This window comes from Ornithodoros turicata, chromosome 10 (genome assembly GCF_037126465.1).
Source record: "Ornithodoros turicata isolate Travis chromosome 10, ASM3712646v1, whole genome shotgun sequence".
NCBI classification, from domain to species: domain Eukaryota; kingdom Metazoa; phylum Arthropoda; class Arachnida; order Ixodida; family Argasidae; genus Ornithodoros; species Ornithodoros turicata.
The window spans coordinates 17763651-17970892 of record NC_088210.1 but is presented as its reverse complement, the minus strand read 5'-3'; the positions used below and the strand labels follow the sequence as shown (position 1 = coordinate 17970892).

Here is a 207242-nt window from a genome sequence, read left to right as displayed (position 1 = left end):
TGGACTTTGCCTACACTAACCGTCGTCCACCCTTTTAAAGCGCTCAACGTCCAACTCTAATATATTGACACCCTGCAGCGTCTACTTGATGCACGGATCTGTGCTTCCATTATCTCCTACCGTAATTACACTAAATCACACTCGCTGTTATTGCCTTTAATCCTAAACATGCCGCTTTCCCACACACACGGACATTTAATGTCTTTAAGGGCGCTTAAGAACTGGCCCGCAACACTGGCTGGACATCACAGTCGCAATCAGCGTATAGAGTAAAAGGTGGTGGGGAGGTCCTTTTGTGTCCCTGGCCTTTGTGCCTTTTCTGTATTGACGCAGTGGTGTATCCTTTGAGTCCCGAGAAAGGGTTGATGGAGTCATTACAGCTGTCCTGGACCCGGTGGTCATTCTGGTCGGTGCCCCCCGTCGTGGCCGTCTGGTCAGCCGGTGTGTATATACTGTCGGGTAAAGATCACACGTTTAGATAATGACTGGTTCACTATAAATAGTGTTTATACGAACAGCGCGTATGTGTGACCGATGTGGTAGAGTGGGTTATTTCGAATCGGAGGGGATGTGATATAGAGTAACAGCGCGTGGTAGAACTCGTGTGACTTGTGGCGTCCACCGCTGTTTGGGACTGCTATCTGTCTGTATATCCACTTGGGGCGTGCAGAAAAGTCATCGTCATGTAACATGTATATGAACATGTGTAACATGCATACCGTTGATGGTGCTATAATAGACGTATGGTGGGCTAGCTCACCATAATAGACGATTTGACAAAGATGCGCGCGCCACCAAGCGCGTGGCGCAAAGCAGCATGGGAACTTTGAGGCACACTGTTCTGCATCGGTTATGGTTCTGCATCGATTGACGCTGCTGCTGCGCACACCGGGAATGTTGTTGTTCTTCTCTTCTTCCGCCTCTGGCCTTCTTGTAATGCTGTAAGACGGTTTAAGTTCCCACGAGCCCTTGTGTGCCACAGGTGGCGCTTGCTTTCGTCTACAAGGTCTATTGTCCCATCCTACAGTTGGCGATACAAGGTCTATTGACGATACAAGGTGTATTGGCTATAATGCAGGCCACACAGGGTGATAATGGAACGATGAGGCACAGACCGGGATATAGTACTCAGTTTTCGTCCTTATGCTCTATGACTTCCATTAGGTACTTCATTCATAAACCCGACAAAGTAACTTCGGCTTCTGGCAGTCCTCCACCTACAGTAAGACCAAAACCTCCATAAAGTTTGTTCGTGAGACAAACTGGCAGGATATGTCAAAAAGATTATAGAGGATTGTCACACACAAAAAAAAAAGTTCTGTCACTCTGTTGCTAGCTGATAGCAAATGAACCAGGTGCTGCCAAAAGGAGGACCTCGATTGCGAAATACCCGATCCGGAAATTCCCGTTCTCGAAACAAGGAACATAAAGGAGAATGCTCGATTGCCTCGTGAGATGTTACATGCCGTGTTCTAAATCACGACATCAGTATTTATCCAGTAAAATTCGCGGGTTTTCGATGTCTGTCCAAGTCGTTTTAGCGAACAAAAGCCACATTTTAGCGGCGGTTAGGCTTAACACGGCGGACACGACGGAACGGCACGTTGGTTAGTTCAAGGAAGAACAAACCTTTCTTTTTTTTTTGTTCACAGGGGTCTCTAATCTCTTGTCGTATCATGTCAGTGTTGGTGTGGTGCATTTGGGCGTATCACACCAGTCTGGACGCCCCTGATTTCATTTTGGCAGGGGTGTACCTCGAAATAAAGTGACCAAAATCCCCGTTGCAAAATACACTTCTGCGAATAAATGTTATCTGGCTGTAAAATGCACAGCCGCGCGCGCGGAAACTGCCAACAGCGCATTTATAGACTAACCTGGACATGAAAATGCAAACACCGAACTTGTACTAACCTAACAATAAACTAACCGGGTGTTGTTTCCAATGCAGCCCCCAATAGACGGATATCATAGCATGCTCTGAGCCAACCATTGCCGCCATTGATAGGGTTATCGCTTCTGATTCGAGGACAGAGGTGGGCGTACGCCTTTTTGTGTCAATTTGTATCGCCATCGGCCATACCATGCTGAATACGCTGGTTCTCGTCCACCTTGTGTCAATTTGGATATATGATAACTGACACAAAAAGGCGTATGCCCTCCTTTCTCTTCGAATCAAAAGTGATATCCCTATCGTTCGTGACCATGGTTGGCGCTGAGCGTGCTATGCGGTGAAGTTGAGTTTTTAAAGTGTAGAGTTCCGGCAAGACAACAACAACATCAACAATAAATGAAGAAGTGACGACGACATGTGATGGGGTTGCAAGGTATGAATATAAACGAGGCCAAAATTGCGTGTTTAACTTCGTCCTATATAATCTATACTAACTCCATACGTTTGCTACCCCTATAGTCACAGTTCTAACTAGTTCTAGTTGCGCGAATAGTTGCATTGACACCGGCCTCGGTGGTTCAGCGGGTAGCGTGTTCGCCTTCTGATCCCAAGATCGCGGTTTCGAACCCGGCCGAGGACGCCAGCAACTTGGTGGCAGGGTACAAGTTGCTTAGACACGCTGTCTTCCGCGAGGGACGTTAAATACGGGGTGCCGTGTGATGAGCTTTCATCGCACGTTAAAGAACCCTCAGGTGGGCCAAAGCAATCCACAGACCGACCGCGACCATGATCTGAGTTTGACTCGCGACGTAAATACCCTTTACGAGAAAGGGACACGGGCAATAGGGGAGAGAGGAAAACTGGAGAGCTGCGTAGAGACAGCCGGTCAACTTGCATAGTGTATATACGCTGCACCAGAGTCGAAAAAAAAAAAAGAAGTAATGGTAGGCCGCATTCTTTTTTTCTCAGCCTTTCGCAACGCGCGTGCATACGTGATGGTCGCCGACTCCCCATCAACGCCGTTACCATGGTTTCCCTTCGTATTATGCGTCTCCCATTCGATCATGCGAACGACACGGCAAATTACCACGTGCCTCTTTTATTAGACTGCAGGGTCCGCTTTGTTTCGCCCGGGCTTCTGTTTTTCCTCCCCCCACCCTCCCTGGTCTCCCAATTGAACCGGGTATCTGTACGTCGTAAGTCTAACCGCGCTCTCAACCTCCCGTGTGCATGCTCGCCACCAACAGCATACCGAGAATTTTTATTGGCATTCCTCGCCTTGATAAATGACTCCCGCCTCCCTTGTTCACATTGTGACCAGATATATTAAAACTGTGGTCGCTTTCATTGGTGGTCACGCCACACGGCCCCAGCGGCGCTCGCGTCGACGCGCTATTTATGACGATCGGCGCGACGAAATTGACCCCGTGTATATCTGGCGACGAAGCCGCACATATAAGTTCGCATATGCGGCATCCCTCCAAAGTTTGCGTGACGCCGGCGGCGTGCGGACTTTGCGACTCGCGTGATACCGAAGACAGCGAGAGCCTCCTGTTGTGTTCCTTTTGTGGAGATGATAAGGACTCCCGTGAAAAGGAGTGATTTATGGGAAGTCTCGGTGGCTGCGAGAGATACGCGTTGCGACCCTGGAAATTATCTCCGACATTAATTTTATTCGAATGGATTCGTGCGCGCTTGTATTTGGAGAGTGTCGCTGTATACCACCGGACATGATGAACGAGCGTTGTTCTTTGCACAATGTACGAGCAAGATCATTGTTGTCCACGGCGCGGTGATTTACGTGTGGGCTCCGTGTGTCTTGTAGAATGCTCGTGCGAATAAAGGTAAAGCTATAACAGCGAGAGGCAACACGCTATCTTCTGAGAGCCGCAGTATTGATTCAATGTCGAGTTTTAGTGCATCGTATATGCTATCGCCTTTGCGTACGTAAGGGATAGCGTGGTGGTGCTGCGCACTGCGCGAAGCTGTCTTTATGGTTTGCGCGTGTGCAGAACCACCAACGATATCTTTTACGTATACGTACACTCTAAGAAAAAGGGTGTGAAAAGGTGGTAACTTCTATAGTTACCACCTACACTGTTAAAAATGAATTTCACTGCATAGCACGCTCCTAGCCAACCATCATCTCGAAAGATATCGTCATATGCCCTGATTTGTTGAAAACGGGAGGCATACGCCATTTTTGTGACAATTATGAACAGCATAAGTGTCACAGAAAAGGCGTGTGCCTCCCGTTTTCAACAAATCAGGGCGGATAGCGGTATCATTCGAGATGATGGTTGCCTAGGAGCGTGCTATGCGGTGAAGTTCATTTTTAAGAGTGTAGGTCAACATAGCGTCTGATAAAGGGTGTAAAAGGGTGGCAAAAGCAATTATCATATACCCAAATTGCTACAAAAAGGCGTACGCCTTCCTCGCTCACCGAAGCGGTAACCCTATCATTCGTGGCAGAGAGTGAGGTAGCAGGTAGAACTTTGCAACCTTTTAGGCATGCGACAACTATTACCTCCTAAAAGGTGTAACTGCTCCACCCTTTTTTCTGAGAGCGTAAAGGCGATAGCGCCCGGTACACTAACGCTCTCTAATATTTTTGAGGTACAGTGCTGGTCAAAAGTTTACGGAACGCGCTCAGAGTGACTCGCTAGCAGCGAAAGGTACCGTACGGACTTATAAACCGGTGACTACGTTGCCTAGACACATGTCTCTATAAGTACAAATTTATACGGTCCCATTAGCTGCTAGCGTGTCGCTCTGAGGAAGGAATGCGCCGGGGCATGTTCAGTAAACTTTTGTCCAGCACTGTGCTATATTGTTCTATATATACAGGGTGTTTCACCTAACGTGATAAGAAATTCTATAATTGGAGACGTACTCCCCGGAGGACTGTGGGACTTTCGGCAATTACCTTCTGGAAGCCTTTGCCGCCATATGGGAATGCTTTGGACAATTTTTTATTTAGGGAAATTTATTCTTGTCAATTGAACTTTGAAAATTGCCAAGCGAACTTCACTTCATATCCGTCTTATCACAAAGAAGGCAAAACAAATGAAGGCGGGACACTTCCTCCTCTTGACGCACATTTCGCGCGCGTTCCTTTGCGACAATCAAGCAGGCGGGGCTGAAACGGAATTTTTAATTTTTTTCGACTATTTCTGTTGCGACACTGTGCATAGTTCTTGTTTGGTCGTCGGTTATCCGTGGAGGAGTTCACATTTCTGTAAAAAAAGGTTAGGTTCGCTTGGCAATTTTCAAGGTTCGATTGAAAAAAATACATTTCCCTCAATTAAAAATTGTCCAAAGCCTTCCTAAATGACGGCAAAAGTTCCCAGAGGGTAATTGCCAAAAGTCCCACATTCCTCCGACGAGTACGTCGCCAGTTAGAATTTTTTATCACTTTAGGTGAAACACCCTGTATATAGCTCGTACTCTTGCTGTACTGTCTTCGTTGTATGATCGGAGAGTTTCATCGCCAGAGGCGATCCTCTACCTCATCGCTGGCGGTAATTAGCAGCCCTATAGAATCCTTAAAAAAAAAAAAAACAAAGAACTACCTATAGCTGACAATAAACATCGATAGGTTGCATCAAATAATTGCGACTTCTTCATTCTCGCACATAACTTTTCACTCCCTATACCCCTTTATCCCTTCCTGCCCTTTCACACACGTCCACTTCCATGACCCTCTTCCCCATAGTGCTGTGCGAAGTCACTGCCCTACGTGTCTTCCTCCTTATATACTTCCTTCTACCACCGTCTTGTTCCACAAATAACGATTTCCACCCTTCGCGTGTCATCATTTGCAGGCTTTGCCATATTTTTTTTTCTTCCCCCTTTATATCCCTCTTCTCCCTGTCGAACCCTCCAAAGCATCGGGCCACGCAGTGGCAAGCAAGAATCGCATTAGAGCCTGGGCAGGCCTGCTGTAGCTTTCCGAGAAAGCGGGTGCACGGCGAAAACCTTATGTGTATATACATACACACATATAAAAACTGCCCAAAAAGAGATTCGATGAAATTTTAATCAAGTTCATGATTAGAAGCAGCAGGCAAAGTTGTCAGCCGCTTTACGTACCCGGCTCTGAATTAGAAATGTTCCGTTGTATATATATCCTTTTTTTTTTTTTTCTTCTGCCGGTTACATTCTCCCTTGGGTGTCGAGTACAATTGGAAAGCAAATAGCGGCTCCTCTCTGTTCGTTCCCCCTTTGTTTGGAAAAGGTCGCGTGACGGAAAAGAAATTGAATTTGGTGACGGGGGTGGCGGTTCGGCACCGCCACTCGCGGTGTCTAACGTGTCTACTTGCAAAGAGTGCAGGTGCCAGAATAGAAGCTAATTTGGCTAATAGGAAAGCATTACGAACCGAGTCTTGGGTTGGCAACTTTGGGAGAAGGTACATGGCATGTCTGTCTGTGTGCTTAGCGTCGGTCAAACGTAATAAGGTGTAAGAGGAAGCATGGAGGGCAGCGAGCAGGTTGAGAGAAAGCGTTAAAGTCTGCTTTAACGAAAGTCTGCGTTATGTCGACACATAACAGGTTTTGCTTTTGGCCACAGCACGCCTAGAAGGAACCTAGTTCGTTGTATTTCCTATGGTATCGCTGAGGTACAGGGTGTTCAGAGCATAGGGCCAAGGGGCCAGAGCATGGCCACCATGGACATGGTTGAGCATCACATCACGGAGAATAATGTGTGTTGAGTGACTGTTGTGTATTTGTTGTTTGAGGAAATTTAGTCAACACTATTACACTATTTAGAATTCACTACGATGAGAACTCACACACACATAAAGAGACGACGATGAGATGGAGCTGATGCCGGCCAGTAGGCTGCGCGCTTCCCCAGTTCCGCACAGCACGCTCCTGGCCAACCATCATCTCGAATGATATCGTTATCTGCCCTGATTTGTTGAAAACGGATGGGTATAACGCCTTTTTTGTGATACTTATGCAGTTCATAATTGTCACAAAAATGGCTTACGCCTCCCGTTTCCAGCAAATCAGGGGGAAGAACGATATCATTCGATATGATGGTTGGCTACGAGCGTGCTAGGCGGTGAAGTTCTGTTTTAAGAGTGTTGATAGTGAAAGATGATGATGGAGATGAGGATGCGCTTGATCAAAGCAGGGTAGAGAGACCTGTTGATGACAGGAAATTCCAAAGGTGACGGAGAGCTTGGTGCATATATGAGCGCTATATACTGAACCAGGGGCCCAGCGCCTTGCCTATGGTAAAGGGGCGGTGGTCGATTGCATGCATTCCATGCTGCAAGTTGTCGCATTCCTGCTGGTATAGACAAACGATGAGAAATGCACAGTGCTACAGTGCTACGATGTACATATGACTGCACGACTATGGCTATGTACATATGATGGGGGTTCTTACATTTATGGAGGCGCACCAGCGATAGTAACGTACGCACCCTGAATGTGAATGGAAGGGTGATGGCGCCACCTTTATGCAGCCTGTATGCCCATTGAGGTGGTAGTTATAACGAAGTCTTTTCTGTCTCAAGATGAGTGTTTAAATTCTGAGATGGTCACGTCATGATATAAAGTTTGCTACATAGGACAGGTTAAATTGTGAGCAACGACTATTCTTGTACAGCTGCGAATATGCGGGCCATGGCGCGCCGGATGTGTTTCTGCACTCTTAAAAATGAACTTCACCGCATAGCACGCTCCTAGCCAACCGTAATCTCGAATGATATCGTTGTCTGTCCTGATTTGTTGAAAACGGGAGGCGTACGTCTTTTTTGTGACAATTATGATCCGCATAAGTGTCACAAAAAAGGCGAACGCCTCCCGTTTTAAAGAAATCAGGGCAGATAACGATATCATTCGAGATTATGGTTGGCTAGGAGCGTGCTATGCGGTGAAGTTCATTTTTAAGAGGTGAAGAGGTGAAGTTCACTTTTCCTGGGTTTTCCTCAGACGCTTTCAGACATATGTCGGCACAGTTCCCCTAGAAGTCGGCCCAGGACGCACATTTCCCCAGGGCGTCAGTCGTGACGTTGCCCCTATACGTGAGGCCGACAACGGCAAGCCCTTTCACCATCACCATCACCACCACCACCACCACCACCACCACCACCACCACCACCACCATCATCATTTTTAAGAGTGTGCGAAGGGCCCGCTACAGAGGCGCAACCGTAATTATCGTTCTCTTTTCGTTTTGTTGAGGTTCTGAAATAGTGAGGAATTGGTTTTGCCTCTATCCAGGGTGTTTGCTCTAACGTGTCCGGAAATTTTATTTAAAGCGAGCGATAAAAGAGAAACAACCGCTACTTTTCAGCTACTTGACTAAGAAACAGGTGCTACTAGTGAATCAGTACCTGTTTCTTACTCAAGTAGCAGAACAGTACCACTCGCTTTTATCGCTCGCTTTAAATATAATTTCTGGACACGTTAGAGCAAACATCCTGTATAGTGGGAGCTGGTGAAAATGTATCGAGATGATGCCATAGCTTTCGGATGGTGTTGCACAGATAGAGATAACGTACAGTTAAAGGAAAGAAAGAAAAATGAAACAGTAAACCGGGCGGTACAGCTACCGATTCTAGTCCCCTAGGTGGCAATTACTCCCGGTTTTTGTGCCACGCATAATCCTGAAATTTACTCCCCTGTACTGCAAATAGTCTTCAAACTTCGCATCAACTTCGGCATCTCGTCTGGAAAAGGGGGGGGGGGGGGGGCGAATGGTGGCAAACGCACCTGTGGTCCCACCAAAGGAGTAAAATTACTCTCTCTCTCTCTCTTTATTTCCTTCTTCCTTGCTTTTTCTGCTTAGAGTGCAATTCAGGGATTACGCTCGCTTTGCTTACTTTTCGTGACAACGAGTCCTTAAGAGGTTTTTTTGTAACTCAAAGCAGAAAATGAGGTTTTCTGTGGAGTAATGGACGTCGAAATACATTGCAGGAGACGAAGAAAGAACTCTAATTTTTTTCTTACAAACAAACAAATAAACAAACAAACAAACAAACAAACTCTAATGTCCACGTTTGCACATCCGGTATAATGTGCACATTGAACATGGCCTGACGAAACTTCCTAACACGGACTTACCCTATCGTCTGCTTTTTTTTTTCTCTCGTTTTTGTCTCTCGTTTTGTTTAAGCTTCTATGCGGGAATGAGGAACTTTTCTGGAGTATCCCTCGAACTGTTCCTCCTCCCTTTTTTCCTCTGTCGTCCTTTTTTTTTGGTCCACCCCCCCAAAAAATATGCGTGTCAGCGCGTTGACCTAAACTCTACGCGGCTATAATTAATGACCTGTACCAGAACGAAGCCCGTATACTACGGCTGCGCTGATTACCATACGAGCCGCTGAATAAAAAGAACCCGTAAAGTATGCAAATGAGTCTTTAGTACTCAGTGTTGCCAGATTTATGCCTCTCTCAGCGGGTAATTCCCCCCTAGTAAAAAAAGAAGAAGAAAAAAAGACACACGCCATCGGGTTGAATCGTCGCGTTTTCCTTAGTGGTTGTATAAAAGCTGCGGTTTGGAAATTGCGCTAGCAGCACTCCCGATGCTTCCTTGCGCATTCTTTGTCAAGTGGGCGCTATGTTGGGCTCTATTTGTGGGTGGGTTGGCGATGGCTCCCACCAGGGGGCATGACGGATGGCGTCAGAGAAGAGAGCCAGGCTCCTTTTGTTCTCCTTGCGTAACCCGAAGCTTTTTTTTTTCCCTATCCTGTCTCCGTACTCCAGATACTGCACATGCGGTGGGGGCAAAATGATGCTCTTTGTCATCCCTCGTCTACGCTCTTTTTCTTTTTTTACTCGCGCTATGAAATGTAAAAGCTCTTGTTTCGGAAAAGCGATCGCATTTATACGCCCTGAAAAAAAAAAAAAAAAATAGCGCAGAATCGGTAGCCGCCGTTTAAGAGGAATGCGCGCCGTGATGTATACGGTTGTTTTCTCTCTCGTACGCTGTCGTGCGATGCCGTTGTACGAACATTTATTTTTGAGCTCAATTGTGGGTATGATCAGGAATTCTCGCTCTTTTTTTCGGATAGCTTGTGGGCCTCTATTTTCATGTGACTTGCTGTCCCCAAAGTGGATTGCCCTGAATCGTCGCGAAGCAACCAGCCGGGGATGCCACGATATCCCATATTTCATGATCCATAGTATAAAATACAAAGGTAAAAATCACGAGCGTCAAAATCCCAGGTCACGATGAAATGTCATTTCCTTGCATATATTCGGTGTATTCGCAATCGACTAACACTAAGTTCAACAATCACTCGTACATGCATTTATTCCTATGGATATTCTATATTCTGTTCTTGATAATCTATTCTATTCCATTCTATTTTCGATATATCTATGTGGATACGCATATATAGCTTTATTATAATGAGCTCAATTGATTAAAAACGCGGAAGACAAGACGCACTTGTATCACTAAACGCTAGGGAGAACGTTGGCCGCGTAGGTAGGCTGCCGTATATTCGAACACAGCTGGCAACAGAAAGCAACGAAAGTAATCCGTTATACGGAGATTAAGTTCATTTCAGCGTATACCCTCCACGTACCTCCACACATTACATATACAGTCAAACTCCTTTATAGCGAACGCCTTTTTAACGTAAATACCACTACAGCAAATTTTTTTGCGGTCCCGCTGGAGCCTATCGGTCCAATAATGGACATCCTTTTTAACGAAAATACCTTTACTGCGAATTTTTTTTGCTGTCCCCTGAGTTTCGTTGTAAAGGAGTTTGACTGTATAAATAAAATGTATTACATTAACCTGATGATAAGTACAGTATGCATTATGGCACCGCAAATACGGCGCTGAAACACCTAATCTCATTGTCATTCATACAGTAGTAGTAGTAGTTGTTGTTGTTCACGCATTTTTTTTCTTAGTGATGCGCAGAACCGTTGTTTTATACGAAGCTATATGTCCTACGATCTTTCCAAATCCGCCTCTTTGAACGTCGCATCCTCCTTAAACGTCGCAGCATTAGATATAAAATATATCAACTAATGATTTACGAAACTGTGATCTGATTTTTCGAATCCGGTGCGGGGGGGGGGGGGGATATGTTTATGCTGATAAAAAAAAAAAAAGGGGGAATCGCTAGCCATGATTCCTTCCTAAAAGCAAAAACAGGCAAACAAAAAGGAACATGAAAAACAGAGACACAGAAAATTATTATGAAGAAATACAGAAAAAGACAGCTCCTTCTCTTCTTTTTAAGCGGTGAGGGAGGTCAGCCAATATGTGGCTCGCAATTCTTAAAAAAAAAAGTTCACCCGGACGAAAAGAAATGCACACGCAAAAAATTCTCACACACACACAAAACAAATCAAAGACACGGGAAAATGGAAAGACAAGCTCCTTCACTCATCGTTGTGCAGACAGTCATGTAGGAGGTATCAACGTGGATCCCAGAAAGAACACACTGTTGTAACCGTATATTAGGCGCACATTCTATATTTAAAGGAACGTGTCCTTTCGTGTTGTGCAACAGTCAGCGTCCATATAATGAATGGCTTCATGTTTCACCGAATTAGAACGACGACAGGAGAGTTTCAGTCGACGTCCGCCGACAGTCGCTAATATCGGGAACCTGTCAAACTCTGATCATTACAAATATGCTTTCATTCACTATAGCGTAACGGAAAGACAGCCATTCGCCAATGCTCCCGCGCCACACAGACAGAACCCATTCAGCCGGCATCCGTCCTCTGACAACTTCGTTACAACGAAGCGAAAGCAAGCACGTCGTAGTTGTCAGAGCGTCCCCACACGGCGCTTTCAAATGCGAAGTCTTTTTATTGTTGCGTAATTAAAACCAATTTACTCTGTACCGGTTTCGACTGACGAGACGGCGTCTTCTTTTTTTTTTTTTTCTTTTCTTTTCTCCCTGTAGTCTGTACCGGAGCGCTGTAGTTTTCGTAAAGTGCGCGCATAACATGTACGGCTGCCGGGGTGGAGAGGGAAAGTGAGAGGGAACGGAGGAGGAGATTCTGCCTGTCAGACTGAGGTCTGCTGCAGTTATTTTGTTGTCAAACACTCTACGGGAGTTCGATCGGTAAGCCTAACGTGGCTGCCTGCTATCCATCACTACGAGAATTTGAGGATGGTTTAGTCAGCAACAGACTTTTTTTTCGTCTGCTCTTTTCTTTTTTTTTTCTCGTTCTTTATGACGCTCGCCAAAGCTAAACAAATAGCCTGTCGTATTAATGAGGGGTGGACAGGCGAGATCATTTTTAACTTGGGCTCATGAGTTATTCATTAAAGTAGAAGCTGAAAAAAGAGTGGCCAGCAGCAGCAGCGTAGCAACTCCGGACGTCAAAAGGGAAACACGCGGGTTGTGATGTGGTGTGGCTGGCTCACGGGGTTCATGACTGCAGTTTTACACACGGGGAAGGGAGAACTTAGTCGGCTGGATAGAAACGGGGTTCTCATCTTACGGGCTTGGGAAAACGGAACGAGGAGAGGGGTATTTCAGAAAGAGAGAAGAAGAAAAAAAAAGTAGCTTTTTTTTTTAAATTAAGCAATCGTTACCAATTGGTAAGTCCAAGAATTGCGGTAATCGTTCCCAATATTCAAATAGATTATCAGCTGTCCGACACGGAAAGTATGATGGTTGTAATGACTTTTTCTTTTCTTTTTTTTTTTTTTTTTTTTTTGCGTATACACTCTTGGTGGTGGGTGGTGGCGGTTCCGGTGAAAGGGCTCGCAGTTGTCGGCCTTATACAGAGGTGGGCAATGTTACGACTGACGCCCTGGAGGAATGTGCGTCCTGGGCCGACTTCTAAGGGAACTGTGCCGACATATGTCTGAAAGCGTCTGAGGAAAACTCAAGAAAAACCCCCAGACAGCACAGCCGGCACGGGGATTCGAACCCGGGTACCTCCCAGTCTCACTCAGTCTTCACGCGCGTACGTGGCACGCCCGTAGCCAACCAACACCCCGAATGACATCATTCAGCCTCCTGATTTGTTAAAAAAAAGAGACGTGCGCCTTTTGTAACACTTGTGCATTGTTAATTGCCATAAAAAGACGTACGACCGGCATGCCTTCCACAAATCAGGAGTGATAATGGTATACGTATACCATTGTGTGCAGTGGTTGTCCTTCACCGTAATATATGTGGTGAGGTTCTGCTTTTACAGTGTAGATACTAATATGACCATGATACGTAGAACACGGTTAAAAGAATGAACCCACAAGGTTGGAATCAGGATGATCATGGCCCGGTTTTACCAACGCCGATTAACATTTGTGCCGAGATTAACGGTCCCTCAACTTGAATTTAGCGCTTAACGCTGCTTCACTAAGGGGAGTTATTGTCGCTGAAACATTCATCACGTCACCTACTAACGTTTGTAAAAAAGAATTGAGTGTTAAAGGGAGAATTCTCAAGGATAAAAAAAAAAAAGATAGGTGAGCATCATTCTGAACACGAACGCAACCTCTCGGTACCGAATACAACATTCGCATTCGTTTTGCGCGAGTAATTAATTCGTAAGTGCTGACAATAGCAAACCGAAACCGAAATTCGAAGAGCAGAAAACAGCTCCATACTATACTGCTACGTCACCCAGCATTGTCGTCTGCTTCGCAACATCTGCATTCTCCCTAGCGGATGATGTCAGCAGTTCGTCGTTTCCTAGAGGCGAAGCGCTCGCTTCGTAATAAATTCGTTTGAATAAAATCTTCGCAGTTTTGGAACGAGATATTTCGTACGTATGTTCCTGACATCTCAAAGGTTACGGACATGCCACAACCTTTGTGGAGATTTTGGTGCGGCGTCCCACTTCTTTTTTTTTCTTTTTTTTTTAGCAGTTTTAGTTACCCTTGATTCCGGTTCAAAGTTAACGGTGAAATCGGGCGATCGCAAAGCAACGAGACAAAGTTGAATAAAATGTGAAGATGTTGTTCAGCAGCATCCGCCTGGGATGCATTCGGGATTAAACGACTAAAACGAATGCATAGTCACAAACTCACAAAGAAAATAAACAAACGTTTAAAAGATCAACGGAGAGTTTGTAGGAGAAAAAAGGTCCCCTGTAGTGGCAAATCAAGAATACGAAGACGGACCTCAAATAATCTCGAACCATGGCTTCGTTCCAGGCCTCCTATAGTCGTTCTCTTTATCATTTACCATCCTCACCGCCATCTTTGCGCAAGTCAACACTTCGCCCATCAACGTGAGGCCTACTTCGTCGAGCGAACCCGAGATCACCACATTAGGGTGATTCAGACTCCGACATGCCGCTATTGAATCGGTTATGGTTAGCAAGGCTCTTGTTGTCATCCATCTCTAACAATCATGTATAATTGCGACGACACGTTTGATAATTAGCGCGGATTTCCCCTCACCGAAACAGGGGGGAGGGTAAGGAGATACCCGTACCTTTTTCTTCGCTAATGAAAACAACTCTCTCTTTTGTCCCGTTTATAATTAATCGGGGACTGGTTGCGCCATGGTTCCCTTCCCATACCGTCCTCCCATTATTTATTCTCCCGTCGCCTTCGAAGATTGTGAACCTTTATATGGGTACACGTTGAAAACGAAAAACGGCAAAACAAGAAAGTAAAAAAAAAAAAAAAAAACACTCTCACTTTGTCGAAGTCATCTCTTCCGATCACGCTCTGCCATACGTGACTTTAGTTTTACGAAACAAAGGCCAACAATGAGAGGAGGAAGTAGATCCTGTAACGGGCTATGGGCCGCGCGAAAAGCGCGTGCTGGAAATGACTTATCGCGCAGTGCAACCGGTTTAGTGTGGCGAGTAATTAATGGGTGAGGCAGTGTGTTAGCTAAGTGTAATTACCAGCTGGGTTACACCTCTTCTGTGCTCTATAGCAACTGTGCAGCTCGCTAGGCTCGGGTATTGTTGCGTGATGTTTGCGCTTTGTTTTTTCTCTCTGTCTTGTTTTTCTTTTGTTTTTTGTAATGTACCTGCACTCTTAAAAAGAAAAAAGGATTTGAAAAGGTGGTAACCTCCTCGTTTACCGCCTCGATGGCGTCGCCCTCTCGTGTTCGGGTTTAACGCCGCTCGTTAACTTATAGCTCCTCGAGTGCAGGGCGCCCTCTCCGGTCGGCTCACAACGTCTGGATAGTACCAGTAAGTCCCCAATAGCTGCTGCCCTTAAGGTGGAAGTGTATCGCCCTGCCAACAGGATTTAATATTGCACCCCATTCAAGGGGTCAATGCCACTCATTCACCTGAACACCTTTTTGGACTAACATATGGGACAGCCCGTTACCACCTCAAGGCTATATATAAGTACTAAACATCTTATTCTTTTTTTCCCCATTCATTATCATTAACTTATTTGTTGTTGTTGTTGTTTCTGAGAGTGATGGAAAGGATGTGACACGTACAGTGCAATTATTGTTAAAGATGGTTGCGGCAGGAAGAGATCTATACTGTGTTTTAGTTTGACTAAGTCTAACGCTTACATGTTTGCAAAGACTCAGCGAAAGACTCAGCGCCGATATCGTGTATATAGGATAAAACTCGCTTTGCTTGCAAACGGTTTCACCGCTGATCATATAGGCACATCCATTTCTATCATCATGGTATGGTTAGGTTTGCAACGTCGTACCCTGTCCAAGATGCATTGCATTCGTCTGGAACGCCATCGCCCCCTGGACCGATACATGGTATATAGAGCGCCGCTGTGGGTGCCCACCAGAGGTGCCCATCACCTATAACTGAAGCGCATTACGCCCGTGTACATAGGATGTTAACACATTTTCTCGGCAGGCGTTCGTAGCGAGTCACTTTCAGCCGCCTGCCAAAATCACTCGACTCCGGTTCTCACGTCACACGACCCAGTAGCCCTCGTCAACGAGAAGTTGAGGAGCCCCGCGTGCCGTGCAATTTACGACGTGACAAATTGCCCGTCTGGCAACATCTCTCTCGCGTACAGTCCCTGGACACAAGCGTCAAATGTATAGGCGAGACATATATATATATATACAACGGAAAGAAAAACGGAACAGGGAGAATACGTCCTATTAGCGAATGGAGCTGTATATACGGGGCCTTGTTCCCTTGGCTGGCACTAATATATTTCATTTTTCGCGCCCAACTATGCATGAATATTCATCGGAGCGCGTGATTCGCACTTGAACTCCCCACCACCCCCTTCCTCTTATAACCACTTCTCCTCCCCTATAACATAACTTTGTAGAACGTCTGAGATATTGTGACAGGCGGGAGAGAGTAACACTGGGACAAAAATATAAGAAAAAAAAATAAGCGAATAAAGAAATTAGGGTTTCCCCGATGCGTTGCGTAAAACTCGGTCCGGTTTGGGAAAGTCGGCGGCCGCACGTGACCGAACCTTTTGTGCGCGAATTAGTGTGTACAACGCGCTGCGTAAGAGCCACCCTCCCATATCGGCTGTGTATCGGCGTAGCTCGGGTGGAATGTGTTATGTGCCCCGTCGGGAAACAGTGAGGGTAAAGGGACGGAAGCTCCTGTCATCACTCGTATAACATTTTCTATCTCGTATCGCATCGCATAAAAAATGTAAAGTAATAATAATGATTATAATAATGAATTTTTTAAAGCCTTAAAGGTACAAGCAAGCAGCTGACATGTTTGATGCCATTTAAGAGCTCATTGTTTATAAATACCTCGTAATGTAGCACAGACATGGCTGGGATATGTCGCTCCGATAGTTTGTAATGTGTAGTTAAAATTGCGATAAAATCGGTCGAGGCGCCGCCTGGTGTGAGACAGCCGTCATTTTAGTAGGCAACACTGGCGCTCACGTAGCCAGCATTTTTTGTTGTGGTTTTGGTTTCCAAGAAGCGCGCCGCAGAAGTCGCTGCGATAGGCCCAGTGTTACGTGACTGCATTGCATTTTCGCCGCCGAACTTGACTGGCAGTATGAATTTGGTGTCTACTAGGGCACAGTGTTGCCTGTAATTTTTGAATTTTGATTTTCTAAGAAGCCATGAGTGATTTGTTGTGACGAGTCCAGAGGGCTTACGCTATCGAATGTACTCATTTTATGAGATTCCACCTCAGCTTCTTTATGGAGCCTCAGTTAAGAGAGATGACACTGGTGTGCCAACATCAACGTTTTATCGACAATGTTGTCGTCAGAACGGAAAACTTTGTTAAAATTTTCTACCTGCACAGAAAAAAAAAAGTTATTTGGCTTGTGGATGTTTGCAGCCCAAAAACAGAACTTCACCGTATAGCACGCACAGAACTTACGGCATTTCACGATGATATATGGTTCTCTTTGATATGTGTTGAGCATGTGAGGCGATGTGTTTTCACGTCAATTTGGGTATATGTTATTGTCACAAAAAAGCGTACTCCCTACTCAAGTCAGAAGCGATAGCCAAAATTGTAGGCACTCGGAATATAAAAAAAAAACTGGGAATAATCCGTCAGCTCTACACGCGGCTCTGTTACGATTAATGATAAACTTTTAAAACAGAGCTTCGCCGCATAAGACGCTTAAAGTCAGCGATGTGGAAAGCGTGGCATGGCGTACTCCTTTTTGGGACAATTAGCGTAACTGCAGAAGTATCATAAAAAGGCGTACACCCCGTCTTTTCAGCAAATCAGGAAAGATAACTATGTCAATCGTAATGATGGTTGGCAAGGAGCGTGCCATGCGGTGAAGTTACGTTTTAAGATTGTAAAGCTATGTGACGTCGCTGGGTAGGTCTGGAGAACTTCTCAGTGTTTTCGATACAACATAACGACGGAAACATGCCTCCTACACTCTAAAAACAAAGATTCACCGCATCGCACGCTTCTATAGCCAATCATCATCATGAATGACAAGTTCTCTCCCTTGATTTGGTGAAAACGGGGGGGGGGGGGGCGTACGCCATTTTTGTTGCAGTTATAGTTATTAACTGCATATTGCCACATGGTGGTGGTGGTGGTAGTGCTCGTGAAAGGGCGTACGCCCCCCGTTTTCAGCAAATCAGGGCAGGGGAAAGAACGATGTCACTCGGGATGATGGTTGGCGTGTTGTGTGGTGAAGTGGCCCACCTCTGTGAGGCCGACAACGGCGAGCCATTTCACCATCACCACCACCACCACTTTTTTGGAGTTTAGTGAACATAAGCAAACAAGGCGCACACAGTTTTATTCGATGTAAAGAACAAATGTCTCGCTTCACGGGTCGTATCTTGCGATAGAAGATAAACAAAGCCATCATCAGCGCAATCATCATCATCAGCAGTTGAATGCAGCGATGCCTTCGGCGCGTGGATCAAATTTGTCCCGGCGAAAACATCCGCGCACTCGTTTTCCTTTCCAGCACGCGTATACCAATGAATGCCTCTTCGGTATAATGTAACATTCACTGGGTGTAGTATGCGCACGTATATCAATGCTCTCTGGTCACACGGCAGCCGACACGATGCCAGCCAACTTTGAGAGATGGGGGGCGCCATTATTGGGTTGCACAAGAGAAGTCGGAAGGAAGCCAAGTATAATCCATCAGACACGTATGCAGGGGAACTGGCCGGGTGTCACTTCGTTGCCTGGTCCCCATTCAGGGACACAATGCGGCCAGAAGAGGTGCCGATGGCTATGAATATGGCTACGGTTATGAATATGTGTGGCGCCCTAGTGATTACCCGAGTGTCTGTGTATGGACATGTGCACGCGCTCCAGTCAAGAGGAGGGGAATTTGTCTCGTTGGTCGGTGCGGGCAGCACGGTGGTGTGTGAAATCGCGGCAATAGGGTCGCTCCAAGTAATTTGATAGACGTGTGATGCTGGAGGAAGTATAGAATGCAGTGGTTGTAGCGTTGGTTTGAGGTAACTTGTGGTGCACGTCACGCAGTTTCGCGACAATGGACGACGCTGACTGCTATGGTGGTTTCGGTGTCTTGTCGCCATTGTCCTCGTGTGTTCTGTTCCTTGTTGCAAATTGCGCAAGAGCACCGTGGGTTCGAGATATCATCCTCTCCAAGATTCGGTCTTATAGTAGAATTCGTGATACTCACAAAATTTACTATTCCTTTTTTGGTTCCTGTATGCATGGTTGCATGTGATTCGCAACTGTCGTGGACAGGCAGTGACGCAATATTGCCATTATTCTATGAGTTTGCATAGATTAAAAGACAGAGAGAAAAGGATAATAGGAAAACAATTACAGGGAAGACCATGAGGCATATGGCGTGACACTTGAGCACGAACCAACCATATTGCACATCAACCGAACACTGACTGATTATTTCTTCTTCTTCTTCTTCTTTTTTTTTTTTTTTTTTTCAATGGTGGCCGATCCTTTCGCTTTACATCAGCCGAGGTTTGACCGAGTACCAAGCAGCTCTCAGCTATTTGGCCCAGAGAACTACTTCTCGAAATTGTGCTGCCCGGACATAAGGTATTCGTCCACGCAGAAATATATATTTAATATATTCTAATACAATGTAACTGGTTATAAGTGACAAACAAACGGAATTTGTCATTCACATTCAAAACGAAGCGATCCTAAATACTGCCCTGGTTTGATAGCGAAAAGGGATAATTTGGGGGGAGAGAAGAGATAATTTGAGAGTACTCCTCGAAAATATCGTGCTTCATCATTGCGCCCATGCACTTGTTTGCATTGTGCGTATTACACAGAGCTCCCAAATTTGAAGTCGCCACCACCCGCTCCAACGAGCAAACTGGATTACAATCCGCATCGCTAGATTAACAACCACTTCATAATTTCATAATCACTATGATAATCACGTTTGACGACCTGTAAAAATCGTGCATCCCTAGTGGGAATATTGTACCACGTGCATATTTCATCGTCCCCCCTCTAAAACTATTGACTTATACACCGAATCAAGTGTGGATTACGAGCCTCGCATGTACAACAATATAGGCAGCAAAATATATTAATTTGTATATATGAAGCCCAACTACAAGGCCTGTGGGTGGGAGTAGTTGAGAGTCGCGGGGTGGAAGTATCGTATCTCATGGCATATGTATCGGGAGGGGTGGGGGGGGGGGGGTCCGCATTAACTGGAGTGGTGCCATGGAATATGAGCCCCAAATTCATAACTGGGATTTCGGCTTTGTTCCACCACAGTTGGGCATGCTTGACATAGATCCCAGTGGGGTTTGTAATAGGGGGCGCCCCCCCTCTCTCTCTTGCGTGGGGTGACACGTCATCAGAGGAGAGGGGTCGTAATGAGTGCCACGTGGTGGCTGGTACGGTTAGTTGGGTATCGGAAGAACGAGGGTCAGAGTTCACAATTGAAACTATGCTGTGTTTGCTTTTGTTGTACAAGCAGTGACCGTTTGCCTGAGGCCGCTTGTGGGAACGCAGTGTAAACGGGGTCGGACAAGCGGCGGGTGATTGCGACTCACACCGCGACGCGTGCCTTCAGCTTGATTGTCGCCGGGACAGTGCTGCGTGGAGCGAGGTCGATGAAGATGATACAGGACGAGGTGTCAGCTCTCAGAACTGAAGCAGCGAGCTAGTCAGCACGGTTTTATACTTTTTGTGTGTGCTTTAAAATATGTTGAGGGATTCGTTTGTTAAAAGTTCGTTCATGTTGAAGGAAAACGCTAACATGCTTCAGGATCACATTATTATTACAGGACTAAGTGTTTGTACGGCTTTCACAGCGTCTTTTAGTCCTTTATTAAATGATACCACTATATCAAATTTTTGATATAGTGGTACTTTCGGCAGTTTTGAATACAGGGGCTTCAAAAGAGCTGCCCGGAAGTGTGAAGAACCACAGAACTGAATGGGACACCACAACAGGAACTAGTTCCGTAGCACGTTTCTGCCACGGTTAGAGCAGACCAATGAATGAAATATTTGTGCTTTTCTGAAATATACGTTCCGTCGCGGGTTCTTATGCGGAGTGCTCGCGCCTTTGCAATTTTTACCCAAAAAACAAGATCAAGCGGCTTGTATGTCCGGGATGTAAAAAGTTATCCACGTTGGAGTGATATCATCTCTTATGTGTTTATTCTTAACGGCTTATAATGCGATGCACAAGCCCTCGAAGAAACCTCTGGTAACGATGCTAACGACGCCTCCACGTGCAACCTTTCACAGCCCTCTGATGGCTGCGAGAAGAAACAAAATACGCAGACGTCGGTTTTCGCGTTTCGTCTGGCACAGGCTAATCAATGTCTTTCTCCTGCCCCTGTGATGGACACTGTTGACTTTATCCCCATGGTGGTGCGCCGTCAACGGGGTGGACAAGCGTTGCGGAGCGACCACTGTCAACAGGCCATTGTTGCCTGGTTAGCAGCTAGCAGTTGAAAGGACCGTGTGCTAGACAGTCACAAAGGACAGGGGGTGTTACCGAAAGGGAACGACTTTTATTACTGCATGTACAAGTGAACCGCTGCTCTATATGCCTCCGAGGAAAACAAATGGCAAGAACGCGTCTCCACAAAGGGATTTGCTAGGGGAAACGGCTACATAAATCTTGACGTAACACCACAACGAGTAGCAGTTTGTGGTGTTAACTTGACGTGTATGTATGCGCTGTGCTGGTTAATGACGTGCGGCGTTTTTGACTCGGCATGGACTGTGTGCTGTTGTCGGCTGATGGGTATATAGTCGACCATCTTGTGGATTACCGTGTTTCCATGAGTGAACGTTTCTTTTCGAACACAACCAATAGTACCATTACATATTCAAAGCACTCGACTTCTAATCGCACAAGAAACGAGACCCGAGAATGACAATTCCATCGTGTCCATGCTAATTAAGTTTTTGCTCCCTACCATACAACACTTTTAGACACCGTTTTCCTTCCTGAGATTTCTAAGGCACATGCATCTGTCTCCTTTATGGCCCTTAGTAGAGATTGACTCATACTGTGACTTTTAGATGTCTTTATGCACTGACGTCACCTGACCATGAGGACTTCATGTCATTCGAAGGACGAGGACATGATGTCACTGTTCACTAAAAGTGAGCCACAAATTAGTTGGCGAACTTAGTTGATAGTAGATTAGGTTAGATTTGAAGTGGAAAGAAAAAACTGGAAACGTAGGCCGCGCTGGTGCGACCAGCTGTTCCATGACGCTTGATGTGTGAAAGCAAACTTCCTCGTTCATGGTAACTAGTACATGTACTTGTTTGTAACCTGTTAAGAAGTATGCAGTCAGTGGCCCCGTGGCAAAGTGTGCTGCGTGCCCTGGTGTCTTTCCTATATAGGGGCGGAGAACAGGATTTATCATCATCATCATCAACAGGATTTGACTTACTGATAGTGGTGATGACGATTGACCATCGTGCTTTTACCCCTCGTGAAGTGGCTGTGTACCTTTCTGTACATATCTGTCAACGTTCAGCTACATGTGAGTTACGATTTTCGTATTTTCGTGAAGTACCCGGACTCCGCATTGGTGGATCCAGTCTCTCCGTTTCCCTTTTTTTTTTTTTTTTTATGGGAGTAGCCGAATTCGTCGCGCGACGAACTCATCTCTCCCTACTATTTTTTTCCCGCCAGTATCAACATCATTGTCACCATTCCTTTCATCATCATAATCAGAGGAGACGCAGACAGCCACAAACATGGCTAAGTCCTCTTTTACGACATTTTTGATCGTAAAATCGTGCGAGCAGCAAGAAAAAGTAATTCAACGAGGCAATAAGGCAACTCCCCTATAATTTAAAATAATGAAAATTAGGCGCCGAAAACATTAACGCTGGCGTCGTGTCGAAACCAATCAGCGACTATCGTCTACAACCACGCACATCGTGCACCCTCAAGACATCACCAAAAGGAACAAAACATGAAATGAAATAAAATAAAAGCACCATAATCTCATCCACATCTCCCGGAGCGACGGCAGAGCATTTCAGCGAACATTCTTCCACTCTCACGGAACACGCTGACCAGAGTTCTTCACCAAGGCCAAGAGCTCACGGAGGGACCACCGTGCAGGGGCGCGTCGTCGCCTGTAGCGCCTCCTGGCGATCTTCACTTCACGTACGCCAGACAAGATGACAACGTATCATTATGAGGAAAGGTGAGCAGTTAGCTGGCTCACTTCGTGCCGTGTGATGCATGCCTACCTACCAAGAGGTGTGTGCGCGCAAAGCAAACAGGGCGAGCCATCATATTTCATTCCTTCATGAATGAGGGGGGCCTCGGCGATGATTACCTTCATTTTTTGCTCGCGTTTCATTCATTCATGTACACAATTTCCTACGGGGAGTATGTGTGTGTGTGTGTGAGTAGTGTCGACGAGTAGACGTTGCAAGCAGCATCGTCCAATGGCACGGTGATGTCTGGGCATGATAGACGCTGCTCGGTTTTCCGGTTGTGTTGATGCTTATCGAAAGCCCTCGAGCTCTATAATAGGCTGATTGCAGAGTGTGAATGACAGTATACGTATGGGAAACGAAATAAACCTTTGGGACTAGATGTGGGGGAAAATATGTAGTCGAGCCATCGCCTAATGAGGGTCTGATGGGTAATGTGTATAGTACATCGTACGAGAATGAGACCGGCTGCATATTATTGGCAGCCGTGTTGCGCGAGTCTTGCGTTTCTTTTCCTTTCTTTCTTTTTCTTTTTTAATGCGTTAGCGTCATAGTCCTCGCTACGCAAGAATTGCGGCATGGTCGGTCTGTAGACACGGCGCGGCGCGCATGCGCGGTGAGTGGAGAGGGAAGAAAAGGGCGCGTCGAGAGCACCGTGGTCGAGAGTGCGACACGCAACGCGGTCACTGCGCCAGCGCGTCGTCACTCGGCAGTGCAGCTGTGCAGCTGTGGTGGTCGGCAGGTTCAGGCGTGTCTGCGTGGGCGCGCCATGGGTTGTGAAAGCTGTGCGAAGGAGCGGCGGCGCCGCCAAGCTCAATCGGAGTAACACCTAAAGGCTCGTTTGGCTGCGAATGCTGCCTTGCGTTAGCGTTGCGTAGGATCGTGTGAAGGGTTGTGTAGCGTTTGTGACGGGTCGTTGAAGGGTTGTGTAGCGTAGTGAAGGGGAGTTCCGAAAGGGTTTTCAAGTTTTAATGTTAGCGCATTTCCGTTGGATCCACCGATGGATCGACCATGTTTTTGTTGTTGTGGGTCCTGCTTAATCATTTAAGATTAATTAAGATTAAGATGTTTTTTTACGAATTTTTATGGATTTTATTTTGGTGAATTTTTGTTCTTTTGGAGCCAAGTATCGATTGCAAAGCGTAAGAACACCTTCAAGATCGAGTACATTTTTCGCGGTAGCTTCGAGGAGAGCCCGTGAAATTTGAAATATATCACGTGCCAATGCGCCCGTGGCATGATAATAGCGCTCAAGTGCGCTGTGAATAAGAGTTTATTGGTTTCTGTATCTTGCCTCAGCATCACGACTGGAATATCGCATTAGACAGTTTAGCACTGGAAATAACATTCAACGACTGTAAATTGCTTTTGTTCGCATGGGCGGGGAATTTGAAAACCGAACCGTTTCTGTGCACAATTCTCACCACTTCCCAATCCTTGAACCGTTCTCTATCGAAACAGAACTTCACAACACAACAAGCTCAAAGACAATTGCTGCACAGGATCTAAGGAGAGAAGGGTACCTAAGCTTTTTCCCCATTGCCCTCGATGCAAAGTGTCCTAAAAAGGTGTATACGACTCCCATTTTTAACAAATCAAGCACGATATCACTCTGAACGATGGCTTGCTTGGTGCGTGATGAAGTTCAGCGCGTTCAGCAATTACCATACACTCCATATGAAGCGTGCAACTGTGCAATGCTTTAGTCACAGATACGAGGTTCTTGAGCCATATTTTCTAACAGCATTCTACAGACAACACAACTCGTATAGAATGTCTGACTGGTTTCACTTGTGTACTGAACTTCACATCGTATTGGACTGAGACGTCCTTACAAGTATAGCATGAGGGCTTTATTGAAAGGACGATTTCCGGTTGTGCTGATCCTTATCCGCGCATGCCTCTGAGAATGATAGACTGATAACATGAGCGTGAATGGGAGCTTAGACGTATTCGGACCTCTATATATTGGGCACCGTAAATTACGATTCCTGATGCTGGCGTTTTAAGTTCTGCGTCACGTCCACCAGGCTTTGAATCGGTGATACGTGGTTCTGTATCACATGTCGATGTTCTTGTCTTCATTTGAGGGGTGAACGGTCGGCTGTCGGACGCCAAGACCTTCGCCGTGTGATATATGGTCACCGAGAGCCCGTATAGTGCTTATCTCTCGCAGGTGTCACACGACCGGAGCCAGTTTGTTCACTTTTGGTACCGTCTTGTGGGAATGGGATGGCCAATGTTTAGACGGGCACTTACTCGACCGATTCTCAAACTCTTTTGACGCATCTTTTGGTTTTGATCTTGTGCATGGTCACTGTTTTTTTGTATCAAACCTATCTACGACTTGCGTAACTATATACTTTTCTATAAAACGCTACATTTCATGGTGACCTCTTGTATGATTATACCTCTCTTTTTTTAGTGTTTATTACCTTGGTAATGATAGTTTAATTCCATCTTTACCTCGCCCTCGCTCAAACTACGGTCTGTTTTTTCTTCTTCTTTTTTTTTCTCTCTCTCTCTTTCTGCCGGGTTGTGGAACACTGAGCTACATAACTTGTCTGTCAGTTTATCTGCGATCGATTGAATAGTGATATTATTTTGTTTTTGTTTTTTCTGATGAAGAGTGAGCTGCTCAGACAGCAACAATAACAACAATAAATGAACGAGAAGTGACGATGACATGGGATGCTCAGAATTGTGGTGGAATTTATGGATTTTCTGTCTCCTGTGCGTATTTAGTTCGATTGTGTGTTTGTTATGTTCGATATGTATATCTGCTCGATGTCAAATAGTGATCAGTTTGTCTTATCAATAGTCGGACGTTGAGAAATATGTGGTTTGTACGCTTACGCATTTTCTGTATTTTGTGTCTTGATGATGATGACGTTGGCGAAAAACAGTTATATAGGGAGAGGTTGAATTCTTCACATTGGAACATTGTGTACCTACGTTTATTATTTTGTTCGAGCTGCCTCACAGGCTAGCCTCGTGGCTCTATTTATATGGTGTATTTATGCATGTATTATAATAAATTAACCAAGCTGTTTATTGTTGGTGTAATGATGTAGTACCACCACATCATTACACCAACAATAAACAACTTGATTTTTTTTAAGTAACTCCGACTGCGAGTTACATTTCAGGCTGAAAAACTTCGTTATTAACTTAGTCACGTTTATCACACGGTCACTTAACTCGTAACGAGTTCTTCTTGACGGGTAACTTGTCGATCTATGGTCAGGCGTATGCTCACTTGCTATTCCTTTAAAAAGGAAGAAGAACACACACACACACACACACAGAAGGCATCCCTAGAGGCTGGTCGAGAGGCCGGAGGCATCAAGAAAGCCCAAGATGGCAGTCGTAACAGCCCCCTGGTTCTGGATAGCTCTTGCTACTTGTGAACGAAAATCGATTTGACAGATGTGTGATAGATATGGTAGGTGTATATAAGAAACGCAAGGATAGTTACAACTAGCAGCCGAACAACTTCATTGTCGCGTCACCATTGATGTTCACGTCTTCGCAGCTGTCCCTCCGCCACACAGTGACACTCGCATATACTGCAGGCGAACCGCTCCTGGTGCCTTTCCCCCTTGAGATCGAACCTATCTGATACATTCTTGTCTCCCATCTCCACGTACAACCATTTTCGCACTCCAATACATCGTACCGCACAAAACGCAAGACGGACACACGGTAACAACGATAATTTCCAACTTAGCACGCCCTTATAACTCCAGAGCCACACATAACTCGGGATGTCATCTAGTAAATCCCCCTGAGATAAGCGCTCCGGACAGACGAGGGTAGCACTTTGTGAGACCAGTCGCCATCTTTCACTCGAACGTTCTCGGAAGCTTCCAGAAGCCTTCTCTCTCGTCTGGAAGCACGCAGCGAAAGAGTGTCTTCTGCTATCTTCGAGTCACTCGGTATATTGATGTCTCTCGAAGCTCTCCTCTGTTGACAGCATGGTTCAGCGGTCCATCGTTTCTTCTTCTTTTTTTTTTTCTGCGGTAATTATTTTTTTGCTATACAGCCTTTGGCCCTCCTCCCCCCCCCCCACTTTTTTTTTCGGCGACATTTCACAGGAATCGTTCAATCGGCGTATTTGACATTGCTCATTAATATTGTTTGCTGCTGGGAACAAACAAAATCCGATATGTGGGCTCTTTTTTTTTCTTCTTCTGCTTCTTCTTCTGCTTCTATGCGGAGAGATAATTCATTTGTTGTGATGGATCACGTGGCTTCGGGGGCACGGGGACTTAGGTAAACATGCGTGATAACTCCCGGCGTTTAGGACCGACAGACATGTGTTATCATCGAGAGCAGGGGACGCGCTTAGGTATAGTAAAAAAAAAAAAAAAAAAAGCATACGGTTGTGTCGTATACGAGTTTGGATGGTGTTGAGAGAAAGCTATCAGGCACGTATACTTATGGAAAGAGGAAAAATGAAAGGAGGGGGAGAGGAACAAGGGTCCCGTATATGAGAATCATCGTCGAGCTTCTTTTCGACTTCTGTGAATATATTATTTTATTTGCTTGTATATAATATATATATATATATATATATATATATATATATATATATATATATATATATATACAATATTTTATTTGCTTCTGGACAGGGCAGGAGACATTGTACAGGGTTCATTGCTTCCATCCGTCTGACGGCTCCTTTCTTGACGAAACTTTAACCGAAGAGAGTACAGGCCCACAAGCGCATGTATAACGTATACATAAAGGCATGCCGATGATGATGTGTGAGTCTGCTCGCCTCGGGAGGACCTCGATATTCCCGGTTGCAAAATTTCTGAACTCGAAATTCACGTTCTCGAAGCAAGGATAATCAAGGAGAATGCTCGATTGCCTGGTAAGATGATATGCCGTGTTTAAAAACACTATATCACTGTATTTAACCAGTCAAATTAACGGGTTTTCGATGTCTGTCCAGGTCGTTTTAGCGAACGAAAGCCACATTTTAGTATCAGTCAGGCTCAGCAGGTCGGGCACGACGGAACAGCACGTTGTTTAGTTTATTATTATAGGTAAGTCAAAGTTTGGTGTTTGCATTTAGATGTCCAGGTTAGTCTAAATTCGTTGTTGGCAGTTTCCCGCGCGCGACTGTGTATTTTATAGTCAGATGACGTTTATTTAAAGTAGATTATTTTGCAACGGGGATTTCGATCACTTTTATTTCGAAGTACACCCTTCGCCTCTGGCCCGTTGCCGTTTGGAGGACTGCATAGATCGTTAGGGTTAAGTTACACTATAGTGGGTTATACTCCGCTCAAGAGGCCGGTCGTCGTCAGAATATGTAGAATTGAGGGTGTTATCTGGGGCAAGCTGTCTTATCCAAATCGTTTACAAAGTGTTCATAAAACGAGGAAATTCATAAATCGAAGGTTCATAAATCGAGGGTTGACTGTATATTTGTTTGAGAGTTGAACTGTAAAAACATTGCTGTACTCTAAAAGGAGAAGTGATGGTGGGTGGTGGTACGTAGTGGTGCATGATGTCCATGTTGTAAGCGGCTTGTTGTTGTTGGCGTCGCAGTTGTGGTAATCGCTATCGTCACGACTATAGCTGGCTCCTCAACTCTGGACTCACATGTATGCGTCTCACGTGGAGCGAGCAGAGACCGACCGCTACTCAGAATGGTGTCGTCCTGTCTTCTAAATGTTCAAAACGTGAGGCGTATACGCCCTTTCTGTAACACTTTACGTACATATGCGCAAAATGTTATAAAATTGGCGTACGCCCCCTCGTCGTCAGCAGTTTTTTTTTTTTTTTAATTTCATTTAAGATACTATTGGTCCACAAGTGGAACGTTACAGGTGGCTGGACTGCAAAACAGGTTCTAAAGTTGCAACAAAATGATACATATCAACTTTGTTCACAATGGCGACCGGAAGACTGTTCCATTCACGTATTGTTTTAGGATAAAACGAGTACTTCATGACATCCGTACGAGCTACGATGTCCTTTAAATGTCGATTATGCTTGTGTCTAGAAATGTGACAATCCGGGATGAAACGCGAAGAAAGCGGGGTTCTTGTCATCAATTGAAACAAATATTTAAGACGCCGTAGCTTGAAATATTGTTCGACTGGTAGCAAATTAGCCTTGCGACATAAACCTGGTGCAGATGTTCATGAGATAGAGCGTATAGTCATCCAGAATGTTGGTTTGCTTTCAGCGTATTATGCGAAGAAGTTCTGTTATGAGGATGGTATACACAGGGTGAACAAATTCTAAATGTCTGATAATGATGAGGATGATGTGGGTAACCCGTCCGCCATCAAGGCTAAACTCTGTTCAAAGTGCCCAAAGGGAGTCCATCCCGTCCCATTTCTAAAGGTGCTGCGGAGTAGTTGACGTACAAACTGGACAATTATCTGAGCCCTCAGTTACTTTATGTTGCAATTTCCGTCCCAAATGCACTCATAATTTTTTAGAAAATTAAATTACGGGCAACACTGTGTCTAAGTGTCCACCAACTGTGCATTGCTCGTCAAGCATATGCGGATGCAACAATACATCGGATGCACATATCACTGGGTCCAAAAGAAAAAAGAGGGAAAAAAAAGTCGGCTACGTAGCCAACGAGAGCCATTCTCGGGTACATGTATACCGTTGCTGCTTGACGAATTGGAGACTATTTCGCCCCGAGTCGCTTTACCGCAATTTTGCTAGCCGAATAAAAATATTAAAAATGCTCTGTCGCATGTGAAACGTATTACGCTTGCTTTACAAGGGCTTAAGCTTACTTCTTGGGCTAACTAGGTTTCCTTGTACATGTTACCCCGGTTTCCCTTGTATATCCTCTCCGGTTCTTCGAATGCAGTGTTCTTACAATGACTTCCGAAATAATGATGTTCATATTTTTTTCTGATTTGAAGTTTTTTAGAGCCGCTGTCTATTCTTGTTTGTGTGTCTAATGTCGTTTAACGCTTTTTCTGTTTTATCTGTATTATTTACTGTTTTGATATTTTGTATCAATTAGATTGCACCTCCGTGTAGGCTTCAGCTGTTAGTGGGCACTGACAATAAATAAATAAATAAATAAGTGAACGAGCCACAAGCATTGCTATGGCTTGAGGGTATTAATAAAATAAAATAAAAAACAAGCTGTTAAACTATCCACTGTCAACGCAAACTGTCTATCTGCTGCTCTACGGTACCTTAAAGATTCAAGATGAGAGACTAATATCTGTCTATACGCTACCTGTATGTGCTATATACGAAGTAAACTTTTTACAGTTCTTATACCGTTATTAGCGTTCGCATTCGAACGAAGACTTGAGACGAGCGCAACACGCGTCTCCACACTTTCAGATAAACACAACCTCTGTCCGTTGTTGTCCACTGCCAAATATCACAGTAAACACATCGCGCGAATATATTTCAGCGAGAAAACGCCACGCCATTGCTTGGACGTGACACACGGGTGCCATCACAGGTGACGTCATGCTTCGGCACTCTACTTGATGGCTGCCGGAATGGTGGACCTCTTTTTTTTTTCTGGTGCACTGATCTTTTACGACCTGCCGCCATATTCTTCATGGGCAGCGACATCGGGCTCTCCAAGGAGTCACAATCAATGCCTTCTTTCCCTTACACGTCCCTCGTTCTTTCTTTTTCTTGTTTACTTCTCGTGTAAAACTGTGTCGGCAAAGCGCATTCATCAGGGAATGCGTTCCATTAGAAGAGCTTCCGCTCTTGCTTACTGTGGCGGAAGCATCGTGCATGAGGACCCTGTGCGTGGAAGAGCGTATGTTTTCGTGTGTATGTATTTGCAGTATATATGAGAGGGGTCCGTGCATGTATAGCTGACCATTGCACCCCGGAATCGAACGTCGTAATGTATTATGCTTATGAAAAAACAGCGCCAAGTATACATGTAGTGTACAAGTACATCTTCATCGTATGCGACTCAATGTGGCTTTTACAGCTCAGTGGCGTTACCACCAGCTCTCATGGCTCAGTGATGCACGTCGAGTATAGGAGGTACCCGGGTTCGAATCCCGGTGCCGGCTGTGCTGTCTGGGGTCTTTGCTGGGTTCTCCTCAGACGATGTCAGACATATGTCGGCACAGTTCCCTTAGAAGTCGGCCCAGGACGCACATTCCGTCAGAGCGTGGATGGGTAGAAATCCAGCGAACCGGTAGAATGTAGGAAGGGAGTTGCCTCAGGACAGAAGCCGCCGATATTTCGAACAGAGACTGTTCTTCTTCTGGGCGTCAGAGCGTTAGTCATGACGTTCCCCACCTCCAGTGGCGTCGCTGCATGCTTGTGACAAGTTGACTCTCCTATAGATGCCGCCATTGCGGTGACCTGAAAGATCTAGAGCACATCCTTAACCACCAGCTTCCCTGGCATAGTGGTTAAGAGGATCGCTTTCCATGCCGAGAGACTGGGAGGTGTCATGGGTTCGAATCCTGTCACCTGCTGTGCCGTCTGAGGTTTTCCCTGGGTTTTCCGAAGACTTTCCAATGGCACAGTTCCCCTTGAAGTCGGCCCAGGACGCATACTAACCCTCCTTTCCCCACTCCTTGCTGCTGTCTTCTCTCCATCTGTCCACGTCTGTACGCCGCTCATAGCAACAGTTGCTTCGCGGAGCTAACATGTAAATAAATAACAAAAAACATTCCTTTCCATCGCCCGCACTACCAACATTTCAGATTCCATACTTTCACTGTCTCTAAATGAGCTGGACTCTCGCCATCTCGCTATATGTCAAAATTGTTTTGACATTGACAATGTCAAAATTGTTTGACGGTCCAATATTGGTCCAACATGTTGTGCCTCTTGGGATAGGACTTCGGTTCTCTCTGTGAGACTACTCAACATTCCATTTCACCACATTACCGCCAGCAATGGTCTATAGGGTACCGGTCCTGGCGATGAAACTCCCCAGTTGTTGTTAGTGAACAACAATGACAAGCACATGTACTGAACAACAACAAGCGAGAGCGTGCGCTATGTGGTGAAGTTACGTTTTCAGGGTGCGACAAGAAGGGCACCGCACTAAATCTTTGAGGGATGTCAGCAGGCACGCAGTCTAAATGAAAAACTGGGAAAGCAATATACACGAAATTTTATGTTCAGAATATTTAAGTCATTAATTACTCTTATATATCATTGTTGTTTGATTAGGTCTTTATTAGGCCCGTGCGAATAGAATAGAATAGAAGTAGAAAGAAAATAAAAAAGGAAACTTATAGGTCGTACTGGTGCGACCAACTGTTCCATGGCGCTTGATGTGTGAAAGCACTGAGTGAAAACCGAATCGAATACCAAGCAAATAATTGTATTACCGGACCGGATACATATATGCAGCTTATATATGCAGATAGTATAAACATATGCATACATCGTGTGTACGCGATATGTATATACACGTATCAGAATATGAAGTATTGCACTCACTTTGTTTTATACGCCCTCTCTTTGTGCCGTTTTCGACGTCACGTGGGCAGCTTTGGAACTACGATTCGAGTATATTCGGTACGGAAGAAACATAGATTCGGTTCGAAATTTCAATATAGACGTCCATATTCGATCCGGAAATCGAATCGAATACGCAATTACTCGCTTCATTGTGCCTGTTTTTGATCATGTTAAATATACTTAGACACATCAGTCATCCATATGTACTGTCTTGCGACTTGTACCGTACTGTCTTGCGTAAGCGACTGTCTTGTTAAACGCAGACAATAATTCCCTGTCCCATCTCTGTTAGAAGGGGACTGCACGAAAGAAAGGTTAGGGTGCCTGCATGCGGCCAAGCAGCGACCTCTTGCGCGTGACGATCAAGGTCCTTGCCGTGGATCTGGCAGGTCTTGCTACCGAGACAAACTAGGCACGTAATTAGGGAGGATGGACGACTCCCGACAAGAAGCCAATTAGTCCTCCTCAATTAGTCGCCAATAAATAAAGCCAGCCCTATACTCGTCTTGCATAGCGAACTGGAGTACATCCTTTACTCGATCACCTTGCACAGATACCTCGGGCGCTGTGCTAGCGATATCCCGATACAGTTGTTTGTTCCTGGAAATGCACGCAGAGGTCACAATTGCGCTGCTAAGGTTCCTTCGGGACGCTGGGCTATTGGGCACTCTGTGATATAACTCCCTGATGCCGGCCTGCACAGCGACTATACAGCAGGAGCATGCAGTCTTCGTCTATATTTCTGTGTAGTTTCATGTGTTTGTTTTTCTTTTATTTTTTTTTTTGGGGGGGGGGGATAGCAAGCCTCTCCTTTCTCTTTCCTTTTTCATCATCCATTAAACAAATCCCCCTCTCGAGATATGAAACGGTGAGGTGAAGGTGGTGGGTGAAGATTGATATTACATCCTTCTCTTTGGAATGGCCCTCGAGGCCAGTGCACAAACTATATCAATGCGTAAAAGCATCATGCACGGTACTTCGTAACAGAGATTACGTGTCACTTGCACGGTTTCGATGCCGTGGCGATATTTTGTACGAATACTTGCAGTTATGTAAGTGCCTGTTTAATTATGTATGTTGCCGTGGTACCGTGGCAAGTTGACAAGCACAAAGTCGCTTTCCGATAAAGAAGTCAACCTGTAGAAGAGGTCGTCGCTGAACTCGGATGCTGATGCTTAATCCGAGTTTGCACTCGTTTGTCCGTAACTGTCAAACCTTTTTCCAGTTCAACTCAACTCAGTTCAATTCGAACCACAGTTGTTCTCGCCACCGGCAGTATCGCGTTGAGTTGCACGGGCTCTTGTTCGCCCAGCATTCTAAAAAACGAAACTATATATATATACAAAGGAAAAATAGTCGAAGCTCTGTGTCTGTACGTTGACCATATGTTTACAATTTGATCATGCACTCCCAATCGAAGACAGCTATTTCGCTCTACTTGGAGCTCGTCAGCCCGGAGCAGGGAAGTGACACGATCTTGGGTCGGCGTTAAAGCGGGACCCGCATACGACGGCTTTCTCGACGGAAAAGCGCCCAACTCCGCAGTCGTGACGTCACCCCGACGGACAACCGCCGAGTCCACCCGCATACGACGGCTCCTCGGGCGGCATCGGTTACAGTGCGTCTCGACGAGTCGTCAATGTTCCACGGTGACGGCGCCACCTGTGGAGGCCGCAGTGCAAGCCAGCAAGTACATATACAAAGTGAAAATAGCCGAAGCTCTGTGGTTGCACGTTAAGCATATGTTTACGATTTGATCGTGCACTCACAGCGGAGGACAGCTCTTTCCCTCTACTATATATATATATATATATATATATAACTAGGCGATAACCATTATATATACGCCGATTGATGGTTTCGCATCTGATTTGCGGAGAGTGTTGGGCGTACGCCTTTTTATGACAATTAACGTACATCAAATTTGCCATAAAAAGGCATATATGGCTCCCATTTTAAGCAAATCAAGAAAGAGGACGACGTCATTCTGAATGGCGGTTGGGACGGACCCCGCTCGGCGGTACTGCGTTTACAGCACGGTGGTTTACAGTGATGTACGATGTACGAAAAATCATTGCACCGCCGTTTGAGCTCTCGTCATTTGCTCTCACACGCTCATCGGCCATCGGTCGGTGATTGCCCGCCGTGGTATAATAAGGCTTTGCGCAGAGATTGGAGCAGAGGTTTGCTCTTTGGTCTTTCGAGTTTGAGTGATAAAAGAAACAAGGAAGATAGAGAAAAAAAAAGAACGCGTTTTCATGAAACATTTTTCACGGTAAGGAACGTGGTTATAATATTGCGAAGAGGAGTTTCATTCGCGTAGTTAGAGTTTCGAACAAGCATTAACTGCGAATTATGGTAAAAGAGCTATTACTAGTGTTTTTGACTGATCTACTTCTATTCGCATTCCTGGAGTTCGTATTGACACGTATTTATGGTTAGCGTTCGTCAAGACGAGCTATTCCTTGTTTTCTACTCGTCACGCCTACATTCCTCCTTATTTTTTTCTTTTCTGTTCTTTTCTTTTTTTTCTTGCTTCATCTCTTTTCCTTCCTTTTTTCTTTTTTGACACTGCGCAACTACGCTAGTGTTGGCCAGACTGATCATTCTCTCTTTCAGTTCACTCAGAACACTCCTCGGAAGAAATATTCCGAACTGACATCGGAGGAAAAAAAAAAGTCAGTTAAGTTGCTCTTTCCGTCATCTGCTTCATCTCTCTCACACACACACAGAACACCAACGTTCCTGCAGACCAATATCAAAATGCACGCGCTCGCCCATAGTTCCCCAAACCGCCACGAGGCGGCGCGCAGTGCTGCGGCGCCGTCCGTTTTTCGTATTTCCTACCCGATTAGCACGGCCAGCCCTGCAGCCCTCCCTGCAGTTCCTCTCCCGGCGCTTCTCTCGCTGCTGACGTTTTCAACTGTGGTGATGCTTCTCCACATAAAGGCAGCAAAAATAAAGCAACGTGCATCAGAAGAGAAAACGATCGAAAGCGCCAGTGTCCGTAATTACTCGCTGGTTCCTTGGCGGCTTTCGTCCGTACATTTATTCCCCCCCAAGGCTCTCTCTCGTTTTCCCCTGTCTCGATTGTGGGAAAACCAACATTATCTACTGTACGCATGTTTTCGTTTGTATTCTGATTCAAACTGCCCCCCCCCCCCCCCCGACTGCTGAAGCGCACGTTATACCCGCTGTGTTTCTCGTTCATCACACAGTGGGCTGTCTATGTCATGTGACCCAACCAGAACAGAATCTTCGCCCAATATTTGCTGGATATTTAACGATATTGGACCAATATTACCGATGTCCCGCCAATGTTCGGCCAAGATGTTGCGCTTCTTGGGGAGCTGCTCTGTCATGTGTAAGCCTGAACGTTTGGGCCTGCTATTCGCGTGTTATATCTTGCGATTGAAAAAAAAGAAAAAAAAAGAACTGAAATGCGAGCAGTTTTGATCAGTGCCTGGGAAGATACAGGGCTTTCCAAGGTAAAGTACGACGTGTGAAATGGGGCAAAAATAAATAAGAACAGCTGCAGACACCACCACCGTCGTCGTAAGAACTGCTACGAGAATCCGCCATGGGCGATGGAAAAAGAGTGATCGGGACAGAGTTCGGGAAGAGGCTTCGGCCACATCAATGTTTCTTCTTTTTTTTCGATTATCATCTGGATCATCTTCTGGATTACCCGTAATCCAGAAGATGTATGTTCGAGTCCTACAGCTGGCTAACCTTTTCAGTGACTATGCCGTGTTGCACCCCAATCTGCGCGATATACAGGGTGTCTCAGTTAGATCCCCGGGCTAAATAATTCGCGGACGGGTGCACCAATCGACGAACTTTCTTTTTTACAAGCATCTGTCCGGTACCACCTACAAGCTGCGCACCGTGTAAATGAGTGGGAGGCGCTCATTATTTAAATAAAAATTCGAATGAGTTTCGTATAAAAACACAACTTCTAAAGCAGGGTGCTGTCGGCCTTAAAATGGGTGCTACCCCTTTTGGGACCTTCGGTGGACACCTTTTAGAGAAAAATCTGCCACCGAAACGGGTTATTTGTTGCAGTCACTAATTGGTTTCGGATTACGTATTTTGTCGCGGCTGTTTTTTACGAAACGCATTTGAATTTTTATTTAAATAATGAGCGCCTCCCACTCATTCACACGGTGCGCAGCTTGTAGGTGCTATCGGACAGATACTTGTAAAAAGGAAAGTTCATCGATTGGTGCACCCGTACGCGAATTATTTAGTCCCGGGATTTAACTGAGACACCCGGTATACATTCCTTCGCTCTGCACATAACATGTACCATCATCATCGTTGCGATACACACCGCAGTTCCAACCGTAATCATCATCACAACATCGCTTCGCCGTTTTTCTCTTATCCTTGCATTAGTCGTCTTGTCCTTCGCACGCAGGAAGGCCCTTAGACGATTTTAGTCAAACTTGTCACTCATTACACCACTTAACCACCTACATCTCGCGAACGAACAATGGAGGGATGCACACGCAAGGTCATTTCTCCCACCTTGTGCAATTCACGACCATCTCTATGTACACCACGCACTGCAGACAATTTAGCTCCCATAAGTGAGGGATATGAGTACATATCTCGTATCCATTCACATCAACCAGACTTGTACAGTACTCAAAAAAAGGCATTTAAGTTCTGAGTACCTGGTGAAAACGTTGCTGAGTAGAGTATTAAACACTCAACCTTGAGAGGTATTTCAGTAAGTCAATTCGGAAAAAGGAACTCGTTACTTCTATTATAATATCAAATTGCAATTTGTGAAATTAATTTTTCACACGTATAGCGCCGAACATACATACCGTCACACAAACGGTACAGCGCCGAACAAAGACGCACGAAGTTCGCCTTTTTTTTTTTTTTTTTTTCACAGTTGTCATCATTGTTTCCTTTTTTTGCGGATACAGTAACATCTGAAAAAAGAAATAAAAGGAAAAGAAGTAACCTAAGAAGTGAATACAACTACACGGATCCAAGCACACAAATACAAGTACAACATGAAACTTGCGATGAAACACCCCATTCATCATCCCGAAATAAAGTTGCAACACTTTTACAAGTATCTGTAAGAGACCGACCCAAGCAGCATAACATCCTAGCGCAATATTGACTGAATATTATTCAGCCAATTAATATTGCCAATACTGGTCGAATATTGGTCGAATATTGGCTGATATACAGCCAATATTGGCCCAATATATTGTTGTACTGAGTTACGTATACGAGTCTGACATCAACCCGCCGGGCTGAAGATCGGAGAGCTGCAGCGAACAAGGAAGTGTCGATGTGTGAGGTATTTCGGGTTCCGGCTCGTAAAACCAAAACCGGATGAGCGAGGAAAACGAAAGAGCAGATTCGAGAAACGCTCCGCGCGCGCCTTCGCAAATGATGTTTTTATAACCGTTATCATCGGAGCCCCATGTACTTTTCTCGCTCGGATCTCTTCTGGAGGACCAATGGCACCCTGAGTAGCAACGGTGGAAGAACGCCGCCCCTTGACCTAACGGGCGCAGTTGGTGATGGAAGGGGAGAACTCCCCATACTAAAGTAACATGCTTGGATAGAGGTGTCGAATCATTTCTGGCATGAGTTGGTTATTCTTTTTTTTTCTCTCTCTTTTCTTCTTTTTTGAAATAAAAGCTGTGAGATTGGTTTTGTGGGTTTGTGGGTTTTGAGGGTTCCGTATGAGAAGAAGGAAATCGGGTGAAATACACTCTTAAAACTGAACTTCACCGCATAGCACGCTCCTAACCAACCATCATCTCGAGTGATATCGTTATCTGCCCTGATTTGTTGAAAACTGGGGGCGTACGCCTTTTTTGTGACAATTATGAACAGCATAAGTGTCACAAAAAAGGCGTACGCCTCCCGTTTTCAACAAATCCGGGAAGATAACGATATCATTCGAGATGATGGTTGGCTACGAGCGTGCCATGCGGTGAAGTTCATTTTTAAGAGTGTAGTACGCGTACACTTTTAAAAATTAGCTTCATCACATAGCACGCTCCTAGCCAACCATCGTCCCGAATAACAACGTTCGCGTCCCTGATTTGTTGAAAACATGGGGCGGAGCCTATTTTGTGACACTTATGTTGTTCATAATTGTCACAAAAAAGGCGTACGCCTCCCGTTTTCAGCAAATCACGGAAGATAACGATATCATTCGAGATTATGGTTGGCTAGGAGCGTGCCATGCGGTGAAGTTCATTTTTAAGAGTCTACGAGTTGCATACGGAGTACGCGCTGTAAGATTTAATGTGCAAAATTTAATTTAAAAAAAAAAACGCAAAACGATGGTCACAACGGTGCATGCCTTTAGTGTGTCATTTAACCCCAAGCAGCACAATTTGTTACACCAGCATTTCCTGGATATTGCCAATATTGGTCCAGTATCGGACCGCTATTGCCATATTCAGCGAAAATTGGGCCAAGATATTGCGCTGCTTTGGGCGTTGCACACTCTAAGAAAAAAAAGGAGTAATTTTACTCCTTTTGGGGACTAAATGGATTGCCGCAAAAAGTAGTCTCTTTCAGGGGTAAATGCACGGGAGTAAATTAATGTCACTGAGTGGAGACTGCATTTCGCGCTCTGTTCTACACTCTTAAAAATGAACTTCACCGCATAGCACGCTCCTAGCCAACTATAATCTCGAATGATATCGTTATCTGCCCTGATTTGTTGAAAACGGTAGGCGTACGCCTTTTTTGTGACAATTATGAACAGCATAAGTGTCACAAAAAGGGCGTACGCCTCCCGTTTTCAACAAATCGGGGCAGATAACGATATCATTCGAGATTATGGTTGGCTAGGAGCGTGATATGCGGTGAAGTTCATTTTTAAGAGTGTAGCAGTTCCAGGTACATAAGTCGTGTGCATGCATGAAAACACTTTAAATCAAACCGTCAACCGTGGTATATCGAGTGATATTAAATCTTGCGACATACATATTGCACAATTTGCGAAGAAAGAAGCACTCATTGTTTCTTACTCTGTGTGGGTGGAAAATTTCTAAGTTGGCTGAGTTATACAGCCTTATGCCACCAAACAAACCAAGAGCACATATTTACGTATATAGACTGTTGCATTCGGAAGACCATTTGCGAAGTTCAGTGACAATTTGCAGTCCTGGGGAGTTAATGTCGGGGTTAGGGGTCTAAAATGGGGAGTAATTGGGGGGGGGGGGCAGTCTAGGGGACTAGAAGCTGCAATTGCTCCCTCTTTTACACCTTTTTTTTTTTCTTAGAGTGCACTTTCCACATTTCTACCATCTCACATCGGGTACATTTGTCGTCTGTTTTATCGGAGTCTTCCCAGGTAGTTGATCGATTTATTTTTATCTTTAGTACGTGCAAGTAGAACAGAAAAACTCGGGGTTTAGTGGACCGGAAGGGGGGGGGGTGGAATATGTTTAATGCAAAATAACCAAAAAGGGAAGAGAAACATTAGCCACGGTGTAGGCTTGCTATTCCCAAAAGGAAGGTGTTTACGGTAAAGGTTTCAAAAACACGGCAAGCCAATAGCGCTTTTGCTTTCAATTGGCTGACATCACGTTGCTCATCTTTAATTGGACAGCCTCGTATCCCTTGTCGCTTTCGTTCTACTTCGGTGGACGATATACAGTATGCCCTTCCAGCAACGAAAGCTTGCGAGGGCTTCCACCAGATGTTGCTGATGTAGCCAGGGACGCTGCCCTGTGAGGGATATGTACACTAGGAACTAAACCTGCCAAAGGGAAACGTAAAAGGAGTCTTCCCGGCGCACTCAGTGTGGGAGCTTGTGAGCAAACATGCAGGGACCGCACAAAGGCCCGCGGCGTCCTATGCCGACGGATTAAAGTAACACACTGCGCGTCGTCTTATCCGCGTCAGGATGATGAGAACGGGGTGACGCTTCACTGGGCAGCCCCCGAAACCATGTTAGCTTGTCGCGGTTTCCCGACGCAGGGAGGCGCTGCTGTAGGGCTTCCGGTTTTTCTGCTTTGCCCGAACGTTTGTCACAAGCGCGCGCAGGCTTTTGTTCCGTGTATACGATGGATGGATGCGAACTTTTTCTCGAGGATGGGATAAGTTGTGACGATCATCGAGCCTGGTGTGGTTTAATGGGGAAGTGAGAGAGGCTGTGGTCGGATGCGGGTCAGTCGTGGCAAGTTCAGATAAGCTGAAAAGATAATGAAGGTTCTTTTAAGCTGTAATCCGATTACAGCCGAGACATGACGAGCACAAGGACATGCGTCGGTCTCTGTTTGAAGCAAGACCTACATCGCCGATTCGCGTAATGCTTCCTTCACCACCCGTCCTTGTTGGCGATATCTTATAGTATAATTTCGCGATTCATTGGCAGGGTGCTATATCGCTCGCTGATATATGAATCCGTAAACTGATTTGAAAAGAAAATGACGCGGCTTATAGGAGGCGACACCTGCGACAAAAAGCTGCCTCACGGGCTTAGAAACAATGGAGGAACAATGTATGTACACTGAACTCTTTCATAAACATAATAACAATGCGGTTCCGCACCTAAGGTTTACTTTGTATACGCCTTTCTAAAACAAGAAATTTTCTCGACGCACATTACATCCCAGCACCCTTGAACGAGACAATCCGTCGTCGTTTCATCTATTGTGTATTCCAGGTCCTTCGTTTCCAGTCCCTCGCTTGCTTGCACGCAAAGCAGCCTCGCGTACCGCTGTCGCCTGCACTAATATACACTATAATAAAAAGGCACATATTTTAGCTCTATAAGTATCATGTTGCCTGTCCCATCATTCTGCTAATATGACATGCAAGCTGTGAAAGTTAATTACGCGTTCAGGTCATATTAGTCGCATAGTTTCTTTCCCGTTATTTTTGTTGCATTTTTTTCCCTTTTTTTTCATTGTTTAGGATACGCATCGCGAGCCAGACCACTCAAGTCCTGTGTCGACCACTGAACGAATTGTTGCTCCTCCTTCGTCGTCTCATAGGACAGTGTTTTTCTAGTTCCGGTGTTTTTGGTCGAGTTCATTAGGGGGGGGGGGGAATACAGGTTGCAATCTTGCAAGATGACTGAGGGGAAAAAAAACAGAGTAAAAATGCAAAAGTAAAAAATGTTTAAAAGGAAATATTAAGGCATTTGACAAGCAGAACAATATCTCGATCCAATATCTGTTGCATATCGGCAATAAAGGCACAATGTTGGGCCAAGATATCGTACTGCCTTGGGCTGTTGTCCACCTTCGATATATGTGGGCAGGATTTGCTAGCAATAACAGACACTTTCAGCATCTTCATGGATGAGAGGTTCATCATTTCACCATAATAATGAACAGCGAACACGGGAGGGGCCGGGGTGAATATGTAGAGTTAAAAAATTAAAAAGAAATGGGTCAAGCCTCGACACAAAGGATTTCACCTAATTCATTTAAATCCACCGTCAATAAGCCCTCGGTACGCGAACGGTTTGTGAATACGGTATTCGAGTGTATAACTGTCATGCTGTGATCCCGCCCTTATACGGCCCTTCCTTGTTTTTCACCTTAGCTCTTCATATCCACTGAGTGTCAGACGATAGACACGCCGTGGGCTCCGTGCGTCCCGTTTACCACGCTTCGTTTTCAATTTATCTTTAAGTATACGGTGGTTAGATATGTGTGCACAACAGATCAAAGTTTCACCTCAGTAGGGATTTGCAGAGTGACCCCCTGTCGCGGCAAGGCTCAAGTTTTCATGCAGCGCGCCCTGTCGCGGTCTTGCCTGATGGAGCTGTCAAGCAGACGCCTTACCTCTATGCCTTGGATCTCATGCAGAGGCGTATATGTATAGGGCACAGCAGAGCATGTCTCTTGGCATGCTGCGAGGCTCCGGTGGAGAAGAGAGAGTGAGAAGAACTTGTAGGGTTTAAGCGTCACATACGAAGGTAGAGATTGCCGCGAAGCTAATTGCGCGTGTCAGAAAATTCGAGAGATTAATTGGATGGCTAACTTGAAAGGCAATAGAGAAAGGGGGAAGAATGAAAAGAGAGAGGCAGATCGACGCGGAGAACGCCCATCAAAATGAAGGTTGGCATTGCTGGGCTGTATAACCAAACCTTAAAACTTGTACATTTTAATCGGAGAATTTATAAAAGAAATATAAAGATAAAATAAAATACACAAATTCCGTCGCTCATGCACGACCTTGCTGATGGTTATGACGCTGTCAGGAAGGGCAGGATACAGTATGTAAGGCAATATCGGAAACGCAAGAAAGCATTCCGCACGCACTGGAATTCTGCCGAACGTTAATCAGCGCTGCTCGCTACTGCTTTTCTTCTTCATATATCCGTGCAATGAAATGAAAGTAGTAATGAAATGAAAGTGAAATGAAATGAAATGAAATGAAAGTGAAGCAGAAATGAAGGTGTACACCGTGTGCGATAGCTGGAAACGTACTTCTGAATACGGACTTTGCTGAATACTGCTGAGTGCCCGGATTGAGTCGAAAGCAGATCAACGGTCGCATATATTGCTTTCGGCGTGTAGGTTGAAATGTGCACATTGAAAGGGAGCGGTGGTGTCACCCACACAACGTCGCATTGGTACATACTTTTTTTAAAGCCTATGTATTACACAGAAGAATCGAAGGAACTAGGTGTATAAGATGAACACGTATGATTCCGCCACCAGATAATTTCACACCTATTGAAAAGTGTACAGTTACATGAGAGTATAAAATTACAGTTCTTGGAAGGCCAGACAGGGACCAGATAAGCACTCTCCGAGCAACATTTCATGGGGCTCATGAAAACGTGTAAGACGGATGAACGCATCCGATGTTTGTTTAGCCCTTCCTGTCCCACCTTTAACTTTCACACCGGGAAGAAATAAGGTGAAAGCTGTTTTCACGAGCACAGGTTAACATGAAGACGCAGGAGACCAGGCTCCTCTATACATGTGAACTCGGCATGTTTTCTGACTCCGTATTCGATAATTATCGGAAGAACATAGTTTTCTTTCTTTTTCTTTTTTTACTTGCTGGCTATAGCTTCGACGATCTAAAAACAGAACTACATTGCATACCTCGCTGCAAGATCAAACACAGTAGAGAATGATACTTCCGATTTGAGGAGAGATATACGACGTACGACATTTTATGGTCATTAGCATCGATGCAGAGTGCGAAATGAAAATTCTGAGAGCGTATACTCTGCCCATTTTCAATCGCGTCAAGAACGCTATATGATTCACAATGATCGCTTGGTATAGGAACGTGCTATGCGGTGAAGTTCATAGTTTTTCATACATCAAGAAACCGAATATCGTTTCGCAACTCGAGCTATACTTTTCATTGCCACTATATCACTATCGCAGTAAATGTATCCTTACACCCTCCCCCTTCTTTCTTTGGTGGTCCTTTAGTATTCCTTCTATTCTAATATCTCGTATATATTGTACTTCGGCTCAATACGGCTTCAGACGGCGGCATTCTTCGTATATAGTCACACGCAGCCTCATCATCCCAGTGCACGTGTGCGTGTGAGTTATGACACAAGGAGCGAATGGCTGTGAGTCACGCCTTCCTCATCGACTGAGGACCCCACTTGGACGAATGGCACAGTCACAAAGGCTTTCCTGGGCCTTTAGTATCGATGAACCGCGGTTGGCGCCTCCCACCCTGCGGTCGAGCCTCGGAGGTGTGAACATCGACACTTCGAGTAGCGCCTCGCCATTGGTCGGTAGCCGCGTTGCCATGACAACCACATCTCCAGATATTCGTTTTTTCCTCTTCTCTTACGCAACGTGCTTTGCGCAACAAGTGCGTGCTACCCGTTAGAAACGCATCTTTGACGGTCCATAATTCGCTTTATTGACTTATTATTCACTCTGACCTGTTATTCGAATTATTCGCTACTTATACGAATGAGCGCAGGACAGCCTTTAACTAGGAATACGGTTTACTGTGTTATATTGTGGAGGTTTTGTAAAACACGTGGCATAGTTGTAATTTACAGAATCTGTGCACACAGCTTGAAGGAATTCTATCTTTGCAGCAAATATTTCGAACGTGAATCATAATCAATTTACAGTACGTCTACATTGCTCGATTATCACTTTGGAATTAATGTACGCTGTATTTTTTATACCTTTTGCGGTGTGTATATCTTGTGCTACACACACCTTTGTACAGTGTAAGTTTCCCAATATGCACATGTTGTATCTGCAAGGAGCGCCAGGATATTCTGCGGAACACCCTATTTCAGGGGGATGTATTCCATTTAAAACACCGTTTCAGTTGGGTGTTTTGGAAACACTTTTTTCAACACTGTCATTACGCCTTTCAGCTGAGCCCGCGGAATAAATAAGGGTGTTTACTGACAAAACACATCCGACACGCTAAGAGGTCTAAAGAAGTACTGTGTGTGCTTTTAATGGTGCTTCATATCAACATTGTAGCTTTTCCAGTGTGGTAGATTTTCAGTATCCGTCTTCCAAACGTTAAATGCCCGCATTAAATTATTGGTACTACATGACTGTCGTTCCTTCCATGAACACGCCGGACGGAATGTTTCATGGCTTCGTCTATAATCACGACAAGACGACTCCGAGACTCACATAATGCATGAACCTTTCAAACATCAGGCTCGCTTTCGCCAACCGCGCCAAACAGCAAACGGAACAAAAATAGGGAATGAACAGTACCGCCACCTACATCGCTGCCACAACCAACCGAGAGGCGAGCTCTATAAGAAGAAGCGCTACTGCATGCATCAGTAATAGAGCAGAGTCGCTTTGGGGCTTTCTGTCGCATGTCAATGTAGGCGGCACAGACAGGCGCCGGCAAAAGAAAGCTCGCTGCCAAAGTGATTCCAACACGACGCAAATACACTGAGCTACCGTCTGATGTGCTGCTGCTGCTGCTGTTGCTGTTACTGCAGTGCGAACTCGCCACACACACACACAGAAAGAACGATGGCAAAAAAAGGAAGGAAAAGTGTGTGCTCTGCAAAGTGATGCGCTCCGAAGCGTTTGCGTGCATTCTGTCAGTTTCCCTGGAGACTTAGCAGCGCTCAAGCTTTCGCCCGAAGAGTGGTAAAAAAAAAAAAAAGGAAAAGAAGAATGAATAAAAGATGCGTCAAAAACGTGGAGAGGAAAAGGTCAGAAAAGAAGCGTCGGTGTATAGGCGAGGGAAGATAAAAAAAAATGTGGATCGATAGATCGTGCACTGGAGGAGCATCGCACAGACAACGCTCTTCTTCTGGCTCCCTTCGTGGCACCGAGCACATTTTTGTTGGATGCGGGATTGGAGAAATATCATTCAGAGCATGCTGCGGAGAAGCAGTGTCCAAACTGATGTACATCTGCAGTTATATGAGTTGTGTGAAGCTGTCATAATATGTCATAATGTCGTAATTCGGCGTTTAATGTGGCACTATAAAGTGCAAAGACTTGTACGCTTTCACTCTCCTTCTCTAGAAGCGCGACACTTCGGAGAGGCATCTGATTGGTCCCCTCAAACGATATTCCGCGATGATTGGACATGGTCGTTCGAGCAGACCAATGAAAGCATGTTCCCGCTTTGTCGACCGCAATTAATCGTGAACGACGCGGTGGATGAATCGCGTTCCTTTTGTGTTGGCGTGAAGGTAACCGCATCTGTGGTTCCACTAGGCGGAAGTTTTGCGCTTTAGTGTCTCTTTAATTCTCAAAGAAAAAGCTATAAAAAAGAACAACAAAGGGGGCATCCCTCTGTTTTTGGGTTGCTCGCGTATGCTGGCGTGCTGTTGTATGTTCCTGCAAGATGGTGCATTCCTGGCTAAGCGCGTAGCACCCTGGTATAGATGATGCCATGACAAGTGCGGAATGCATTCCATGAATGGGGGGGGGGGGGTGCAATCAGACAAACCGTGTGTCCGTCCGTCTGTCCGTGTTACCTTCTGTGAAGCGTGCTTTCACTGCACTAGCACTGTGTATGCAGGAGAAGCCAACTACAACGCACGGCCGACATCGCAACCGCCAAGTGTGCGCATCGCGCAGGCGTGGCTTCGTCAGCGTCAAATCTCGCTCGTTTCACAGTATGCGCTCTCAAATCCCATTAGGAAAGTTACTATTCCCACGTAAGACTCTCTCCTGCCTTGCTTTCGACGCAATATTTTATTTCCATGAACCTTTTGAGTACACTCTAAAAACAGGTGGGTGGTGGTGATGATGCTGAAAGGACTCAGTTGTCGGCCTCACAGAGGTGGGCAACGTCACGACTGTCGCCCCTGCGGAATGTGCGTCCTGGGCCGATTTCTAAGGGAACTGTGCCGACATATGCCTGAAAGCGCCTGAGGAAAACCCAGGAAAAACCCCAGACAGCACGGCCGGCACCAGGATTCGAACTCGAGTACCTCCCAGTCTCGACGTGACATGGCCACTGAGCTAACCACTGAGCCACGCGAACTTGCTCTTAGCCAATCATCATCCCGAAAAACGGGAGGCGTACGCCTTTTTTTCTTTTTAACACTTAAATGCTGTTCCAAAAAAGGTATCATTCTGCGCAATGGTTGGCCTTCACCGTGCTATGTGGTGAAGTTCTGATTTGAGACCCCTCTAACACTTTGCTCTCCCCAACAAACTCATGCGCCCTCTACACATCTCCACCCTTCATCCTCTATCCTCCATCCGTCTTTATTTCTTTTTTTGGCTATAGTCGTGACACTTCTGTGTGGCCAACAACGGCGAGCCGATCCTGCCATTACAGCCCCCCCCCCCCCTCCACCTCTCTCTGTCTTGAGAGTGTTCCCGGTTTCGGGCTGTGAACAAGGCCCAGCAAGCAGGGCCCTCTGGCGTCTAAATGTGCGAGAACCGGTTTCACTCCGCGTGGCACGCGGTGAAATGCAGGCAAACTAGGCATATAGGTGCCTTCCCATGTCACCAGACCACAGCGTGATATACGTCGTGGTATCTCGTTGCTCGCGCAATCGCAAACCACAACAACAACACATACATGATGGCGACGTTATGTTGTCTTTTAATGCCTAATCTGCGGTACTCTCTACGTCATTGATTACGTAACGCCACCACGCAAAGCATGCTGGTGGGCCCTATCATCTTCATCAGCCTATCAGCCGATTCTTCGTTTTTCCCGCTTCTTGGCCACCACAGCAAGATAGAACCTCGAACCGGTCTTCTCCTGACGTCACATGTATGTAAACAGGACGTCGTCTATTGCCTGTGCAATCACGAGTAATAACCGGAATGTGCCAGTAATCACGGCGATTGTCATCAACTTTGCAACGAACCTCAGGGTGTCTCTCCGTTGTGAGACCGTTAGTACGTATATACGGTGCGCGCTTTTCATTCTCGCAATATGCGTTCGGGGGATCGTATGCGTTCTGGGCCGGCTTCAAGGGGAACCATGCAGACATTTTTTCTTAAAGCGTCTTAGACAGGGCATACGGTGACGGGATTTGTTCCATGGTCACCGTCGCTTTCGGGTTTCTTCATTTCATCCTCACTGGTATATTCAGGAAAAGAAAGCTCATACATAAGAGCTGCCAAAAACAGCCGTGTCCATTTTAAACACTTATAAACGATGGTTCCACGATGTACGGCCACGATTCTTTTGCGTATTTTGTATTCGAGCTCTTTGTGTATGCCTTGCACGTTTATGTTTCCATATCTAATGATTGGCTGCAGCGTTCTTATGTATCCGTTCGAAGTGTAGCGGAACACCAAACGTTGCTAATCTAACGGTGCTAATCTAAACGGTGTTTTGACCACGACCTACTAGATTATAACGACCATGTCATAATCGGCAACCCCTATGAGGAGCCCGTCCGCAAGACCCGCTAGGGGCGCTGCTCATCGGCCCGCGAGGTCTACATCATGATTGGACAATGGAAATTAGAATTTTGAACGCGCAGAAGCGGACGTACGACAACCGTAGCAGAAGACAGCAACATCTCCTATGAAAACGCGTAGAATGATGGTGATAGTCAACTTTAGAATGAAACATCTTCCGTGGGACATTCACCGCTTGTACAAAAATACTAAGGTAAGCTGAAGTACAAAGTATTGTAGGAGTTGAGAAAGCAATAACCCTGCCGATTAGTAGCGCCACCGCTAGCCTCCAAATGCGGCGCTAGGAAGGGGTGCCTATGACATGGTCGCTATAATCTAGGTCGTGGTTTTGACACTTGCATCCAATCTACGCGGTAGACAATGCCATGATCTCTATGCCGAAAACGTGCCACGATAAAAGGACAAATTGCATCATTGCTTCTTATGTGCAAAATGACATATGTATATAACATACATGGCCGTGCACTCCTATTGTGAGGGCCATCGTACAGTGCGCCGTATACTGTCGCTCTCTCCCCACTGTGTACTTTCTAGATATACCGTATATCTCCCGTTGTCCACTCTTGCACATGCAGCGCTACTGCGTGTTCCCTCTCTTTGTGATCCGCACCGTTCAGTTCTAACTCTACACGTTGTGACCTATCCGCGTCTTCTCACTTTAAGTACAGTGGAAACGTGTTTTGAAAGATTGGGATGCGAGCCTCCCCTTGGTCTATTCAAGCGAGAAAAGAAGAGGAACACCACGTGAATGCGTGATCACTCGGAAGGGGATTATCCATTCGAGCTGGATTCGAACCGCAATCTTGCACAAAACGCTTCCTTCCCCCGGTGAAATGAATCCAGACACCGCGCTGTCCTCCCCGTGTGATCTTCATCTCCTGCCGTGTATCAGGTGCATTGATGAGCGGCCAAGCGAGTGCCAAATTTCGAGCGCGGGGCGTCACAGATGTCGGGCCCGGTGTCGCGACAGACACGTTTGGGACAAAGGGTGGGATACAGATATGGCGGCGGCGGCGGCATCCTCTGGGACCATCGCATTGTTGTCGCGTCTCATTAGGGCAGAAGTTATCCCCAGTTCCTTTACTTTTTTTTTTTTTTCTGTGGCTGCGCTGTCGCTACCAGATGCCGTCCGCACTGCAGGCTTTGTTGGAAGAACGTTATACCAGTTTCTGAGAGGCTTGTTAGGCGCTTCGATGCGTGCGTGCAATGCGACGTACAACGCCGGAAAGGTTGAGAGAGATCTGCTGTTCTTTTTTTCCTTTTCCTTTTTCTTTCTTTTTTTTTTTGTGTGTGGTGGTTGCTTGGGTGTGGTGTATTGAACTTAAGCGTCGGGCTACTCGTTATGTGTGATGTGGGCTCCTTTTGAGATACGTACTAAAGCTCCACATTAAGGATCTACGTGGTTTCCAACATGAAATCGACAAAGATCAGACTATGCTTGTTATGAAGAATGGCAGCCTATAAAATCGAGTAAGATGCGCTTGTATGGGACAGGCTCTTGAAGAAATGAGCTAATATCACTCGGAGTGTATATGGTACACTCGGGCTTCCACGGTGTGCGTTTGTTTGCATGCACGAAGTTTAACGCCGGTTTGAGGTGTTATCTGGCCATATATCGTCAGGCAGATCGCTCTTCAATAAAACACCACCAACCAATTAATCCAAGGTATTATTCAAGACATTCTTGTTTAAATAGCCATTACGTTATCCAAGTTGTCTTCCTAAGAGTCAGTGGTGTGATGAATTGTACCATCCGTAAAGCGCATAAAATCGTGACCGACGAACTGCACACAAAAGAAAAAAGGAACAGCAAATTGGAGAGCAATTACAGCATCTAGTCCCCAAGCCTGCAATCACTCCCCATTATAGCTCCATGATCCTGAATTTCACTCTCCAACACTGCATTTAGTTCCTAAACTTCGTATAACCTTCTACGCATTTGGTCCTCAAAAAGAGTAAACTTGCTCAGGTTTTTTTTTTCCCCTTTAATGTGTGAAAAGGAAACGATGCCGCTGTTTTTTTCTTGTTTGGCGTAACAAGTCGCTTCATGTGCTTCGTTCGCTGTCATGTGATATCGACACATGCATAACGAGAGAAACCTCCTTTAACTTCAGTATCGATTTTTAAGGAGCATAGAGGGACTCGTGAGACAGGACGTGTTAGGGGGAACAGGAATTAGCATTACAAGCCCTGGGGATAGATATTCGCACAAAGGGTACGAGCATACAGCGATCGATCCTGGTTCGCAAGAGAGCTTTCAATCTCGGAGGTAGAGAAAAGCCTCTCCCCTTTGCTGTCAACCTGTGACGTCATCTCATCCGACCAATAGTGAGGCGCGCACCCCTTCATTTTTCTTTCTTTGTTATTTGCAGCTGTATTTTGCGCCCTTGAACTGAATTAAAACGGCCCGGCGTTTCGTCCGGTCGTTCTCGCTTGCACACGATTGTCGGCAGCCAAGAAAAAGTGTTCAGCTGACCTCACGTCACGACGCGCCAGGAGCATATATAGCTGGGCGAGATCGCCTCCGCTGCGCATATTCTTGTGGATTAATTAATTTTATTAAAAAAATTGCACAGGAGCACTGAGGTGATCCCCAATTTTTATTTGTATTTTATTTTATTTTTTTCGGTGCGGACTGTTCTCCAACGTATAAAACGAGTTCCTGCGAAAGAACGATGAGCGCAGCTGACCTACAGAGCGAGCGCGAGGGCTCTGTTCCGCACACCTTCGAAAAATTCTCCTCCTCGTGAAAAGAGCGCATCTCAGAAGGAGTGGACGTCGTGACGTATGCAGCTCCCCTCACGTGACCAGTGGCGTATACAGCGGCACAGCTCAAGCACGTATAAGCGGCGGGTGAGTTGCTAAGAAAAAAAAAAAAAAAAGAAGCAAGGCACGGGAGACTCCAATACGTCACGAGAGCACCGTGTCAGCCGTCTGCGGCTGCTTTCTCCGACTGTTTTTTTGTAAATTCGATTGCACAGCTATAACGCACCAAAGAGCGGAAATATTTTGCATGGTGACTCCTGGTGGACAGCTTGACAGATGAGGCAGGATTTCGAACGACGTTAAATGTCCCCTCATTGCTCCTTTAAGAGGAAATATTTCGCGAGACATTTCTTCAAGGTAGCCCGTCCATATCACGCTGTGCCAGCAGTTCCCCTTGAAGTCGGCCCAGGACGCGTACCCCGCCCTCACTCTCAGAAAAAAGGGTGGAGCAGTTACACCTTTTGAGGAGGTAATAGTTGTCGCATATATGGTTTCTAAAAGGTTGCAAAGTCCTATACCTGCTACCTCACTCTCTGCCACGAATGATAGGGTTACCTCTTCTGATTCGGTGAGCGAGGGGGGCGTACGCGTTTTTGTAGCAATTTCGATATATATGATAATTGCTTTGGCCACCCTGTTACACCCTTTACTAGACGCTATGTTGACCTAGGTGGTAACTATAGAAGTTACCACAATTTCACACCCTTTTTTCTTAGAGCGTTGTCCTCCACTCCTTCCTGCTGTACCCTCTCCATGTGTCTACATCTGTACCACGCTCATAGCGACAGTTGCTTCGCGACACTAACGCGGAATTTAAAAAAAAATCACGTTGTAAGAAAAATACATATTCAGAGTGCATTCCATGTTCCGTTGAAATACGCTGCCATTACACTATATCGTGGAAGCTCAAACGTGGCGTCCCTGATGCCATCTATACGAAAAGAAAATATCCTCTATACAGTCAACCCTCGATTTATGAACCTTCGATTTATGAATTCCCTCGTTTTATGAACACGAGCACGGGGAACCAAACTTTTTCCATTAATTTTTCCCCCGTTTTATGAACCTCGATATTCGAATAATGAATGGAATTTCTGGGAACCAACTAGGAGTTCCCCAGCGTTTTTGCCCTCAATTTATGAACGGATCGTTCCGAGGTCAACAGAAACCTTCAAAGGGATAATTCCGTGGTCTTATGAATGACGCCTGAACGGACAAAACGTTTTCCAGGTATTGCGCCCTCGGTTCTCAACCCCTTGAAATCCGAACAACAAACGGGTTTTCCGGGGTCGCACAAGGTGCGACCAAGTGTTCTTGACCTCAGTTGATGAATCAGGTGGTCGCTGTCACCCGGAGATTAATAAACGGAGGTTAAAACTCCCGGAGGAAATCCGAGACCAGTCCAGTGCGAATGTGGTGACATCTCTTATTTCCAAGATTGACACAGCGGAAGGCATGGTCCAAAGCAAAATTAAACAATGTAGCATTGCATAATAAACAGAGTGTGAATGCGCTAACGTCTGTTCTTTGTGAGATTGATACAGCAGAAGGCGTGGTCAAAAGCAAAATTACACAATATATGGCATTATAAACACAATCCCAACTCGGAAATACTGTTGCATTTGCTCGATAGTACTCAGTTAACTGAATTTTCGATTTATGAATCTTTCGATTTATGAACGATTTTTCGGGGAACCGAGGGTGTTCATAAATCGAGGGTTGACTGTATATAATTCATTGTAACACTCACTCACAGGGCAGAGCGAGCGAAACGAAGACGTGATAATGAACGGATATATAGAACGCACCACAGTAGAAGTTCTGACCGGCAATTAAAAGGGACTAAGGAGACGCCAAGTCCAGATGACCACACCTGCATGGGCCATTGTTTCGCATTTAACAGCGGCGACCGTGACGGTTCTCATTCTTGTGTTCCCGCACAGACGCACAGAGAGAGATCAAAGGTAGATTATTTGCATGTCATAAGTTTTGACATACGTCATTATAGGGGGCGACGCATTGACGCTTTGAATGAACGCGTGCAATATTCTTTTTGTGCTCCTCCGCTGCCCATTTGTCACTTGCCGACTTCAGCGTGAAGCGTGTGTACGGCACCTCGGCATCCGGTGAATGTGCCGGCCGTGTCTTCCGGTGGATAACGACCGTAATAATGTTATGCAAACGGATTCGCAGAGTAAAGTTTCCTAACGACGCAGAGTCACGCATATAGAGTCGTGTTGACGTTGTGTATAATTGTGAGGGCATTGTGTGTGAGAGGCTCGAAAGCATCAGTCACATTGTGATATAGCCCTGTCAAGTCTGATCGAGTCACTCAAGACCCGTGTACATGCCGGGATCAGCGGCGTTTTCTTCTTGTGCTTTTATGCGGCATTTTTATTCATCAGGTATATCGAGTGATAATCTGGAAGACGAAAAGAGAAATGGGAAGAAGTGACGTGGGAAATAGAACAACTTGAGGGGACATTATGGAAGGATTTTGCCCCATACATGCATGGACAGCGCGGACGAAAAATTTTGTCTTGCGTGCCTGCAATATGCATGCACTCGTGCAGGTCTCGATGTATTGTCATCAAGCAGGAGAGCTACCTATGGAGGTAGGCTCCTTTACACTACGCGCACTATGCTGAAAGGCAGGATAACAACGCAGGTCTTGAAGTCTTCTAATCTTATTGGAATCCTGTGATCTTACTTTTATACTCATTGTTGGCGTCAGACATACCGCAGGATAGACGTACTCATTCGACTCTGTCATAAGATCCGCTCGGGCTGTTTTCTCTCTGCTTCTCAGTCTATGTGCTCGATCCCTAAGCCCGGCACCCTCCATCGGGGATTTCGCGAGGATCATTGCCGGTCTAGCTGTCCTCTTTTTAGTTTTTCGATGTCAGGGTGAAGTGTCAGGGCAGTAGTTGGGCAGTACTGACTGCAAGTACCCAAGTAGTCAGTTCTGACCCCGTCGGGACTATAACCACTCCATTTTTGTTTCTTGTCTCCTCTGATCTGGTCTAATGTAATTTGCACACGATACGAAGATACTTATACAATGGAAACGTGTCATTTGCCTTTTTTTGCGTCACACCGTCGCCTTCCCGTGCATTGGGAACGAAAGTCTGTATGCGATATTTAACTATTTGTAGTTTTCTAAGCTTTGTTCGTTTTCCACTGCAGTCTCACATTTTATTCCCTTACATCTTATACTTTCGTGCGTTATCTCCTGCGTCCTTCCTCCATACTTCCGTAATGTAGGAAAGAGCGGGAGCCAGGTCACGTCGCGTTTTTAATTGTAGAAATACATTACGACGGCGAAAAACAATGGTCTCATATAGCGCGGCACTATAGTCCCATTTCTTTACGCCTTTCCTTGACCATGAACAGCCAAAGCTGTGATGTTCTTCAGAAAAGAAACTGTAATATATCGCGCATTCACATCAGCACTCGCATAGCTCCTTTTGCAAGCAGCTCTTCCCAACATTTGCGCTGACCCCCAACGAACTCTCAACGCAGCCTAAACTATATATTCCATCGGTCTCGGACATTCAGCAACACCTCGTCCTCCATTAGACTCAATAATACTTATCCCGGACCATCTCCAAACTCCACGACGCCATCTTGAAGATAAGAATAAGAATAAGATGAAGAAGAAAAAAAACCTAAAGCGTGAAGCTCGCATTCGAAATGACCGGTTCCTAAAGCATCGTGTACAACAATCGGCGATTTGTCCTGCTGCACCTCGTTGAGCAGTTCCCCGTGTCATTGCCGGAACGCTTCACACCTAAAACCTACGTGATAGCGAATTATACGGGCCATCGCTGGAAGAAAAGTACACAAATGGTGTAAGTAAGTACAGGTTTGGGAGCATGGATGCACGCTCTGTTGCCTCCGCTGGCCCCAATGCCTGTCAGCGATTTGGAGAGGATCACGGATGCCCGTGTGTGTATATATGTATAGCATGCTAGGTATACATAACAGACAGCTGTCATTATATTCGTATCTTGTGAGGAAGATTTCTTTGGACGTCTCTCTTGGGGCGCAATTATAAGCCCGGGATCCTCGGAGCGTAATTGCCACATGTCAGCGTCCGATCGTGGCCAGAGGAGAGGGTGAAGTTTAGGTAGCTGATGGAAACCTGGCAGGTGTTGACGGGACATCCGAGGTGGGAAAAGCTGACTGAGCATCAAGTTGATAGAAAGGCGACGTGTAGCTGCACGGGGCATATTCGGTATTGATGAGGAAGCAGATCAGGATCCGTGCAGGAAAGGTCATGCGCATGCGGATGATCTCTGAGGCGTGATGCACCCATACTTCCTGATGAAGATGTGCGATGGGGGGTGGATTATGTATTTAGCGTTACGTTTAGGTATTTATTGAAGGCAGAGACGTCTCCGAGACGGAACTATATACTGAGTCTCTGCCACGTGTTCGTTCTGTCGATCTGTTGCGGCTATGCAGCTTCCAGCTCGCTGGCTGATTTGAATGACTGCGTGCTTTTTTTTATATTTTTTTATTGGCATTGGGTTTCCTGCCAGGGTCTCGGTCACGTGGAAGTTACGGGGTACAATTATTGGAGGTGAGCGCGGATAACAGTGACAGTATCCGCATTCACCTGGTACCCGCGCATCCAAGACCCACGAGCGCATTCGCAACCGGCCGGATATTGAGCATATCTGCGCATCCGCGGTCATTGCGTCGGTAGGGGTAAGATGTACGTGACGAAAACGTTATGTTACAGAAGTCTTTACATTATAGAATAAAGACTACTCAGGTGGTGGTGGTGGTGGTGGTGGTGGTGGTGGTGATGATGAAAGGGCTCGCCGTTGGCGGCCTCACAGTGGTGTGGGCAACGTTACGACTGACGAAGGGGAATGTGCGTCCTGGGCCGACTTCTAAGGGAACTGTGCCGACACAAATGTCTGAAAGCGTCTGAGGAAAAACCCCAGACAGCACAGCCGGCACTGGGATTCGAACCCGGGTACCTCCCTAGACTACTCAGGAACATTTATTCACCTATACGGTTGCTCAATAATAGCGCAGTTCAAGACACAGGAATGCAGGAGATTATACATTTGAGACACGATTTTCTATTTACTGCGTAGTGGTTTCGGAATACATATTTCTTGCGCTGTTTCACTGCATGTTTGACTTCGTCCTCGTAATTATAGCTCCACCTCGGAGGCATCGCCAGAAACACGAATGCTCATTCGCGGATAAGACGCGGATATTCGCACGCACCGCAGACTCGCGCAGTTTTATCCGTTATATATATCCATCCGTAAACGAGGACATCTCGCGGATAACCACGCGGATTCGCACATCTAATGCCACCTGCGTGCACCTCGAACAATCATGCTAACAATTATCGGTCATTCCGCGCGGCCTGTCATCTCTTCAGGCCCGCACGCCACCTAAATGTCCTCAAGGTCTGAACGGTGATGCGTAAGTACAAAGCGTGGAACGTACAAGTGACGACTATTGTTTTCAGCTGTCGCCTCGCCTCCTCCCGATATAGACCAGACTGTGGAACAATGACCCTGCTGATGGCACTACACTCTGAGCATCGCCTGGAGCACTATGCAGACGTGTCGCGCATTCCAGGTCCGTTGGTGTGTCCACACCTCTTCGAGCCAAGTGGACATAATGGTCTGGGCGGAGGCCCATCAAGGAGACCCTGCCATTATGCGCAGACGCTTCCTCGACCGGACAAAACGGGTCTCCACCTTCATACCCATTGTCCATCACAGTTTGTCTTCAGTCCAAGAACGCCTACTGGAGATCGCCCCAGTAGAGTATATAGCTCTTAGGAGTAAAGATTCAGATGTGGCACTCCGGTGCACAGGCACAGGGATCCGCCTTCTTAGCGAGCCAGAGTTCTCTGCGTCGATGCGCCTACCATATCTATGCACGCGGAGAGGGCGGAACAGGAAGCACACAAAAAAGGACAGTTAAGTGGAAGCATACTTTTACGTGAGAAGCCGTTGCCAAGGAACCGATCCCACAGGTACCATGGACACCAACAGCTTCGTCGAGAAACCTGTCACGTGACAGCAATGTTGTTCAAAACCGCTTGCATTTAAGCAAGTATATTCGGTGGTAGACGTGTACAGCACCCGTGCCTTCTTGTATATTCTTGGAGGGGCAGAGGGTGTCCTTGAAATGGACTTCAAATGCACTTCGTCATGTTACAGAGCAAGTAAGGACATGCAAGATCCCCTCGGTAATCAAGGGGTTTTATTGATGACTGGGCTTGCTGGTACATTTCATTGACGATAAAAGCGCTATAGGAAGACGACATAACATATAGAGCACTCACTTTCAACAATTTCTTGGACTATCAAATACATCTTTACCACTGCAGCAGGAATTCTCTTTCCCTCTCGATAATATAATACTCTCTGTATATAATAGCACGTGTGCCGCCACCTTTACCAATCAGCAGGGCATCTCAAATCTTTCTCTCCCTCTGCTTTTTTTTTCTCTCCCTCTGATTTATTGATGACGCACTTTGCAGAGCACGCTGGTGGTGGTGGTAGTGGTGGTGGTGGTGGTGAAAGTGCTCGCCGTTGTCGACCTGACACAGGTGGGCAACGTCACGACTAACGCACTGGGGAAACGTGCGGCCTGGGCGGACTTCTAACGGACTGTGCCGACATATGTCTGAAAGCCGTCCGAGGAAAACCCAGTAAGGACCCATACAGTGCAGCAGGCACCGGAATTCGAACCCGGGTACCTCCCAGGAAACAGAGCAGTAGTTGCAGAGCGCGCATTGCAGCCACGGTCTCCGTTAGAGCCAATAATAATAAATAAACACCGAGATCAGTTCCATCGTCGTCATAAAGTTTGTCAATCTTGCCAACAGAGCCTTTCGCTCCCCCCCTCCCACCTTACTTTCTTTCAATGGCGATCATATCGTCCACCCGCTGTTTGCGTTCCATTACGCGCCTCTACTTTGTTTATTGTCTCACCTGTACAAGACCGGCGCCAAACGCCCAGCAATTGCTTTCGCTTTGTTGTTGAGTAATCACGAAGCATGATCCTGTTTTAACACGTCCAGCATCACGAAGCAGCCCACAGAGAAGAAGGCGAGTAGATAGACGAGATACATTAAGGGGCGTGACCGTGCCTAATCTTACGCAAATACAGGCTCGATTAAAATCTTATGCGTGACCTCTCGGGGATGAAGTTATTTTTGCCCTTGGGAGCAACCAGTCTGGGTAGTGCGGTCACGCGCGGACAAGGATGACCATTGTTTCCGAGAAAGAAACGTCGTCTCCGGTTATGCAGGTTGGAGTCCGGTGGCACCGGGTGGTCCTGTGAGAAGCACAGGCACTGCACGTGTGGTCCCGTTGGGAGCTGTACACGGTTTGCGCCTTTGTTAAAGAGAAAGAGCTCAAGGAACTGCCATGGCGGTGTCAAAGAGGTAGTTGAGAGGTTACGCAGGCGTTCGGTTGGTGTGCGAGGGTATGTTTCTAGGAAAATGTGAGACTCCAATTCACCATTTGATGGCATTTGTGAGAAACATGTCCGGTCAAATTGCTATTGGAGATTTACCTTACTTTAACACTGGTATGTTAGTAGCGCTAGCTATAGTACATTAGTATAGATGTATACTATGCTGGCGCGTTAGTTTATCTGCAAAAAGTAATTGAGCGCCGTTTTATACCCTCTTCGCTTTCCAGTACTTTGGCCTGAATTGTATCAAGGTTACCACTTCAAGGTTAATACACATTTTTTTTTTTTTTCATTGTTTCCGTTTCCATCTAACAAAAGATGGCGGTGGCCCCGGAAAAAAAGCTACAACAAAGTAGCTTGAGGGCATCCGGAGGCCGCACTGACACTAGTGATTTTTTGGCGAAACAGTGGCAATAACCGGAAATAGCTATATGACACTGCCATTAAGTTGGTAAAATATTGGCAACACTGACCAAACAATGCAATCTGTCGATCGATCGAGCTTGAAGAAAGGAAATTAGCATCTCGTATTGTGCCCTTTGCCGAACAATATCCCCCGGACGTTTTTTTGCGGTGGCACTACACGACCGCAGGGCATTAGAGGTGTTGTTACCCACACTTCGTCCCAAGTTCGATCAGATAAATGTAAAATTATTTGCGTCAATATGTCAACCTGCATTTTAGTTTTACAGCGCAGGTGGTGTTAGACGCGCAGCAAATATCCGCATCGCGAATTTCGACTCTCTACCCGCGGAATCTGACATCACTCCGCAGGCGCTTCCGCCAACGACGTAGCGTGGGGGATGTCACGTGATTACAAGTATACCAATGGGAATGGCGCCGTAGCTCCTGTTCTTCTGACGTCAAAGCTTGACACGTACGTGTGCGCAGCCATAAGATAGGCCTATGCCGTAGCAGACGACACCATTGGCTCTGTCGTCTGCTTCGGAATAGGCCTATCTTATTGCTGCGCACGCGTACGCGTCAAGCTTTGACGTCAGAAGAACAGGAGCTACGGCCCCATTCCCATTGGTATTCTTGTAATCACGCTGCTCAAGTGACGGAAGTTTCGCCGGAATATCGGAAGTGACGTATACAGCGCGCACAGCAGACGACACCATCGGCCCTGTCGTCTGCTGTGCGCGCTGTATACGTCACTTCCGATATTCCGGCGATACTTCCGTCACTTGAGCAGATTTTTCTCTGTTCTTCTTCTACTATAGAATATTCCGTGCGGATGTCACTCGAGTGAATAGAAGGTTCCTGCCTTACTCCTCTCATGACGAGAAAAAAACCTCGAAGCGAGAAAGAATCGCAAAAAGAAAAAAAGAAAGAAAAGAAGCTATTTGTAGGCATGAACCTATATACACTCGAATCCGGCATTGCCATGTACGTTCACAGAAAGAGAAGAAAGAAAGAAAAGACAAAACGACGCGAGCTTTAACAGTAGCGAATCGATTTGCATTGTGCCTTTACCGAAGAAGGATGGAGCTGAAGGCGCCTCAACGTCAACGGGAGCCCCAGAAAAAGAGACATACGTTACGCCGCCAACGACTTAACTTTGAATCGCTCGCGTCCTCAACAGCGCAAGATCCGGGTTTGGTAATGTAATTCCCCTGACAGTAATCCGTCTTACGGAGACGCGTTGTTCAAACGTTGTTCAAACAGAAAATGATAATCACGGGGCCTGGTTCGTGAGGTCGAGCTTAGGGTCCGTGTGGAGGAAACACGAGATATGGCAAGGACGTCAAGAAAACGAAGGTGATACATCAGAGAGCCCTCCAGGCAGACAATCACTATATACTCTCGTCTTCCCTCCGTGTTTTCTTGAAACGCAAGGAGAGATGTGCACGCTGAAAGGTGATGATGAATTAGCTTCATTGGGGCTCCGGAGGCTCTTCGAGAGACGACGCCTTGGGGATGAGATGCTCGTATAAGCCTAACAGTGAGAGGAGGGGGTGAAGGGGGGAAGATCTGTAATGTGTAACGGAAAATAATAGGTTTGCTGCTTCGTTGACGCCTCTCACCTTGTGGACGTTCGAGAACTTGTTAGAATAAGCGGCGCCGGAAGATTGGAAGCGACGACGTTGTAATGTGCTTGCATATATACTCGGCAGTAAAAAGTTGTACGCAAGAAAGTCTTTCGTTTGCCAAGTGTGATTCATCAGGGTCAGAGTTGTCCTTGAAAAGAGCGATATCAAGTACTGTGCCGAACACACAATTCAAACTACTTGTTTCGTTGCTACTCAGCCGGAACTTAGGTCAGCATAGCTGGATGCGACAGCGACATAATCCCGGTTTCAACAACTTCGTAAACGAAACTCCAAGGAAAAAAAAAAGAGAGAAAAGAATGACTTTAGTAACGTTTAAGACTAGATGCATTGAAACAACCGTTTGCCTCATTTGGGACTAAATGCGTGGAACTTTACACGAAGCTTATGGAATAATTTGCAGGAATGGGGAGTAAATTTCAGGCTCAGGGAACCAAAAATCGCAGTAAATCAGGGGACTTTAGAAGCAGTACACTCTAAGAAAAGCGGGTGTGAAAAGGTGGTAACTTCTATAGATACCACTGAGGTCAACATAGCGTCTGATAAACGGTGTAAAAGGGTGGTAAAAGCAATTATCACATATCCAAATTGCTACAAAAAGGCGTACGCCCTCCTCGCTCACTGAATCAGAAGCGGTAACCCCATCATTCGTTGGTATATAGCAGGTATAACTTTGCAACCTTTTAGGCACCCCCCCCCCCCCCCCAACATATAAGACAACTATTACCTCCTAAAAGGTGTAAGTGCTCCGCCCTTTTTTCTAAGGTGTACCTCTGCCGAATTTACCCCCTTTTTTCCCCCCTCAGAGTGTGCTGACACAAATGAAAGTGGAAAGTGGAAACAGAGCTTTACCCAAGTGTATTTCAAGAAACGTTTGTGCAATGCAATGGTCAGTAGCCAGAAGAACTCGCTCGCTCGTCCACATGCAGCTCATCTCTCGAAAAAAAAAAAAGCCCTCCCGCTGGTCGCTACACTAATATCGTTTACGGCCTCTGTCAAGCTGTCCGCCAAGATGGACAGGAATGTTAACGACGGCAACAAACGACGCCAAACGAGCAAGACGGGAGCACACACCATCAGCGAGAGCCTGGTATGCTGCGTCCGCCTCGGACAAAATCATCACCGCCACGGCCAGCCAGGGGAGGGCCCGGGACAGTTTCACGGGCGTTCGCATATAGTGTCGATGACGATGGTGCTGGCCACGACGTAGAAACAGGTGTGAAAAGGCGATTCTTTTTCTCTCCTCAAGGAGGCAGCGAAAATTGCAGGGTCTGCGTAGGCTCTGTGTACATAGCAGCGATGTTTGGTCTGTGGCGGTGAGGAGGAGAAGGGGGGTAAGCCTGTTATTACGTGGAAGGTTCGAGATCGTCAGACAAGGAGCAGCTCATAAAAGGTGCCATTTTAGACGCCTGCTGTTGCTTCTCTTGCCAGATTACACGGACAGATATGATACTGCAGGTGACTCGCTCACTTGCGCTCTTTCTAAAGGAATGTATGTGTGCGGGGATGGCTGCCGTGCAGGTCGTGAATTTTTACTTGGGTGAGACGATGACTGTGACCGTGATGGAATGTGTTCTGGCGTAAACAATGCAAAAGTATCTACGCGTAACATCAGTAAGGCGCACACATGGTTCCTATTGTCTGTCAGGTTGTGTGCGGCATTGTGTCCTTCTCCACGGACTTCAGTTTTAAATTTACTTTCACGTGATGATCAGGACGACGTGGTAGTAGTCCTAGTTAGGTTATGTGACGTCCTGGTGAAGTTCATGTACGTCACTCTACGCTAAGGATATAGCCGGTGCCTATACCATGCTAGCGCATTCTTTTGCCACTCTTTTGCCACTCTGCTTGGCCTAGCACGACATCCCACACAGCGGTGTATGACCAAAGCAGTTTTGACGTTCCTCAGCGGCACAGGTCTCATGCACAGCCTGTGAACTCAAGTCTTGTTATCTCATTCGTCAGTACCCCACCCTAACTTCGCACCCTCCTCATACACATTACTCTAGTCTGTTTTTTCTTACAACTATCGCATCCTTGTTTCACGTGTTGTTATAGTTTATCCTTTATCTCCTAAGTCTGTTTTGTGTGTGTGTGTGTGTGGAATAGCAAGCTGACATACCATTTAGCTGACGTTTCTTTCTTTTTTCTTTTCCCTGTTCTAATAAATACCCCCTCCCCCCAAATTTGAAAAGGTCTAATGCCGACTTTTGTTGCGCACAAAATGAACCTCGGCAGGTGGTGCCAATTTTTTCCGTTTTTCTTCTTTTTTACTCACTTGGCAATTCTTACTGATTTTGGGAGGCATTAAGAATATCTCCGTACCGCATACTAGTTCTTCTTGGAATACGTTATAATTTAGGTGACACTATATGTGCGGACATACAGACACACGTGAGACAAACAAGTGACACACGTAGGTCTAACACACAACAAAAGTGAAACAAATGTCTCACCTTGTTCCGCCATCTTGGCTGCCTCCTCTAGGTTGCCAGACCAGCGTTCGTATTACGCTCTATAAAGCGGTGCATTCGGGTAGAATATATAGGTATCAAAGGTCTCTCCCTGAATCTCAGTCCCCAATCTGACCGTCAAATACCTCCTCTGCGACAAATATTTATACGGTTCCATACGAAGTCGGCCCAGAACGCTTGATCCCACCGCGCAACATGTCGCTGTAACGGCCAGGCAAGGAAACACTACGAAACGCCGAGCAATAGTCCTGTTCAGCATAGGTTGCTCCGTGGCGGAGGGGAAGGAAATGCCGAAGACAAAATCCCCATTGTTGACCAAGGACGTGGTATACACAACCATCCATTAGTACGGCCAGAAAGATGTGCGTCGTGCCCGGGGCGTTATCGAAGTGCTGCCTTCGACACCTCCTGGCAGAAGCGTTAAGTGATAAATCACGGCCCGGGCGCCGTCAGCAGCAGCAGCAGCCGCACCGATGAGATCACAGACTTCGATTGTACTACAGCTCCAGCCTTCGCAAGTGTTTACAAATAAGTAGCATGTAGGATTATATTCGTGTCTTACAACAAGATCCTCACATTATCACACATTATTTACGTTATCTCACATTATTCACATTATCTCATAATTATTCACATTATCTCACATTATCACGCAGGTGTCTTCGATGTTCACATTATCATTCTGTGCGAATATCGTGCCAACGGAGTTGGAAAATAGAACAAATACGATTCAGGGGGAGAAGGAGCCGAAGCTCTTTGGCTGCACGTAGAACACGAGGGCAGACAGGGGTTGCGAGGTGAGGGGTGCAGTGTCGCAATCTGCGAAGAAAATGATTTTCGAATGTACCACGATATTTTTCGCGACTATTGCAACACTGTGAAGGAGGCTTTCCCTTAAAGCTGCCTTTCATTCCATCTACGATAATACTTCTTAAAGGTGGTGTCCGGACAAAAAACGCAGTTGAACTGCGTTTTTTGTGAGATTTGAATAGTGGGTACCTGAAATATATGTTACCGGTATATTTTGTTTTGAAACAGTCGAAAACATTAGAAAATGAATTTAATCGGATTTTGCTGCGCGCTCCCGGCTGAATTCAGGCATCAGTGTGCGGGTCTACGTCACTGGAGTCGGCTATATGTATAGGCAGGCTACCCGTCACAAAATGCAGTCTTCCCACTCGCAGTCGGCTGCGGAACAGTCGCTAGAAACATTCCCATTCATGCTTTTAGTGGTATCGGATCGCAACCAGCCTGACGCCGCCGTCAGCTGAGCGCTTGGGCATATCACCGGTAATGCCAATTACGTCAGCGGAAGAAGCGAAGCAGGGAAGGGCTGTTTCAACTGGAAGGTGGCAGTTGGTTTTCGAATGCGATGGTTTTGAGGGGTTTCTTTTTTGTTTTTAAACACGACCGAAGATTGCGAAACTTTTTTGGTGTTTTCTTCTTGGAAGGTACCTCCAAGTGGATATCACATCAACTTTATAATTCCGGATCCCAACCCACTCTACCCCTCCTGCCACCCTCTCTACCCCCTCTCCCACTTCCTGTTTTTGTTAGTTTGTTTGTTTGTTTGTTTTTCTCTTTTTTTCTGGCTCTATTTTTTCACCCACAAACGCGTTTTGGAGTAGCCAGTTCTGACTGGGTCGGGACGAACCTCTCCATCTTTTTTTTTCTTTTCCAATCCAATCCAATCCAATCCGGATCCCTCGCGGACACCACCTCTAAAAGCATTATGACAGCAAGTCCCTTCTCGTATGCGTCACAAATAAAAAAAAGAAAAGACAGCTGGTGCTGAGTAATAGGTCCTACTTTTACTATACGACAGCTTTACTACGATATCATTGTATAACTTTGAAACCTAGCTACTACGGAAAAAAAATATTGAAGGGATCGCATATTTGGCTTTCATGGAGTGTGCTCAGTGATGAATTAAAATACGTCGCAGCGAAGATTACTGCATTGATTAATGATAAAACAGTGGCACCTGCACATCAGTACCTCTTCTGTTGGGAGCCTATCGGATTCCATTAATAACGCACGTCATGTATGCGAATATTAACAGGCTGTGTAGATACGTGTTCATCGATTTGTAAAGACTCTAAAAAAATATTTTGCACACACGAGGGAGCAGCGTGTTTTTCGTTTTTGTTTTTTGTTTTTTTTTCCTGGTTGTCTCTCCTCATTTTTAGCGCATCATTAATAACGATAGCTCGTTAGCCTCGTTGTTATAAAACTACGGTGGACGAAGACAAGAATATCTTTTTTTTTCCTCAGTATGCTCTCAGTTTTTCTGCATCTCCATCTTGCTGTATGTCCTCTCCACATTTCCCCCCCCTCTCCGATATTTTTTCTTCTTCGTCGTTGTCATTAATTCCGAGTTAGACTCGCTTCAAAGGCAGACACAGCTGATGAAGTAACAAAACTCTAATTCTCCGTCGATCTTTCAGACCATCACTATAGAAGGTGCACGACGTTCCATCCCGTGCTTATGCTTCGGCAGTTTCCGAGCGCGTTCGACACCACTGCATGTGCGCCCCCCCCCCCCCTCGCCTGTGCTGGAGAGCTAGGGCCTAGACAAAGAAGAGCTATGGTGGTCTAGAAGAGCGATACGAATGTCTTCATTTTTCTCTTTCGTCCTTGCTATTTCCGTCATGTACTGCTGCATGCAGATGACATCGACGTAACAGGTATTTGAAAGAAAACAAAAATCTGTTTTGTAGGCACCTGGTTCGGTGGAAGAAAAAACAAAAATAAACGAAATGGAGAGCGTTGCAGTCGTAAAGAAGCCTGACTTCTCCGTTTCTCCCAATGGGAAGAGGAAAGAAAATAAATGAAAGCCACGTTCCCACTACCGGGCGAGTGTCCGCAACGGCGCCCGTAACGGCAGAAAGGTCGCTCAGTGGAGACCGGAGACTCGTTTTCCTGCGCTGTCCAATCCATGGTGGCGGAGGTGGTGGTGGAACTGCTTGCCGTAGTCGGCCAGGCTAAGGCGGGCAACGTCACTGTGCCGTCACTATCGCAGGGAGGCATCGTGCGTCCTGGGCCGACTTCATAGGGGAAATATGACGACATTTGTCCTAAAGCGTCTGGGGCAAACACCCAGACAGTACAGCCGGCGCCCGGATTCGCACCCGGGTCACCTCATTCCAGTAGAACTCTACGCCGTCGAAGCAGTTACGACTGACGACCCCGGACGGCAGTGACCAACCAATCAAAGCGAAGAAGACGAGGCTCCACGGTGCATGAAAACAAACGATTGCCTCGTAGGTATACCAGTGAACCCTCGTTAATATGACCCCCGATAATCTGACATACCCGCTTTACGGCCATACTCATTGGGAACAATGCAGTGAAACCTCTGCAAATCCCCTCCCGTTAATATGACAATCCCGCATTATGACCAAAATTCTCGGAAACGACCATGGTCATAATAACGAGGGTTCACTGTATATATCTCGAGAGCACCGCGAACGTCGCTGTCGGTCTCCGTCACCCACTCCAAGAGCGCCCGCCTAGTAGTGGGAACGTGTCTTAAGACGCCGCACAAAGGCCTGCAGGACATGGAGATGCTTGACCAATGGCCAGTAACCCCCGGAACTCGGTCATGTCAAAAGGTCCGCTGTCCAGTGGTGCAAAGTGCCTGCTGGACATGCTGTCGATGCTGATGATATCGTCAGCAAGACCGCGAGATATGTTCTATGTCGCCAACAGACCCAACACATTCAGCAGTTAGGGGAGACCGCCTCCTTAGGTCACAAGTCATTCATCTCCTTCTCTCTCGCTTGCATGGCGCTCTCACGAAGCTTGTTTGCTGACATGATGCATTGCATTTTAATTTCGTACAGCTCTACGAAAGAACAGCACTAAGGGTCAGTGGACTAAATGAGCATGCGTGTATATAAGGCTGAATGATCTGCAGAGTCTTGCCCGTTCGAATATACTATGGCACTTTTAAAGCAGTTCCAGCATTCGTGTGACACCCACCTTAGGCTAAACAACAACCGATCATTATCAGCCCTCGTGAACGCATTGTGAGGTTATTTCCGGTTCGATCTTTTTTTTTTTTCTATACCGTTTTCGATTTGCGTAGTTTCTCTGGTCCTTGTCAAAGCGCATCATTACGGCGTGATTGATCCTATACAGTCAATTATTGATCGCTCCTGCGCCAGGACAACTGCTGCTTTCCTGTATGCACAGGTTGCTGAGTAGAATGAAGACGCAACGTAGAAAATAACATAGCAGAACGCACTGCTGAATGCGCAGGTCTTCGAGGGTGAACATTAAAGCACATAACGAGAGTCTTAATGGCCTGCTTCGGAGACCGTACATTTTAGCCTACTTAACGGACGCGACTAAATATTGTTGTTGCGTGCAGTGTGAAGGTAGCTGAGATATGACCCTACATTTCAATTTCGGCTTTCCCTCTTTATAATGCAGGAAACTCCTGCAGTAGTTACCTGATAAAAAATACAGTAGGGATTCTCGTGTGATGCGTCGCGGGAGTTATTTGGTGCCGCCACCTACCGATGAAGTTCATTACAATGTCCTTGTTATATACAAGTGGGACATGGTGAGGTCTCAGTTATCGTTGAAGTTGGCAACATGTCCCTGAGGTTGGGGGAATGCACCCGTACACCTTTGACAATTAAACGGTTAACAAATGTAACGAAACCTTGACCACCTGTCGCATATTCACAACCACTTTCGTGCACATCCGGGTAGTCAACGTATAGTCGACGGGGACATTGATGACTCCTGCTGAACTGTATCTCATAAGGTGATAATGTAGCTCCACGATACCTAACCTAACTGTTTTGTGTCTATATCGTTCCAGATGCAGACCGTGCACAAGATATAATTCATAGAGTGAATGTTCTCAGAACGTAAGTAACGAGTTGCATTATTCCCCGTATCTTACGCGATATAATTAAACACCGCTTACGTTTTCAAAATGATGCAACTGACTCTTGTAATAGTGGTGAAAGGAGTAGGACCTGCCGGACGGAATGAATAGTTTGGCCAAGTGCATGATGAGCACGTGCTTGTCATATTTCTCAACCGCCGCAACACGGAGCGATGACGTCAGAGAGCGCCAGCTTAGATCATTCCTGTTGTTTCACGAAAGCATGCGACCTCTATACTGAGGCCACAGCCCACGAGGAAAGCCAACGGGCTGCTTGCGTAACGATGAACCACACCCCGTCATACGACATCACGATTTCGGTACACCCGTGACCTCTAACCATTTTTTTTTTTTTTTGCTTCAGGATAGTTTCAAGTGGACACGAGCGATAAACTTGTACACGTCTTAAAAGGACATGACTACACAAAATGAGGCACCTCGAAGAATATCAAAATGTGACGTGCTTTCGTGCCCTTCATCGGGTGGTCTGTACTTCATCAGTACATGAAGTGCAGACTGCACGGAAGCTCGTCACCAATATATTTTTGCAACCTGCTTCATTCTCTATATGTATATTATCTCAATACTCCTTGCAACTGGACGGGGCTTGTATTTTTTCTTTTTCTTTTCCTTTTTTTTTTTGTTCCCTTCACATGTGCTCTGTTCAACATAACATAGGTACACTCTAAATACGGGTGGTGGTGTGATGGTGGTGGTGACGATACCGGCTTGCCATTGTTGGCCTCACCTATATATATACTGGAAAAACAGATGGTGGTGGTGATGGTGAAAGGGCCCGCCGTTGTCAGCCTCACAGAGGTGGGCAACGTCACGACTGACGCCCCTGGGGGAATGTGCGTCCTGGGCCGACTTCTAAGGGAACTGTGGAAAAACAGAACTTCACCGCATAGCACGCTCCTAACGAACCATTATCCCGAATCGACATCGTTCTATCCCATGATTTGTTTAAGACTGGATGCATACGCCTTTCTTTGGCACTTCTGCAGCGTTGTGAACTGTCACAAAACGGCGTACGTCCCATTTCCTCGAATGTCCTCAGATCAGGAATGCTAACGGTTCACTCTCAAAACAGAGAGGATGGAGGGGGAGGGGGGGGGGGTAATGTCAGAACCGGCTCGCTGTTGTTGGCCACACAGAAGTGGGCATCGTCACGACTATAGCCAAAGAAGAAAAAGTATCATCGTTCTGCCCCCTGATTTGTTGAAAAAGGGAGGCGTACGCCTTTTTGTGTCACTTATGCAGTTACGTTAATTGTCACAAGGTAGTGGGGCTAATTGGAGATAGAGCTGGCCGTTGTCGGCCTCACAGAGACCTACGCTCTGTGGGAATGTGCGTTCTGGTCCGACTTCTAAGGGAACTGTGACGACATGTCTGACAGCGTTCTCACAAAAAGGCGTACGCACCGCATTTTCCTCAAGTCGGTACTGATAACGATATCATTCTGTGCGATGGTTGGCCTTCATCGTGTTTTGTGGTGAACTTCTTCAAGATCGTCATCACTTCAGCATCCGATATCATATCCTCTCATCTCATGCTGGCTACAGTCGTGACGCTGCCCCCGCATGAATGAGGCCGATAATGGCAAGCCGGTCTCCTCACCACCACCATCACATTCACCATCATCTGCTCAAAGAGTAGAAAGTGTAAGTGTCAAAACATAATTAAGAAGAAAAAAAAAAAAAAGAGCTGCGCGTCGATACATCTTAGTAGTTCGCGTCTGCTTATCGGTTATACAGAGTGCGTCACGTAGACTTTTTTTTTTATTTTTATAAAAAATTTTATAAAAACGCTATGAGAGCAGCGTAGATGTTCTTCTTCTTCTTTTTCTTTTTTTCAGTTGAGTTCTACAGCCTGGCGGACATCCCCCGGAAGAGAGTACGTAACTAACAGATTACTAATTACCCGAAATTCATTAATTATCTTTTTAATGAGGGAATTTCGGGCAAAAGCGAGACAACAGATTGAGAGACTAACCTCGTTGAACATCATTCCACGTTTCGAAAACCTCGAAACACGCACGTGCGTTAAAATATCCATCCTCAAATTTTGATATGCAAATGAGCCGAACCTGAAAACGCGCGTCTGAGGAGCGCATCACCCTCGCGGACAGAGGCTTATCTGGGTCGGAACGCGGTTTATCTGGCCAGCTGAGCGGCGCCTACTCCAATCAGCTCCATCGCTCCAAATCACGTGGCCCTCTGACGTAAAATGAGCGCTGTACTCCCCGCGTTCCCGGTCGCCGTGGTTTCGGTTTCGGCTCACTTGCGTATAAACATTCGGGGATGGATATTTTAACGCAGATGCGGGTTTCAGGATGTGTTAAACGTGAAATGGATTGCAACTAAGATCGTCTCTCAATCTGCCATCTCGCTTTTGCCGTGAAATCCCCTAATTAAAAAGTTAATTAATGAATTTTAAGTTATTAGTCGTCTTGTACTTGCACACTCTCTTCGAGAGAATGTCCGCCTGGCCGTAGAACTCAACTGAAAAAACAACAACTGACCAGGATATTTAATATGACCAAGTAAACTTTTGTAGTACAAATTCGATACACCTCAATACAGTCTCAATATAACATAGCACAACAACAACATCCATGCTGCTCTCATAGCCTTTTTTGATAAAAATTCTGGTCAGCCTTACGTAACGCACCCTGTGGTATAAACTGACAATTGTAAGTGTTTGTCGGTCCGTCTTAGGTCCCCTAAGGTATACCAGCTTTGAGCGGCAAGAAGCTCCGCTCTCAAGGTACGAGATTCTCCAGCTCAGTAACCCAGGAGAAAGCTGCCGCGTAACCTTGTCCGCGCGCCAAAGTGACTATACAGTACTCGAGTACTTCTTCAACATACCACTCGAACTCAAGTCCTGTGACGCGACCCTTGTCGACCTTCTTTCGGGCTGCCTGTGGAAGCGCTGCACGCGCCACTGCATCCTGATTGCGGAGTTGCGTGCTGATGTATCGTCCACTGCCTGCCCACTGACCAGCTGTGTTTGCTCCAAGACCCCCGTAATAGAAATGCAAGATGGGCATTTATTATGGAAGGCTCTCCATTGATTGGTCTGCCCTCGGAATTGAGTGCCTCCGTGGGGCTAAACGTCGGCTGTGTACTGCGGACAACACGCCACAGCATGCCATCGACGCAATGACGAATCGGTCGAATTGGTTGTTCCGCCCTGGGAGATTTGCGGGCGTTGTTTTTCGCTTCTTGCGCTTACATCTGTTCATCCTTTATAGTCGATGAGGGGGGAAATCTTTCTGTGTCTTTCTTCTCGTTCTTCTTTTTAATCCACTTCCCGGAAGATTCTCCTGTTCAGCGTAATATGAAGGAGGTTGGAGCCCTATATAGCCTTCGCGGCGAATAGAAACGGGACAAAAATAACAGATTCGTGAGTCATGGCCCTGTGAGCGTTTCTTCCACGCTGTCTTATTAAGCAGAGTTTGAAAGCAACAGATTTGATTGGCCTAGTCACTTGATGATAACTGTGCGCCGCTGGTAGTGATCATTATAACACAGTTTGTCCTAGTTCAGGGACTCTGCTCTTTATGAATTGGCACAGTATCGCTGAATTGTTTTTGCCTTTTTTCTTTTTTTTCTCTATGTACAATCGTTCCTTTGGCGACATTGCTCGGTCCTGTACTGCGCCGGGCAACGTGATGCCTACGACGCAACAGGATTTCTTCTCCGGGCTGGTCTCTGCTATACAACGGAAGCGAAAGGGAGCTTTGCTACCCTTCGTGCGTGTTTTTGACTGGCGCTTGCTCACGTTTCCAATATATATCAAATATCGTAGAATCATCCACCATGCAATATTTCGCAGCATATAAGCAAAAATATTAACAGACAGAATTTCACAACTATTTATGAAGGTCAAGGGCGCGAAAAAGAGGGGGAAGGGGGTCGGGCGCCCCACCACCACCACCGCCGGACTCAGACTGCAGTATAGCGTTGCACCCCCCCCCCCCCCCCTCCCCGCCTTATACATGCACAGATATCTTCAGCGTGCTTGCTTTCTTTTCGGCCTTATATTTATATTTTTACAATGTTTGAATGTCCACTGGAGCAATCTTGCTTACTGCATAGGTGACGTTTTTATTTATTTCTTCTTCCTTTATTTTAATTTTTTTTAGGCGGCAGCGAAAAATTTAACTTCGTATAGCAACATACTGAATGCTACCGTCGCTACCTTTCTGACACGACACACGTTCCAAACTAAGCGATCCCCCCGTCTCCCGTGCACTCCCTCCTCCTCACCTCTCTCCATCTGTCTCACGCGGCTCATAGCCGCAGTTGCTTCGCGGCGCTAACACGTTTTTTTGTGTGTGTGTGTGTAAAACCTAAGAGATGCGTATTTCACTAAGAATGACGGTTGAAATGGTTTCAGCCGTGGGGTGAACTCACACCCTCTTATTTCCGGTCAGAGAAGTCTGGTGGCGCCTCAGCTACCACAGCGTTGCTTCTCCGACGTCTACGTTATTTTTTTTAACCTCCTCTCTTTATATTTCTGTTAATCACATGGAGAGAGACACCACCAAAGAAATCACCACCAGCAATTGGGTATCGCACCTGGCGATGAAGCTCCCCATTCATCATCTCGAAATAAAGTTGTTTGTCTTTCGACTATAGTCGTTAGTGGAAGCTGTTTATCTTATCGAGAGTCGTTCCGCACGGCCTGTAGCACGCGTCGTCCCATTGGTCCTCTCTTTTTAAATGCTCTGTTCACAGAAAGTTTTTAACATACTAATCAGAACCTTGCACCCAAATTACCTGCACCCCGCTCTGGCAAAGTATGGTTTTAGTTCAAGTTTTTTCTGCTTCTAGCAGGTATTCTTTTTTTTTTTTTTGTGCCTTTATTCCGTATACTGTGTTCGTAGGTGGTACTAGAGTATGTCAGTATACCGTTGATGACGTCACCGTGAAGTTTTCTTACCTAACAGGCCAATGCCACCTATAACAAAAGGCATATGCGCACTCACTCGATAACGTCACGCACCTGCACCGGCTGCCATACATTCTCAATAAGGGAGCTTTTCTCTCTTTCTCTCTCTCTCTCCTTCGCTCTTTCGGTGACGTCACCTCTATATCTATCGCCAACAGCGACAGTGTGTCCAGGTTCGTGACGTAAATTGAAAGAGTGCGCAGGCCTTCTGATATCTAGGTGGCGTTGATCAGACACACTGGCAGCATGCGTTTCTCAGAATCTTATTCGTTGATTGGGTGTTGTAGATACGGCATTTCGAAGGCCAACGGTCCACTCGCGCTCCCTAATGCCTTCCGACAGTCTGTATCTCCCATACCATACCCTACAATACCATACCATACCATACCATATTTCAACAATTAGGGGTCCCCGTATAACGTGACTGGACAAAACAGGGAACGCGAAAAAGTGGGACCTATATGTCCCGCTGTCTTCGCTTCAGTCTTCAAAGATCGTGCAGCGCAGAGACAAAACGACAGGATGAATGAACACCAAAATAAAAGCTATAGAACGACATTTAATCTTTCTTGTATTTACTATACCACGTGGTTTGTCACGTGAGACACTTCATTTTGTACAGGACGTACCACGAGAAAAAACGGGAGAGATCCTCGATTCATTCTACTCAATACACATTTGTGATATTCAGTTGCACGCACGCTGTCATACACTACACACGATGCTGTCACCGAAGAACGAGCTTGTTTTGCACACAGCTATAGTAAATAAATAAAGCGGTACCAGCAGGGCCGGTGAGTCAGGAGCCACACAGGAGCGATGCATGCGCCTGTCGTTTCTGCAAAGGTATACAGCTCCGACGTTCGTGTGTTGCAACAACCGGCGAGGTGACGGAAAACAGCACACCCGATCACCTGAGACTTGCCTTCCGGTACACGGTGGGTGCTTGACTAGACACAATACGCGCAGGTCTAATGGTACCTGCAGGCCACTGATGTGAAAAGTAGTATTGCATAACTCCCATGAGTGCATAAGGGCCCTCGCATTTCCAAAGATGCATGGAGTTCTTTAGACTATACATAGTCTCTAGTGCCACACGATAACCAAATCATATCAAACGCGTGCTTTTGTAGACATGCTATGGTGAGTGCATCATACTAAAAAAAAGGGGGGGGGAGGATTTCGATAATGTCTCACTTTTTTGTGGGTGTGGTTTGAGATCTCGATGTAGGCTTTTTTGGAAAGGCAACGTTCCACATTTCTTTTTGCTACCGTTTAGGAATGTTCACTTTCGGTGGGACTTTCAGTTAAGTAGCGATTGGAAAAGAAAACTGTGCACAGGACCATTTAGTCATACAGCGCTGAACAGCAAATCGTACGACGCGCCAATTCCTTATTCCCAGTACTCTTGCACTGCCCTTTCTTTCCAGAAAGTATAGAAGCATCGTATAGCACGTCGTCCATGGAACCGCCATATCTATACAACAACACACAAGCAAGTATTCCGCAAGATTAAAAGACCCCACGCACAGCAGTCACTATCTGTTTCTGTTTCTGCCAAGACAGTGGTCGTGGGCAGTTTGCGCAGTCCATTCCGCCGCCACACGTCAGTCCGCACAAAACAACACGAGTTCATTTCTTAGACTCCTCAGAAGTGACGTCTGCGGCGTCTTCCTCAGCTGAAGCTGGACTAGCCGGTACCGGTGTTGACGTTCTCCGGTCATCGGTGTTCCTCGGAGACCGATCGGAATCCCCACCAAGTCGTCCCGCGTTGACTTCTGGCTTGGGCGAAGAAGGTTCGAGGAGTACGCCAGCGGGTGGCGGGGGCGAGCTCCCACCAGTGGGCAACCGCCAGCCGGGGAGCGAATACGGAAAGAACCGGAAGTTCTTGAGGTGCTGGTGACAGCCGGAGTCTGCCATCTTGAGTGGGCTTGGAGCCTTTAGGTGTTCGTTCGCCATCAGTAGACTTCGCACGGAAAACGGGTTGATCCCGAAAGGGTGATGTCGACCAGTAGGGGATGTAGCTGCGGAGGACATGATCATGTCTTGAAGCATGAGGCTTTGTTGATACAGGCTCTGGTTGTAGAGATACTGAAGAGGAAATGATGTGTGGGCCCCGAACGGGAGGTATTCGGTGAGACCGCCATGTTCTGGCGACCCAGGGGAAAGGCCCAGGTCGAAGCCCGACCTAGGGGAGATGTCGCCACCCGCGTGCGCCGATGTTTCGTCGGCAGACAGTGACTGTTCCGTCCTGCGGTCGTCGTCGCTGTAGTAGGGGTCGTCTGCATCCACTTTGGTCGGGCAGCTTACGTCACTCGGAGCCAGGTTGCCTCCTGGAAGGGACTTCGATGCTGGGGGCAGGGCGTACTTCCTACGTGCCAATGGGGACTAGTGAGACACCAGCATTCAAGAATACGAAAGTCTACTACCTACACTCTTATAAAAAAAGAAGTAATTGTAGTCCTTTTGGAGACTAGACGACTAGATGCATGGCCGCCACCTCCGCAACAACACCGAATATCCTCTGGATTTACGAATAATGTCCTAACGAAATTTGTACGTCCGATGGATATCCCCCAGATATCCATCGGACGTACGAATCCCTTAGGACATTATTCGTACATCCAGAGGATATTCGGTGTTGTTGGGGCTGTAGTCCCTTTCGGGACGAAACGCGCGGAAATTTCTGCGAAGTTTGGAGACTATTTCCAGTGTTAGTGAGTAAATTCGGTTGTGTGAGAAATAAAACAGGGGAGTAACTGCAACAGGGGACTAAGGCCCGGTTTCACCAACGCTGACTAACATTTGAACCGAGGTCAACGGTCCCGTAACTTGAATTTAACGCTTAACTCTGCTTCACGAAAGAGAGTTATTGTCACCGAAACACTCATCAAGTCGCAAACTAACATTTGTAAACAAGAATGGAGTGTTAAGTTCTAGCAACCCTTGATCTCGGTTCAAAGATAACGAGCATTGGTGAAACCGTGCCTAAGACCTGTAATTTCTCCCCACACTCCTGTTATTTTATTTTACTTATTTATTTCGCTTAGCGCGTACAGCTGCATCAGTTAGCTATGCTATCATCTTCTTAAACATTACACAAGTACTGCTCAGAAGATGGAAGTCATGCGGCTTCCACAGTTTCCAATATACATGTACTTACTTTTTGTCTTTCCTCGCTGCACCGGTTTCACGAAAGCCTTTCGCGAAGGGATTATTATCGATCTTGAGTTGTGTTATCTGAAACGCAAAATCGCCATTAGCAACCCTGCTTCGTATGACAGCTCAAGGTTTTCTACCGCATTTTTCTTTGACATTTTCATCATGTATCTCTCGTTGTTATTCTTTGTTGCCCAGCAGTATACGTACAATGTGCCTATACTGTTATTGATACCTTATCGGGCGCACACAGAGACCGGGTGTTAACGATGCATTCAGAGGCTGCTCACCTTCTCGTTCTGGTAGGCGGTGACGGCGATGAATTCTGTTTCCTTGAAGACGTAAGTCCTGAACGTACTGTAAGGAAGCTTGAGAATGTCGTTCGCCCTGACCAGGTGGAACCGTGGCTGGTACTTGTGCATCGAGTTCAGGATGGTCTGCTTTGCGAAAGGAGAGAGCACCACATAAAAATAAGTACCCTGGTCTTCCACGTTTGTTTTTCCTTTGTTAACATACAGTTTGCCCAAAGAACAGCGAGTACATATGACATAGAGTGTTTCCACCCCCATTACTGATGAGAGAGATACGTGGAAATGGAAGCGAAGTGCCACCCTCTAGCTGTATACAACGTTGTGAATTTTATTTATCGAGTGGAACAGTCAAGCACCGTTCTTATCATACAAAAGGCTCAACATTGTTGCGTACTGAACAAAGCCCGAAAATAACGCACAATTACGCGACTCTGTAAACTGCAGCAAAGTAGCAAAGACCAGACGCAGTGAACGCCCCTATATACGAACTATTATTAATGGATCGGGAAAGCTCGTTTTTCACCGTTGCTTGGATACCGCTCCTTCTTCTCCCCATCTTCGATTTACGAACGCAACCTTTCCCGACGAGGGATTTTGTTTTGTTTTGTTTTTTTTTCTCCCCCGTAATCCTCTTCCGGCTCCCTAGCTGCACGCTTTTAATCCGCAGCAGAACGCCTCGACTAATGCTCGCCGTGATTCGCTGCCACGCTTTTTCCCACTCGGCATATTTGTATTTGTTGCTCACATCTCGATGCAGGAGTGATTTAATGCTTACACTGTACGTATACGTGCGGTGGAGGATGCAAACCGGTTCGTCGCGGGTGTGTCTGTTCGTATACTCGCCCTTGCACTGCGTCGGTTGTGCAGACGCGCTTGAACAATGCGCAGTACTACAGGGTGACAGAGTGTTTGGAAGTCTACTTTGGATGGGGGTGGGGGTGGGGGGCGGGGGTGACGTGTATGTTTGTGCCACGCGGGGTCCGAATTTTTGTTATACCAACGATTAGCGGTTGACACTGTGCTTTCCTGGAATATTATGTCAAGCGTGTCCCGTGGAAAAAGTCGGAAAAAGTCAACGATCATTGAAGCTAATGGCCGTTGATCATGCAGTAGCGCCACCAAGTGTGCAAAGATGTCACCTCAAAGGGCATTTGATCCCATGCTCTGTGAAAAGAATGATCACGGAAGACAGCCCGTGGTGACAGGGGTAGCCCCTTGGTCTAACATTTTCGGGTTAAGTGCCTTTACTGAATTCGGGAGGGAAAAATCGGGTGCTATTAATTCGGGTCGAAATCGAGTTATATGATTTGTTTTCTGTCCAGTAAGCCGCCCGTGTTTAAAGTGCATGAATTTGTTAAATATACCTACCTCGCGATTTATAGGGACTAGCACTACGTGTTGTAACATCACTTATTGTTGGTGTTGTAACATCAAATGTGCTTCGCATATACCTATTGTTGCACTCAAATAATATCACCATCACACATCCGTATAAATTGCTAATAAATAGTGCACGTCATACGTGGAAAAACCTGATAAGTGATCGGAATTCGGGAAGGAATCAGGTCTAATCCGAATTGATCCAGCGCGGATTCGGGAGGGAATAATCGGGGGGAATCGGGTTTAACCGGAAAAAGTCAGGCGCTAATTATATGCCATACGAAATTTATCTTGTTTGTCCGGTGCTTTGTCGTGTTTGTCCGACCGAAGACAAACGTTTGCTCCCTCTTGCTCTCATGCCTCACGGCCCTGAGGGTAAATAAATAAATAAATAAAATGCGGATACACCTTACACCGCCACCGCTTCACAACTTTCTGCTGCCTCACGTCTCTTGTGCTGTTTATCGGTGTCAACTTTTCCCGCATATATGCATCCATTTCAGTACATTAGACAATGACATTCTTTCAACATGACCACCAATCTGGCCTTGGCCTAAAGCATGCGAATGGTTTAGTGTATTTACAGCTTGCGGGATTCATTGAGTCAGAGTCCCCCCCCCCCCCCCCTTGGCTTCCCAGATACACGCTGACAACTTCTTAAAGGGGCTGTGACTCTTCGTCCCAGTTCATGCGTGACAAATGTTAATAGACAATTATTTGCGTCGATGTGAACCACCCTTCCAAGTTTTGCAGCAAAGAGGCTGGTGAAGCAGAAAATCAGCATCGCGAATACCGAAACTGACACCACCGCACGCGTCTCCGCCAATAAGGCAGCGTACAAGAGGTCACGTGCTTACGGGAACCAATGACCGTAGCTCTCGCGGTTCTGACGTCAGGGCTCGTCGGTATACATGTGTACGAGGCTATTTTGTTTATGTAGGATAAAAGAAAAATAATTGTTTTTTTCCTCAATACACTGGCGTGCAGCACAATGATGCGTACATGATGTAATGCGCCACACATATAAAATACTGAAGCAGAAGCATCAGTTGTGGAGCTGCCGGCGCTTCGCCGGTACTTCGTCGATATTATACCTGTTTTTTTTTCTATTTCTAGTAAATCCAGCAAAAGAAGAGTACTGCACAGTAGGCGAACATATTGTACGTTTCCGAAATATCGGCGAAATATTGGCATAATATCGGCAGCTCCAGATTCGAGCCTTTCTGCTTCAATCTGCGTTCACCGGGTTGTTTTATTTTCCAAGTTGCGACACAAATATCAAATGTCACAACGCCCTTATGTATAGATTTGCATCCCATAGCTGTTATTATTATCTTCCAAAACAGTAGCTCGCAATGCTGTACCAGTTCGACTGTCAAACCGACATATACTGTGTGTGTATGTCCATGCACTCGTGAGGACCTGTGAAGGAAAGAAAAGTGAGGATGGTGGGGCGTCTGCAAAAGAGAGCGAAGGATCTGGTGCAGCCTTATCGATCGGGGCTTACTCCATCCTCCGCCATCTTGTCTGAGCGCGCGAAAGCTCACAGTGCCAGGCCAATCAGAGCGAACGCAGGCCTCGCTGCCGTTGTATCGAGCCCATACCAGCAGCTTTACTCGTGGCCTCCATGACTCCCGTCTCTCCAGCGTTCATCGCCAAATGAGTGGAAAGAGAAGCTTTTTCTTTCTTTCTTCCTTTTTTTTTTGCTTCGACGGAATGGGACGCGGAATCGCGTTATATGCTTTTTACGGTAAACGCCGGGGAATGTTATGCAAAATATATGTGGTATCGGTAGTGAAAGAAAAGCTCGATGAAATTCTTTGCGTGCGAAATCGGCGTGCGATGTCGGTGTGAACGAAATCGGCGGGAAATTGCGTATAATCCCGACATTTCGCTCAACCACTTGACCAAACATAAGGGGGTACTATATAGCAGCACCTTAGGGATTTTCCCATACAGGTCAGACGGAAATGGACCTTTCTTGCAGTTAGGGAAAAATATGAACAACACCAGTCCCGAATCAATGATTGCGGATTTCCATAAAGTTCGCATGTAATATCTATCTGGTGCCTCATACTGGTACAGACATGAATGCCCTTAACATTAATGCGAATGCTGCCGCATATACTATGACCACCGTCTATATACGTCTCGTGCTGTGGCTACCAGCTACTTCTGCAAAACCTCTGCTATTTCAACAGACCCTTCGTTGTACAAGTATAATAACGACACAGCATTTGAGCCGCTACATATCACTATACCAAAGGTGTTCGTCTACTGTTTTCACGCGTACCGCCCCAAATCAGTATTAACCAGCGCTTACATACTTTCGCTAACACAGAACAGAGAGCGTCAGTGGACCGGTATGTACCATATAACTTCACGGTGACGTCACCAATGGTCCACTAACGTACCCTGAGTGTCTTCACCAGATTTCCATCCACTTCGCAACTTCGAAACCAGCCCTTCTTGGAATTGCTTTCAGCACATATACCGCTATATATCGATCCGGATGAGGAGCCAATGCCTGTTCCGCGAACGTTCTTGCAATTGCAACCGAGATACGCCGGCGTTAGAAGAAACATGGCGCCGGTGCCAGAAAGGAAGAAGGGAGCCTTCTCGCATCGATCGAGTTCGTCTTGGCTGCTGGTCGTCCCGTTTGATTTATGACGCCAATAGCGGTGGACGGGCCTGCATTCGTTCGGCTTCGCTGCCCGCTATTGATCAGCTTTAGGACATGTCAGCTATTTCAAATGAGCCACTCGCCTATACGACGATGTGATATGTTCCTAAACGGAGGATGCCTGTTGAAGTTGTTGAATGAGACGCTGATGGCCTTTGGCGGTGCGAGTGTATCGTTCAGCAACCGAATACGATTTGCCTGCGTGCATTCTGGCGTGCGCTGCATGTAAAAGCAGAACTTCACTACATAAGGCGTATACACTCCTGAATTGAGGAGAGTGCGGGAGATACGCCTTGTTGTGATCATTAATGTGAACGTAAAATGTCAGAGCACAGCTTTTCAACAAACCGCTAGCATGAACTATATGCAATTCGGGCTGATGGATGGCAAGGAGTTGGGTGTAGACCGAACTTCGCCGCATAGCACGCTGATATAGCCAGTCAAACTCATGAGTGACATCGTTGTCGTCTCTGATTTTGTTAAAACAGAAGGCGTACGCCCCTTTTGTGACACTTATTATGCTATGTTAATTGTCACGAAACGTTGAACACCCCGCTGTCCACAAGTCAGAAGCGACACCTGTATCATTCGACGCTGGCTGGAGCAGACCGTGTTGTACGATGAAGTTTTTTTTATGAAGATATGCGGCGAAGGTCAACCGCTGCAGAGAATGGCTCCTGATTTGTTGATTGCACGGGGCGTACGCTTTCTTTCAACAACGTAATCTCATAAGTGTCACAAAAGGGCGTACGCCTCCTTTTTTTTCGACAATCGTCTGCTTTCTCCAATAGTCTGGACTCGCCCAAAGACTATGAGACTAAGCTTGCTGGGATTCCTCAACAATTCTGCCTGTGAGTGCCCTAAATCTTAACTTTCGCCGTTATCACCTCATCCCATCTTATCTCGTGACGCTGCCCACACAAGATAGGCCAACAACGGCAAGCCGGTTTTCGTCATCACCACCACCACCACCATCTGTAGAGCATCGGCGAATGGAGAAGGGAACCGGGAATAAGCCTTTCTGTGTCCCACAAAGGTGTAAGCCTCTTATTGTTAGCAAAAATCAGGAGGTAGGGAGAGCTGTAGCACTGGGGCTGGGGGGGGGGGGGATGGTTGACCAGGAAACGTGTTATGTGATGCAGTTATGTTTGTCGAATGTGCCGTTTGTGAGCGTCTCGTGCAACCTAACTTCGTCAGGACTTGTGTCGACATTTATCTGAAAGAGCCTGCGAGGGAACACCACAGACAGTACAGGGGGTGCCTGGGTTCGAACGCGGGCCACCGTGAGAACTCTACTTTGGCTCCTTTCCTTGAGTTTGTCTTCCTCGATATCTCGTTTCTTTCTATAATACAACGATAGAAAGAATCGCTTGAACCAGCTGAGAATAGGTATCGCGTGTCCAATAGTTTGTCTCATATTAACCTAACCAATGTACCCTGGGGTTAGTGAACCACAAAATGATCGTCGAATTTCCTATACCATCGTCACTACATGTATTTGTTGTTCTTGTTTTTGGTTATTGGGTTTATTGGAAATGAGGGGGAGTGCCGCAGTTCGCGCAGTGAAAGACTCTCTGACGTTGCCATCGCGGAATTGTTGTTGTTGTTGGTTATTCCATTCACCAATATATGAAAACAAACAACAACTTTATTATTGTATTGTGTGTGTTGTCCATTTCAAGGCGAATTTGACGGCGTCCTAATAAGACTATATGCTTAGCAAACACGGCGGTGCATAAATTCAAAGTCGTAATTCAAGATCACACTAGATGTCAGGCGTTGTGTCTGCACACCATTAGCTCTTATTCAGTGCATGTGGCTGTGGTAGATTTTCTTAGTATTTACACTTGAACGCATGAACCGATATGCTTCAGCATGATGATAATGCTGACGTTAGCGAAAAACTACGAAGAACTATACGTCAAAGGAAAGACTTACGAATCCGTGCTTGTCGGAGATGTTGTTAGTGAGCTTGAGCTTGTGGAAAGAGACCACTTTCTGCATCCACTGTTCTCCCGTTGAAGGGGAGTCTGGGTGGATGTACATTCGTTTGGGCATCTCCGGATCAGCCTTGCCTGCCACCACCCACCGACGGTTCTGGAACTTGTAACGACAATCGTCCGCCGCTACGATGTCCATCAGCATGATGTACTTGGCCTTCTTGTCCAGACCCGTGACTCGAACCTTGTAAGGCGGAAACATACGCCTGCGAAAGAGAATAGAAAAATATGGCTCGTCAGTGAGATACAACAATAGGACACTGTCTATTTAGAGAGAGAGAGAGAAGAAGAAGGAAATGATGATAATGATTACGATGAAGAAAGGGGGGTGGGGTGTAATGGCAAGATCGGCTCGCCGTTGTTGGCCACACAGAAGTGGGCGTCATCACGGCTATAGCAAAAAAAAAAAAAAAAAAAGGGAGCGAGAGAGAAGAAAGAAGGACGGACGGATGGAAGATAGAGGATGAAGAAAGCAAGACATCAGCAGTATCAGCAGCCACCATTCTACATGTGGAAGAAGAAGAAGAAGCTGTAGTGGTGGTGGTGTTCGTCGTCGTGGTGAAGGGGTCAGCTACTCCAGCAGCCCTGACCTATCTCCCTTGTGGCTAATGGCCATTCTCCACGGTGCAGAAGAAGAAGAAGAAGAGGCACACTCGGTGTGTCTTCCTGTCTCTTCGGATTATGCTAAGGGCCCTCACAGCGTCATATTGAACCTGTGCATGTAGCCATGCGGAAATATTTGCTGTTGATCCAAACTGTAACACTGCTCAGCCGAAGCATAACATAAAGAAGCGAACCTAAAGACTGTGCAGTATAAAGAGTTGTGAATTTAACAATGTCCCGCGCATTTAGTCTATGTTCCCTTTGGCTGAACAGTGTTACAGTTGTGAACAGTGATTCGAAAAAAACTGTAGACATGTATAGCAGTGAAAATATTATGATTGAGGAGTCGGTTTCTTACTCTCTCGGCCAGTAAATCGAAATGCTCAAATGTGAACCAGCACAACTGTCCGATTTATTTCGGCTCCCTTTTTCTGACGCGTCCGTCGTCCCCACCCCGGCTTCTTTGAAGCGTTCGCATTGATAAAGACCCCGAGGCTTGCACTATTTATCTGTCTCTCTATTCCGTTTGCTTTCCTCCCCAATACTGCTTGTTACGCCTGTGCTCGCTTCGCTTCTCATTCAGTGCTTATCTTTTTTTTGTCAGACCCTATACTTCAGACCACGGGAACATTCTGCAGCTGTTGCTATACACCATAACGCCTCATAGCTCCGACCCCCCCCCCCTTTTTCATCTTGCTCTGGTCTCCCCCTTTCTTGACGGGGGGGGGGGGGAGGTAAGGCGTTGCTGCCATAGCAACGACACTCTGCCAGCCAATGGCGTGTGGAGGCCCACCCGGGAAAGGCGTCAACATTGTCGGCTCTGCTGCCAAAAAAATCGACACCATCGACCATAGGCCGTGTGAGTTTCTGAGGCCGACTGCAAAGGGGGCGGGGTCTTGAGACGGCCATCTCTCTCACTCGAGTGAACCGGCAATGCTTCAATAGTCAATAATGTACATATTTATAGGCACGGCAGTCTTCGCAAGGAAGCGGTTGCCATGGTCGTTTAGTTTGTCGCAGAATATGCTGAAAGGTCTCGTATACGGTTTGCACTGGAAGTGGCTTCTTTGCAAGGTTTTTTACTGAGGTTCAGTAGTCTTCGCTCGCGTGGCACTCGGTGACAGTTTTTTGAGCGCTTGGCCCTCACACCGTGGGCGGTGTATCATTGGATGCTCCGATATAATTCTTTACAGATATAATAATAATAATAAAATGTTTTATTGGTGCCCAAGAACGGCCACAGGGGCCATTAGTATTGGCGCACACAACATAAGTCAGATTCGTAATGCAATACAGTACAATACAATACAATACAATACAAAAAACGACACGACACAAGCTATATTAAAATATAAAAACATAAATAGACAAGAGGCAAAAAACGAAAAAGAAAAAGATTTGACATTATGACAAAGCGGGCGGACAAAGTATTTAGACTCTTTGAGTCCTATATTTCCCAAAAGTACATTGACTTTTTATTTTCGATACCTGCAACTCATCAGAATCCCGTATATCCTCCGTTAGTTAACTTTTCTATTTTTCTGTTAATTTTATTGCTTTACTTCACCGTCATCCGTGCCTATATACAACGAACAACACCTCCACGTTTTCTTTTTTTCCTTCAATTTCTAGTGACCGTAACCTCTACAGGCATTGTAAAACGAGATGGACACTTGGGTTGAGGTTACATATTTTATTATTACTTGTTCATTACACATTCTAAGAAGAAGAAAAAAGAGCAAATAAGAGTAAGCTGAGTGTAACTGTGACTTGTACTCTAAAATCGCGGCGCGTGTTAGTGAGCCATCCTTTGTCAGTTCAAGTCGCAACGTCTGCACGCCCGTCCCTATGACCCCTCTCAGTGTGTATACGCCCAGGTGTGTATACGAAGTCAGGCACAGGGCCTCAACGTTAGAAGGGCACTCTCATTCGAAAAACAAAAGGCGGTAACAGATTAACGAAAGTGAAGGACAGTAACATAATTTTACCCGCATCCACGCAGAGTAATTTTTACTCCCTTGCAGGATTAAGTTACACTCCTATGGGCGACAGTGTAACACGCTTTCGAAAAAAAAAAGAGTGAACATTACGCTAAAAAAGAGTGATCTCAGTGAGAAAGATTTCACACTGCATAAAAGTTTTTCTTAGAGTGCATATAGCATGGTGCCGCTGAGTCCCGCATGGTATGGTGCACAAACACGTGATATACCATGTGATTGACACGCTTCCCAATTTGTCACCAAACCCACAGGCATATTATTTTCGCGCTTTGAACGATCCACGAAACCACATATGCCACCACATATGCTCAACTCCGTTGTGCGCAAGTTACATAAAATGAAAACCATTACCATTGCCAATCAATCGATTCAATTGTGTATATACACTCCTTATAGATATACCGCTCCCAAACCAGGCACCTTTCCCGCAATGCTAAACGCAATAAGATCGAGTTTCTTCTGTCACTGCGCTGCCACAACAGTTCCTGTCTCGACGTCTCCTGCAAGGAAGCCCGCAGTCAATGCACAGTACTGTCGTCAGAGGGCTCTGGTCGACTCATGCATAATGAATGATCAGCGTGAATCCCTGCGCCGCGAGCGAGCGCGGATCATAAATAATCGCAATAACTGTCATCCCAACTCCTTCCTCTTTTTCTTCTTTTTCTTACCATCGTCATTATCATCATCATCATCGTTCCGGCTTCGATTCCTCTTCGCAGCACACACAATATGACTGCGTGTAAACGCATAAAGCTCTCTTTTCTTCTTGCGATGCGTAATTTCTCAACCTGTTCATGTGCTTTAACAGCTGAATCGCGTGACATCGAGATATTTCATTCTGGGCACAATATATATTGGCGGATATAAATGTCTTGTCCTATATACATGGCACACATCTTCTAGTGGTGTAAATCTCATACCGCATGGAAGTGTTTTGTGAAACACTTTTGTATGTTGCAGAAGGCATCATTCAATACAGGGCATCTTCTATAGAGGAAACAGCGAACTGTGTTGTGAACTTTTTGAAACACTGTTTCAGATGGGTGTTTTACAAAGTTTTTTTTTTTTCAGTATTACACACCTTTCATTTGAGCCTGTCGGGCATTAAGCATGCATTCCCGGTGACGTATCTCACTTGCTGTGCTTGATGCCTTCGCAAAGTGCGACTATTTTGGTATAGCAGCGCAAAAAGCGTGCTGCCATTGCTGTAAATGACTAGTCGGTTGATTGATTGATTGGAAAAGAAAAATATGCTGTAAATGAATGATATTTTCTCCGTATAGTTTCTTGCTCTGACCCTGACATGTACAAAATGCCGCACAAATTCATTGAAAATAAGATGCCAAGTACTGAGAGTCGGTTGTAATTAAAATACGGCTCAAAATACTTGAAAACAAAAGTATTTAAAGTATAGTACCAAATGCTTTAAGAGGCATTTAAGATGCGTTTAAGATACTCAAGCGCTATCGGTTGTAAATGAGACCCGTAGGTGTCGTACTGTCGTTTCGAGACCGAGATATCGCGAAGGACGTAAACGACTGTTCAGCAAGCTCCTAGATAACAACGTAGACGACTCGGAAGACCCTACTTGACTACTCTCTCGGACGGTGTCCTTGTATCACTCAAAGACAAAATGGACACACACAAAAAAAAAAAAAAAAAAAAAAATTGTGAAGCTGGCAGCAGTGCGAAGACAATTGACAAAGTAATTAAGGTACTGAGTATAGCAAGTACAGAAAAAAGTATCTTAGACAAAGTGCAAAATACTCATTGGAAAAAGTAACCAGTAAGATACTAAATACCGCAAAGAAGTATTTATAATACAGTATTTTGAATATAATACTTAAAGTACGTACAAGTCTGCTGTGACCTTATACCGAACTCGAACTATGAACTCGAAAGTTTCTCACTTCTTGGCGAAACATTTCTTCCGCTTGACTCAGAGTGTCATTTGGAAGATTTGTTCTTGACAGTCCGGGCCTTTTCTTTTCTTCTTCTCTCTCTCTCTCTTTGTAATATTCCAAACCGGGTTTGTTTGTCTTTTTTTTTTCTTTTTTTAGCGCAGTTCTTATCGTACATTCGGCGTGATAACTCTATAAGCCAGAATTTATCCGCTGATATTCTCAGAAATGCGCGTCTTTATGCTACATTTTCTGAAGATAAAAAAAAAAGTAATTTGAAAGGGACGTGGCTATTATATTACCTTATTTCTCAAGGTGTTCGTTTTGCCGCATTTCTTCAGAGGAATGAAGCCGTACTTAAGCGGAAAGTGCCTATACGAATCTTCCAGGATCACGCAACCTGGACATAAATATTTCGTTCTCTTTCATTTCATAATATGGGCTTCGGGCGTAATAACCATACGGTGGCACCCCGCTGTAAGATCTCGCGAATGATCTGTATAACCTACTACTCAGTTCGCCCTGTCTCGGCATTTTCGTCGCATTACCATTTTATAGCTTTTCTCTCTCTTTTTTTTTTTTTTTCGTTTGTTCTTCGTTCGGCCATTCGACGCGGACCCCTCCGTGTGGTGACCTTATTCAGCCGTCGTATATATATACGCTACTGTCGGCAGGTGAAATATATATACTCACGCATACTGTGTATACAACGGCATTCCTGCTGATAAGGAAGAACCCCTCGGAATGTCGCCAGCGCGTATAATGGTTGCAGATCGCAGCTAAGCACGAAAGCTTTTTCTTTGGAAAAGTGGAAGTCGATATTATATATATGGCTCCCTTATAGCGTTCGACGTCGTGCCAGCGTCCACATATTCACGTTGTAGATATTCTGGGAAATTGGAAAACGTTGTCCCTATCATCATCATCATCATCACACTCTCAGGAAAAACGGCAGTAATTTGGGAAGTAATAACATAGTCCCCCAACACTGCAATTACACCCCATTTGAGTCCCCAGGCCCCGACATTTACTCCTCACCAATGCAAATAGTCCTTTATCCTTCGCATAAATTCCCATGCGTTGAGTCCACCAAAGGACGAATGGTAGTGCTAGTGTACCTAGATTCCCCCAAGATGACTAAAATTTATATTAATTTATATTATTATTTATACCGATTTACGTTACTGCTGTATATATAACGTCCCTTTTCTCCTTAGTTTCTTTTTGTTTTCTTTATTTCGCTGGCTTTCTTCTTCAGCGTCGTAAGAGAGGCCCTAATCTGTCTACTCTCATCAGCCATATGTGATAATGACAGAAGGTAGGAAGCCGCAAACACTTCTTCTTTCTGCGTTGATTCCATCTCTCTGAGCATAGCCAGCTGTCATCAGCTGTGAACATAAGGAAGAAAAATGAAAGAACTGTGCCACGAAAGGTGCTGTAACACGTCTGGCACACATCCCAGCTGTATTAGACGATTGGTCATAATTATCACCCCGAGCGAATAGATGCATCGTATCTATATACTCCTGGCCTCACGCATCCCAACACATACTCCAATCCGCTATCTAGGCGATCAGCCCGGTAACTCTCAACGCCACCCGCGTCACCAGCTTGCAGTCGAGGGACTGCACATATTTGTAAACGCTTTATCACACACACATCCGCCTCGAGAGATGTCACTGATGGCACAAATCAACTCTGCAGCGCAACTCGGGTGGGCATCAACACCGCAGTCGTTAAGCAAATTATACAGGAAACGCAGGACGAGGATTTCGCACGTGTCCGCGCAGACGTTCCTTTTTCTTTATGTTCCTCCAGGCAGGAAGTCTTATCGCGTAGCCTTATCTCGAGCAGTGCGCTAATTTCTGCCACTTTATATCGCTGTGCACGGAGTGTTAGCTCTTCACCAAGGCTGCTGGTCGCGTGAGTGGGCCTAATAAATCAGCAGCCGCGAACTTTTCCTTCAAGAGTGTCGTAGGCACTGTATGCTAATCGGGGGCAGACAGAAGCATCTCGCGCGATTGTGTGAGGCGCTATATGGCGTGCTTCCGTCTCGGCAGTGCGTGGGATATCACACTTGGATGGTGTGTGTGTGTTCGGAGGAGTCGTAAAAACGGATGTATCAGCGAGTCTCGCCGTGAAAAATGGCGATGATTGCCGAGGTCGTGCAAACGTATAGGTGGAACTTGAGGGAGGCGATGAGTCTGGCAATGCGGACGGTGACGACGCAGAGGCGGCGGCTACGCCTGTCTTTATTTATTTATCTATCTTTTTTTGCGAACTGCTGCAACTATGGTAATTTTCGCAAGGATTTCATTTGTTTCTTTTTAATTTAATTTCATTTTATTTCCACCAATCATGTGCGGGGGCACGAAAAAAGAAAGCTATAAAAGAGATAGCTTGACAGAGGTCCATCCCCATACAGCGGATAGCGCGGTAATTGAGCAAAATAATAAATACAAAAAACTAAAAATACTGGGCAAATACTAATATTATTATCACAAATACACAAATGACAGAAGACAGAATACTACATAAATCTACGCATTAAAACATTTTAAAAAAATCGAAAACACAGCGTAGTCGCAAATGACAGTATAATAGTAGTAGGACATGAACGAATAACAGTAATCATTGAGAGTGCCGATTGAAAATAATGTTTGCGTATAGTATGTGGGCCCGCTATTTCGGGATTAACATTTTCTGTGTAACATTTCTTCATAACATTCTGTGTGTCATTTTCAGTGTGTTTATGAGTAATAGTAGTTTATGTGAAAGAATTTGGGTGCCACAAAGATGTCCTACAACATGGAATGTGATATTTGAAGTGTTTCCTGATTTCGCGCCTTTTGTGTATGTGTGTGCGTATGTGTGTGTTTCATGATTGTCATATTTCCGCGAATTTATATTTCGGCTAAATATTGGTAACTGTGATTTAAAAAATACACAAAATTTTAAATTTAACACATATGAGTTTCACGAAGTTGAACTGACCCACTGACGCATACTTTTCCTTTTCCTTTTTTTTCGCCCTTACTGTTATTTTATTTTTCGTCGTACAATTTTGAGACACATGTTTCGCAAGATTTTCAACCACTGAACATTGGTTTCCCGCTCACACCAACATCGTTTAGTCATTGTACACGCGTTCTCAGCTCGAATGTTAGCTTGAACGTCAAGGTCAAGTTCACCCAGGAATGACCTGGCGTGAAGAGTACCTCAGACTTCCAGCGCTCTTACCCAGCGGAGCTACATGGTACAACCGCACAGAACATGAATATTCACAAAACGTCCAGCCACCCGAATATGCGAAATTAATCATTTATACAATACATAGATTACCTATCATTGCTCGGAGTTTTTTAGATTCGTTTTTTTTTTCCCCTTAAAGGTGTACTGCAAAGCAACAAGCAAGCAGCTTACATGTTTGGTGTCATTTGATAACTTATTGCTTATAAACGTCTTGCAAGATAGTACACTTGCAAAATGTAACTCAAACTAAAAAAAAAAAAAAAGTCGTTGTCGAAATTGCGGTAAAATCGGTCGCGACGACTCCTGGTGTGAGACAACCCTCATTTTAAGGAACAACACTGGCGCTCATGTATCCAGCTTTGTTTGTTATGATTTTGGTTTCCACGCGGCGCGCCGTTGACGTCACTGTGTGGACTCAGTGTTATGCGCATGCAATGTAGTTTTTCCGCCGTCCTTGACGTCCAAAACGACGTTCGTGTCTACTTCGGCACAGTGTTGCTTGCAATTTTCAATTTTGATTTTCTAAAGAACTGTGAGTGTGACTGGGGACGAAAATTGCGACGTTAGGGTTCCGAAAGTGTATGCTGTTGAATAAACCCATTTTATGAGATTGTATACTTAAACCCCTTTACGATACCTTTAACCATGCATAATGTAAAACCCCGAGACTAGGGAACACAAAGGGACAGACAAAACGCGAAGTCTCTCTCATTGAGACTTCGTATTGTGTCTGTCCTTTCGTGTTCCCTAGTCTCGGGGTTTTACATTATGCATCATCTTCACCAGCTGGCTTGCTTCCTAGCCATTTTTTCATTGACCTTTAACCAATCTGCGTGGTCCATCCGTTTAATTCTCATCTCACACATATGATAACACACATGTAGTGGGGTAGGGTACTGGAACCCCAGTGGTGAAATAACCACACGTCATCATCACCACGAATATCTGCCGTTGTCGTTCGTCGGCAGTGTAACCTGCCACGCTTCAGTTTCGACCAGCGGCATGGCAGAGTGGTACAGCCCGTTGGTAGTGGCAAAGGTCGTGCTGAAGACTGGGAGGTGGTAGGTTCGAATCCTACAATCGGCTGTGTTACTGAGGCTTTCCCTGGGTCTTCCGAAAGCTTTCCAGTCGAATGTCGGCGTAGTTCCCCCTGAAGTTGGCCCAGGGCGCGTAATAACCCCCCTGTCCCCCCCACACCTTCCTGCTGTCCTGTCTCCATCTGCCCACATCTGTACGCCGCTGATAGCCACAGTTGCTTCGCGGCGCTAACATGAAAAAAAAAAAGCTTCAGTTTCGAATTTTAAAAATGTATTTTGCGGGAAATCAGTTCGTTATATCTCACCGAGGTCGCCGTTTAAACTGATTCTCCGAAAACCTATAATTGCAGTACTAGTTTTGCTGCTGTTCAGAACGTCCGCGTATAATTCCGAGGTTAATCTCAGCGAATGGAGGCTACCCCGTGTCTCCGAATAATCGATGAGAGTACAGCAGAGTACCAGATGTGATCACTGTCTTCCTTTTGTCGTCTCCACGTATTTCGTCCTTGAAAGTCAACGCGCAATTATTACAGGGAAGGAAGCTTCTCGCACGCTCCTATACCATATACGCCTATACCGCTAACACCTGCTTTGATCGTATATAGTTTGTTTTGTTCCGGTTCTGTGTTATCATACTCCTTATGCACGTATGAACTTGAACAGGAGCACATGTCATAAGAACTTCTATTGACACCCTATGAAAAATTTAATGTATGTATTCTGTCAATGCAATAGAGTTCCTATAGAAAAGCATTTGATATTTTTGTATGGGTGCGCGGCTGCGCGCATGCACTTTCAAGGCTTCAATGAGCCCGTGGGAATCACACTGTTCAAATAATGGAGGCATGAAATGCATCGAGTGATCATTTTAAGCCATCCTGCAAGTCTGCAGTTGGTTGGTTGGTTTTAAGACAAAATAAAATGGAGAGTCTGCGGTCTTATTCTCAAACCGCAACGTATTGGTGAATCGACAGCGGCCTTCATCTATAGTGTGACATCCCGTAGGAATTCCTCTCCTTTTCGTTGGTTGCAAGAATCCAATAGACATATGAGTGGCTTGCTTAATACCTATACATACATTTTCGATTCTAATCATTTCAGTGCAGAGCCAAACGCACACAGCATGCTTAGCTTCACCGCAAGGTTTTGATAAAATTTGTTCGACACGCGTTCCTATAGTGCGTTAACTAAGCACGGAAGTGTAGCGGTTTCCTCGACGCTTTGTGTTTTCGGGTTTCGTGCTTTTTTTTTCTAAAATGTGGGACACAAATCGGAGTTTCATTCAGGAGCTGTGAAATAGAATAAAGTCGGAAGATATCGGATGCAAAAGCACATTTTTCGGCCAGGAAAAAAGAGAAACTTGAATGAACACTACATGTCGAGCGGATTGCGCTGAATCCGCAGTGCTTGAAATTCTAAAATGTCCATATTGGTGATTGAATTTACACTTTGGCAAGTTCGTTTTCGGGCTTTCTCGGGTTTTACGTTAAATTAAGTTTATACATATCGTGGTTATAAGCTGGTTTTGACCAGCTTTACGAGGCTCTTTGTATAGTATCTGTTGGTCGTCAGCTTTAATTTCTCTTGCTTTACATTTCTTTCTCTCTCCCTCTTTTCCCTTTTTTTTTTTCTTCAATACGTGACACCGTTCTATGGGCATACTGCAGAACAAAAAAGTACATCAGAGACTAACAAAATTGTCGGACTGCGGTTCATGGACACAGTCCGAACCCGCTGTCCATAATGCTCGTCTATCGAACTGATGACTCTATCGATTAGGCTTCCTTTTTTTCGTTTTTTTTTTTACGCTCTTGTCCGTGATGAAGACATTAGGGGCGGGCGACATCGTTGAAGTGCACTTGACAAAGTGAGCGCTGCTACCTTCATATTCATGAGTAGCCGCCGTGCTTCAGCTCCCAAGTGATCCGCACATTATATGTATGCGTTCGCTGTCAACGACGCTCCGGATAGAACGAAATATTAAACGAAACAAGAAGGAATGGGTGTGGAAGTGGGCTCGTTTTGTTTCAGCGCCTCTGTTTCGTCGCTTTCTAGCCTCGAGTCGATACGTGGTTACATGCGGGAAACGAAACCGTTATGTTTTTCGGTTCGGTTCGGGTTCAACTCCACAGCAGCGCAAAATATCGGTTCGAACCGGTTCAGTAAAGTGAGTTTTGAGCACATCGCAATGGGTAAAAGCAAAGCACGTCCATACGATTCTCAAACAACACAAATGTATTTTTGTTGTTGATGTTGTTGTTGCCGACACAGCAGTGGCTCACACAGCAACACTGCGTGTTACAGATCTGCATTTCAGATGCAACGTTACAGTATAGCATACTGTTGAAAATAGACCAAAAGCCAGGGGTCATGATGTTTATTACTGTGTATTTATTACTGTGTTTTTATTTGTTGTGCACGCCAGTGTTACGCAGTAATAAACAGTATCGTATACACCCTGTTACATTCTGCTCAGGGACTGGCCGTTGTTTTCACAGTCCAAAACGAAAACTTGGGATTACTGGACGACAAAAATCGCGTACAAGGAAGCCTATATACAACTGCCAAAAGGACGACGTGAAAACTAACACAGCTGAATGAACGCAAAAGCTGCGAGGAGGAAATATACCTCTTGCACTTGGGTTGCAGTTTTGTTTTGTTCAGTTTCGGTTTCGAATTTCTTGGGCAACGCAGACCCGCTGTGTAAAGTCGTATCGTTCCGATCTCTCGCAAACGCACATTACGTCTGAACCGTTTCGCGAACCATTTCGGTTCAGTTCCGGTTCGGTTCAACGCGAGAAAGAAATATTTAGGTTCGGTTCAGTGCCGGCTCAGCGAAAAATTCGGGTTTTTAGCGCTTTTCGGTTGGGGCTCAGGTTCGGTTCCGATCTCTTTCCCCAGTTTTTATTTTTTTTTTCCTTTCGTCTAGTAAATATATCCCCCTCCCCCCCCTTGTGTTACATGTGGGTTGCATTATTACTTCCGCGACGATGCGTGACAGTCTCAAGTAAACAGGGTGCTAAAAGATTATGTTTGCATAGGCACGCATGTAGCTCCCGTATAATATTTGCGTATCCTGTCAGGGATTTTCCCGGCACGTCCTATTTTTCCCATGGCCCCTCAACATCACCTCGTCATCTTCTGATATGAGTATATAACGCAGTATCCAGGTGAAATGGCGGAATTCCAGGTTACCCTAAAATGAAAATTGCGCATATATAGCCCTGTATCCCGCGTGACAGACGAGAAAATATGTGTTAAATATTCGAAGCATCTTCGTTTGCTCAGAATCTGGGAAAGGCGAGCTTAATTCGTGATCTGCATCTCTTTGTGCGAGTATATAATACTGACACAGAAAACTCATTAATAAGTACACTTGCCCGCATACGTTTGCGCGATGAGCTCAGAAATTAGACCTATATGTGCCTTTGTTACGCAATGAGAAACATGAAACCTATATCGCGGCTTCCCGCCGCGTCTGACCATCTCAGAGTACTTAAATGTTAACAGTATATATATATAAGTTATATGGAATATATGAAAACAATATATGGAAAGTTTGCTGTTTCCAATGCATTCTTTCTACGCTGTTTCTGTTTTTGTGTACACTTGAATTTTTCCTTGTACACATTGTTCAAATAAAAAAAAGAAGAAAAACTAATACTTCATATAGTTGCTCACTAACTGCCCTGAACAATTATTAGGGTGCTATTTTGAAATCTGAAATTCAAGGTGAAATCAGGTGCTATTGATACGATCGGGGGGGTATCGGGTTACTTGTTTCTTTCTGTCCAGCGAGCGCGTTGAGGTCATGGTTAGAGGTCCACGAAACATGCATTTTTCGCGATCTGTATAGTCACAAACACCACATAATATTTTCATCAGACGGGTGCGTGATATACATGATCCAACACAAAGCATGATTATAGAATTCGGGGAGAAACCGGGGTTTAACCCGAATTGGTCCGAAACGGATTCAGGAGGGAACAATCGGGCGGAATCGGGCCGAAATAGTTAGATCCTTGTCTGTGGCACACTCAGCTGTAATGTGAAAGGCATGTTCCAGTTATTAGAAGTTGTTAAGTGCACCGATACTCCACTCCCGTCAATGCAGTTCCTCCCTGACGTTTCTGGAGAGGCACCAAGCCGTGTAACACCCGTATAACACCGTGGCGACTGGCGATGACACAGCATCATCATCGTCATATAGTCGTTGTGGTTGTTATCTTTAGTATGTCTCTTACTGATTACCATTATCATGGTACATACAGCCCGTATTCGTGATGTTGCGATGTTAGCAGGAAATCCGCGCAGAAAATAGAATTCCCCTTTCATGTACCTGCGCTTCCACTGTGAACCCCTCGCCTCATTATAGAACAGAGAGCAGGATATTTCATTCACTTGAAGGCACGCTATGGACAATATTTGTCTGGCCGGCCTCCGCAATGTGTGAACATCTGCGCAAAACAGATTCGGTGCAGCTGAACTGCGTTATAGCTGTCGGTGTCACGCTCAAAATATAGCTTCCGCTCGCTTAGCTGAACTGTCGCTTCTTCGCACTAGCTTTTCCACACTCGTTTTATCCGCTAGTTTTACGCGTAGATTGTCGCACAGACTGCAGAGCGTATCCTTATAGAACCGCGATTCCACCGACATTCTCCCCCCCCCCCCCCCCCCCCCATTTTTAGATACGAATACACGTTGCGTGAGTATATGCACGGCAGTATCAGGAGCTCGTATATCGGCATCACAGACTTCGAGCACCCCGCTTGAGACGAAAATCCTGGACAAAATTCCTGATTAGAGTGCTCGATGCATTTGCTTTTTATCCTAGAAGTAGTCGTACAGCTCCCGTGAGAGTTAACTTGAACGTCATTCCGCGACCTGCGGTCCTTGCTGGTGCGTAGAAGAAATAACGGCGGAGGGTGTTTGGGTCATCCCATTCCAGTTAGAGGGGTGACCATCGCTACATGAAGACGTTCTTTTCTGTTTCGCAGCCTGGAGCGGCGTTCAAATTAACTTTGACGAGAGCTGTACTACTTATAAAAACTCCCACGAAGTGGCACATATATAGCATACTCTTAAGCAATGAAACATTCCCATGACATTGTCATCGCGCGTTTGTTGGGGTTTATATCGTATATAGAAGACAAGAATAAACAATCGTGCATGTCCCGCGTTGAGCTGTGGCCACAGTGAAAAAAAAAGAAGAAAAAATCGTGAACTGTACGTGTTGTTGTAGGTGACCAGGAGCACGCAGCAGTACTTCCCTGTTACGAAATAATGCAACCGATTGTTTCGAGAGTCGGTATGTACAACCACGCGCCTCTATTGTGTTCGGTATATACGATAGTGAAAATATTCGTGTATAACGAACGAGTTTCTCGCGTGACTCCTGTGATCCGCTCGTGTTGCAAGGTGTCAAGCAACGTTTCATGTGTAAGCCTCACCGGAGGGGGAAAAACAAAAGTGAGATGGCGAGGAGATGTACGTTTATTCGAAGAAAAATACGGAGGAGAGGTCAGTCATAAACCCAAGGTTGACTCGTTATTTCGACGAAAACGGAAAAGAAAAGAAGGAAAAAGAACGGTTCGTCACTTATTCGAGAGACTGACTGTTCCTAAGTCCTGTGCCTTAGGAAGTGGTATAGTTACATTATATAGTCAGGGAATGCCGTGTTGTAAGTGGCGAGCAATATCGCGAAAGAAAATACCGAACACCCCGGATCACAAGGTAACGTCTGAGACTGTCTGGTACTGTCTGCGAAGCGATGTGTCATTGGAAGTTTAATAGGAGATCTGGCATATATGCTTCCAGAGCGCGAATAGTGGAGGTTTAAGTTGGTGCATCTCGAACGAAAGCTTTTTGCAACGAATCGAGATGTCTTACCGACTTGCCGTTGTGTACAGTCGAGCTACTTAACTTAAATGATCGAACCCGTGAAACAGTAAGAGGACCATAGCGTCACATATACAGGGTGCTATATACATAATGTAGAAAAGAACCCCCCCCCCCTTTTCCAGCTCAGGGTCCGTCTTTCTTCTATCCTTTCCTCTTGCTGTCAAAACTTAAATTTTACTTAATGATTTCATATAGGTACTGCAAAGGAAGAAAAAAGTTTGTGATAGTATGCACAATATTGTGTCACTGGCGTAAGAGATTGTTCATGCACAAGCGTCCATGGACTTAAAATAGTGTGTGCTGAAATCTCTTCTCGCATTGTTAGTTACATTTTGAATTTTCTAAATGACGAAATATAACTTATAACGAGCAACGGCTTTTCTTTACATAATAGAGGGGGCGAGAGTCCAGCTGACCAAAGCTCTTCTGACCTTTTTGGTATCATAGGACATCGGTCCTCATCAAACGAAGTTGTCGTTGTTGTTGTTGTTTCTTTACATAATTGTACGCGCATCAAAAGAGCCGGACTCTTTGGATCGATACGTGTTGATTCTTTCAACATCGACAGCTCAACCCTATATAAAGAAACAGAGAAAAGAGAGAGAGAAAAGAAACGCGTTAAAGCACGTTGCTCGTTAAAACGCAGTTCCCTTCACACAGCGGCGTCTTTTCCAAGTTCATGTTGCATATTCGCTGTCGTTAATTGCCCATATGGTGAGCTCCTCTGAGCATCATAAACACCCATCCTGGCTGTTTTTACGGGAAGCGCCAGTAATTTACGTCTGATGTGCTGCATCTGACATTTATGAGGGACCAAATTTGCGATCAGCGAACGCCGCCTCCTAATGCCCTTTTTATGGTTCGCTCCCATGGACGTTACATGGCCATGCTCTTTTATAGGGGGGCGTCTGACTCCTGGAACAGCCCTTTTCTCAGGGACGCATGCAATGAATGGAGAGACTAACGATATTGATTATGTACCGCTCTTTCGAAACGAATATGAGACAGCAACGGTGCATTGTGGAGAAATTGCGTCTCTTCGGCAATTTCTCAGTCCCGAATAGGAGAGTTCGCAGTTGCCTGCTCAAAGGTACTTTCCAAGATGCAATTAAACGTGCAAGTAGGAAAGCAGGTATTTAATCTCGTTTACTTCGTAATTAAATTTGTTGTTCACACAAGATTAGAGGCCTAACGTTATTGCTGTTTTGTTGTTGTTAAAGGGTTGTGATTGAACCCAAATCACAAACCGTTCGGTTACTGACTGTAACATTCGCATAGGGTTACACTGTTACATTATTTACTGACTATAGCTTACACAGACAACATATATAAGAGAAAAGCTACGCAGTATATTATACAGGGTATTTGCTCTAACTTGTCCAGAAATTTTATTTAAAGCGAGCGATAAATGAGAAACGAGTGCTACTTTTCAGCTACTTGACGAGGAAACAGGTGCTACTAATGAAGTAGTACCTGTTTCTTACTCTTCTTACTCAAGTAGCAGAAAAGTACCACTTGCTTTTCTTTTATCGCTCGCTTTAAATATAATTTCTGGACACGTCAGAGCAACCACCCTGTATACATGTCGTAGCAAATAGACGGCACTATATATCGTTATGAGATACAGAGTATAACATGCCCCCCTCTCCCCCGTTTTAGTACCCTCACTGCAAAACAAACGCGCCATCGTTGTCTCAATTAAGAAATACGCCATTTGCTTTCGGTTTACAATGCAAAAGGGTTCTCAAGATGATTCGCACGACTCAGGTGTCTCCTGAAACGCGAACCTTTTGTTAAATGGCTCGTCGTTTAATTTATATTTAGGCCAAGGGACCAAGGTTGAATTGACCGAGTGATGGTCAACCCCGGTTACATTCCTATCAGTGCAAGTTTATGTGCATGTCACCTCGAGCACAATAGGAGCGCGCGCGTGTTCTTTAGCGCAAGCAGCTCGCCATCCGCACGCGCGGTGATTTGCGTACGTGTCTTGCATCCGAGACGCGACGGAAACACATGGCTGCACGTGCCAAGGAAAAAGAAGATTGCACGAGGAGCAGCCGTGTCTAATTGAGCGTATAAGTGTCGTGTAAGTGACGCCTATGGTCGGGCACAACGACGTCTGAATCTTTTTCGCTTCATTACGCCTTTTCCCTCTCCCCCACTTTTTCCCCTTGCGACAATCGGGTTACTGGTTTGAAGCGCCCCCTGCAGTGTAACGTGTACCATTTATTGTGTTCTGTTTCGCCTTACCACAATGACTACGCAATATATATATATTTTTTTTTATTGCACCAAGTGTAATAACTGGGTTGAAACCGGTGTTTGCAGACACCCACGCATTTCGTAAGTGAAATACACCCCGTGTCCTGAAATGTTGTTTTCTGCGGAAATAGTGCTTTTTGTAGTGCTATTTAGAACGATGTTTTACAAAACACTTCTCCGTTGTGGAACCTAAACAACAAAGACTGGACAGAAAATTTACACCCCTTAGCGTGCAAAAACATTTTTCTCTTTCTTTCTTCTTTTTTTGTAAATAAACAAAAGTGTAACAACGGTGTTGAAAAAGATGGTTGCAATAGAAACCCACCTGAAACAGTATTGTATAAAAGGAATACGCGCCCTCCCGAAATTGTAGTGTTTTCTCTCTCTCTCTCTCTCACTGCCGATAATTTCCAAGACAGAGCCGGACTTCTCTACACACACCATATAAGCGTCGTGTGCTGGAGGCCATAAAATCATAATAAATTATAAAACCCAGAACGGGAGACCACTTGTCAATCAAGCGCATGATATCATGACATCCTCAATCTTTCTCACAAATCTTCGCGCTGAAAAATTTGGGAGCTAATCCTATCGTTTTTCATCAAATCTTTATACACGATATCTTTAAATATATATGCGTAATATGAACATAAATATAGGCCTACATACATATATTGGAGAAATGCGCTTTAAAAAAAAAAAGCAACTCTTGGTCAATCTCGCATTTAGCGACAAGGGAGAACACGCTTTTCTTCCTTTCTTTTCTTTGTCACTTTCTTGCGCTATATTGGGGACTCGATCCTCTTCCTGAAAACAGTAGTCGTATCAGCACATCAAGAGGAAAATACGTTGTTTCTACGCCAAATGTCTATCTATCATAATTAAAAAGTTCATCACTCAAAATTAACGAGGACAACGCCCCAGGAGGTTGCCAGAGCGGCCCATATAAGGCGCCCCACTTCACTAAGACCCATTTATTGCAATAGAAAGTATATACAGGGTGTTTGCTCTAACGTGTCCAGAACTTTTTATTTAAAGCGAGCGATAAAAGAGAAACGAGCGCTACTTTTGAGCTACTTGACAAAGAAACAGGTGCTACTAGTGAAGCAGTACCTGTTTCTTACTCAAGTAGCAGAAAGGTAGCACTTGCTTTTCTTTTATAGCTCGCTTTAAATATAATTTCTGGACAAGCTAGAGCAAACACCTTGTATAGGTATATATACGGTAAGAGATGAAAAGTCTGATGGGCACGAAATCATATAAATACAAAATAAAAGAGACGTGGACAACAGAAGTAGGAGTATTAGGTAAAAAAAGGACTTATTATGAATTAAACTAGTTCATTAAAAAGCGCTAAGGGAAATTTACATTCAGTCTACGTTGCGACGGGGGCTCCGCCTTCGTCAGGATAAAAGTATTTTGTCCTGAGAACCTTTGTCATGACGAAGGCGGAGCCTCCGCCGCAACGTAGACTGAATGTATATTTCCCTTAGCACTTTTTAATTAACTAGTTTAATTCGTAATAAATCCTCTTTTTTACTGAATACTGCTACTTCTGTTGTCCACGTCTCGTTTATTTTGTATATATATATATATATATATATATATATATATATATATATATAGATAGATAGATACTCATGGAACGATGCGATAGCACCAGAGGACACGTGTTTCGCCGTGTTTGCGGCTCGTCAGCTCTGGGTAGCTGCGCATCGCTCCGAATTGGCAAACCAGGGGTCGCTCATTGAGCGATATCCACTTGGGAGGGTGACCGAGCACTCCTCAATGCCACAGTGCAAGCCAGTGAATTGCAATGAGGGGAAAAAGCCATTAAAGAAACAAGTAAATGACACTAGACGTGTTTGAAATTCAAAATTACAGATTATTACAGATATATATATATATATATATATATATATATATTGTATACATATCTATAGGTTAAAGAGGTTGATATATCGGACGGCTGCGAAGTCGAATAAAAGTAAAATAATAAGACTTGGGAGACAGATTACAGGAAAGTTAACAAAAACTAGGTTATTCAACGGGTAATCTAACACAAAGATTAAAATACGCTATGCACGTTTTTAAAAAAAAAACGTCCATAGCATATTTTAATCTTTGTGTTAGATTACCCACTAAATAAACTAGTTTTTGTTAACTCTCCTGTAATCTGTCGTACACGTCTTATTATATATATATATTCAAAAATATAAAAATGTTTAATAATAAAAAAATATATATTTGTATCTGTACTTACTGGCTCTGCACTGCCGCCTCCAGAGGTGTTACTAACACCCTGGAACATTGATGTCTTGCAGAGACACAGTGTTTGTGCCGACCCAAGAGCGTGTCACATCCCTACGCTGTGCCGATGAGAGACAAAAAGCTCGAAACCGCCGTCCACAGCTGGGATTGTGGCACGCTTGAATTGTAAACATATGCCTAACGTGCAGCCATGGAGCATTCGCTCATTTTTATATTTGTATATATATATATATATAATTTCCCCACTTTATAAAATTATGTTCATATAGCAAACGTGGACACCCCCTGCAAGTTACACACATCGTCCCATCTTCAATTGCGCAGCTGCAAATTAGCTTTCTCAATTAAGATCACGCTGGTGTTGTCGGTACAGATCATCGTAAGATTTCGAACGAATTATCGCGTATATACCCGTCCAGAGCGAAGACGATAGACTCCGTCGTTAACTCTGACCCTCCCGGCTAACCGCATCCGCATGACTCGCACAAAATCTAGAAGCGTCTTGGTTTCTTTCGTTTGGGCCGGAGGCTCCCTCCTCCATCTGTCGGTTAATTAACCTGACTGCTCTCTGTTCGCACCTTCCCCAATGAAATATACGCGACGTCTAAGGTTCGCAGATTGCTATCGTGCCTCGGGCGACCCCCACTCTAATTATTTATTATTCTTGCGCGCCCGTTGCATGTACACGCATTCGGTGACGCCACCAGTTAAGGTGTGATATGTTGCAGGGCACGTATAAGAGCGAGTTTTGTGATCATGTTTATTTTCGCTGCCAGACTGGTAGGTGCGCTTGGATGAAACCAGACTGCTAATGGGCCAACCTCGTATAAGTGCCTTCCTACTCGGCCTCGGCTTCTTCGTGCGTGCTTTTATATGGCCATGTTCGAAGCTGTTGGAGGGCTTTATTTTTCCTGGCCGAGCTCAGTCGGAGAACTCTAACGCGAGGTTTCAACAGTGGGAAATTTGCCATGGGAATGACCCGTAATTATGTGACGGACCCACCATCAGTTTTCGCACATTCAGGGTCCTGAGAAGGGTATCTTGCGCTGTTACATTCTATAGGCCATAGAACATATCTTGCAACCACTCCTGCGTCTCATTATTTCATATTTAACGTGTAATGGTGTCGCTACGAACATTGAGTTTTATTTTCATCTTTTTTTCTTTTTTGTTACTCCTGCGTTGTGTCGCGGTATTTAAAAAGAGGAGCAAAGAAAAAAGCTGAAGCCACGTGATTGCTCGATTCTATGTATTCATTGACATCACTTCCAAAATCTACTTATAGTAATGTACGTAAACTTTTACCATCTGAAGTCTGACCAGTGAATTTCATTTTTAAGAGTGCATCATTTACCTATTTACTGTTAAGTGGACAATAGACTCTGTTAGAGGCTGTATATAGATTTATAGATAAGGTCAAAGCGAACATGATGCCTCCGGAGTGGGCGTTGGCGATGGGCCTTCCTCACATTATTCATTTATGTTTTCTGCCGGAAAACACCCCGGTGGCCATTTACCGCTGCACAAATAGATTATTCGGTATCATCACATATAGAACTTATCAGCTATAACCTAGATTATACACGTCCCGCATCAAGCAGTCCGTCTTCCTCTCACTCGCATTATGGCGACCAAGAATTGCGTGTCTCTCGACGATGACAACGGCGAGAACGAGGGCGACATAAAACGCTTAAATCTGGCTGCGCGGGACGATCTTGAAAATGAACCGGCAGGAATATCGCGTGACCCTCTGCAGATGGCTGCAGTCGGGCACAGCAGGACCGTCATTTGCGCCGAGTAAACAAACAAACAAAAACAAAAAAAAGCGACTATACGCTCGTCATCCAAAGCTGACAGTGTAGTATTTTCGGGCCGTTGCGCCTATTTCTCCTTTATAATCTATCCAGATGGCCCCCGAAGAATCTTCCTATGGCGTGTTGTGTTGTCATTAACGGCTCAAGGAAGGTGATGACTTTATAGCGCATGTAAGAGTTGGCATTGTTGTCCGCGCTGAATCGTAAAAGGGCCCAGCATTTTGCAACAAATTGCGTACAAACCGTGCAACTTTCGTATATACCGGTGCATGAAAGCTCTTGGAATCATATAATGCTTCAGGTAGCCGGCGCGGGTCAACGTTTCGCGTCCAGCCCAATCTTGTGCTTCCCACAGAGGCGGATTCTTTTTTTTTTTTTTTCGGGGGGGGGGGGGGGTCCGGATGTCCTTACTCCCCCCCCCCCTCCCGTCAATTTCTGGCGTCACCGAGAGCTTGGGCAGTATTAATGATGAAATAAGGAAGTCGCCGAAAAGGTTAGCCAGCTGTAGGATTCGAGCCCACATCTTCTCGATTACCGGTAATCCAGACGACGTGTTACTGGTACTGGTAAGTCAGAAGATGTGAGTTAAAGTCCTACGGCTGGCTAACCTTTTCGGTGACTTCCTTCTTTCATCATTAATTTTTTTTAGGTTCTTGAGGCTTTGTATGTATTTGTCCTTACTATATGTGTTCCAGCCTCCGAACATCAATTCCCATCATGTTGGGTAGTATACGTTGCACGCTGTCCTAGACCCATTTCTCCAAGAAAATCGCTCCTCGTTGCACATATACTGGATCAGTTACTGGTGAGGTGGCCGAGCTCAACATCGGTGGACATAATGTCTGGTAGAAAAATCCTTAGAAGTATCCGAGAACAAGGCATGACTGACCGCGGCGGCAACACAGAAAACAGACAGTGCGGAATTCAGCAAGAGACGTAAACAACGTATATACCTACGTGGGACTAAATTTTCTTTCCGAGCTGAATGGCCGTTCAAACAATGCTCCTCGTCTATATACCTTGTACTTGGCTACTCAAAACGTGTACGTATTTCCAAACGAGAGTTTTTGATGCGCAACCGCTTTGGGGCTGAGACGAAATTTGAGGTCGCTATTAATATACTCGTGCTGAAAACGCAATCGATGATTCTGGGTTTTGGGAGGGCTCACGCTAACTTTCGTCCCAAGCTGAACCGGTGTCAATCTCGCGCGTCGCGACATGTTGAACCGCGGAAAAGAAATAAAGAAATCGTCGTTTAGTGTTATTTAGACCACGTTATTTAGACCCAAAACTTGTATTTTTTTGAAAAAAAAAATGGAAGAGAGAGAGAATTTCGTAGACAAAATGAGTACTGTGGCTACCACATGATGGCGCTGCACGCGCAGTATTCTTGCGTTTTCGGTGGGGAAACCCTATCTTAAGCGAAAGGATGCAGGCGAGCAGATGCATACTGACAAGCACCAATCCCGAGACCGGAATAACGATGACGATAGCAACAACAAAAAAACCGAAGAAAGAAAGAAAATGAACAAGTTGTCCCTCCTAAACGTTATTCTAAAACTATCTCGCGTTGTTTTCGTTTGCGATCGCCGTAGGTCTATCCCGTTTATTGGGTGCGCTAAGTTTGCGCCCCCTATTCTACAAGCCTCTAATATGTGGTCGCGAGTCGCTCCTTCGGCACGATTCACGAGCGCAAGGACAGCATGAAATGTCTTACAACCGCGCGCCGGGCTACGCCTACTTTTATTGGCCTTACGTGGACCGAACGTCAAGTTTATATTCTTGAACCTGAAGAAGATAAAGCTGGGACAGCGAAGATCTCTCACAGCGATTCTGAAAAGTAGACACTTGTCGAACAGGGACCTCCACCGATACAACTGGCAATAAACGTCCTGACAAGCAGTTTGTGGTATGTATATAGTATACCGGATGGCTACGACAACGAAAGTCCGTATAATGTCGCGAAGACCAACACGGGAAGCCAAGGATACTTCAAAATTGTTACAAATTTGCGAAATGCTGATTGAATAGCCTGTTAGTGAAATCCTGGCAGCCCATATATGATAGCTTTTGGACGTCAGCGGATGTCTTTTCGATGAGCAGTGTATTCGACGTCATGCGTGGGTCAAGCTGCTAATATCGATACCAGAGCGCGTTTATCAATGCAGAGAGTAATCAATTACGGTACATGTGGTACTCACAGTACCAACATATTCTCAAAGAAACGCCTATTCACATTCGCTTTGCATGTGTCAAAAGCTGTCTTGCATGGAAATGACCAATATGAGATATCAGAGGAGTTTCGTCCCTTTTTTTAATTTTTCCTTAAAATCAATCAATCAATCAGTTTAGTTAGGGAAGTTGTTGCGTTTGACGTCGTTTTGCGAAGCATTCAGTGTCACGTGGTCAATTACGCCTTGGATCGATCATCGCAAAATATTATTTGATAATCTTGCACATATGTAATATGGAACTGTTCTGAGCAGACGTCATGAGGGATATTGTCAGTGGCGCCTTGGGTCTGGCGTGCACTGGTTGACTACACTTACGAGTTTTACAAATATAGATTGGTCACTTTTTGCACGTGCCCACTCGAATGGACCCTCAAAGCTCCATATTCCGGATTATCTTGGCATAATGGCTTAAACGTATCTGAAATGGTGGCGTTGTTATCGCAGCCACGATGCACCTGTCGTAAACGATGGAAATAGACCAATATGAACGTGGTTATCTTGTATACATTCGGAAACACTGATAGGCTCAAGCACCTGATGCAAATAGACGAATACACGTGGTTATCTCGTACGCATTCGGAATGACTGAGGGGCCCAACTTGGTGATTGTCTTATCCCATGCTCTGTATAACTTGGCGCAGCAATGTTATTCATTACCCTACGGTTATTTGAAATAACTTTCAGGGAGTCATGCAATGGAGTACTCAAGTACACGCTCCAGATGTCTCCTATTACACGGGCCATTTTCTTCGGACCATCGTTACGATGGAGCAGAAGCAAAAGACGAGGCTTCCTACCTGCCGGACTTGGTGATGATCATTTCGGTCCCCAGTTCGTGGAAGCGTCCCCACAGGTCCTTCCCCTCCAGCGTGACCTTCGGATCATCTTGGACGCCGTCGTCCTCCGGCTCGAAGCCCGGAGGCCTGAGATGCCGCGACGCGAGCAGTTCCTCGGGCGTCAACTGTCCCGACGGGGGCAGCGGCGGAGGCACTCCGGGAGTCAGCTTGGGGAACAACCCCGCCGGTGCTCCGGGAAACACAGCCGGGGGCAAGCCGAAAGGCAGGTAGGGTGACTGCTGGCTCAAGATGGAATGCATGCTGAAGTCCGATGGGCTTCTCGAAGGCGGACTGGACGAAGCCGCTGTTCCGGACACCAGAAAGGGCTGGAAGGCCATGCCTTGCACGCCTAGCTCCGAGTCCACACGCATCGGGGACGGCACCACGATGTTATCGCACACAGTCACCGCAACGCTGTCGTCATATTCTTGCGTGGAACACAAACACACTAGACTCGCAAAAAGTGTCGCCCGGCCGGCCACCCGCTCCTCTGTCACTCACCACCACTTGCTTTCTCCGAGAAACGAAACTAAAAACAAGATGGCGGAAAAAATGGGAGAGGAGGAGAAAAAGGGGGCGGCACGGCATAATGAGACGCGCCGCCTCGGCCAATGGGAGGAGCGGCTCTCTCTCGGCTCCTCTGACGGCACAGGCGTTTTCCATGATCCGACTGGCGCCACCTACGGTGACCGTCTGGCAGCGCTGCCTGGCGGGGTGTCGGTCGTTTTTCTCTCGAAATCCCTCCGGGAGCTGCGATTTATGCTTTTGTAGTGCCTGGTCAGGTACTTACCAACTCACCCGGTCGAATAAAGAAGACGAAGTGACTGAAGTGATAAACTTGACGAGCTGCGCGGAGACAACGCGAGAGGTCAAGCCGCTCGGGTGTCAACTTGCGGGGAGTGCTTTAAAGGAATTATCTGACGGTTTTAACAGCGGTTCCAAGGGGGGCGATTTTCGGGAAAGGAGCAAACAAGCATGGCCCGCGGCGCGGCGCTAAATATTTGGGAATGGCTGCATTGTTTGTTGGCCTTGTCGGCGTCTTTCTCGTTTCTTAGCAAGGAACGCACGCACCTATGAGCATTTTTGACACGGGGATCGCTTAGTTCTCCTACGGAGGTCATCGATGCCCCCGCGCCGCCGACGCATTCATCAGTCGGCGCCGCCGTGACAAGTGGAAGTCGTGAATGACACCTCCGTGCGTCGCTTGTTTGCGTTTTGCTGTACAAGGGTAACAGTCGCAGCAATCTTTTTTGGAAAAAATTTTGTTCCGAATCGGCGATTACACGGCTTTTCTCTAGGAACATTAATCTGCGAGGAACATGGAAGTGTGAGCGCATTCGTCCTTTAACGAACGCACCACCGTTGTCTACTCCTAGGCAAATTTCGGCACAGTACCCTGTGAAGGCGGCCCAAGGCGATCTATCCTCCATCTCGTATCATCTACTCGTAGCTTTCGAAGATTAGAATAAATAACTAAATAAAAATGTCTGCCTTAGCAATGAGGCTAGAAACGTCTTGTTTAGCTGCACTGTTTATTAATTTAGCTATATAGCTAGTATTAGTTTATTAATTTATCAATATTAATTTAGCTAGTATACCGAGAACGAGCCTCACTAAAGATTACCGACATGGTCCGCGTGGTAGAAGCAACTTGGTCAAAATGATAATCAAAACCGACTGCTACAAGTGCGATTGTCCCGTGACATTAACTGGCCTCGATGGATCAGTTGGTATAGAAGTTGGTAGTCTGTTACCAGTTCGATCCTGGCCGAAGACGCCAGCAACTTGGTGACAATACAAGTTGCGCACATGTACGCGCGCCATCTTCCGCGAGGAACGTCAAATATGGTGTGCCGTGTGCTGAGATTTCATCGGGCAGATTTCCAACCTTTACCCTCTCTTTTCTCTCTTTCTTTCTTCCTAATCTATATCTAATCTAATCTAATCTTCATCGGACGGAACACTCAGATTAATTAATCTACAAAATTAATCTACATACCGACAACTGTGGTGTCGTTCATGATTATAGTTGTCTCGCGACGTATTGCGACGAATTACAAATAGACGGTTTTAAAAAGATGCGCGCGGCGCAAAGCAGCATGGGAACTTTGGGGGACACTGTTCCGTCGTCTGCTTCGGTTATGGTTTACCCCGACTGACGCTGCTGCTGCGCATACCGGGAATGTTGTTGTTCTTCTTCTACCTCCGTCCCTGGCCGACTAGTAATATAAGGCCGTCGAAGTTCTCATGAGCCCTAGTGTGCCTCAGGTGGCGCTTGCTCTGTAAAAAGGTGTATTATAGTGACATTCAACGGCTTCTCAATTCAACTTTTTTGTGTCCCTCTCATCTTGAGACCTCCCTAAGAAACTGACTAGGTCATCGAGCCTGTGTGGCATTACAGCCATCGGCCGTTTCTCGGAGTGACCACGCCCAAGCAAACCATCGCGACGCGTAGCGTGATGGATGATGGTCCGACCGCACATCCCGGCGGACCCTTACGTCTTTTTCTTCCATTTCGTTCTGCGTGCCATTGTGCGGAGCGCTGTTTCTAACCGTCTCGTGACGAACAGTGTAAGGGACGCACGTGAAAGGTTTCCCACGACCTCGGAGATTCTCTCCGAATTTCACGTCAGTCCGCGCCGCGAAGCAACTAGGGCTATGAGCGGCGCATAGACGTCGACAGACGGAGAGAGACAGTGGGAAAGAGCGGAGGACAGGGACGGGGGTTACTATGCGTCCTAGGCCGACTTCTCGGGGGAGCTGTGTCTGGATTGTCTGCCGGAATGCGCAGGGAAGACCTCAGACAGCAGAGCCCAGATGATAGGATTCGAACCCTACGACCTTGGAACTATATCACCAACGAGAGCATGCTTTAATCCGCGGGGTCATGCCACTGGTTCGGCATTTATTGTAATTGCTACCCTTCACTCTTAGAAATGGACTTCACCGCACAGCACGCTCCTGGCCAGCCATCATCTCGAATGACATCGTTATCTGCTGTGATTTGTTGAAAACGGGAGGCGTACGCCTTTTTTTGTGACAATTATGAACAGCATCAGTGTCACAAAAAAGCCGTACGCCTCCCGTTTTCAACAAATCAGGGCAGACAAAGATATCGTTTGAGATGATGGTTGGCTAGGAGCGTGCTATCCTGTGAAGCTCATTTTTGGGGAGTATATACGAATTCCTCTTCTCGAACCGAGCGCAAGCCGTCTGGTTATTATAAAAGTATGAAGAGCTATGGTGGCATAGAAAGAGATTGCCTCTAACACTTCATGCAGGGCACATGAGCGACGTTTGCTTGACCATTGATCAAGCGAGTCCTCTAGTATGAAGAACCAAACTTCCGCCGAACAAGAAGTTAACGTTACAAGAACGCTTAACTTAAAACGTACAAAGCTAAAAATAAATAAGTAAATAAAAACATACACGCAACTGTTTTGAAGCAAAGAATACGCGATCCTTTCATGCAGAGACGAAAAAAAAAAAAAAAAGAAACGCGCTTGCCCGCCGAGGTGGCTAGCTGAGAAGCCAGCGCGGGGATCATGTGCCATGCACGACGAAATCCGGAGAGCAGGAGCACCACATGGTGTGGCACGAGCCACGACGGCGCCATCCAGTTCAAAAAAAAAAAAAAAGGCAGCAAGAATCCTCCTCTCCGAACCCTCACCACACAACGCACTGATCGCGAGGGAAACATTTCCTAACCTGAGAGGGGAGCGGGTACCCCCCCCCCCCCACCTCCTGTGGTGTTTTAAAATTACACGTTCAAATCGGGTCCATATATTACGGAGGAGAGTGAGCGGTGTATATAGTAGCAGCAGTCTGTTTACTCTAGGAGATTTCTTGATTGTTTCCCGTAGGCGCGCATGTTTGCTTTTGAGAAGAGGGGGCGAGGTATAGCTTTGAACGGGGGCTACTGGGGGAGACTGGGAGGAAGGAGAGGAGGAGAAAAACGCGAAGGGAAAGGGAGCCTCCGTCCGAGAGGATCGTCCCAGGCAGGCAGGCAAGCACAGCATCACCTCCCTGGCTTGCTCGTCTCTTGTTCAGATTTTCGTGATCACGGTGACAGAGTGTTCATTAAGGCCTCGATGATTACGGGGTGTAAATGGAAAGGGGAATGTAAGAGGGGGGAGAGAGCGGTGAAGGGAGAGAGGGAGTTTATCTGAGGCGATCTACGTTGAGGTTGCTTTCTTTTCGCTTCCTTTTATTTTGTAACTCTTTTTCTTTTTGTTTTTCCTGGATTGGTTCAGCTCTGTACTCTTCTGTGCAGATGGATGGGCTTTTTTTTTTCGTTTTTGTACGCTATGCGATAATTGTTGTTTAAGTGTGCGCGTGAGAAGATTGTTATCTAACTAAGCTTCTGTCATTGAAGAACATTCCGTTTTGGTTTGTTTTTAATTGGTTTGCGAAATGTCGCTGCAGAGGGTTGAACCGATTACATGGCGCGTTAAAAAGTGTGAACGAGTGTACAAAATGTTTACGTCCTGACGATGAAATGTATCATGAATCATATGTGAATATTATGTACTCATTCTCACTAGAGCGGAGGAACAAGAAACTACAGCACTATTTTCGAAATATTTAGAAAAGGCTATCCATTATAGACTTTCATAATTTCTTTATAAAGATGCTGTTTTGCGTGGCTTTCAGCTTGGCTTCCGCAGCGTCAGGCATTCCATTGAAACTGCCACAGGAATTAATTATCCGAAACATAGAAACGAATTCCTTGACTTTTATATATATTTTTTATATGTCACCAAGGCATTCGACTGCATAAACCACGACACATTACTCAAAAAACTTGAATATGAGGAATTCGCGGAATCGCACTGAGATTGATCCGATCGTATGCTTAGGAAACCGGAAGCAATATGTTCACTTGGTGAACCATATATGCTGAATCTTCATTGCGCAATATTCATTATGGTGTACCTCAAGGAAGTGTCCTGGGTCCATTATTGCTCATATAGTATATAATGATATTGTATATCTCCATTGCGAGTTTATTGCGAGTTTATCTGGTATGCTGACGACACTAGTATTTTTATAACTGGAACTAATGTTGAGCATATATTGACGCAGCCAAATATAATAACTAACTCCACTAATTTTTGAAAAATGAGGAGACGCAAATAGCAGAGACTGTAAAGTCCCTTGGGGATACGTTTTCAGGGAAACTGTCTTGGGATTTGCATGTAGGTAATACTGAAAGGAAGTTGTGTAGGATAATTGTAGTAATCAGCATATAGACATAGGCATATTTTCCCTTTCCGTATAAAGTTAGTGCTTTATAATTCATCGTTTTTATTCCATATTAGTATTGTTTTGTAGTATGGGGAATTACTACGCAAGAAAATCTGAATATGCTAGTAATCACAAAAAAAGAAAAAAGAAATATGGCACTGGTGGTTGTTAATGTTTGCTATTGAGATTCCACCGAAGAGATTTTTCTACGGTGTAATATATTAGATGTATCTAAATTGTATGATTTCAAAAGGGGTTGTCTCTTTAAGAAATCAAACGATGTTAATTATAATATTCACTTAGAGCCAAAAACTTTGTTTTCGCGTAGCACGTTGTCGTAATTTATGAAAGATTATTTGTTACCTAATCTGTTGAATATAATGAGCTCCAAAGGGGGTGTGGGGGATATGTTTAATTCTAAAAAATATGTCAAAGGGAAAGGTTAGCCATACTAGAGGCTTGCTATTTTTTGCATATTTTTTTGCTAAATTTTCTGTCTCTGGTAACAAGTCTGCAGGGTGTTTGACGAAAAGTTATTAGCCAGAGTTTAAAAAGAAAATGCTTCATCATGGTTCATCGCACACCAAAAAGACGTATTGCATAGTGTTACTGAGGATACTGAAACTGTGTTTTGTTTTGTAGTTAGTTAGTTAATTAATTAATTAAGTGAAATTAATTGGTGACGCTTTTCAGTTATAAGGATAAGAGCCAAAATGTCAATGAGAAAGTTGTAGCGGGCGATACCATGACACGAAACCCGTTGATTGCAACTTTGGACCTCTAATTGAGCCTTTTTTCTTTCTTTTTTTCCGACTCCGAAGACTAACTTTCGCGTTTGCAAAAAACGCGCGAAGAGCGCCGGATCAAAGCGCTCTCGAGCGCTAATTAATTAATTTCACTTTATTAATTAATTGCGAAACAAAAATAGTTTGAGCATCCTCACGCTACTGGTAACACTATGCAGTTCGTCTTTTTGGTGTACGATGAGCCATTTTTTAAAACTTAGTTAGCAATTTAACATTAGTTAAAGCGTTGTTTTCCGCTAGGCGCCGCCAGGGTGGCTCTCTTCCCGCTACGCAGACTGGAGCGGTGTTCAACTTAGATTTGACGCGAACTGTACACGTCTGCCTTCGGCACCTCCAACATCCACACGGTATCAGATCAGTGCGAACTGGGCAGTCTAGTTTCACAAATCGATGTTCCTTTTCCGATGCGAAAGTAACATCAACGCAGCCTCGCTCGTGTAATGCGACAATTAGGTACTCGAGCCAAATCAACTGCGTCATACCGCAGCCAATCGCCCTGTAGGTATACAAAGCTAGGTTTTCCGCGCCTACTTTCACAATCCGAGCGGTGCGCGCTTATCACAAAAGCCTAGCAGGTGAAGTCAACATTCTGTCGTCGGTATTACTTAGCCGATGTGGCGTGATTTTATGACAGTAGCGGCTAATGGTCCTCGCAAACATCGAAGTTGGTCAGCGGACGCGCTCAACGAATATCTTTTCTACAAATGATTCCATCATTAACCTTATTTCGGCGCACGCTACTTTTCATTGCATGGGCGGTGCACATGCGCGCTGGGATGTGTAATGGCTCCTTGCCCAACGGATATCAAGCCTCTGTGCTATTTTGTTTTGTTTTATAGGAATGGCATCATCATCGTAAAATGCGGGTTGATGTACATACAGGGGAAGCACAATAGACGTTCGCTAATTTGTGGCTGAATTGCGGTTGTAACTATTGTATATTGAATAGACGTTTGCGCCTATACAATGTCTCATACCTACATCAGGGTCACCCACACATGGCGTTGGAGTTTTCTTTTTTCTTTTTTTACAGCCGCCATTTTCTTTTTCGCGTTTTGAAGCGATAGTTCCAAAGGGCCCACCAACGTCGACGACAGCCGTTTCCGTCCGGAACACTTGCGGATGAGAGAACACAAGAACGGAAGAAAGAGAAGAGCCAAAGGAAGATGTTGCAATGACAGCGAAATTCTAACCGAAACGAGTGTGGACACCCGAGGATTAGGATCGGAAGATGGCCCTAGAAACCTCAGTAGTTAATTTATTTAATTTGTTTACCCTCAGGGCATGTACAATGGGCATAGACAGGTTCCTTACTTGATGACAGTACACACATAAAGTGCGTTTTGCAAGGGCATTTAAACGCCCAAGATGAAGCGCTTTCTTTCTTTTCTTTTTTTTTTTTTTTGCCCCTTTCCTCTTCCTGTCTTTTTCGCCTTCCTTCTCTGCTAGAAATGATGTACCACAACGTCCAGTCCTCATTTTAGAAATTGTCTCCTTTAGGTTGCCAATTACGCGATGTATCCATTACAGTAGTAAGTTAGTTAGTTAAGTTAGTAAAATAATGTAAACCTTGGAGCTTTCAGCAACCCACCATGGGTGCTACCTGCTCCATTGCAAGATCTGTATAGCTATTGCATCCTCTGAATCAAAATCCTCACAGCAATCAAAACAAAACACAGCGGGATCGCTCACATTCTCACGGGCACTCAATGAAACTCTGTGCAAATGATGCTGAACAAGCTCGGCAAGAGCCCTACCCGAGCAGCACAACATCTCGGCCCGATATTGGCTGGACCAGTGTTGCCGACATATAGCCAATATTGGGGCACAATGTTGTGTCGTTATGCCTCCACTGAAAAATTGTACTCATCTGAAGCGCACCCGGTATGGTATACACTTCCAAAATCTTTCAGGACAGCGTCTGTTCGTTGAACGATTTATCCCTCAGCCAAACAAAACCACGTGACAGGACGACAAAGGCCAATCATAGCTCGTCGCTTTAGGACAGCAGTGTGCTTCTACCCATACATGTGCGTACTTCTGACTCTCCTTTCAAACATTGAAGAGCAACGTATCATCAACATAGCCGAGCCTAAACAGAGAACCGAGGGGACAAGGTGCCTTGCTTGTCCGTCCTGTCATCTACGACATCTGTCCGTACAACTATGTGAGCTTTCAGTTTGCACGGGCGAATGGAATTGAGTTTTAACAGATCGGAACCACAGTATACGAGAACGATACCGTAAAGGAAGGCGTGAGATCAAAGATATGCAGCGTGACGTCAGTTGTTTCGAACAAATCTGGCGATTGGCTTATCATGATCATAAACGCCCTCCGATCTATTGAAACTCTGTAAGGCCGGTTTATAATTCACACTGACGTTTTTCTCGTCCATGTTTTTGACGGAGCCAAAACGGACCTAGCCCTTATAGGTTCTATATTTGGAGCAAACGGACGGCAAACACGGTACAGTGTGATGCTAACGTGACCTTCGAAGTACCGTATCTACCTCACACAATCAACTAACGAGTTGATTCTGAGTCACGCAGGCTGCCGCGCTGGGTCGGTAGGTATACGATACAGTTAAAGTTAAAATAATTTGGGCAGGTTGGTAAGCCATCTTAAAAGCGATAAAAAAAAAAAAAAAAGAAACAGTGCCGGGGTAAGACGAGGACGAAAGAAAGGAAGGGCAAACTGTCGCACGGAACTGCCAACCAATAATGTTTATTTTCTAAAGAAGGTGCGCTTATATATCACGTTACAACGCACACCCTTCAATGGAGAAACATATAGATGAAAGAGTAGCCCGCATAACTAGACATCATGTGAAACAAGGTTAAAATTTGGGCAGGTTGGTAAGTCATCCTAAAAGCGATAAATGTAATATGATATATATAAGCGTACCTTCTTTGGAAAATAAACATTATTGGTTGGCAGTTAAAAGTGCGACAGTTTACCCTTCCTTTCTTTGCTGTTTTCTTTTTTTTTATCGCTTTTAATACCCTAGTCAGACGGCAAACCTAAGGCCGTTAGCGGAATACGGCCGTTACTACTCCTCTAGTCCAACCATCATTTCGAATAACATCGTTCTCTGCCCTGATTTGTTGAAAACGGGAGACGTACGCCTGTTTCGTGGCAATTCTGAACTGCATAATTATCACAAAAAAAGGTGTACGCCTCCCATATTCAACAAATCAGGGCTGAGAACGATGTCATTCAAAATGATGGTTACACTACAGGTGAAGTAACGGCCGTTCCGCTAACGGCCTTAGGTTCGCCGTCTGACCATAGCTTGACGGTGACGCTATCAACGGTGTATACTAAACCAGCTGTTAGGGCACTACACTTCACTTATATTTTTGCCTGGGACCTATCTGAAAATAAATGTCAGCATTTCTACCTATGAAGCTAGCCCAGGACGCCGGGTACCTCCGGGACGCACGCGGCCATGTCGGCACGCAAACCGCTCGGCAATGACACGCCACAATCAAGCGAACAATCAACCGACTTACGCCAATAATTGGAAGTGACATCCTTTAAAGTAGGCGACAGGAAGTCGCCATTTTTTAGTCGAACTGATGACGTTCACGATAACGATTCAAAAAACGCGTTAAGTCAGTATTGTATTCAAGAGCTTAGGAACGTATCGTATCGTACCGTACCGTATTGTAAGGAAGAATCGAAACACAAAAACCGGAAGAAACTGAGAGAGCTGCCTCATACCACCCACAGTGCAGGTCATCTCGGGCTATATACAACATGTTGACGATGACATGAGATGTTTCAGAGAAAACACGCACGCCGTGTTCGCAAAACAAAAAAGTTACCCGTCATTTTTATTCTATGCGCTTGACGAGGAACACATCATTGTGTATTCCATATTACGTCCCTATATAAACCCCTCAAGGATGCGTAGCACTCAACAATGTCGACCCATCATATTTGCTTTCCACGCAAGCACAGCTCTCCCATCCCTGCGTATACGTGCAAACCTTACTCGCCACTTCCTTCGTTTACGAAACTAATGACGCGTGAATGGCTCGTCCCGGAGGAACGAAACACGATCGTGAGCCGAACCTTCTTCACAATCCTGACACACACACGCGATGCAAAGCACGGGCGTACTACCTGCCTGCCCGTCCTAGCATCAGCCTCTATACTATACACAAGCCCTGCCATCATTCTTTTCAACGAGCACCGTGATGATGATGGCGATGGGTCATCCGATAACAGAGCAGCTCTCAGTCAACCAAGCCCCCATCATTAGTTCACGAACAAATTATACTGTAGCCAAACTAAACACAATTTATAACTGCTCCAGCTTTTTTTTTCTTCTCTCTCTCTTTCTTTCTTTCTTTCTTTTTTTTTTCTCCACCTTCTTTCATTCCTTACCTACCTCGTCGCTGTGTATCTTGCAGTTTTATTTTTATTTGAGGCGTAGCGAACATCGTCTGCAAGATTTCTTTTCCTACGTCTTCTTCTTTTTCTTCTTTTGTGTTTGTGTGTTTCTGGCAGCTGCCATCTTGTTCGGAGTATAGGCAGAATAGCTTTGGCGCCTGGCAAGATGTTACTTGGGTGGTGGTGGCGGATTGATATTGCTTCTTATTGTTTGTAGACCCTCCTCCTCCTCCACCTTCCCTGCCTATATAGTCGGGGAGAGGAGGAGTATGTCAGCCGCGTTGATATTTTAATGAAGGGCCCCGTCCAGTTTGGCTGGATCATCGGAGTAGTCGGGATATTTCCGTCCGTTCCTTCGTAGTACTATCCTCCTCTCGAAAGGGAGCGCTGCTTACCGGGACTGTGTTGAGTGGTAGTTATTATGAAGATGCTCATCTCGCCAAGAGGTTGTCCATGAGGTCCGCGTTATGGCTGAGCGTATGTAGTTATTGCATGCAGGTTTTTCGTGATGCCCAGTTTTCGAGAGAGAAATTTTCCTGGTGGCATTGACACGCTTATGTTTATGTGCACAGAACGAATAAATAAACAGTAGAGAGAAAAAGCTGGATGGGTTTAGCAGAGGACGCAGTGTGGATATGACGGTAAAGGTTTCTGTCTTGTGGTTGACATGTTAGAAAGAATAGGGCACTGCTTAACCAAAAGCCCGGAAAATATACAGGGTGTATTACTTCAAGTGATAGAAAATTCTAACTGGCGACGTACTCGCCGGAGGATTGTCGAACTTTCGGCAATTAACTCCTAGGAACTTTTGCCGCCAATTAGGAAGGCTTTGGACAATTTTTAATTGAGGGAAACGTTTTTTTTTTAAATTAAACTTTGAAAATTGCCAAGCGAACCCCACTTTACTTACAGAAATATGAAGTCCTCCACGAATAACCACAGACCCAACAAAAATTATCCACAGTATCGCAATAGAAATAGTCTTAAAAAATTAGTAAAAATTTCGCTTTAGCCTGCTTGATTGCCGCAAAGAACAGCGTACGGAAGGTGCGGGGACAGGGGTAAGTGTTCCCACCTCTTGTTTTACCTTTCTTTCCCCCGCTTTGACCTTGATGCTGGTAACAACCCTCTTATGACAAAACGGAAAAACAAATGAAGGCGGGGACACCTCCTCCTGTATTTACGCACATTTTGCGCGCGCTACTTTGCCAAAATCAAGCAGGCGGGGCTATAACGCGTAACTTAAAAAAAAATAAAAATTCGACTATTTTTGTTGAGATACTGAGCATAGTTTTTGTTGGGTCTGCTGTTATCCAGGGCTTCGTATTTCTGTAAAAAAAGTGAGGTTCGCTTTTCAATTTTCAAAAGTTCAATTGAACAAAATAAATTTCCCGCAATTAAAAATTGTCCAAAGCCTTCCTCAATGGTGGCAACAGTTTCCAGAAGGTAATTTCCGAAAGTCCCACAATCCTCGGGCGAGTACGTCGCCTGTTAGAATGTTTTATCACTTTAGGTGCAACACCCTGTATATAGACAGGACGCAGTTCTTAGGGTTGGAGCCAAAAGTTTCCAAATAATAGGAGTTGTATAAAATTACTTTGTCTCTTGGTCATTTATGAGATACTCTGTGGGGGGAAAATATGAGTGAATATTTTTTCTCTCTCTCTCTCTCTTCTAGAATGTTCACGTACGCCCAGGAGACTAAATGTCCTTCTAGTCCTACGCCCCAGACAATTGTCCCAGTCTTTATGTCCTTTACCTCATTGCGTTTCTCGTTATCTGTTTCTGTGCTTCGTCTCCGATTTCGATGCGCCTCCGGTCGTATGCGATTCCCTGCGAACAGCAAGAGGAGTGGGTCGCTAAGGGGATTAGTAGGGCGTTCTGGGTATATGGGGGATCTCCAACTATGTAAGCTTTCCTTCCCCACCGGCGTCTACACAAACGAGAGGAACACGAAGAAATCCGAAATCGGTTGCGTATAGGATTCATCCCAGAGTTATTCTACACCTCTCGGCACGCGTATTAAACACACGTGAAAAGCAGCGCCCCCTATACTTCCCCTCGGCCATGCGCCACTAAGTGTTGGACCCTTTGAACAGCAAAAGAACCGAACGTTCTGCACTTTGCATGCTGTATGCATCCGTACAATAAATTACGGTTTCTCTAAGGTGTCGTAAAGGAAACCTGCATTTCCACTATGTATATTTAGGGCCTGACTTTTTCGGGTTTTATTTTTGGCCAAATTCGGGGGTAAATATCGGGTGATATTTTTCATTTGAAAATTCGGGTGTATTCGGGTTAAATCCCGTTACGGCATATTCTGTCGTCAGGAATTCGGGTGATTTTTTTTTGTTTAATAAAAATTTGTCTTAACGTGGAACTAATGTTTAGCAATGTTATCAAACTTTATTTTAATGCACGCTTATGAGTGTGCCACGCGACCCGGACGTTTTCGGGTAGATTCGGGTTAAACCCGAATTTTACAGATTTCGTTCAGGGGGTAAATATCGGGCGGATACGGGTTTAACCCTAAAAAGTCAGGCCCTATGTATATTGTATAAACAAACGCACTTAGATGTCGCACAACAAGACATGTACACCTGCAAGACTACATGCCTTGCAGCTGGAATGGCACTGTAACTGTTACAGGCGTGCATCAACAGAAAGTGCGTGTAGTGCGGACAACAGAGCGTGTAGTAGTTGTTGTTCACTACGACTTCATTAAACTTTCACGCTGCACTTAATCATTTATTGCGAGGAAACACATTGTATACCACCAGGACATTCATGACATAAAACGGAAAAGCGACAGCTTGCGTATTATTACTTGCCGTAGTCCAGCTTTCCTTCTCGCCCAGCCTCCTCTCCTATGACCTACCGCCCAGAAGTCTTACAACGTGTATAATGTTCAGAGGGTGGCAGTCGTGAAGACTGTATTATAGCATACGGTGCGAAGTATTCTTGATAACTGCAGAAGGATGTCGAGGCTTCTTTGCCGCAGCAAAAAAATAAAAACATATATATATATATATATATATATATATATATATATATACTGAAGGAATGATCGTGTAACAGCGTCGGTGCTACAACAACGTCGCAGACTCGCACGGTCGTACATCGTGGAGACTCCGTCGGGGCTCCGCGAAGGCAGCTAGCTACTGCGTTGGAAGGTCAAGGGGACCACCACGAGAGGAGCTGCAGAATACACAGTGGTCATTATAGGGTGTGTCCGATGCACATGCCTGATAAGCCTTCTGCCATTTAGGCTAGCCTCAGCGTGCGAGGATGGTCACGCTAACATTCGGGCTCCAGGCGGTCGTAATTACGATGCGCTCTCCCCGTCCATTGAGCAGTCCACTTTTTTTATGGAGGTGTGGGCCGATTTCTCAGCCGTGGTTTCAACTAGACTTTCCTTTCAGCGTTCTTCTTTTTTTATCTCTCTCTCTCTTCTTTTTTGTTGTGGTTTCTAACGTTCGCTACCTGCATGGCCACGAGTGCGTCCCCGCGAAACCCAGAGAGAGCGATTGTAACACAATAATAAGTATACGGTGACAGTCAATTTTTCTACGCCGTTTGTGGTGTCGTAAAAATCTCGTAATATATGTGGTGCTCACTTTTACGGTGTAAATTTAACACAATGCAAAATGGAGTTTTGGAACTCTCTTCTAAATGACGTATAAAATGCACCATTTCAGAGGACATATTCTACCGAAAACACCATTTCAAAGGACTTATTCTAAAATAGCCTATACATTTCTCTACATTAGCCTACAGTTTTAATATTTCCTCTTCGAGACATACCTATAGATTAATAAATGAACAAACACCATTCTATAGCCATATTCTACAGACAACACAATTCTATTGGAGTTGTAGAGGAAGAGCCAGAGAGACGGGATAACTATATGGTGAAGATGTTTAATTATCGAAGTCCAAACGAAGATTGAAATGTTAGCAACAAGCAACAATGCGAGTGATCCGGGACTATAGGCCCGGTTTCACCAACGCTGGTTAACTTGGAACCGAGCAAGGGTTGCTAAAACTTGAAGTAACATTCAGTTCTTTTTTGACGTGATGAATGTTTTAGAACAAAAGTTAAGCGTTATTTTGAAGTTAAGGGACCGCTGATCTCGGTGCAAATGTTAATCGTCGTTGGTGAAACCGAGCCATATCGTCTTCCTCAGACTTGTTTCAGACGGGTGTTTTGCAAGCACCATTTTCAACACAGCTTTCAGTTGAGCCAGTGTAATAAAAATGGCTGTTTACTTTAAAAAAAGATACAGAAACACCCTTTTTACACGTTGAAAGGTGTAAAAACATTTTCCTGACATGTAAAAGTTTGAAAGTGACCCCCGATAATCTTGTGGGCAATATTCCTGTCCGTGCGCACAATGGGCTCTCGTGTTAGAATTGCACCCTGCAACCTTTGTGTCACTTGTTCCACTCCTCGAATTTTGAGCATTTCTACACTCTAAGGGGGGAAAAGAGTAAATTGGGGGGAGGCAATGACGGCTTCTAGTCTCCAATGGGTGCACTTACTCCCAATTTTAGTCCCCTGACCATATTATTTACTCCCTCAGAACTAGATCCATAAACTTCGCATGAACCCAGCCCGAAAGGGGCTAAGCGTGGTGACAACGTATTTAGTCACCCAAACGACTCAGATCTTTCTTTCTCAAGTGTGATTGCCAAGGAACGCAACGAAACGGGAAAGCACTCAAGGCACTGGACATGGAAAACTTCCCTGTACTTTTCTATCTCCGCTTGCCCATGTACGTACACTGCACATCGCGTGTGCAATTTGCACTTGCGCCCAACTTTTACAAACCCGCTGCGCGCAATTTGTGTCGATCCTTACAAAGTTGCTCTAAAGCTTTTAATTGGATGCGAGCAAAACAAGTGTAGCGTGCCTCGAATTGTGGTTCTAATTTGATTGTTTCGAACCGCTACAGTCGTATAGCCATCGGCATGACAAAGGGATCCGTTGTGCTCGCTTTCTGCGCCCGACGCGTTGCAGAAAGTTCTTTGTGTGAAATGGAGGAGATATATTCTGCGTAGCTACTTCATCCGTTTTGAACGGAGTCGATGTCTTCTTAGTAAAAGATGCGAGATGTCACGTCAGCCTGAGAACTGCATTATCTCTTCTTCGGTTCCACAGGGCATCCCAATTAGCATCCAAGTTTTTTTTTTTTTTTTTTTTTCAAGAAGATATATTGAGGGCTCGCGAAATTAAATGTTGTCATCAGTAGTCGTCTGTCCTATATGGGCGTCAGTATTTTTTTTTTTCATTGTGACTTATTAATAAATTGGATAAGGCTGATTAGGTAACTTTTACAATATCGGGTTAAGGACAAACGTGGTTATGGTACGCTTTATGAGGCTTTCTTTTTAAGCAAAAAGAGGAAAAACCCGTGCTGCACAGCGGTATAACTGCTGTATAGGAAACAGTTCGGGTTTTTCCTGTAACTTTCATATTCTTGTTGGATCCAAGTCTCATCGGTGTCTCAATGTTAACGTTCGAAACGTAAATCTGTTCTTCTCCCTGTTCTTTTTTTTTAAAGGTTTTTCTTGCTAAGTGCTGAGATGACTCTGCAAAGATTTTCGCATCATCTGAATTAGTTGACTCGCGCGTATATACACTCTAAATCGTTTTACACCTTAAAGGGTGTAAATCAAAATGTTCATGGCGCACACCTTTTAAGGTGTATTTTAACACCATCATGGCAATTGGGGTGTAAAGGGTGCAACGCCGAATAAAACTCCTGGGTTTGTGGCAATAAACTGTGTATTCACAATTACCAGCATATTGCGTATAATCACATTGAGGTCCATATATGTATGCACATCAAGCTGATTAAATATGCGTGTAAACATGCACAGCCGACATACAGACAATCATGTATGGCGTGGCAGCTGTGCATGGCAATGAAGCATGGCAGCTGTATATAGCTTTTCGTGAAACTGTAGACCTTCTCATGAGCAGGCATCTCCCCCATATGCATGTTCATTACTTAGAACGCTGCATTTATTCGTTTCTTCAAGGCTTTGCAGTGTTGTACCCACAAATATCTAACCCCTGTAAAATGCATTACGTTGTTCATTATGCGCGACTCATCATGATGTTTGGTCCTTTCCTATCTGCATGGTTGTACGCGTTTCGAAGGGAAACACCAGCCTTTTGAAGATGTTGCTAGAAAAACTCGACATTTTAAGCCCTTTCATTAGCAAGAAGACATCAATTTTATCAAATGTATGTGTGGTCGCAGCCCTTCATCAGGAATGCCACATCTACTGATGGTTCCAAGGAGATTCACGCAGAATCTATAGTCTATGTGAAAAGTGCAGTTGATAATGATAACACACTTGCTGTTGGCTGTTGTTGCCAAAGAATCTTCAGAGAAGGACATACCCGTGTTCATTGAGATTGCAGGCATACATGTTGTCAACTCTGGTACCATTTTTCTCATGCAAACATTAACTACAGTTGAGTATGATGAGCACTATCATGTATTTGTTCTGTCTTGCAATGAGGAGCAACGTCTTTTAAGAAATTTAAGCACTATCTCAACAGATCTTCTAAATCTGCATGCATATGGCAGACTTGTTGTAAATCCAGGCCATGCACTGTTGTAATGTAACTTCCTGTTCCCTGTTGTTGTATATATTTACTTTTGTTCATGTGAACGAAAACAAATATACTCCCTTTCTACACCCAGGCGACACACTATCACCATATTTCACCTGAGGGTGGAGTACACCAACGTTACACCCTCAGGAACTTCCAAAACAAAGTTGTAGGGTGTGAAAGGGGTGTGATCTTTGTTAATACACCCATTTTACACCTTTAAAGGTGTGAAACGATTTAGAGTGTACTGGCACTTATACACATTACAGTGCTCCATATATAGAGCTTACTGCATCAATATGATTTTCACATAAGACTTACTGGCCCTACAGGACAGCCGTCGCAGGTGAACAGCTCACCATTATACTATACAGGATGTGCCGCTGGTCGCGTAATATCTGTATGCGCCGTCTTCACAAACATTTCTCGCTGGCGATACTTGGGGAAAATCCTTCCTTTTTATTCCCGGGTTCTTTTCCGGGCTTCCAAACCACACCCACCCCCTTTACGTATGTTTCTTCTTCTTCTTCTTCCTCTTGTTCCTATCAACATAACCATCATCATCATGCCTTAAACGGGCCGCTTTATTTCCACGTTATGCTATACCTACACTCGCAGAACTCACTGTGCGCCCATCCGTCCAAGTTCACAAATCACAGTCACACCAGCTCATCCATGGAGTCTGGTGAGCCTACTGTGTCATGTCACTTTCTCCCGTTGTAATTGCTTCGTTTAGCTGCCACGCACACTTCTGGAATCCCCCCCCCCCACCTCATTTCTTTGAACACAACTGTAACCTCGACCCCCCCCCTCCTCTTCCCCCTTTTCCCTTCCAGCAGGGTAACTTTTCCGTAAGACCGAGCAAACCGCACGCGCGCACACACACACACACACAGCACCGCGAAAATCTGTCGTTCACGCGTTAACCTTTGCAGCCGCTCCTATTTTCCTCGGTCCCTGAGAGCTGCGAGTGACAGGCACATTATGGGGGCACCACCGGATCTGTTGGATTCTTCATCAAAGCTGGGATCAGCACGTTGGCAACCTTGTGTGTGTGTGTGTGTGTTGTGGAGCTATGCTACATTGCCTCGTTCAATTTTACGCGCCGATTTGTGTCGGCCCGCGCGCGTGTGTGTGTGTGTGTTGTGTGCTCAAGATTTCGCCGTCAGGATAAAATTGGTTTTGCCGTGTGGGATTTTTATTGTTTTTTTTTTTTTGTTCTTGCGAGTAATGACTGGCTGTTTTCGTGGCCGTGCGTTGTATTTGATGGTGACGAACGATTTTGTTGTGCGGCCCTGCTGGATTTTGAGCGTGTTTTTGCCTCTCTCTCTCTCTCTCTCTGTGTTTCTTTTTTATTTCTTCTTTTTTTTTTTTTGCAATCCGGAAAAATTAAGAATCTCTTCGGGTTTTCGGGTCATTTGGACTTGCTAGATGATCATGTATAGGAACACAATTAAATTTGCGGCAAGGTAGGTCCTTAGCGTGTTTAATCTTACTATCTCTTTCTTTTTTGTTTTTTTTTGTTTCTTTTTGTTTTTGTTTTTTTCCTTCGCCCCGCCGAGACTGACGGAGGTGACGCAGGTTGGAATCCCCGCACCGGCTGTATGGTCGGCACAGTAGCCCTTGAAGTCGGCCCAGGGCGCACAATCCCCCCTCCCCCTGCGAGAGTCGTGACGTTGCCCGCATGAGCGTGGCCGACTATATCGGCAAACAGTTCCGTCACCACCACCATCACCACCACCTCGCTTTAGAGTGTACTTAGTACGAATAATCTTATGCATGAATTTTATGCTTTATAGAAATGAGTACCTACTGCGTGAGGAAAATTAGTTGGTTGCCAGACATGCGCCAGAAAAGGTGGATTAAATATTCCGAAAATCGAAATGCTTCTTCCAGCTCTTTCTTCTGCACTCGCCGCGGAAGAGCGCGCAGTAAATCTTTGTTTTCTCATTACAAACGGTGCTCATAATATAAGTGTCGAGTAGTTTATTTATGTAAGTTCTTTTTGTTATTAATGAGCGATTGATGACAACGTAAGGAGAAGAGGGAGTGTTGTTGTTGCACGCTTAACCCCCGGAGGGTGCTTAATAATTCGGCTCGTAACCCGGCTGAATAATTCGTGAACGGGTGGCGCTTTCGAAAAGCTTTCTTTTCGGTGAGCGTTCCTAGACATCGGCCAAGAGCTGAGCAGTGAGCGGCTCATTTGCAAACGCTCATTAATTAAATAAAACTTCTCAATTTTAAATTTTACTTCGGACACCTTCGGAACCTCCGTGTTACCGATGGAAACCATCAGCGAAAAAATGTTCCAAGAAAAACCCGGCGTCGACACTTGGTGATTTTTAGAGTAATTAATTGGTTTCGGTTTACATATTTCTTGCGCGGAGTAGCGTACCAATGCGCTCTTTCGCTTAGTTATCCTGCTGCCAATTGCGTGTTCATCCGCCTCGTTCACACGCGGGGGTGACGGAAGATCAGGAACAGACATAAAAGGGTGTAAGTACGATCACGGGTGTATACAGCAGTATACTTTCAACCGTATACGTATATCTAGTTTGTCACGTGGTTAGTGAAACTCCTATGACCTCAGAGCTGTTGCCATGGATGCGGAGATGTGATCTTCACAGCATTTCATCTCCGGTGGACGACCGGGGGGAGAGGGAATATGTTTAATGCAAAGTAAAAAAAGGGAAAAAAAAAGGGGAAGGGAAGGTTAGCCACGATGTGGGCTTGCAATTCCCTAAAGCTTTCATCAAAACAAACTAAGATACAAACAGCTGGGATACAGAAAATTATGAACTACTAGCCCCATCAGTTATACGACGCACCTGCTTGTGTGATATCTCATTTGCGTGTGTCATGTGCGTGTGCGAGTGTGTATGCCTCATCTTTTTCATCGTCATCCCACTCATGTATTAACTCACATGCACTGAGGTATGGTACCGCAGTTGTTGCGATTAATCACCTCATCCCATCGTCATACATGTAATTGTTGTTGTTGTTTGGTTAGTGAAATAAAATATTAGGCGTCCAGACATAAGAAAACGCAGGTATGGACCGGCTGATATGGCTTGAATGTTTATGCCTCATTTCTACTTGAAAGCCCTCTATGTAAAGAACACATATTTCGTGCGATTCATGTATCTTGTATTTCATTTCCTCCCAGTGACGGCAAGTTGAGCGCCACGAACGGGAGGTGATGGCGGCAGAAACACCGAAACGTCTTCAAGGATCAGGTAAGATACATTAATGCAATGGATTTTCTTATAACACCTCGTGCAACTTTGTTATTACAGCTTTCAGTTGAGCCTCCGGAATAAAAAATAAAAGTGTGTCGCAAGAACGCCCTTTTACATGATGAAAAGTGTTTAAAAAATCGTGTATAATGCAGCACAGACTGTCTCGTCTGTTTTCCTGCCGACGAATCGGTATACTTTCGAACGAAAAACCCCATAGGTACTAACAGTTCGTAGTAAATCGTCACTCGACATATTTGGGGGGCCCCGTATACGCACATGCTTATGAGCCGAAACATATGCTTACCTCCAACTTACAAATCGTAAAACAAAAGAACAGTTTGTACACACACACACACACACACACACACCAAGAAAAATGCAAACTTGCGTCAATAATAAACTGGATAGAGCATCACGGCATAAAAGTGAACAAAGCACCATAACACAAGCACACCCGCAAGCTGAAGGAAATAAATAAATATATATATAAAAACAATGTGGCGTCATCTATACCGCCCATTGTTCCGAGATCCATAGGTTTTAATGCCATTGACCGGTATATAAGACGCTGTTCGTCTTCTTCCGGTGCAGTTCCCAAAAAGTAAAAAAAAAAAGCATACAAAAATTGACCTTCTTATGCAGCAATATTTTCCTGATACCCGGTCTTATTGTAATTTTTTTGGTGGTGGTGACAGCACCAGAACACGTCGCTAACCTCTTTGGACTTAACGCATTCCAGGAGGCCTGTGTCGTCCCGGCTGTTCCGGATTCACCGTAATCTTCTCGTCTACACGTGCATTACCTTTGCCTGGTGCGTGAAGCCGGTTCCTACAATCGTTACTGTCGCCTCTGGTTATCGTCGTGTGCACCGTGCCCACGCGCTGGTTGAATGTAACCCGGAATTTACGTCATCACTTGTCAGCACCGAGACTACAAAAGCGGCTTACTCCCACTGTCCTGGTTTATTTTGGTGGTGGTGACAGCACCAGAACACGTCGCTAACCTCTTTGGACTTAACGCATTCCAGGTCAGTGTTATTACTATACTTCTTCTTGCACTGCTTGTAAGACTGTCACTGCCACCACCAATACCTGCTGTTGATTGCTGACACTTGCTTAGTACGCCTGTTGTAACGACTGTTCTGTACGCAACAACACTGTGTTTACTGTGCCGCGTGTACTTGTGCCGCGACCAGTGAAATAATGAGCAAAGAGGTAACAAGGATCTGTGAGGAGTTGAAGCGTGAGATAAAGCAAGACATAAAGTTGGCTAGGGAGGGTATGGAAAGGGAGCTACGCAACGAGTTACGAGAGTTAAAAAATAGTATGGACTTCTTCAACAAAAATTTTGAAGAATTCAGAAGTAAGATGGAAGCCTTGTCTGTTGAGAACAGTAACTTACGGTCAGCCAATGAAGCATTGCAACGTGAATGTCATGGCATGAAAACGCAACTAAGAGATCTAAATCTGAAGAGTATCCAGCTCGAACAGTACTCCAGAAACAGAAACATCGAAATCAAGGGGATACCTTTCATACAAGGTGAATGTATCCCTGGTATATTAAAGAAGCTCGGCGAAGCAGTAGGCGAACCGATATGTGAATCTGACATTGATGTCTGTCATCGAGTCCCTGTAGTGAAAGGGCCTACTCAGAATATTGTTGTTCAGTTTTGTCGGAGGGGAAAGCGTGACACTGTCCTCGAAAGATCAAAGAAAAAGCGTCTAACTTCCTTAGATCTTGGCTTCGCTGACAGTCAGCCCCTGTACGTCAACGAGCACTTGTGCCCCGATTTAAAAAAGCTACTGGGGATGACTGTTGCTGCAAAAAAAGAAATGAAATGGAAATTCGCATGGGTGAAGCATGGTAAGATTTTCGCCCGGCAAGATGAATCATCCCCAATTGTTAGTATTCTCAGTCCTGATGACCTGTCCAAAATGAAGTAATTATAGTTGCTCTATTTGTATCTTTTGTGTGTGCATGGGCTGATAGTTATGCCGACTAGGCCAATTGACTGTCATTATTATTCCGTTGATGAACTAGATTGTTTCACTAAAAATGCATTTTCTGTTCTTCATTTAAACGTTCGTAGCCTTCGAAGACATCATGATGATCTAGGCAATATGCTGTTAAGCTCCAAATTGGCATTTTCGGTTATCGGAGTCACTGAGACATGGCTAAATGAGGCTGAAACATCCCTTTATCAGATACCCGGTTATTGCTCTGAGTTTGTTTGTCGCAAAGAAAGCCCACATGGCGGTGCTGGTGTGTTCATTTCTAGTGATTTGTTGTACATTCCGAGAAGAGATTTATATATTGCCAATGAGAAATGTGAGTCTATTTGGATTGAACTAGACAAATGTTGTTTCTCGGGGCTTCGTCGAAACATTATCATTGGTATTTTGTATCGCTCTCCGAGCTCTTGTTACACAGATTTCTGTCATTATTTAGACGTGTTATTAAGCACCGTTTGTCGGGAAAACAAATATGTATTTTTACTCGGTGATGTCAATATTAACCTTGGTGACACATCTGCATCGGCCTGCTCCGAATATTTTGAGTGCTTAGTTAGCTATGGTTTTACATCCGTTGTCAACATTCCAACTAGGGTGTCTGACTCATGCAGCAGCACTATCGACCACATCTTCACCAATTTCGACCACATACACGCTTCAGGGGTAATACGCCATGAGATCACTGACCACTATCCTATTTTTGCAACTTGCGATTTTCACGTTAAGGTTAACCGAAATACTTTCTTGAAACCATCTCTCAATCAAGACAAATACATCGAGATACTGAATACCACAGATTGGTCTGACATTTACGAGCTAGAGTCCAGTGAAGAAGCTTACGCAGCTTTTGTGTCCCTCATCACCAATGCACGCGCTCGGTGCACAACATATAAAAGGTGCGGTGGGAGGTTTAGTAGTCCCGTGAACCCGTGGGTAACCACTGGCCTCCTCAATTCCATTCGTAGGAGGAATAATCTCTACAAGAAGTTAAAAAGATACCCTCATGACAATAACCTTAAGAATCGATACAAGAATTTTTCAAATAATTTAACCACTCTTCTTAGGGTCGCTAAAAGGGAATATTACTTTGGTGAAATTGAAAAATATAAAAGCGACCCCAGGAAAAGTTGGAGGGTCATCAATAATTTTCTAGGCAGAAATAAGGCACATGCTTTCCCCCCCGAAATGTCCTCGGGTGAAAATCTTTTAAAAGGTGACAGTGAAATCGCCAACGCTTTCAGTATCCATTTCACTACAACACCCAGTCAGACTTGCGCAACTTCGCCATTTGTACCTCTGAGTAGGCGTCATCATTCTTTCTACTTGCGACCCACGTCCCCTGAGGAGGTAGCAAACGTGATATCAGATCTGCGTAATACCGCTCCTGGTCTTGATGGTATTTGCTCGAGTCACATCAAACTTGTAAAGCACACTCTTGCTCCCGTATTAGCACACATTTTTAACCTCATGTTTAAGACCGGCACTTTCCCTACTCCTTTAAAACTTGCTAGAATTTCACCAGTCTACAAAAAAGGCAAGTCCACCCTTATCGATAACTATCGTCCCATTGCCATCCTGCCATTTTTTAGCAAGGTCTTCGAGAAACTTCTTGTGATTCGTCTCAATAATTACATTGAGAAGTTCAATCTGCTCACGCCGAGCCAGTTTGGATTTAGGCGCCACTCGTCCACTGAATATGCTGTACTTGAACTTACTAACAAGATCAGAGGTGCAATCGACTCGGGCCAAGTGACCGCAGCTGTTCTCATCGATTTAAGCAAGGCATTCGACACTATTGACCATACCATTCTTTTGTCTAAATTAAATAGCTATGGCATTTGTGGTCCTGCTTACACACTTATATCTAACTATCTGTCCAATCGCTCGCAGGTGGTTAAAATTAATGATGCGTTGTCTTCACCCGTAACAACTAATAGAGGTGTTCCCCAGGGCTCTATTCTAGGTCCCCTACTGTTTTTACTATATGTTAATGACTTACCTAGCTCCACCATTCACTCACAGTGCATTTTGTACGCTGATGACACCACCATCTTCTTAGCTGAAAATGACATTAACTCATTGCAGGCTAAACTAAGTGAGGACCTTACTAATGTTGTTGACTGGTGCCGCACCAACAAGCTAACTATTAATAACAAAAAAACTGAATTCATTCTCTTCCATAGCCCTCAGAGGAAACTACCGCTACTGCCAACTTTAACGCTAAATGGTAGCTCTCTTTTACCTACTGGCAAGGTAACGTTCCTGGGAGTAACGCTAGATACCCATTTGAAGTTCACATCACACATCTCAAACATATGTCGTCGTGCGGCTTACGGCCTTCATGCGTTATCCAAGGTTAAATATTTTTTTCCACTCCATACACTTGTGTCATTATATTACGCTTTCATACATTCCCATCTCTCTTACTGCATCACATCATGGGGATCCACATATATCTCTCATCTCTCGTCTCTAAACCGCTTACAAAGAAGAGCTATTCGCATCATTACATTCACTCCCACAGTATGCAGCAGTCGCCACCTCTTCATATCACTGCGTATTTTGCCACTCATGCAGCTGTTTCATTTCCGCGTTCTACTGCTTCTGTACAAGCATTTGTCAGGTGTCTTCAACAATCAGTGTCTTGCAGTAGTCGTTCCATCTAGATCACCTCGCTCCGGTAATTTTCTCCTGCCACGCACAACAACCAACTACGGGAAGCAAACATTCACCTTCGTTGCTGCCAAACTATGGAACGCCTTGCCCGATAACCTAAAGTCAGTACGTTCGTTCCATCGTTTTCGGATCATCTTAAGGAACCATTTCATGAATTAGTTACTCATATTCATACACATTCTTTTCATGCATGCTTTTTCAACTATTTGTCTTTTTTCTGCCATGGGTTTTTTCGCCTACGCTGTTCACCTTCATAAACGTCACAATTTTGCTCAATCTCAGTTGTTTTTATTTCTTATATTTATTTAATTTGTTTGTTCTTCTTTTTGTTTTGTGCGTATTGTGCTTTGTCCCATACTGTATTGGATACCTTGTTCTGATGTTGTCACCACATATGATATGATATTCAGATTGTTTCCGGGAGGCCCCACCTCTAGCTATGCTACGGGGCCCCCACTGTGTACTATGTATTGCAAATATTACTAATAAAATTGAATTGAATTGAATTGAATTATCCCATATATATATAGTGACGTGCACCCATTTTATACGCGCTCGCTTTCCCTCGCGACAGGTATATGGTGAAATTTTCCGGAACGCCGTTAATGGCGACGTACCGAAAACACATCCTCAGCTCGGAGAAGCGTGTTAATTGGACGGTAATCTGCACCAGGGACGTAATTGCGCGTGATGGAGGCCGATGGCGCATTTACGCTCGCTGGCGCCCTCTCGCGTCGCCATCTATTAGCTGTGTCCACCTAGACATTGCAGGAATATTAATTGACACATTAGCTGTATCTCCTGCCTGCCATTATGTACGCGCGGGAAGTGTTTATATGCCTCTGCTCGGATGTGAAAACATTCTTTTCCACCAGCAAAGAGCACGTTTTTTTTTTAGTTCTCTTTCTCCGTGCAGATGATAGTCACGCCTCTCTCACTGCAGATGCGGTTGCTTTGTGTTTGCGAATGCAGAAATCTTCGCAGGATTATATTGTGAGCTGAACGTCTCCGTACCTTTTTTTTTATTTGTTTATACAGATATGAAAGTTAGGAGCATAAGGGTTCCGAACTGAACGAAGCGCGAGAAAAAAAAAAAAAAACGCATATTCTTACTTACTCGTAATCTTATCATTATCGTTATCTTATCTTATCTCGTATCATTGTTAGGGATGGGCCAACGGAATCCGCAAATCCCGGAATCCTACACTCTTAAAAATGAACTTCACCGCATAGCACGCTCCTAGCCAACCATAATCTCGAACGATATCGTTATCTGCCCTGATTTGTTGAAAACGGTAGGCGTGCGCCATTTTTGTGACAATTATGAACAGCATAAGTGTCACAAAAAAGGCGTACGCCTCCCGTTTTCAACAAATCAGGGCAGATAACGATATCATCCGAGATGATGGTTGGCTAGGAGCGTGCTATGCGGTGAAGTTCATTTTTAAGAGTGTAGGCAGGGATTCGGGTATCCGAATCCCAGTGCCCAAATCTGCGAATCGAATCTTTCGAATTCTACCGACCACGCTTGTTTGTTTCTTTTTTAAAATTGGCGCCTCAGGAGTCCGCCGAAAACCTGACTGGCTTTGGAACTGATTGGCACCAAAAATATCCCGATTTGAGGAAACTGTCGAAAAAGTTTCTGATCACACCTCGACAGTAATGTGAGAAAGACTTCAAAACTTTCATATAAAACGGTTTTTTGTTTGTTTGTTTACACTGCTCTGGACTGAAAGAGTTCAAGCAGGAACTGTTAGATTACAAGTTTAAAAGTAACATGGTTTTGCTTTTGACTGTTTCTTGGTTTTATGGAAAGCAATCAGACTCGAGAGTCTATATATTTCTTGTAGTCGATGAACACCATGTTAAATGAATTACCCTTAGGAAGAAGTATATCAGTATGTTTTCTCCTGAAAGTGAACTCTGATTGAATTTGTTTTTCATTAAACAAAGATATCAAATTTTGCTTCAAAACCCTTTCCCGTAGAATTTTTTCATGCTTTTTAAACTATTTTTCGAGAAAGGATTCGAAATATTCGTGATTCGTCTCTAATCATTAATCGGATCTCTAATCATTACGGATCCAGTTTGGGAGGTGAAAATATACTCCACTCGAAAATATACGTACTTGAAACAGATGGTGGTGGTCGTGGTGGTGGTCGTGGGGGGGGGGGGGGGGGGATGAAACGGCTTGCCGTAGTAAGCCACGCTTGGCGGGCAACGTCGCGACAATAGCAGGGGGTGTGGGCGTGAGTCCTGGGCCGACTTCACAGGGAGCTATGCCATCATTTGTATTAAAGCGCCCGAGGAAAACCCAGTGAAAATATCCAGACATCACAGCCGGCCGACGACTTCATTCGAACCTGGCTCATCTCCCAGCCTTGGCGTGAAATGCCATCATCGTATAGCCACGGGAACTGGTCTCTCTTGAAACAGATCTTCCCCGTCCGCATGACACCGGCTTAAGCTAACCACACTTATAAGAATGAACTAGCGCGCTCGTAGCCAACCCGGGTGACATCGTTCTTTCTACTGATTTGCTGAAAACGGGGACGCACGCCATTTTTGTGGCATTGTGCAGTCAATGACTGCCACAAAAGTGGCGTACGCCCCCGGTTTTCATCAAATCGAGGGAGAGAACGTTGGCATTCGGGAGAATGGCTAGGCACGAGCAATGCGGTGAAGCTCTGTTTTTAGAGTGCATCATCCCGAATCACATCGTTGTCTCCCCTGTTTTTGTTTTTTTAACGGGAGGCGTACGCCTTTTTATGACACCTACGCAGTTATGTTAAGTGTCACAAAAAGGCACACGCCCCACGCTTTCCACAGATCAGGATTGATTATGGTATATCATTCTGTACAATTGCTAGCGCCTGCACCTTGTTATTTGGTGAAGTTCTGTTTTAAGAGTGTGAGGATGAAAGTTGAATGGACACAATTCGAAATACAAGAGAACACACGCACACACACACATATATATATATATAAGAAAAATCAGAAGACGACAAGGAAAACACAAAGGAGAGTTTATTAAGACTTAGGGACGGGGGTCGACGTTTCGGCAGTCAGCGCTGCCTTCAACGGGACCAGTCCCGTCGAAGGCAGCGCTGACTGCCGAAACGTCGACCCCCGTCCCTAAGTAGGAAAGGAAAAGAAAAAGAAAAATAGGGAAAGATGAGAAGAAAAAGAAAAAGAAGAAAAGGAAATGAAAGAAAAAGGAGGAACAAAAAACACGCAAAACTGAAACTGAATAATCACACACACGGTCACACAATCACAAAGCGTTGACAAGTGACACCGTGATTGTGCCATTGCTTTTCAGCTATACGCTTGACTGCTCATAAAAACAACAATTTAGTTCACATTTAGGTCAATCGTTTGTGGTGCAAGGTATTTTAGGAATCATTTAGAGTATTTAAATATCGCATTTATACTTGGTGTATAAATATTCCACCGAGAAACTATTTACGTGTAATATTAAAATACATTTTCGGAATATTAAAACACATTGCAGACAAAGCATTTTATATTTACATTTTAGTACTTCAAAAACGTATTTATGCCCCATGGTACCAGTTTACCCAAAACATTACGCATACTTCGACGAAACCACGAAACCCAGCCTTCTCTGGAACACCTGGTTTGGGAGTCGCAACAATTCCTACGCCGCTTCATCCGTGCAGATATGACACGGTGGAAATAGAGATATGGCATATAAACGATCAACTGTGGCGTACTACGTAGGAGGAGTGGCGAACCTGTTATCGCTGCTGTGCTAGTTGTGCGTCTGCCAGAAGGGCTGTATGAAGGGTCTCGTAGAGGTTATCTGCAAGGGGAGTGGCAGAGCATGCGGAGGGCGGAACCCCATCTGTCATCGCTAAGCAAACACTGGTCGGGCGCAGTGTATTCTCTATATGCTCTGGAATGAGGGAGATTAAAACGTGTCCCCTTATCGAGCCTTCAACGCGCCTGTATCCATCTGGGCATACTCTCTGGTCTGCCCTCGTATATGCTCATTTCGAATGGCCCATTCGTCCTGTCCACGTTTTCTTGCGAAAATATTGCGGAAAAGAGTCAAACGACTTGTTAAACGACAATTTTATTTTGAAGATTATATGAGTGTTGTGTTTCAACGTAACAGGCGTTACCGTATGCCCCATTGCTCGCAGTAGTTTGGTGGTGATTTGTTACACATTAGTACTCGTGTTGATTCATTCAAAAGTACAACATGCTCCTAGGAGGAGTATCCTTGTATACGAATGTTGGCGCCGTTATACTACACTCTAAGAAAAAAGGGTGTGAAAAGGTGGTAACGTCTATAGTTACCACCTAAGTCAACATAGCGTCGGATAAAGAGTGGTAAAAGGGTGGTAAAAGCAATTATCATATATTCAAATTACTACAAAAAGGCGTACGCCCCACTCGCTCACCGAATCAGAAGCGGTTACCCTACACTCTAAAGACAGAGCTTCACCGCATAGCACGCTCTGCGCCAACCATTGTCGCAAACATTATGGTTATCGCTTTTGATTCGAGGAGAGGAGGAGGCGTACGCCTTTTTGTGGCAATTACCATATACTCAAATTGCCACAGAAAGGCGTACGCCTCCCTCTCTCCTCGAATTCAGAAGTGATAACCCTATCATTCGTGGCAATGGTTGGCGCACAGCGTGCTATGCGGTGAAGCTCTGTCTTTAGAATGTATCGTTCGTGACAGAGAGTGGGGTAGCAGGTAGAACTTTGCAACCTTTTAGGCACAGCATATGCGACAACTATTACCTCCTAAAACGTGTAACTACTCCACCCTTTCACTAACTACTCCACCCTTTTCTAAGAGTGATCCGCCGTCCTCTGTCAATTTGTTGCGTAAGTGGATATCATTTTAATTTTCTTTTTTTTAAATATTATTTTCTAATTTAATTTCGTGCCATGCTTGCTGGGACAGAATCCCTTTTTTCAAGCCGTAGATATAGGGCGCTATCTTTTGTGCTCATAAGAATACACACGTCTTCCATGCGTGGACTGTACAAACGGTAATAATATTAGGAAGTTTTACTAGATCAGAAAGCATAGGAAACATTGCGTGAAGCATATGCAATAAATGCGTAGTAGTTTTCCCCACTCGCAGCTGGGCATGTGTGCCTCACAAAGTGTATAGATTTGTATAGTTTTCCTTCTGTTCTTTTCCCCCACCCTCCTTTCTCTTCATTTGTTTTACATATAATAAGTCCTGAATAACGCGTCCTGGAGCAGTCAGTCCCGAGTATTTTGGGACTAACATCTCCATTTTTTTACCAGTCAATCAATCAATAGTACCTTCGTACCAAGCTTTAGCGCCCCTTTAAACAATGTGACGTTAGCCACTTCGAAGCGATAGCGCGATTGACAGATCATGTTATCGGAACGATCATCGCCGACATCATCCCTTAGAGCTCCTGCGTATCGGTATATCGTCATGCTTTCATGGTCTATACAGGGTATATCACCTAATGTGATAAAAAAATTCTAACTGGCGGCGTACTCGTCGGAGTGTTATGGGACTTTAGGCAACTACCTTCTGGAAACTTTTGCCACCATTGAGGAAGGCTTTGGACAATTTTTAATTGCGGGAAATTTATTTATTTTTCAATTGAACTTTGAGAATTGTCAAGCGAACCTCACTTTTTTTTTTACAGAAATATGAAGTCGTCCAGGGATAACCGCAGACCCAACAAAAACTATGCACAGTATCGCAACGGAAATAGTAAAAAAAAGAAATAGTAAAAATTTCGATTCAGCCCCACGTGCTTGATTTTTGCAAAGAAGCGCGCGCGAAGTGTGCGTCTAGTGGAGGAAGTGTCCCCACCTTCATTTGTTTTGCCTTCTTTGTGATAAGACGGTTGTCACCAGCATCAAGGTCAAAGCGGGGGAAAGAGAGGTAAAACAACACGACGGGAACACTTCCTCCTCTCCACGCACCTTCCGTGCGCTCTTCCCTGCGACAATCAAGCAGGCGGGGCTAAAGCGGAATTTTTACTATTTTTTTAAGACTATTTCTGTTGCGATACTGTGCATCGTTTTCATTGGGTCTGTGGTTATCCGTGGAAGACTTCATATTGTTTGTTAAAAAAAGTGATGTTCGCTTGGCAATTTTCAAAGTTCAATTGAAAAAATAAATCTCCCTGAATTAAAAATTGTCCAAAGCCTTCCTAAAGGGCGGCAAAAGTTCACAGAAGGTAAGTGCCGAAAGTCCCACAATCCCCCGGCGAGTACGCCGCCAGTTAGAATTTTTTTATCACTTTAGGTGAAACACCCTGTATTCGCGCCGAGAAGTTTGGGAGTCGCCCCCTGGTGTTCACTGAACGAACCTTGTCGTGGGGATGTCCCCGGGAAGTATTCTCACATTGCATTGCGTATAAAGGCATTGCACGTGTTAGGGGCGGTCCAGCATTGATATTTCCTGGTGATTCATGAAGAAAACGACATATGTGTTCCAACTAAATCGCATTTTTATTCCAATATGACAGTTTTTACTGTAAGTAACAGAAACGAAACCGAAACGGGGATCCCCACCGAGCGACGGCACAGTGGCGCCTCTAGTGAGGGTCTCGCCGCCATATTAGCAGGGCTATTGCTGCTGTTACAGAAAGACGCACTTGAAATAACAAAATCATCTTATCAGTTCTTGCCGAAATCGCTTATTCGCTGGTACGTGTCAATTAGTTTCGAGGTAAGCAATCATCAAATTCCTTTAGAAGAGACAGATAAAAAAAAAAAAAAAAGATATTTCTACGCGATAACATGGCTTCCACGAAACATGAAAACAAGACCTGTCCAGGAGAAGCCTCCACGATTAGCGTCTCCCACACACGCGTACCTCGAAGAGACATCTCGAGACAGATCAAGCAGCAAGCCTGTATGGGAGCACTATATGGGTCTCATGAAACGCAGATGCTTTTAAGATGAGCCCGCGAGCAAATAAGTGAACCCTTAACGTGCACAGTGTTGCCCGAGAACCCGGTGCGTTACAATCGGACCCTGGCAGTCGTTAGGTGTAATCGACTGGGCGTGTTTGTGGACAGAAAAACCGGTAGGGAAGGACATCGAGGAGACCTTATCGGGGGGGCCAAGCAGTGGAAAGCAAACGAGCTGACTCCAATCGGAGTGGCTACACTGAACTCCCATGATTTATGCGGCTAGGGCCCAAAAAGATTTCATCGGGCGATAGCTGCTGGCTATTTAGAGATTGGTCCTCGGTGCAGACTTCAATTAAGGCCTAATGTAAATAGTGGACCTTCGTCCCGTGTTATATTGATGGGTGAGCTCTTTCTATATCACTCTCTCTTTCTTGGTCACTCTCTCTTCTCACGTTACAAATGCGTCAGTCGGAAGGGACCCTGTATATTGCGTCGATACGCACGTGCGTTTATGCTGTACTTACTGCGTGTATTTTGTGTGCCATTTTTTTTTTTTTTTTTTTGTGAAGTGTCGCTGCAGTGCATTGCGACGGCCGATTCTTCGTTTTCTTTTGACGAGTTTCGATGGCTCGGTGTGGTGTCAACTCGTTGATGCCAAGGTTCGAACCGCCCGGTATATATAGCCAAAGTTGTCGGGAGTTTTGTGGAATGGTACAAGTCGGTATCAGAGTTGCTTATGTATGCGACCTCTCACACGGGATGATGTCCCTGCTTGCAATGACAGTTTTGTGCAAACTTACAATTTCACATAACCGCAGAATTAATTTCAAACGGCGTTCTTCTTTTCTAATTATATGGGTTATAAAGAGCGTAGGGCGTTTTTTTTTGTTGTTGTTGTTGTTTTTCAGTAGGGAGCAAACATTTCATATAACTCCATATGTCATGTCGGGTCCAGAACTCTTCAGATGATGCGTGTCAACAAATAAATAAATAAGTGTCCAAAAGCTGCATCCGTGGTTAGTTTATTTGTTCGAAAATAAGCGCGAAGAGACCTCTGCTTTCACTCTGTATGTTTTTACGTTCCTTTCTTCCAGAAAAGTACAATGTTGGAAAATGCGTTTTTTAACGTTCACGCTCGTATTCATGTCGTAACGTTCAGGCAAAGTTCATCGAGGAGTGTTAAGACAGAGACATGTCTGAACCATGTTCGTGGTATACCTAACAAAAGTTGTTCAGAAAATCGGTAACAACGAACAGTAGAAGCATCACATTCAGACATGCAGTTCAAACCGCGCGACAAAGAACCTCCTACTGCAACCCAACAATATAGGTTCGAAACAATGGGTCCTATTTATTCGTTTCTCTCAAGGCATTTGCACACATTTCCAAAAGGCATCAAAGTAAGTCAAAGAAACATGGAATGTTTTTAACAGCACATGCGACGAAAGGCATTGTTGACTACAACAGCACAAGAAAATTGCATCCTGCGTGGCACGATACATGAAAGCATACACACCATTTAACCCGTTCTTACATGATGAAAATTCTGACTAGAGCCATTCTGGTTATAGTATTATTGCTCCTTGGAGGAAATGTTATTGCACGGGTTCGTGTGTGCGTGACGTCGACTCACTTGGATTATCGTGTCATTCATTGTTGCAGAGAGAAAGCCTTACGGAAACCTAGAGAATGGAAACATCAATGTCTATGGTACAGTTCGTTGTCTGTTCACACGGATGAAAGTTGGAACAGCTCGCCGTTCACGCATGCCGGATACGTGTCCACATATACGTGTTTGTGTGAGATTTCATTACGACATAGCAAAGGGGTATCTTAACTGCTTTCAAGAGCTGACTGTATATGTCTCTCAGCATGATCTACTCATTTCTGGGCTTTCTTGACATAGCTGGGCTTAAAAAAATATGTAGTCAACATAACTTTGCTGAATTAGGTGGCTTTGCACCTCGCACATAAACATGGAACACTCACACTCTTAAAAATGAACTTCACCGCATAGCACGTTCCTAGCCAACCATAATCTCGAATGAAAACGGGGGGCGTACGCCTTTTTTGTGACACTTATGCTGTTCATAATTGTCACAAAAAAGGTCGTACGCCTCCCGTTTTCAACAAATCCCGGCAGATAACGATATCATTCGAGATCATGGTTGGCTAGGAGCGTGCTATGTGGGGAAGTTCGTTTCTAAGAGTGCATATGTGAGTCATGGATGATGATGATGGTGTTGGTGGTGGTGATGATGATGGCAAAAATCTGGTTAATCATCGTCTAATCATTGGAAATGCTGTTTTCCTTAGTAAGCGGGTTACCTTGTCTTGTATACGTACACGTCTCAAATTTACTGCACTGTGTTATCATAAATTCCGGTTTGACAATTGCAACAACAATTTTTATATTTATATTTTGCGATGGTGTCACCAGTGTCTCCGTTGAACGCTTCTTGTGTGCAGGACTTCTGCTGAATGTCACAGAAGTATATACAGACCCAACGCGATGGTGCTGGTAAAAGAACGCAATCGCATGTACAGGCGAAAATGCTTCTCAACCTCGTGATGCGACGAACGCCTGTGGTATATAAAGTACACTCTTAAAAATGAACTTCACCGCATAACACGCTCCTAGCGAACCATCAGCTCGAATGATATCGTTATATGCCCTGGTTTGTTGAAAACGGGAGGCGTACGCCTTTTTTGTGACACTTATGCCGTTCATACTGAATTGTCACACAAAAAAAGGCGTACGCCTCCCGTTTTCAACAAATCAGGGCAGATAACGATATCATTCGAGATGATGGTTCGCTAGGAGCGTGCTATGCAGTGAAGTTAATTTCTAAGAGTGTAATACGGAATCAGTAAAGTGCACAGTATAGAGAAGGAATCCGAGTCAAGGCCGACGACATGGTGGGTACTGCCGTCCTTCCTGTATCGTCCCCAGGCAGGAGGCACTGTGACCATGTCCCGCTTCACCCCCTTCTCTGTCTTCGAATCAGAAGCGATAACCCTATCATTCGTGGCAGTGGTTGGCGCACAGCGTGCTATGCGGTGAAGTTCTGTTTTTAGAGTGCAGGGCAAAATTGCACTGCATGCAGGGGCCTATTCTCGTAGAAGTAATCGACCTCAATTACTTTGTGCCTCGCCTGTTATTGGTAGTTACGTGAAGAAGGCGTGCAGAACAGAAGTGAATGTCACGCTCCCTCACCCAATCGTCGAGCACTTGATCCTGCACTCTTCATGCTTTATCTACACTCTTAAAACAAAGCTTCACCGCACAGCACGCTGAAGGCGAACCATTGTACGGTGTGATACCTCTATCACTCTTGATTTGTGGAAAGCGTGGGGCGTACGCCTCTTTATGACAATTCACACATCTGCATAAGTGTCACAAAAAGGCGTACGCCACTCGCTTTCAACAAATCAGGGGAGAGAACGATGTCATTTGGGATGATGGTTGGCTAGGAGCGTGCTATGTGATGAAGTGTCTTAAAAATGAACTTCACCGCATAGCACGCTCCTAGCCAACCATCATGTCGAATGATATCGTTATCTGGTTGTTGAAAACGGGAGGGGTACGCCTTTTCACACTGGGGTGCTGGTAACCAACCACACTGTGCACGACGTTTCGAACAGCGTTTTTACAATTTTAGAGAAGTTTCGTTTCGCAAAGTTTCGCAAAATATTCGCAGAAACCACAGAGATTATACACAGACTAACTACTGCATTCCCCCGCATTAATCTGCATGTCGTATTATTCGAAAGAGCCCGGAGTTTTCCACGTTCACAAATCTTGCTCTTTGCCTTGCATTCTTGGGAAGCATCCCGCAAATACTGGGGTAGACGTCCTCGCTTTACTGCGGCATGCTGGGGAGGTTTTCCAGTGGAGAACCTCGCGGAGCACATGGCAGTGATACCAGGCGGAAATCTACCTTGTCGTAATGAACACACACCTGAGCATTAATGGGAAAATGTATTTTCTACCTCTTTGCTTTGGTATACCATATTCGTTCGAGTAGCTTGTAGCTCACCAGTTGTATTCGAAAGTCTATAAATATACGACAACACGCAAAGTTCCTTACACTTATTTACACGCGACAATTTCTTCTCTAACACTCTCGCGGTGAACATCTGCTGAGAGTCTGCTTTTGTACAGCGTCCGTGGCACAGTCTTCAAGGAGGCCCCGATCTTGCACTCTGTAGAAGAGAGACAGACAATGACTCAGCTTTATTGAACGTATTAAAGCAGTACATTATGTAAACAGGCACATCGATGACGTACTACAGCTACGCTCTAAAAAACAGAACTTCACTGCATAGCACGCTCTGCGCCAACCACCGGCACGAGTGGCAGGTTATCGCTTCTGGTGCGAATTTTGTGGCAAATATCGTAAATGCCAAATTGACGCAAAAAGGCTCTCACTTCGAATCAGAAGCGATAACCCTATCATTCGTGACAATGGTTGGATCATACACTCTTAAAAATGAACTTCACCGCACAGCGCGCTCCTAGCCAACCATCACGGGAGGCGTACGCCTTTTTTGTGACACTTATGCTGTTCATAATTGTCACAGAAAAGGCGTACGCCTCCCGTTTTCAACAAATCAGGGTAGATAACGATATCATACAAGATGATGGTTGGTTGGGAGCGTGCTATGCGGTGAAGTTCATTTTTAAGAGTGTAGCGTACTATGCAGTGAAGTTCTGTTTTCAATGTTCAGTTCAAATGCAGTTCAAATCACTTTAGAACACAAGTTTACTCCTGTCGCGATGTCAACGGCTTCATCCAGTCATCATCTCATAAAACTCATCATCTGTTTAGCGCATCATAGTCACTGTAGTTTTTGCGTAATTAAACATCAAGTTATCACCACTCGCTTCCTCACCCTTAAACACTACACTCTAAGAAAAAAAGGAGTAAAACGGGGAGTAATTGCAGCTTCTACTCCCCTAGTCTGCAATTACTCCCCATTTTAGTCCCCTAACCCAACATTTAGTCCCGACGTTTACTCCCCAGGACTGCAAATTGTCACTAAACTTCGCGAATGGTCTCCTGAATGCAAAAGCCTACGTAAATATGTGCCCTTGGTCAATTTGAACGACATAAGGCTGTATAACTCACACAACATAGCAATTTTCCAGCCACACAGAGTAAGAAACAGTTAGCGCATCTTTCTTCGCAAATTGTTCCCTAGTATGGCGCAAGATTTTATATCACTCGATATATCACGGTTGACGGTTTGCTTCAAAGTATCTTCATGCATGCGCACCAATTATGTACCTGGGACTCTTACAACAGCGCGTGAAATGCGGTCTTCACTCTGTGAGATTCATTTACACCCGTGCATTTACTCCCGAAAGGGACTATTTTTTGTGGCAATGCAATTACTCCCCAAAAGGAGTAAAAGTACTCCTTTTTTTTCTTAGAGTGTATGATGCCTTTATAACTCCCTATTTGTGGAGAGTGCGGGGCGTACGCCCTCTGTGTGATACTTAACATTACTGCATAAGTGTCACTAAAAGGCGTACTCCTCCCGTTTTCAATAAATCATGGGAGAGAACAATGTCATTCGGTTCTCAGCGTGCTATGCGGTGAAAGGAAAGTGGCTACCTTATAATTCCGGAATGTCTGGGAGTTATTGTATCAGACGACAGTGGTTCGCATATGATGCGCACACACATTTGTTTTGTAGAAGACAAGCCACAGCCAGAAGACAATCGGAGTCAAGGAACATTTGGTTGGCGTTCGTGCAGATAAAGTGCTCTCTACAGTTCAGTTGAATTTGTTCACAAGTTTAAGAACATTCCCGCATGGGAATAGGGCGCCCAATGTAACTTGTTAATTTATTTGTTACGTTCCTCCGCTTTTCGCTGCTTCTGCGCGGACTATGTCTGCGTAATGTAAAAACCCCGAGACTAGGGAACACGAAGGGACAGACACAACACGAAGACTTGAATTGAGACTTCGTGTTGTGTCTGTCCCTTCGTGTTCCCTAGTCTCGGAGTTTTTACATTATGCATCATCTTCACCAGCTCGCTTGCTTCCTAGCCATTTTTTCATTGTCTGCATATATGCACTATGAAAAGGGGCACTCGAACAGCACGGGAGGTCATGTCCATAGAATACACACTAATAATAACCGTTGCGCATGCGATCAACGTGCGCCAGGAAAAAACACTGACATTTTTGCTCATTATGTGCAATTGCTCCAATTATGCAGTTCATAATTGTCACAAAAAGGTACACGCCTCCCATGAGCCACGCCAGAGAGCGATGTCACTCGAAACGATGGTTGACCAACAGAAGTATTGGCTGTTCCGCTAGCGGCCTTATGTTTGCCGTCTGACTACACTCTTAAAAATCAACTTCACCGCATAGCAAGCTCCTAGCCAACCATAATCTCGAATGATATCGTTATCTGCCCTGATTTGCTGAAGACGGGAGGCGTACGCCTTTTTTGTGACACTTATGCTGTTCATAATTGTCACAAAAATGGCGTACGCCTCCCTTTTTCAACAAATCAGGGCAGATAACGATATCATTCGAGGTTATGGTTGGCCAGGAGCGTGCCATGCGGTGAAGTTCATTTTTAAGAGTGTAGGGTATTATGCGCAAGGGAGTACATCCAGAATTTTACGGTATACACTCGAAAAACAGAACTTCACCGCATAGCACGCTGTGCGCCGACCATTGCTACACTCTAAAAAGAGAGCTTCACCGCATAGCACGCTCCTAGCCAACCACCATCCCGAATGACAACGTTCTCTCCCTTGATTTGATGAAAAAGGAGGGGGGGGGGGCGTACGCCATTTTTGCGGCAATTATGAACCGCATAATGCAACAAAAATGGCGTACGCCCCCCATTTTCAGCAGACCAGGGGAAAGAACGATGTCACTCGGGATGATGGTTAGCCAAGAGCGTGCTATGTGGTGAAGTTCATTATTAAGTGTGTTGGAATGATGGGGTTGTCGCTTTTGATTCGAAGAAAAAGGGGCGTACTCCTTTTTGTGGCAATTATTATATATTTAAATTGCCACAAAAAAGGCGCACAGCGTGCTACGCGGTGAAGTTGTGTTTTTCGAGTGTACTTCAAGCATAACTTTACCACATAGCACGCTGAAGACCAACCATTACACAGAATTATACCCTTATCACACCTGATTTGTGGAAAGCACGGGACGTACGCCTTTTTGTAACAGCTATCACAAATATATGTGTCACAAAAAGGCGTACGCCTCTTGTTTTCAATGAATCAGGGGAGAGAACGATGTCATTCGGGATGACGGTTGGCTAGGAGCGTGCTATGCAGTGAAGTTCTGTTTTAAGAGTATATACTTGATCTATGAAGATCTATCTACCGTTACCTTAACACCAACACAAAAGGAACGGGACACACCAGTTGCGTCGTTCATGATTTATGATCCACATGAAAAAAAGCAATCTAAACTTTCCCTCTCCTTCTCAAGGAACGCGACAATGCGGAGCTGGCTCTCATTGGTCTCCTCAAGCGACTTGTCCAATCTTCGCGGGAGAGGTGACCAATCCGAGGTCTCTCCGCATTGTCACACTTCTGAGAGTGCGTGGGGAATTTTGCACTTTAGTGCCTCCTTAAAGTGTACCGTCTTCCCTTTCCACAAACTGGCCACTTGCCCACTTCGTCCCATCAGCATGAGCCCTGCAACTTTGAATCTCATTTCTCCGATTCTCATTCCCTCCTCCCTCTCTGTCTTCTCCCCACAGCCACCCTTTTCAGACCCTAACGGGAGAAATCGATACGGGATGCTCGTGCCAAACGCACGTATACCTTCCCGTAACCACTCCGCCCTCCCAGCCAGTCAAAACACACACGCATCGCCGTCTCTTCATACATCTTCCCTTATTCCACAGTTAGAGTACAACGAAAGAAATTCCGAGTTCATCAGTTGCGCCACAACCCTGTATATATATATGGCGCATAATGAAAGCGCGCATCCCAAACACAAATGAGCTCCGCTACGAACTCATTAACTGCTCTGGCCTCCCTTTGTTCTTTCGCTGCAGAGCCCGAGAAGATTTCGGGAGTACGCCCATTTCACGTTCTTCCTCTCTTCCCTAATCCTTCCCGCAGAGCGCCCAAGTACCTCTTCACACGCAAAGTGCCCGTTCGCCACGAAAACGCGCCCACGCCCACAGGAATCCCGATGGATGCCCTCCCATTTTGATTTCACCCCCCTCTCCCCCTCGCTGCTTTCGCGAAAGAGTAATACGCGCCATCTATCTTCGCTGCCTTATTTCTCGAAAAAAAACTTCTCGTAATTTTGATCAAGAAAGTAGCGAGGTTCAAAACGGTTTCTGGAATATAGCGCTGCTCGGGCATGTGTGCATGAGCGGTTTCGGGAGGAATGGAGAGAACGGTGGTGCTATATAGCGGCGCATTGAGAAGGTCGTTATGACTGTCGTTGCGTTCCGCTTGATAGCGCTACAAGCGAGACTTGTGTGATTTATGGAGGGAAGGGACTGGAAGGAAAAATAGAACGTCTCAGAGTAATGACATAACGCAAGCTCGCAAGAGGGCGGCAGTGGCTTTCGGGATTATTCGCAAAGAGAAATTGTGGCGTAAAAGAGATTACATGTTTTCCAACAGGGAACTCTCTCATCCTGAACTTCGTGTGCAGTTTGATCCTCGAAAACCTGGAATTTCGAAATTGCAGTTTCCCCCCCCCGTTTTCAATTCAATTTTTTTTCTTTAATTTTCTGTACATGTTGCACCGCCTGAGAGGCCCACTAGCGAACTGTTTCTGCCAGAGCCGTATTGACGGGACTGCGAGAGGGGCAGCCGCCCCGGGCGCCCTCGCGAGAGGGGGCGCCGAACGGCAGGCCCTGGCAGGTTGGTTGAACAAGATAAAGCGGGAACGAAGAAAATTTGAATTTACGATCTCGGCAGTGCAAATAAGCGTTTTCATTTCTTTGTTTACAGGGCTTTTGACGGCAGTGGGTGAGGGGGGGGGGGGGGCGCTTCAGGTTTATTCTGCCCTGATAGGCGCAAACTTGCCTCGCTACGGCTCTGCTTGGTGGCTCCAACAGGGATTTCTTTTCACTATATGCCTACCACTCTCTAAACAAGCTACGCTAAACCCACTCCAGATTCCAAAGGCGTGGCAAGATTCGAACATTCCTCGTTTTCACGCAAATGGTTACCTACTCACCTAATGCATGTCACGTTGTAATAGCCGTACGTATATATTAACGGGAGAAGTATATAGACTCACCATCTGCCACAGGTGCACACAGAAGACGTTGCTGCCGCTGCAGAAGGCACACGTGGTCACACATTGTCTATTCACACTTCTATGCACAAAAGTCACTGTGGTGGCACCCCACAGCTCTAACTGCCAAGTACTACTTATCGCTTAACCGCGATAGCGACAGCATCGCCAGCTGTTCCTGTCGCCTTTCTAGACCGTTCACCATATTTTCCATGTTCTTAAGTTCACTAGACGCCGACGCCGCCGAGTTGTCCGAACTGTTCCCCGCCTCAGACGACGGTGAGCTGAGACACTTGTCCAGATGACCTCCGGAAAAGAGCGCCCTACTGTCCACGAGGGCGTCCGGATAGGTTGGCGTCGGAGCGATGAGCTGTCCGCTTCCCGACGGCGCTGAAGAAGGCGAAGGCAGCGCGTACGGCGTGAATCTATGGTTTTGCTTGAGAAATCGCGACGTAGATGCGGCCCCGTGCGGAAGCGTCCCCGTGTAGCCGCCGAAAAGATGTTGGCTCGCAGCCATAAGCAACGGAATGTTCGTGGACAGGCCGGCTGGGTTCATCCCGGAGGTGCCGGGGAAAAACAGAGACGGGAAGCCCATGCCCGCTGGGTAGAACGGAGGTGGGTAGAAGTAAGGGAATAATGACCCAGGGTGGAATGGCTGACTGGGCGAAGATCGTATAGCGAGTTGGCCTTCTGACTGGGAAGCGGGAGGTGAACTGCGCGCAGAGCCGTTGCTTGAGTTCAGGGCTGGGTCCGGTTTATCCAGGGATGCTGCGAAGAGAAAAATGCGCTTTTGAGCGTGACGGTGAGATGTCGGTATCGGTATTAAAGGAAAATTTATTAAACTCAAGAACGGAATAAGAACTGCTACGTCACACCTTAGTAGACATACACCTTACCCACCCACACACACACACACACGCACACAGACAGACAGACAGACAGACAGACAGACAGACAGACAGACAGACAGACAGAGTACACCCTAAGTCCACGTCCACCACTCTAGATGTCTGCGATTATCTACAGTATGGAATGCAGTACATAATGAGTATGAGTATATACACATTTACAGGGAATATTACAGGGAAAATATTACATATTTACAGGGAAAATGAGAGCACATGAATGACGCTCAGGGGGGCGCACCGGAGACGGCCACACAACCATTGTGAAGCAAGATAGAAGGGTGATGACGCCATTTGCGCGCGAACTCTTGCACACCTAAAGCAAGTAGTTCATGCTGCAACACTTTGGCGAGCAAAACGCGCACGTTGCGAACTAACGAGAAGATAGGGGTCGTCCGCTGACGTCGGGCCCAGCAGAACAGCGAGCTTTCCACAGCACCGAAACACCACACCTAGCCGATGTGGCCGCCTACGGTCGAGCTGTACAGGACACAAGATGTGTGTACACCGTCTGACTATGTTCCAGAATGTACGAGCAACGTGGCACTCGAAGATAACATGCTGGTTAGTCCCCCGGTGCGGTATTTGGTACGAAAAGTTTGATTGCGAAAGCTTCCTGTTGGCTTCCTCTGCTAGTCATAAACACACGCACACGCTTTCGGTGCATATCGTGCTGCTGTGAGTAGATGTTGCCAGACGGAAACTCTACTGGAAGTTGACGAGTATCGCAGGGATGCCCAACACCCGCCATTTTTTACGCCAACCCTCAAAGGTCGCTTGTGGGAAAATTCACCATCTGGTCACACGTCATGGGCAACGTCATTATTTTGAACACGATGGAAATTGATGTTCGGAGGCTGAAACACAGAAGAGAGGAGAACACACAAAGCCTCAAGTTCCTAAGAACAATGAAAGAAGGAAGTCACTGAACAGGTTAGCCAGCTGCAGGACTGGACCGGCAGTCCAGAAGATGTGGGTTCGAGTCCTGCAGCTGGCTATGCTTTTCCCAGTGACTTCCTTCTTTCATTCGTCATTTCGAGGTCACGTGACTTTGTTTATCAGCATAATACCAAGAGATGAACGTATTTTACAAGCGTAATTTATTCAATGCTTGGTTGGTTGGAGATGTTGATTATTCGGTTATTCTCACGCGACATGCTAACTTATGTAACTGTAATAGAGGATTGCACCGGCTGAGTGTAGTCTTAGGTGTCGCTATGACATCTTTGGGAGCGATCAGCAGTTACAAGGCCTCATATGCAAATACACGTGTTTTACTGCTAGGATATCGGATAAAATTATTTTTCCGAGGTCGACATAACTTACAAACCGACGTACAGAAACAGCAATCGCGTTCTTTAGAAACGGTTTTGCCGCTGATCATGGTCGCGGCAAGTTTTTAAGGTCACGTAGCTATATGTTGATGTTTGCAATCACGCTCGACCAGGACATGTCCAGAATGCGTTACGTTCGCCTGGCACGCTATCGCTTGTATGGAGCGATATATGCGGGACAACCCTGTGGTGAATATATAACCGTCGTTGGCTGAGTCGTTATGGGAATTGTCGTGCATTAATCACTCGCTGTCTTGTAACGATCACGCCTCCGTGGCTGTGTTGTGCACAACCAAACATAGGCGTATACTCATAACTGGTTTTGTCACGGTGTCGACATATGCGCGGAAATACAGCCTCACATACAGCGCACTTTCCAGCGTGGATGTCGAGTGTACTCTCCGATACAGGGCGACACGTAGCCGCAGTCGCCGATAGAGCTACGACAAATCCTTCGCGGAAAACTTCGGACTTTCTCCATGGCACCCGCGCAATGATCACTTCGCGAAGGCGCCATCTCCTTCAAACTATACTAATGAACGCAGTTTTCCGCTTTTTAACACTCCCTCGTTCCGAACGTCTTCGAGTGAAGTGGAAGAACGGATTCCTCTGAAACCCAGTAGCCGTCCTGAGAAGTTTCAAGTTTGACGCCGTCACGGTTCCATTCCTGTCTTTCTGTTTCCCTTTTTATGTTTCCTTACTCCAACCAACACAGTCTGGAGCGAGGCGTCAGAAATCCGATCGCGAGAGGCGTTGGAACAAGCCCAGTGTTGACAGACAGGGTGCTCTGTCAGTCTGCCGGGGAGACGATGATAGCCCGGTTCTCGGTAACGAAGGGATCCCAGTCAGTCTCGGACGTCTGGGTGGCCGCCAGCTGCCGGCACAGGCGACCAGCTCGTGCGTGCACAACGTCTGGCGACTGCCGCGCGTATAATTGCGCTGTCCTGATGGCTCATCAAAAGAACGATCTTCTAACGTTTCAAAGTCTTTCATTGCACAAGGAAGGCTGGTGATAGCTTTGGAGTCGGTGTCCAGGGACAAGGACACATCTGGTGAGGCTGGTATGCAAGAGCGTCTGGAGTCATCTCGGTTCCGTCAAAATATAATTGTTCTTGTTGTTGTTGATCGGGATACAACTGAATATTACGCGGCCGCGGGCTCTTCGTTTGTGAAGATCTCTGAAGATTCCGCTGAAGGGCGCCTAAACGCCCATTCGCCATACAAGCGTCTCCCAACCTGAGGTTTCTGCTTTATTCTACCTCAGAGTTTTGAAGAAGGACTTCAACAAGTCCTGCAATGCTGCGAAGATTCGCAGCGCTGCAATACTGTTCTTCAATAGATTGCATGCAATGTGCGCGGTAGTTTAGTATATACTGCGCAGGTTCCGGAGACACCTCGTATATCCTCAGACACCGGATGATGTCTGTACTGTTCAACTTTTGCGACTTGGAAATACTTTGTCATGCACACAGTACACACTTTGCATTATATCGCGTGTCGATAATACTTTTTGATCGCGCAAATTTGTCGGGTGAATACGACAACTCCGGGAAAGTCATCCGTATACTAATTATACTGACCGCCTGTTTGCGTTCTTGTTCCGAACGACAAAAACGATTCACTCAAATTACACGCTCTATTAGCGTAACAGGTATTTCTAATCCGACAGCACGGTACCACCACATATAGCCGTGATACCCGTAACGACCTGCTAATCCTCGATAACACTTTTTTTTTTATACGTTGACGATATATTTCACTCGACAGCCGCTATATGATCCCCATATGAGGCGAGCGTCGTTTCATTTATTACTTGACCCGGACACGCGACGCTGTATACGCTCAACAGGGGCCGCTGTCAACATGTTGGAGTGTCAAGCTTGTCAGGGCACGAGCCATACATTTCGCGGCGGTGCATGGCCCTATGGCTTCCGCCCTTGTCTCCCTGTAAATCATCGCACACCGCGAAGCAGTCCATACCATTAGGCGTCCATTTTCATTAGTGCATCTATGTCGAGAACAGTCGTAACGCATATCTATACGGAAGGCAAACATATAGCTGGGGGTCGTAAATGTCAAAAGATGCGTTATTTATGTCCGCCTCATCGCGCATGCGCAGTACACGACCCGTGGGACTCGTATATCCCGATGCCCTCTGTGACGGCTTGTATATGGGGGGGCGCTTGTGACATCGCGTCGTGATCGGAGGATGCAATTCAATAAAATCGGCATTATATATAATGAAATAAGCAGTTGGGCTGGGCTTGAATGATACTGCCCAAGCAGCGCAACATCTTGGCCCAATATTGGTCCAATATTGGCAATAAACCTCTACCCGAGAAACGTCATCATGACGTTGGTAGACAGACTGAAACCGAAACAAATCGGAAGGGGAGGGCTGGGTTCCGTGAATGGACACTTGTTCGCTGCTTCCTATTGAAAGAAAGTAGGACCGAAGGTCGCGTCCCTTTCATGGACCATCGTAATCCCCTCAAGACCATGGTTTTCGGGCGCGACGTGTTCGCCTCTAGCTTCGAGCGTAGTTCAACTCTACCAAATTGGTGGCGCTATCGAACACTATGACGTCATTTGTTTACAAACAGGGAGAGGTCTATAGAGGCCCAATCTTGGACCAACATTGAGCCAAGATGTTGTGCTGCTTGGGTGAGGTGCAACTCATGGGGCGCGCTCTTCAGTGACCATAGAAGTGTGACTGAGGCCACAGAAATATCGGGAGCGTTTCTCTCTTATTTTCTTGATATACCACACCCGCTTCTTGTCGCGACCACATTGGCCAAGGCTACAGCGTTAAAGGAACACTGAATTGCAAACAAAGCAAAGCGCGCGACGCGCTGGTGCTGACAGGGCGTTCAATACTCGCCGGAAATAATTTGTGGAGATCAATGGGAGGCCGAGCTAGAGCACTAGCAAAGCAAACTTGTTTTTTTCTAGTGCTCTAGGCCGAGCGGCATTGTCGCGCCCTCTCGCGGAGAGATTTTTGCTCTTTAGTGCCGCTTTAAAATGAAAACGAAAAAGAGGAAAATGCTCCCTGTGCAAACACCATCCACGATATAGCTCGTTCTCACCTTCATGGTCCGCTGCTGAGTCTCCGTTAGCGATGACCCTGAGGTCGTCAGCGCCTCCGACGTCGAGTTGCTCGTCGTCGTCGCTGGAGTCGGCGTCCTGCGAACGGCTAGCGTCCCCTGGTAGCGCTTGCGACGATTCCCCGGTTCTTCTGGGGATGTCAAACAAATCAGCGCATTGTGGAATCCGTCAAGACGCATAGCATCGTGTGTACACACATCCTCAGTGCTGCTAACGTTACGGTAACGTTACTATTAACGCTTTTTTTTGTCTTAAGATGACAATTTTTACAATAGATTTTTTTTTTACAATGACAAATGCTATAACATTTGTCATTGTATCGCGTCCTCATGTTCCACACTTGTCAGCAATTTGTCAGAAATTAAATTTGTTTGGGTCATAGACCGATATCCGCATTTTGCCTAGCCTTAGTTCGTACATTCGTGGTGAAGTGGAATACCAACTTTGTAATAAATCCCGGCGAAAAGTAAAACGAATACTTTTATACAACGGATGATGAACCACACTCTACAAACGCTATGTCCTTGCTCGAAATAATCACGTAAGGCAATCGTTGGTGTGATTCTTCCTTCAACGTCAGACGTTTCGAAACGAAAGTCAACCAGGGTTCAGCGTACGTACACACTCACCATCACAAACGACAGCACGCGTCGAACGAAAGGCCTCCCCAAAAGCAGAACCCTTCTTCCTTATCAGAAGCCCCTTCAACCTTCAACGCCTGGCGTCAGCGTAGTCAGTTATCAACGAAACGCTATACATAAAACATGGAAGCAATAACTGGCCGTCGCTGATCGAAAGAGCTCTTCAGCCAAGAGGAAGCCCGGAACATTTACTATACACCTCGAGTCCGAGAAAAGGAGCATTATTCAGAACGGCCCTGCAGCCACTAATAGGCAAACAAGGCGGAGCGCGCTTGTCAGGAATGATTGGTGATGGCCAAAGTAAACAAGGAGAGCTTGGAGAGCAGGCGCCTCAAGTTCTTGTGGAGAGAACCGCTTGCTGTCCGTACGGGAGAGTGTATCAGCGTGAGAGAGTCGCTCGAGTCTTCACCAAACATCGGCTGCCGGGGTCTGTGCCCATGGCTCTTCGAGTGTGTCGGTGTAATAAAGTGTCCTAGGGTTCCTTTCTTCTTTTCCACCGTGCTTATACAGCGACAGACTGGGTGAAAGCCACACACTTTCTAAGGGATCGTGATAGACCCGCAAGATCATAATTATAGGGTCTGACTTTTTCGGGTTAAAGCTCATTTCTCCTGATCACGTATCACGAGCACTATTTAGCAGCACATTCTGCGCATGTCGGTTGTAAATATTATTTGAATGCAACAATAAACTACGTAAAGCCAGATCCAGGATTTTTCTGACAGGGGTGTCCAGCCTTGGCCAGCATGGTAGGTGCACGATCTACACTCTTAGAAACGAACTTCACCGCATAGCACGCTCTCAGCCAACCATCATCTAGAATGATATCGTAACCAGCTCTGATTTGTTGAAAATGGGAGGCGTACGCCTTTTTTGTGACAATTACGAACGGCATAAGTGTCACAAGATAGGCGTACGCCTCCCGTTTTCAACAAATCAGGGCAGATAACGCTATCATTCGTGATGATAGTTGGCTAGGAGCGTGCTATGCAGTGAAGTTCATTTTTAAGAGTGTAGGTCAATTAATCACTATATGAAGACAAGAATTGAGGATCCCCTTCTAGATCCGCCGCTGCGTGAAGCGCACTTGATGTTCTATACGCGTCACTATGCGTCACTGTAAATCACGAGGCACGCATGTATGGCCAACATATGCACTTTGACTGCGTGCCGCTTGCCGGACAGAAAGACATAATGGAAACTGCAGGAAATTTTAATGTTCTTGGACCTACGCCTGAATTTCCGGGCGCTTCCCTGTCACGGCTTTCGCTCCTCGAAACAATAGGAGACTTCCGAAAGTACCAGGGAGCACATAGCGCCGCTATGGACTGTGGGAATTTTGTTATCGGAAAGGATAAGGATATATCCACATTGTTTCGATTTCTCCTCTTTCGCTCCACAGACCACGATGCACCAAGGCAACGCCACCTGGGTGCAGAAGGCCTGCTTTATGCCTCCTCTCACTCCTTCGCCACGTGAAAAGAGTCGCGGTGTCGTCTGCTTCAGCCAATCACCGCGGATGATTTCAAACACTGGCTTTCCGTGGCTAACCAGTGGCTGACCATGTGGATGATAGCGACTTATTGCCCCCGGGAGGTACCCGGGTTCGAATCCCGGTGCCGGCTGTGCTGTCTGGGGTTTTTCCTGGGTTTTCCTCAGACGCTTTCAGACATATGTCGGCACAGTTCCCTTAGAAGTCGGCCCAGGACGCACATTCCCCCAGGGCGTGAGTCGTGACGTTGCCCACATACGTGAGGCCGACAACGGCAAGCCCTATCACCACCACCACCACCACCACCACCACCATTGCCCCCGAAAACACGTCTTGATTGCTGAGCCCTTATAATGGTTACGTTACGTCGTTTAAGTGATCTGGCTTTGTTTTCTCTGGGTAGCGTTGGTCAAGGTCAGCGAAGAGTAAACGTAAAGGGCTATACCCTCACCTTCCCGTGGCAACAAGCGCCCAGGATACAGTGCGCGCGCAAGGAACACTGGGATTTCTCAAATGCTGCTGCTAATGCATTTGAAAGACTCGGATCCGTCATCTTTATCTCGGTGTGGCGCGTTTGTGTCAACACCGCCTAGACTAACCAAGGCCTGGTCTTTAATCGACATGACGTAGTCATTAGAAGTCCCGCCAATCATAGCCATGCTTTCAGCGGCCGTAGCCTTGGGAACGATGCCGCCATCAGCAGCATAGGCAGGCATTTTTGTAATTGATGCGATGGTCCGTCGTCATTGCCTGCTGCAGACGACACCGTGTTTCTATGTGACCACGTGACGAGGGAGCGAGGGGGAGGCATAGAGAAGGCCTTCTCTACTCTCGGTGTCGTGCCTATGTGCGCTCACGCATGCTGGAGGTATCCTAAAGTATGGCACCAGGGCATAGCGTCAATCTTTGATACTTACCACCGAAGATTTTGCGTTTCTATGAAATCTTGCATGCGATTTGCTTTTCAACAATTAGCAGTTGTACTGTTTCTTCACGTCAAGGCTACCTCAAGACTGTTCAAAGGTTCGGAAGCTATGGTAGCGGCTCATGTCAGAGCATCGCACGTTCAAGTCACGTCTTCGCAATTACGCACGAGCTTAAAAGAAATGGAGCTGCAGCTGCCCACCAGGGAGACCACAGATAACTCTAGAAGCCATACAGTTATTCGAAGAAGAAGAAGAGGAAGGTAACATTACCTGTGTAGCTGGACTAGCTATAGTCAATGTAGCGTAACCTATACGCCGATGACGGTTGAAAACATAAGACAACTCTTTACACAACAACTCACGCATTCTAACAGAACATCCACTCATTCGCTTCGGTATTCGAATAATCCGAGTACACGCACATCCCTATATGTTTACGACGTTATCTTATACCTTCTACAACGAAGGACCCACACAGATTTGATTAGTTGTGTCACACTACGAACCCCGAACGGTTCAAAAGGGTTCCCTTACTGAGACAAAAACCCTACATACTTTTCCAGGGCTGTCTCTCTACGCAGAGGATGCTGTGGTGTGCTGGTTAGTGTCCCCAACAAGTTTCAGCGAATACATAAGCAGAGAAGGAAGAAATAGGAACAACAGGTATATGAGATAAATGTCCTGCTTTGCCACGGTCACCCCCAAGAGGCGGAATATTTTCATACTCACTTCTTGTCTCTCCTTCCAGCACCTGTGTCTCTGAAGCCCTTTGCGAAGGGATTGTTGTCTATCTTCAGCTGAGTTATCTGGAACGAACATGGAAATGCTTTAGTTATTTGTGGGTAATAGTACTGTACACTACAACAGCCTCGAGTAGATTAAGCAAACGTTAGGTAAACGCCGTTGAACATTCATCTTGTGTGCGCCTTCACTGTGGTGAGGTGATCGACAGGTGATGACGTCACCGAAGCCACGACTGTTCCACGGTGGAAAACCTCAATCTATACGCATAGTGTCCAACCAACTCGCGCGATGTCTGTTGTGTTGGTTTGTTCGTTTTTGTTTTGTCTTTTTATTTTTATTTACGAACGTCTCTCTCTGCAGCAAATGTTTTAATTTTTTTCTTTCAATGGAGACAGTCCTCACGGACGCTATTGTGGTCATTGTATACCACTTAGTGCAGAAAATCGACGTTTTTTTTCCGTTTCGTTGCTATTTCATATAACTTCAAAAATGGCTGCATAATAAGACAACGTCGTTAATTTTCAGACTGAATGTATACCATGTTCTGCGCGACAACAGATGTACTGTACTCTGCTTTGACCACATACGCAACATATAGTTCATTGTCGTCACCATGTAATTCACATCTCGCTATTTCTTCTCAACATCATCATCATCGTCATCGTCATGGAATTTCTCCAACGTAACACGGTCGAAGGCAGAAAGTATATTCAGCACGAGTATTCTAAATTAAAAAACAACAACACATAGTTGCATCTTTCTTGTACGAGGCAAATTTCGTCACTCATCGTCACTGCATGTACCATTTGCTATTCAGCCTGGTGACAGTCTTATGGGCCCTAGTCACACACCGTCAGGGTCTTCGGTTATTTCAGAGGACCTTGATGACCGGCGGTTTGCTTCAAGTACCATAACCGCACGAGGTGGTTTCTGCAGTCAGCATATTTTGCCCTTTATTTTTGTGGGTGTGTTTGTGATGCACAGCCATCTTGGGGGCACTTGAATCGTTCTGTAAGCGGCTTCACAGCTGCCCACTTCGTTCACGTATCACTCGTCTAATCCATCACATACAATGAGGTATTATAAGGCATGGGCACACCGAGATGAGGGAAAGAGGGGCAGCCCCCCCCCCCTTATGGAGCTTCAAGGTCGCCGGTGAAAAATTGTGCATTGTTTATATTCATAGGTCGTCATGATTTTTCTCGGATGTCATAGTAACGTTAACCTCTCAACATCCGCGCAGTTCCGCAGTGCCCGTCCAGGAGAAGAGGTGAGAGGGTTTCACGCTTTGCCCCCCTGGTAGCACATTGCCACTCCCCCGGCCCCCATTGAAAAAAAAAATATTGAAAACTCCCATGATATCAGGTACAGCGCGAGTGTTTCGCGTGTAATGGGGTACTGCACGGCTCTCCAGTGGTGAATCACCCCAGGTCATAGTCACGATTTATTTGTTGTTGTTGCTGTTGCGCCAGCGACATAGCCGATCAGATAGAGCATCCATTTGTTGGTGGTACCTCCAAGGACATCCTATACCACTGGTAGTGCTCTCTGACGTTTTCCCTGGGCCTTCCAGGAGGCCTTCCAGACGGATGCCTGCACGGTTCCCGCTTAAACCTGTCCAGGGCACAATATACTATTCCTCCTTGTCCTCCACTCCTTACTGCTGTCCTCTCTCACAGCTGTCCACGTCTGTACACCGCTCAAAGCCACAGTTGCTTCGCGGTGCGCGCGCGTACTAAAAGGAAAAGTATGTAAACTCTAAAAACTGAACTTCACCGCATAGCACGCTCTGCGCTAACCATTGCCACGAATTATAAGGTTATCGCTTCTCATTCGAGGAGAGAGAGGGGCCGTACGCCTTTTTGTGTCACTCTGGATACGTGATAATTGACAGAAAAAGGCGTACGCGCCCCCCTCTCTCCTCGAATCAAAAACAATAACCCTATCAGTCGTACGACTGTCGTACCGTCAGTCGTATCAGTCGTACCATCTATACGACTGATAGGGTTATTGCTTCTGATTCGTGGACAGAGGGGAGCGTACACCTTTTTTGTATCAATTATCACGTATCCAAATTGACACAAAAAGGCGTACGCCCCCTCCCTCCTCGAATCAGAAGCGATAACCCTATCAGTCGTGGCAATGGTTAGCGCATTGCGTGCTATGCGGTGAAGTTCAGTTTTTAGAGTGTACCGGAGCCCGATCTGCGGCACACTGTCACGATACAGTTGTTGTTGATTTGGTACCCAGCGTCTTTCTCGGTACTGGCAGTGTCTCTCGACACCCACAGCGGACGTACCACAGCAACAGCTCCGCGAACACCAGTAGCTGATTTATGTTTTTCTCCGCGAAAGGGCCTACGCGGCCATAAACATGGCGAGGCTCTGAGGCTCCTACGGCGAAGAATCCATCTTCCTTCAGCGCCTCTTGGCGAGTCGCATTCTCCTGTCTTCGTGTTGAAATCGGATCTTTCGGATCGCGCATCCATCTACTTGACACCAGGGCGAATAGGAAAAACACACAATGGACCCACAATAATGCCGCGCGTTTAGAGGGCTATTGTTGCCGGTGATTGTTTTCTGAAGTACGTGTCACTTTTCGATATACGTACGTCTCGGATGTAACTTTGTTGCGTATGGAAGCTGCAAAGAGAGGCGCCTTTGTGTGCTCCAGCATTGTGTCCTGGACGCGCGCGTGAAGGGGGAAGAAACATGACAGAAGCATGTCACGTTCAGGTTGTGCAGCTCGCTTATTGTGTTGGATGGGGCGCAGGTAGACGGAGGTCGTGTAATGTAATATCGTTATTGATGGAGGAGATGTGGAAAAAACAGCGTTTCTGCGTGTAGGATACGCGTGGTTGCTATATACGTGGAGGTACACAGGGGTGTCCTACAGGGATATAGGTTGCTGGCAGTGATAGTACTTGAAGTACCAAGTACTCAAGTACTACTTTAAGTACATTTCTCAGTACTTGCACGTTACTTAAAGTACATTTCAATTTGTGTACTTTCTACCGTACTTTGAGTACTTTTCTTTGATACTTTCCTATAAAGTACTCAAGAACCCAAATGGCGATATAAATGGAAAACTCGGTCGCAAAATTATTTATTTCAGTTCATATTAATGAGTCAGCTGTAAACTATTCATGTTTTCTAACTATAGCACTTCCAAAAATGCTAGCTGAATGCTTTCTAAAGATAACAGTCCAAACATACTTACCTCACGTTTTATCACTACCAAGTGTTGAAACGTGCAGTGATACGATCTAAATTTCTGATGTACTTGATCAGTATACTATAAAGTACTTTGCACAGGACTTTGTACTTTACCTGAAGTACATTTGTGGACTGTACTTAAAGTACAACAGGTGCTAGGTACTTGGTACGTTACTTCAAGTACAATTTTGAGGTACATTGCCCATCACTGGTTGCTGGTATATACAGGTGGGTGGGTACCACAAAGGTTTCCCCGAGACATTAACGGCTCCCTGCTTTTACCGTTTAGTACGCGACATTTTACTTCCAACAGGTATTCATTTCTTATGCTCCTTTTAAACGTACAAGTACACTCTTAAAAATGAACTTCACCTCATAGCACGCTCCTAGCCAACCATTATCTCGAATGATATCGTTATCTGCCCTGATTTGTTGAAAACGGGGCGCGTGCGCCATTTCTGTGACGCTTATGCTGTACATAATTGTCATGGAAAAGGCGTACGCCCCGTGTTTTCAACAAATCAGGGCAGATAACGATATCATTCGAGATAATGGTTGGCTAGGAGCGTGCTATGCGGTGAAGTTCATTTTTAAGAGTGTAGCTGCGCCGGTACGAACCTCTTTCTCTCGTTTACTCTGTAACCTCTTGTTTCGAACCGGAACTCAAGCGAGAAAAAAAAAAGTTTTGCTCGGAGCACCGCGTGCATGTACTAAATATTACTTCCTAGGTAACGCGAACCTCGTTGCGATTGTTCGAAAACCTCCGAGCGCAAGTGAAAACATCTCCGTTCCCTATGCATCGTTGTACAAGGAGATGGCACATTGCGATACCGAAAACGAGGTTAGCCGCAAACAATGCAATCGAGTGAAGATTCAGGGGGCGGAGAGATCGCTCATGGTGTTAATTCTGCGTTCACCTAATAATGCGAGCTGCAGAGATGGGAACGCGGTCGCTCGTATGTGCACAGTGAGAATTTCTCACTTCCATGGAACGCGCCTATAACCGGTACTGTCAGGGGCTTACCGCGTGTGCGTGAACCTGTGCCCTTTCAGGTACAGGCGTGCTATCACGTACCGATGTTTTTATGGCGTATATGCTGCACGTTGCAGCTCGCCGACCATCATCCCGAATGACATCTTCTATCCCTTCGCTTATCGGAAACCGCAGACGTACACTCTTAAAAATGAACTTCAACGCATAGCACGCTCCTATCCAACCATCATCTCGAATGATATCGCTATTTGCCCTGATTTGTTCAAAACGGAATGCGTACGCCTTTTTTGTGACACTTATGCTGTGCATAATTGTCACAAAAATGGCGTACGCCTCCCGCTTTCAGCAAATCAGGGCAGATAACGATATCATTCGAGATGATGGTTGGCTATGAGCGTGCTATGCGGTGAAGTTCATTTTTAAGAGTGTACGCCTTTTTGTGACATGTACAAAGTGCTCTTAATTGTCACAAAAAAGCGTACGCTTCGCGTTTTACAGAAATAAGGAGTGATAGCGATAGCATTATCTGCAAAGGTTCGAGTTCAGCGAGTTATGTGGTGAAGTTCTGTTCGTGAAGCCAACATAAGGGCGAGCTGTTACAACATCACCCCCTCCGCCTCTGTTTTTAGAGTATGAAGTCGTCCCAGGACGCGTGCTACCCCTGTGTATCAATCGCCACAGTGGTTGGTGCGTGTTATATATGGTGAAGTTCTGACCCACAGTTCCATCGTCATCAATACCAGCTCGCGTGGCTCAGTGGTATAAGCGTTCTGGCCAAGTCACGTCGAGACGGGGAGGTACTCGGGTTCGAATCCCGGTGCCGGCTGTGCTGTCTGCGGTTTTCCCTGGGTTTTCCTTGGAAATTAGCCTAGGACGCACATTCCCCCAGAGCGTTAGTCGTGACGTTGGCCACCTCTGTGAGGCCGACAACGGCGAGCTTTTTCATTAGCACCACCACCATCATCATCATCGCCACCACCATCTGACCCACAACTGCAATGTCACATAGCCGTCACCTTGAATGATATCGTTATCTGCCCTGATTTGTTGACAACCGGAGGCGTACGCCTTTTTTGTGACAAAAAAAGGCGTACGTCTACCGTTTAAAAAAGAATCAGGGCAGAAAACGATATCATTCGAGATTATGGTTGGCTAGGAGCGTGCTATACGGTGAAGTTCATTTCTAAGAGTGTATATTTTAAGTGAAATAGATTGCGCCATCGTATATAGGCATTTTCTTCACAGAACGCCGCGGGCTCTGTATATACGGCCGTCCTGAGTGTTCCTATAGCGTGAGAAGCACAGACATAATTTCAGCTGTTTTTTCTTATTATTATCTGTTATCTCGTTGCCTTCTCGCGCTGCTGACCCAACTTGATACTTCATACGGCGTCCCCTACAGGAAAGAAGAGGCTGCTTGCGTGTTTTGAAGGGCGGCTCAAAGGGAAACATTATGCTCATTTTTCTAATTTCGAAACTATATACACCGGGAGTATATGCAGTCCCTTTACAGACATGCGAGCATCTCGACAATGCCCTCAGCAACGCCCGAGGGTCAACAAGCTAATATGTTTCTTTTCTGCTGGGCGCTCTGGTCGTAAAAGGTACTGACGAAGACGTTAACATTAGCTCCTTTCATCGCTCCCTCTGTCACTCGTGGTGCCTGCATTGCGCCTAATGCAGCAGGTGTAATCATCATTTAGTATACCTCTCGGATACGCCTTCTCGGCTTGCCTGATTGGACGACGTCATTGTACGGAACTTGTTCTCCGCGTGTGTGTTTCCTCCGTTGGGACACGTGACAAAAGAATAACGCGGTTATGTATACAGTGTAACACTAAGACAGGATGTAATGGGAATATAACTCACGTATGAGCTTATGTTTTGAATACGCGCTGGCTGTCTCTGTGACGCCGCCGAGTAAAGTTTGGCATATTTTTACCGCGCGTCGTGATGACGTCGTCTTGGAGCATATGCACTCTTAAAAATGAACTTCACCTCATAGCACGCTCCTAGCCGACCATCATCTCAAATGATATCGTTATCTGCCCTGATTTGTTGAAAACGGGAGGCGTACACCTTTTTGTGACATGTATACATCCTCTGCCACTTTGACGATCGCCACCATTTGTAGTACACGAACCCGCATGAACATCGCATACAGGTACGACTATATTTCACATTCAGACGATCGTTCCTTATGCAGCTCCCGTTTTCTAAAAATACCGGGGCGCCCAGTCAAACACTCCTCCACCACCACCATCCATACGGAGCAGGAATTGTGATTAGCCGGCCACCAATTGTACGACGTCCGTAAATCATCGCTCGGCGATGTTATCATCTGAATCCCCCAACACGGTGTTCGATATACCGGAACGTGCGTCAATTCCTTATACCCGCGCATAGTGCCCAGTTGTAGCTGATCGCGCCGGAGAAGAGATAGCATATTGGTCCACCCCGGCAATTCTCTCTACGTATAAGCGAGGTACTTGCCGATATCTGAAGCTCACGTTGGGCATCCTAATGAAGTGTGCATCTTCTGCGTGATGCTATACGGAATTATCGCATAATCTTCTTGTCCGCATTTCCTTTGCGTTTATGGGAACTAAAAGAGCGATGATATCTTCCTTTCTTTTTTCTTTTTTTAGTTTGAAAACTGTTTTAGAGCCGTGCGATTATTCGGATTTTTGGCGAATGGCAAAGCGAATAATCGTGTATGCGATTGCAATACCGCGGGTCGAGAGAATGTCTCTTTCAAACCGACCGGATTATTTCGAATAGTTCTGAAGGTCGACGCGTGTGACTGTGAAACGCGTGTAATTGCAACGTTACAATAGTGGGTGTATAACGAAGTTAGTACCGTTTCCTGCGAAGCTACGCATGCACATCTCACACTTACATGCTACATGATACATGCGATTCTCTTACAAAACTATATTCGTTTCGTACTCATTTCTGGGACACATCTATTCGCCTTGTATTCGCTACGGTTTTAAAGTTTCAGTAAAGTTGTGTCAACAACAACAACAACAAATAACATCTTCTTAAAACAAATAACCCCTAAACAAACAAATAAAATAAATCGTGACTATGCGGTTGTGTCATGCGTCTGTATTAAGAGCGCACAATGCATGCGTCACTCTCTCGATACGCGTTTACCGTGCGATCTGCTTGCCACGTGGCGGTATGTTGCTTGGGAGAATCACGCTTCCTGGGCCGACTTCACAGGAAACTGTGCCGACATTTGCCCGACAAAAACCTATATAGGGAAAACACTCAAACACCCTAGCCAGTGCCGGAATTCGAACCAAACTTCGTCTACCACACCTGGTGCGCCTTAGCGTCTTGGACATAACTAAGCAACCGGTTACACGACAGCACTTCACACATTCCTCTTGGCCACAGTTGCTTCGCGGCGCTAACACAGAACCAAAAAAGAAACACATTCCTCTTGCGACGATTCCTTTCCGTAGTCACTATCGCTCATAATAGTGTACTGACCCCTTAGACAGAGAGCCAGATAACGCATTATCATGATTGTCGTCCCTGACCCTCGACAGCGCTTGAAGGAAAAAAAAAAAAAACAAAGCGAACGGTTTCTCGTTAAGGGCTGTAATCCATCTTTCAGCTGGCAAAATCCTCCGCGCTGTGTTTCTATACCTAAACGAGAAGAAACAGAAGATGCCACAGTACAACGGAACTCCAGTGTACATGTTCAGCCGTGAGAAAAACAAAGGCGCCACTTGAAAGGCTGTGACTCTGCGGGGCTGTGGCGCCTCTACGCCAGATGGCGCTCCCAGATAGTTCCGATGGATCCGCGGAAAAACGTCGCACAGGATCGGCCGCTACAGGAATTGTCGTCGTCGTCGGCCCCCCCTCGCCCCCTTCCCCCCTACGTCTTCGCGCCCTCCACGAAGAGGTGTTCTTTTCCACGTTGTACGCTGTTGTGTTGTTGTATATGTGCCGTTTTCGAAATTGCTGGTGGTGTCGTCTGCAAACTTAACTGTCGCGCCGTGGGCGCCTTATGTGTGAAGTATGGGGTATGGCCCGTGTCAAAGGCAATTTGTCTGACGGGACAGTGAGCCCGATGTGGTGATGAGATTATTGTAAGACTTGGGGGGAGGGGGAAGTCGAGGATGGTTTTTGGGGATAGTGGATAGTGGGGATAGTGGATAGTGGTTTGGGGATAGATAGATAGTTCGTGTATGGTGTATAGGCGTGCGCCTTGGTGATAGCGAGGCTGCTATCTTGTAGGGGGGTGAGCAACACCCAACCCGTGAAGCGTGTCATCGATAATTTTTTCTATAGGTGCAGCGTACCGTAAAAGAAGTAATTTTCGCGGATTTAAAGTCTTGTGATATGTTGTGAACGATGAGTAACCACTTTGACAGCGCTTGTAGTGGGGATAATATTGTCGCCATGTTAGATGTCGAGATGTAGCCCTGGGTATCTCCCATGTTTGCCTGATTTTTAACTACCTCACATTTTATTTTGTTTATTTCTCCGTATCCTGTGAAGGGAAACGCTGCTAACAATTACGCTACGCTGACAGCTACCTTCCGAAGTCTTACCAACGAGCCTCATGTGTTGTGTTCGTCTGTTTGCGTTTCAGCCTCAGAAGCTTTATGTTCTATCATGTTCACCAGTTGCCGCTGCTTGGTACTTGTGTTGTATATATGCCCAGGTGTATGAGAATAAATGTAGGATAGAACCTAACAGGCCCTAACAGGTTTTTTCTCGTTTTATTGTTACGTTTGCTGCTTTCAATTCGACCCAAACGCCACACTGCTTAACTTACAGAAGTTTGCAAAGAGGACTATAAATATGTCTTATTATGAAGCGCGAGCCCTCTCTAACAGACGTAACGCTAAGAATAACGTTATAGAAGCCAGAACCACGCCGCGCTAAAAAAAAACGATAAAAAAATTCCCGTTACATAAGAATGTCGTTCGTTGTCCTTCCACCCACCCACCCTCTTTATCTCTCTCTCTCTCTCTCTCTCTTGTTGTCATTTCGAGAGATTTTCACCCGACCATGTTGTAGACGGCACGTTAGGCGGAAAACACGTTTCGTCGATTACTCGAAATGAGTGTTAACCTCGTTACCAGTTCCGCAAAACGGCCCGAGCGGCGCCGACAGCGACACCCCGCTGTCGACCCTGGCGCAATGAGGACGCCAAACGTGCCACCTAGCGCCGTTTTTGACAGATAGAATTATGGCCCTTCCTGACTTTTGGTCCTCTCGACAGACCGGGTTTGTGCAGCGTTTGTTTCTATGGCGACAGTGATTGAAGACTCCGCACCCTGGTCCTGCGATATCACGTCTGTGACTCACATCTAATTTATCATCTGCTGTGTTGTTTATCGCTAATGATTCTACAGTTGAGCGGACTCTGCAGCTTCGAATGATAAGGCCTTTAAAAAAGGCGAAGCACATTAGGTGTGATTGCCTGTGGCGCTTTGGGGATTGATGTGTGGACGTAAAAGGTCACGGGAAAGAGGCTGCCGGTATCACGTATATAGTCTCTGCAACAGTTAATGAGAACGAAACACCTATACGGTAAACGTGGAATGAGTTTAATGCAATCACGTGTGCATTGTAAATTGCGTTTCCTGTTTGAGTATGCCATGGGACTGGAGCCAACCACAAGGCAGAGCCTTTAACGAGTCTGGTGCATGACAACGCGTATATAGCCATGCTGATAGTTATTGTAGCTCCCATTTGTCCGTAAAAACATGCACCGCGCCACCATTAATTGTGAGAATTGTTCATTATCCCACGTAGAGCCCGACATGCGAGTGATACCCTACACTCTTAAAACAGAACTTCCCCGCATAGCACGCTCCTAGTCAACCATCATCCCGAATGACAACGGTCTCACCCCTGATTTGTTGAAAACGGGAGGCGGAGCCTATTTTGTGACACTTATGCAGTTCATAATTTCACAAAAATGGCGTACGCCTCGCGATGTCATTGGAGATGATGGTTGGCTAGGAGCGTGCTATGTGGTGAAACTCATTTTTGAGACTGTAGCCACACGGCAAACATGATTGAAAGGAGAGTGAAAGGAGGTTGAGTGAGAGAGAGTGACTGGTTTGTCCCTTCAGATGGCGCACCCTGCACTCTTAAAAATGAACTTCACCGCATAGCACGCTCTTAGCCAACCATCATCTCAAATGATATCGTTATCTGCCCTGATTTGTTGAAAACGGGAGGCGTACGCCTTTTTTGTGACAATTATGCAGGGCATAATTGTAACAGAAAAGGCGTACGCCTCCTGGTTTCAACAAATCAGGTAAGAGAACGATGCCATTCGAGATGAGTGTTGGTTAGCAGTTGACTCTATACTGCCATTTCGTTTAATGCGTTAAGTTTGCCGTGTGGCTAGGGTATTAGGGTGTATGTCCGTCCATCGTGGACAAACCACAGGGGCGCAGCGAGGAGGAGGAGGACGCAGATAACCTTGCACCCAGGTTCCTCCATATATTACGAAGGTGTCAGTTCGTTTGTGTCACCAGTGTGGAAGTGTAACCAGCTCGTTTGTCGAGGGGTTAGAATAGCCGCCTGAACATATGAATGAATCAGCAAAAGTTGTACTGAAAGATAAAAGGACTGTGCCCAAGTTGTATTGTATAATCAGATAAATGTAGCTATCGAGATAAGTGCCTTGCATATCGAGGTATACTCTTACAACAGAACTCGACCACATGACGCGCTGGAGACCAGCATTGTACAGAGTGATACCTCTGTCACTCCTGATTTGTGGAAAGCGCTGGCCGTACGCCTTTTTGTGACAATCAACATTTCTGCATAAGTGTCACAAAAGGGGCGCACGCCTCCCGTTTTCAACAAATCAGGAGAGAGAACGATGTCATTCGGGATGATGGTTTGCTAGGACCGTGCTATGCACTCTTAAAAATGATGGTGGTGGTGGTGGTGGTGATAGGGCTTGCCGTTGTCGGCCTCACGTATGTGGGCAACGTCACGACGACGTCACATTCCGAATATAACATATCGTTCTCTCTCCCGACTTGGCGAAAACGGCAGGTGTACGCCATTTTGGGACACTTATGCAGTTATACCCTACATTCTTAAAAATGAGCTTCACCACATAGCACGCGCCTAGCCAACCATCGTCCTGAATAACAACGTTCTCGTCCCTGATTTGTTGAAAACGTGGGGCGGAGCTTATTTTGTGACACTTATGCTGTTCGTAATTGTCACAAAAAAGGCGTACGCCTCCCGTTTTCAGCAAATCACGGACGATAAGGATATCATTCGAGATTATGGTTGGCTCGGAGCGTGCTATGCGGTGAAGTTCATTTTTAAGAGTGTGTGGTGGTGATGTTCATTTTTAAGAGTGTACACTCTTAGAAATGAACTTCACCACATAGCACGCTCCTAGCCAACCATCACCCCGAATGACAACGTTCTCGCCCCTGATTTGCTGAAAACGGGAGGAGGAGCCTATTTGTGCCATTATGCACGGCACAAGATAGGCTCCTCCTCCCGTTTTCAACAAATCTAGGGCGAGAACGTTGTCATTCGGGGTGATGATTGGCTAGGTGCGTGCTATGTGGTGAAGTTCATTTTTAAGAATGTAGGGTATAACTGCATAAGTGTCCCAAAATGGCGTACACCTGCCGTTTTCGCCAAGTCGGGAGAGAGAACGATATGTTATATTCGGAATGTGTTACGCGGTGAAGTTGCTGAGTGTATATACCACAAGTCGATGACTGTCTCGAGTGCACGTCCGAGGTTCACGCACAGAAACAGCACTGGTAAAACTATTTGGGTGAACGTAAATCACGAACCGCTCGTAAAATTCACGACCCTGCGCCACGCGTAATTAATCGAGCACCGATGTGATCCAACAATAGTAATTGCGCCAGGAATCCAAGGTTGGGCGTGCCCGCTCGTGGGCCATACTCGCTATTACAGGTCACCTAAGTGATTCCTGTTTTGTCACTATACTAACGTAATAGCTCCCTTTCCGCTCATGGGTGATGTGTGGTCGTGCTTTCGGTTAACGAGCACGAGGACCTTCGCAGGACAGGTTTTTCGAAGGCAGGTGTCCAAGTGCCCGGTGGTGGTAGTGAATGACTGGAAACTTTCTTTGGCCTGCAGGTGAACACCTCAGTTGATATTTATGCAAGTGCCGTTTACGCACACGTCTTCCTTTATGATCGTGCCTGGAAAGTGCCGCCCTATTGCTAGAGGGTACATTATAGTTAACATGCAGTATCTACTGTCTTTTGCTTCTTGAGCCACCATACATGAATTTCCGAGACTGGATCACCATCGCCCTTATCAGGTACGTCATAAGCATCGCAGACCAACATAATCATAATCAGCAAGATCATCGTTGTCTTCATCTCCTTCATCACGCGCTTGTCTGGACCATGTCGCACTTGCTGGACTTTCATGGACCTTACATGAAACCTACATACAAGCGTCGTCGACACACGTCTACGCAAAGAAAAAGAAAAGGAAAACATAAATTGAAACCCACGATAAAGAACAAGAAACGAACAAACCGATGTACCTGACTATGGATGGCAACATGGTCGAAATAACTTTCATTACAAAAAAAAAAAAAAAGAAGAAGAAGAAGAAGCAAAATATGTTCATTAAGACAGGATGGAAGTCTGAAGTCGAGGTATAATCCTCACGTTGTCTCGCTGTTTCTTTAAGAGTCACTCAACTCAAACGAAGTTCTGTGATTCCCCGCTCGAAGCGAGGGTATCCTATAGGGTTCGTTTGGACAAAGAATGGCCATACTGCCATTGTTTAATCGAAGTATGCAAATGGCCATTGTGATGCTTAACCGTTGTGTTGGTCTCAGTTATTCGCACATATTGTGCTAGTTGTGGTTATCTCTTACCTTTTCGTTCTGGTAAGCAGTGACAGCGATGAATTCCGTTTCTTTGAAGACGTACGTCCTGAAGGTGCTGTAAGGAAGCTTGAGGATGTCGTTGGCTCGCACGAGATGGAACCTGGGCTGGTACTTGTGCATCGAGTTCAGGATCGTCTGCAAAAAGGAAAATGGGCAGTGTTCACCTCAAGCGACACATTACGTTCGCGCTTTGTTTATTTTTGAATAGGTACAACACCGAATGTGTCTGCTGTGCACAAAGCCAACTGAAGTCGAAGGCCTATAAGTCTGTTGCTGCGCATAGTTGTACTTTTACACACTGTAACCAGAACGCACGAGCACGTAAAATTTTGCTATCATGCACACCCACAACCGAGGGGAAAAAACGGTTTGCCCTAGTAACCTTCGTCACTGCAGTTCTAGATACAAATACCCGGCTCGGTCTCACTAACAAGTTCCAACGGACGCATCAGAACACATTCTTAGTCTACGCGTTCATACGCATATTGTTGTTCCATGCGACATGTTTACATGTTACATGCAATGTGTTCCATGTTTATAATTGAATGCCAAGAACGATTCTATGTTAATCTGCGCGAGCGGAGAGATCCCGGGACACTGAGAAAGAGTCATTTCCAGAAACACAAGACGACATCATCATTCACAGTTCATTCGACATTTTGCATGCACGTGTTGTAATCGTTGACGGATACACTTGACTGCCCTTTCCCCTTTACATATCACTTCCGTAACGCATGCACGGAAGTGCTAATTAATAGTTAAGCAATAGTGGAAGCGAATAAGTGTTGGGAGTTTATAGTGGGTCGGAAGGTGATCACGATAACGGTTCTGGAAACACGGTTAACCCAATCGCGCTCTCCCTTCGAAGTATAGCTGACATCACATTGCTGCAATTTTGTCGAAGTATACTGTTTCTCGTATGTTTTCCGTACGACGCTTCCGACCTGCTAAAATGTCGCAGAAATATACCGGACGATATGTGTATTCTGTCCGCTATACCTGTGTTCATGCCATGTCTTGAAACCAGGAGTTATACGTACACAAGCAGCACTTACGAATCCGTGCTTGTCGGAGATATTGTTAGTGAGCTTGAGCTTGTGGAAAGAGACCACTTTCTGCATCCACTGTTCTCCCGTCGAAGGGGAGTCTGGGTGGATGTACATTCGCTTGGGCATCTCCGGATCAGCCTTGCCTGCCACCACCCACCGACGGTTCTGGAACTTGTAACGACAGTCGTCCGCCGCTACGATGTCCATCAGCATGATGTACTTGGCCTTCTTATCCAGACCCGACACGCGCACTTTGTACGGTGGAAACACGCGCCTGCAAGAGAACAAAGTGTAAACATAGTTAGAACGTGAGCGTCGAAAATACTCGTTGCGTCAATCTCAAACTCGCATGGTTCGATCCTTGTTGCGGAGGTTCCCAATAGATGGCGCATTGAGTAGCGCCAATGTTGCCAGATGAGGGGGTCCGCAACGCCCGCTTCGCGAAGTAATGTTTCGAGCTGGATTGTTCAAAGTAATACTCGATGTATTACGTGGATGAAGCGTCAAAGTTTTAAGCTTCCGGCAGAACGTACTGTTCCCATTGGTGTATTCATTGACTTTTCGGTCCTTTTAAGGGGACACTAAAGTGCAAAAATTTATTCTCGCGGAATGCTAGACGCCGTTACATTTAAACCTACCTAAAAGGAACGAGATCCATCCGTTGCGTCATTCGTGACTTATGAGCGAAAGGAACCGCAATTCACGCGCTTCCCCCCCCCCCTCCTTAAAAAGGCCGACAATGCGCAGCAGGCTCCCATTGGTTCTCCTCAAAAAGATTCGTCCAATCATCGCGGGAGATCGTTCGAGGAGACCAATCCGAAGCCTCTCGCGCTTTTTGAGAAGCTTGTCGCGCTTTTTGAGAAGAGGATGGAGATCCGTTCTTTTTGTGTTGGTATCAAGGTAACGCTATCTTTCATTCCGCGGGGAGAAATCTTGACACTCTTCTGCCCTTTCAAGTGAAAATCGCCTCTTCGTGTCACACAGAAACTGAGTGGTGCTCTACACCCACAATGGACTTTTTTCACCGTGCCCGTCGTATTCTATCCGTTCACCGGCTAACAACACTTGGCGCGCGCCCAAACAAACCCACGTGGGTAAACCACAAAGCACTAAAACCAGCCCTGAAGTGGGGGGACCGACGAGTTCGCGCCGCTCACGCGGTGTCCTCATTGATCCCTACTTCTGTCGTCGCCATCCAGCGCCATCTATTGAACACGGAGATAACCTTGTCCGGCGCACACAAGATCATCGGTGCCGCAGCGCGTTTGCATAAGCAGTTGTGAAAAAAGGTCAGTTTTTGGAACTTCTCTCAAGTGGTCTCTTGCGAGTTCACCCTCTTGTCTATGTTACACATCATATAGGCAACATGATTTTGCTGTCACGTGACCTTGTTTACCAATCCGCGTTGTCGCTGGACGACGTTTCCCCGCGTAAGATACGTAAGTTTTGTTTGATTAATCGAGCCCAAGTTAGCCACAATATCGTATTTTGCTCTCAATAATAGTTTATAGTGTTTCAAACGGACTATGTTACCTTGCTGAAAAATATGCTATCTATTTTACTCGTCACCTTTCTATACTGGCTCTCAAACCAGAATCAATATGTGAATTTAGGCTTACTGTCACACTTCTCCGGCGCATAAAATGTTTCCAGGGCTGTCCCGAAATGTCACGCACCATATTCTTCCCGTTCGTCACACCACAAACTTCACGTTCAGCGGAGGTTAAAGCATAACGGCACCCTAAAATAGGGCATCGAAAGTATATGACACAAGAGACACATCGTCTTGTTCTTTCTCTTTCACATTGTTGTGTTTCGTTCATTTCTGCACTTACCCTGACCTTCTCGAGCGTCCTCCCACCCCCCGCTGCGTTTGCGACCGCGAAGACTTATGCATATAGCATCCCGAGATTATCTCGTAAAGCCCACAGAAAAAAAAAAGAAAAAAAAACAAAAAATGTCCGGCGTGTCACTCCAATGTGTATACAGACGCCAATACAAATACAGGTATAAATACGCGGCTTGTGTCTCTCACACCAATAAATTCAATCGCCTGGAAAATTCGCGGACATTTTGGAACCCCGCTGGGTTCTCCGCCTGCGTGACACGAAGCCTTAAACGCTTCGCAGAATTCCGCAGTGTGGGACAACGTCGTTTGTTTTACCTTCGCTTTCTGAGAGCAAGAATTTTTTTTTTTTTTTCGGAGGGGGGAATTTAAGTTGCGGTAATTACTCCTCGCTGTAACCGGGAGAGGACGACACAACCATGTTTGTGTGTCTTGTCCTCGTAATCTTCGTGTATCGACTCTTTTTGCCGACTGAGTTATGCGCCTTGCGGAGAGCCGAGACGGTATCGCTATGTCTTGCGCGGAAAGATGTGTTCAGTGTGGGGTTCTTTTTTTACGTGGGTCGGCAAAGTGAAGTGACATACACGAGACATGCGTTTCTTCGATGCTATCTGGTATCAGACAAGTTGTACAAGAACACGTCGAGGCACCACTTCTCTTTCTTTAATCTTACTCCTTACGTGCTGTCTAGTAAGATGGCTTCACCGCATAACGTACTTAGAATCAACCATCATTCAGAAAACGTTCTCTCTGCTGATTCGTCGAAAATGGAAGGCGTACGCCTTTTTGCGGCAATTTAGATATAGAGGGTGCACTTTTTGCGTGTTTTATATAATTCGTTTGTAAAAAAAAAAAAAAAGCTATAAGAGCACCGCCTCTGCATGCACGTACGGGTCTGACTTTTTCGGATTAAACCCGATTCCGCCCTATTGTTCCTTCTCGAATCATTTTCGGACCAATTCGGGTTAAATCCGATTTCTCTCCGAATTCTAATCACGTATTACGTTGTATCATGTCTCACGTACACCCGATTTAGCAGCAATCTGTGTGCACCATCTGATGAAAATATTATCTGAGTGCAACGATAAACTGTGCGAAGCACATTTAATGTTACACCATGTGCTGTTAGTGACTATAAATCGCGAGGAATGCATGTTTCACCAATATGTGTACCTCTAACTACGGTCCGCTTGCTGGACTGAAAGAAAAAAAGTAACCCGATCACACCCGATTGTACCATAATAGCATCCGATTTCACCCCGAATTTCAGATTTCAAAATACCACCCGATTCCTCCCCCCCCCCCCCCGAATCCTGGAAATAATACGGCCAGGTGGATATTCACTCGAAGAGAATATGTACCTACTTATAGATGACTAATTACAGTGAACCCTCGTTAGTATGACCCCCGATAATCTGACATACGCGCTTTACGACCATACTCCTGGGGAACAATGCAGTGAATTCTCTGCAAATCCCCCCGTTAATATGACAATTCCGCATTATGACCAAAATTTCCGGGAACGACCATAGTCATAATAACGAGGGTTCACTGTATACCTAAAATTCATTAATTTACCTTTAACTGGCGGCTTTTGAGGAAGACAAGATTGAAGAATGCGAGACAATCCTCGTTGAAAGCTGTTCTATTTTGTTTTCTTAATGCTAAAACGAGCACGTGCTTTGAAATATTTATAGCCGAATTTCGTTATGCAAATGAGCCGACACTGAAAACGCGCGATATCAGAAGCGCAGGGAGGAGCTTCGGACATCCCATGTCATCATCACTTCTCCATTTAGTTGTTGTTATTGTTTTTGTTTGGCCGCTACAGCAGTGCGCGGTCACGTGCATGGCGAGTTCGACACATTTGTGTTGCCTTCTGCGAATCTATGCGCGCATTCACGCAGTTGCTGCAGTAATATATGCAGGCACTACCATACTGTGATGCGACGGGAGGACCTCGATATTCCCGGTTGCGAAATTCCCGATCTCGAAATTCCCGTTCTCGAAGCAAGGAAAATCAAGGAGAATGCTCTGTTGCTTCGTAAGATGACATGCCGTGTTTAAAAACACGGCGTCACTATTTAACCACTTAAATTCGCGGGTTTTTGGTTGTTTGTCCAAGTCGTTTTAGCGAACGAAAGCCGCATATTAGCGGTCGTTGGGCTTAGCAGGGCGGACACGACGGGACAGCACGTTGGTTAGTTTATTATTAGGTTAATCCATGTTCGGTGTTTGCATTTTTATGCCTACTCTACTTCTTTTTTTTTTGTCCAGTTATGTCGTTTCCCGGCTTTTGGAGTATTTTTGCGTCCAGGTTATAGTCGAAGTTCGCTGTTGGCAGTTTCCCGCGCGCGACTGTGCCTTTTTGTAGTCAGATGACATTTACGGGAGTTTATTTTGCAACGGGGATTTTGGTCACTTTATTTCGAGGTACACCAGATGCGACAGTGGATGTCAATGAGTTTCGCAACTTCTCTCATTGTAAGGAATTGGATGAAGGAAAGATGAGGAATCTCATAGTATAGTGGTCGTACCTGAGGGAGAACGTGCAGAGAGACGAAAGGTGCTCGCAGTATACAACAACAACTTTATATTTAAGATGATGAATGAGGAGTTTCATCGGCAGGGGCGATACTTTACCCCATTGCTGGTGGGGATGTGGGGAATGAAATAATGAGCCCCTTCACAATAATGATCGAAGTCCTAAGGTGTCCAAAAATGCCACTCTCCCACTCTTGGATCCTGGAGGTTTTTGCGCTTTCTGCATGGTCGTCCACTTGGTGTCCCGGCATAGATTCCAGTTCGGATTCCTGCCGCTGGTGTGTGCTTCGCCTACCACCATCTCTCGGGTCCACGTTCAGGTGCCCCAGGATCAAGTCCCCAGACCAGGTCCACCACCGCCAATTCTGGTGATAATGTTTTCTTTTGTTCTTTTTTTTTTTTTTTTTGCCTCTGTCTCATGCTAGCCGCTATCCGACTAACCTCGAAAGCTCTGTCATCTACGTCCAATGAAGCCACCGTGAACCCACCTGCTCTTGCGTATATATGTTGGCCCTCAGGTCGTCGCATTACACACATTATGGAGTCGCATTACACTCCTTCCTGGTGCAAACTTGAAGCGGAGGCAGCAATTTCTAATCAGGTGTCGCATGTTTGCACGTGCCACTAGCAAGTCACAAAACGGAACATACAATGTAGGCCTGCGCTACAACCGCAGGAAGAATATTAAGTATGATTATTTATTAAAGTTTTCAACCACCAAGCATTCAACCACACTCGTAATCAGGATTTCTTTTTCTTTTTTAGGCTGTATGGCTGACGTTTCCTTTCTTTTTAGTACGCGTGACTTGAACTGCCTGCTGAAGTTAGGCACGGCTCGCATTTTGGAGAGGGTTCGTATTAAAGGTGTTACTCCTATATTTAACCACCGTACTATTTTTATTTTGTCTCCCGCGTGCTCGTCGTCTCGGGACAGAGAAAGACAGTCGACCGCAGTTTTACGACCACGTCCCTGAGCCGTAAAAAAGGGGACACCTTATACCTTGCGTGATACGTGATGGACCACCAACAAATCAACACTGTCTTCACACGACCGAGGCAGGTAACGACAACTGCACTCCTCGGTGATCTCCAGCAACCGAGGTGACATTTATGGCCACGTCAACACGCGGTTCACGACAGTAAATCTTTTCCAGTTCGGGCTCGGGGTGCAGCATTCTCGTCCTGTTAGCTCACCTAATGACGATTTACAAGCCCCTACCTCGTTTTATGGGCATTCTACCGAGAGCATTAATTCCGACTACTTTTAATGCTCGTTTTTTTCGGTTGCTCTATATACACATGCTGGTCAATGATAAGCCGTCTTTTCTCAAGATTACCCTCTGACTCACGTTCTCGTTTTCTCTCTCTTATCTTTTGCACCGTCTCCGTGAACGATACCAGCGCCACCTGTCAATGAACGCTTATACCGAACGGCGTTTTATGTAATTAGAATTCTTAACCGCGGCTGTACTTGGTCCGAAACGGTGTGTTTTATTGCCGTGGGGTCCACGGGGGTTATCTGCAGTTGAATGTAACGCCCTAGAAAGGTGAAAGAACTGTGCGTGCCTCAACGCTGGATGACGGAAAGATTAGATTAGATATAGATTAGGAAGAAGAAAAAAAAAAGGTAAAGGTTGGAACTTGCGGATGATGGAAAGAAAAGCATGGTGACCACAAAACATTATTGCGTACCAAGCTGTATAGCATTGTTTTGTGCGGAACGCTTGCTGTATATGAGGTGTAATGTTGTTGCTCGCCGAATACGTGGCAGACCTCCGTGTAATGCACCAATTAAGCTTGAAATCTTCACGATTTTCGTATTGAAGGCGTGGACCGAAGGGAGATATCGTTGTAAGGAAGATATTTCAATCTCATAGAAATAACTGGAACATATGTTCATTACATGCGGTTATGACTGAGAGAGTGCGACGACAACTTGTTATAGTGTCGTCTGTCGTCTGCTTGCACCGAACGTGCCAGCCTATACATAGCCAGCATTGAAATGATGCCACGTGACTTCTACGTTTCGTCAGTGCACAATGGATATAACGTTTATTCTTGGTTAACGTTATAAGCCGTTTCTCCCGGAGGATCGCGGTCTGCTTAACAACTTTTGGGGGGCATGTACACAGCGTCAAAGTGGCAGATAAGGGAACTAAATCTGGTACAGGTGTTTTTTTTTTTTAATCTTTCGTGCATGCTGTAATACATGGAGGTCAAAGTGCATCGCATATCTCCGTACCGCGTGCTGCAAGAACCCATTGTGCAGGTGTCAGGCGTACAACGTCACGTGTTAGATTATGTATGATGTACGTATGATGTCCCTAATGACACTTCAATGTTGTTACCACCGATCATCAGCCCGCATTTCATCAAGCGTCCTTCATTGTATAGTACATCATTCGGCGAAGAAACCCCCTAAGCTTTGTAAGCCGCGGCCTTGACATCCCTTGACGTTCCAGGCTTTCCTCATAATGCCTTTTCGTGCAGCTAGCAAATTGACCGTCATCAAAATGATTTACATAGCGGATTTACCTCCTGATAGAGTGACATGCTCCCGGCGCAGACGTTAAAGTCCGAACTTGCCAGTTCACTTACTTGCCTGTGATTACCCTAAACAATACCTGATTGTGTTGGTTGGCGTACGGAGAAGACAGCAGTATTCAAGATTGGCAAGTGCATTTAATTTTTTTGCGTTAGTTCTTCATTACTCACCCACGGAAAGTATAGCTATGACCCTAATATGTCCGCATGCGAGCCATTAAATAAAATTTAATTAAATCGAAATTCTTATTTATAAGTTATAACTTCGGGAAACGTTTATGCAAAATTCCGTTTACTGCGAGTTGCTATAGTAGTGGTCCCTCTCAAATTATTCCGGACTCTGCTTTCAGTTTAAAAATCCATGACCCCTATGTTATCTATGTTATCTTCCTGCGCCTGCAATCAAATTTCTATTCGATTTATATACGTATTTGATTCTACCCCGTTACCTTGTGCCTTAGGTAATGCAGGCTTCGTTTATGTTCATGCGCCAATGCAGAATGGGAAGTTCAGGCGGTGCAGTTTAAGTGTATGTGTAAGTATAAGTAACGACATGTACAGAAAATAATAAACGCATTTATGCGGGCAGGAGTACGAACGCTGTACTGTGCGTTGTACTTGTTAATATTGCTCTTGATAGCACTAAGAACCACTGTAAGGCGTTAGTAATGCAGTACCGATGCTTGCAAACTGTCGGATATTGTGATACGAATTCGGTTCAACATCCAAACCCGTCGCGAATACGTCGATCACATGCAAGGAAGAAGGGAGTACAAGAGAGAGAATTCAAGGGAGTACATCGTCGCGATCAATTTCACTTCATTCTCATATCACTCACCCAATCTCTCACATGTGTATCGGGGTACACTCTAAAACCAAAACGTCACCGCATAGCACGTCGTGCGCCAACCATTGCCGCGAATCATAGGGTTATCGCTTTTGATTCGAGGTGTGAGGGGGGCGTACGCCTTTTTGTCAATTGGGATGTAAGATAATTGACACAAAAAGGCGTGCGCCCCTCTCTCTTCGAGTCAGAAGCGATAACCCTATCGTTTTGCTGAATGGTTGGCATTCGGCGTGTTATGCAGTGAAGCTCTGTTTTTACGGTGTAGGACGCTACACTCCAGCGGTGAAACACTCCATGTCATCGTCATCATCAATCTATTATTGTTGTTGTTGTTAGTGGCGATTGTAGTGTACGGCAACAAAGCACAAAGAAAGTGATTTTATACTTAATTTTTGTGTACCACTGCATCCCTGTATCACGCTTTCCGACTTCACTCTTAAAAATGAACTTCACCGCATACACGCTCCTAGCCAACCATAATCTCGAATGATATCGTTATCTACCCTGATTTGTAGAAAACGGGAGGCGTACGCCTTTTTTGTGACACTTATGCTGTTCATAATTGTCACGGAAAAGGCGTACGCCTCCCGTTTTCAACAAATCAATGCAAATAACGATATCATTCGTGGCAATGGTTGGCTCAGAGCGTGCTATGCGGTGAAGTTCATTTTTAAGAGTGTTGTTGCCAACGAAAACATTGGTAACAGAACGGCACTAGCGCCGGTAGCGCCCTCTGTAGTCGAACGAGTGTACGTGCTCTTCCTCAACCTTCTTGGGCGTGCATATATTCTCGCCACACAGGATGAGGTACTTCCACCCTCACTACTCTTTGTGATGGACGCCTCAACGAAGCAACTCCCATAGACGTGTCGTCCTCTTTTCTGCTCACGTGGTCGCATTCTTTTGGCTCATGTACCTCGTACATATTCTTCGTGGGGAATAATGACGCATGGCTGTACAGATTGCTCGTGCGTTTCATTCGTTTAAGTGACAGATGGAGAGGAAAAAGAAAAGTCCGCAACGGCATAAGTGGCGGGTGGATCATCTGAGAACTTCGTCGCCCGCTTTGGGAGTTGGTGACAAATAATGATGTGGTGTTCGGCGGCGGAGCAGTCATTACGGGCGCCTAAACTCAGACCCTTTCTGGGAATGTGTGCGTGGCCGAAAACACTTTCTTGACCTCTCTCCCTCTCTCTCTCTCTCGCTCTCTGCGTACTTGACGCCCATGCGACCTCACGTGCTGCAGATTCTTGTATGGTTCTTATTGTTTTCTCTTCATTCTTTTCCTTCTCTCTTCCTTTCTTTTTAGGAGAATTCGAGACATCTCAAACGCGGTAATGCCGCCCTTTAAAAAAAGAAGAAGAGAAAAAAAAAAAAAACGGAGGTGGTGCTGGTGATGGCGGTAGAGGCGGTTCTGAAAACGGAACTTCGCTGCATAGCACGCTCCTAGCTAGCCAACCATCATCCCGAATGACACGCCCTTAGAAGAGAACTTCACCACATACCATCGTATTGGCCAACCTTTGCACCGTGTGCTATCGTCATAAATCTGTGTACATGGTCCGTGTCATGATTTGCGGAAAGTGCGGGGCGTACGTCTTTTTGTGACAATTAACATAACCACATAAGTGTCACAAAGAGGCGAACGATCGATGTCATTCGGGATGGTGGCTGACTAGGAACGCGTTGTGGGGTGAAGTGCGACGAGCTCTTTCGCTAGCACCATCACCAGCTGCACTCGAAAAACAGAACTTCACTGCATAGCACGCCGCGCGCCAACCATTGCCACAAATGATAGCGCTATCGCTTTTGATTCGAGGGGGGGGGGCGTACGCCTTTTTGTGTCGATTATCGTACATCCATTGCACAAAAAAGCGTACCCCCTCCTCTCTCTTCGATAACCCTTCGAACTTCGAAGCGATTAGTTCGAAAACTTCGAAGCGATAATCCTATCATTTGTGACAATCGTTGGCGCACTCCGTACTACGCGGTGAAGTTCTGGCTTTACTCTCTAAAAACAGAACTTCACCGCATAGCACGCTGTGCGCCAGCCATTGCCACAAATGATAGTGTTATCGCTTCTGATTCGAAGAGACAGGAAGGCGTACGCCCCCTTATCTGTTCGGATCAGAAGCGATAACCCTATCAGTCGTGACAATGGTTGGCGCACTGGGTGCTATGCGGTGAAGTTCTGTTTTTAGAGTGAGGGGTGAGGATGATGATATCACACTGTGCAATGGTTGGCTTTCAGTGCGTTATGTGGTGAAGTTCATGTCCATGTTCAAGCCCTTTCACCATCACCACCATCACCACCACCACCATCATGTCCTGATGGCGCATTCTGCGATCCCACAATCCCCATCACAATGTCAATATGTACACCGTGCTTTCTACCCCGTGTATTCGGTACTTCGATATCGGGGCTTGTAAAAAATATAGCTTGCTTACTTCATTCTGCGTTTCGAGCCAACTACAAGGTGAACTATACGTGAACTTCTCTTCAAGCTGCCATCCAGAGTAGAGATTAGCAACATCGTTATATTCCTGTTGCATTTCCTTCTATATTTTCTCCCGTTTTAAACACAGTACAATCCTCAACGTTTCATAAAGCCTCATCATCATTCTACAACACAGAAACTTATCGGTATCGCAGATGGCCTTTTAGTCCCATGCTTTGTGGCACGAAGCGCACCGGTAGCGCAAACTCCACGCTTGTACACGAGGCGGCGATGCGAGCTAAGATAAAGTAAGAGGCATATTCGCGCTCACGCAATGGCAGTACATGGTTTTCGTCCAATGAGGGTGGAGTTTCTCTGGAGTCGCAGTGGGAATCTCGGTCTCGTGTTCGAACGTGCGTGTTGTTCAGCTCAGCTGCTCTTATTCTGAGTCACTGCATAATGGCGAACTCAGAAGTTGTCGGAGATATGGCGCCAGGGAAGGAAGAGCCATTCTTTATTAAAGCATCCGCGCGTGCGATTTGCTATTAAGACGACCAACGGAGGCGAACTAACTGCATTGTCTGCTAGCTGCTTTATAGACGAGGTGGCTGGTTCCATGCCAGAAGCGGGAACACAACCGCTCGTTGCATGTTCTTTTCAACGAGGCATTTAAAATAATCGTAGCTCTTAATGACGCTTACAGGGAAACGTTGGTTTGTTGGTGTTTCAAATCGGGGTGGGAGAAACAGCGGGAAAAACGCTGCGAGCAGTGTCGCTTAGGTCCGTTTCCTTGGTTCGTGAGCACCTCCGGTGAAATCGTTCAACACGGCGTATGCAACAACCTTTCGGATAAATAAGAAAAAGTGGAGCCGAAGCTCTTTGGCTGCACGTATGGTTTGAGTTTATAATTCAAACGCAGCCATACCTGCAATACAACGTTCTCTTTATTGGCCTTTTTTTTTTCTTCTACACTGACGAATGGAGTGAACTACACTCTTAAAAATGAACTTCACCGCATAGCACGCTCCTAGCCAACCATTATCTCGAATGATATCGTTATCTGTCCTGATTTGTTGAAAACGGGGGGCGTACGCCTTTTCTGTGACAATTATGAACAGTATAAGTGTCACAGAAAAGGCGTACGCCTCCCGTTTTCAACAAATCAGGGCAGATAACGATATCATTCAAGATGATGGTTGGCTAGAAGCGTGCTATGCGGTGAAGTTCATTTTTAAGAGTGTAGCTTAACAGAGAAGATACGCTCTAAAACAGAACTTCAGCGCATAGCACGCTCGTGCATATAGTCAAACACACTGTAAGAAGAAAAAAAAAACGGTAGTTCTACGCCTTCTGGGGACTAAATGCACAGGCACAAAAATTACTTCCTTTCGGGAGTAAACGTATCGAAGTAAATGAATGTCACGGTGCAGAGACTGCATTTCACACTCTGTGTTCCGTCTCCATGTACATAAATCACGTATATATATATGTGTGTGCCAATACATTGAATTCAACAGTTTATACTATAGACACACGGCAAACTTAATGCATTATCGGAATGGCATTTATACTTCGCCTCCTAACCAGCCATAAACTCGAATGACTTATCTCCCCTGATTTGTTCAAAACAGGAGGCGTACGCATTTTTGCCAAGAGAGAAGCACGAACTATTTCTTACTCTGTGGATACATAAAACCCGGGTTGGTTACCGAAAATATTATTGTTTCTGGTTCCGTTTCCGGTAACTGAAAACTCGGCTTTTCGTTTCCGTTTCTGTTTCCGTTTCGTTTTAAGAATTTCGTTTCCGTTTCCGAGGTAATTTTGGGCTTCTGCTTCTCATCCGGAACTCGTGCTGTCTGGTTTTGGCTTTTTCATGTCAGATATTCTAGTTACATAATGGATGCGAAGGGACAGCCACACCAAACACAACCACTAAAGACTTAAATGCAAAGTTCGGCACGAGTCTTATACACCGCAAGTAGATGCCTCTCTATGTTGTGGAAATATACATGCCTTTAAGTTTCAAAGCTCTCTGCTCGTGCGCAAAAATAACACGTTATCCAAAACTTTCGCGTCCATCTTGCTGCGCAGTGGGCTCAACACGAAAGAAAGTCCCGAAAATGAACGAATGAATGAATGAATGAATAAATGATGACTGGAAGAATAGTGCGGACATATAATTTTCATATTAATGCGAAAACACTGAGGGAAACGTCCTGCGAATTTGGTTCCCGTTAAAGTTACTTTTTAATTTCGTTTCGGTTTCTTGTAGTGGAAACTAAAACAATTTTGTTTCCGTTTCCATTTTCGTTTCCTGTTGAATTTCGGTAATTGCCGTTTCTCGTTTCCGTTTCCGGCAGCCAACCCTGTATAAAACTGCTAAGTTATGTCGCCTTATTCATTGAAATTGACGAATAGAACACACTTACGCAAACTGTCGATCCATTTGCGTGGTTTAGTGAGTATTTGCAATCCTGGGGAATAAATTTCAGGATCACGGGACTAAAATGGGGAGTAATTGCAATCTAAATGAGCAAAAGCTGCAATTTCTCCTTATTTTACTCCTATTTTTTTCTTCGAGTGCAGCACTGAGAACCATATCATTCTTGAAAACGGGAGGGGGTGGGGGAATTTATTGGAATAAGAAAAAAAAAGCCTTTCCACAGCACTTTACAATAGCTGCCTTCGATTCGTCAAAAAAGTGCACGGGGCAGTGTAAAGGAGTGCAATCGATGTGCGCGACAGGTGCTGCCCTCGTGCAAAGCAAGTCGAGTAGAAAAGTGTAAACCTCGGATCGTTCGTCACGGATGTCTGCACTGGCATCGCGAATTTTTTAAGCGACTGTTGTCGCATTAATTGACTCAAGGAGCAAGAACAGGCCAACCTTAACAGAATCGATTGCCAGTATGCGCCAGATCGATGATAAGACGATAAGACACCGCCAATACCCTGTTCACGTCGTCGTCTGCGAAGGAGATGCAGCATTTTCGTGAACCCGTGTTGCACTCCCGCGGCACGTTTTCGAATCGAATGGTCGAGTGTATATAGCACAAAAGCGTTATACAGTTCACAAAGTGCAGACCAGTCGAAACAGCCCAGTCCAATGCGCAAAGTATTGCGAACAGAGAAAGCGATATCGTTCTTAATGCAGGTTGGCCTTTGATCGCGTTATGCGGTGAAGGTGCAGTGTCCTTCGGATCACATTTAATTTGTGGTTATTCGCCCACTACACCCTAAAAACCGAACTTCACCGCATAGCACGCTGTGCGCCAACCATTGCCACGAATGATACACTCTTAAAAATGAACTTCACCGCATAGCACGCTGTGCGCCAACCATTGCCACGAATGATACACTCTTAAAAATGAACTTCACCGCATAGCACGCTCCTAGCCAACCATCATCTCGAATGATATCGCTGTCTGCCCTGATTTGTTGAAAACGGGAGGCGTACACCATTTTTGTGACACTTATGCTGTTCATAATTGTCACAGAAAAGGCGTACGCCCCCCGTTTTCCACAAATCAGGGCAGGTAACGATATCATTCGAGATAATGGTTGGCTAGGAGCATGCTATGCGGTGAAGTTCATTTTTAAGGGTGTAGGGTTATCGCTTCTCATTCGAAGAGAATGGGGTATACGCCTTTTTGCGTCAATAATCATATATACAAATTTACCCAAAAAGGCGTACGCCCTCCTGTCTCTTCGATAACCCTGTCATTCGAAGCAATGGTTGGCGCACAGCGTGTGTATGCGGTGAAGTTCGGTTTTTAGTTTCTAGACGGCGTGAAGCAATTATGCACACAAAAAACAGGGCTTGACCACACTACACTCTCAAAAATTAACTTCACCGCATAGCACGCTCCTAGCCAACAATCATCTCGAATGATATCGTTATCTGCCCTGATTTGTTGAGAGCGAGAGGCGCACGCCTTTTTTGTGACACTTATGCCGTTCATAATTGACACAAAAAGGCGTACGCCTCCCGTTTTCAACGAATGAGGGCATATTACGATAGTCATTCGAAATGATGGTTGGCTAGGGGCGTGCTATGCGGTGAAGTTTATTTCTAAGAGTGTATGCTCCTAAAACAGAAGTCCTTTTTTTGTGACAATTATGAACAACACGAGTGTCACAAAGAAGGCGTACGCCTCCCGTTTTCAACAAATCAGGGCAGATAACGATATCATTCGAGACGATGGCTGGCTAGGAGCGTGCTATGCGGTGAAGTTCATTTTTAAGAGTGTTAGGCACATGAACTCGATCTCAAGAAGATCGTTCGGAGATTCACGCTTTCATGCAGCACATTGAACACGAAACAAAAGCCCATCTATTCATCGAGCACATGTTATCTAAATTATCCGACTAATGGCATGCTCTGGCTGCCTCCTGCGCATATAGCGCGAATGCTCCGTCCCCTAGAGAGGACGCTGTGTCGCGCAGGCTTCTTTCCCGGACAGAGGGCGCGGCGTGTGTTTCGCGTGGCTGGCTACGTATTGACAGTTGGGCACAATGGGCGTTATTATGGTGGCAGCTATGCAATCACTGCTGCATCTTTCTTTCTGCTCTTGGGAGAGCGTTTCGTCCACCACAATGGCGAAAATTGAATAACTCCGGGTTCGCTCCGCAAACGAGGGGGAGGGGGGCGTCACTTTACGGGGGGTGCGCGAAATTTGAGTCGCGCATCGCTTCTTTCATCCTGAAAGAAATCTGAAGCAAGGGGAACACTGCAAAACTTGGTCTATATGCCTCGCATTCTTCTCTAGTTCTATACGCATGGTCCCAGACGACCACGAAGTGGTAGGCCACTACATGCTTTATTGGCATTCCACGGGTCGTTTGGTTGGTTTAGAGTGTCACTAGACAGACTAAAAAGTATGTATCTTATTTCGTATTATAAATAGACGACTTCAGAAAATCCCGGAGAGCTTAGCACCGCTTTGAACTATGGGAACTTGCTTATCAGGAAGGAAGAGTTCTACAAACTCTTTCGGTTTCTCCTCTCTAGGCCGCTATCCACGAGGTGTCAAGCTCAGCGAAAACGAAACGTCAAGGAATCTTCTCCTTTCCCCGTGATAATCTCCTAGTATCTCCTGGTATCTCCTAGTATCTCCGTGATAATCTCCTAGTATCCAACGTTGTGCTGAGCAACGCGAGCGCTAAGCGCACTAGGATTTCCTGAAATCGTCTATTGACGCTCAAAGTCTGAGCACACAAAGTATGAATGCCAACAGGCAACACTGCGCTATTCCAAGAATTTTTCCAAACTACCCGCAATGATTCATGGTTTCGGACTCTCGAAGAGTAGGTGACGTCATCGCGTGTCTCATCATGGAGTCTGTCCTCTAGAAACAGCGCGAGCATCTTTCGAGAATCCGCTCCCTGCTCCACGTTGAAAGACTGCCACCAACTGAGGAGAAGAGATGGAAATCGACCTTCAAGCAGCAAAGCTGCAGGACGTATGGAGGATTGCGCCTCGTCCTTGAAATGTTACACCCTCGTTTGTGAGAAGGGACCAATGAGGTCGCTCCACGGGCAATAGGGGAGAGAGGAAAACTGGAGAGCTGCGCGGATAGCTGACCTGCTTGTATAGCGCATTCTGAAGACGCGAGATTCATTCCGTTGTGGCACTTTGAAGACAGAAAAACACAAGAAATGTTGTGCTTTGGTGTAGGGCAACCTCAAATGTGCGTGATGCTAGGAAAACCTATACTCGTCCTCAGGCCTCAAGGGTTCGCTTCGCCACTGAACGTGGCTGCGAACGAACGCCATTCCGTGCCCCAATTCAGACGCATCACTTCCGTGTAGTACGAAATGTAAGGAATGTCTCATTCAGCTGTGGTAACATCAGCCCCGCAGCGTCCAGAAGTGCCCTGTGCGTTCCGTCGAAGGAAAGAAATATCAAAACATCTCTTCCGCCAGTTCAGCATGTGTTACTGAATAGCAACGAGGGAAGAACAGAACCCTCCATCGAATGCAACGCCGACTCCTCGTATGAGTTTGTGGTCCCGGACATGACCTGGGCGGCTGTCGCACCCTTAACTATACCGCAACTGATCTTCAAGCCGTATACACATGACGCTAGCCTTTGTTGAGTAACGCCCTGTACTGGACCATCGACAGCGATTCCATAAATGGCTTTGAAGCTATAGGAATGGCTTGGTTGGCTTTCGCAGTGCATGCATAGATCTTGCAGTCACAAAAGGACACGAAGTACAGTTTCGGTGGCTATCCAGCCGCTGTGCTATATAGCACAGAATGCAGCTGCGGACAGCATTCAATGATGCATGCCTTCTATTCAAAACTCGGCGCCAACCGCAACTTTATTTCCCCTAATCGCTCTCCTTGCTAATGGCAGTGAATGCTTCTATCTAAGCACAGTAAACGCCAACACCACGACTAGGACCGTTCCCCGTTATCCCCGTCAGCTACGATCGTTTCTATATGAATCGCACGGTCCTATGAAATATCCCATATGTAAAACCGTGCATGCAACACCTGCGTGTGATTGGTTAGGCGTACAACAGAAGCATAAGGGAGGATCAGGAACCCCCTCCCGGGCGTGTTCTTGTGTAAACACCGTGTATGTCCCTCCGCACTTACAGGAGGCTCGTGGTAGGCAGACCATCTGTCGCTCCTCTTTGTGCAACGGTCCGGAGAGTATTCACGTTGGCCTGCGGGAAGGGAATACCCGGTTGGTTGGACGGCTTTGCGCTCTGGAAAAAATCCTTCCAGTCCAGCACACCGGCGCTTATGTATGTCCGGTTAGGTTCTGTGCTGACATGAGATCGGTGTTTGGTGTCTCTCTAGTAGCACAGCAAAGTGATAGTACACCTTAGCCCTTCGTTTACTTCTTGTAGCCTTCCATACAAAGTGCACGCTATAGGTCCGTGCAGTGCATGAAGGTCTCGTGGCTGTGCAGTACAGAACAAAAAGGAGGACGAAATGAAGGCAAGAAAGAGCACCAAGGGTCGGTAGAAAACGTGTTATCATAGCAGTATGGTGGGCTAGAAAGGCGTAGAACTGGGGAAATAATAAAACGGATAGTAGCTGATGCCATGACGTGAGACTAAGGCTTCTGGAGAACACTGCTCGCCTTCAAGAATTCTATTCCTCCGGCCTCCGACCAACCACTTTGCGGACTGGGAGGTACCCGGGTTCGAGTCCCGGTGACGGCTGTGCTTTCTATAGGGTTTTTCCTGGGTTTCCCTCAGACACTGTCAGACGTATGCCGGCACAGGTCCATTAGAAGTCGGTCCAGGACGGTCACATTCCCACTAGAGCGTTAGTCCTAAAGTTGCCCATCTCCGTAAGGCCTTTCAGCAACCACCACCACCACCGTGCGAAGCAATGAGAGCAGCATTATAAGCAAGCCTTCTGTGGCATTGCTCTGGCACCCTATAGTCACATCTTACGTAACGCGCTTGGTCGTGAACGTGTGACGTTCACGAATGCTTTCTTACAGACGTGTAAGTGTATAAAAGTGTTGGAACGTATGGTATGGTAACGGGGACCTTCGAAAGCAGACAGGTCTGGCGGCTTTGCAACACTGTGCCATTGTATAATGAAACAATCCAGGGGTTCCCGACCGATTGTACGTGTACCCCTCATGGGACGTGTACTTTCTCTCACACAGCTGCACAGACCAAAGCCCCGAAGGAAATGCGGAGCTGATTGATGACCTCAGATCACGCGGATCGCGAATAACAATGAGGCTTAATGGAAGCCCTCGTCGATTCACCTGCATTCAGCACCGTCTAATTATGTGACACCATTGTTTGGAAAAGACTAATAGGCACGATTGCGATGGTCGCCTGGGAGAATATTGTGTGTCAACTGCAAGTGCCCTGCCTTGCCACGTAAGGGTAGCGCCACACCGCCACACCGTCCCTGCTGTGGCTTTCAACGGCTGCAGGAAATGTAAAAGGCGGCTCGCTTCATTTGGGAACCATAAAAAAAAAAAGCTGGAAAGCTACGGCCTCGCGCATTTTTTATTTGGAAAAGCATTCGTTGAATTGCATTTCAGTATAGCGCAAGAAGCAAAGTATTTATCTGCTCCAAGGGTGGCGTCGTGGCGAACATTGAGTACGTCCTAACAGAATGTGAGCTCTACGAAACGGAGAGGCGGCAACTCTGTGCTGAGTTGAGGACTGCTAGTGGGCAGACATTCAACCCGGCTGCAATTCTTGGCCCATGTCAGAGTCTCGTGCAACACCGTCGATGTCTTCTGATGTTCTTGGAGTTCCTCTTGTCTACCGGTGGTGGTGCTGATGAAAGGGCTCGCCGTTGCCGGCCTCACTGTGGAGGGCAATGTCACGACTGACGCCCTGGGGGAATGTGCGTCCTGGGCCGACTTCTAAGGGAATTGTACCGATATATGTCTAAAAGCGTCTGAGGAAAACACAGTGAAAACCCCAGACAGCATAGCCGGCACCGGGATTCGAACCCGGGTACCTCCCAGTCTCAACGTGACATGGCCAGCACGCCAGCACTGTAGAGTCAATACTTTGTACCTCAATGACCATTGGTGCATCCTTCATGCGTGCTTTTTCTTCTTCTTCTTTTCGGGCATCGTAGCGTAGCCAGTGGAGGATAGCTCAATGAACTTTAACTTCATTCTCATACCTCACATCTAATGTTTCTCGTGTAATGGGGTAGTGTACTGCTCTCCAGCAGTGAGTCACCCTATGTCATAGTCACAATTTATTTGTTGTTGTTGTTGTTGTGTTTACTCGCTAACACGTGCCCTCCAACTGACATATAAGGGGGTGCACAGTCCATGTATAAATGGTTGAAAAACATGGTGAAAAGTATAGGGCACTGGAAGCGTAGCTTACAGCATAGTGCTTTCAGCTTTAGAAATTCTGCCCCCTTTTCACTTTCAACGGCTGCAGTATATGGTCTACGGGTACATCAGCAAAACTGCAGGGTTATTAGAGAATTTTAGAAATGGGGTCCCCAGACAGATAAGAGTCGTCACTCCACATTGCGCTTCGGTATGCCATATCCTAACACTCCCTTAGGTGCGTTCACAAGGGGACCAAGTTACTCGTTTGGTGCCCATAGAAGCTCGTCGCCACCACTCTAATTGGATTACCCGCCTGCGTCAGTGATATACGAAATGCGCAAGGCGTATACGTGACAACATAGCAAGGCACAGCCAACCCGCAAAGAATGAGCTTAGTCGGCAACAAAAAAAAAGAGACACGTCGTCACGCATTTCACTTCGGTGTATGTGACAGGGCTTTCCGCAAATGAACCTGCAGATGAAAAGGGAGACCGCCCACAGAGCAGTCATGTGACTTCCTGAACAATGGCGACCAAAACAAAGGCCTCATGATAACTGTCGTATTTCGTGTGAAAGACGCAACGGTTGACGGCGCCTTCCGCTTTGACACGCACCTGCCTTTTAAGTTTATCTAGATGGCGCTGCTAACACGTCACCATTTCGCTCTCATGGTGTCTCCGCTGTCGCCTGCTCCAGAGATTGCGTGCGAGGCTTCCTTTTCCGTTTTATGGGTGTCGATGAGCGGAGAAGAAATTTGATATACTTGCAGTCGTATACGGTCCATTCACTCCACGGTAATGCCGCACGCTTTTGAAGTGCCAACGTGTAAAGTTAAGGTAGTCGGTGTTCTGACATGTTGGTATAACAGCACCCAAGACAAAAGATGGACTGGAAGAGTATTAGCACACAGGACGACTGCTTTTGACGTATTTCGCATATGAAAAACCACACGGTGTGAAATGTTATTTGCGGCGTTGTTGCCAAATGCCGTGTGAATTTCTCGGAGAAATGATACGAGGATGAGACGACGGTGCTGCGCGAAGTGAAACTGAGAATACTGAGGTTGGCAAACGACAATATTCCGTTGCCAAGTCAATCGATCTAGAGCCGCTATGCTCTTGATGTGAACCGAGCTCATTTTAGAACACAAATTTGTGAAAGGCATAGAAAAAAAATAAAACACTGTAGACTAGATTTCCACGACATTCGTTAGGAGTGCTCCCCTCTTCAAGTTTGGTGTTCCCACTTATATAGTCAAAGGGCATCAACAGTGCCGCGAAGTCTCAGCAAGGCAAAACAGCGTGAAATACCTGGTTAAGCGCTCTGCCTCTGCAGGCAAGTATGCCGTTCTTTAAAACGTATGCAACGTCTTTTCTGCATTATTCCGCTTGCGGAATGCGAGAACCTACATGTGAAACACCACCAATGACCACCAACACCACCACACGAAGTGGCTGGCTTCGTGGCTGGCCAAATGTCTCTTGGTATATAAGATGTGTTCCAGTCTGTGATTTCATTCCTCAGGACTCGTGGAACACACACCCTTCTAGAAATCTGGCAGCGAATCCCACCCACCCTAAGCGTGCTGGTTCAGCCGGTAAGGTAGTGTATGCGCAACCTCTCTATAGTGTCCTTCTTTTCCAAACCAAAGCAAGGATAAGTCCAAATAAAAAATCTCCAAGCATGGTGATCCTTATCGTGTATATGTATCACTTTCGCTCAGCAGCTTGAGCCATGCGCATGCTCACTGCCATGGTCCTTCCGCGGCGTAGGTCACTTTGGGAATGGCATGCATGAACATGTGTTATCGATCATATCATGCCAATGACTTGGATCGTTATTTGCTCATACCGTCATCATTTCATATCAAAAACAGATCAGTGTGCCCTGGGGCAGCCCAAATTAAGTGGCAAATTTCCTCATTCATCGCTTCCATGCACTTCATTTTGTTTGTTGTGATTCGTACTGTGAGAGCTAACAACAACAACAACTCTATTGTGAAATGATGAGTGGACAGTTTCATCGCAAGAGGTGATACTCTATCCCATTGCTGGTGGTGATGCGGGGAATGAAATAATGAGCCCCTTCATAATAAGGATCGAAGTCGATGGTATCCAGAAAGGTGAAGAGAGCTCTGAGAGCAGAGCTGTGAGATTTAGTCACTACTGCTACTAACACAAAGGTAGTTTCATCTTGAACTTAAGCAATGCCACGCTGCGGTTGAACACTTTACAGTAAACCTACGTGAACAGGACGTTTTCTGCCGTCTACACTTCGAAACGAGGTTAGTGTACACGCTTAAAAACGAGCTTCACCGCATAGCACGCTCCTAGCCAACCATTATCTCGAATGATATCGTTATCGGCTCTGATTTGTTGAAAACGGGAGGCGTACGCCTTTTTTGTGACAATTATGAACAGCATAAGTGTCACAAAAAAGGCGTACGCCCCCGTTTTCAAGAAATCAGGACAGATAACCATATCATTCGAGATGATAGTTGGCTAGGAGCGTGCTATGCGGCGAAATTCATTTTTAAGAGTGTAGTTTCCCTTTCTTTTATTAATAACGCGTCCTGGAGTAGCCAGTCCCGAGTGGCTCGAGACTACCATCTCCATTTTTTTCTTTTAAAATCAAGCAATCAATCAATCTGCCGTCTACACCTTTGGTGTTTTGCAGTATACGAGCCCGGCTATGATTTGGCGCATTCTGCGTTGCCTTCAGTAGCATTAACCGTAAGGTGCATGTTCTCGATATATATATATATATATACAGGCGAATGCCAAGAGATAAGGCGTAAGAAAATAAGTGTGTGGAGAAGCGAGATTAAAATGAGAAGCAAGCGTGAAAAAAGAGAAAAAGATATCATTTTCCGCCCAGGTGTCGCTGCTGTTCCGAATATCAATTTCGTCGTCGATGCAGGTGTGTAAAGCGTATCCCTCCTCTTAGCTGATGTGTATATATACACGTGGGAAGGCTAGTTCTTTCTGTTTCTCTTTTTTGGCGCTACCTGCTGCGATACATAGAAAGGGCGTGGCACACTTCGTCGTGTGCGCTTATATTTCTCGAGAAAATAATAATAATAACAAACGCAAACAAGCGATACCGATTTGTTGTCTCCGTTATTTTCTGCCCGCTTACGCCGTTTAAATACATAAATAATGCGAAACACGCATCAATAATTTCGCACTCTCAAAGGCGTTCGACAAAGCGACATCACTGCCCCTGTGTGCGAAGCGTTTAATGGCGCCTTCGCACGGAGTGCGAATCAATGTGACAGAGGTAGACCTTATTATTCGGCAGTATATACACTCTTAAAAATGAATTTCACCGCATAGCACTCTCCTATACCCAACCATCATCTCGAATGATATCGTTATCTGCCCTGATTTGTTCAAAACGGGAGGCGTACGCCTTTTCTGTGACAATTATGAACAGCATAAGTGTCACAAAAAAGGCGTACGCCTCTCGTTTTCAACAAATCAGGGCAGATAACGATATCATTCGAGATGATTGTTGGCTAGGAGAGTGCTATGCGGTGAAGTTCATTTTTAAGAGTGTACAGGGTGAATTTAGCAAAGGTTACACATTTCGATCGAGACGTAAAAATATAAGATAACGTCCCTGACGCTTCAAACTTTGCAGACTGATAGTCATTCGCAGTAAGTTTTACCCTTATTTCTTTCAAATACTATCACTTTGTAGAGAAAAAAAAAAGTTAGACGCAAAGCAAATTCTCAGTCCATGCATTCCCTATATGGCCGCACGCAAACCGCCATTTTTCCCTCTGTCTGCTTCACATTCATATCACCACGCATAGGTAGCGCTGCCTAGAGACGAAGCAAAACAAGAACCAAAGAAAACCCAAGAACAAGATACATGGTTTCGAGGCAGTGCCATACGTGGTGATGTGAACGTCAAACAGAGAGAGCAAAACATAGCGGTTTTCGGGCAGTATTAGCCATAGGAAATGTATGGGGTGAGAATTTGGCTTTGTTTCTAACTTTTTCTCTACAAAATGGTAACGTTTGAAAAAAAAATATTGATGAAACTTGAGACAAATGACTATAAGTGTGCAAAGTTTGAAGCGCAAGAGACGTCACCTTCTGTTTTTACGACGCGATCGGAATGTGTAACCTTTGCTGAATTCACCCTGTAGAACTAGCATTAGGAACCTACATATGGAGAGAGAGAGAGAGAGAGAACGTCGGCCGCAATGCAGCAGTGTACCAATACGGAATTACTTCTTCACACGTTCCTCTCTATCCACATTAAAATTTATTATTTATCTCTTATTATAACTCCTACGTTACATTAACAAAATAAAGTAATTATAAATACCGGAATATATCCATCGACTTGTTCGACTCGTCTACGAATCCGTTTTCTCGAATCCGCACAATTTTTTCGTCAGAACAGGCATATTTTTCTCTTTCCCCAAGCTGCATACCTCGCTTCTTCCTAAGCACTGACACAATGCATTGACAAATAAAATTCAGTGAAAAAAAAGAAAAGAAATCTCGAAAATGCGTTTATGACATAACGTTCACTTTTTTTTGCTAAAGTACGAATGCACCCGTCGAAGCTTCCTACATCGGAACAGGTAAAAAGTACAAAGCTGATATTTCTCCCAGAACAAGTAAAGCTCAAATGACAAATGCACTATGCGATCTCCTGCTTTCCACATCCATCCATCAAACGCGCTAGAGTAGATCATGTAGATGTGCACGGGGTGCGTGAAGAATTTCAGTGAGCCTAGGTCAGAACAGACAGAAGCTGCCTATACTAAGAGAGAGAAAGAGAAATCATGTGTCTGACGGTTTTCGGATAATCGTGGCAGCAACCTGCTTCTGATTACTTTTCATCACTCATGTGCCACAAAGCTGATTTTGTTTTAATACAATTCGGTTTGTTAAGGAACAGAATTCCCTGATTATCTCGGTTGGCTTTTGCAACTGTTCCTCGTCACAAGATTTTGCCGTTCCGTCACTTTGTCCAACACCCGTTTATGAGACCCCCAAATCAATGCTGCTGAATCAATGCTGCAAACTTATTGACAGATCATATAAGGGAACTTTAGTACGTATACATAGTGCACAAATACCATCAAACGACTTTCTGTTTTTTTTTTGTAACACTGAAACTCATCACTTATGGCTCTTCTATAACCGCCACAGTATATATGGTAAACTATACCATAGACACAGGATTTATGTACCCAAGAATGATTTGCTGTTCCTGATGGCTATGTAACCGACGAGTATCCGTTTTTTTTTTTTAGACCCAGTGTTATGCGCACGCAATGTTGTTTTGTCGCCCCACTTGACGAGCAATGTGAACTTGGTGGCAACCTGGACACAGTGTTTGAAGTAGTTTTCAATTTTATTTTTGTAAAAAAAAAAACAAAAAAACTACGGGTGCAATTGGGACGAAAACAGTGACGTATCAGAACTTGACGGCTCAGTATATCGAATATATATTTTTTTTCTGAAATTGCACATCTTTTGTCATTTTTTGTCTCTTGCTAATGTTAAAAAACACACAATCTCCCTATACAGCTTGCTTGTCGCCAGTTTCTGTTCGTAAATATAGTTCTTCACCCACAGGAGGCCTTCGCAAAAATCAACCGCCATTTAGCGGGGAATGAATCAATGGTAACCGGGAAGCGCATGAGATGCGAGGCACAACACTTCATCAAGCAAAGCGATCTTTCACTCAAGTGCGCGCACACACACACATATCTGCGTGTGTTTGTTTGGTGCGCTGAGAACGTTAATGTTTGTCGTCTGCGAAATCGACAGAGCTAGAAGGACCCGAGAGTCGCTAACACTGCAGCGACAGTCGAAATTGCGTCCCCATAAATAACGGTTCCCCTCCGTAATGACAAAATCGATTGTAGAGTGTGTGGTGTTCACTGCTCCTCTCGTGGCGCGGCTGCGTTCGCCTCCAATGCTTGGTGCTTGCCGCGCGCGCAGCTAGATCTCGGCCCATTGCGCATAGTGTGACCGGGAAAACGTAACCTCTCGAGAGCTAATCTTATAAAGTTGTAATTATATATATATATAATTTATTAATTTATATATAATAAAGTTATAATTTATAAAGTTTTTTAATGTTAACCTTATAATGTTAAATTGTGTGTATAAGTAAAGTTGCTGTCTAAGTAAAGTGGTTATTTTGACCAGCGATACGATGAACAATGTATTTGTCTGTCGCACTGGGAGTATATAGCGTTATATAAATTCGATTTCAATTTATTTCGTTTCGATGCATGATGCTTGCCGCGCGCGCAGCTAGATCGCAGCCCACTGCGCATATTGGGTGACCGGGAAAACCTCTCGAGAGCTAACCTTATCAAGTTATAATTTATAAGGTTTCAAGGCTAACGCTATAATGTCAAATTGTGTGTATAAGTATAAAGTTGCTGTTTAAGTAAAGTCGTTATTTTGAGCAGCGATACGACAAACGATATATTCGTCTGTCGCACTGGGAGTATATAGCGTTATACAAATTCGATTTAAATTTATTTCGTTTCAATGCTTGACGCTTGCCTCGCGCGCAGGTATAGATCGCGGCCAACTGCGCAAGTATGGTGACCGGGAAAACGTACTTATCGGGAGCTAACCTTATAGAGTTATAATTTATAATGTTTTTAACCTTATAATGTTAAATTGTGCGTATGACCCGCGATACGATGAACGATATATTTGTTTGCCACACGATAAATATTAACGATACGATTATTAAATAATTAAATATAACGATACAAATTCGATTTTAATTTATTACGTTTCAATTGGAAGAGGCAGCACAAAGCCGCGAAGGCACAGCAGGACGACAACGGCTGCTCTCTCGATTTACGCTATATAGCAGCAGTCACGAAACGAAATAATAAATTTGATACCTAATTCATGTCTATAGGATATGCAGAGTTTCGTTTCAGTCATTATTGAAGGATCTGGTCTCGTTTCGAAGTACCTTTCAAAGTACCAAAGTGCGTTTGAAAGTACGTCGCTTCATTTTTGACATCTCCCAGTGTTGGGTGTACGAAGAAGTTGTTTTGCAAATTTACTTGTGACGTCAGAAATACGACCAACGTGTCACTATCCCATGTGCGTAAACAGAGGACGGGAGGTACGTAGCTTTTTAATCTCTCAGGCAACCAACCGCTATGCGCGTGTGCACGGGTGCGGTCATAACGTGCATGCATCCGCGCAGATGTCTGTGCGACGTCCCGATTTGTAAAAATAGTGAGTTTTAGGGCATCGTACGCTATCGCCTTTGCGTACCTAAAGGGTAGCCTTGTGTTTCTGCGCCCTGCGCGAAAGCTCTCTTTATATTTTGCGCATGCGCAGGATCACCAACGCTATACTTTACGTACGCAAAGGCGATAACTTACGGGAGCGCGCGGCACAGTGCGCATGTCAAATAACCATTAATGCCTCTGTCGTCGCAATTGAAAGTAATTACTGAATTCAAAATGACGTGTACAACTGTGTGATACGTTGCATCGCTGTGCTTTTAACTGCTATTAATAGAAAACTATGGATGATGTAATGTTCCTGCGAAGTTCGTGTGCTCTGTAAAGAAAAAAAAAAGTCTCTCACGCGTAACGTTTGCATCATGCACGAATTTCTTTTCTTTTTTAATTTCGTGTTAGCGCCGCGAGGCAACTGTGGCTATGAGCGGCGTACAGGGCGTGGACAGATGAAGAGAGGACAGCAGGAAGGAGTGGGGGACAGGGGGGTTAGTATGCGTCCTGGGCCGACTTCAGGGGGAACTGTGCCGACTTTCGTCTGAAAGGTCTTCGGAAAACCCAGGGAAAACCTCAGACAGTACAGCCGGTGACAGGACTGGAACCCGTGCCACCTCCCAGTCTCGGCGGCATGAATTTCTCCTATACAAGTGCGACGACTGTGGATGTGCGGATCGATGCGGACAAACTTATTTCAACTATAGCGCATTTGCGGATATGCGCGGGTGCTATATGCGGATTCGGATACTGTCAGTGATACCTTCCGGGTGTTATGTTGTGAAGTTCTCTTTTAGAGTGCAACAATCTGCCGTCAACAACACTTCGTTTGGACGATAATGAGTGGAGTGTAAATAGACGGTACATTGTTATAGTGAAATACAATAGAAGGCACTGTACTAAGAGTCCACTAACGCGTGTGTTTCGGGAATTAAACAATATAGCACGGGCAGGCCGATGGGGGGGGAGATCATTTTTCTTCGCGGAATTGTGCGCTGAAAACCTCTTGGAAGCCGCGCCGCCGCAGAAACCCAATCCCCTTGTCGCTCCTTCCATCGACAATGCTTCTGCCAAGGTTCTTAGTAGTTAATTGCCGTAATTATTGCGGGACGATTATGGTGACAGACTATAGCTGCTCTGATACGTGATCTCGGCTCTTGCCCCAGACCACCCGGGCAGCGAACACATAGCTTGGTTGTGTCTCAACGGCGCATGCGTCGAGGCGTTCCTCCAGAACTGAGAAGGGCAGGCGGCGATTTTCGACAGAAAAATTGCATTGACCAGCGAAATCCTATAGATGATGGAGAGCTTGCACGTCTGAAGAAATTGTTTCGATTATTTATTTATTTTGTTGGATGCTCACTTGTTTTGCGTATACCCCAAATATCTTGCAAGCTTGACTTCTACTGCACTCTTAAAAATGAACTTCACCGCATAGCACGCCCCTAGCCAACCATAATCTCGAATGATATTGTTATCTGCCCTGATTTGTTGAAAACGGGAGGCGTACGACTTTTTTGTGTCACTTATGCTGTTCATAATTGGCACAAAAAAGGCGTACGCCTACCGTTTTCAACAAATCAGGGCAGATAACGATATCATTCGAGATTATGGCTGGCTAGGAGCGTGCTATGCGGTGAAGTTCATTTTTAAGAGTGTGGGTCTCCTGTGCGTTATCAGCCTCGCTCAGTTCGTATGCATTTTCTCAACCCACGGGCCTCAACCACATATGATCATTAATGTTGATTATCGACGTGTTTATTGTCTTATCTACATCCGTCCATGTTTGCACCACTCAAAGTCATCGTCTGCAGACGATGAGAATGAGACGTATGACGAATGAGAAGAATATGTTTGTGATCGTCTGTGTTCTCCTTGTGTTCAGACAAATTTCATCATGGACAGGTGTTAACACTGACCTTCTTTTTAGGAAGTCAGCGCATTGTAAATAAAACCTGTAAAATTATAAAAAGTGGAATAAAAATTAGTGTTGGTAATCTTCGCGAATTTCGCGATCGTGCATTTTTCTACAAATCTAAGGCCCCGCGAAATATTGTTAACGATGCTAACGATTGTTATAGCATAATTGTAATTTGCAACGAATGAGTATCACAAGGTCGAACTGACTCACTCAGCGCAATTTGTTGCAGCACTATATATTTTTGTATACGCACTTGGCACAATTTGGCAACATTTACACTACCCTCGATTACACACTCACTCGAACATCATTTCGTCGTTCCACATGCACTCGGTCTCAACTCCATAATGTATGCTTGACCGTCGACATCGAGTTCAGCGAGGAAGGTGAACTTCCTTGGTGAACTTGTACTTGAACTTCGTGGATGCATATTTCCATTCATTTGTCAGCCTGCATAAAAACGCAGCTAGTAAAATATCTTGATTTAGCTCTGCGCTGGCACGGCGAAATATAGCATATCGCAGGCTATATCTTTTATATTTCTTTTAAAATAATTTTGTCGTCTCGCTCCTTTAATATAAATTCTGCAAAATCAATCTTAATAATTCGTGGGACGTTTAGAGAGTATTTTGTGGGGCTTTAACTTAGCTTTGCACGTTCTCATCGGCGTATATTCAACGTACGGTTCGAAATACTGAGCTACAACAAAGTTTATAGATGAAACACAATTATGCAAAACGATAATTTTTTCTATGCGGTTTTATCGGGAAGTGTCGGAGCTTCTGTGACAGCGACATTCACGTGTAAAGAACGCCCTTTGATTCCAATGCAACTCGGCGAACATTGATGGGTACGAGTCTCATCCTGCTGTACTTCATGTTTTGTCTGTTACCTCGAATTCAAAGAAATATTATACTTTATTAGTTATTAGCGTCCACGCACAAGCTTGCTTGCGTTCTATACTTTTATGATCATATGCAGAATGTTATTTTGCTCGTCATATTCTGGGTGTATAGTGTATAGCTGTCGTGCAGACATATACAAGATACTATATACGAATGTATTTAATACTGAAGCGCGAGCGTATACTTGACATACAACAACAACAGATAAATTAATGACGATGAACGGGGAAAACATGGGAAACAGTATATGCAGATACTTGTAAGATAAAGTAATTAGAGTAGCAAATACTTCGGAAAGTATTTAAGATGTATTTAATGTGTTGTTTATTGGTCATGAAACCGAATACTGTATTTTTCTTTCCCTTTTTTTATTTTCTATTTTTCTGCGTAGGCATTATTGGCTCGTTGTAGAAGTTGTATTTCACGGTGTTCGTCTTCCTCTTATTCCTTCAAAAAGAATCCATCTGGTCGATAAGTTGTTTTTGCAAAAGAAGAGCGAAAGACCATGGAAGCAAGGATATACCCTGAAACTGAACATGGTATGAAGACAAACGAAAAATAATTACAGTATCGAGTAGAAAACTGTGGAAAAGTATTTTCAGTAGAGCACAAATACCTTTCCGAAAAAGTACTAAGTAAGACGCTATACTACTATACTACTAAGACACTCAAAAATTATTTAAAAAAACGGTATTTTGAGTACAGTACTCGGGGTTTGCTATCGTGTCCCTGTTTGAACTTGCAGTACATATGCTGCGAAGTGTATATCACTTGATGATAAATAGAAAAATTAATTTCAATATACGGATCCATACACTGCGTTACCTGACAGCCGTCCCACACAGGTATTACATAAAACGATACAGCAGCAGAGTTGATGCATTAACTTTTTCCTTTTTTTCCCCCCGCGCAACTATTGGAACAACCTTCCGGACGACATGGTGTCGGCAAGGAATATTGACCAGTTCACGTCCAGACTTGAGAAACGCCTGTGATGTTTTGTGATGAGCTTTATGCGTTCATTTGAATCTGTTCCTCCCTTGTACCACTCCTATATATACTTGGAGGCCAGTGGTATTTGTAAATAAACAAATATAATAAATAAATAAAAGACAATTGATAATTGGGGGTTTAAGTCGCGACACAACTGAGATCATGAGCCACTGAGATCATGAGGTTTGCGACGCCACAGCGGTCGGCCTGTGGATATAAATAAAATATAAATTAAATAAAAGAAAATGAAAACGCTTGAAATGCTTGAAATCGCGTTGCTTCACACATATCTCACATCTAATGTTTCGCGTGCAATGGGGTAGTGTACCGCTCTCCAGTGGTGAATCACCCCATGTCATAGTCAAGATTTATTTGGTGTTGTTGTTGTTGTTGTTCGTGGTGGATTGGTGCTAACCGTTCGATTGCTGTGATTATGCTATATACGTGCTCAGGAGTTGAGTAGATCGGGCCTATATACTTTACGCCCAGATCAACTCGTGCCTGCGCGAGGGAAGCCAGATAATATTGAAACGAAACAACCGATGGACATTCGAACCTGACGACGTATCCGTAATGACAGACCACGCCCAACTAATCTCCGAATGTATCTGGACGTGAAAAATTGAGCTTCGCTGAACACGTTGGAACCGCGCTCTGATTTATGCGTCACTGCACAGTTCGTTACGTTCAACCCTGTCTATAATCGCGCACCGAAGCGAAATTAGTGTTTTTCGTAATGAAGTGTCCGGTTATCGTGAACCGCTTATGAGTGCATGCGTGCTTTACTGTCGTATATAGGATAATGATCCGTAAGAAGGTACTTGCGTAATTTCTTCCTTCACGTGAATATCTTTCATCTGGCCGTCGTGCATAGCGTTTCGCCCCAAGTTGCATTATTGACAACGTGCACATGCAAGACAAATACAACGGCTATGTTCGTAGATATCTTGCGTTCGGACCGTTCGGAGATGCGTGTTGTCCTGTGTTATATCCGTATGAAAGAAGGAAGTCACTGAAAGGTTAGCCAGCTGTATAGGACTCGAACCCACATCTTCTGGATTACCCTTCCAGGGCTATATCAGTTGAGCTAAGCTAGCACACCTATACTATGCCACTCGGATTGTGACGACATATTCGCTCTCTCTTGACCTATGTACTTTGCTCATTCTTTCCCTTCCTTTATATCTTGACCAAGCTCTATTTCGTTTTCCCTTTAATCGGGTTTTCTCTGTCTGGCCTTTCGCGAGGTTTGCTCTTCAAGCTCTGTGTTTTTGTTTTCTCCTCCAAGCATACTTTTCTCCGCTATACAAGTATACTGGAATACACTTCAGTACACTATACTCAGGCAGTACAAAATGCAAGCATGCATTTGCAAGCAAAATATACAAGCACTTACAAAATAAATAACTGGTGAGTGATAGCACAAAGACGTACACAATTTGGCGTCGTTTTCCATGATAGAAACACGCAAGCGATATGCCCAGGAGGGGCACTGATTCACCGCTATAGGAGAGCGAGCGCTCGGCGCAACTGTCCTGTTAAGTGTGATTGTTACGACGGGAAAAAGTACGAGTGCAGCAGTTGACGAGGGCAACATCTCATTACGGCCAAAGTCTCATTACGGTCCAAGTCTCATTATGGCCGAAAGTCTCATAACGGCCAATAAGGATAACGTGCTATATACACAAGTTTGTAACTTTTTTCTTTCCCAATTTAAAATGTATCAGCTGTAGTCCTCAGCTACGAATTGTGATCTTGCTACTATAGCGCAGCTATGTACAACACAGCCGCCGTGTGATATTAAATGCCGCACTTGTAGGGTCTTTTGGGAGTTAGAGCGGCGGTATGCTCCTGCGCGCCTGTCATGCCACCGAATTGCCGTTCTCGTCACGGTGTGCGGTGCCCATATATGCCGCACTGTATGGGCAGTATAGACGACCGTGCACCAGCTCCCAGCCTTTACCCTTTATTCTTCTTCTTCCTAAGCTATATCTAATCTAATCTAGACAGCCATCACTGCTACTTTAAAATTAACTCCGAAACGTGGTACTAGCGATAAAATTAGCAAAGTGCATGTTAATATTGTTACGACCTAAACAGGACAACATAGCCCAATATTGGACCAATGGACAAATATGGGCCCGACATTGCCAATATTGGTCCAATGTTGGGCCAATATTGGCAACACCGGCCCTATATTGGGCCAACATGTTGTGCTGCTTAGGTCGTAACAATATACGCTGCTACGAAAGCATAACAAAACCTGTGTGCACTCGAAGGTTTGCGGGTGGTACACAGGGCAAACTGAAGGAGAGGTCAGCGCTTTTGTGATTCTTGATAAGATTACTATTATTATTTTGACGCTTTTATAGGAGGATATTTAAGCCGATGACGATCATGCGAATTTTAAACGCCTAATGCGTCTTCCATCCTCTGTTTTAACTTCTAAGCAGCCTTATACACTCGTTGTCGATTATTTAATTACTGTATTTATTTTTCTTCCAACAAACCAAACCAACAAATTTCTGGGCAGCAGTGTAATATAATATATTATGTTTAGTATACCTCCGAATTATGAGACCATAGCGTAATTTTGAGTGTAACTACGTGTATTTTTATTCATTTATTATTAATTAATTTATTTATTTAATGACAACTTTACAAAGCCTTTAATGACGATGCCTGCCTTCTATAAAGCAACTCCACCAAATTCTTTCTGCAATAAAGTTATCTGTGAAAGAAAATTGCTATAGTATACCGGTCTATTTGTTCACCGATGCATCGTTTATCCTACACAATCCTATTCCAACCCTTTCCCAGTCATTCTTTTTTGTTTCATTTTCATAGGCTGTTCCGATAAAAATCGTCAAGAAAATGTACGTTTTTGCCCCCTTGATGATGGTGGTGGTGGTGGTGGTGGTGGGGGGGGGGGGGGGGGGGTTTGTTTATCTAAAGAAATGATGGTGGTCTTCGAAAATACATACATATGTACTAATGAAGTGGAGTGTGGGGTCCGTATAGGACTTTGAGTCCTCACTGTGAGTATGCCATTTCACGACATTAGCGCCAGAAATAGGGTAGAGTATCGGTCTTGGCGATGAAACTCTCCAATCACCATCATTACAATAAAGTTGTTGCTGTTGGAGTGTGGTGCGAGAATTGATAAGCGCATGGTACCACGAAGTCCACAATAGAAAATCGAAAGGGCTGGGTGACATGGCGTTGGAATGGATTCAGGGAGCTAATTTATTCATTTCCTTATTTGGTTCACTATTGCTTGATCCCATATTTCTCTCATTTTTCAAATAAACGTATATCCCCCCTCTCACTTTTATACATACAAAATACAACTGAAGCTATCTAAATTTATTATCACACACGTTTTCATGCAGTTAGATTGCGTTTCCATGAAAGCTTTTGCGATAATAAATTTAGATAGCTTCAGTGTCCTTTCTCTCTCTCTCTCTCGTTTGCCTGCAGTACTTGACGCGGCTTCCAGTCATTCTTTCCCTCGTTTTTCCTTTTTTTTTCAGCAAATCGATGTATTCTATGTTCTACATTCTTTCCATTTTCCTGTGCATGGGTCTATACCCCCTCCCCCCACCTCCCCTTCTCGCAACACCGACAGAATATTGATGCTAATGTTTTAATTTATTGCAACAACAATAATAAATTATGGGAAAATATGGAATGCAGAATGTTAAAGCTACGTATTGGCATCATGTCAAATTCATGGGTCGAATAAAGTAACAACTGCTGTTGTTGAACTGATGTTGTCATTCTTTTACACGTCTTTTCTTTTCCTCGAGTCACAAGCATGTTGGGACGAGAAATACGTTGTTATCTTTGCAATGTACTATATACATCGTTCATTTTAGGTAGGCACTTTGTAATTCACCAACGTGAGAACGCGCATATGACAATGACATATGTCATTTGCATGTATACAGTCCACCCCCACAAGAGTATATAGCCTTCTTCAACACAAGCGTTTTCTGTTAGTGCTATTGCTATACAGCTTTCAAAGTTTTTCTCCACATAACGTTCTATTGTTCGTTCCTTCACCTATGCATGCACCTGTCTTCGTGCTCTTGGTTGATTGGTTGGATTTAAGAAAAAAATAAAATGGAGATTTTGGCCTCACTATAATCTGAGGCCCGCAACTCCACATCACTTGCAGCAGTTACGTGCTCTTCCTCTGTTTGATCAGATTGGTTTGTTTTCCTCATTTTTTTTTACACAATGCACTATTGACTGGCAGGTGCCTGTCGTATATATCGAGTCAGATTACCTCGATATATCTCAGGTCATTAAATCTCATATCCGCAATACGTTTGTGATTCGACGAATTCGTGCGCACCCGCGTGTGTGATATCTCATTTGCGTGTGTCATGTGTGTGTGCGAATGTGTGTACGCCTCATCTTTTTCACCGTCATCACACTCATATAGCAACACACATGCATTGAGGTATGGTACCGCAATTGTTCAGGTGAATCACCTCATCCCATCGTCACCCATGTAATTGTTGTTGTCGTGCCATAGTACCACGGTATAAGCTCTGCAACGGTAGGCTACCTGCATACACGACAGCGATGACTATAAATGCACACGTTACGCTTTTGTTGTGTTTCGCCGTCGCTAACTATTTTCGCCGCCTAGCGAAAATCATTGAGGAAATTGCATGCACTGACCTTCCGGATTTGGTGACCACCATTTCAGTACCACACGCGTAGAACTGTTCCCAGAGATCCCTTCCTTCCAATGTCACCTTCGGGTCGTCCTGAACACCGTCATCCTCTGGCTCCAGGGGCCTCATGGGAGGTCTGAACGCGTGGGCCGCGAACATGTCCTCGGGAGTCAGGGGTGTCGGGACTCCCTGCATTGACGGGCCGCCGTGGAACAAAGATGGCGGTGGTCCCGGGAAGCACTCTGGCGGTAGGCCCAGAGGCAGGTAGGGCTGACTCAAGATTGAGTGCATGCTGAAGTCCGTGGTCCGCCCGGACGTCCCCGCGCCAGAAGCCAGCAGGAACGGGTGGAACGCCATGGTCGAATCCGTCTGGTCGAAGCGCATACCGGGCCCTGGAGGTCTGCCCTGCGTTGCAGTCTTGAGCCACTGCTCCCTTGTCCGCAAGAGGGTTCGCCTGCCTCTTGGTGTCCTGGGTGATCAGCTTTCAAGGACCTATCGCTTGATAGGGATGCTCTTGAGCTACACGGTACGCTTTTGCTAGGACTGACTTTTGTCGAGAATGCGCCTCAGATGTTCCTTGCACTGCGTTTGATCTGGAGAGCGAACCCAGGGGAATCACACAGGCGTTTCAATGTCGTTTTCGCATATCTGCAACAAGACGCGCAAAACGCGAGCTACGTTCCTGGCTTAAAAGCAGAGGTACAGTCCACTAGAAGTATGTCTTCACAGAGTACCTGCTCTGCACACACATTTCTGGACCACCACCGTCGTCTTGACGTCGCAGAACGTTTCAGCAATCGAAACACCACACTGTTGCAGCTGTGTCTGTCGCACCTGTTTCTTGCTGCGCAGTTCAGAAGCCAAGCCACAGTTCCACGCCGTTCAATCAACGCCGTTCAATAGCTGCAGGGACATCGTACACTCGAAACACTATTCACGAGAACCAGCACAGTGCATCACGACGAAAGTCCTTTCTTTATATCCAGAGCATGGTCGCTACACGGCGAAGAAGAAGGACGTGTGCGAGTTGTCGTCGGATGTCACGAGAATCTCCACGGGGATTCTTGGCGTAGGGAGGGGGTTTCCGCCCCTTATCTTATCGACTAGGTGACGAATAAACAAGTTGTCACAACAGCGTGACACGGCGTCGCGACATCGGACCCCGCTGCCGCCCGCTCGATAGCCGTCCCCACTGAGAGTTGTGGGAGAGAGCACGGCAACGGGCAGCGTTCGTTCGTATCGGCAGGGTGGAGATTTTTTTTTTCGTTCTCTCTCACTCTCCCTGTCTCTTTCTCTTTCTCTCTTGCTTGAGAAGGATGGGTAGCTCAGCTGGGAGTCGCTCATTGGCGGGTAGGAATGAACAGAGCCAATCGTAGTCGCGACGCGCGATCCAGCCCCTCCGTTTCGCGCTTCATTCATGCAGAGCGCTCGCCGACGCGGAATATGTGTCGCCATCTGGTGGGTTAGTCGGAAATTAAATGTCTCGCGGGATTGTGGTGGGACGGCTTGAATGAATGTGTGGAAAGGCGAAAAGGAGGTGTCTGTCAAATACTCTAGACAGACGGCAAACTTAAGACCG

The 207242-nt window shown here is 45.4% G+C and overlaps 2 protein-coding genes and 1 long non-coding RNA gene across 6 annotated transcripts; 1 reads left to right on the top strand and 2 right to left on the bottom strand.

Annotated features, from left to right (window-relative positions):
- The first annotated feature begins 67767 nt into the window (after positions 1-67767).
- Positions 67768-156650, top strand: LOC135370751 (uncharacterized). Its single transcript, XR_010415445.1, has 3 exons — positions 67768-67818; positions 126687-126756; positions 156566-156650. It is a non-coding gene; the product is annotated as an uncharacterized LOC135370751 (long non-coding RNA).
- Positions 73344-106921, bottom strand: LOC135370218 (T-box transcription factor TBX3-like). Of its 2 annotated transcripts, none has more exons than XM_064603919.1 (5): positions 106403-106921; positions 82269-82536; positions 76247-76396; positions 75961-76037; positions 73344-75168 (listed from the first exon to the last, which is right to left on the bottom strand). In XM_064603919.1, exons 1-5 carry the CDS (start codon positions 106810-106812, stop codon positions 74430-74432), a joined length of 1644 nt encoding a protein of 547 aa, XP_064459989.1. In that variant the 5' UTR covers positions 106813-106921; the 3' UTR covers positions 73344-74429. The 2 variants fall into 2 exon arrangements, with proteins under 2 accessions (XP_064459989.1, XP_064459990.1); XM_064603920.1 differs by having other exon boundaries at positions 76247-76393.
- LOC135370219 (T-box transcription factor TBX3-like) lies at positions 141959-206836 on the bottom strand. Of its 3 annotated transcripts, none has more exons than XM_064603921.1 (8): positions 205668-206836; positions 170892-171174; positions 169840-169986; positions 156732-156808; positions 156558-156599; positions 152925-153073; positions 147603-148367; positions 141959-142548 (listed from the first exon to the last, which is right to left on the bottom strand). In XM_064603921.1, exons 1-7 carry the CDS (start codon positions 206045-206047, stop codon positions 147733-147735), a joined length of 1713 nt encoding a protein of 570 aa, XP_064459991.1. In that variant the 5' UTR covers positions 206048-206836; the 3' UTR covers positions 141959-142548; positions 147603-147732. The 3 variants fall into 3 exon arrangements, with proteins under 3 accessions (XP_064459991.1, XP_064459992.1, XP_064459993.1); XM_064603922.1 differs by having other exon boundaries at positions 170907-171174; XM_064603923.1 differs by lacking the exon at positions 156558-156599.
- Between the last annotated feature and the right edge of the window lie 406 nt (positions 206837-207242).

What these genes read in the sequence shown, in the direction of transcription:
- LOC135370218 (XM_064603919.1), bottom strand. Translation starts at nt 106,812, where the DNA reads ATGCGTGTGGACTCGGAGCTAGGCGTGCAAGGCATGGCCTTCCAGCCC. An exon ending in TCTCCGACAAGCACGGATTC is followed by an intron (nt 76,397 to 82,268) that starts GTAAGTCTTTCC and finishes CCTTTCGCAAAG; the next exon opens with CAGACCATCCTGAACTCGAT. An exon ending in GCAGCGAGGAAAGACAAAAA is followed by an intron (nt 75,169 to 75,960) that starts GTAAGTACATGT and finishes ATTGGCACGTAG; the next exon opens with GAAGTACGCCCTGCCCCCAG.
- LOC135370219 (XM_064603921.1), bottom strand. Translation starts at nt 206,047, where the DNA reads ATGCGCTTCGACCAGACGGATTCGACCATGGCGTTCCACCCGTTCCTG. An exon ending in GATTCGTAAGTGCTGCTTGT is followed by an intron (nt 169,987 to 170,891) that starts GTACGTATAACT and finishes TCCTTTTTGCAG; the next exon opens with ACGATCCTGAACTCGATGCA. An exon ending in CTCAGCAGCGGACCATGAAG is followed by an intron (nt 148,368 to 152,924) that starts GTGAGAACGAGC and finishes TTCTCTTCGCAG; the next exon opens with CATCCCTGGATAAACCGGAC.